This window comes from Anabrus simplex, chromosome 2 (assembly GCF_040414725.1).
Source record: "Anabrus simplex isolate iqAnaSimp1 chromosome 2, ASM4041472v1, whole genome shotgun sequence".
NCBI classification, from domain to species: Eukaryota; Metazoa; Arthropoda; class Insecta; order Orthoptera; family Tettigoniidae; genus Anabrus; species Anabrus simplex.
In genome coordinates this window covers 552,883,133-553,171,490 of record NC_090266.1, presented here as the reverse complement: position 1 = coordinate 553,171,490, position 288,358 = coordinate 552,883,133, and the positions used below count along the sequence as shown (strand labels likewise).

The 288,358-nt window shown below is 39.6% G+C and overlaps 1 protein-coding gene across 2 annotated transcripts; it reads right to left on the bottom strand.

Moving 5' to 3' along the window:
- Positions 1–84,996: 84,996 nt before the first annotated feature.
- Tango9 (transport and golgi organization 9) lies at positions 84,997–252,527 on the bottom strand. 2 transcript variants are annotated; one of them, XM_067140926.2, is made up of 8 exons: positions 252,097–252,524; positions 241,054–241,201; positions 223,416–223,569; positions 203,602–203,832; positions 178,920–179,030; positions 165,520–165,678; positions 123,561–123,715; positions 84,997–85,608 (listed from the first exon to the last, which is right to left on the bottom strand). In XM_067140926.2, the coding sequence occupies exons 1-8, from the start codon at positions 252,171–252,173 to the stop codon at positions 85,420–85,422; spliced, it is 1,224 nt and encodes a 407-aa protein (XP_066997027.2). In that variant the 5' UTR covers positions 252,174–252,524; the 3' UTR covers positions 84,997–85,419. The 2 variants fall into 2 exon arrangements, 1 of the variants encoding a protein (XP_066997027.2); XR_010859287.2 differs by lacking the exon at positions 84,997–85,608 and adding an exon at positions 145,922–146,087 and having other exon boundaries at positions 123,579–123,715; positions 252,097–252,527.
- Between the last annotated feature and the right edge of the window lie 35,831 nt (positions 252,528–288,358).

Sequence of the window (288,358 nt, the reverse complement as noted above, 5' to 3'; positions counted from 1 at the left end):
AGCTAAGGAGCCTTGCAGGGGCGTCGCTTTCTTCTCTGTTCACTTTTCCAAACCAAACTCCATGGCGTAACGGCCCCGAAGGGCCATCTCCTACCAAGCGACTGCTGTTCAGCCCGGAGGCTTACAGATTACGAGGTGTCGTGTGATCAGCACGACGAATCCTCTCCGCCGTTATTCTTGGCTTTCTAGACCGGGGACGCCATCTCACCGTCAGACAGCACTCAATTATAAACACGTGGGCTGAGTGTACCTCGAACCAGCCCTCAGATCCTGGTAAAAATCCCTGATCTGGCCGGGAATCGAGCCCGGAGCCTCCGGTAAGAGGCAGGCACACTACCCCCTACCCCGTAGGGTCGGTTGTTTATTTTTAGGTCTCCTTATTTTAGAATTTGACTTAAGGCATCCTGCATTCGATCCCCGGCACTGACAAAGTTAAGAAAGTCATGGGATGGGGAAGATACAGTACAGCCTTGTTTTTGGGTGCAGTAGAGATGGCCTTGAGTCTCCCGCAACCAAAATATCTACGACCTGGAAGGTAGTCACCTTCACGGGGTGTAGTACCAAAGTGGTTCCTTTTTTTTAAGAAGACAAATCAAATGAAGTTTCTACTTCCTCACAAACGAAGAACGATATTATCAACTTTACGAAGAGTTTCAATAATGCAGCCGGTTTGTGTTAAGAGTACAGAAGCTTTGATTGTACATAGTAACAATCAAAACCATTAATATCCACTGAAGATCCGTCACCGCACTCAGTAGAACCGGCTTTTCTTTTCATATCCACCGGGTGAGTTGGCCGTGCGGTTAGGAGCGCACAGCTGTGTGCTTGCATCCGGGAGATAGTGGGTTCAAACCCCGCTGTCGGCAGCCCTAAAGATGGTTTTCCGTGGTTTCCCATTTTCACACCAGACAAATGCTGGGGCTGTACCTTAATTAAGACCAAGGCCGCTTCCTTCCCACTCTAAGCTCTATCCTTTCCCATCGTCGCCAGAAGACCTACGGTGCGACGTAAAGCAAATTCAAAATAAAGAATATTTTCACAACCCCTTCCAAGGAAAATTTGTATCCACGCTACTGGCATGGACTGAAATTATTTTGTGGGTACGCCACTGCATCCACTCACCATTTAAGGTAATAGGTAAGCCCGAAGTATGGTTGAATACTCAAAATACACCACCATAAATGATGCGGTTATGACTCAAAAGTACTCAAGAAATGTAAGGGACGGGATCTAGTGTTCTAAGTAGAATCCGTATCAATAGAACGTGACTTCCCATTTTAAAAATGTTTCACGCATCGACTGCGATTCAAGCCTGGGCCGTCCTGATGAGAAGATAGAACCATTGGAACTGAGTTATCACGCCCGCCAATTACAAAATAGTTACTCGCACTTTTGATGGTGCCATTTGAGGTTCCAATCAGTCCCCGGACATTTGAAAAAATATATAGGCCTACCTATCAAACTTAGGCACGCATCCGCGATTGTCTTGCTACTGTTAGAATTTAAAAAAAATATTTTTTCATAACTTACCGAGGATGCACATAGATGTGGCTTCTCAGTGACAAAACGGTCCCTCTTCAAACAAGTTACTTAAATGGCACAAAATGAGGAACTAACGTGCAGCTCACAATCCTGTCATAGTCTTTCCAACGCTGCAACTTAAACACAGCACATCTCTCAACCATGGTACAACCTGAGGATACCTAGGACATCGTTATTTTCAATACTGAGGCCTCTACAGGGAAATATCCCCGCACATCACAATCCTAAGTGTTTTCCTTTCATTCAAGCAGTACAAATATGGAGAATTATGTATGGCCCTATTGAGCCTTGCTAGTAGATTCTTTGTTGCTACGTTAATTTAACATTTCGGCGTAAGTTTTAAAGTTGTTCGTACTGCACCTGTCAATTTCTGCAACCTTTCCCGATGCCTCTGTCTTGTGTTGTTGCGCAGAGTTGGGCGACCAAATTTAATGCACCTTTCGTCTATTAATATTCCCGCGGTGACTTGCTCTATTACGCGGCATTGGAGCATTAACTGAATATACACCTGTTTAAATATTGCTCCGGCTACAAAATTCGAAGCATCGGGTTGTAAATCATACCTAGACTCTGAACTGGGATATAATTTATGAATACGAGCTACAACAACATGGTGCATAATCGCTTCTCAGGGTAAATTCGCTTCATTACATTCCCATATGCTTTAGACAAATCGTAGATTCCGTTGAAGAGTATCGGTCCGTTGCACCAGTCACTCCGTATCCATACGTGAAGGAAATTATCTAATCATCACCTAGTATTTAGCATAAATTAACTCAATAGATCCGTATATTACCATACTACTATGTACTACAAGTTACTTAAGGAATAGAAACGCAAAATCAAAACTATATCTCGTTTATTAGCATGCTAATGTATAATAAAATTGAATAATAGGCATCCATCGGCAATAAAGAAAGGAAAATTGTGATATTACAGATATCATTCTCAAATGCTTGATTTCCGAGATAAACATATTTGAAAAATCCTTAAATTATCATCATATTTGCTTATATTTTTGTTAAGTTTCAAAAATATACCATATCTTCCATGTTTAAATTGATACAAGGGGAAAAATAGGGACCAAAACTTTATTAAATGAAGGAGGAGTGGAATATCTTCCTTTTAATATTGTTTGGGATTTTCTTTGGGGCATCATTTAGGTTTCATCTTTCTTTTCAGTCTGTTTGACCAAATTTACTTGGATACATGTTTGGATTCTTGTTTGGATTCTTGTTTGTGAATCACCACGTTACGAGATAAGCATTACCATGTTTAAATCTGGGCTCAAAACACCCATGCAGTTATTAATATTCCTATCATATCCCAAAATGAATAAATTAAAACAGTACATCACCATATGTACAAAATAAACCAAATAATCTTACTACAGAGTGCCATAGCTATGATAGTACGTCGGTCTAACCTGCGAAAATCGTGCCATGCATTTCTAATCATGTGCCAATATATTTACGTATTCTCAAATATCTCTTCGTTGTGCCAAGGTTTCGTCAAAGTAAACCGTACTTCATATTAGCGTTAACGCGCTGACCTTCATGTATGTAAATATGCGAGACTCCACTCTATTCCTGAATATATACACTGACTGACAGAGCAAATGCAACATCAAGAAGGAGTGGTCAGAACGTTATGCCAATTGCAGGATAGACTGACGTCACTGAGGTATGCTCATGATGTGAAATGCGCCGCTGTGCTGCGCACGTAGCGAACGATAAATGGGACACGGCGTTGGCGAATGGCAGACTTCGTACAGTGATTTCTCAGCCGACAGTCATTGTAGAACGTGTTGTCGTGTGCCACAGGACACGTGTATAGCTAAGAATGCCAGGCCGCCGTCAACGGAGGCATTTCCAGCAGACAGACGACTTTACGAGGGGTATGGTGATCGGGCTGAGAAGGGCAGGTTGGTCGCTTCGTCAAATCGCAGCCGATACCCATAGGGATGTGTCCACGGTGCAGCGCCTGTGGCGAAGATGGTTGGCGCAGGGACATGTGGCACGTGCGAGGGGTCCAGGCGCAGCCCGAGTCACGTCAGCACGCGAGGATCGGCGCATCCGCCGCCAAGCAATGGCTGTTCCAATATCGACCAGAACAATTTCCCGTCGATTGGTTGAAGGAGGCCTGCACTCCCGGCGTCCGCTCAGAAGACTACCATTGACTCCACAGCATAGACGTGCACGCCTGGCATGGTGCCGGGCTAGAGCGACTTGGATGAGGGAATGGCGGAAAGTCGTGTTCTCCGATGAGTCACGCTTCTGTTCTGTCAGTGATAGTCACCGCAGACGAGTGTGGCGTCGGCGTGGAGAAAGGTCAAATCCGGCAGTAACTGTGGAGCGCCCTACCGCTAGACAACGCGACATCATGGTTTGGGGCGCTATTGCGTATGATTCCACGTTACCTCTAGTGCGTATTCAAGGCACGTTAAATGCCCACCGCTACGTGCAGCATGTGCTGCGGCCGGTGGCACTCCCGTACCTTCAGGGGCTGCCCAATGCTCTGCTTCAGCAGGATAATGCCCGCCCACACACTGCTCGCATCTCCCAACAGGCTCTACGAGGTGTACAGATGCTTCCATGGCCAGCATACTCTCCGGATCTCTCACCAATCGAACACGTGTGGGATCTCATTGGACGCCGTTTGCAAACTCTGCCCCAGCCTCGTACGGACGACCAACTGTGGCAAATGGTTGACAGAGAATGGAGAACCATCCCTCAGGACACCATCCGCACTCTTATTGACTCTGTACCTCGACGTGTTTCTGCGTGCATCGCCGCTCGCGGTGGTCCTACATCCTACTGAGTCGACGCCGTGCGCATTGTGTAACCTGCATATCGGTTTGAAATAAACATCAATTATTCGTCCGTGCCGTCTCTGTTTTCTTCCCTTTCGAACCACTCCTCCTTGGTGTTGCATTTGCTCTGTCAGTCAGTGTACATTACGTAATGTATAACAAACACGTAACCTCTCAATATCTTCCGCTGAAAGTTAGTACGAGACACATTATGCTTAGCTCGAGACATACATTCAACTAAACATGGCCTAAATCCTTCACTTGCAGTGCTAATCCAAATATAAATATAATATGTAACACAGGAATTCGCAATACAATCATCTATCCCATTCTCAAGTAACGAACAGAAACATATCTCCTCACTATAATTACAACTTGCCACATTAACATTCCTTTTCCTTCATATATATATATACCTCCATATTTAAAACTGTCTTCATTCAATTCCACTTAAATCACCTCTGTGTTACGGTAGCAATACTTAATAACCTGATTATTCTCTCATACACTGCAACTTCGTAATATTTCAAGCATTTCCTTACAATACAATCATCGTACTGGCCATGATTGCTACACATATTGACCTGAAGTTTTAGGTTACGTCTTATATCCCGCCTGCATTTTCTATAACCTCAACTGGTTAAATGTTTCACGGTCAACACGTATGGATTGGCACTAAACATGCACAAATACTCAATCAGATCTAGTTTCCATTAACCTTAAAATGATCACATTAGCACCATAGTTATATAGCATAAATTGGCAGATTTCATCGGCTAATAATTGGCACTTATATTCATATATCCTTTCATTGGCACTACATCTCTTACTACTAGCACTCCTGTACACATATAAATATTTTTCATCAATTGATTTCAAATCCATTACGATGCAACTCATAATACTTATCTCGTAACGGGATTTTGCAGCTGGATCTCTCCTGGACTATGGCATCTTGGAGTAGGCAGCCCCTGCGATCCAAAGATTACGTCATCTGCGGCTTCGGCTGAGGATCTTGGCTTGAGCTATTTAGTCTTGAGCGACCAATTCCATCTGTTTAAGCTGAGTCCATCTTGTCACCAGTTCTCATGCAATCATAAAAGAACAAATACATAGTATAATACATAGTATACTGGTGAATAGTAGGCTACTCAATACGTAATGTTTGTTTTCAGAATCTCGTACTGGTGGAAAATATTCTTTTTTTTTTAATTTTAGAGATTTCTCTAATTCGGCCTACTTCTTGCTATTTCTTTCGCTTAAACAGATATTGTCTCCCTCCTGGAAACAATAAATTATGCCTTCTTTAGCAAGGATTTGCCGTTATAATACTAATTTCGGCAATGTATAACTCGGCTGAAGTTTCCTTTCGTTTCTGAGTTTAGGTGTTACAGTAACGAATATTTCTTTCAAATCTACGCCTTTTCTGCCGATATTCTTGCAGATGTAGTCTTCACTGCTGTTCGTATATTAATACTTTAGTATTTAACGTTGCGTTGACCTTTTTATATCCTTCCGTAAGTCGTGCTGCTTCTCTTCAATTCGTAACTCTTTCTTCTCAAGGTAGTCAAGAATCGGTTTCATTCAAAAATTTTAGTCCATCATTATTTAATCTTGAGATTCTTTTTCCTTGCGGCCGGACGATATCGATTTATTAGATCTCTTCTCTGAGTACTTGCACCTGAAGCTATTGTGCGCCATATTTGTCCACTGTTTCCATGACATTTACGGCCGCTAATGTAACGTAATGGCACAGTACCGTACGTAAAACAACGGTTGATCCTCGCTCTAGTTTCAGGAAACATTTTTTTTGGTGGGGGCGCCCCCCCCCCCCGGGCCACTTGTTGGCTACGCCAGTGCCTACACGATATAAGACATGAGTTTTGTGATAAGATCTTGTCTTGTTAAACTGTGTAGGCGAAATGATTGTCAGATTATTTTATTTTTTATTGGTTCCTTTTTGTTTTCTGTAAACAGGCGGATAAAAAAAACCAAAAGGTGGGAGTTGTGTTACATTTACAGACTAATTGGAATGCGCCCACCAGTTTTGTACTCTTTGATCTGAAATTGATTGTTTTGAAAAAAAAGGACGATATAAATCGAGTTTTTAAGATTGTGGGAAATAAGAAAGGCCAACACCTGTGTTACTAGTAGACGAATTCCGTTTATCTGGTAGATTTTCGGGTTCGATATAACACTAGAGGAATGAGGAGGTATGATCTGTCTTCACCTGTAAGGTTGGTTGGATCCTCAACAGCTATATCATAAACTAATATAGATGGTCTAGTCATCACAGAAGAGGAATACTGGGAAAATGATGAGTGAGGTAGTTTCCCGTTGCTTTTCTTACTCCACCAGATGTCTGCCATTCCCACTGCAGTGCATGCACGAACTTAAAACCTCAACAGCATCATCATCATCATCATCATCATCATCATCAACTGTTATAGCTGGTCTAGTCATAACTGAAGAGGCATACTAGGGAAATGAAGAGTGAGGTAGTTTCCCGTTGCTTTCTTTACCAAACCGAAATCTGCCAAGCGCACTGAAATGCATGCACCAACTTAGATCTTCAGTAGTATTATCAACTGACATAGATGGTCTAGACATCACTGAAGAGGCATACTAGAGAAATGTGGAGTGAGGTAGTTTCCCGTCGCTTTCTTTACCATAAGAGAAGTCTGCCAAGCGCACTGAAATGGATGCATTCTCCGACCCTATAAGCAACATTGTTTCAGCAATCATAGCAGGGACTAGCTTCAGAAAGAAAGGCATTACCAACAACGCACATAGGCCTACCACAGTCATTTTTATATTGTTAAAGCCAAGAATCGAACTCCCGGATTCCCTCCTGAAACGAAGGCTTCAACTTTGACTATTGTACAATAATAATAATAATAATAATAATAATAATAATAATAATAATAATAATAATAATAATAATAATAATAATAATAATAATAATAATAATAATTCTATAGTTTTTTCTCACACACATGTGGTTAGACAACAGGACAAGATAGCGTGTTACATGCCACGGAGCAAAAAATGCAGGTGATGGTTAATAATATTATTAAAATTAATTCATTTTTTTCTTACACTCGTATGCTCGGGCGACAAAGCTATGAGGGAAACGACATGGAAAGTAATGTGATTGTAGCGGGAGATCTGAATTTACCAAATGTCAATTGGGAAGGAAATGCGAACGATAGGAAGCATGACCAACAAATGGCAAATAAACTAATATGGGAAGGTCAGCTGATTCAGAAAGTGATGGAACCAACCAGAGGGAAAAATATCCTGGATGTGGTGCTGGTAAAACCAGATAAGCTCTATAGAGAAACCGAAGTAATAGATGGCATTAGTGATCATGAAGCTGTTTTTGTCGTAGTTAAAAATATATGTGATAGAAAGGAAGGTTTTAAAAGTAGGACCTTTAGGCAGTACCATATAGCTGATAAAGCAGGCATGAGGAAGTTTCTGAAAAGTAACTATGATCGGTGGAAAACGGTAAATAAAAACGTAAACAGACTCTGGGATGGGTTTAAAGCAATTGTTGAGGAATGCGAAAACATCTTTGTACCTTTAAAGGTGGCAAGGAATGGTAACGACACACCTTATTATAATAGAGAAATAAAGAGACTAAGAAGAAGGTGCAGATTGGAAAGAAATAGAGTTAGAAATGGCTGTTGAAGTAAGGAGAAATTGAAGGAACTTACTAGGAAACTGAATCTAGCAAAGAAGGCAGCTAAGGATAACATGATGGCAAGTATAATTGGCAGTCATACAAATATTAGTGAAAAATGGAAGGGTATGTATAAGTATTTTAAGGCAGCAACAGGTTCCAAGAAGGACATTCCAGGAATAATTAATGAACAAGGGGAGTGTGTATGTAAGGATCTTCAAAAGGCAGAAGTATTCAGTCAGCAGTATGTAAAGATTGTTGGTTACCAGGATAATGTCCAGATAGAGGAGGAGACTAATGCTAAAGAAGCATTAAAATTTACATATGATAACAATTGCATTTACAATATGATACAAAAGTTGAAAACTAGAAAAGCGGCTGGAATTGATAAGATTTCTGGGGATATACTAAAGACAATAGGTTGGGATATAGTACCATACCTGAAGTACTTGTTTGATTATTGTTTGGTTGAACAAGCTATACCAAATGAATGGAGAGTTGCTATAATAGCCCCTGTGAATAAAGTAAAGGGTGATAGACACAAAGCCGAAAATTACAGGCCAGTAAGTTTGACATGCGTTGCATGTAAGTTTTAGGAAGGCATTCTTTCTGATTATATTAGACATGTTTGCGAAATTAATACCTGGTTCGATAGAAGGCAGTTCGGTTTTAGGAAAGGTTATTCCACTGAAGCTCAACTTGTAGGATTCCAGCAAGATATAGCAGATATCTTGGATTCAGGAGGTTAAATGGACTGTATCGCAATTGACCAGTCTAAAGCATTTGATAGGGTGGATAATGGTATTTTACTGGCAAAAATGAGTGCAAAATGAGTGCAATTGGACTAGACAAAACAGTGACTCAATGGGTTGCTATAATTCTAGAAAATATATCTCAGAGAATATATTAGAGTAGGCGAAGCTTTATCTGACCCTGTAATAATTAAGAGGGGAATTCCTCAAGGCAGTATTATTGGACCTTTATGTTTTCTTATATATAAATGATATGAGTAAAGGAGTGGAGTCAGAGGTAAGGCTTTTTGCGGATGATGTTATTCTGTATAGTGTAATAAATAAATTACAAGATTGTGCGCAACTGCAACGTGACCTCGATAATGCTGTGAGATGGAAAGCAGGCAATGGTATGTTGATAAACGGGGTTGAAAGTCAGGTTGTGAGTTTCACAAATAGGAAAAGTCCTCTCAGTGGTTTTTTTTGCTATTGGCTTTACGGCGCACCGACACAGATAGGTCTTATGGCGACGATGGGTGAGGAAGGGGCTAGGACTGGGAAGGAAGCGGCCGTGGCCTTAATTAAGGTACAGCCCCAGCATTTGCCTGGCGTGAAAATGGGAACCACGGAAAACCATCTTCAGGGCTGCCACCTCTCAGTTTTAACGACTGCGTTGATGGGGTGAAAGTTCCTTTTCTGGATCATTGTTAGTAACTGGGTGTTAATATAAGGAAAGATCTTAATTGGGGTAATCACATAAATGGGATTGTAAATACAGGGTACAGATCTCTGCACATGATTTTGAGGGTGTTTAGGGGTTGTAGTAAGGATGTAAAGGAGAGGGCATATGTCTCTGGTAAGACCCCAACTAGAGCTGGGGACGGAGCTGTTGCTCCTATGATTGCAATCGGTAGTGCGAGTGCAGCGCTCCCTCCGGTATTCTCCGGTAGTCAACTGTTGCTTGGAAACCAATCGGTGGTTTCGGAGGGCGAACGGAGGACGGAGCAACAGTACTGAATGTGTGCTCGCTTGCACTTCCAGTAGTGGAGCGCAACGGATGTGGTGCGACTGCTTTATAAGTATGAAGAAGGCGAATATATGAAATATATACATTCGCATTTATCGTTAACGTTTAATAATATATATATTTCCGATAAAAGTCTATGCAAATAGAATAGACCTTATTATAATATTACCTTTGAAGTGTAATATATATGATCGACTATAACTACTCTCGTACGTCCCCGCGGTGTTGGGGCCAACGCGCCCGCCTGTCGCCCGGCGGCCCCCGGTTCGATTCCCAGCCGGGCCGGGGTTTTTTAATTGTAATGAATACTATCCCAGTCCTGGGGACCGGGTGTTTGTGACGTCCTTAATCTTCCTTTCCTCACACACAACATTCCACACTACTGCCATTCCAATTACACGCAGGTTCATACAATATGGTGCCTGTAGGGGCAAAAGGTCCACATGGGTCGACGCCCCGAACAAATGCCATTTTGAAGAAAATAACCAGTGTTGAAAAACAACGCGAGAAACAGGACTCGATCCAGTGAACCAGCGCTTTCGGAGCTTGAACGCTAACCACTCGACCACCGCCGTTTCGCGTTCGTGAACCCAAAGCACCGGTACATATTCGACGCGAAAAGTTATCTTGCGATTTTCTCGAGAACGCCTTAGTAGTACGCCGTTCTACTTGCACATTATGTTGTCCTAATGGACTACTCAATGTGTACAAAGTTGGAAGGTAGTCCGTGATCCGAACGTCATGGCCTCCCCTTGTAAGTGTATTGTACCTGTATTCAGTCTGTGCGTATTAAATTTGCGTCTATATTTCCTCTGCTTGTTGTGTTGTGTAGGTAATGCAAAGTATATTAGAAAATAATTGTGGTATTGGTTTTATATTTAATCCCATTTTTAGATGGTATTCGTGTTTTAGAATATTTAAAGGCATTTAATAAATTTGTACAGAAATTTGTACCACAAATGCTACGAAGGCCGTCTGATGCATGGCATTTCTTTGAAATTACCGATGATAAACATCAACAAAATGCACATTTTGAGGCCGCATTTACGCGACGGGCGGTAGTCGGCTTCAGCAGAAGAAAACAACATTGCTGTATTAAGCGAAACAGTTATGTTGTGAGAAAAGGGCATTGAATATCATCATCATCATCATCATCTGTTTACCCTCCAGGTTCGGTTTTTCCCTCGGACTGAGCGAGGGATCCCACCTCTACCGCCTCAAGGGCAGTGTCCTGGAGCTTCAGACTCTTGGTCGGGGATACAACTGGGGAGTATGACCAGTACCTCGCCCAGGCGACCTCACCTGCTATGCTGAACAGGGGCCTTATGGAAGGATGGGAAGATTGGAAGGGATAGGCAAGGAAGAGGGAAGGAAGCGGCCGTGGCCTTAAGTTAGGCACCATCCCGGCATTCGCCTGGAGGAGAAGTGGGAAACCACGGAAAACCACTTCCAGGATGGCTGAGGTGGGAATCGAACCCACCTCTACTCAGTTGACCTCCCGAGGCTGAGTGGACCCCGTTCCAGCCCTCGTACCACTTTTCAAAGTTCGTGGCAGAGCCGGGAATCGAACCCGGGCCTCCGGGGGTGGCAGCTAATCACGCTAACCACTACACCACAGAGGCGGACGGCATTGAATATACGGGTGAAATACCTTTACGTTGTCATGCCGCTACAGTACATTCACTCGGTAGTTTACTCGGTACAACCGGAAGATGACGTCACAACAACTGCACCGCTCCATCCCAGTCACTAGCCAGCGCTCTACCATGTGAACTACTCAGCCGGGTACAGCATATAAACAATTCCAATCACTTCTCTCAGGTTTTACATGCAGGCTCTTTCTTCTTACTGCCTATGTGGTTTTTCCCTGACCCTTCAATACCACACCTTAACACTATCCAACCAACACAAACTTTGCCGTGGTAGCGAGTCTGACTCGGAAACCGGCAGATACTCCTTGTATCACTTCCCACTCTACCCAGCTATTTCTTTTCTTCTTAGAAATTAATAGCATGTCGGAGGCCATGTAGATTGAGTCGATGGTCACGGCGGGGGAGCGGGCTACGGGGGCCCTCCGTACAAAAAAATAAAAATAAAAAATAATATATATATATATATATATATATATATATATATATATATATATATATATCATTCTCTTCAGTAATAAATGAGCTTTCTTTCTTAATCTGCTTACTCTCCAGGGTTGGTTTTTTCCCTCGGACTCATCGAGGGGTCCCACCTCTACCGCCTCAAGGGCAGTGTCCTGGAGCTTCAGACTCTGGGTCGGAGGATAAAACTGGGGAGGATAAGCAGTACCTCGCCAGTCGGCCTCACCTGCTATGCTGAACAGGGGCCTAACGGGGGGATGGGAAGATCGGAAGGGATAGACAAGAAAGAGGGAAGGAAGCGGCCGTGGCCTTAACTTAGGTATCATCCCGGCATTTACCTGGAGACGAACTGGGAAACCACGGAAAACCATGTCCAGGATGGCTGAGGTGGGAATCGAACCCACCTCTACTCAGTTGACCTCCCAAGGCTGAGCGGACCCCGTTCCAGCCCTCGTACCACTTTTCACATTTCGTGGCAGGGCCGGGAATCGAACCTGGGCCTCCGGGGGTGGCAGCTAATCACACTAACCACTACACCACAGAGGCGGACGCAAACTGAATTTCAACAGATCAAAATCTGTTATTCACAGCGTAACAAAATAATGAGGCAATCTTGAAACGACTGCAGCATTTGAATGACAAACGTAGAAAGACACATGCATCTGTGGAATTGATACTGAAGCCTAAATTGTAATTCCACGCAAGATCACCATTACTACATAGCCCACATTAAAGTATTTGATTTTTCCGCCAGTGAATTCAATCGGAGGACTATCGGAGGTCTCCAGAGGAAGAGCGAAAACAATTGCTCCGCTCCGCTTCTACCGTTCTCAGCTCTAGGCAGTCTGTCTTCCTCTTAGCTATGTCATGTTCCACAGTTTCATCTGAGATTGCATCGGTTCGTCATTGAACGTAGAGCTGGGAACGGAGCAGTTGCTTCTATGATTGTAATCGGTAGTGCGAGTGCAGCGCTCCCTCCGGTATTCTTTGGTAGTAAACTGTTGCTTGGAAACCAATCGGTGGTTCGGTCGTCGAGCGGAGGGCGAGCGGAGGACAGAAGAACAGTATTGAATGTTTGCTCCCTTGCCATTCCATCCGTGGTGCGCAACAGATGTGGTAGCGACATCGTAAATACTGCTTTATAAGTATGACGAAGGCGAATATAGGAAATATATACATTCTCATTTATCGTTCGTGTTTCATTTGTCAATTACTTTTGTAACAATTTGCTTTACGTCATGCCGTCTTATGGCGACGATGTGATAGGAACGACTAAGGAGGGCAATTTCTAGACGTGAAAATGGAAAACGACGTAAAACCATCTTCAGGGCTGCCGACAGTGGGGCCCGAATCCACTTTCAACCGGGAGATAGTGGGTTCGAATCCCACTGTCGGCAGTCCTGAAGTTCGTTTTCCGTGCTGTCCCATTTTCACACCAGGCATATGCTGGGGATGTACCTTAGTTAAGGCCACGGGCGCTTCCTTCCTACTCCGAGACCTTCCCTATCCCATCGTCGCCATAAGACCTATCTGTGTCGGTGCGACGTAAAACAAAAACAAAAAAGTATCCCCGACCGAAAGTCTCACGCTCCAGGACACTGTCCTTGAGGCGGTATAGGTGGGACCCTCTCTGCGAACGAGGGAACACCCACCCTGGAGGGTAAACTGATAGAAAGATTATAATAATAATAATAATAATAATTATTATTATTATTATTGTACTCCCATAACCACTTCCTTGGTTTTCTGCGACGTTAAGTTGCCGGTATTTTGTCCCACAGGAGTTCTTTCATGTGCCGGTACACCTGCCGACATGCGACTCTAGTATGTCAGTATCTTCAAGTACCGCCGAGCAAAGTCCGAATTAAAACCGCAGACTTGAGCTCAGAAGGCCAGAGCTCTACCGTCTGAACTACTCAGCCCGGTACAGCATATAACCAATACCAATCAGTTCGTACTCTTCATTAAAAAATGAAATGGCGTATGGCTTTTAGTGCCGGGAGTGTCCGAGGACAAGTTCGGCTTACCAGATGCTGGTCTTTTGATTTGACACCCTTAGGCGACCTGCGCGTCGTGATGAGGATGAAATGATTATGAAAACGACACATACACCCAGCTCCAGTACCAGCTTAATTAACCAATTAAAATCAAAATTCCCGATCCTGCCGGGAATCGAACCTGGGACCCCTGTGACCAAAGGCCAGCACGGTAACCATGTAGCCATGGAGCCGGACGTACTCTTCCTTAATAAATGAGCTACACGTATAACATAATGTAAGAGCATCGTATATAATACATGTTTACATGCACTGGAATATACTTATTGCTTAAACTGTTTTACTATTAATAATATTGTAAATGCATTTGCAATGGTATAATATGTGCCAATGTTCAATCTACAGTATTCTATCCACCTGCACCTATTGCAAACTGAATGTCAGCAGATCAAAATCTGGTGTTCATAGCGTAACAAATAATGCGGCGATCTTGAAACGACTACAGCATTTGAATGACAAACGTGGGGGAACACATGCATCTGTGGAATTAGTAATGAAATTTAAATTGTAATTCCTCCTAAGATCACCGTTACAACATTGCCCACATTAAAGCATTTGAATTTTCCGCCCGTGAAATCAATCGGAGGACTACCGGAGGTCTCCGGAGGACGAGCGAAAACAACTGCTCCGCTCCGCTCCTACCGTTCCCAGCTCTAAGCCCAACTAGAGTATGGTTCCAGTGTATGGGACCTTCACCAGGATTACTTGATTCAAGAACTGGAAAAAATCCAAAGAAAAGCAGCTCGATTTTTTCTGGGTGATTTCCGACAAAAGAGTAGCGTTGCAAAAATGTTGCAAAGTTTGGGCTGGGAAGAACTGAGAGAAAGAAGATGAACTGCTCGACTAAGTGGTATGTTCCGAGTTGTCAGCTGAGAGATGGCGTGGAATGACATTAGTAGACGAATAAGTTTGAGTGGCGTCTTTAAGAGTAGGAAAGATGTATGGCTAGTGCATACCACGGAGGCCACTGCGTAGGCTATTTGGAGCCACCGGCAGTGCCAATGCACTATGAGAGTCATTGTCTCATTTTCAAAAATTGATGCCTGCCTGGCCATCAGATGATAAAAATGTTGATTCCCATAGGGAACTTGAAATATTTGTTCCGAATGAGTAAATTTATTTATAAATTTATTATATTTTATAAATTTATTATATTTTATAAATTATAAATTTACTCATTCGGAACAAATATTTCAAGTTCCCTATGGGAATCAACATCTGTATCATTGCAGTTTATGTATTTTGACTAGATATAATCAAGAATTAGGCCTACAACCTCAAATATTTTTATAATGTCTGTATTGAATTTTAATTTTCACTATTACATTTTAAGAGGTGCTTTAGAAATAGTTCTAACATAATACGCAGTTAAGGTGGATAAGCTGTGGTTTGTGGTTTTTTCGGTTTAAATTATCTGATAAACTAACCAACAATCCAATCATGCTTACCGGGAATAAAATTAGTGAGGTTATTTATTTGAAGGCATGCTGTACATCTATCTGGTAGATATTATTATTTACACTGTTGTTGTACTTTAATCTTGGATAGTAAATATGCACGATTTGTGCGCTATAATAATAATAATGAAAGATCACAATATGAAGATAAAGTTGGAATTCAAGAGGGTGAATTGGGGCAAATATTCATTTGTAGGAAGGAGAGTTAGGGATTGGAATAACTTACCAAGGGAGATGTTCAATAAATTTCCAATTTCTTTGAAATCATTCACGAAAAGGCTAGGAAAACAACAGATAGGGAATCTTCCACCTGGGCGACTGCCCTCAATGTAGATCAGCATTGATTGATTGATTGATTGATTGATTGATTGATTGATTGATTGATTGATTGAAAGCAGTCAGGCAACAGTTACGTGCCGCAATGCGGTATGTGTACGTTTGCAAATAACGTGATACGGGATGTAGGGCTGTACATAGATGCATCTGCACGTTTACAGGATGAAGGGCTGTACAAAGATGAACCTGGGATTGTTCACGTCCATGTAGTCAGGTTCGATAATTTCGTGTGGTTATTTCTTGCCGTGTGCAGGCGCATGTAAGGCAGACACTCCGATATGGGTGGGCAGCATCTGTCATGTGTAACTGCATGTTTTTTGGAAAAGGATACTGTTATGTGTGGTGTGTGTGCTGTACGGTTGATGGCGACAGCACAAACACTCAGCCACCGAGCCATTGAAAATACCTATTAATGGATAAAATCCACGACCCCGACCGCGAGTCGAACCTACAACCCACTGAACTGAAGGACAGAGCACTGACTATTCATCCAACGTGTGGGAAATAATAATAATAATAATAATAATAATAATAATAATAATAATAATAATAATAATAATAATAATAATACACATTGTAGACAGCGATATTATTAACAATAATAATTTTATGTGGCTATTTCTTTTCGTGCGCAGTGCCTTGTAAGGCAGTTCCTCCGATGAGAGTGGGCAGCACCTGCTGTGAGTAACTGCATGTTTTAGTGGTAAAGGATAGTGTTAAGTGTGGTGTGAGTGTTGTAGGGGATGATGGTGTCATTCCATACACCCAGCCACTGTGCCATTGGAATTAACTAATAATGGATAAAATCCTCGACCCGGTCGCGATTCGAACCCAAGACCCCACTGAACTGAAGGTCAGTACACTGACTATTTACCCAACGTATCAGCCATAATCTATATATATATAAAATAAAAGTTTTGTCTGTACATTGCTCAGAATTTGAAAAGAATGGTATTTCTGCATAGGTCACGTCCACAGTAACATGGAAATGCACTTTTTGCTTTTCCGTAATGTCTGTCTGTCTGTCTGTCTGTCTGTCTGTCTGTCTGTCTGTCTGTCTGTCTGTCTGTCTGTCTGTCTGTACACGCAACACTAGAAAACGGCTACAGAGAATTTAATCAAAATCGGTATGCAAAGTCGGGGAATAAGTCGCTACAATCTAAGCCATAAATAATTTTATTCGCGCTGATAGAAATAGTAGTTTAGGGGAAGGCTTTAAATTTAATTTTCAAATATTTATGTTATTAGTGGTCCTATCTTAAAAAAATGGTATGCAAAGTCGGGGAATAAGTTGCTATAATCTAGACTATAAATAATTTTATTGACGCTGAATGAAATGGTAGTTTAGGGGAAGGCCTAAAATGTAATTCTCAAATATTTATATGATTAGTGGTCGTATCGATAAATACTACATATCCAAAGTTGTATAGAATTAAATATCCGACCATTTATGTCTTATACATTTTTACCGTACCGGCTATGATAACACAGATATTCATGAATTTGTATTTTTGTTGCTAAGTCCATATCGACGTCGAGCCACGAGAAAATGGGTTGATAGAATTTAATGAAAATCGGTATATATAGTCGGGGAATAAGAAACTACAGTCTAAGCTATAAACAATTTTATTCACCCTGGATGAAATTGTAGTTATGGGAAAAGCGCCTAAAATTTAATTTTTAAGTACCTATATTTTTGGTCCTATCGAAAATTAGTACATAACAAAAGATATAGGGAATACAATTTCCGTTCCTTTATGTTTTATTCAGTTTTACCGTACCGACTGTTATAAGAGTGGTATTTCAGAGTCGGAAGAAAACAAAATGACAAGGCCTACAATATCGAAAGCGCATAACATTGAACAACAATAACATTAAATTGACCATTATTTGTTATGATGTTATTTTGTCTCTTATGCTCCTCTCAACTCCGATAGATGGGATTACTGCTGCGAGGTCTGCCTGAATAGTGGAGGGAAATAGCCGGGGAGTTAGAAAACTTTCTTCTATAGCATGTCATTCCTCTGTTTCATACATTTTCTGCAGAGCTCGATAGCTGCAGTCGATTAAGTGCAGCCAGTATCCAGTATTCGGGTGACAGTGTGTTCGAGCCCCACTGTCGGCATCCCTGAAGATGGTTTTCCGTGGTTTCCCATTTTCACACCAGGCAAATGCTGGGGCTGTACCTTAAATAATGCCACGGCCGCTTCCTTCCCACTTCTAGCCCTTTCCTTTCCCATCGTCGCCATAAGACCTAACTGTGTCGGTGCGACGTAAAGCAACTTGCGATCCCTACTCTGACACGCTGTTTTGGAATGAGCAGTGTGCATACTTAAGGCAGAGGCTCACTTAGTAGTAGTAGCAGTAGTAGTATGGCCTGGTCTAGACTAACAATTTAGGCCTATTCCAAATTATAGCATCACAATTCACTAAATAACTCAAAATTCAACCCTGAAAAGAGCTTGGAGGAAAAATTTGCCTCCAAGTCAGATAGATTTTTCTGCCGCCACTGTAGTGAATTGATAAAATCCGACTCATCAGGTACTCCTAGGAAACAGATTAGTAAAAGGGCATAGTTTTTGCTCTGAGAGTCTCCACTATTCGACCCTCTCCCCGCCGAGAAAAGGCGAATAGTGTTCATGAATTACGGCTGTCTGCGGCTTGGTCATTCCAGCTCTGGAAATTTGGACTGTTAGATCGGCAGTGTAGTCCTGTTCGTTAAAAGTGAGAAAATGTGTGGTGTTTCATTTGATCGAGTATTTCATATGAAAGTATTGCTTTTAATCGCGCCATTCCTACTGACGTCATTATAATGCTCTATGTTCATTTCAGTTGGGAAAACCACTAAGAGAGTCTTTCTGATGATGTAAAAAGGCAGATGGAGAGTGAGTGTCTACCATTATAATGAAAACTCCCCATTCTGATTGTGACTGATGGTATGCAAGCGGGTCTACCATTACAGTGAAAATTCCCTAACTCAGTCTTCATAATGTGAGAAGAGATCTTTTGTGACTTCCCCGTCGCGTTTCTTGGGTAACCCAACGTGCCCAAGCAGCTAGGGTGTTCAGAACTGAGAAACGTAAATGTGAAAAATCTGTCATTGAAAAGATAGAACAAAACTTTAGGAAGAATGAAAGCAGAGAGTACTACAGAGCCTTCAAGCGCAAACTCACTGGCTATAAACCACCATCTCTATGCTTTGAGCGAAAGGACGGCACACTGGCGACGTCAAATGAAGAAAATTGCAGCATTCTGGCAGATTACTTGAAGAATTTACTTAATTGCTCTAAACCGCAAAGCGCCATTGAGAACAAGGAACCCTTACTCAGGTACCCAGATTCCAGACCCCCCGACAGAGATGAAATCAAGCGCCACATTGCCCGTCTCAAAAATAACAAAGCGCCGGGGGAAGACTCAGTAGTAGCAGAACTATGGAAATATGCGCCAGAGGAATCACTTGATATATTGCAAAAGCAAACAGAAGAAATTTGGAACAAGGAGACCCTACCCGAAGATTGGAAAATAGTTTTGATCCATCCACTACACAAAAAAGGCAGCATGAAGAACATCAACAACTACAGAGGAATATCTTTGCTACCCGTGACTTACAAAATTCTATCACTTGCCATCCTGGAGCGTTTGGAAGCACAAGTTGAACACCAAACAGGCGGATACCAAGGAGGGTTCAGAAAAGGTCGCTCAACAGCTGAACAAATCCAAAATCTCAAAACGATCATCAGATATTGTACACTAAGGTCCAAGCAGTATCTGTCTGTCTTTGTGGACTTTAAGAAAGCGTACGACTCCATTGACCGGGAAGTCCGGCTAAACATCTTAAAAGAATTTGGAGTTGATTTGAAACTGCTGGCATTAATTAGAGCCACCCTGACCGATACAAAATCCAAGGCGAAGTTCCACGGATGTCTCTCGCATTCCTTTGACATCAAAACAGGAGTCCGACAAGGTGATGGGCTATCCCCGATACTCTTCAACTGTGTTCTTGAAAATATCATCAGAACCTGGCGGGTGAGATTACAGGAAACCAACTACAGTCCATTGAGAATAGGAACCAAATCCAAGGGGATCGCAACAGACTGCTTAGCATTTGCCGATGACATTGCTGTTCTTTCAAACGACGTAGAAACCGCTAGAGCTCAAGTTGAAATTTTAAAGGAAATTGCCGAACAAACTGGTTTGCAGATATCGTTTGAGAAAACAGAAGTAATGACTAACATCAAAGAGGCTCCACCAAAACTCCATACAAAATACGGGGACATCACCCGAGTAGACAAATTCAAATACCTGGGTGAGATCATCATGAAAAATGGACTGGACAAAGAAGCACTTCAGGAGCGAGTACGCAAACTGGAAATAGCCTACCAAACATTCCGCACAACCTACAACAAAAAATGCCTTTCCCAAAACACCGAGATACGTCACTATGAAACAGTTCTGAAGCCAGTAGTTCTATATGCAGCCGAAACCCTGTCTCTAAATGCCAACAAAGGACTCCTTGAAGAACTGGAGAAAAGGGGACGCCAAATTGTGAGAGGAATCTTGGGATCAAAGTACAGAAATGGAATCCATCCAAAGAGATCCAACAAGGAAGTCTACAGCAAAATAGAGAAAATTACCGACACAATCAGAAAAAGACGGGCACTATTTTACGGTCATCTGAAAAGAATGGAAGGAAGAAAGTTAACTAAAGAAAGCTTTCACTTTTTGATTCAAACCCCAAAACCACAATTCCCTGGTTTAGAAATACCAAAGAAGACCTGCAAATGCTACATATCTCAGCTGAAGACGCCCTTAACAGAGATCTTTTCCGCAAGAAAATATTGACGAACGGGCTAAACCGAGACGAGCAACCGAAGAGAAGACACGGTGCCCCTTGGACAGAGGAGCGTAAGCAGGCCCACTCACAAAGAATGAGGGAAATTTGGGCTCTAAAGAAGGCCAAGTTCAGTGTCAAATGCAACAAGACTTAACGTGGTCCTTGATGGCCCCAGCGAATTATATAATAATAATAATAATAATAATAATAATAATAATAATAATAATAATAATAATAATAATTGTACCGGGAGGTACACCCCAACGCCGCGCATTTAAATCTTGCGCCAAAAAACTCTTCTACAGGAGAAACAGTGAACTTGAAACTAGACCTACTTAAACCGTTACTCAGAAGATGGCACTGCAGTAAATTGACGTGATTTTGTTATTGTGAAGTTTCCAGTACTGTGTGAATTTCTACTTGTTTTTGTTTTCCATTCATCAAGAAGTTTGGACATTCTCTCATAGATGTCACTGCTAAAAAACTATGATCATGCACCCTGGTGCGAAGTGAAAGAACCTTTTTGAAGAAGTTTTGTATTCATAAGGTTTTTTTACTAATTGATGTTCATTTATTTTTGGCTTGGCAATATTTATCTTTTCTTTCCGCCAGCTTTGAATCCAGCCAATCCCTAATTTTTGTAATTAATTTCTAACCAATCCCGTATTTCTTCTTCGATTTTGAGTGTAACTTTGTATTGACCAATAAAATTGAGAGGGTGGGGTTGGTTCATTCGTGAAAGGTCTCGAACTTTCCCCGAGGGTTTGTAAACTGCGGATTTTCACGTCTCTTGGCCATTTGATCGTCATCTAACTTAGTGCGTGTGTCAAGCAGGAGGCGGGAGGCGCCTCTTTCATCAGGCAGCAGTTCTTCAGCAAGGTAATGGCCAATTAACATCTTTATTTCTTGCTAGCTCCGCAGTTTAACCCGAGGGAGAGGCCCGAAACTTTAGCTATGTAACTTACCTTCTGAAAATGTAATTTCTGCCGGCTTATGTAATAACTGCATAATACCTTTAACTATAAATTGGGGATAGAGAGTGATGTACCCTCTCGAGCTCCCCTTCATATTGGTTTGAGGTGACTACGTTTTGTAACTGGTTTTCTTCCTTTCCGTAAAGTCTTAATTATTCTTATACGAGTCACCTCTATAGTTTGGGAATAGCCCCTGTTTCATCGGCCTAGTGCCCCTTAGGTTTTTAAGAATGCATATTTAGGGGTACAAGTACACGCCTCCATTCAATTTGTGTTTCGGGCCATTCACTTATCCTGTTCTTGTCCGCTACGGCCCAGTAGGTTGGGTACTAGATACCCCTGTTTCAAATCTTTTAAGTTGTGCCTTGATGGCAAGTAATTGTAATTTGCTGGTATTGCCTTGAGTAGGTTGTGAACTGAGAGCACGGTAGCTCTTTTTGAAGTGCTGTAAAAGTGCCTCAGGGAGGCCTGAGATTGTCATTGTTGGAGCCAGTGCTCCCTGTATTAGGGGTTTTCTGCCCTTTGAACAAATTTGTGCTCTTTTGAAAATTTGAGCTGAGTGCTCAAGAATTGTAAAACTAGGGGCTTGTAGCCCAAGAGAGTTAAAGTTCTGAAATCTTGGATCTTTCTAAGTCTTGTTTCTAAATTGCTATGTCACTGTTATCTCACTAAGTGAAAAGTTGTTAAAGTTTTGTTGTTTTTCGAAAATATAACCTTCAGTTAAGTTTTTAAATTCTTTTCTTGGCATTGTAGTTAGACCCATTCATCCCGGCACCTTCTTTCACCTCTGCGTTCCACGGGTAACCCCGTATTAATAATAATAATAATAATAATAATAATAATAATAATAATAATAATAATAATAATACCTACTGTAGACAGCTACAATATAAATAATAATTTAATGTGGCTGTTTCTTGCCATATGCAATCCCTCCGATGATGGTGGGTTGTGGGAGGGGGGGGGCAGAAGGCCGGCACTTCAACAGTCTGAGCCACACAGCCCGGCTCTATTCAACCAAGTTGTGTGCCAAAAGTCTAGATTACATTACATATCGTTTAGACGGAACGAAGACATATATCTCGATTAATAGTGATTCATTCGTTGAATGGAGACGTCACGTCTTGTGCAGACCACTTGATGTTATTCGACAGAAGTAGACGATGTACCAACACCGGGTTTCACTCTCTCCCTACCCCATCATCAATATCCCACATCTAGCCGTACAGGTTACGCATAGGCTGTCAAATAGATCTGTATCAGATAAGCCGTACAAACGTGCACATTAATGGTGTCCCGACATAAACAATCAACACTGCCCCACTCCAGTACTGAAAAGAAGAGGAGAGAGTGAAGGGGTAGTGTTGAAGGCCAATTCAGTAAAAAACATGGGGGAAGGGAGTGAAGTGGTAGTGTCGAAGGCACAATGACTCACCTTCTCGCTTAACGCATTGCTGCATGGACTGCATGCAGACAGCCCGCTACAAGACTTCGTTGTGATCGAAAAGGGCACAATGGCGGATGTATTTGAAGTACAGCATTAGGTTACCTACTCGTCCGGCCCCGCGGTGTACGGGGCAACGCGTCCGGCCGCCCGGGTTCGATTCCCGGCCGGGTGAGGGGGTTTTAATTGTAAATGATTATATCCCTGGCCTGGGGACTGCGTGTTTGTGTTGTCCTTAACATTTCTCACATTCAACACTCAACACTTCCGCAATTCCAATTACATGCAGGTTCATATATTGTGCAAGCAGGAGCAAAAGAACTCTATAGTTCGACGCCCCGAACAAATAGCATTTTAACATTAAAAAAATTAAAAAGTAACCTACTCTCTTAATTACAGTATTAAGAGGTAAAGGAGGTTTTTAACCGAAAAGTATTTTATACTAGTTAGGAGTATTTTATAGCTGCGTTATATCGGGTCTACCAATCCTTCTTCACCTCGTTCTTGCCATATTTCCATCCATCTCCGAACTGTCTTAAGACTGCATGGTATTGCTTGTGCTATTGCTTGGGACCATGTGAGCCTCCCACATGCCAATAATATGGCCTCGATTCACCTATGATAGGATAGGAGCCATCTTATTACAATGTTACAGTATAACGCCGGAATACACACACTGTGTATTCAGCACTAGCCTACCTGTTCACTCCCTTCCCCTCCTTTTCAGTACTGGAGTGGCCTTCAACACTATCCCTTTACTCTCTCCCCTCCTTTTCAGTACTGGAGTGGGGCAGTGTTGATTGTTTATGTCGGGACACCATTAATGTGCGTGCGTGTACATACCCCTCAAACACACATAGGTAAAGGGAATTAACTATGTACACGATTTTACTGTCTGTTGGAGAGAGACAAAGCCTTGAGCGGACCTGTTGATGCTATTCACCATGTGTAGGCTATGTGTCGGCAGTGGCTTTACGCTCTCCCTTCCTGATAACATATACCTCGTCATTTCATTTCATCTTATTAACTCCTCTGATGAGGATGACGTCAGCAAGGGCATCCGGTCATAAAATCTGCCTCGACAGATTCAACACACCACATACACAGCACTATAGAGAAACGGGGCAAGGGTTGGGACAAACAAACGTTCTAAATAGTAGTGTTTAATTATTTGTATGATTTAATTTTAGTTTCCTTCATGCAGTATTGTAAGTGTTAATCTGTCGTGGAACGCTGTGCTGTGGAATGCTACCAGTGCGAAATTTAATATCTCCGCATACGCTCTTTGCTCTAACAGTGTGTTGTGTTGGAGAGACGTTCATTTCTTATATCAACTCAATGCAGTTTACATTCAACATTTCAAAACAGGATTATTTCTCTTAATTTTTTACTTGTAAGTAGGCCTATATATTATGCTAATATGAGGTAAGTAATTAAATACAGAAAATGCGATCGAAGTGTGTGCAGAATTAAAACACGTACTGTACATAAAAGCTGTGTAAAGGATATGCGTCTGTAAATTTGTCGTTTTCCATTGGTTTCTTCACTGCGATAGAAGATGGTGTTACGTAGTCCAATGCGTGTGCTACGTCTATTCGTATACTCCTTAGCTCAATAGGATGTGGAAAATCGCAGAAATATTTTATTTATTATTATTATTATTATTATTATTATTATTATTATTATTATTATTATTATTATTATGCGCCACTGTAGTGTAGTGGTTGTTATGATTAGCTGCCACACCCGGAGGCTCGGATTCGATTCCCAGCTCACCGAGAAAGAATACCTAATGTGCTGCGTTTGACTTGTGGATAGCTCAAACGGTCTGTTGATATCTTACCCGTTCAAAAATTTAACATCTAAACGTATTTTGTAATGAACAGGCAATATTAGAACAGTCCGCGTATAATCTGTTCTATCGTGTCCTGTTTGGTAGGTTCGATTCTGGCTCAGTCCCGTGGTATGTGAATGCAGTCAAATACACCAGCCTTGTGTCGATAGATTTTCTAGTATATATAAGAACTCCTGAATTCCGTCACCTAGGCGTCTCCGAAAACCGTAAAATGTAGTTAGTGGGACGAAAAGCCAATATCATTACTATTAATAACTCAGAACAATTCAAATCCCCGACTCGGTGGTGAATGGAACCCAGGATCCTCTGATTCCTCAACGCTGAATATTCAGCCAAGGTTTCAGATAATAATAATAATAGTAATAATAATAATAATAATAATAATAATAATAATAATAATAATAATAATAATAACCGGGGTGAGTCGCTCTGACGCTTGAGGCCCTCGACCCGGCTTGGATTCGAATCCGACGACTCTCTGTACCGAAGGCTACAACGCAGACCATTCACCAAGGAGTCGGCCAATAATAATAATAATAATAATAATAATAATAATAATAATAATAATAATAATAATAATAATAATAATGGTCGGTTTGTGCGTTACGGCCCCAGCATTTGCTTGGTGCTAGCTGGCTTGCCAGCCCCAGCATTTGCTTGGCATTTTCAGAGCTGCCGACAGTGGAGTTCGAACCTACTATCTCCTTATGTCTATTCGTAATATCCTTAGCTCAATAGGATGTGGAAAACTGTAGATTATTATTATTATTATTATTATTATTATTATTATTATTATTGTGCGCGACTGTAGTGTAGTTGTTGTGATTAGCTGCCACACTCGGAGGCTCGGGTTCGATTCCTTGGCCAGGCCCAACATTTACTTGGCATTTTCAGAGCTGTCGACAGTGGGGTTCGAACCTACTATCTCCTGCACTGAACTACACCCCTCAGCATTTGCTTGGTCTAAAATCTATTTTTAAATCTGTTGACAATAGGGAATCGAACTCACTATCTCTTGAATACAAACAAGTTTTACATATTTGTATTCTCTGTATTCTCTCACAACATTATATATAGCAAGTTAGTTTGTATCGAGGTGGTGCTGTATGTTTGAAGTTAATTACGTTGCAAAAATTAATTACACACACACACGCGACGATTTTTTGTCGTAATAAGTAAACTTTTTACTTGTTTTGTGCATATTATGTTAATTTCAAGGCAAGTACTGTGTCGCTGTATCTGTAATAAGTATACACTTTGTGTGCTCAATTTTTTTTTAGCGATGTGACGTTCAATTCCGTGTTTCGTGACTCGTGTTCGATTTTAGGCTATCACAGTAGAGTGTGCATGTTTCGTTTAGAAATTAAATATTTGTGTGTGTGTGTGTATTAACTAGACAACACAAAAGAAGCGTACTAGGGAAATGAGAAGTGGAGTAGTTTCCCGTTGCTTTCCTCACCAAACAAGAATACCTAATGTGCTCACACGGTCTGTTGGTATCCTACCCGTTCATAAATTTAATATCTAAACGTATTTTGTAATGAACAGGAAAGTTTAGAAAAGTCCACATAATATAATCTGTTGTGTTGTGCTCAGTTTGGTAGGTTCGATTCTGGAACAGCCCCGTAGTATGTGAGTGTGGTCAAATACACCAGCCTTGCGTCGATAGATTTACTAGTACATAGATGAACTCCTGCAGGGCTGAATTCCGGCATCTCGGCGTCTCCGAAAACTGTCAAATATAGTTAGTGGAACGAAAGTCCGGCTCCATGGCTAAATGGATAGCGTGCTGGCCTTTGGTCACAGAGGTCCCGGGTTCGATTTCCGACAGGGTCGGGAATTTTAACCATAATTGGTTAATTCCGCTGGCACGGGGGCTAGGTGTATGTGTCGTCTTCATCATCATTTCATCCTCATCACGACGCGCAGGTCGCCCATGGACGTCAACTCAAAAGACCTGCAACTGGCGAGCCGAATTTGTCCTCGGGCACTCCCGGCACTAAAAGCCATACGCCATTCCATTTCAGTGGAACGAAAAGCCAGTAACATTATTATTAAATAACTCAGAATTATTCAATACCCCGACTCGGTGGCGAATCGAAACCTAGATCCTCTACGGAAATTGAACTCGGGCCTCCGGGCATGGCAGCTAATCACATTAACCACTACACCACAGAGGTGGAAATAATAATAGTCAAACAGTCTCAGCTACCATGTGCAGTTATTTGGATTTGACACAATCTAGGTTGCCTGCGTTGTGAGTTTGGTCAAATACACCAGCCTTGCGTCGATAGATTTACTAGTACATAGATGAACTCCTGCAGGGCTGAATTCTGGCATCTCGGCGTCTCCGAAAACCGTCAAATATAGTTAGTGGAACGAAAGTCCGGCTCCATGGCTAAATGGATAGCGTGCTGGCCTTTGGTCACAGGGGTCCCGGATTCGATTCCCGGCAGGGTCGGGAATGTTAACCGTAATTGGTTAATTCCGCTGGCACGGGGGCTGGGTGTATGTGTCGTCTTCATCATCATTTCATCCTCATCACGACGCGCAGGTCGCCTATGGATGTCAACTCAAAAGACCTGCAACTGGCGAGCCGAACTTGTCCTCGGGCACTCCCGGCACTAAAAGCCATACGCCATTCCATTTCAGTGGAACGAAAAGCCAGTAACATTATTATTAAATGACTCAGAATAATTCAATTCCCCGACTCGGTAGGGAATCGAAACCTGGATCCTCTACGGGAACTGAACTCGGGCCTCCGGGCATGGCAGCTAATCACATTAACCACTACACCACAGAGGTGGAAATAATAATAGTCAAACAGTCTCAGCTACCATGTGCAGTTATTTGGATTTGACACAATCTAGGTTGCCTGCGTGTCAATTATGACGTTTTGTTTTACTCTACCAAATGGTAAAGAAACGGCTATTTGGTGGGTGATTTGTAGCCGAGTTATTTGAACTAATTTGTTAAATGAACACGAAATTTATCACCAGAGATCCTTAGCGTAGTGAAATGGAAATAGCGTATGGCTTTTAGTGCTTTTTTTTCTATTTTGCTTTACGTCGCACCGACACAGATAGGTCTTATGGCGACGATGGGACAGGAAAGACCTGGGAATGGGAAGGAAGCGGCCGTGGCCTTGATTAAGGTACAGCCCCAGCATTTGCCTGTTGTGAAAATGGGAAACCACGGAAAACCACCTTCTGGGATGCCGACAGTGGGATTCGAATCCACTATCTCCCGGATGCAAGCTCACAGCTGCGCGGCCCTAACCGCACGACCAACTTGCCCGGTGCTTTTAGTGCCGGGAGTGTCCGAGGACAAGTTCGGCTCACCAGGTGCAGGTCTTTTGCATTGACTCCCGTAGGCGACCTGCGCGTCGTGATGCGGATAAAATGATGATGAAGACGACACATACACCCAGCCCCCGTGCCAGCGGAATTAAGGGTCGGGAATCGAACCTGGGACCCCTGTGACCAAAGGCCAGCACGCTAACCATTTAGCAATGGAGCCGGACTTTTGCGTAGTAATATCGTACGACATGAAATGACGAATGGACTTTCTCCCGCCACTCAAGATCCGATTAGGCCTACGTTTGGCGGGTTTGAACCTACGATCTTGGTACCTGGATGTGAACACATTACCACTGATCCTCAGACTGATCCTTAACGATAATAATACCGTGAGGTTAGGGGCATACAGCTGTCACCTTGCATCCAGGAGATGGTGGTTTCGAGCACCCCACTGTCGACAGCCCTGATGTTGGTTTTCCGTGGATTCACATTTTCACACCAGGAAAATGCTGAGACTGTACCTTAATTAAGGCCACGGCCGCTTCCTTCCCATTCCTACGACTTTCCTATCCCATTGACGCCATAAGACCTATCTGTGTCGGTGTGACATAAAGCACAAAAAATGAAAAGAACCGGATTCTTCTCACTCCTCTAGCACATTAATATATTCTTCTTACGATATAGTTAAATCACATTCAATTACGTCCAAAAAATGCAATAATTGTTAACTGTCCAACGCTAATCTACCCTCACACACGATCTTTATTGTCTCCCCTTGAAGGAGTTGAACATGTAAGGTTTGTGGGTGAGGTTAACTCTCCCTTTCAATGTACCTCAATTACGGTCTCTTTTTTAGAATTGTTAAAGTGGTAGGGTTCATTCACCAAAGTATAAATTTGTAGATGTTCTTTTTCTGTTCAGAACACAAGAGATTGTGTGATGGCTGTTCAAATCTTTTATGTTCATTACAAAATAAATGTATATTTGAAATTTATGAACAAGGTAAGATAACAACAGACGATGTATGTTCTAAACGCAAATATAGGTTGTATGCAATGATTTTTTTTCCTATTTTGCTTTACGTCGCACCGAAACAGATAGGTCTTATGGCGACGATGGGAGAGAAAAGGCCTAGGAATTGGAAGGAAGCGGCCGTGGCCTTAATTAAGGTACAGCCCCGTCATTTGCCTGGTGTGAAAATGGGAAACCACGGAAAACCATCTTCAGGGCTGCCGACAGTGGGACCCGAACCCACTATCTCCTGATTACTGGATACTGGCCGCACTTAAGCGACTGCAGCTATCGAGCTCAGTCAATGAAAAATTGTCAGGCGTGCCGTTATCTTGCTCACTTCCGCTACTTGGTGGAGTTTAATTATATGTAATTGAGGATAGATCGTTATTACGACATTATAACCTAACTTTATGCCTTTGCTGGCGAGATGTAGTATTTACAGTGCACTATGTCTTCCGGTATGGGCTATATCAAATTTGTTACTTTCATTGACCTGTCTCAGTCTCATCCTTGGCTTTGACAATATGAAAGTGACTGAGGTATGATTGATGCTAGTAATACCATTGCTTATGCAGCCAGTCCCTGTTATGAATGGTGTGAAAATATCGCGCATAGGGTCGGTTGGTGCATGCATTTCAGTGGCCTTGGCAGACTGATATGTAATAGCAGCTTCTGGCTCAGTGAGGAAAGCAACGGGAAACTACTTCGCTCCTCATTTCCCTAGTACGCCTCTTCAGTGACGCCTAGGCTATTTATGACAGCTGTTGGCGCAGCTGCAGAGGATCAAACCAGCCTTCGGGCTGAATACCCAACATACACATACAACCAAACTTTGTAACTAGAAACCCTAACCTAACCTCACACACGATTTTTATAGTGCGCCCTTTATTCCTGGTCGGTTCAGCCGGAGAGCGAGAGTCCCAGACGTGGACCGTTCGCTGACAGGCTTTGCTTATTTTTAAAAGGGATGGTAAAACTTAAGGACCTACGACAATTGAAAAATAAACATGTTAAACAATAGGTTTGACATTTATTACAACTAGCACTTCATATAATACAAAATACCAACATTTAACAATTTAATCTTGATGATATTGGTTTGAATTCTTCTCCAAAAGTTGTCTGATACACTACAACTTCCTTCTCCAACCATAACGAAGTCTGCATTTTACTGCAATGTAAATAAAATAACAATTAGCCCACATCTGGCTTGAATAAAATAAAAATTATTGTGGGAGAACCTCTTCCTAACACTTGTTGAATTATCAGCATTTTAGAAAATTAAACATTAATAAGCTATCCCATGTTATCTTAAACTACCCTAGGCTATCGCGATAGCATCTACCTTTATACAAGAAAATTCATAAATTTTAATTTAATGAATAAAATTAATTGATAATGGCGTCAGTAAACTTTGAAAATATTATCATAAATATTACACTATTATCTTTTTTCATCATGGACAAATACCATTAATATTATTTCGACTTTCTGGTGTGAATTCCACTGAACTACGTTCTTGAAAATATTTTCATTAACGTAATCTTACTTAATCATGTCTATTCAACACCTTACAAAATTAATTACGTTCACAAGAATTATTATTTCCATGAAAATCCTTCTAAACTGCTTTGAATAACGTATAACATTAATTAACTTATGTTACTCGACGTCTTGAAAATAAATTTTACAAGATTTACAATTTAGGAATTTTGCTCATACGATTTTGAAATAATACGCACTATTCATTTTAACTGGTACGTTAATGTCAGCTTTACGTAAAATTCAAATAAAATTTACTAAAGGTATTAATACTATCAAAATCAGTCATCACAAACAACGCTGAAATAACCTGGGCTCAATATGATGAACACGTGGCCAGTTCAGAACTACATTTCAATAAACCACAGAAAATATCACTAACTACTGCACTCATTCCACACTCACACAAATGATACACGATTATTATTTAGATACTTTACAATCGGATTCTGGAGTTTAAATTTATGTTTTGATTTTTATTATCCTATCCATGGAATATTCAGATGACGGTATCTGATAAATCGTTGCACTCGACACTCACAGAAATGTGATTGAATCTGGGCAATCACTTGGAAAGAAAAATAACAGAGTTATCACAACGTTGATTATCTAGAAAATCAGCGATTCAATATTCAGAAGAATTGGTCGAAAAATACCACGCACATAAATATTGGTTAAACGTTAATGTCATCGGACATGTGGTTCATGAGTCGCGATAAACTATTATTACTCCTTAATCTCATCCACATTATTTAACACGTGCTCCCAATTCACAGAAGGCATGGTTCTCATGACACATGCTTCTCCAATAAAATTACACAATTAATCTCTCAGAATCTGCCGTAGTCCAGGCTCATAATCCATTAACAGAGCACACATCAAACATAACATAATAATAGCAAATGACATTTACCACTCATGACCATTAAATTTCAGTTAAATCCGACCTTCAACTCTATTATTATTGCTGATTATTAATTCTGAAAAAAATCTGAATTCGTCACTGAATCTGATGACACTACATTGCATAAATCCACTGAAATGCGTAAGCTGAAATATACTCGGAAATTTAACATATCATATACGACGTAATTTTGTCCCACACGAATTCACACGTTTAAAATCCCTTCACAAAAATTATCTTTTTTGGAAAGGTCTAGGATTTTTAAATAGCATTCCAGACATTCGGAGGGACATTTAGAACCATATTGGAAGACATTTACTGACTAACTACGCTAATAGAGTCAAACAAATCATTCACACACAATGTAACAACACTACCATTGCCCCATAAGAAAGAAGAATGGAAATATTGCAAAAAGGCTCTAATCTAACAGAAATACTACCATCAATGAATAGGATCGTACTACTTCTACAAAGATGAGCATAGAAATTATTATTAAAAAAGGTACTTTATTTTCTGATGAAATTGGATCTCGTCGTCGATGAAGGAATCTGCTTACATGGCAATCTGCGTACAGTCGTTATCTCCCCCATGCCAGATGGTGCCTACATTTTAACACTGCATGTCAACAGCAAAGTCCATTTCCAGATTCAAGTAGATCGCTCTTCCAGAAGATGGGTGAGGCATCCTGGTGGAGATAATTGAGTATGCAAAGGTTCTCTTCTTTCTTGTCTCGATGAGAGCTGAAACTGACCCAAAAGTTTTAGAATGTGACCACACATAAGACCACGGTAAATTATCGTAGCATAATACGTAACTTGTTCTCGAAAATCTGCCTCACTCGGAGAACGTCGCAATAAAAAGTCACGTCGAAGTAAAAGCGAAGATAAGAGAGCGTTTATTCCTAAAGCAAGGTATTTATGCATTTACACGTGGAGGTGTGGCCATACATTGCCTCGTAAATGGACATCGTACTTTCACCTGATAGGTTCTCATAATTCGAGAAAGTACTACTTCGAGAACACTCGGCACGTGCTGGCAGTCGGAGCAACCTTGAGAAATTCCTGGCTGGTCACATGACTACGACGAGCCGGTCGATTGAAAAATCAATACACAGTCCACCCTACCTGTTCAAACCGGTTCTCCGCGCGAAGACACGACTGGGTCAGAATAAACTTGTAACAGATTACACTCAATGAAAGAATTATACCATCCATTTACCACTTAATAAAATATTCATTTATAGGCCAAATTTGAAGGGGACAATAGTCTCCCCTTGAATGAGTTGAACACCTAAGGTTTCTTGTAGGTGAGGATAACTCTCCCTTTTCACGTGCTACAATTATTGTCTCTTCCTAGAAGTGTTAAAATAGTGGGGGTTCATTCATCAAAAAACATGCAGATGCTCTTTATCTGTCCAGAACACAAAATATTGTATTTTTTTTTGCTAGGGGCTTTACGTCGCACCGACACAGATAGGTCTTATGGCGACGATGGGATGGGAAAGGCCTAGGAGTTGGAAGGAAGCGGCCGTGGCCTTAATTAAGGTACAGCCCCAGCATTTGCCTGGTGTGAAAATGGGAAACCACGGAAAACCATTTTCAGGGCTGCCGATAGTGGGATTCGAACCTACTATCTCCCGGATGCAAGCTCACAGCCGCGCGCCTCTACGCGCACGGCCAACTCGCCCGGTATATTGTATTTTGACTGATCAAATCTTTTCTGATCATTATAAAATACATCTATATTTGAAATTTATGAACAAGGTAAGATAACAACAGACAATGTATGTTCTAAACACAAATATAGGTTCTATGCATTTAAAATTGTTAGGCGTGTCGCCATCTTGCTCTTGGTAGAAGATGCATGCAGTCCGTTCCCCTCCACACAAAATGCATTCCCCGTACCTAGCACAACTCTCTTCTCCTATGAACAGGGTAACATAACATCAGGGAATGTGTCCGTTTGAACACATACATATTTGATGACAAATAAAATATAAATTAAATGTTTCTACTTAACAAGCTAAAAAGAGAATTTTATATCATACGAATATGTTTCGAAAGATTATGTTCCTGATATACTGCATAAGACAAAAATTATAAAAGGTAAGTGTAAATGGAACATAATTCAAATAATATGACAAAACATCACACTTCTATTCCTCTTCCTTTATACTTCTAATTATAATTTTTAAATAATATTATATGATAAAAAACAAGAGTATGTTCCTGATATGAAAGTCTGAAAATGAGAAAAGGTAAATGTAAATACAGAACTGAAAAAAAAAGTGCTACACACATGATTCCTCCTCCTCCCCCACACCACACCCTCATCATTCACCTACACCCTCCTTCTCCCCCTCCTCATTCTGCTTTTTATCCATGAGCTTAATGATTATTTCTTGTAGTCATCACCTAATTCTGCTGCTAAAACTTGGTCTATGCAAAACTTTGAAGTAAGTTAAACATGTGTGAGATTATCTACCCGTCACCTATAGGGTCTTTTGTGACTGCTCCTAGAAAAGCATAAACAGAATGATGAGATGTAGAAAAATATAGGAAGCCGTTATAACCTAACTTTGTTATTAAACACGAAAACCTATCATCCTTTACGACCTTTATTGTCTCCCCTTAAAAGAGATGAACACAGAGGTAACTTATAGGTGTGGGTACCACACACTATAACTTATAGGTGTGGGTAACACATGTGATAACCTTCTCTCCTTTTTAAATATGTCTTCATTTGCCGTTTCGTGTTAGATCTGATAAATTGGAAGAGTTCATTCATTGTAGGTCTGCAGTCAGGAAGAGCACACGTCTGTAAAACAGTGACGAATCCACGCGACACAAGTATAGAAAAATTAATATTAATGTTCTTCTCCTTTGACGAATAGTTAGCGATGTGGTCTTAACACACTATCGCGTAAGCCATACTACATGGATAATTCTTAATAAATTATGATTATGTTTGTACATTATTATTATTAATAATAATTAAAAATAATTTTACTACTTTTCCCATACTTGAGTGGATATGCGTATCACGTGTGGATTTTACCCTGTTTTACGGGCGGATGATCATTCTAATACCATTGCAATACGTAACACGTGTGGATTTGACCTTGTTTTACGGGTAGATGCCCATCGCAATATGGAGAAAGGGAGCATGTGTGTCAACCGCCCCTTCAAGTCACCACACTAGATGAGCACCTCCAACGTGAATGAGGATGACCATTTTTAATAATAATAATAATAATAATAATAATAATAATAATAATAATAATAATAATAATAATAATGTTTCTACTTTTCCAATACCTAGAGGGATATTTGAAAAGCGCAAGTCGCCGCGTGACTGCGCTGTACCCTCACGTCCATCCGTGAGTGTGCAGTTTCCGCACTAGCGCGATATTTGAAATGTAGTGTAACTTACAAACATGCTCCCAGAGTGCGTGCATGGCGACGGATAGTTATTTCGCCAAGTCTCCTGCATGACTCCGTTGTTATCCGCAGGCGCCGTTGCTTGCACACCTTCCTCTCCACTGTGCGCGGTTCTCCACTCCTCGTCCATCCCCACACCCTCACGACGATGCAATAAAAGGCGCTGCACAGCGCAAATTCTTCCCCTCCCCGAATGAAAACCTTACCCTGGGCGAATTCTTTGCCACTCTCTCGCAGGAGAGCTGGCCGTGCCTGGCTTTTTAGCCGGGCAATATTTTTGGTAGAGGACCACCAAAGCGGTCGAACTCTAGGAGGAGAGAGAGAGAGAGAGCAATCTCTCACTCACCCATCCCCTATTTTTGGTAGGGGCTGGGAGGTGGCCCACAGAGAGGGAGGAGAGGACACTCTCCACCCACCCAAAAACCAAAACCTTGGTCGCTAACCTAACCCAATGAGGTTAGGTTAGGTGAGGTTAGGCCTGCTCACGTACGTAAGATTTGAGTTCATAATGATGTCATTAGCCCGACGTCATTGACTAGGGGTCAATGACCGTACCAAAAATGCTGACTCAGCAACAATTCAAATTTCCCGCCAAAAGCGTGGAAAAATGCTGACGTAGCACCCATTGTTTTAGAACATACATTGTCCTACTACTGCGGTAAAGTAAAAGTAAACTCATGTCCTCATCCCGAGGTGGTGCAGCTCTTTTCAGGCACAGCCCCAAATGGAGGTGAGCTGCATGTACCAGTTCAATCACATACCAGCCCTCCTGCCATTCCTAAATTCCTGGCAGTACCTGGAATCGAAACCGGGCCCCGGAGGACGGCAGCTAATAACACTAACCGTTACGCGACGGAGGTGGACTACTACTGGGGTGAAAACATCCCTTAAATTAAAAATAAATTCTCTTCCAAATCGACAGTTCTAGAAAACAGTTCTTTACCTTAAAACGTAGAGCCTCCGTGGCGCAGGCGGCAGCGCGCCGGCCTCTCACCTCTGGGTACCGTGGTTCAAATCCCGGTCACTCCATGTGAGATTTGTGCTGGACAAAGCAGAGGCGGGGCAGGTTTATCTCCGGGTACTCCGGTTTTCCATGTCATCTTTCATTCCAGCAACACTCTCCAATATAATTTCATTTCATTTGTCAGTCAATCATTGCCCTAGCGGAGTGCGACAGGCTTCGGCAGCCGGCACAATTCCTATCCTCACCGCTAGATTGGGGTTTCATTCATTCCATTCCTGACCCGGTCGAATGACTGGAAACAGCATGTGGATTTTCACCTTAACATGTTTCGTTTTACCTGTTCCATATCTTCAAATAACGTTTCTACCCTTCATTCGTATATTAAATGTATAGGGTAGGGGTTCCTAGAAAATAACCCAACTTTATATCCATTCATGCTTTGTATGTTATTGTCTGCATGTTCTTATAAGACTAACTGTAGCTCAATATCAATGGTTCGATTCTTGCATACCCCTTAGTTACTGGAAGGGACTCCAGTTCAATCCATGGCTGAATTAGTGCATACAAGGCTAAAGAGCACGTGTAGGCTAAAGGGCTACAGGAGATCTAATAGGCTAAATGTCTAAAGGTCTTATATAAGTTAAAGGACTCAAGGGATAAATGGCTCTTGTGAGCTTATGGGCTCTAATCGGCTAAAGGGCCAAAATTGAATAGAAACATGTGCGTGTATTTCGGGGTGAGTGACACGTTGTGACTTGTCTGTGCACGTGTTTCTTAACGCTCAGAGCAAACATTTGCGGTGATCACATGGCCCGCTGCGCTAGTCTCACACGTATTTGGTGTATGGAACACTCAATTTCTGATTTTAACTTTCAAGCTTATAGATTTTGAAATCTATAGATTTCTAGCAGCTTACAGTAGTGTTTACATAATTAAGAGTTCAATATCTTGTGTTGAGAACATACTTTAAGGGGAGTCATGACTGAAATGTTGCTATTTAGACCAAAAAACTGACTTTTCAATTTTTACCTTAAAATCCCCGGTTCTTCTTCTTTCAAATCCCGTTATCACATTTGCCCTAACGCCATTTTTAAAGCTCTAAATGCTGGATTTTTAGGGTAGCGGCACGGCGTATATAGATCAAGCATACGCCCATTTTTCTCACGTTGTCAGACAATAACTGCCTCAAAGTTCTTTCGGACTACCATTTCAATAATCCCGCTGGAATATATTTACCTCGTACCAGCTGTATGCATAAGTCTTTTCCAGTTTAACTAAGAGATGGCGCCAGAAAACAGTACGCAGCATATAAAGTTGACACATACGTCAGTTTGTTCGTCTGATATTAACCTACTGCACCTGTCCGGGACATAGTAATAATAATAATAATAATAATAATAATAATAATAATAATAATAATAATAATAATAATAATAATAATAATAATTCGTTAGTGCATAAGCTGAATGGAAAGTGCATGATGGGATCTTCGAAGAACAACCCTAGTAACCATGACTAGACTTTAGAGAAAAACAGGCCGATGGTGCGTCCTTATTAATGGGCATTAAATAAAGCATTTATAAGTAGGGGTTTCTAAATATAAGAGGAATACAACGCCACTACTAAATTAGAAGAATGATATCTTTAAAGTTTTACAAATAGAAATTTTATTAAACTGAGAAAAGAACACTTACAAAAACTAATATAGAATGTGCCATAAGATTTAACCTTAATCAAAGATATGAGGGATTTAAATCAGTGAAATTAATGTTCATCTGTCCTTTCAGAATTTGCATTCTGCACCAAATAATCCCATAAAATCTGAAAGGTATTTCCCGCACTATTATTTCAGTTATTCATACACATTGTCAAAAGCACTCATTAATTGATTGGTGAATTAATTATACACAATAAAAGGCACTATGTTATGTAATCATCATGACTTCGCATTTATGAGTTGAAGTCCGCTGTATCATGATCTTCTGTGATCATGCCATGTCTTCGGTTCGTCCCTATGATGAGGTCCTCCATGTTGTAGATTTTGACCAGGAGTTGAATGATCTTGAAGACACCTGATACACTATGATGTAGAATAGGTAGGCGACTCGTAGATTCTCCCTCAAGGCCAACGATCACCCGTTTAGATATCAAATGAGGAAACAATGTGATTATAGTTGCGTCAATTTTGTGATACGCCCTACAATCAAATATGGTTAGAATTACTCATGTAATTAAGTAAGCCAACCCGGAAACGATAATGTCCTGCTGTTTCGTCACCCTGATCCTCTACTCTGCATATACAGTGATTAACACTCAAATGTTATTGAAGTATCGCATACATACACTAGCACTGTAACTTGATGTTAAGAATCTGAATTTTGCCTAGTTCACAACACCTCAAAAATGTAAGACAACTCACTCGTCACGTTTATATATTCGGCAGATGATGGCCGTTTATTATTATTATTATTATTATTATTATTATTATTATTATTATTATTATTATTATTATTATTATTATTTCCGATGAGGCCTGCTAAGGACCACGTTTCAATTCCAATTCAGTTCTTCATGCTGTGTTGTTTTCTCTTCCGCTCCTTCCAATATTCTTTCATCCTTTCTCTGTCCTTAGTTTCTTCTTCTCTTATATTATTTCTTTCTAAATCTTTCCTTACTTCTTCAATCCAACTAGTTGTTGGCTTTTTGTCCCAAAGGTACTTGAAAATCCTTTTTGTTAATCTGGAATCATCCATTCTGTAAATATGTCCGAAAAATTGCAATCTCCTTTTTCTTATGGTTTCTGTTATGTTTTCTATGTTCTTGTATATTTCATCATTAGATTTTAATTTCCATACTTCTGTTGTTCTCACAGGGCCTAAAATTTTTCTCATGATTCTCCTTTCTAGTAGCTCAAGTTTATCTAATCTATAGTTTAGCACCAGAAATTCACTTGCATATAAGCATTCCGGTTTCACCACTGTAGTGTAGCGCATTATTTTAAGACATTTAGATAGACACTTTTTATTATAAAAATTCTTTGTGATACCATATGCTCTTTCCATCTTCTTGTACCCTTTCTTCTACCGCAGATTTGTCTAAACCATTTTCTTGAATTATTTCTCCCAGATATTTGAATTTCGTTACTCTTTCTACTGGACCAATATCTGTTGCCAAAAATTGGAGCATTCTTGGTGTTTGTAATTTTTTTTCTACGGAGATTCTCAAACCTGTCTTGTTGGCTATTTCTTCCAAGAGATTGATTTGTGTTGTTGCACTTGTTAGGTTTTCTGACAATATAGCGAAATCGTCTGCAAATGTTAGGCAATTTATATCAATGCCTTTGTTTTTTCTCCCCAATGTTACAGGCAAAATGCCATGCTCTTTAAGCTTTAAGATCCAAATTCTTACAATTTTCTCTATAACACAGTTGAATAGAACGGGTGACAGACCGTCACCTTGCCGTGCCCCTGTATTTATCTTAATAGGTTTGGATATCTCACCCATAAATTTCACCTTTGAAATTGAGTCAGTAAGGGTTTCACGTATTAGGTTTGCCAATCTAGTTCTCACTCCAAATTCACGAGTCAAAAGCCTTTTTAAAATCTATAAAAGTCACAACAATGTCTTTTGAATTCAATATCCTATGGCGAATTATGGATTTTAAGTTAAATATTTGTTCTGAACAAGATCTACCTTTTCGAAATTCAGCTTGATATTCACCCAGTTGCTTGTCACGAGATATCCTACTGATCGAATTTTATTCCTGTATTTTATTTTATTCCTGGGCTACACCATTAAGACCACACTTCCGGCATTTCAGAGGAGACTTAGACCAACAGTTCTTTGAAATATGCCCTAGTTTCCTGCATTTCCAGCATTTCCTCGCTGCAATGTCTCTCACCACGGCTGAGTTAAAAGATTTAATCAGGGGCCAGATTCCTGTAAAACTGGTCAAACATTTCTGATTCCGGGACCTTGACACACAAATGGTTGAACAAGGTCAAAATGCCAGTGGCGTAGTCATCAATCCCTTCACCTACTCCCTGGGTTCTTCTGAAAATTTCTTGTTTTAGACAATATTCCTTGTCAGAAAACCCAAACCGCTGTTTAATTCGCATAGCAAAGTCGTCCCAGGATTGGATGTTTGCTTTGATTAACTTGAACCATTCCATCTAGCATCTCAGGGATGACAGGAATGAATAGGTCAAGAGATAAGGAGCTGCATTAGGCGATATCTCCAACTCTTTCAAGAAACTTAATAACACTGGAGCTATTTCATTCACCAGAAAAGTTTTATTTCTATTTCCTGACGATATCGAAAACAGGGTTAATATTTGTGGTACGGTCACTAAAGTGTCTAGAATTGTGGGAAACTGGGTCCACACGGTTCTCAGCGAGGACACAATTCCTACAGGCATTTGCATTCCTACCGTCAAGACACCTACCACTATCGCTACCAGATATGAGCGATGCATTAACATCAAGACCTTGCCTCCTTTCTTCTTCTAGGTTGGAGATTTCCCCGGTAAAAACTTCGCTTTCGTTGCCCATATCTAAATCGTTCTGACTTTCCATATTCGAAGCGAAATTTCAACGACAGCAAACACACAAGGTCATCGGCACCTAATGGTACGAAATGAAATAACAAAAAATTCAAATTCATCCACTGACAAAAATAAAATAAAAATGTCATGACGAATGAATGGATGGACATGAACCCTACAAAAAAACCAGTGGATTAGACTAAAAAAAAGAAGGTAGTTAACTAGAGTATTACTGACCAAGGGACCATTTATAAAGCACAATGATGCTTGATGTCGGAAGGGGTGTTAAATTCACGTCTAAGGCCCCACAGAATGGTACATGTCGCGAGTAAAGTAGAACCATGGTATTTGTCATTGTGGGGTACTGATCAAAAGTAGCGAAGACTTACGGTGTTCCACACAGGATGGCACTACTCACAAGTATTGCAATTCGTAGAGGGAACGTAGACCTATGGTGTTTCGCACACAATGGCGCCACTCATAGCCAACGCAAACCGGTAAGGTTACTCACCTAGGTGTACTAGTCACGGGCGCCGGTATTCCCGTGGTGTTCCTCACATAGTGGGTACCAATCACAGGCAACGCTGACCCACGGTGCCGCTCATATAGCGGTACAACTCACAGGCTACGCCCAGACCCGCGGTGTTGCTCACATGGGTACGACGCACGGGTACTTGAATCCACCAGGCCAGGCTTTTTACTGCAACTAATCACAAACCTATTTCGTACCAATTTAGTGATACTACTCGCAAGTACATGCAACTCATGGTGTTCCCCGCATGATGGTACGAATCAAGAGTAGTTTCATGGTTCTAATTCAATCATCCCTTGGTCGCCCCTTGTAGTCGCCTCTTACGACAGGCAGGGGATGTCGCGGGTGTATTCTGCATGTGCGTCCCCCACCCACAGGGGGTAACGATAAAATGGAAATTTATTTTTCATTTTGTGATCAATGTGCGCGTTGTGAACAGTTTCATTATTTATGATATAAGTAACAGACCAGCTCTCACAGCACATGGAAACAGTCAGCTGAACTTCTAGTGCAACTTGGTGCAACAGCTGATCGGGTACTTCACGTCCCGCGAACGTACGGGCAGGAAAAGAAGTTTACCCATCGGCTGCCAATCTACTAAATTATTTCATTCTCTTGTGAAGATACCTGTTCGTGCCAAAATGTGTGCTTTGCGTTTACAAATGAAAAAATAGGGCAGGTTCTGGGAGAGGCAAACAACATTCAAACGTAAGCACAGTGCGATCTACCACTGTGCAGGACGGGGTGCTTTTCGGAATACTATCAGGAGATGTAGATATTGAAAATTAGGGTAAGTACACATTTATATGCACTAATCATTTACGAACGAAATGCAAAATAAATTAAAATTATATCCTTTTATACGTTTGACTTCTAGTTATTTCATTTTAAAGGGTGGTATTTATGCTGCTCTGACTATTGGGATTTTTAAGAAGTCTTGTCAGAAAAACGGTAATTACGGCCGGGCATCCGCCTTTAAATGGGAAACGGCAAAGGGCTAATCAACCTCAAAATTTTGTTAATATAATATGCTTGTGTTTTAAATTTGGTAGTGAAAAGTGGTAAATTGTAGAAATTCCAGATTTCAGTCATGACTCCCTTTAATTTACAGAGACAGCTATGTCTAATGCGTGAGACAAAATGGCGGGGTAGAACATGTACAATAAGAAGAACACGCTCATTTTACATGCAGTGACCACGTGGACACGGTCATGTTCGATATCAGGCTCTCTCGTTAACTCAAGTTCTTAAACATACTATGCGTAAGAATTTTTACGCGATCGATAAGATGCTGTGCTAGGAAGTTGTGTGCTTTTATTTCATCGTAACAGGAACATTGATAGTCGATGTTCAAGACTTTAAAATGAACGGGGGGCAAATTGGTGTTCAAAGAGGTAGCTGTGTTATATTGCACTGTATTGCGGGCACCAAAAGTTGGTAGTTTAGTATTTAGCCACACCTCCCCTTACTGTCTGAAAACAGATGAAGATAAAAAGCAGACGCAATAGATAAAAAGTATCTGAGACTGCAGTGGAAAGGTATTCCTTATCACTTTCTAGCTGCGATCATGAACGCTCATTTGTTAGGACCAGATCTACTGTTTGTGAAGGGCTGTGAAAAGAAGGAATTGTTACGCGAGTATCTACCGTAAACATGTGAAACGCTGTACGTACCCGTTGTTTTTGTGTTAATTATTTTATATTTATTTTATACATACGTTTTATTTCATTTAATAATAACTATGACATAAGATAGTCCTTTTCTATAGCAAACACAAGTCTTGCAAGCCATTCTGTACGCTTGAAAGCAGCGGCTTACCCTAAGATGGTCTAGCATTTCCATGCCTGCATGTGATATGGCTAAGATGACTTCCCCGCTTGCTACTGCAAACTCTTCACCCATTGCCTGCCCCTCTCGCTTCCTGAAGCCACTCACACGCCTGCTGACTATACGCTTTTACAACAGGAATAGACTGGCTGGATTTTGGCTCTGGAATGCTGCTGAGTTATTTTGTTAGTGTTTCTGAGCGTTTGAAGTTTCTTTGGAAAGTGTTGTAGAATGTATGTTTTTATGTCATAACAATGAGTGACATACTTGAAACAATATATTTGTAAACATATTACGGTCAAACCCCATATCAAATTATACTCGTGCTTACAAAGAACGACGTGAATTGAAACCGAAACGACCTACTCCAAAATTAAGTATTAAGGAGATTAAAAAAAAAACAAAGACGCTAATTCCATTCTTAGCGGAATAAGAGGTATTGTTACGTTTGTATCATATTTGGTGAAGATTGGTACACACAGGGCATATCCGATTTAAGTAATTTTATTTTTAAAAAAGCAATCAAACATCAAGAATCAAAGGTACATTAGTTAAATAAAGACCAATTTCAGCTTCTCGGAAGACATCGGATTGACCATGTTTCTTTCTTTCAGAAGCTGCACATATTCGGGCATTGAAGCATAACGAACAGATAGCATCAAATGGTTTCTTGGATGTATAATTTAAGCAATCACATATGTCTACAAACAAGAATTACCATTACGTGACTACCGAGAAGATAACGAATCAAATAGCAGGGGCTGTTACTTTATAACCTTTATAGTGACTTGCTCAGAATGGATAGGTTATATGAGACCATTTACAGTCTGCATTGACATTCAAAGGGATTTCAGCAGACATTCAAAACTGACTTACTGAAGTCATAACGTATGTTGCTAGGGTAAAATTAAGTCAGAAATTCAGAATGTTATTTTGATTCAATCCAAGCCAAGGAGAACTTACACATGAAGCATAATTTCCAGGTACTGCGTCAAGATAGGATTGAAGAAAGGTTCATAGGTTTTAAGGAAGTCTCAAGTGATAAATGCGGCGTAGGTTTGGCAGGTATCATACGTATGGTTTTGGAAGTGTGGAATATAGATAAAAATAAAATTATAAGCCAAATCTATGATGGTTGCTGGGAAATGGCAGGCCAAGAATAGGTGTGCAAAATATTGCAAAACAGTTTTGCCCTCACGGAATCTTTATTAACTGCTGCGCACACCATTTGAATCTAGCGCATTTTAAACAATAAAACAAGCACGTTTGTTTATTTCTGATTTAACGGCATTTCATATTTTTTGAGCAAACAGTTCAAATGCACTCTATTGCTAATCTGAAAGTGCTGCAGGCCTGCACTACAAGATCGACTTTTCACTCAAGGTCCATCACAACTATAACTAAATATTTCAATGAGTTTTTCAAGTTTCTAATGCAATAATCGACGACAATAATTCTCACTGGGTCTATAAATCGTGCAGGGGGACTGATTAAGTACATGGATGACACAAATTTTGTGTACCAGTTGTGCGTTTACGAGGCATGCTTTGTTTACACTGACCCTCTGTTTAGAGTTCTGCAATTACTAGTTAATGTAATTGCTTGCCATAGTGAAATACAACTCACTATTGCAAATGTACAAAACGTAAGACACGAGGCTTTCATTGAAGAGTGTGTGCAAAAATAGTGTCCAACTGAATGGGAATGTAGGCCTACGTGACTCTTGAAATGCTAGGTTAAAGGCGCTGACATACGAAATAATCGACTGCCAAGTTGTTGAAATAAAATCCAGATTTGAAGAATTTACACAGCTCCAGTTTGTAGAATTAGTGAATGAAAACAAATATTACGGAACATAATAAAGCAGTACCCTGGTAATTTTAATTCAGACTAGCTTGAAAATGAGCTCTTCAATATTTACGCAGATAAGCAGAAGCATTTATCACTACCAAACATGCTCAAGTGTGTGTACCTTAGCTCTAGGGAAAGCATATTTTGTAAAACGGTCCTCCGATACCGCCTTTTATTGAGAAGGTCACTGAAACGTTCGCAAACGAACTGAACCGACTGATGGATTTGGAGTATAAGCCAGTTTAGGTAAGTTTTACAAAGTTATAATATAACGGTAATTATAACATTGTTACTTACTTATTTCTTTGTGTATCTTTTAACTTAATTTAGAGGAGCCCTATTCGATAAAGTACACAGGTGTCCGTCTCCACGTTTTATTCTTGGCACTAGAGTATTTTAACTAGGCCTATAGGTAATGTGCATCATTACAAACTCTTCTCAAGGAGCATAGTGTAGAAACGATTAAACTCTTTATGCTATGTGTTTATAATCTTTGATTGGTTGTATCGCAATGCATGTCGGAAGGTGAGCCGCATAAGTAAATTGCAGTGTTCAAATATATTTTATTTTAGAGTGGAAGACACATTTGTCCAGTGAAGGTAGCTTGTCATTTCTATCTGACTGAGTGTGTGACTTCCCTTCTCGGAGAACAATCATCAAATGAGAAATGCAACCAAGCAAGCAAAGGGCGCCAATCTTTAAGTTGAGGACTTAAAGATAAAATTTATAATCAAGCTTGGACAGACTCTTATCACAGGGGTGAGGTGATAGTGCACTAATCATTAAGCAGGAGAATTAGAAATTAAAAGGCTAATTAAGGCAAATTGATTAAAGTAAACTAGAAAAATACTATTTATTATATTTAATATAAATGACGACGGTTTAACGAGAACTGAATTTAAAATAGAAAATGAATTTAATAAAAAATTGAATGACTCTACTTCGCGAAAACTTGCAATATCTTTAACTCGCTTGCTCACCATGTCGTCTTGTTCTGCTGGTCCTTGGAAAGCTTCCCTCCTTGTAGCGGGAACATCACCGTTCGTCTTTGAGATCTCTTCATCTGCAGCTCAGTACCATTCCTGCCTTGCCAATTGCACCCACCACTAATTGGAAGATGACTTCAAAACTAACACTCCCTATTATGCTCTATCCCATATATTGGAGATAAGCCCTATGTCACAGTTAGAAGAACCACCTTGGGTTATATGGAGAGGATACTCAATTAAGAATCCTTCCAACTTTACTGATAATGTTCTCTGAAGTTTCATTTCTATCTAGATTAAAACTATCTATTGACTTAGACTGGTTCAAACCGGTCTTATAGCCGTGCTGTACGTACTTCCTGATAAGAGTGGCTATACACCCCTCATTCAGAATTTCTAAGTATCGAGACGAAGAATCAAGTAGAAAATCAAGTAGAAGCCTCGTAGAAGATCGTAGAATAATGTAGAGAGACTCGCAGAAGCGAATAAGACGTTGTAGAGAGCCCCTCCAGGAGCTCCAACACGCCCTCTTATAACCTTCTCTCGCGCTAATTACAGGCCGCTACACGTGGTCCAATCAGATGACACTTCTCTCCCCACTCTAGATTTTAGAGTAGATGGGTCCCACACAAGATATCAACTGTTCTTCTATTCGTCCTTTCAATCAGTATCCATGGCAACATGACGCTCCTTTGAAAATATAGGCGGTGAACAGTTCGAATCATTCTGGTCGAAATACGGTAGCTTACGTTAGGACGCGTGAACACGTGCTCGCTTTTCCCAGAACTTGGTGTCTAAATTTGTCCTCCCTTCCTCCTCGGTGATGTGGCAAGATAACTGAAATCTACTGCAAGTTAATTTTAACCAACTGTCGCAAGAATCTAAGTGAATATTAGGATATTCAGCCCTCGTTTATAAGTCGTAGTTACAAAGTAATGAAATGATAGTGAGCAAATGATTAAACATGAATTATAATACAATTACATACCAAATAAATATCATGACGTTAAATTCCTGAATTAATTACACATAATAAAATTAACATAATTACACTGTAACGTCTGGAACGTTACATACGCCCCCATGAGTTCTTAACAAATATTACATGAGTTGAGAACTCACACACTTACTCCCACATTGACTTGAAATACCTCTATTACCTGCCCATAACGAGCGACATTATTTTCATACACTTAATTATATCTCACTCTTTCCATATCTCTCTTAGACTGCTTCCCATTGCGACTGTCTGTTATTTCAGTTCATCTTGAGGTTTAGATGCTAAATTATGCCCATCATGAGCAACTTTCCATTTTTGTAAAAAAAAACAAGATTATTCTAGAGAATATAACATAATATATATACAATTCAGATTACAAACTCTGCCGAGTGTCTATCTGTCCTTTTTTTACTCCCCATCTTTCCGTCATTCTTTGCTAGATAGCAGTAACACGTTCTCTTCCAATCTTTTACATTAAAAAAATGGAAAACATATGATACAAACAATTTACACTTTTATCACTCTTTCGAATGTTTCAGCCTTATCTTGAAGCATGATGTAAGACACTTCACACAAATACACACGTGATTTAAGCTCACGGTAAAATTATTGCAAGTTAGAAATGCACATACGGGAAAATTAATTATTTGCCGTCGTCAGCTTTAATTAGCCTTATGTAACATCTCAGAAAACAAATATATATAAAATTTCATGGCCTCACATACGGAAAACAGATGATCGATCGTCAACGAGCAAGCGTAAATCTACCGTCACACAAACACCTCCCTTGTTTACAAACACAACAAGGAAATACCACCACAATTGAGACGTAAACACATACCGCTCGTAGTCTGACATAACAAGTAGCAACTTCCCCGAGTTACTGACCTATATCTCACAATCCGGTTCAGCCACCTCACACGACAGGTATCTCCTTAAACTACTAATGTTGTACGAACCATTCATTACGCTCTCGCCATCCGCTAACTTGTAAGCACAGGGTCCTAGTTTTCTATGTACTTTATAAGGGCCTTGATATAAAAGAAAAAATTTCTTTGTTACCTTATCCTCACTATTTGACAACATTGGAACTCTCACCAAAACCATATCACCTACCTCAAAGTTATCCAGTACCTTACGTTTCTGTTGCCTTTTACGTTTATCTCCAGATTTAATCAGGTTCTCCCGTGCCAGTCGGACGTAAAATTCAGCATTACGAGGGGGTTCCTCAGGCAAACCTAATGCTCTCACTAGTTCATTCTGAGGCTTACAACCAAAATGAACTTGTGACGGCGTCAATCTCGTGCTTTCATGTTGAACTGCATTGATCCATGTCTCTATGCGGGATAAATGAGCCACCCAGGCTGTATGCTTATCGAACACTAAGCATCTAAACATGCGAGATAACTCTTTCATAACGCGCTCACACATATTACCCTGAGGGTATCTAATAGATGAATGAACCTGTGTAATACCTAGCTCTCTAATTATGGACTTCCATTTTCTCGAAATAAATTGCGGTCCACTGTCTGATAATATTCTAAGAGGAGTACCTAATTCAGGTATATACTTCTCTTTGATTATACGACTACAAGATTTTCCAGTGGCTTTTCTCATACCGTATAATCTGACCAATTTCGAGAAGGCATCAATAATGACTAAAATATATTGGAAGCCGAACTGTCCCTTAACCACAGGTCCAAATAAATCAGTACACACCAAGTCACCAGGTCTTTCTGAGATTACTGCCTGACGAGGTCCTTCTAAATAGCGGTTAGGAACTTTGCTACGCTGACACAGATCGCAAGTGGAAAGAATTTTTCTTATATCTCTTCCCATCTTGTCCCATATAAAATTCTGTCGGATCTCATACAGAACTTTATTAGCTCCAAAATGTCCTAATTCCTTGTGGATAAACCAAATCAATTCCACACGTAGCGCTTTGGGTACACAGATCCCCCAGAGATCCTCGCCACATTTCCTGGCTAGAAACCCGTTAACCAGTTTGTACGTGTGCCTACCATGCGACACCGTGAGCTGCTCTCCTCCCTGAAGTACAGACAAAGGTTCCCGACATTCTTCGTCTACCGACTGTTCAACCAATAGGTTACGTAGTCTATTTAGAGCAGTTTCATTTTCCTTAGACAGACATGTACATATAATAATGCCCTCACGTGGCTCTAGAAGGCTACCTTCTTCGCACAACTTCGGATCACGTGACAATAAATCAGCAAGGACATTATTCTTTCCCTTAACGTGAGTTACCTTAAAATCATACTCTTGTAGGGCGAGTATCCATCTACTAATTCTGTTAGATGATAATTTACACTTGGATACAAAAGAAAGAGCATGGTGATCCGTCCTAATTTCAAATTCGGTACCTAAAACATACATCCTAAATTTACTGAGGGAGTATACGATAGCTAGGAATTCTAGTTCCGTTATAGTATAACGCTTTTCAGCAGCACTTAAACCTCTGGAAGCTAAAGACACAATCCCTAAATTACCATCATCATCTACTTGACATAATGCACCAGCGATACCACAGTGAGATGCGTCCGTCAGCAACACATACTTCCTATCGGGCATGGGGTATCTCAAAACAACCGCCTGCCTGAATCCTTCTTTTAATTTTAGGAACGCTCTATCATGATCTTGTGTCCATTCCCACTTACTGCCAGCTTTCAATAGTTCTCTAAATGGCTCTAGTAAGTTACCAAATCTCACTACAAATCGTCTGAAAAAATTACATACACCAATATACGATCTGAGCTCCTTAATATTTCTAGGTGTCGTAGTATTCAATATTTTTTCAATTCTTGTGCTCTCAGGCGTCACTCCCATTGCCGATACACGGTGCCCCAAAAAAGTCACCTCTCGTCTACTGAAAACACATTTGTCAAGTTTCAGAGTAAAACCAGCATACTCTACTTTAGAAAAAACCCTCTCCAAGTGGTCCAAGTGCTCTTCAAAGGTACTAGATCCTATAACCAAATCATCGATATAAATAGTAGCATAATCTCCAGTATCATCTCCCAAGGCAATACTAAGTGCGCGAATAAGAGCTGCCGAACTCGTACGGGTCCCAAAAGGAACACGCCTAAATTGGTACAAACTATGCTTATAGCTGAAAGCAGTAAGAGGCCTGTCTTCTGATCTCAAAGGTATCTGCCAAAAACTACTCCTAAGATCTAACGTAGAAAACCAAATCTTACCCTGAAAATTCTGTATCAACTCTTCAATGGTTTGTGATCTCAACTGATCAGCACCAATACGTCGGTTCATCTCCCTGCCATCAATACACAAACGTATTGATCCATCAGACTTAGGCACAACAATTAAGGGATTAACATATTGACTGTTTGATAATTCAATCACATCGTCTGCTAACATAGCTTGAATTTGATCCTCTACGGCTTTTGCATATTTGTGTGGTATCGGATATCGCGGTCCGCTGAATGGAGTCTTATCCAGCACAGAAAAAGAATGTTCATACAGATGGGTAACACCAGGTTTCTCGGAGAAAATCTCCACGTGTTCACATAACACTTCAAATAACTTGTCCTTCTGGACTTCATTCAACTCATTTCTACTTACGGCTTCTTTCAAGCCACATATTTTATCCTCATGAATCCACAACTGACACAACTTCAGGCCCTCTCTAGCCTCTTCATTTACTTTAGAAACCTCTTTCATTCTCCACACTGTACTAACTTCCGTTTTCCTCTGAATTTCCTCCTCAAACTTGACCTTAATATCCTCATTATTCCACCTCAAATTTAGCACTAGATCATTGTATTTTAACTGAGCCAATTTTAACGTTAACCAGTCAGATCCCAAGATAAGATCAAATATCAAATGCGGAATTACCAAACATATCTGAACGCTAATAAAATTATTAATACAGATCGGGACAGCTACTTGTTTACAAATTTGCTTAGACCTCTTTCCAACAGCCGTAATGATGAAAGTAGACTTAACAGGCATTTCCTCCAACTGAATACCCTGTTTCACTAATGACTCATACCACTGAGAACTAATACATGATATTTGGCTACCAGAATCAATTAAAACTTTAACCCACGCCCCCCAAACTTTCAATTTAACAACGGGATTGACTACTTTATTACTTGACTCTCCATTATTCTGCTCGGGTTCATACAACAAATCGTCTCTAACATCGAGGTCATATGGTAACACTTTCATGGCAAGACACTTCGCTACCTCCGTACTAGGCTGGAATTCTGACCTAACATTACAGCCTCTCGTTAGTTTAAAGGTTCCCTTTGTGTATTGACGTTGGACTCATTAGTACATTGCTCTGGCCTCCGTTGGGAATTTCCTGTCCTATATTCAGATGCTCCTCTCCTGCTGTTCTGCTGAGGTCTGAACTGATTGCGAGCTTCGTAATTCTGTGTACTACCGTTATGTCTCATTCCGTTGTGATGACTAAAGTTCTGAATATTCTCCGTTCTACTCCTAAGGTTACCTAACGCATCAAAACTGCCTAGTAGGTTCTCCATCTCCTGAATAGTTCCAACTTTTTGCATACAGGCCGCTTCTCTCACCCTGTCCGGAAAATGTCTCAAAAGTAGTCTTACTACATCAGACCCTTCGGTTATACCATCTAAGTTCTGACAAATCATGACATGTGCCAGGAAGTACTCGGTCATAGTAACTCCCTCATGCTGTTTGTACCTCCCAAATACCACCCTTTCTCTCTCCCTAGCTTGTATCGCTTCATTCCAGAATTTCTCTCTAAATTTATTTCTGAATTCTTTCAGGTTCGTCATCGTCTGCCTATATACCATGAACCAAGACCGAGTTTCTCCTACAAAAGCATGGTCAATATTTTCCATAACGTCTTCCCAGTCCATAGACCCTTCCTCTAGACGCTTTTCAAACCGTTTCTCTATCATCTTAAGGAAATCTAGCGGGTTTGTTTGTTTCCCATTAAATTTAGGTAGTTCAATTTCCCTAATGTAGCTATTTCCTAGACATTGCCTTCCCGTGAAAACCTGTTTATCCTTTGCCACCTGTTTTAACTGATTTTCTGCTTTCTCCATCCGGCCTTCTACATCTCTGTCTCTCCTATCAATTTCTCTCTCCAAATTAACCTGCTTCTCTTTCAATGTCCTAATTTCAATCTTATTCTCTTCAGCTATCGCAAACCTTTCTTCACTTGCCCGGGTCTCATCTTCTATTCTAAGCTTTACCGTGTCAATCTCTTGTTGGACGTGGTCTTTAAATACCCGTATTTCCCCTCTTTGAGTCTCAACTCTCTTATCAATACTAGTGACCTGCCTCATTACTTCCTCCCTAGTAGAGTTGTTTTCCTTCCCCATTAATTCCAGGAATTCACTTCTCTGTTCCGCAAACTTTTCTTCTACCTTTTTCCCTTGCCGTACATATTTACTTTCCTGGTCCTCTAATCGCTTATTAAAATGTTCATTTTTTAACACCAGATCGCGTAACTGCCTACTGTGTTCGTCCATTCTCCGATTCGCTTCCTCCTTATTTTCCCTCATCTCCCTACTTAATTCAGCTTTAGTTTGCTCTAACTGTTCTTTAAGTTCATATTTAATACTCTCAATTTTAGTGTTATTTTGTTCTACATCTGTTTTAATTTGTTCCAATTCACTTTTAAGCTCAGATTTAGTGTCCTCTATCTTACTTAACATTAACTGCATCATTCCCATTAACTGATCATTATTATTACTTTCATTGTTAGTGTTTACTTCCGCTTCGCCCCCCATCCTACTATCATCTGACTCCATACTGACTTCTTTCTGCTTGCCTTCACTCTCCATACTACTTACACTTCTATCTTCAATTTCCTCTACAAGACTACACAACTCTTCCTCTGAACTCACTACGTTATTGCCTTTTATCGCTCGTCCACTGCGCAACATCCTCTCCTCTTTCGTCTGATCAGCCATGACCCTTCCCACAATCAAACACTCTTAATGAAACGTGGATATCCAAATTTTGCCCATAATACGAATTCTGATATTGTTACTGTTATTAACTGCTCCGTACTTAATGATTTTCTCGCCACACGTTGGAGCGGCATTTATGTGACTTCCCTTCTCGGAGAACAATCATCAAATGAGAAATGCAACCAAGCAAGCAAAGGGCGCCAATCTTTAAGTTGAGGACTTAAAGATAAAATTTATAATCAAGCTTGGACAGACTCTTATCACAGGGGTGAGGTGATAGTGCACTAATCATTAAGCAGGAGAATTAGAAATTAAAAGGCTAATTAAGGCAAATTGATTAAAGTAAACTAGAAAAATACTATTTATTATATTTAATATAAATGACGACGGTTTAACGAGAACTGAATTTAAAATAGAAAATGAATTTAATAAAAAATTGAATGACTCTACTTCGCGAAAACTTGCAATATCTTTAACTCGCTTGCTCACCATGTCGTCTTGTTCTGCTGGTCCTTGGAAAGCTTCCCTCCTTGTAGCGGGAACATCACCGTTCGTCTTTGAGATCTCTTCATCTGCAGCTCAGTACCATTCCTGCCTTGCCAATTGCACCCACCACTAATTGGAAGATGACTTCAAAACTAACACTCCCTATTATGCTCTATCCCATATATTGGAGATAAGCCCTATGTCACAGTTAGAAGAACCACCTTGGGTTATATGGAGAGGATACTCAATTAAGAATCCTTCCAACTTTACTGATAATGTTCTCTGAAGTTTCATTTCTATCTAGATTAAAACTATCTATTGACTTAGACTGGTTCAAACCGGTCTTATAGCCGTGCTGTACGTACTTCCTGATAAGAGTGGCTATACACCCCTCATTCAGAATTTCTAAGTATCGAGACGAAGAATCAAGTAGAAAATCAAGTAGAAGCCTCGTAGAAGATCGTAGAATAATGTAGAGAGACTCGCAGAAGCGAATAAGACGTTGTAGAGAGCCCCTCCAGGAGCTCCAACACGCCCTCTTATAACCTTCTCTCGCGCTAATTACAGGCCGCTACACGTGGTCCAATCAGATGACACTTCTCTCCCCACTCTAGATTTTAGAGTAGATGGGTCCCACACAAGATATCAACTGTTCTTCTATTCGTCCTTTCAATCAGTATCCATGGCAACATGACGCTCCTTTGAAAATATAGGCGGTGAACAGTTCGAATCATTCTGGTCGAAATACGGTAGCTTACGTTAGGACGCGTGAACACGTGCTCGCTTTTCCCAGAACTTGGTGTCTAAATTTGTCCTCCCTTCCTCCTCGGTGATGTGGCAAGATAACTGAAATCTACTGCAAGTTAATTTTAACCAACTGTCGCAAGAATCTAAGTGAATATTAGGATATTCAGCCCTCGTTTATAAGTCGTAGTTACAAAGTAATGAAATGATAGTGAGCAAATGATTAAACATGAATTATAATACAATTACATACCAAATAAATATCATGACGTTAAATTCCTGAATTAATTACACATAATAAAATTAACATAATTACACTGTAACGTCTGGAACGTTACATACGCCCCCATGAGTTCTTAACAAATATTACATGAGTTGAGAACTCACACACTTACTCCCACATTGACTTGAAATACCTCTATTACCTGCCCATAACGAGCGACATTATTTTCATACACTTAATTATATCTCACTCTTTCCATATCTCTCTTAGACTGCTTCCCATTGCGACTGTCTGTTATTTCAGTTCATCTTGAGGTTTAGATGCTAAATTATGCCCATCATGAGCAACTTTCCATTTTTGTAAAAAAAAACAAGATTATTCTAGAGAATATAACATAATATATATACAATTCAGATTACAAACTCTGCCGAGTGTCTATCTGTCCTTTTTTTACTCCCCATCTTTCCGTCATTCTTTGCTAGATAGCAGTAACACGTTCTCTTCCAATCTTTTACATTAAAAAAATGGAAAACATATGATACAAACAATTTACACTTTTATCACTCTTTCGAATGTTTCAGCCTTATCTTGAAGCATGATGTAAGACACTTCACACAAATACACACGTGATTTAAGCTCACGGTAAAATTATTGCAAGTTAGAAATGCACATACGGGAAAATTAATTATTTGCCGTCGTCAGCTTTAATTAGCCTTATGTAACATCTCAGAAAACAAATATATATAAAATTTCATGGCCTCACATACGGAAAACAGATGATCGATCGTCAACGAGCAAGCGTAAATCTACCGTCACACAAACACCTCCCTTGTTTACAAACACAACAAGGAAATACCACCACAATTGAGACGTAAACACATACCGCTCGTAGTCTGACATAACAAGTAGCAACTTCCCCGAGTTACTGACCTATATCTCACAATCCGGTTCAGCCACCTCACACGACAGGTATCTCCTTAAACTACTAATGTTGTACGAACCATTCATTACGCTCTCGCCATCCGCTAACTTGTAAGCACAGGGTCCTAGTTTTCTATGTACTTTATAAGGGCCTTGATATAAAAGAAAAAATTTCTTTGTTACCTTATCCTCACTATTTGACAACATTGGAACTCTCACCAAAACCATATCACCTACCTCAAAGTTATCCAGTACCTTACGTTTCTGTTGCCTTTTACGTTTATCTCCAGATTTAATCAGGTTCTCCCGTGCCAGTCGGACGTAAAATTCAGCATTACGAGGGGGTTCCTCAGGCAAACCTAATGCTCTCACTAGTTCATTCTGAGGCTTACAACCAAAATGAACTTGTGACGGCGTCAATCTCGTGCTTTCATGTTGAACTGCATTGATCCATGTCTCTATGCGGGATAAATGAGCCACCCAGGCTGTATGCTTATCGAACACTAAGCATCTAAACATGCGAGATAACTCTTTCATAACGCGCTCACACATATTACCCTGAGGGTATCTAATAGATGAATGAACCTGTGTAATACCTAGCTCTCTAATTATGGACTTCCATTTTCTCGAAATAAATTGCGGTCCACTGTCTGATAATATTCTAAGAGGAGTACCTAATTCAGGTATATACTTCTCTTTGATTATACGACTACAAGATTTTCCAGTGGCTTTTCTCATACCGTATAATCTGACCAATTTCGAGAAGGCATCAATAATGACTAAAATATATTGGAAGCCGAACTGTCCCTTAACCACAGGTCCAAATAAATCAGTACACACCAAGTCACCAGGTCTTTCTGAGATTACTGCCTGACGAGGTCCTTCTAAATAGCGGTTAGGAACTTTGCTACGCTGACACAGATCGCAAGTGGAAAGAATTTTTCTTATATCTCTTCCCATCTTGTCCCATATAAAATTCTGTCGGATCTCATACAGAACTTTATTAGCTCCAAAATGTCCTAATTCCTTGTGGATAAACCAAATCAATTCCACACGTAGCGCTTTGGGTACACAGATCCCCCAGAGATCCTCGCCACATTTCCTGGCTAGAAACCCGTTAACCAGTTTGTACGTGTGCCTACCATGCGACACCGTGAGCTGCTCTCCTCCCTGAAGTACAGACAAAGGTTCCCGACATTCTTCGTCTACCGACTGTTCAACCAATAGGTTACGTAGTCTATTTAGAGCAGTTTCATTTTCCTTAGACAGACATGTACATATAATAATGCCCTCACGTGGCTCTAGAAGGCTACCTTCTTCGCACAACTTCGGATCACGTGACAATAAATCAGCAAGGACATTATTCTTTCCCTTAACGTGAGTTACCTTAAAATCATACTCTTGTAGGGCGAGTATCCATCTACTAATTCTGTTAGATGATAATTTACACTTGGATACAAAAGAAAGAGCATGGTGATCCGTCCTAATTTCAAATTCGGTACCTAAAACATACATCCTAAATTTACTGAGGGAGTATACGATAGCTAGGAATTCTAGTTCCGTTATAGTATAACGCTTTTCAGCAGCACTTAAACCTCTGGAAGCTAAAGACACAATCCCTAAATTACCATCATCATCTACTTGACATAATGCACCAGCGATACCACAGTGAGATGCGTCCGTCAGCAACACATACTTCCTATCGGGCATGGGGTATCTCAAAACAACCGCCTGCCTGAATCCTTCTTTTAATTTTAGGAAAGCTCTATCATGATCTTGTGTCCATTCCCACTTACTGCCAGCTTTCAATAGTTCTCTAAATGGCTCTAGTAAGTTACCAAATCTCACTACAAATCGTCTGAAAAAATTACATACACCAATATACGATCTGAGCTCCTTAATATTTCTAGGTGTCGTAGTATTCAATATTTTTTCAATTCTTGTGCTCTCAGGCGTCACTCCCATTGCCGATACACGGTGCCCCAAAAAAGTCACCTCTCGTCTACTGAAAACACATTTGTCAAGTTTCAGAGTAAAACCAGCATACTCTACTTTAGAAAAAACCCTCTCCAAGTGGTCCAAGTGCTCTTCAAAGGTACTAGATCCTATAACCAAATCATCGATATAAATAGTAGCATAATCTCCAGTATCATCTCCCAAGGCAATACTAAGTGCGCGAATAAGAGCTGCCGAACTCGTACGGGTCCCAAAAGGAACACGCCTAAATTGGTACAAACTATGCTTATAGCTGAAAGCAGTAAGAGGCCTGTCTTCTGATCTCAAAGGTATCTGCCAAAAACTACTCCTAAGATCTAACGTAGAAAACCAAATCTTACCCTGAAAATTCTGTATCAACTCTTCAATGGTTTGTGATCTCAACTGATCAGCACCAATACGTCGGTTCATCTCCCTGCCATCAATACACAAACGTATTGATCCATCAGACTTAGGCACAACAATTAAGGGATTAACATATTGACTGTTTGATAATTCAATCACATCGTCTGCTAACATAGCTTGAATTTGATCCTCTACGGCTTTTGCATATTTGTGTGGTATCGGATATCGCGGTCCGCTGAATGGAGTCTTATCCAGCACAGAAAAAGAATGTTCATACAGATGGGTAACACCAGGTTTCTCGGAGAAAATCTCCACGTGTTCACATAACACTTCAAATAACTTGTCCTTCTGGACTTCATTCAACTCATTTCTACTTACGGCTTCTTTCAAGCCACATATTTTATCCTCATGAATCCACAACTGACACAACTTCAGGCCCTCTCTAGCCTCTTCATTTACTTTAGAAACCTCTTTCATTCTCCACACTGTACTAACTTCCGTTTTCCTCTGAATTTCCTCCTCAAACTTGACCTTAATATCCTCATTATTCCACCTCAAATTTAGCACTAGATCATTGTATTTTAACTGAGCCAATTTTAACGTTAACCAGTCAGATCCCAAGATAAGATCAAATATCAAATGCGGAATTACCAAACATATCTGAACGCTAATAAAATTATTAATACAGATCGGGACAGCTACTTGTTTACAAATTTGCTTAGACCTCTTTCCAACAGCCGTAATGATGAAAGTAGACTTAACAGGCATTTCCTCCAACTGAATACCCTGTTTCACTAATGACTCATACCACTGAGAACTAATACATGATATTTGGCTACCAGAATCAATTAAAACTTTAACCCACGCCCCCCAAACTTTCAATTTAACAACGGGATTGACTACTTTATTACTTGACTCTCCATTATTCTGCTCGGGTTCATACAACAAATCGTCTCTAACATCGAGGTCATATGGTAACACTTTCATGGCAAGACACTTCGCTACCTCCGTACTAGGCTGGAATTCTGACCTAACATTACAGCCTCTCGTTAGTTTAAAGGTTCCCTTTGTGTATTGACGTTGGACTCATTAGTACATTGCTCTGGCCTCCGTTGGGAATTTCCTGTCCTATATTCAGATGCTCCTCTCCTGCTGTTCTGCTGAGGTCTGAACTGATTGCGAGCTTCGTAATTCTGTGTACTACCGTTATGTCTCATTCCGTTGTGATGACTAAAGTTCTGAATATTCTCCGTTCTACTCCTAAGGTTACCTAACGCATCAAAACTGCCTAGTAGGTTCTCCATCTCCTGAATAGTTCCAACTTTTTGCATACAGGCCGCTTCTCTCACCCTGTCCGGAAAATGTCTCAAAAGTAGTCTTACTACATCAGACCCTTCGGTTATACCATCTAAGTTCTGACAAATCATGACATGTGCCAGGAAGTACTCGGTCATAGTAACTCCCTCATGCTGTTTGTACCTCCCAAATACCACCCTTTCTCTCTCCCTAGCTTGTATCGCTTCATTCCAGAATTTCTCTCTAAATTTATTTCTGAATTCTTTCAGGTTCGTCATCGTCTGCCTATATACCATGAACCAAGACCGAGTTTCTCCTACAAAAGCATGGTCAATATTTTCCATAACGTCTTCCCAGTCCATAGACCCTTCCTCTAGACGCTTTTCAAACCGTTTCTCTATCATCTTAAGGAAATCTAGCGGGTTTGTTTGTTTCCCATTAAATTTAGGTAGTTCAATTTCCCTAATGTAGCTATTTCCTAGACATTGCCTTCCCGTGAAAACCTGTTTATCCTTTGCCACCTGTTTTAACTGATTTTCTGCTTTCTCCATCCGGCCTTCTACATCTCTGTCTCTCCTATCAATTTCTCTCTCCAAATTAACCTGCTTCTCTTTCAATGTCCTAATTTCAATCTTATTCTCTTCAGCTATCGCAAACCTTTCTTCACTTGCCCGGGTCTCATCTTCTATTCTAAGCTTTACCGTGTCAATCTCTTGTTGGACGTGGTCTTTAAATACCCGTATTTCCCCTCTTTGAGTCTCAACTCTCTTATCAATACTAGTGACCTGCCTCATTACTTCCTCCCTAGTAGAGTTGTTTTCCTTCCCCATTAATTCCAGGAATTCACTTCTCTGTTCCGCAAACTTTTCTTCTACCTTTTTCCCTTGCCGTACATATTTACTTTCCTGGTCCTCTAATCGCTTATTAAAATGTTCATTTTTTAACACCAGATCGCGTAACTGCCTACTGTGTTCGTCCATTCTCCGATTCGCTTCCTCCTTATTTTCCCTCATCTCCCTACTTAATTCAGCTTTAGTTTGCTCTAACTGTTCTTTAAGTTCATATTTAATACTCTCAATTTTAGTGTTATTTTGTTCTACATCTGTTTTAATTTGTTCCAATTCACTTTTAAGCTCAGATTTAGTGTCCTCTATCTTACTTAACATTAACTGCATCATTCCCATTAACTGATCATTATTATTACTTTCATTGTTAGTGTTTACTTCCGCTTCGCCCCCCATCCTACTATCATCTGACTCCATACTGACTTCTTTCTGCTTGCCTTCACTCTCCATACTACTTACACTTCTATCTTCAATTTCCTCTACAAGACTACACAACTCTTCCTCTGAACTCACTACGTTATTGCCTTTTATCGCTCGTCCACTGCGCAACATCCTCTCCTCTTTCGTCTGATCAGCCATGACCCTTCCCACAATCAAACACTCTTAATGAAACGTGGATATCCAAATTTTGCCCATAATACGAATTCTGATATTGTTACTGTTATTAACTGCTCCGTACTTAATGATTTTCTCGCCACACGTTGGAGCGGCATTTATGTGACTTCCCTTCTCGGAGAACAATCATCAAATGAGAAATGCAACCAAGCAAGCAAAGGGCGCCAATCTTTAAGTTGAGGACTTAAAGATAAAATTTATAATCAAGCTTGGACAGACTCTTATCACAGGGGTGAGGTGATAGTGCACTAATCATTAAGCAGGAGAATTAGAAATTAAAAGGCTAATTAAGGCAAATTGATTAAAGTAAACTAGAAAAATACTATTTATTATATTTAATATAAATGACGACGGTTTAACGAGAACTGAATTTAAAATAGAAAATGAATTTAATAAAAAATTGAATGACTCTACTTCGCGAAAACTTGCAATATCTTTAACTCGCTTGCTCACCATGTCGTCTTGTTCTGCTGGTCCTTGGAAAGCTTCCCTCCTTGTAGCGGGAACATCACCGTTCGTCTTTGAGATCTCTTCATCTGCAGCTCAGTACCATTCCTGCCTTGCCAATTGCACCCACCACTAATTGGAAGATGACTTCAAAACTAACACTCCCTATTATGCTCTATCCCATATATTGGAGATAAGCCCTATGTCACAGTTAGAAGAACCACCTTGGGTTATATGGAGAGGATACTCAATTAAGAATCCTTCCAACTTTACTGATAATGTTCTCTGAAGTTTCATTTCTATCTAGATTAAAACTATCTATTGACTTAGACTGGTTCAAACCGGTCTTATAGCCGTGCTGTACGTACTTCCTGATAAGAGTGGCTATACACCCCTCATTCAGAATTTCTAAGTATCGAGACGAAGAATCAAGTAGAAAATCAAGTAGAAGCCTCGTAGAAGATCGTAGAATAATGTAGAGAGACTCGCAGAAGCGAATAAGACGTTGTAGAGAGCCCCTCCAGGAGCTCCAACACGCCCTCTTATAACCTTCTCTCGCGCTAATTACAGGCCGCTACACGTGGTCCAATCAGATGACACTTCTCTCCCCACTCTAGATTTTAGAGTAGATGGGTCCCACACAAGATATCAACTGTTCTTCTATTCGTCCTTTCAATCAGTATCCATGGCAACATGACGCTCCTTTGAAAATATAGGCGGTGAACAGTTCGAATCATTCTGGTCGAAATACGGTAGCTTACGTTAGGACGCGTGAACACGTGCTCGCTTTTCCCAGAACTTGGTGTCTAAATTTGTCCTCCCTTCCTCCTCGGTGATGTGGCAAGATAACTGAAATCTACTGCAAGTTAATTTTAACCAACTGTCGCAAGAATCTAAGTGAATATTAGGATATTCAGCCCTCGTTTATAAGTCGTAGTTACAAAGTAATGAAATGATAGTGAGCAAATGATTAAACATGAATTATAATACAATTACATACCAAATAAATATCATGACGTTAAATTCCTGAATTAATTACACATAATAAAATTAACATAATTACACTGTAACGTCTGGAACGTTACAAGTGTGACGCTATTTAAAAGGCGATCGTAAAGTTATATGTTTGCAATAAGAAACTAGACACTGTTACTGAAGGAGAGTTGAATGTATTACCATAATGTGGCCGCAAATGCTGTAGAAAAAAGAACTGGGAGGAAGTGCCTCGTGATTTGACGCGAGACCCAGTTCTGTCGGAGTTTTAAACGAGTTGTGTAAATCATCAACAAGTACGTCTATCTAGGACACCCTAATTGAGACAGTGTTGTACATATAAACAATTTATACTGGATCATGGACCTAAAACTATGGATTTGACTCCGTTTATGAACACTTATCATGGCTGCGAAAAGAGCGGATAAACCGACGCAGAGAAAGATGAAGAGACGTGTTGGGATAAATGTGAGGATGCATGCTGGGCATGGGCTCATTAATAAAGTGACCACCGAGCTCGATAGCTGCAGTCGCTTAAGTGCGGCCAGTATCCAGTAATCGGGAGATAGTGGGTTCGAGCCCCACTGTCGGCAGCCCTGAAAATGGTTTTCCGTGGTTTCCCATTTTCACACCAGGCAAATGCCGGGGCTGTACATTAATTAAGGCCACGGCCGCTTCCTTCCAATTCCTAGGCCTTTCCTATCCCATCGTCGCCGTAAGACATATCTGTGTCGGTGCGACGTAAAGCAACTAGCAAAAAAAATAAAAAATAAAAAATAAAGTGACCGATCTTCTTGCTTTTGAGCTTCATCTTCCTAGCTACCAGTATTGTGTACCTGGCACTCGACTCGATATTCGATTGGCGCGTGATGACTGTGGAATTAATATGTTGGATGTTGCATGCAAGGAGCATGACCTTGCTTACTATACAAGCAAATGTGACAACAAACCGGACGTGAGACGTGTGCTGATGAAAAAGTTTTTCGTAGGGTTATGCAGAGTTTGACATCTGCTAAAGCAACAGTTGCAGAAAAGATAGTAGCGCTTGTCGTTGATGGTGCAATCAAATGAAAACTGTTCGTAGGTGGAGGTATTAGAAGACGAAGGCAGTTATATATCTGTGTGAGAAAGGACAAAACAGACTCGCTTGGTTAAAAGAAGAAATTGGACACATGCTGAAATAAATACAATTTATGTAACATAATGCAGTTTTTGCTTAATTTCTTAAACTCTTTCTCTCTTTCCTAGCGTTTATCTCAAAGTATGGGGTCCACTGTTTTGCTACATCTCCTCCATTTCGTCCTATTGCTGACATATTCAGTTTTTAAACCAACGTCGTGCATGTCGGCCTTGATATTAGCAGTCCACCACGTTAAAAGCCTTCCACGTGGTCGCATTCCTCCCGGATCAACTTGGAGATATGTTTTAGCAACTGAGCCGTCCTGCCTTCACATAAAGTGACCGTACCAGCGGAGACGCGCTTCCCTCACTTTCTCCACAATTGGAGCGACACCAAGCCTTTGTCGAACATCTTCATTTCTTATGTGGTTACATCGAGTCAGTCCAAGAGTTCATCGAAGCATCTTCATTTCCATTGTATGAAAATTCTGCCCATGCTTTTTGTCCCGTGAAAAGCTGCTGGGCGTACCACGGACTTGTAAATTTTTGCCTTTATATGTTGAGGCATCTTTTTATCGCAGAGGACTCTGGTGACTTGTCTCCACTTGAGCCAAGCTGCATTTGAGCGCGCTCGGGAATGAGAAGTGGCGTTACATTTCGAAGTGACAACTGACCCTAAGTATTTAAAATGCATGGTTTTCTGCAAGTCTTGATTATTGATCCTTATGGTCCCGCTACTTACTTTAATCTTACTCTACTCCAAGTCCTAACTTAACTAGTAGTGATCATATTGACCAAATACTTTGATGCTTGATGCTTGTTTTAAGGGTCCTAACATAGCTGGTCATCGGCCCGACTAACTACCTTAGTCTTGTTCTAGGCAGTATCGGAGAAGATAGGTAGAGGTTCTTATTTCTCCGTAAAAATGCATAGCAGTTTTAAAATGTGTCCCCTTTATTAAACCATGAATTGAAGACTGTAATGATTTTACATACCGTTTATTACCACGAACTCGAATAACACGTTCTATTAAATAATGATTAGGATATTCTGTTTCTGCAGCTCTTCGATGTAGAATCCTCCTTCGACAGGCTGTCTTGAAATATCGTGAAGTAAATATGTAAATGGATTAGGACGTTTAACTCTGTTGAGTTGAACAATTTCAGCGCTCTAGTTGAGGGGTTGTATACTTTTGCGAAGACCGACTTGTGTTCGCTCATATGAACAAAATCACCTCTTCGATAACGATGGCGCCATGGATCAGCTGGTTTGATTAGAAGATGTATAGCATCTAAGCGCGGCGTATTCTTAGTGACAAAACGTGGCTTTGTGCCGAAGAAGCGATGAGGCGTATCGTTGTAAGTAGACACAAGTCTAGATAGCGGATCAATCCAGGGATAAGAGCCTTGAGCTGTAAATTCTCGCCGAATCAAAGTTGTGAGCGCGCTATTAAAGCGTTCTGCAACAATTATTTTGTGACCGCTATACGTGGAATAGTGATTAATGCCGAGTGACTTCAGAAAAGAAGAGATACGTTGTTGTAATACTCTTTACCCTGATTAGTTTGTAGAAGACGGGGGCAGCGTTTTGATTATTGAATAATACGTTTGAAAGCGTCTTTGACTTGAGCTGTTGCCTTAGAACGCATGGGATCTGCAAAAGCAAACTTACAGTACATATCCATGACAGTGAGTAGATACATACCGGGTGAGTCAGCCGCGACTTACGTTTCTGCTTTTAGGCATCCCAACGAACGTCAGTGGGGTGACGGTCGATTTTTATTTGCCGTATACCAAGCTACAGTCGCCTTTAAAGCACTTACTGTATCATCACTGCACGACTTTTGCAAAAACATGTATGCGACAGGTATTTACATAATACGTCAAACTGTCATACGGTTATGTAAAACGTACGTGCCAATTATAAGCTTTCGAATGATTATGAAATGATCGCTAAAAGCGATGGCATACTGGTAGAAATCGTGTGCGAGTTTGTGGAGCGGGAAGTAGTTTTACACCAAGTAAGCTTTCTGATAAACTGGAGGCAACAGTCACCGTGGTGTAGTGGACTAACCATAGACGTGTTGACGCATGTTGCTTTGGTAGGTGGGTTCGAATCCCACGAGCGATAAATATTTGTATTCACATTTTAAACTTTGAAGATCAAATAAGAGGCCATTCGTGCCACATTCGACCGATAGCATGCATATTGAATGTGTAGTGGCCTGACACTTGGTGTAGCCTAGCAGTTCTGGTCATTTCTTCTAGTGGTGGGGACGGAGCGGTGCGGAGCGGAGCAGTTGTGACGTTATCACTCGGTTGTACCGAGTGAACGTACTGTGGCGGCATGTTTAAATACGTTATTGGTATGACAACGTAAATTCAATGCCCAACATAACTGTTTTGCTGAATACAGCATTGTTGTATTCTGCTGGAGAAGCTGACATGCTCATTTCATCCTTGTGATGCCTCTTGATATGATCCCACAAAGTCGATACGCCACTACCCGTCGCGTAAATGCAACCGCAAAATTTCCATTTTGCTGATTTTTATCATCAGTAATTTCAAAGAACTGCCGTGCATCACACGGTTTTTGTGGTACAAATTTCTGTAACAATTTATTCAATTCCTTAAATATTCTAAAACATGAATACCATGTAAAATGGGATTAAATATCAAACTAATACCACAATTATTATCTCTTTGCATTATCTACAAAACACAACAACCGGAGGAAACATAGACGCAAATTAAGAAGTACAGACTGAATACAGGTACAATACTCTTACAAGGGGAGGCCACGACATTCGGGTCATGGTGTATCTTCAAACTTTTTACATACTTAGTAGTCCATCAGGACAAGTTAATGTGCAATTGGTAAGGTTCTAAGGTGTTCTCGAGAAAATCGCAAGAGAAGTTTTCGCGTCGAATATGTACCGGTGCGTTGCGATCATGAGCACGAAACGGCGGTGGTCGAGTAGTTAGCGTTCAAGCTCCGTAATCGCTGGTTCGCTGGATCGATTCCCGCTTGTCGTTTCGTTTTTCAACAATGGTCATATTCTTTCATATACTGTATATTACAATTCAAAGGTAATATAATGAAAAAAGGTGTATTTGCATGATATTTTATTGGATTTCCAATGTTATTTGGCTCTTTAACAATGTTTATCATTACAAAAAATCTTTCTTTCTTAATCTGTTTACCCTCCAAGGTCAGTTTTCTTTCGGACTTAGTGAGCGATCCCACCTCTAACGCCTCAAGGGCAGTGTTCTGGAGCGCGAGATTTTGGGTCGGGTATACACCTGGAAAGGATGACCAGTACGTCACCAAGGCGGCCTCACCTGCTACTGTATACAGAACAGGGGCTTTGCGGAGGGATGGGAAGATTGGAAGGGATAGAAAAAGAAGAGGGAAGGAATTAGCCGTGACCTTACATTAGGTAGCGGCCTACATCCTGGCATTTGTCCGGAGGAGAAATGGGAAAACACGGAAAACCACTTCGAGGATGGCTGAGGCGGGAATGGAACCCCACTCTACTCTATCTCCCGAGGGTGAGTAGACTCCGTTCCAGCCCACCCACCACTTTTCAAATTTCACGGCAGAGCCGGGAAACGAATCCGGGCCTCCGGAGGTGACAGCTAATCACACTAAGCCCTCCACCAGAGAGGTTGACTACAAAAAATATATATTATTTATAATTATCAAGAGGCAAACGACCAAATTCACACAGTTTTCCTAAAATTGTATGCTTGTCGTGATTTGCGAAATCCCTCATACTTGACAGTGAAATCGGGTAAGGTACCCGGAACAGCTTTGCACCTGGACGCTCTGACCTGCAATATGTATGAAAGAATATGACCAGTGTTGAAAAAATAAAAAAAGCGATGAGCGGGACTCGATCCAGTGATTACGGAGCTTGAAAGCTAATCATTCGACCGTCGCCATCTCCTGCTCGCGACCGTAACGCACCGGTACATATTCGACGCGAAAATTCTCTTGCGATTTTCTCGAAAACGCCTCAGTAGTACGCCTTACTATTTACAAATTACCTTGTCCTAATGGATCACTAAAAGTGTACGAAGTTTGAAGATAATCCGTGATCCGAACGTCGTGGTCTCCGCTTGCTAAACTTGTGTCGTGCGCTACACTGCGCTCTGGTTCTCCGCGAGTACTTGCAGTTGTAAGCGGAGGGGATCGGTGGGGCGCTCTACCGTTACAACCGGATTACTCATCGGTATTACTCGCTCCGCTCCCAGCTCTAATTTCTTCACGATGTATTCAGCAGATGAGTATGTTGACATGTTCCTCATCTACGTCGAAACAAGATAGAACGCACAGTGAGGTGGAGTGACGTTTGCGTATAACTTTGCCACTTTCCCGAATAGGTCCTGTTAGAGAGGCACCAGTTACGTCCGGTGAAACTGCTGAGTTTTAGACACTTTCCGGGAGAATCCTCACACGAGTACCCGGGCAGTAGCACAACAGGCCAACATCAGCCAGTCGTCTGTTGTAAGGATATTGCATTCCAGTTTTTTTGACCGTATCACCTGCAACTACATCAAGAACTCCACGGACGAGATTTAGAAACTCGTGTTGATTTCTGTGCGTGAATACTGACACCAAGTGGCAAATAATCCAGCTTTGTGTCTCACATTTTATTTTCGGACGAGGCATGATTTCATAATAATGGCTCTGTGAATCGTCATAATATGCACCACTGGAGTGTTGAAAATCCCCAGTGGTAAGGCAGGCAGCATTTAAGGGACGATGGAGAGTAAATGTCTGGTGTGGTATACTGGGTGATCACCTAATTGTACTATAGTTCTTTGAGGATCATTTGGCAGGGGCCCGGTACCTAAAGTTTCTTCAAGACCAACTACCATTGCTGCTAGAGGATGTGCCCCTGGGTGAGCGTGTAACCATGCGGAATCAACACGATGGAGTTCCCCCTCACATGTCAACAGACGTTCGCAACTTCCCGAATGTTACACATCTCGGTCGATGGGTATGAAGAGGAGGACCTGTCACCTGGCTGCTAGATCGTCCTATTTGACGCAACTGGACTTTTTCCTATGGGGCTATTTGAAGGATGTAGTGTACGCTCAGCAGCCGGAAAATCCTGAAAGCCTTCGAAACCTTATTACGGAAGCCTGTGAATCCGTAACACCTACAATGCTACACAGAACCCGAATGGCAGTTCAACGGCATGATGAAACGTGCATAACTGCAGAAGGCCATCTATTTGAACACTTACTGCGCTAACAGGCTGTTGCTCAGTCAAGCGGATATAAACCCCCAACCATTCTATCCTCGTCCAGTACTGCTTGTAGAACATCCACAAAGGCAGCCCTAATGGCCTAGAGCAATGAATAAATAAATTTATTAAATAACCCAAGACGTGAGGGCATTCGGACACATTGGCTCTGTGTATGATTCTCGAAGTACTAAATGCGAATAAAACTTACAGGCTCAAGTGAGATTCGAACCCATCTACCAAACGCAGCTGTATTAACAGCACCGCACTTAACCTATGACACCACGGTGACTCCAGCGAGGTGGTTTCCAGAAAGCCTACTGGATGGACTACTACTTCCTCTTCGCAAATGCACACGTTTTCTATCAGTATGCCATAGCTTTTAGCGTTCATTTCATACCCTACTGAAAGCTCACAATTGGCACGTACTTTTTACATAACCGTATGGCAATTTGATGCATTGTGTAAATGCCTGTCTCATACGGTACATGTTAGTGATGGGCAGTCTGAGACGAGGTCTCGAGACTTCTCGAGACTAGCGCAAGCACTATTTCTCGCGAGAAATTTCGAGATATCTCGAGAGCGTTGTCCCCGCATTTTGAAGCGAGCAGCGGGTCGTAGGCCTACAGGTAGTCGGAGCTGAATGCTGTTTGTACCGAGTATGCGAATTGCAAACCATGCGCCTTCTCCATTCCGTAAATGTGTGTCAACAAGCGACTAGGGCGATCACTTCTACCGAGGTATATTTTGACGCAGCATAACAATTATAAAGTATACGCATTCTGGCATGGTATGCACTAGTAGGTACACGAATGAATAGGCTAAGCACAGAAATTGACGGCTACTGTAGGTACACCTACCTGGATACTACATAGATGCGTGCATTGTTCGAACTCAAGACGAGGCAAGATGCGCCTTGCTGCATATACAACCACCATAACCCATGAGTGGAATGTGTAAAATAAAATGCTTGAGTTTGCTCCAATTCTTTCGACAGACCCTACATTCAATATCATATGATCACTGCTGGTGTTTACCGATATTTTAGTGACGAAGGAAACAATTCCTTGCAATGTTATAGAGTATTCACGTCATAATTAGGTACTTCGACATATGACGGTGCAATGTGTAATTGTGTCCATTTGTACGCGACAACTTGAGGACGATGTCCGAAACGCAACGTAAGTCGTGGATGTCGGTTATTTTGAAGAGATGTCACATAGCACAGCCCACTGTGCTGCTTGTTCAAAAGAAGTAAAATCCGTCGGCAGAATTCCTTCTGGGATGATACGGCACTTAAAAACGCACAATATCAATGAAGGGGAATCGTCACAATACACCTCCGGCCCGGTCTGCACCACAAGAAGCCACCCTGTCGACAACGATTGCGAGGTATCCAGGTAGATGTACATCCTATCTACAGTTATTAGAAAATTATACGGGATATTCAGCTAAGAAGTCCACCTGAAGTAACTCGTGAACAACTTAAGATACGGACATCGTTTTCAGTTTCGTTGAGGGTATTAAGGAGCTCATTGTTCAACATGCAGTGCTTTCCTAGGCTTTTGACAAAATTTTTCGTCACACACGTTTCCATATGAGAACTGGTGATGATATACGATGAAGCTTACGCTCGTAGTTTCTGGGACCTCGCACAGCTCACAGCACATGAGAATCGGTCTCGAGAGCGTTGCACATCACCCGTGTCCAAAGATTTGGAGCAAACGCGAGCATTTTAGATTACACGTTCCACTCATGTATAATGGTGGTTGCATATGCAGCAAAGCACATCTTTCCCCGTCCCAAGTTCGAATAATGCGCGCATCTAGTATTCAAGTAGGTGTACATCCTATCTACAGTTACTCGCATGTTATGCAGGGTTATTCAGCTAAGATGTCCACCCCAAATAAGTCGTGAACAGTGTAAGATACTGACATTCTGTTTTTACTTTCGTTAATGGTAAGGGGTTCATAGTTAAACGTGCAGTAATTTTCCAAGCTTTTGACAAAATTTATTGGCTCACACGTTTCCACATGAGAACGTTGTTTCATGCAATAACTCTTGATGATATAGCATCATGTTTACACTCATAGTTACTGGAACGTCGCACAACTCGCAGTACAGGAGAATCGGTCTCGAGATTCTCGAGATCTGCGACGTCAGTCTCGATAGTCTCGGGTGAGAGCGTTGCCCATCACGATTGTTAATATCCCGGTCTTCCTTTTTTGTTATCTGGGTCTCAAATGGTTTCTCAAAGATATACTTTGGAATCATATGATCAGCTGGCATGTGTAAAACTTCCCCTATTATTACTCTGTTAATTTTACAGTGTCCATGGTTGGGCCTTTGAGCCTTCCAGCATCCATTTTCGTCTAGTCGATGAGCTCATTATAGTCTGTCCCTCTGTAAAGTTACTTAATGGAGGGAGATCTAGTAGGGTATTCAAGGCTTCTGTCGGCGTAGTCTTTATTGCCGCAGTTATGGCTAAACATACCATTCTCTGAAGGCTATTTATTTCGCTACTGACTTCCTTGACTTACTTTCATGCACCAAATGATTGCTGCATAGGTCATCAGTGGTCTAATGATCCCTGTGTATATCCACATTACCATTGCCGGCTTTAGACCCCGTGTTGTCCCGACTGTCCTCTTGCATGCATACAATAGGTTCTTAGCTCGAGTTATGTTTCTTTCTACGTGTGGATTCCAGGTTAACTTTTTGTCTAATATTACAACTAAGTGTAACACTTGTTCTTCCATATAGATTTCTTGCCCAAAGAGCTTCAGTATTCTCCTACACTCTAACTTCTTCCTTCTTGTGAAAGAGACCAATGTTATCTTTCTCGGGTTGACTGAGTTGTTCTTTCCGACATCAGTTCTCCACAATGTTAGAAATGATCTTTGCATGAGGTCCTGGATGACACTCATCACCTTCCTCTTACAATAACTACATCTGGGTATCCTTGTGTGTAAAACCCCTATTCGTTGAGGATGGCTATGATTTTGTTCACCACAAGGTTCCACAGAAGAGAAGAAAGAACTCCTCCCTGCGGAGAACCTTGGGTGGCTCTAACCGTTAGCGTCTCTTCAAACAGAGTTGCCTTAATTTTCCCCTCGTCCAGTGGCGGCGCGCGGATAAAGCGTCTGGGGGTTCACTGCTGTCGAAAATAACGTGTTGAGATTTATTGTTACTTGATGTTTACATAGATGTAAAATAGTGACATTGCTAGATTAGAAACGCGACTTTCCTTTGAAGGGACACGGCTACAGCTCGAAGAAGTTACCAAAACAATGAAGAAAGACAGAATATGAGGTGCAATTACTTAAAGCTGATCCAATTACCTCTGATTGGAGACGTTGTTACTGTACAACTAATTTCAAGAACGTGTTAGGCAGACTACTGCTGTTTATGTATTGACGTATTTTGCTGCTTACTTTTCATAAAAGCTCAAGGGCTCTTAGCTGAGTCCTGGCATTGCTACCACTTACTTGCACCAGGCTCCTCACTTTAATCTATCCTATCCGACCTCCCTTGATCAAGTCTTGTTCTTTTCCGACCCCGACGGTATTAGAGCACTCGAGACCCAGGGAGTGTTTCATTTACATGCCCTTCGTGGCCTTTGTATTTCTTTGGCTCACACCTTCATTTTCGAAGTGTAGGATCCTTTCTATATTTTCTCTATGTTTAGTGTTATATAGAGGATGGTTGCCTATTTGTACTTCCTCTTAAAACAACAATCACCACTTACTAACGAAATGTTTCATTAATTACATAAACTTGATGCTATACAAAACGTAGTTACCAAAATATTCTGGCTCACTGTGGTTAATTACATCAGAACTGCAAAATCGTCAAATTAAAACCCCTTCAAAACCAACCACATTAGCAAACTTTAACCACGCGCTCTGACTGTGCTTCGGCTAATTTCCGAACTGCTCGATGTAACTCGTGTCTATTGCTGGTCCAGTCGCCAGCGATTCCTGGGCTATGTTTTCCCTGCTCCTCACAGCCCCTCGCCTTGTGCACTCTCCTTACGTCTCGCGGCCCCGCTCGCGCCGTTCTGAAATTGAACCTCTTCGCTGGTTCCGAAGAGCAACAGTATGTTGATGTCAAAAATACCGCTACGCGCGTGGATATACTGAGCTTATTAAAGGAATGGGCTGTAATAAACCATTTTACATAGACTTATCTATTTCTAGGGGTTTCACTGTACCACTGAACATATAGAACGCACCGCCAATGCTCTCGTCTAACATGGAACTAATCCATTATTCACCAGTCTTGCTCACCCTACTCTCTTCAACAACTTTAATCATTGAGTTCTTCGTTGTATTACTGAAGGCCCCCCCCCTCTATGTCTAGAAATGCCACCAGAACAATTTCTTTGTATTCTAGGCTTTCCTGTAGTTTGCAAACCAAATGATGGAGTGCTGTCTCAGTGGACCTGTAAGGTCCGTATGCAAACTGATTTTCATGTAAGGTTAAGTTCATTTGCATCGTTTTCCGGATGTATTTATCCAGTATCTTCTCCATTGCTTTTAGCACGAAGGAGTTTAAGCATAATAGTCCATAGGCTTTGGTATAGTTTACCCTTCCAGGCTTCGACATTAATACCGGTTTAGCCTTATACTAACGATGGGCAACGCTCTCGCTCGAGACTGACGTCGCAAATCTCGAGACCGATCCTCCTGTAGTGCAAGCTGTGCGACGTACCAGTGACTAAGACTGTAAACTTGATAGTATATCATTGCCAGTTATTGCGCGAAATAACGTTCTCATATGAAAACGTGTGAGCCAATACATTTTGTCAAAAGCCTGGAAAAGCACTGCATGTTGAAAAATGAGCTCTTTAATAGCATTAACGAAAGTGCAGACAGAATGCCGGTATCTTAAACTGTTCACGAGTTATTTCAGGTGGACTTCTTAGCTGAATAACCCGTATAATTTGTTAATAACTGTTATTAGGATGTAAACCTACCTGGATGCCTCGCAATCGTCGACAGGGTAGCTTCCTGTGATGCAGGCCGGGCCGGAGGTGGTTCTGTGACTATTTCTCTTCATTTATATTGTGTGTTTTTAAGTGGCAGATCATCCCAGAAGTATTTCTGTCGACGTATTTTACTTCTTTTGAATAAACAACACAGCGGGCTCTGCTATGTGGCATCTCTTCAAAATAACCGACATCCACGACTTACGACTTACGTTGCATTTCGGACATCGTCTTCAAGTTGTCGCGTACAACTAGACACAATTACACATTGCACTGTCATATACCGAAGTACCTAATTATTACTATTAACAAATACATCGCAAATGGGAAATATCCCGGTGGCAATGGTCACTTACAGTAGTGTAATAATAACCAGCATACTGTTGCCGGCAAGTTTTCCTTCGTAAACAGGACCATAAGGGATTGGAATAAATTGCCTGCAGCAGTCTTTGATAGATTCTCTTCCGGTATCAAATCGTTTAAAAAGATGATTAACGCTAGTGTAAAGTAAAAGCTATAAACGACGGACACTGAACTGGTGGTTTTCTGCTGGATTTAGAGTGTTAAACTAGTAATATTTCTTCTAATATTTTCTCTCCGTGGAATAGCTTGTTGTACTCTTGTTTGTTTAGTTGCTGGGTAGTTATGTTTTAACTTTAATATCACATGTAGTGTTAAGCTAGTAGCAAGTTCAACCTATAGTATTGTAAGCCGTAGTGTTAAGTAATGGGAATACGTAAGTTGTGTGTGAATTTGTGTATAATGTTGCTGGATTTCGAAAGTTAAACTTCTTGTCATATTTTCTTTCGTTGTTGCTATAGTTGTAGGGTAATGACGGTTTAACTTCATTATCACTTGTAATGTTAAGCTAGTAGAAAGCTCAATCTTTAGTATTGTAAGCGGCAGTGTTAAGCACTGGAAATACTGAATTTGTGTATGATGATGCTAGGTTTAGAATGTTACATTAGTAGTACTTCTTGTAATATTTCCTTTCCATGGAATTGCTTGTTGTACTCTTGTTGATGTTGGATAATTATGCTGACTTTACATATGACGCGAATAATCAATAACATTGCAAGGAATTATTTCCTTCGTCACCAAAATATAGGTAAATACAAGCAGTGGTCATAATATGATATCGAATGTCGGGTCTGATAACGACGTACACCTACCTGTCGAAAGAATTGGAGCAAACTCGAGCATTTTAGACTACACATTCCACTCATGCGTAATGGTGGTTCCATAGACAGCAGGGCGTATCTTGCCTCGTTTCCAGTTCGAATAATGCACGCTTCTAGAATCCAGGTAAGTGTACCTACTGTAGCCGTCAGTTTCTGTACTTAGTCTATTCATTCGTGTACTTACAATACTACTGCATACAATGCCAGAATGTGTAACCTTTATAATTATGTTAAACTGCGTCAAAACAGACCTCGCTAGAAATGAACGCCCTAGTCACTTGTTGTCACGTATTTACGGAATTGAGAAGGTGCGTGGTTTGCTATTCACATACGCGGCGAAAACGAACATTCAGCTCTGCCTACCTGTAAGCCCACGATACGCTGCTCGCCGTACAAGGCGGGGACACGCTCTCGAGATCTCGAGACCTCGTCTCAGACTGCCCATCACTGTCTTAGACTATGATTTCGGCATCTACCCCAGAGCTAGACTTGCTCTAAAAAGGTCTGTTAGGGCCTTGATGATTATCTCCCGTCCTTCCTGCAGGAGTATCGGGAGTATCTCATCTGGCGCCGGAGCCTTTATGGGCTGAATTAATCGGTTGACAGTCCCAATCCGCTCTTCGTGGTCTGGCCTCTGTTTCCAACATTCTTCCCCTTCTACTCCCTCAGCTTCAGGAAAATGACAAGCTAGCAACACCTCCAGAGTCTCCTTTCCTCTCTGAGTGTATGTTCCGTCGGAGTTTTCCGATGTTCCCACTTTATTTATATACCGTTTTAACCCTTTCCAGCCCAATGATGCCATATGGCATCATGATATTTAACGTTTTTTTTCTGTGCTTTGAAAATTATCTTGAATGCCATATTACATTATGGTAGGATACGTTGTGGTGTTAGGAGTTCATTGGTAGCACTGGAGCAGTTCAGTAGTTGAACATCGCCGAAGAATAGTGCATGTTCTATGATCATGTCGACTTGGAATTGGAGACTCCTTCACACCGCACTGCATTATAACATGTTTTATTGTAAGTACTATTCATTTTTGTTTCAAATTGTGTTATTTTGGAGATAAAGGATGTAATATAAATATTCTGTATGTAATTTTTTGTTATGTTAAGCTTGACAGGTTTTCTGTGTGTGTAAATATGTATGATGCCATATGGCGTCAGTGGGCAGCAGCCATGTCTTAGGTTATGTTTATCTGAGGCAATTAGATTTTTATTCAGCGGCCTTTCTCATTATTACTGGTTGTTTTGCGATATTATATAAACGCTTAACAGTATATTTTGATCATTAAATGTAAGAAAACCTGCTAATAAACAGCACAACTGAAATAAGTAGCCTACTATTCCAAATTATATCATAATAAATTTTCGTTAGAAGTTGCATTTCAAATTGTTGTGTACTATTTATTCACTTTATTTTTCTAGATGAATCCATTAAGTGTAAAATTTTATCGGAGAAAGAGGTCATTCTTCTTCTGGAAGGTGACATATCTGACGTTGATATCAGTAATGATGATCACAAGGAAGAAGTAACAACACCAAATACAGTTGCAGAACCAGTGCCAAATACTATTCCGGAAGTGGGGCTGAATTTTGAAGTAAATGTTGAACCTAATTTGCATGAAGATGTAATACCGTTGGCTCATCGACTTCAGGCAAAAACATCTACTTCTGGCTCACCAGTACCCAATGAGAGGCAGAGGGACTCAAGGTTGCGGTGTAAAATCTTAGAACCTATTTATTCAGAGTGCACAGTGAATCACTCTGTTCTACCAGGTGAAATGACTCCATATGAAAATTTCAAACAATTTTGTACAGCTTCTCTCATAGACAATTTTGTAGGCAACTCAAATTTATACTGTGTTCAGAAAACTTGATCCTCACTGAACACAAATAAGAATAAAATAGAGCAATTTCTCGGAATTCACATTCTGTCAGGCATAGTCAGGATGCCAAGTTACAGAACGTACTAGGCACAAGCAACCAGATTCCCCCCAATTGCTGACATTACGTACCGCAATAGGTTTGACAAACTCAAGAAACTTCTTCCACATCAACGATGATAATATGAAGTCACGTGATCATTCAGAGTGTGATAAACGTTTCAAAGTCAGGCCTTTTATTGATGCCATCAGAGCTAGATTCGCTGATATTGAGCCCGAGGAGTACAATTCTGTGGATAAGTAAACTCGTGTCCTCATCCCGAGGTGGTGCAGCTCTTTTCAGGTACACCCCCATTGGAGGTGAGCTGCACGTACCATTTCAACCACATACCAGCCCTCCTGCCATTCTTAAATTTCTGGCAGTACCGGGAATCGAACCCAGGCCCCCGAGGACGGCAGCTAATAACACTAACCGTTACGCTACGGAGGCGGACAATTCTGTGGATGAAATTATAATACCGTTCAAAGGGCGAAGTTCATTGAAACGATACATGAAAAATAAGCCTCATAAATGGGGTGTAAAAGTTTTTGCTCAAGCTGGTTTCAGTGGTATTGTCTACGATTTTGAAGTGTATGTTGGTAAAAGTACTATTTTATAGTCAGGAGAACCGGTTTTAACAATGGAGCATTTATACAAATGGTATTATGATTGTATTTCAGGTTCACAATTTGAAGAACATTTCATGAGGACTTGCATCGCATGTGCCCAATGATGCCATATGGCATCACAAAATTTTGAGCATATGAGAGTGCGACAAAAATTAAATATTGGTGGTTTCATGTTCAGGACGCACATTTTAGAGGAAATTCACAGGAAAATATTTTTTTCCATCACTGCAGATAATTTGGGCTGGAAAGGGTTAAGAACCTTCTACAGTCTTGCTGCTTCAGTGTTTTATTCCACTATCCCGCAAAACAGTCTCCAAGAGTTTCTTTTTGCTCTCCGTATCTCCAGGTTATACTCAGCGAGTTTCCTACGACATACTTCCCACATGCCATCTCTCTTTTTTTTTTTTTTTTTTTTTATACAATGCTCTAACCTCTTTCTTCATTTTGGCTAGGTTGTTATTCCACCACCTAACATTTTTGGCGATTTTCTTTTCTCTAACGGGACAGTTGTCATGGTATAAGGTTAAAATAGTCTCTTCTGATTGTTTAACTGCCTCATCCAATTCCCTCCATCCCCTTACATTTGTTTGGATTTTTTTGTACAGCCTGCTATAGAACTTCTCTGTATCCATCCAAGTTCGTTCTTTTACGATCTCGGCACAATTCAATATCACATTGCCACGTATCTATCGCAAATTGGATATGCTGGTGGTCTGCCAAGGATGGCTCCTCCAGCATCTTTCAATCCTTAATGAAGTTTTCTTATGTGCGTGATCAATGTGATATCTATTACCTCTCTACGATTCTTATTTATAAATGTCTGTTTATTTCCTAGGTTTATATTATCAATTCTGTTCTAATAATACTCTAGTCAAGACTCACTCCTTGCATTGCAGTTGGTACTGCCCCATGCAGCGTGATGTGCATTTGCATCTGTTCCGACTACTAGGTGTTCACCTTCCCTCTTTACTTTGCCTATCAATTCCTCAACGTCTTCCTACGGAGGCGGATCCGTTGAGTCGTATGGAAGGTACGCAGAGCCTATTATTTCTCTGGGACCTCCTCGATTTCCAAGTTTTATCTTGGCCGCCACTAAATCCCTTGAACAATGTTCCTGTAACAGAAGGCATTCTAATTTTCTGCTCACAAGTAAACATGTTCTGGGCATATCCGATGTAGTATCGTACGTTCGCTTACCTCCATATTCCACCAATCCTGCTACTCTGCCCTTAACTACCCATGGCTCTTGCGTAAGAGCCGCGTCAATAGCCTCGGACTTTAACTTCTTGACGAAATTGGCAACAGCTGCTCTTTTATGTTGAAGGTTGGCCTGAAGAACTTTCAGCAACACACATGCCAACGCTAGATTTTGTTTTCCCCTTAATTACTTGAAATTTGATCTGCACAAGTCCAAGCTTGGTCCTTAAGGCCTCTCTTCTTGAGCTCTTCAAAATCTCTTTCACTTAAGGACCAAAACAATTTTCCTTCCTATCATCAGTAGTTGTCGCATTCACCACTCTCCACTCTTTCGCCGAAGTTTGGTGTCATGCTGATACATTCTGACAAGAACATCTTCAACCTTCATATTGTCAAATGGAGGTGGAAACTTGGTGATGACCATTGTAGTATTCAGCACCTTCTTGGCTTCTGCCACCTCCAAATTCTCCCCTTTCGAAGGGTTGCAATTGGCTACTGTCCCAGCCAATTTTTGCTTTCTGGATTTGCACAGATCAGCACCATTGTTCCACTTTCCAAACTTGTACACTCGAGGAAGTCTGGAAGACATCCATCCGACAGCGGCTTCATCTGCGCTATCAGAACAGGTAGGAGCTCTTTCACGTCTTCCTCCTTCAGTTTCCCATATGGAAATGTTATAGGTATTATGGCTACTTTCAAGTAAGTTTTCCGAAAAGTTCATGACCGTTTCTTCCTTCTGTTCCTCGGCGGGCGGTTTTGTAACAGAACTTGATGGCGTACGATCCTCGGACCTTAACCTTTTGGGCATTGTCGGAGGGATAGCCTCTCGGCCAATTCGTGTTCCTTGGCTTCTTCTCCGTCCAAGTTCCAGCCGCTATTTAGGCTGCCTTCCTTTCCTTTCCTTTCAGTACCGGTATGCGCTGTTGCGAGGTGGTCTGTCGATATGTAAGCTGTTGATTTTGAATGCAGAAATCTTCAGTTCTTTCTATGGACGTTCCCGATTTGCTTGTGGTAGCAGTCTGTTCTACTGAAGCTTCTGTTTCCGTTTCTTGCTTTGTGTTGGCGACAGCCTGTCCTATTGGGACTTCTGTCTCCATTTTTTCATCTCGGGCTTACTCCCGGATCTGCTCTGCTGGAGCTTCCATGGCTTCCCTTGATGGCAGAGTTTTTGAAAATGGTTCTTTTTGCGCATCCATGTTCCAATCCGTCATAGGTTTCTTGCCCCTTCTAGGGTCTTGAGCGTCGTTCTCACCATCTATGATAAGGCATACAGCCAGACATTGTCTTCCGGCAACTCAGGCTCTCCGTAGCAGAAACCACGCTTCTTAGTCGTCCATCCAGCGGTCCGCCCCTGGCCCGAACATAGACAATTTCGTTCCCCCTTCGGTAAGCCTACTCACGTGGTTTACACTTGGCATTCCCATGACCGAGTTCACAGCCATGCGTTTCCCCCTAGGTTGGGTTCGCCCCTTTTTCCCAAAGCAGCCCGCAGTGAGCCTTCACCTCAATCACCAGCACCATTTCTCCTGAACCACCGTATCACCCATGTGGAGGAACTATGGATGCCTCTCTAGCGCGTGTGGGCGAGGCTTCCACTTCCAAGCCTTGGCTTGGACTAGTAACAATCCTAATGCGTCAAGACGTTCTGTGGCAATACCTGTTTTTGGTTCGCGAGAGGGTATTTTATTTCCCTCAGACCCTCCAGACAAGTCCGGCGGGCATCCCTATCCGCCACCTGGGACACGCCCGATAGGGGAACAGGTAAGATAATCTACATGGGTCACCTAGCTTTATACTTCGTGGTCATTCATTCTTCAAAGGGTCGAACGTCTTTCTGTTTACCCTTCTGATCAGGGTCAAGTGGGGGTAGTTACCAAGCTGTGCTTCATATCAAAACTGTAATCACTTCCACCATTACTTTCAAACATTCAGTGTAATGTTGAATTCTGTCCTCACACAAAGACTTCTTTTTTGTTTATTCATGTTTCTCTCTTGTTTTTATCACATCGTGACGAGGACCCGGGTGTGATCTGTGCCACAAATGTGGATTTGGCCCAGTTTAACAGCTTGATGCCCTTTTCTGATGTCAACCGTGTGTAGGTTTTACTTCGTACAAAAACTGAGATAGCTGTTCGGTGACGAAGGGATAACAAAGGGTTAGGACTCTGAAGAACGCAACAGTGTCCAACATTTAGGTGGGTACAGGTAGACTCTCAGCATTTTTCGAATTTGAAAATGAGAAACCACCTTCAGAGATGCGATAGTAGGGTTCGCACCTACCAACTCCCGAACGCAAGCTAACAGTTGCGCGACCATAACCGTATCGCCAACTCAAGTTAACAGGTGGTACGTACCGCGCAGCCAGCTCCCTCAATCCTGTATGGTTTAATGTCACTTCAGGATAATGATATTGTCTCTCAGAAGCCGTCGCATATTCATTTTTCATTTACTAGTTGCCTACGACAGTATGAAAGATGTTAAAGTATACAATTTATCATCTAGTATTTACGGGCACCGTCGAGCAAATGCCAAGTTATCAAAAGAAGGTGAAGGCAAACTGCACGTCAACAGTTCATGTGTTATAGGCAGCGCGTCTTTTCGCCGGCTATAATCGTTCGTGATTCAATCGAACGGGAAAGCGGGCTACGAAATGAAGCATGTTTGAAGGCATTCTTCTTTCTCGAGAAGAACAACTTTGATTTTCAAGATAGTCACAGTGCTGATTCTTAATGACCGTAAGTTTAGGGATATCTACGTGAAGAAAATAGAGTAGTTCTATTTAAAAAACAAAATGATTATCTACAGCTCAGTAGATATTGGATATGGGTAAGTACTGCAGGTTCAACTAAACAAAAGTGAAAACAATGTCAATATCATAAACCAGGGTCTCTCAAACGCCCAAAATATCACGCGTACAAACCGAGGCGCAGAGGCTCCGTGCACTGTGCATCGGTTCCACTCGGCTCCACTCATATGGTGTAGTGTACTGAGAACGACGAACGTTCGGTGAAAGACGGCTTGTTTATCAGTGAAACAGATAAACAAAATACAACATAATAATGGAGCACCGGCAACCTGTTTCGAAGAAAGCAAAGACTTCCGAAAATCAATTTCAGTCGAACTGGGAACTTCCGTATTTTTTCTCTGTCGTGATGATAAAGCCAAATGCTTAATCTGTGACCAAAAATATCCATTTTTCAATACAAAGGCTTTGCTCGAATTCTATGAGAATCTCGATGCATCGAGAAGCAGCTAACATTATCTGTATGTTTGGTTCCACATGCATATGTGAAAGGTGTTCTTTTTCTGTTTTGACTTGCATGAAAACTAGATTGCTTGCGAGTATTTCCGATTGTAGTTTAAAGAACGCTCTCAGAATTTCCATCAGCCGATCCCTTGTTCCAGACATTACTGGTATACTGTAATTACAAAGAAAAAGGAAAAGAAGAGCTATAGAAGATAAACTGTGTGCTCAAACCAAATTGAAAGAAGAGTTTTTAACACTTGTCACATACAACAGAGTGTCTCCACTCACCGCACAAACATTTCGTAGTGAAGGAAGAATCAGCGAGGAAGGTGAAGAAGGTAAAGACAGGGCGAACAGGTGAGACAGATGTAGGGAAAGAGGAGTGGGGGTTTGCACTCTGGTTAACCTAGTGAAGTTGTCTCCTGCACCTTGTGCCATGCAGTGCACTGGTGCATGCACCCTGAGAGGCCCTGTCTTAAACGGTTCATGGGTTATTTGAGGTGGACTTCGTAGTTGAATAACCTGGTATAATGTGTTGTTAACTGTAGAGAGAATGTGCACATATCTGCATACTTTGCACTTGTTAACAAGGAACTTTGAAGAGCAGAACAAGGTAACTAAATAAATAAACAAACGAGACTGATGATCTCATTGTTACAAAGCTACTAATGAAACTACTAATAATACAACTACTACTTTAAAGAACTGATTGTTAATGAGAGAGAATGAAACAAATAGTTAACAAAACACTCCTATTTACACTACTTGGTACTACACACCAAGCATGATGGAAATAATAATAATAATAATAATAATAATAATAATAATAATAATAATAATAATAATAATGTGTTTAGTCACTCTGTGAGGTTAAGCTGGAGTTGAATGCAAGCCTGTAAGGTTAAGCTTGCATGCTTATGGGCACTGAACTTGGATTTTTAAGGTTGGCACCCTTGTGATATTAAACCTGGAGTCGAATCCAAACCTGTGACTTTAAACTTGCACACGTAGCAAACCACCATATTTTTCAATTTTCCCGCTGAGTGATGTCACTCCCACTTTGTCTGCACACTTCGCAAATTTCCTGCGCTGAGACATAACATGCGCAACAGCCAATCAGCGCTTGATCGACTACACTGATTATCATGTCTGTATTATTTATTTATAGCAACAACAAAGCTTGGGCTTCGATTACAGAACCAATACATAACACATTAATAACATACTGTAGATCAATGAGAACAAAAATTATTAGAAATAAGAAATTTAAATAATAAACTAAAAACTGAAACTAGTTATGAAGAATTAAATAAAATAAAAGTGGAAAGGTTAAGGTTGTAAGAATTAAAAAGGCAAAAGTTTCAAAAGCTAAAAGGGCACATCTACGAAAATAGTGATAGAACTGAACATCAAAGCAATTCAGATCTCATGACCTAAGTATTTAAATGATTGATTAAAATTTTTTGCACTTTGGACAGAATAAACAGTTAATGACATTTAAACACATTAAAAATGCAGATGGACTAAAAGAGGTGTGACTATGAATAAATTTATATAATTACATTTACAGTGTTCACACATCCTCATTATGGACTGTTTTGCCTTTCAGCGTTCGGTCTGCAAGGCTCTGTGAATTAAGTGCCTCCACAGATCTCTATTTGCTGACAAGAATTGTGGCCTAATTTCCTTATTTAGGTGCTCACCTCTTACCTTTACAGTAGATAATTAAACAGTATTACAGTTCCACAGTTGCACTTGTTTATCTTTTTTATTCAGTTCGTCCACTTATGTAGTCCTTGGTATTTTCAACCTTAATCACTATACGTCTTTGAGTAGTCAAGACATTAACACTGAAACCATTAACAGAGGCTTTTGGAATGTGGTACTCTTGCAGCAGTCAAGTCTTCCCTAATAGTGACACCACTCCATGCCAACCTACACTTCAACCGAAGTACTTCCTCCCTCTCTCTATAACTAACAAATTTCAATATGATTGGGCGCTTCACTCCTAATTCCCACTTCTCTACACAATGAGATCTGTCAATATCTTGCACAGAAATGTCTACGCCTAGCTTGTCCCAAAACCGACTGATTGTCAAGTTGTCAGTGTTCTCTGTTAGATTTTCAGGAATAGCTAACACACGAACACTCCTTCTGTTGATATTCTTCAACAGAGTCTGTATTTATCTGTATTTTGTCTTTCAAGGGTATTCAGTTCAATCTCGCACCATCGTATTTCCGCCTTAAAATCATTTACAACCTTGGCAGATACTATTGTCCAACAGGTAAGAACAGGCCTTCAGTCCAAGGATATTCATTCTCTTGGCTATTATGAAACTAATAACCGAGAGTGTTACGAAAGCCATAGCCAGTGATTTTGTTTTCAAGGCAGTCTTGTAAAACCAGATGGGGAAACATAAGTGATTATTTTAGGAAGTCTCTAAGGAAGAATACTACTGTGAGTGGTCAGTAGGCGAAATCTGGGAAGCTCTACAAATATTCAGAGCAGCTGAGTTTTCGAAATAATTCTTCAATACGAGGGAGACCAAGAGTGACATTGGTGATGAGGTAGGAAACCAGGACCTATTAGGAGATGACGAAAATTACAATACAGTTAACAATGAGACAAAACAACTTTCTACAGAACTTGACAGTCCAGCGAATGAGCAGTCCCAATGTCACACGTTGTCTACTCCAGCACAAACAGGTTCCTTACAATACTCGACACCATCGAAAAAAACAAACCGTCATTAAAAAAAAAAAAATTCCTCCTACTGTTATGGAGTGTCTTCTAAAAGAAAAGGAAAGTATGGGATCTCCATCAATCCACTCACCAGATACTGTTGACACCTTTTATTATCAGGAATAGCTCCAGAATTGAAAAGGCTGCCCCCACGTTACTGGCATTACGCTAAAGCGGATATATTTGCAGATGTGCAAAAGTACGAGCTTAAAATGCTCATGGGAGCAGAGCCAAGTGCAGGATCATCTGCAGTTTCTCATTCTCATTACTCTACCCCAATATACTCTGGACGGCCTTCTCCTGCAGGAAGCTACGATGAATGTGTTGGAGTGCATGAAAATCAAGGGTTAACAACTGGTCAAAGGCAACGGGCAACTTCTCTGAACTACTCAGTGCAACAGTATTTTGAGAATTTCGGACAGGAATAAATACATACCGAAACTGAAAATGAACCAAAATACATTTTTACAGATGAGTGTTAAGTATGAAAATGTTTTTCGTAAACTTTCATTAAAATAATAATTTATGTTACCAAATATTCGTAAAATACCACTTCAGTTTAAATTTAAAACATTATTGTATAGAAATTATTCAGTTGAAGTTGAAATGTCTTTGTATCGTTTTCAAAATTAAATATCAAAGTTTATACTGTAATGCTATTCTACCTTACATACCTCAAGCACACTGCGAGTCGTTCCCTCTGAGAAATGGCTTTTCTCCATTTTGTGTCCTGTTTTTTTCGGGTTGACTTCTAATTTGCTCAACAGAATGTTAAAAGCATGTTCTGACGTTCTAAAGTATTAGTGAAACTTTGATCCATCATCCATCAATTCCTTATAAAGAGTGGCAAATTCTCTTTCTGTTCTTCTCTTGTTCCAGGCCTGATGAACTCACTTCTGTTTTCTCACTTGTTGCTCCCCCTCTTCATCCAAAATAAGAGCAATCATCCATATATCACTTTTTGGGAGTTTCGCCATTTTCCGTGGTACTATAGAAAATATTGGCTGATGCCGATCACGCCACATTATAGTGTGAATGGAAAGCACTGTGAGATCACGGGCAGTAGGGTTATGGTCCGGTCACGTCACTGCTAAGTGTAAATAGACTTATCCATTTATTTGATGAATTATTTTAAAATGATATTGTTAATACATAAATACTCTTAGCTCAGGTACCAGTCAACCATGATTGCAATTTGTACATTTTCTTTAACAAAATCACAGCACACACTGGTAATTGAATTTTTACAAATTCAGGTAGGAGAAGAATAACCTATAAAACATATAAAATCCTGTTAAGCACAGAAATCTGACTTCTTCATAACCACATCATACTGACAAGAGGTTAAGTAAGAGGTAATATTGAAGATCACATTTTTCAAAAAATAATTGATGAAAATTATATTCGCATCAGTCAAACTCCAGAGTTAATGATGCACTTCACCATCCATGTCACTCCACAAACTGAATCCCTGTAACTGTATGAAGAAAGATTTTTTTGAGGGAAGTTTTTCCTTATCTTTGAAGATCTTCCTCTCCCCCCAATTGGTCCGCTGGTTGACTACTTAATAGGTTTTCTCGAGATGGTTCATCTGAAGAATTTCTGCAATTCTTGCAACAATGAATTACTTTACGTATGGCTTGCATAACAAGAACGTCATTGTACAGGCACATACCAAAGATAAGAAGAATGAATCCAATAACCTGAAAAAAAAACAGAACAGAACACTATAATAAAATCTCACACTAGTTCATATTGAGACCACTTACATATGATAAAAGAATACTGAAAACATTCAACGCCGATTTACTGTTAAAGCCCATGGTGACTTATCAAGGGCCTCTCCGACATTCACAGAGATACTTTTCTGAATCAAAAAGTGGTACATCATATCCATTTACTGTACAGTATATTCATGCATAATATGTATATTTTATTTATGACTTTTAAAACACCTGACATTCCACATTAGAAATGTAATTACTTCCCATTTATCCAGTCCTTTACATAAATCCAATTTAAATGATGCTAGAAAAATATTTGTAGTTACCTAATTCATAAACACATCAAAAATTATAATTTAACAGGTACTGAACTGCACCTATGTGAGGAGTACCCACAGCCAGTAGGTCACACGAGGAACACAGAACAATAATTCCTATACACTGTCAAATGAAACAATGTGATTTTGCAGGGGCATGCACAAAGGTAGCAATGAATTACAAGGAAAAATGTATGAATATAAAATTATTTTGCCTGTACACTAAGAACTACTAGATACTTTTCTTTGGCCAATTTGGGATAAGAACAGTGTTCAAAATAGGTCCAGTTACATTTCTGTATGTACAGCTGATTAGTAGCTTTCACTAAGGCTTCACACACATGGAATTTGTTTTTGCACCCAATAATGGAACCGATGAACACCGGAAATTGTATTTTTTTTTTTTAAGAATTGTCTTTATGTCGCACCGATACAGATAGGTCTTATGGCGACGATAGGATAGGAAATACCTAGGAAAGGGAAGGAAACAGCATTGGCTTTAATTAAGGTACCGCCCCAGCATTTGCCTGGTGTGAAAATGGGAAACCACGGAAATCCAAATTCAGGGCTGCCAACAGTGGGGCTCGAACCCACTATCTACTGGATTCAAGCTCACAGCTGCGCGCCCCTAACTGCACGGCCAACTCACCCAGTGGAAATTGTATCAAAATGAGTTCAGCAGTTCTTGAGAAATGATAGCACATACAAAAACAAAATGGAATGGAAACTTCAGTGATAATCTCAGAGAGTTTTAAGTTTACAACAGAATCCAAACCAAGTTAGTAACTAAACAGTTAATCATGAAAACTGGAACTTCGTTAGAACATCTTATAAGTACTGGAACAGTCTAAATACCATTCATAGAGTAAGCAACTGCAAACTAGCATAAGTACAGGTTTAAGAAACTACCTTCCTGATCAAGAAGTGCTGGTATTGTATGTTGCAGTTATTGGCCAGAAAGTGCAATTCAGGAGGATATGAATTTCAACCAAAAATGTTACGTACCTAGCTTCCCATCAGGTAATTCCAATGCTCCTGCACTCCTCATGAACTTTGTGCGAAGCTTGCTTGTATGAGCATAGGTAGCGGAGATAGAGTGAGCGAGTGTGTGTGCGCGTGCGAGAGTGTGTGTGTGAGTGAGAGTGTGTGTGTGTGTGTGTGTGTGTGTGTGTGTGTGTGTGTGTGTGGGGGAAGATTTCTTCATAGGAGTAGGAATGGACCATACTGCCAATGTTAAATTTAACAAATATCTCTTTTCTAGAGCTACTCAAAATAATGTACAGAAAACTCTGCTGAAACATTAGGACGTACATAATATTTGGTGAATGAAACATCCACGTTTTTTTCCACGGTCGTCTACATCTACAAGGGGTATTAAGTTTGCATGAGATTGTCACATGGGCCTATAATTCACTCTTATAAATAGTTTTATCAGCAATTCTAACCAACACCCCAATGTCTACTAGCACTCATCATTATACCATGATTTTTATCCAACATATGATAACTTAATTCATATAGTCTTCAATTTGACTACGTATTTTTACCCTTATATTTTTTAAGAAACAGATCTCAACCTCAACAAACACATTTCATCATACTATTCCTATCCATTGATGCCTTGGGTTCGATACTCTGGTCCCCAAGCGTTGCATACTGTTCAAGATTTTTACGAAGAAGGTCCATTTGAGAGTCAGACATGAATTATTTTTAAGAAATAATGTGATACAAAATTCTTTTAGATGAACAGTTTCATATTTTTAAAGTGATCTTAATGTGTGTAAAGGTTTTTTCAAGTACCTTTGTACTGTAAATATAATGAACTACAGTGTCTATACTATTAAGAGTTCAACAGTGTAGTTTATCTAAATTTGATAAGCTCCTCAGACCAAAGTTTGTTTTAGGATTGAATAAGGCTGATGATGCCCAGCAAAAGAGGGGTGAAACATGTACCTTAAAATCTAGTAGTTTCTATGTTCATTTAACCATGCAACAGTGGATTGTATTGAATAGGTGGTGTAATAAAATACTCCTTGTATAAACTTAGTGATATAACCAATAACTCGTCGTTACCATTAAGACCATCTCCTTATACATGTGCCTGGGCAGTCTTCTGGAAAGATATGTTACAAAAAAATATCTTCTTGAAAATTCTAGAGTGGCTAATACATAGATTATAATGTACAGAACATTCTCAATCGTTCTAGTGCCTATTACCATTCTGGAAATTACAGTGTGTTTCATAATTATGGATTACAAATTATATATAGGCCTACAGGTAAGAATGAACTATATACAGGTTCTTACATTAACTGAACTGATATGTCTATGTACAGCACGTTTCACGACCTCACACACAATAAGATCATTCGACTACGTAAATACTAATACTTTCATGACATAACTTCACACACAATACGATCATTCGACTACGCAAATATTAATAATACTACTACTGCTAATACTAAATGGATGTACATAAGTTCATAACCATACGTACAAATAATAATAATAATCATAATAATAATAATAATAATAATAATAATAATAATAATTCGAGCTCGGTATTTGCATTAGTTACCCATGGGTGAGAGAATATTGTTTTCAAGTTATATCCATTTATCGCACTTGCGTCAATATGAGGAAGCCAAATTCTTATTTGCTGTCGCAAATTTAGAATCTGACCAGACACCTGTCTATTTTGAAATGCCGTTGAAAAATACAGTGGATACGAAGGGTTCTAAAAGTGTAACCATCAAAACAGGTGGTAACAAAAAGCAACAATGCACAGTAATGTTGTGTGTATTAGCGGATGGAGCCAAACTCCCTCCATATGTTGTTCTGAAAAGGAAAACACTTCCGAAAGGAAACTTGCCGTCCAGTGTTATTGTTAGAACACACGAGTCTGGGTGGACGGACAATGTGTTAGTTGAGGATGAAGTGCGTTTGGCAACGTCGCCCGGGAGCTTTGTTACAAAAATGAAACATGCTTGTGTTGGACAGTTACCGAGAACATACAACTGGCGCCGTAGAAGATATGATGAAGAAAGGAAAAACCGATCTTGCGATAATTTCCGGAGGACTTACTTCTATTCTACAGCCGTTGGATGTGTGCGTGAACCGGCCTTTCAAAACTGCAACGAAACAGTTGTACACCGAATGGATGTCTGATGGTGATCACGTGTTAAAACCAACCGGACGAGTGAAGAGGTCTGAAGTGGGACTAATATGCAGCTGGATCAAGACCGCATGGGCACGCATTCCCAATGATCTAGTGTCCAAAAGCTTTAAGAAAGGTGGAATTTCAAATTCCGTGGATGGTAGTGAGGATGACTATTTGTGGAAAGATGCCAGCGATGAAAGTTCGTATGGTGAAACTTCAGATGACAACGGCGAATTGTGAATGACCTGAGTATTGGACTGATTTCATTTACGATTTTTGTGATGATTTTCTTAATTGTAAGCTGTTTGAATTTATATTTGTGGTATATTTGAAGAAAATTAAATAGGTATGCAAGTTATTTGAATTTTTACTTTTTTCTGTATTTTGCTGCCTCAAATTTAGGGTGCGGGTCTTATTCGGTGGCGGGTGGTATTCAGGATTATATGGCATTTCCAAGCAATTGAAAATAGGCCTTATGCCGATTACAATAATTTATTGGCGTCGCAGAAGAAAAATGGGTTTGAAATGGTAATTTGTCTTCAGTCACATACTAGTGCAAAAAATATAACTAATGTTATTGCTAAGGTGTTTAATGTGAAATTGATCAAAGAATTAGTAAAGGAAGATACAAAATTGTCCTAACATAATTGATGAGTCTACAGCAATTAGTAGTCAGTCTGCGCTCATTGTATATTTTAGAACTGCCATTAATTCACAAGACGCTCAAATGTTCTTGTATACTGTTCGATTATGTTACCAGAAATTTATCGTCATAACAAATGAGTGCACTTTTATAATGTTCGTCTACGTATCAGTTAAATGAAAATTTGTTATGTTTTGCCTCGAATGGAGTGAGCGTAATGTTTGGAGTTAAGTCAGGAGGCGCCAAACAACTATGCAATAGATTTCCAGAATGAATTATTTGGCATTGAGTTACAGGATAGGGTTAGCAGTAAATTATGCTCTGTACGATCAGAATTCTTTTAACCACTCAAACTTTTAGAGAAGAATTATATTCTTTATACAACCAGTCACCAAAGAATTGGAGAGAAGTTAATAATACTGCATCAGAATTAGGGGTAGAAATAATGAAAACTGAAATTTTTTCGATATATGATGGGTATCTAGTAGCACGAGAACAGTGTCTGCTGTATGGAAGTGTTACCCGTTCTTAGCAAAAAATTTTAGAGCAGCAGTGTACGGTGAAGGGATAAAACCAGGGTGCAAAATCAGAAATACATGGTGGGGTGAGAGAATGATTACAGGGTTTAACTATTAGCGTTTATTTCAGGCAGTACCCAGTGGGGATATAATTCCCCAGCAAGTAAATTACCCCGTCCCAGATATTTGTCTGAATTCTGTTGCTTTAAAAAGAATTATAAACATTGGAAAGGTATTCCGTTTGTACACTCCATGAGGTATTTGTCCTAATGGCTACCTATTGGAAACACACCCTCTCCAAAAAGTACAGGAGTAGTGGTGTAAGCTCAAGCTACTTAGAATGATGACAAAGGAGGGCTTCAAGCAATTTATATTTTTGCCCGGGTTTCAGATGTACTTGCCAGAGTGAAACATTAACAATAAGCTGCAGGCGCGAAGTTGCCACTGCTATGCTGCTTTATTGCTCAAGGTCTGACAGTCATTCTATTATTTCTATATTATGTGTATTATTGCTGATGTTTGTATGAAAATATGCAGAGTAAGGAAAACATTAATTTCAGTAATGTGTGTTCTACATTTTCCTCATTATTTTATAATGAAAGAATCCCTGCCAGGCAATTTTAGTGGGGAGGAACCTTTGAGATAAAATCAGTGGTGGGGGAAACCCCCCCTTCCCCACTATCTCCTAGACACAAGCTAACAGCTGCGCGCTCCTAACCGCACGGCCAACTCGCTCGGTCTTTGGGAGATTCATGCAGCTACATCAACTAAAGGAAAAAAAGTCTCTCAAAACTATGATTGTAGCACAGATAAACAAGAAACATGGGCATTTTTTTGAACTGGTGAGTTTGATTAAATATTTATTTACTACTGCAGTGAATTCGGAAAATATATGGGTTAAATGAAAATTACCTATGCAAAAGTTTGCAAAGTTTCGCCTTTGATGGAGCAAGCATAAAGTTGGGAGATAAGTCCGTGGTCATAAATTATGTGATAGATTTCCTGAATCCTCCAACATAATCCTTTCCACATTCTTGCATACATTATACAGCGTGTTAGGGGTTTATGTGCAGATATTTTGCTAGTTGGTAAAGAAAAATACATTTCAGAATATATGCTATGTACTTTTTAACTTATCCTATCCTTTTAGTTGTTCCATAATTGAGCAAAACATTTCAGGACCTAATGTGTTTTGAACAGCCGTAGTTAGGAAACACCGGTTATGTCATACTGTCCTCTTGTAGTGAAGTTACAGTAGCAGGGGTTGTTGAACGTGTTTGCTATTGCAGGCCAACTCATGTTGTGCTCTTCCCCTAATCGTTTGGCAAGTAAGGGAGAGGCTCACTCATGTGGCAGACCACTTGCTGAACTCCAAAACTGGTCTAGGGTACACTTGTGTGGAAAGTACACATAATCCTTAACGACGTATCCACTTTCGTACATTCTCTTACTTCCGCCGAGTGTTATTTTTTAATCTTACATACAGTATGTGATGTCGAATATCTGTACCAGCACATACATGCGAATCAAGTGTTTTGAGGTTATGTGTGATTTATAAGTGTTTAATGTCATTACTTAGTGATCCAAGCTGACAAAAATGAAGGGAAATAGTTAATGAGTTAATGAAAAGTGGATGCAACATTTGTGTGCCGTTTTTGTGAGTCTACGTTAAATTTCTGACAACAGACTACGCGAGTGTTCATAATATTTTCAGGTCAATGAAAGGACGGTGGACACGGAAACAGAAAAAGCTACAAGCATACAGTGAAATTGTTATTGAGACAAATTTCAAAAACCGTAGTTGCATCCATGCTTCAAAATTGCTCGAAGCTACTATGGAAGTGCCGCCGGGTATTTGTAATAACAGGCTTATTATTGGAGTGCCGATAGGTAAAATGACTAATTGACCCGTTTAATTAGAGCTTCCATAATTATGTTACTACTACTACTACTACTACTACTACTACTTTTACGTTCCACTAATTTGTATGGATTTCGGAGATGCTGAAGTGCCAGAATTTGTACTGCAGCAGGTTTTTACATGCAAGTAAATCTACCAACACAAGACTGGCGTATTTGAGCACCTTCAAATACCACCGAACTGAGCCACCATCCAATCTGCCAAGTTGGAATCAGAAGGCCAGCACTCTATCGTCTTAGCTACTCTGTCCGGCATTAGAGATTAGAGTAAGTTAGTAGAGCGGTTAGGGGCGCGCAGCTGTGAACTTGCATTCGGCCGATTGTGGGTTCGAAATCCACTGCCTGCACCCCTGAAGATGGTTTTCCGTGGTTTCCATTTTCACACCAGACAAATGCTGGCTGGGAATGTACCTTTATTACGGACATGATCGCTTCCTTCCAACTCCTATCCCTTTTCTGTCCCATCGTCGCCAAAGACCTATCTGTGTCGGTGCAACGTAAAGCCAAATTTAAGATATATTTCGGACATTATACAACTGTTGAGATCCATAGTTATAAACGATGAGAAGTGTTTTTTGGGCAGACATTAAGGGCGAGTAATAATAATAATAATAATAATAATAATAATAATAATAATAATGTTGTTTACGTCCCATTGGAGACGCGATTCTGAGGAGGAAGATGACAAGGATTAAGGTAAAATTTTAATAAAAAGAAATTTAATGGATTACTGGTTAATAGTTACGTATATGATACTGGATTTAGAATGTTAAACTATTAGTATCTTTTGTAATATTTTCTTTCCATAGAATTGCTTGTTGTACTCTTGTTGTTGCAGCAGCAGCAGCAGCAGTTGGGTAATTATGTTTTAACTTTATTAACACACTACTGTAAGTTGATACTGCCACCTGTTCCCAATTGCGATGTATTTGTTAATAATAATAATAATAATAATAATAATAATAATAATAATAATAATAATAATAATAATAATAATAATAATAGTTTTTCTGAGAACCCACATGTCAAATTTAATGTCTTTTTATCTTTTACAAATATTTACAAAAATAAAGTAAACATTTGACAGCACTAAAGCCGCATCAATCACAGCAGTGCAAAACTTATGGCAGATAGTGAAATTGCAGGGAAACTTGCTTACATAGAAGCAAATTTTGGATTTCTTCCTACTGCCATAATCACTCTGGAAAAGTAGGAAATGCAGCAGTTACAACTCGTGCTGAATGATTTGGATCGCGCGTGTGGCAAAGTGGGACAAGCTGTGTCTGAGCAGATGAAGGTTTCGTAGAAAAACAAAGGGTATCAGACAATGTGTTCAACTGCTAAAATTTTGTCAAGTGAAACTTTTTCTCTTTGTGACGATGACAATGAACTAAATTCAAGTAACACTAATTCTTTTAAGTATGTTCCTGTTGTGTCAAGGGTAGAAAGGAGGTTTTCTGTGTATAAAGCTTTGTTGTCTGATAACACTAGCCTGCTGTCCGGCTCCAAGGCTAAATGGTTAGCGTGCTGGCCTTTGGTCACAGGGGTCCCGGGTTTGATTCCCGGACGGTCGTGAACGACAATTGGTTAATTTCCCTGGCATGGGGCTGGGTGTATGTGTCGTCTCCATCATCATTTCATCCTCATCACAACGCGCAGGTCACCTATGGGAGTCAAATCAAAAGACCTGCTTATGGTGAGCCGAATTTGTCTTCGGACAATCCCGGCACTAAAAGCCATACACCATTTCATTTTTACTAGCCTGCAAATTTAAGCATTTTGTTTGTTGCCTAAAGTAAAAAATGTGATCTTATATAATGTCGATGTGCTGAATTTGAATTTTCAATCAGTTTACTTCTATCATGTAAGGTTTTCTTGCAAAATCACTTTACATGTATGAATTATGGGAATTTCATCACAAAAGTTTTCATAATACTTTTTTATTTTAAAGAAAAAACAATATTTAATATACACAACTTGATGACATTAATGTGTATGGTTGTTAGTACATGTCACTAGTGTTTTTGCTTTATTTTGTCTTGTTTACTTCACTACTGGAAAGTCTCTCACAAATTTTACACTCTTTGCATTTTACTTGAGAAAGTCCTCCTGTTCCTTTTTTCTTTACGTTCGTCTTCAGATATTTCACTCTTTAACATCCAACAATAATCTGCAAGCATACTGATGCTCCAGCGCCCCTGGTATTTCCTTTCGAACTCCAGCACATCCTTGTGAAATAGTTTGCCTTGTTCTTCTCTCAAAGATCCTAGATTTTCAGGGAAATAATCTAGGTGAGAAAACAGGAAATGAATTTTCATACTCATGTTACAACCAATTTCCTCGTATGCTTCAAGCATGTTAGCCGCAAAGTTTTGGTAATTGGGATCCTTGTTGTTACCTAGAAATTTTGAAACAACTTCACAGAAAGATACCCATGCTGCTTTCTCCTTTTCATCCATAGTGCTTTTAAATAATGCACCTGACATCAATTTTCTTATATCAGGACCATTAAAAATACTTTCTTTTAATTTTGCTTCAGATAATATTGGAAATTTGTCACATATGTACTTGTAAGAGTCTCCTTCCTTATTTAGAGCCTTTACACATTGTTTCATTAAGCCAAGCTTAATGTGGAAAGGCAGCACTAAAACTTTAGAAGGGCTCACCAGGCTTTGGAGCATAACTTTCTTAGAACCAACTTCCACACTTTTGAGGTGGCCAGTCTATCTTAGTCCACTGATCAACTCGTGTCCTGCTATCCCACAGGCAAAGAAAGCATGGAAATTTGGTAAAGCCAGATTGACTCAGCAGCATAGTAAGAACTTTAAAGTCTCCACAAACTTGCTAGTTGTGTTCACTGTAGATCACTCACAATAACATCAGTATGATTCTACGAGGATCACTGAATAAGCAACAAGCGCTGAACCAGAAACGTTATGAAGGAGAACACCCTTTAATCTTTGCTTGGAAGCATCAATGAACAGTCTCCACTCACTTAGATCATAGTTTGGAAGTCCAAGTTTTAGCATACATTCTTTCACATTATTGCAATATACAAGCATACCTGCCAACTTTACAAAACCAAAAATCAGGAGATTTTGATTTGAAAATAAGGAGAAATCAGGAGATACAATTGGTCATAATTGCTTATTCTACAAGTCTTGCGCAATACAGTACCGTAAAATGGGGTGAATGGGAACGGTTTTATAGTATTTTCTGTCGCTGTTTTCTTCATTGAGATAATTTAATAAATTTATGCATGTAGCAGTGTTGATAAGGTCAGATAGCTGGTTATGGTACATGAAATGAACAGATTGGTACAAAAAGTTACGTGATATTGACTGAAAAATTAGTGTTCCCATTCACCCCAAATATGGGGTCAATAGGAACAGATACTTAAGTGTCCCATCTAAACCTATTCTCCTCATACTGGGGTGAAAAGGAACACTGAAAACCTTTAAAAATGTTATCTAAGACCTGAAAAATGTATAAACAGTAAGAAATAATACAATAAGGTAATTGTCAACCTAAAATATGCTCCAAAATGTTACCATACGTGGAAATTTACATCGAATTTCAGGAGTCCCCTTCTAAAAAATTAGGATGGTGTACCACACCAACAACGCTTTCCTTATCAATTTCACAGACATTTTTATGTTCGGACCACTTAAAAATTTGTCTGCTCTCAACTTTAGTTGGCACATGCAGTAGGCCTACTTCAGAAACGTTACTGTGAAGCATTCATAGTCCAACACTGATGACTGTTTCAATAAAATAGAATTGCTCTGAAGAATTTGGGTGATTTGATTAATGATGTGGATGGAGAAGAAAAATCTACCATAACCCAGACACCTTCTTCAATTCGTACTTTCTTGTACACAGCTCTCATTATTTTTTCAACCGGATGTAGTTCTCAGCTGCAGTCCTGCCTTAGGTGTGATTTAGGGTTCTGATTCTGGCGTCCTTTGGTTGGGATTGGCAACTTTCTTTTACTAGCATGTTTATCAGTAGGAACTTTAAACATTTTATTTTGAGATCTCCTTCTGCTGTTGCTAATCATCTGACAGATGTCCTTCTTGGCTATCATTTTCCAAGTCGTCAGCTTTCACACTCTGACCAGGAGGAATGTTTAGCTTTCTCTTTCTAATTTTTACTGTCCCAGGACTGAAACTCATCATTGAGTACAGAAACAATGCAGTCACCAGTCATACCATTGTTTCCTTCAACATCGCCCACCGTTTCTTCTGCTGATGAACAGAGCAAGCGACTTAGAATACGGTCTCCGTTCTGTTTAGACACGTTCGTTGAGATAAAACATTTCTGTGACGATTAAGAAAACTGAGGGCAAAGTCATGACCTGGCATATTGTTTCTGAACCTCTTCACAGTGACTCCCATTCTATCAAGGTAAGCCTTAACAATACATCGGAGGTCGTTATGCATCAAATGGGTAACCAGAGGAGAACACATCACCAGCTGATCAACCAAATGCTTTTCAGTATCTAAACAATGTCTGTCCAACTTTTGGCTACATTTCTATTCCTCCTTCACTTTTATTATAGGCCTATTTCATACGTCTGTTTAACACTGTTGTAGGAATGGCATACTTCTCTGAACATTTTCTGTATGATAATCCTCTTATAATATCCTCTAATGCAGCAGAAAGTGTTTCCAGTGGGTCTTTCCTGTGGATTTTGCCCCTCTGATCTGGTTTATATTGCCTTGGCATCTTTCTTCATCAACTGGAATACAGATAAAATAATGGATAGAATTACCGAACAGTATTTATATGAAGACTGTATTCACATTTAATCTCATTTTACACATCATCTATGTGTTCCCATTCACCCCATTTTTTAATGATTTTGTTCATTAATTGTGCATAGTTTTAACGTAGAAAAGTGTGGTTGTATGTCATGGTAAAATTATATTTAATTGTAGCAAAATATGGCATAGTTACTTATTCTAGACATTAAAAGCACTTACCTCCACGCAATTTTCTAATCCAGAAGAAGATTTTATGGTCTTTAATAGCTATAAAAAATTCAAGGTTTCCTTATTGCGCACTGTTGTTGCTACAAGTTATTGTTATCCTTTCAGAGCACATAGAAATGGTGGGAAATATGGATAGGAAATATTTTGGGTGAAAAAATCCCACTGAACTACTTTACATACGATGCAAACCTTCCATAAAATAAATTCCCTACTGTGTGTTCCCTTTCACCCCCATGTTCCTATTCACCCCATTTTACGGTACTACGATATATTTATAACACTTATTGTCTCAAAGCCCGACTGTTGCTATACGAGGCTATAAGGCTAAAAATTACACATCTCTATTCCCTCACAGGAAGTATGTGAGTGAGATGATCAGTCTCCGATAAGCCTACCAAAAATAGTATGAACTCAGCGCTCCACATGTGTGAATCAGTCATGCACTTAGATGCCATTACTTAGCATCAAGCGCCCGCGTGATTATGCGAAGAGTAATGCTATTTGGATCAAATAACTAGCTGATGTACCCTCCTTCGCTAAGGATTCTTATAGTTTTCCCAACTGAAGTCAACATGTCATTACAATGACGCCAGTATGAATGTCGCGATTAAAAGCAATGCTTTAAGAAATATTCGATAAAATGAAAACAGCACATTTTCTCACTTCTAGCGAAAAGTACTACTGTGTTAATCTAAAAGTTCAAATTTTCAGAGCTAGAACAACCAGGCTGCAGACAGCCGTTAACACTCCTGTGTAATTATTCCGTATAAGTGTGCACATTGCTCATTCAAATCACTACCTCAGAGTAGGGATCTAATAGCTGGAATACTATGATGATCGATTGTGTTACATACCAGTAGTATCAGTAAATTTACACAGGAATGCCATGCTAAAGAAGAGAGATCTAACTCCCCACTCCCCAGCTTCTTCCCGTCAATATTCAGGAAGGCTGTTATACTCAAAATGCAGCAGTAATCCCATCTATCGTAGATAAATGGCTGCAGAATACACAAAAGCACATCACAACAAACAATTGTCAATGTAATGTTATTGTTGATCAATTTTATGAGCTTTCTATATTGGAGGCCTTCACTTTAGTTTTCTTCCAAATCTGTGATATTAGAGCATCTAACGTAAAGCGAGTCGTCCTTTCTTTCACGACTCCCTCTTGTGTTGTTATTCAAGCGATTGTTCCTTCACGACTTTTTCCTCATTCTTATAATCATCTTCAAAATTTAATCACCATCACCACCAATATTATTATAGTCAGAACGGTAAAATTGAATAAGCAAATTACCACAAAAATAATTTATTCTATTATCACCACCTATTCAATACAAGCTACGTGGACGAAATCTACATAATACTATATACACTTCTCAGGGACATGTTTCGCCTCTTGTTAACGGCACCATCAGCCTGTAGGTAACCTTAAGGTCAAATGTCTGAAACATTATCTATTCATACATGGATTAACGTGTAACATACTTTTCATTGTAAATCCATGTATGAATAGATAATGTTTCAGACATTTGACCTTAAGGTTACCTACAAGCTGATGATGCCCTTAACAAGGGGCGAAACATGTCCCTGAGAAGTGTATATATTATTATGTAAATTTCATCCACATAGCATGTGGCTTGTATTGAAAAAGGTGGTGATAATAGAATAAATTATTTGTGATAATTTGCTTAAGTCAGTTTCAATACAAATCAATCATGAGAATTGTCTCTTGCAAAACTGAATAATAAATAATCAGAAATTGCATTCTCTGTAACTCTTGTTATGTAGCACTTTTCAATATGACCACTAAGATAGGTCATTAAAAATAACATTTTTGGCACCTTCCCCTAAACTACCATTTCGAACATAGTTAATAAAATTATTTATAGCATAGACTGTAGTTCCTTATTCCCTGACTTTACATAAAATTCTGTTCGCCATTTTCTCGTACCTCGACGCTGATATGGACTTAGAAAAAATCATGAATATGTCTGTTATCATAGCCGGTACAGTAAAAATGTATCAGACGTAAATGATAGGAAATGTAATAATATATAACTTTAGTTATGTAGTATTTATCGCTAGGGCCAATAATAACAAATATTTGAGAATTAAATTTTAGGCCTTCCCCTAAACTACCATTTCACTCAGCGTGAATAAAATTATGGCCTAGATTGTAGCGACTTATTCCCCGACGTTATATACCGATTTTCATTAAATTCTTTTCAGCCATTTTCTCGTCACGAGCCTGCGTACGTACATGCATACAGACAGACAGAAATTACAGAAAATTAAAACGGGCATTTCCCCTTGTTACTATGGTCACGACCGGTACGGAAATATCATTTTAAAATTCTGAGCAATGTACAGGCAAAACTTATTTTATTTATATTGAGATAAATTAAAATTAATCAGAAATGTCTCCAGATGGCTCCTAAAATCTATAGAAAAGTCACTAGTCGTTATCATTGAAATTATGTCACTAAATTACTAAGAAAGCGACTAGTCTATAATCGACCAAAGAGGATGGAATCTACTAGACTGATGTGAACCGTTGCCTACGTTATAATACAAGGCCTGGAAATAGAGCCCGTAAAACGCTATGGAAGTGGTTACACTGAAGTTCAATGCCGGGCCGCTAGGATCGCTATCTTGCCCCCCTGTCGACCAGGCTCGCGCCTTTAAACGTGTTCATTAACTGAGTTGGTTGTGAATGTATTATGTATTTGCCTGATGTCAAGCATTCGCAGTTCCAATCATGCTTTATTCACGAGAAATTAAAGGTAGTGGAATTTCGTTTCACAAGTTTCCAATGAATGTTCCTAAGTTTTGATCCGAGTTACGTCATAAGAATCGGGCGATCCCAAAACTTGTCACTGGACTTTTTTTAAGCTATGCTACCGTGACCGGCAATCACTTGAGAGGCATCTTCATACTCAGAAATCTTAAATTAGGAAACCAACGAGGAAAATAATTTGCCCAACAAATTTCACGAAAACGAATGTAGCAAGAGCTAAAAATATTGTATTTTCTCCTGAAACAATCTCTGGTTTGTAAAGTATGGAGGTGGTGTTGTCCCGAGAGCATAAAATACAGTTTAAAATAAGCCATTTGTTTTATGGAGCATTTTATTAAATTGCTCAATGCGCATAACGTCTGCAACACCTCACATGGGACATATTCAGGAACGAGAACAAACGAGCATCTTTTAACCGGGCGAGTTGGTCGTACGGTTAGGGGCGCGCGGCTGTGAGCTTGCATCCGGGAGATAGTGGGTTCGAATCCCACTGTCGGCAGCCCTGAAGATGGTTTTCTGTGGTTTCCCCATTTTCACATCAGGCAAATGCTGGGGCTGTACCTTAATTAAGGCCACGGCCGCTTCCTTCCAACTCCTAGGCCTTTCCACTGCCTTCGTGATGTCCAGGCCGTACTGTAACGAGCGCGGGAAAGCAATCAGCTGATCGTTAGGGGGGAAGTTTAGCACATGAGTTAGTAGAGTTAAACATAGATTTTTGCAGTTTTATTGAAATTTTTAACGATGGCCGCGTGTTCACTCAGATATATGCGAGAGTGAGTCGTCATCGACTGCATTATTAAGTGGAAATTCGTTAATTAGTGAAGAAAACTTAGTGTGTGTGTATTTATATGAAGCTATAGGTTAAGAAGATCGTTCTTCAGTGTTTTAATTTTGTAGTTTATTTGTGTACAGTTATATTTATAGTGTAAAATTGAGTTAGTGCATTCTGTGTTTTATTATTAACCACGAATTGTATATACGGTACTTGAATTAAGATGATCAGTGAGGGAAATCACCATGCCTAAGAGTTGCTGTGTGCCTGCCTGCAAAGCCAATTATAAACAAGGAGAGTACACTCCGGTATTAGTGTTTCCTTCTGATGAAGAACGAGTTAAGTTATGGAAGAAGGCTATTCCCAGGGGGAATTTAATAGTTAATCACAACACAGTTGTGTGTATCAAGCACTTTCCTGAAAATCACATCCTGAGAGAAATAAGAGTGTCCCGTCCAGATGGTGAGTTAATTTCTTTTATTATGTCATAAACATGGGTAACATTAGGTAGGCCCTATATTTTTATGTAATCAGACCTACGGCTAATCCAAATTCGGTGTATTTGAAAATGCAAGTCTTATTTATGAGTATCACCGAGCTCGATAGCTGCAGTCGCTTAACTGCGGCCAGTATCCAGTATTCGGGAGGCAGTGGGTTCGAACCCCACTGTCGGCAGCCCTGAAGATGGTTTTCCGTGGTTTCCCATTTTCACGCCAGGCAAATTCTGGGGCTCTACCTTAATTAAGGCCACGGCCGCTTCCTTCCCATTCCTAGACCTGTCCTGTCCCATCGTCACCGTAAGACGTATCTGTGTCGGTGCGACGAAAAGCAAATAGCAAAATAATAATAATAATAATAAAAAATAATAATTAACAAATAAAGAAATTATTAGTATCAAACAGTAGTGTGATTTATGTAAATCTTATCTTCTGACAGATTCAGATCTTATTTATGAATTATCACCAGAAGTAAGATATCTGAATTTCCTAAATCGAGGGGGCTTAAGGTATCCATCAGACATGTCAATAGAACTTGGAATTGAGGTGTACAAAGTATTTTGTGTGTTAGTGTCAGATACATAAGTTATAAGATGTTATTTCTAAATTCAGAGAATCCTAAGTGTGTCACAAAATCCTTGGCTTTGGAGTCAATGCAGTTGGCAGATTCCCTAATCATTTGTGACTGCGGGAAGAAATTGGAAGACCTGGCCGGACAGTGTATATATATTTGGGTGAATATATTTTTAAATAAGTTTTCCAAAATTCACACCGACTTGTGTATTCAACGAAGTGCTTCAAAGAGAGCAGACCTACTCCATACTGGTGTAACTTCCTGTAAGAGGTCCAGGAAAGCTGCAGTGTTCATGGAGTGGAAACAGTGAGGTACAGAAATAATTTATATTTGTAATACATAGTAATGGTAATTGGCTGCATGTTTTCTGTCAGTGTGTATGATGTGAATGTTCCAATTGACCAGAAAATGGATAAAATCGCAAGAAAATGTCTCAAAGTGTTAGGCTGTACTCACGCAAACGAACGTATATACGCGAGAAATAGAACGTTACGGAGAAGGATATGCATTGTATGTCAGAATTAACAAATACTTGAGGATAGGTTTTGGTTTTATAAGGTGTTAACAGTTTTTTTTAAGTAATTTAAACGAGTGTGTTATTCAAGCGGAGCGTATGCGTATCGCCTTCAAGTCCCCCCCCCAAAGCGTGACGTCATCAGAGGTACAGTACGGCCTGGACATTACGAAGGCAGTGGCCTTTCCTATCCCATCGTCGCCATAATACCTATCTGTGTCGGTGCGATGTAAAGTCACTAGGGGGAAAAAAAAAAAGCAACTTTTAGTACTGAAGATGAACTCCTCAGTTGGTTAATTAATGATTTCCTGTCATATATTAAGAAACTGAAAATGCATTCAGAGAAAGTAAAAAAGAATCATGAGAGAAATGTATCAGGCATAGATCTCGACTACCCAGTCCACTGTGGCCTGTGTAAAATACCTCATAAATATACATTTGCATTATGCATTGATGAGGAACCTAACGAGCTATGACATCGAGCTCTTCTTCAGCTACCTAAGACGCCATGCGGAATACAATGACATTATGGATCGTGTGGCAAAATAAAAAAAAACAGACTGTAAAGGCTGTTTAGAACATATATGTTCTCCAGCTACTCAAAGTCCAACATTGTGTCTTATTCGTTTTCAAGATCGAGGAGCCCTCATATACCGAAAATCGTCTGTGGCACTTCTGCAGTGAACGACGGAATTTGTCACTTCGGCTACGCAGTACTTGTCCCGATGAGAGTTACTAAAAGGTGTACGTTTATTTTTTCGAAAGACATGTTCAACAGTGAAATTAAGTGTGGAAAGTGTAAAGGCGAAAAACCACCTCTTTTTCTACTATGAAAATTTCTGAGACCTCTGTTAAACAACATTGCTTTGAGCCACTCAAGTAGAAGAAAGTTTTGAAACTTGATAAGAAGCCCCTCAGAAGGAAAGTTTTGAAACTTCAATGACATATTCAAGCCAATGCTTATTTAGGATGTACTTTACTTATTGACATATACGGCCATGCGAATACAAGGGGGCAAGTCCGCGATCCTAGCGGCTGAATGGTGAACTAGGAAGCAACCCGTTTCCACGAGTGCATTTCAAGGCCTTGTATTATAGCGTAGGCAACGATGTGAATGAACACGACACATAGCACGCGAGAACGAGAGATTTACAATCGATATACGCGTATATACAGGTTTTAATAAACATCGCACATTCGCGCACATTTCTCGCATTAATACACGTCGATATTTCGTTTGAAAGCGGCCAACGGGCGAAGGAATTCCGACCACTGGCCTAAAAAAGCTGAAATGGCGGGATTTGAAAACAAATGTTTGAAGTTCACTAGAAAATAAGCTAAAATCGGGGGAAAAGATAGAATAATCGGGAGGCGAGAAATACTGTCGAAAATCGGGAGTCTCCCGCCTAAATCGGGAAAGTTGGCAGGTATGTACAAGTTAGCCATCTTCGGAGAAAAAGGATTTAAATGCTATTTTGCGTTGTCTGTACCAATGGAATGATATTTTTGGACAGAGCTGAAGTTTTCTTTGGAGTCTAGAACCCAACAACTCAGGTAACTCTTTAGAGGACAAGATCCCTCACCAAATCATTTAATTCACTCTGGTTAAAACACCCACGTTCTGCAGCAGACGATCTTGGTAGGTAGTCACTGTCGCTCGTCTCATTTTCCATCACTTCTACATCAGACTCGGATGAAAACTCCAAGATTTTCTGGTCGCACAGGGATTGGTACATCAGACGCGTGGGGGACAGGTAAAATGGCTAACCAAACAACTGGATACACAATTTGCTTTTTATTTTTAGAATTGTATCCCTTCACATCACACGAACAGAAGTAGCAGTCATTACTATGGTTTGGCTGCTCTCTCCAAACCAGGTATTGCAAAAGATACCGACGGTCGTTTGCCGTTGACCCAATGACAAAGATCTTCAATGCATACTCTACACACTTTGTAGGGTGCCCAAGGTTTACTTTGGTTTCAAGGTTTGATTCAAACATAGGCAAGATATGATTTTTTTTTTAAATTTTTACAAAATTTGTAATATTACGCCTTTGCTTAGGCAATGTGTATTTCCCAAATATACAACAAAAGTGATCTGGATCATTTATACATGAGCTATGCGACATGGTAAATATACTTTCGTGTGGAACTACAAACTCATAGCATTCTGCTCCACAATACAGCTTGAAACAGATATATTTTCCAGATGACACACACACTAATGCAATGTGAGAGAAACTAAAACAGGAGGTGTAAGTTTTCTCAAAGATAAGAATGTGTCTGGTAAAGTATTGCAGTTTACATAATTACTCGTTGGGCATATGGATATTACGCTATAAGGAAAATAAAATATAATTTTAAAAATTAAATGATACATGATAGGAACTTTCTGGCTTTGAATTTGAATTCAGCATGCTAAAAATGCCACAAAAACAATCAAACTTTGGTGGCAGCAATTTCATTGCAAACTAGTGTAACAGACAAACATTTTCATTTGAAAATCTACACCATGCATTTGTTGTTCATTACAACTCTCACATTCTGGAGTGAGCAACTGGGACCTTTATGACTGATAAATGTCTTTTGTAAACATGTATTATTTTCAAAATTCATAACTCGAAAATGTATTACAAAATGTTTGAAAGCTCGAAATCATGTAATTGTTTTTAAGTCTCACTAACTATTTTAACAGTTTTCGGAGACGTTAAGGTGCTGGAATTTTGCTCGCAAAAGTTCTTATATGTGCCATTAAATCTACCAAAACAAGGCTGACGTATTGAACCCATAATTCTATGATGAGATTTTTTTTTTAATTTCCCAATATTTATTTCAGCTACAAACTACTTTTTTGAGAGCAGCCATGTTTGCATTTCAAGAGCCTCTCTGTTTCGTGGGAGCAAGCTCCCCGCGTCAAGCAAGCTTGTGAGCTCGTGAAACGCCGGGACACTTCGGTGGACTTTGAATATTAAACAATTTATCAAAATTCAAGAAATTCTTCGTAACGAGAGATTTTGGCGACATAGTAAATCCAGAAATAAAGAATCTAAATTATTCTTAAACCTTATGTGAAGACAGAACCCCCAGGGTAAATATAAATGAGGTTAAGCCTAGAGAAGAATTTGCGCCCGGCTCCCGAAGTAGCAACACGTGCCAAGGTCGATGGATGAAGAAAACTCGCGAAACGCCCGGGCAGAAATAATTCATTTCGCCTGTTGTGAGTATGGGAAAAATATGAAATTAACACCGTAATAAATCGCAAGTCTGTGCGAAGTTATGGAACAAATTTCAGGAAAATTGGTCTATTGGGTGTGGAATTAGCAGATTGTGCAATCAAGCTTCATGGTGTGAGTAGCATCCTTCCATAGGGTATAAAAGAAATCTCCCTTTGTATATTTCACATTCTTAGTCTGGTTGTTGGAGCAGCGAAGCCCACGTCCCTCGTCAGCAGAAAAGTGTGGAGATTTGTTCTCCTAGTAACTTATTACATGTCTGTGTCTATGGTTCAAATATACTGTTAAAGTGGAAGATGATAGAAATTTTCTGAGCTGCCGCTAATGGGAACTTTGAAGGTTTAGATATGTGGGTGAAAAGTAATTGAATTTCTCTTGGTATTCAGTGTGTGTGTGTTAAAGAGGAGCCTGGAAGTTAGCTGTGGCATCTGGTTTCTTATCTGTTGGAACACCTGGACCTTAGTAGGGTGAGAGGGAACAGTCTTGCGAACGCAGTGGACGTGGTCATTTGAGAAGAGTGCTCGTCACCTAGTAAACGTTTTGAAAGTGCGTTGTAAAGTGTTGTGTAATTTAAGTTATATGTATATATATATATAAGAAGACATCCCAGATAGCCATGTGAGGCTAGATAAACGAGGTCTGCTGGCTAGATGCAGCCAGAATCCAGGATGGTGGCTACGATTACAGGTCTGTGAATATTTTGTATCAATGTTGTAGTTAGATTATTGTTTGCCCCTACCAATTTTCATTGCGTATGTCGGGTTGATATTTAGTAATGATCAGGCGAAGGTATTATATTTCTGGTCATCGTGTGAAACTCTTCAGTGCTGTAAAATTTACGTCAAGAAACTATAAAATGCGAAGTTTAAATATTGTGTTAATATTCTTTGAGATATTGTCCGAATTGAGAAAAATTAGGAAGGTGATAACGATAACATAGTCGTGGTGAATGTCTTAATTTCGAATATCGTTGGAATTCAGAGAATTTGTTGAAATAATAATGATAATAATAATAATAATAATGCTGTTTATCGCGGGATAACATTTTCCTATGTTAAAGGTGGACTTAACAGGTATGTTTTGTTCATGGGAAGTAAAATTTTGTGACATCGTGTATGTCTGTGATATGGAAAATCACGGCGTGTTGTTGTATTCCTGAGGTCCGACAGTTGTAAGAAAAAAAAATGAAGAGATTTTTATAAAAGTTGTTTGTCACGAGAGGATTGAGGTTTGAAAAGTCTTGAAACATAAGAAAATGGATTGAGGGCGAAGAATTTATATATGTGGAGATAAGAGTTGTAGAGATGTTGAAGGCAGAGGAAGCCTGTATATTTCATATAATATCGCCATGAGAAGGCGATGAGAATGAATTTTTGAGACAGGCTGTATATTAAATGTGAGATTTATGTGGCAGGCTGTAGTATATTCTGCTAACAATCCGAAAACTGAGACCTGGAGAAGGTTGGCTCAAGATGATTATTTGTGTGAGGCACAGTAAAATTTCAAGTTAAGATCCCAAGTGAAAAACAATTCCTGGTGAGGACTATAACTCTTGGTAGTAAATATCCAAGTGACTAGTTACGTAAAGTCAGTATAATGAATATTATAGTAATATGATCTCAAGGATAGAAGAGCATTCTGAGTACACGGTTGGTATTATTTGACGGTAATGACAAGTTTCCAATCAGTAAAGTTCATAAATTACGAGGCGGTAATTTATCATTAAATGGGAAACATGGTGGGATGAGATATTGGACGTTTTAAAGCGATAAGTTTGGCTGTGTAGATTCATTGGGTTTCGTTTCACTGGATAGTCATGGATATGAATATTTGGAAAATGATGGTAGGCGATTTGAGGGCTTCACCCTAATATTACAGTGTGGATTTATGCGGTGGTGATTATTGTTTGGCGACAGTCAAGTAGTGTTAGACGTGTGTTGGAAGAGATTATTTTTCCAAACTTCATTGCCCATGCTGGGATCGTGTTTGAGTTGTGCATTGCTCACCATGGGTTATTTATTTTCAATTTCAGGTTTAGTAACAAGATAGGGACTTAGTTGCATTTCCCGACTTGCGTTCATTCTGTGGCAAGATTTGTTTCGTTGTGTGTTGTTAGTTTTGACCAGGTTTACAGCCGAAATATCTAAGAGTGTGTTTGAAGTTACGATTTCGCCTGATATGCTAGAGGAAGCGTATACGACCCAATTTCCGCTCGGCAATAGCTTTAGGACGTCACACGTTATCCTAGGAGTATACTGATGATGAGACGTCCTAATTCACGCTCAACGACAGGGTTAGGAAGGTATGTGTACACAGAGGTTAGTGTTAGGGTGTGCAGACGTTAGGTAAGCCCGATGATAGGTCTGGGATGTCAGCTGTACATACTCGAGTCTTAGATTAGATGTTTTTGCGAAGTGACTTGAGCGATGTTAGTGTCTGCAGTAGTGTATGCAATGCGAAGAGTGTTAGCTCAGTAATAATGAGGCCAAGCTTGCGTGCAGCCCTCAACACCTGGAAGGTGTTTACTTAAGATTATGGAATCACTAATGGCCTGAACATGAGGGTTGTCCAACACTGGGTACTGAGCTAGACGTGATTGACTATTTACTGCAGTTCGCCAAGCGTGTTTGAGTTCAATGAACTTCAGTATTTTATTTTATGGACTTATTTGTTCTGTCGTTCTGACGTCCATTTTGCTTTGATATTGTGCGTGTTGACACTCAACGTATTAGTGAGAGACTTGAGTTACGAATGCGGGCACGATTGGTCAGCTGGTAATATATTTTATTTTCAATTTTTGTCGTTCTTTCATTGTTATACGTATTTGAGTTTGGTCAATTGATAACTTTGTAGGTAGTGTGTTGGGACAAACAATACGTAGATGGATCTGTGATGGTAGTCATTGTTAAACAGGAAAGAATTCTATAATGTTTTGTTTTACTATGTGGACTTGTAATTTTATTAAGCGTAACGTAACGATTTATAACCTGAAAGTCGGTTTTATAATAATATTTTTTCGAGCGATTTACCACTTTTTAATTAACTTCAGTGTTTGGCATTTCTTCTAAATGCGTGATGAATAAGTTTTTCCTGCATTTCGCAGTTTTGTTCCTTCAGAACGACGTAACGTAAGATCCTCGCGGATCGTGTTGTTGTTGGTTCCTTCTGAACAGCTGTTTGGGTGATGCACGTTTTAGCATCGGGATTATTGTATAACTTAACGGTGTCATGAAATGACAATCCATGGTGGAATTTTTGTTTTTCAATTGTGAATGCAGCTGTTAACTTGTAGTGAACACCATGCTTTTCAATAATATGTCGCAATCTATCCAAAGCAACTGATAGTTAATTTGGTTTGATTAAGGGTCCATTCGGCGGGTGTTCCGTATCCGAAAGGGTATTCGACTGGTGGATAACCTTAATTAAGAGGAAATCAGGCGTTCTACTTGTTGAAGGTCAGATTTTCCACGGATCGTGTGGATTAATTCTCAGTTATCGTTTGGATTAATAGGTGCCCGATTTTTCAGGCTCTCTTTTCACTTTTTCGGTTACGCTGTCCAATAATTTATGAGATTCCTATTTTCTCCGAAGAAAATTCTTCGATATTGTAAAAGAAAAATAACGCTATGCAATGTGACTGCGTTTGAAACATTTAATAATTAATTTTTGGTCAAGGATTTATATAAAAAAATAATTTTTGTGCAATATTAATGATTCAATAAAAGTTAGTAAGCACATATTTGCTCCTCATTCCAAGTAGTTAGGCTCTCTTCTGAACCCCATCGTTTGGTTAAGATCGTGATCAAATTTCTTCCCGCAACGACCCCAAGATTTAAGAGTTCAATATTGCTCTGCTGTAGCAGCTGTGGCCGACCAACAATGGAATGGTAAGTTAAGGGTTCAGTATTTGAGCACCTTCAAATACGACCGGACTGAGCCAGGATCGATCCTGCGAAGTTTGAGTTGGAAGGAGAACAATTCAACCATCTGAGCCACTCAGCCCGGCAGGAAGCACGAATTTTAGGTACGTTTAATTTAGTTTTATAAAATGCGCATTATTCATTTGAAACAAACACAAATGTTGATTTCCTGCCAGACTCTGTTTTTGTACTGTACACAACATTCCTGCAACACACATACAACACACCACACTATCCTCCACCACATTAACATCCAGTATCTTATACATGGCAGATGACACCCAAACTTACATAAAATTTATCTTGTGGGTTCATTTCTAATGCAATGAAATTGAACTGTGGAAACTGTTTCCCACGAATGGATACTGGTATGCTTTTGTTGAAAGAAAAAGAAGTGTAGTGGCAAATGCTTTTAATTGGTGGTCATACTGCTTTTGCATTTTCTTACCTGAAGTCTTATCTTGCAGTTTATAAAGACAATGATGTAGGCCTATCTTACAAAGCTCTTAACACCATACAGTACTGTACTTACTATCTATTACAGCCTTACAGTGCCTATAATAGTGCTTTGTTCAGCCAGTATTTCATTCATTTGCCTCTTTTTTCTGGTGCAATAATTATATTTTGTTTCCGCTAGCAGTTCCCTTAGTCATCAATTGGTCTACTTGGATGTTAACACAAGTTTCTCCCCTTTTATTAAGGACAGAATACTCCACACCAGGTATTTCCTATTTTGCCATAGAGAAGTCTAATGAAACGACTTTCACAATTTATGAAGTAATTTTAAGGACCCTGCTTTCCTGTAAAACACATTTAAAAAATTATACTCCCTAAATATGTACAAAGACATTTTTCACATCATATGGCTAAAATGAAGCAAAATTATCCTTTGATTTTCTTAGTAGATACTTAGGGAAAGCAGTAAAGATAGATGGCACAGTCCACTCCCTCAGACCGATGCCCTCTGCAACTACAAGCCGTGAGGTTAAAATTGGCAATATCGCACTCCTGTCAAACGGTAGGCTGACTAGTCCATGGTGGGAAGGTTGTGACAAGCATAAACACGACCGGTTCACTGGTGAAATGTCACAAAATATACAACACATTATAAAAACTAAACAAGCACATGAATATCACTAGAAATATTGAAACTGTAGAAAAAACATGCAGTGAATTTCAGTAGCGGCTCGTGGCTCAAATGGCAGGTGGGGCTAATGTGGGTATTATTATTATTATTATTATTATTATTATTATTATTATTATTATTATTATTATTATTATTATAATACCGGAGGTACACCCGCTCCGCGCATTTAAATTAAGCGCCTTGGAGAATGCCATCTAAAATATAAAACTTGTAACAACTAGTGCAAGAAGTTTGAACATTTCTCAACAGATGTTGCTACTATAAACTTATGCTGTGCCCTCTGGTGTGAAGATTAACTATTAAAATTCTAGAGTAATTTTGTATGTAAAGGTTTCCTAAACTGAAATGTTTATTCTTTGTTTCTGGTGTGCTAAAGTTTTCAACACTCATCTCTTCCCGCCAACTTAAGATGTCTGCAAATGAAAAATTTTGTACATTTATTCACCAATGAGAAAATTTTGGTATTTATCTGATTATCCAATAAGAATTGGGGGTGTGTCAGGGCCTTAGCCCAAAGTTTTCTGGAACTTTCCCCTCGGCTATAAAAGCTGGCACATTTTTGGACCAGGTTGTCTTAGTGATCGCTCCAGTCTAGTGTGTGTTTATAAAGGAGGCGGAGGCCCCTCGTCCATCTTCGAGAGGTCCACCGGCTCAAGGTAATGGCAGATCCTGATTAAAATCTTATAGTCTTTTAAAGCTAGCTTCAGGGGAAAGTTTCAAATCTTAAGTGATGTAACTTTATTTTCTAAAATGTAAATTTCAAACTCTAAATGTAATTTCAAACTAGTCTAAAAAAATATATCCAAAATCAGGGAATAGAGAGTGAGGTAACTTCTCGTATTCCTTCTCAACTTGATTTTGAGGTGATTATGACCTGTCAACATTTTCTATCTTGTAATTTCTGCAACTTAAATATTTTCCTCCATCTAGTCACCTCCGTAGTATAGGTTTAGCCTCTGTAATGTCGGGCCACACGCCTAAATAGGTACTCGCTACCCCTGTTAAAACTATTTCATCCTTTTCATGGTAAAGATATCAGACTGTTGAGCATTTAAGACAGTGAATACTGCTTGACTTTGTAAAATGTAAGTTGTGCCTTTGATAGGCCTGGAAATTTTTAAAAATAGATTCCTACATATAAATTGACAGAGCAATAACGCTCTTCCTGTTGATGTAAAAGAAATTGGGAGACCCGTCTCCTTGACTGTTTGTTAGATGATGATGCTGCTAGTTCTTTAAAGGGGCCTAACATCTAGGTAATCGGCCCCTAATGGTGCAAAATGAGACTAAATGAAATGATAAATTAAAAGCCCAAAATCCTCCACTGATCAGAATTCAAAACGTGAGGACAAAGAATGAATGGATGGATATGAATTTAAAACGATTGTGGAACCGACCCACAGTGCCCCACATGCACAGAAACTAGCGTTAATAGTATTGCTGACCAAGGGACTGCTTCTATAGCACGATACTGAATCAATGATACTTGTAGTCGAAAGGGGTCCAAAATCCAAGTCATCGGCCCCTAATAATAGTACTTATCACTAGAAAAGTAGAACCATGGTATTTGTCATGTTGTACTAATCACAAGTAGTGTAGACTCACGGTATTCCACACATTATAGTACTACTCACATGTAATGAAATTCGCACATGCATTACAGACCTACGGTGTTTCGCACATTGCAGCGCCATTTACAGGCAACGCAAAACCTATGGTGTTCATCACATAGGTGTACTAACCACAGGGACTCTTAGTACCCCGTGGTGTTCCTCATATAGTGGGTAGTAATCATAGGCAAGCCAGAACCATGGGTTCCCTCATCCCATGGTGTCGCTCATATAGCGTTACTAATCTCAGGTATTGCAAAATCCGTCGCGCACTCACATGCTGCTAATCGCAAACCTATTTGGTACCCAACATAGTGGTACTATGCACAAGTAAAAGTGACCCATGGTGTTCCCCGCGTGGCGGTACTAACCGAAAGTAGTTTCATGGTTCTAATATAATCATCCCTTGGTCGCCCCTTACGACAGACAGGGGATACCGTGGGTGTATTGTCTGTCTGCGTCCCCCACCCACAGAGGGTGACTGTTTGTTAATGGGAGCAGTTGTGCTCCTGTAAAATTGGTAATTACGGAGCTGCAAGCTCAAGCTTGCTAATTTGTTATTACTTGATTGTTCTGATTTTGTAAAAGTTGTTACCTAGCTTGTGAGCTAAATTTTTGGTACCTAAATTTGTAAAGTCAAACTTTCAAAAAAAGTGAAAGAAAGATAGCTCTAATTTTAAAGTTTTAAATTAATCTCCTGCCTGTCTTATATCCACCCATTTATACACGCACCTTTTATCATCTCTGTAAACCACGGTATCCCCATAACAATTATTAGTATTGATGTAGCTTTTGTTGCTTCTGCTGTGGTATATACACCCATATTAAACATTGTCATTACATTTTTATTGGCAGTATCAGCACAGCTAAGCATGCTTGATTCTAATGCATGCTAATAATAAAATACTTGCAACATTGGGCGTGATCAAGATTTGGATGTGTTGCCACGTGCTGTTGCTGGCGGAGGGAATGGAGGAGCGGAAAGGAACTGGCCACCCTACCGTACCTAAACTCCGGCTCAGGCACACCTCTGCAGAGGTTTGGACCGGCCTTTGGGCAGAACACACCCTTACCTTTACATACTAATCACAAAAATTCTAAACGTGTCAAAAGCCTCACTCTGTGAATGATCACCAGAATATGTTACATGAGGTTAGAAGAATGTAAGTGAGTTTGCAGTAACATCGCCATAACACCCGGCGCTACAGCTTCGTCTGCACTGTCCTTTTTTATTGCAGGCATGTCAAAGCTAGCCCCTAGCTTGACATTTTAAAACGCACTGAAGCTTTCACTCCCTCAAAGGTGTACTGACTTTCAAAACAGTTACCAATACTCACTATGAGGGCTGAGAGCAAATTAGCCCCAGTGTCAGGATAAACATAGAAAACACGTAATACAATCATACTTTCATTTTCTCATATCATTAATTACTTCAGAACAGTGGTACTCAGATATTAATTTGGTCTCGTGTCCAGCTCCATGGCTAAATGTTTAGCATGCTGGCCTTTAGTCACAGGGGTCCCGGGTTCGATTCCCGGCATTGTCGGGAATTTTAAGTAAGTAAGTAAGTAAGTAAGTAATTCGTCTTTATTTGTGGCGAAGTTAGGGCTCAAGGCCCTCTCTTACACTTAACCACAATATTTAAAATGATTAACGTACATATAATATTTAAATGCAACAGATCTTTTAAAATAATATGGTACTAATAGAAAATTTGGAGATTGTAATAAAAAACTATTATAGAATGTACAACACTACAATCTAAGTGTACATGATAATAAATATAAAACTAACACTAGTGATAATAAGAGACGGAAACACAGGAAAAAAACCTATTACTGGCAAATATATTTCTAATTTTTATGAATATATGCTCATTCACGCACTCATTCACACTACACACATCGAAAAGTCAGCTAGAGGTATTCAGAAAGTGATTTCGGCAATCCATCTTAAATCTCCTACGAGAACGCAAATCCCTAATGGTAGCAGGTAGGGTATTCCACAGCCTCGCGGCAGTGACTACAAAGGAGCAGTTGTAGGTCCTGGAGTGAGAGAGATATTGTTAAACAGGAGCCAGATCGTGTATCGTGGTTATGATAGGAGGAGAGGTAATTAAATTTTGAAGAGAGATAATTCGGTACACCTGTGTTTAGAACTCCATGCAGAAGAGACAACATGTGGAGACTGCGACGCTCATGAACACGAAGCCAAGACAACTCCCTGTAATAAGGTGAAATGTGAGAACCATATCGCAGCTTAAATATGAATCGAATACAGGTGTTCAAACTCCGTTCAAGCATCTTGTTACTGTCTTGAGATATGTCCGTAAGTACAGTGTCGCAGTAGTCTAGAATTGGTAAGATTAGGGATTTTACCAGTTGTATTTTAAGATTTTTTGGAAATATAGTAGAGTAGCGTTTGAGAGGAAAAAGGGATTTCTGCACTTTACGGCATGTATTTGTCACTTGTTCAGTCCAGTTGAGGGTCTCAGTCATTATAACGCCTAAGTTTCTTACTGACATACAATAGGGCACGACAATGTTATTTAAAATAATTGGGGGTACATGTCTACTTTTTAACAAGTTGAGGTTTATTTTGGTACCAAATATAATAGACTGAGTTTTGTTAGGATTTATTAACAAGCTGTTATTTTTTGCATAGTCATTCAGTCGTCGTAAGTCAAAATTTACTCTGTCAATGGCTACATCTATGTCTTGTGGATATGAGTGATAATAAATCTGAAGATCATCTGCATAGATATGGTACTTGCTATATTTCAATGCGTCCCCTATGTCGTTCACACTAACAACAAATAAAAGTGGGCCCAAAACCGACCCCTGCGGGACACCTATGGATTTGTTGTGCCATCCTGAGTACATTGTTCCTACTGATACTTGTTGCCGACGGTCAGTGAGGTAGGAGCTAAAAAATTTAAGAGATGTCATATTAAAGTTGAGACTACGGAGTTTCAGCAATAGTAACCCAGGGCTAACTGTGTCAAAGGCGCTGCTTAGGTCTAGTAGTGTTGCTACAGTCACATATCGTTGGTCTATCGCTTGTCTGATGTCGTCCGTAACTCGCAGTAATGCTGTCGCGGTACTATGTCCTTTTTTAAAGCCGGATTGAAAAGGGTCAAGGAGGGAATTTTGGGTCAGGTATACAGTGATTTGTGCATGAATCAGACGTTCGAGTGCTTTTGCGAGGGATGGCAGGATGGACACAGGGCGGTAATCTGATGGAGAATCCAAGGTATTGTTTTTCGGGATAGGCCTTATTAGTGCGTCTTTCCAAACGTTAGGGAATACTCCATTGGTCAGGCAGTAGTTGAATATGTGAGTCAGTATTGGTAGTACAGCCCCGATGATGTTTTTAATTAATTTTATAGAGATACCGTCATTACCTGTTGCATCGGAAGTGATAGAGTACAGCACACGTTTAACATCATTTGCGCTAACGGTGTGGAAAGAGAACTGGTCGCACTCGGAAGAGCGTGCTAAGTTTGTGGGATTAGCTGGTAATGGAACTGGTCCGACTTTAGGCTGAGAAAAGTAATCATTTAAGGTATCTAGAGATATGGTGGGAATGTGCTCTTCTACGGCTTTGCCTATGCCCAGAGATCGTAACTTCTTCCAGGTTTGGTTTAAATTATTATTTCTCGCTAACTGTTGAAAGTAGCGGCATTTACTGTTTCTAATTAGCTGTTTAACTTTGTTTCTAAGTATCCTGTATTGCTCAAAGTCATCTTTGTCACGTGTTCGTCTGAATTGTCTGTACCAACGGTCACGGCTGGCCATAACAGATCTTATCTCGGTCGTCAGCCAGGGAGAAGGGGGGCGGGTAAATCTTACCTGCCTCTCCGGAGCATGTTTGTCATACAAGTTCAGCACTAATGAGTTGAATCTGTTGACTTTTGAGTCAATGTCATGAAAATTACGTATGTCATCCCACGGTAAGTTATATGCGTCATTACGTAGGTCATCTAATTCAATATGTTTTATGTCTCTTAAAATAACGTAGCGTGCTTTATACTTCGGTCCTCTGATAGAGTAACATAAGTACAATAAGTCGTGAGTTGCGTGTTAACGACTTTCTGGGGTTGATTTGAAATTATAAGGTCAATTAAAGTGTGAGTCGAGTGGTCAGGGTAGTAGACATGATTCGTAGCGTTAAGTGGTAGGATTTCCATGTTCAGAGCATGGAATATGTGACACAACTTATCCGATTCACTAGTTTGTTTTAACAAGTCAGTATTAAAATCCCCATGACTATGACATCTTCGTAGACCGAGATAAGATCAGTTAAAGCTGCTTCGAATTCCCCCATTTGTCTAATATTAGGTGGCTTATATACAATTCCTATTAATATTTTCTTATTACAGTCGAGTTCAACAAACATATACTCAGGTCGCAGGGGAAGGCTTGGGTCTGAGGTGCAGATAATCTTGCATTTTAAATCATTCCTGTAGTAAAAGGCTACTCCACCACCTCGTCTGTCAGTACGGTCATGTCGTAAGAGCGAGTATCCGTCGAGATTTACAGCACATGACGGCAAATCTCCACGTAACCAGCTTTCTGATATGCCAATACAATGCACCTTATTATTTTCGAAAATTGCCTGTAGTTCTTCTAGGTGAGCTGCAATGGATAGTGAATTTAGGTGACAACACGAGAGAGCTCTCGGGTGATTCATCAGCTGTCGCCTCAGAATGGATCCCGTTGCTTCAGAGTATGGGAGAGGTGAGGGTTGAGTTAAGAGGGGAGGCGAGGAATGCGGGTCGTTGACACAAGGGATAGATTCGTCTACCAACATAACAGGAAAACTAATAGTAGGTACATGAAATAAGATGAGCTTACCTGAGAACAGCACTGAATACATCCACTGACTATTACATACACACACTCACTCACACACAAACGTAAACTACTGAAAACACACATAATAAAATTTAACAGTCCACTCATTCATCCTACACAGCTAAGGCATTTAGTTGCGCAATCGTGCATATTTGAAACTTTGTGTTATCTTTCAAAACACATATTCTCCCGTCCTGAGTCCAACAGTTTCTTGGTCCCCAAAAGTCCCTAGCACGATTTAATATACTTTTCCTCACACTTGTGAGGGACTCTGTGATAAGAAGTCCACTCCCCTTCAGTGCACGCTTGGCTCGCCACACACGATCACGATCATGATAGCGCAGGAATTTAATTATAATCGGGCGATTTCCTTGCGCAACCACTTGTGCAGATGTCCAGCTTCGGCGCCCCAGCCGGTGACAGCGGTCAACGTCACTCATTGAGAGCTCAATCGAAAATTTAGTTTTTATTATATCCAAAGACTTATTATATACATCTTCAGACGGTTCTTCCCGGACGCCGTGTAGCAGTAGGCAATTTCAGCGACTATATTGCTCTGCCTCATCTAATGCCTCATCCTGTTTCTGAATTTTATCCTCTATCGCGCTTAGTTGTTTCATCAGGTCACCAATTGCAGTTGTTACTTGCGACCTGAATGCCTGGAATTCGCCGTCCAGCGTTTGAAGTACAGTCAGAGGGTTGGCAGCACTTACAGCGGAGTCCAAGCGAGCTTGAAAGTCCTTCATCACTTCTTCAAATTCAGTTATTTTCCTAGTTGCTTCTTTCAAAGCCATGACGGGAGTGTAGAACTGACGCTTGTCAATTTATGTTCCACAACTATGCACAGATTAAACGCTTTCTGCAACTTATTATGCGAATCGAGTAGGATGTTTACGGAGCGAAAATTACTCATTCATCACACTAGTCGCCGGCACAGGGGCTGGGTGTATGTGTCATCTTCATCATCATTTCATCCACATCACGCCACGCAGGTCAATCAAAAGACCTGCATCTGGCGAGCCGAACTTGTCCTTGGACACTGCTGAGACTAAAAGACATAGGCCATATCATTTCAATTTGGTCTCATTAAATTATATAAAACATAAATAATATAACATTTCTAAATTCTTATGTCCAAAAATCTGGTGGGGCTAAGCCCCTTTAGCCCTTAATTACGCACCGCCCCTGGTCAATTACACGTAAGTTAATTACACTTTACCTTAACATCCTAGGACCTGAAGTTTTCTTTCCTTGCTGTTTTGTTCATTTCCGTTGCTTACACAGTCAGAAAAGTTATTCAATATTATTCTCCCAAACTTACCGACTGGTTTGGATATCAATCCCTTCACTTTTCATCCAAAGATACACTCGTGTGTCTACAGACAGCATTGTTCTCTAAACTTTTTAATGATAACAAGAATGTTCCATTGATAACCTAGTTTCCAAACAGTACTTGCCAACTGTTTTTCATAATGCTCTGAAATATAGATGGTACATGAATATAAATGCATAAGAACAAATCACTGGGCACTGACAGTCCTCCTTGCTGTAAATGATCAAAATATAAATCACCAATCTCAACCCTTTCCTTCCCTTAAAATACCAATACAAAGTTCAGAATTCAGTAACCTGCAAACATTGTGTGATACATAATCTGAAAAATACAGTACAGCTGTCTGGTACTTCAAGTAAACCAACATTTAGAAGATAAAACCTAAAACTTTCACTGCCAATTAGAGAGATTTACTTTTGAAGAGAATTGATTCAGAAGGTCATTAAAATCACGAATTAAATCTTATTTTTTAGTACTCTGTACTTGTTGTTCTTTTCTCTGAATATCTTCGTGACTCGGGATCTCATCTCTCAGCTGGTGTACTGAGGTTAGGTAGAAAGGCAGATCTGGGCACTGAGGGGGTACAAATCTTTCCCTCAACTTGGTAAACCTTAGAGCAAGTTTTGTGACTGTTCCCTCAGGTTGTTTCCAATTTCTGTAAGCTAGTATGTCCTTTTCAACAATGTGGTGGGTACAAACAGCAGATGGAGCTGGATGCCAGTCCTTTCATGAAACGGCACGAATCCATGCCTACCATCTTATCTCTTCTTTAGGGAAGGAAAATGCGGACACCATGCCATTTAATTTGACTTGCACCCAGGCACACAACACTTTCTAGGCATCTGAAATATTTTAAATAAGTCATATGACACAAATCAGCAAAAGTAACTTCCAGGTAGAGGTTATATAAGTAAGAAGTAATGAGAAGTATTTACCTCTACCAGCTATAAGCAGGTCTTATTACACCATTAATAATTTCACAAAAGATGAAGGGACACAATTTGATTTCAGTACCCATCAGAATGAAGTACACTATGGCCTAACCATGTTTATATTCCGTACAGCCTAAGTACACAGCTGCCAATTCTCACAACCTTGCAGCTTGTAGTTACAGAGGGCATTGCTCACATGCACGATGCACAGCGAATTTAAAATTGCATTTGTTTTACAGCAACTAGTCTCCAATGTTTTGGTACAACCAATGGCCTATGGCGGCAGCGCGTGTTTGCTGGTTTCAATTCTGGTAGCGCATTGGTGACTATACAATTCTATGATCATTAAGTCTAGTGCAATGAGCTACAACGAAGTTTATGGAGTAGCTAGCGTCTCTGCTAGAGCACTCTGGGTGGTGTTAAGGTTAAATAGCGATGCCATATTTAAAGCGCCCTCAATATACAGAAGTTTCGCCTGCTTACAGTGTGTTACTCTTAGTAGACATTGCCTCAGAGTTGTTTATGTATATTTGTGTAAATCAGTATCATATTACAATACATGCAAATATTTCATTGTAATTTTATACTCAATAATTATTCATTAAATATAATAATTGAAGACAATATTAAACTATTTATAAATATAAAAAAATATATATTTCCAAAATTATTGTTTGTCAGTACTTTTTATATGCAATATTCAAGTCTATCTCTTATTTTGATGTACCTATTGGGAGAATACATGACGTAATACATAGAAACGGACAACAAATTAGTGTTCAGCGACCTAAAATTGGTTAAATGCAGGATTGTCTTCTAATGAATAAGATTGTTACCTTTGTGATTAGCTCTCCATATACCTAAAAATATGAATAATTTTTGAAGACCTAAATAGTCTGTAATGTCTGTGCTCCTTTTCTGATGTTCTTGCAAAGGCAAATTTTAAATAAATCTAAATGTACTCACTAGGTGGACCATTTATAATATTGTCAACACAGAATCAAAATGAAATTTAACACATGTAATAATGCCAATCAGGCAACTAAGAAAGCAAAAATTGCTTTATGAACCTAAAAATCAAAATATAGGGTCGTGCACAAATGTCTAATTTTTAATCGATGAAAACAAAAGGAAGCAAATTTGGTAAGAACAGCTCAAACTAGAACCAAGAACATATGATTAATGAGTGAAATTATACAAAAACAGCATTTTTGAATGCTAGTTACATGAAGCTCACTTCGAAGCTCCTATTACACTGATCCCATTAAAATGGGATTCATTTTAACGTCACATCAACGTTAAACTATTTAATGTAGTTTCTGAAAACAACAAACCTTAAATAGGCCTAAATTAGACAACCTTATAAGCCTGAAATCAGTCACACACCAAATATTAACTCAGCTTCTCAGATACAGAGTACTCGTGCCTTTCATCCACGAGTTATAAACCTCTCTTATGATCATTTTACCAAAATAGAACAGGACATTCTAAATAAAGGTAAATAAAGCTCCTAATTGGGTTAATCCTTCAATCCACGATAATTTTTGTTGCAACCGAAGCAGAAGCAGGACTAGCCCCCCAGCAACATACATTTTGACAAACCGTACGAGATGTTTGAAATAAAGAGAAAACTAAGGTTTACATTGAACAAAAGGTAAAAAAATTTCCAGGGCCCAAAAAGCACTCAAACAATTTAAAACAGAAAATTAAAGATAACAATTGTTACCGAGGCTGACAAAGGTATCGCCAAAGTCATCTAAACAAAAAAGATTATGTCAAAACTGAACAATGTTTCTCAGATAATGATTTTATTAAAATCAAGGAGCCTATCATTTTTTTTGCTAGGGGCTTTACATCGCTCCGACACAGATAGGTCTTATGGCGACGATGGGATAGGAAAGGCCTAGGAGTTGGAAGGAAGGGGCCGTGGCCTTAATTAAGGTACAGCCCCAGCATTTGCCTGGTGTGAAAATGGGAAACCATGGAAAACCATCTTTTGCCTGGTGTGAAAATGGGAAACCATGGAAAACCATCTTCAGGACTGCCGACAGTGGGATTCGAACCTACTATCTCCCGGATGCAAGCTCACAGCCGCGCGCCTCAACGCGCACGGCCAACTCGCCCGGTCCTATCATTTTTCAGCTAACACTTCACTTATATAATATTATAAATATGTACTTGAATATACCTATAAAGGATCCCATTGATTTAATATATACTAGCATATATATTATAGTATTTATTCAGCAATCTTAATATCATGGAAATTGAATTTATAACATTTTAAAGCTTTGTCCTAGAAATTCTATTACTTTTAATTGACAGCATTTATAAACAAAATTGACTTCTCAAGGGCTCACCAGTGTCAGGCATTCTTGCAGATATTTATATAGACAAAAAAACCACTATCATTAACTAAGATGAAGGCATTTGCTACTGGCATAGATATGTTGATGCTTATTTGATTACTGATCAGTAGAAAATGGATGAAACAACTACCTTAGGTTTCCTCAACTCTTTAGGTCCTCTTGTTAAATTTACTTTAGAGTCTGAAATTAATAAATCCTTGAATTACTTAGATCTGAAAATTACTAGAAATCATAACCATTTATCCAATGGTATAAATATAGAAAGCCTATGCAGACAGTTAACATAGTAGATCAGGACTCTTGTCACCCCATACAAAGTCCTCTTTTTATAGCTTATACGTAGAGCTTTAAATATCCTGCTTTCTACAGTAGATTATAGGAAATTAATACTACCTATGAAATAGCTATAAGAACGGTTATAGCGAAAACTTCGTGAACAAAATCATCACCAAAGTGAAGAACAAGCCTGTTACCACTGTAACGAAAAGAAGTATGTCACTTTTACATACAACAGCAATCGGATTCTTTAAATTGCTAACATTTACAAAAAACTAAGTTGCTTCCAAGACCAATAACACTAATGCTAGGTAACTTTATAACACAAATTCAATAACAATAATAATACATTTTAAAATTTGGGTGTCTATAGAATGAAATTCAATCACTGTCAAGCAAGTTATATAGGTGAAACAGGTAGCAATTTTAATACCCGCTACCAAGAACACATCAACGCTAAAAGATATAACAAGCTTTCCATTATGAGTGAGCACATGGAGGACGTCAATCATTCCTATACTCCTATTGAATTTGACATGGACACAAACATTTTACAGAAAGACAAACTGCTCAATATTTGGGAAGATATCCATATTCATTTAGATCAAAGATATAATGCAGCCTCCAATCTCAATGAAGTTTGAGAAAGTATACGTTTTATACGATGAAATCAAAGTCTGCTAATACAGTAAGATTAATTTTCTGCCACAAGCATACTACTCATCGGTCACAAGCCTGCTTGTTTACATTACCACTCCCCTCCTGCCCTGCCTCCCTCCGACAACGCCACCAGCACTTGCACAAGGACAAACTTGTTACCGACTTAGTAACAGCTTAGCCAGAACTACTTGTTGTGACGCAAATACGGAGCTACTGAGAGCGGGTTTCATTTTATTTTATGTTATTCTTTTTTTTAATTTATAAGGCAGTTCTTCTCTTTGCAACTTTCTTTCTCCTTTTCATTGCTCATAGCGTTTTCATTCTTTATAGATTTCACACCTCCTAAGGTGGTCTGATGGCAGTTCAAATTGCAACACTCCTACTTGGCTGGCATTATATTTGGCATATTTCAAGGAGGTAGTCAAGGAGGTGGAAGGAACCTGCTCTGGCCTGTGACTATGCTCTGCATTCTGAAGGCAGGACTGGGTTCGAATTCCACTGTCAGTTGGCTGTCCTGAGAATGGTTTTCTGTAGTTTCCCATTTTCAATTCCAGGCAAATGCCATGACAGTTCCTATTCACAGGCCAGAGCAGGTTCCTTCTACTTCCTTACCCAATTTTGCCCACCATCTTTCACTTCATCTCCATTAGATCCTCAACTGAGGTTGGCATTATGAAAGTCATTCGGTTGTTAAAACATGCCATAAAATATCATCTCACCTCATCCCAGATCCTGTACTAGGAATCTGGACTAAGGGGTAGACAACATACCTATTAGTAAAGAATCATTTGATAAATTAATAGTGAATCAGTGATCTAACAGATGGCAGCACAGCATTCAATAACTAAAGAAACAACTTAAATTATTTTGAATTTCACTCACTTGAAGATAATGGAAGTCCTGCCAACGTAGTGCCAAGGAGAACATCCAGATGACAAAAGTTCTTACACTATCTAGCACCATACGAGTAGTTGCAGATATTTCTTTGGTGACACTAATTCCAGCATAGTTAAAAAAAGCAATGCTGATTATTGTACCTAGAAGAAGAGATAACAAGTTAGTAGAATATGTATCACAAATTATCATTAGAAGAAGAGCAAGTTCATAGTTTTAAATGACTGTCAGTATAGTTGTCATTGTCCCAGTATCTCCAGGTCTACAAAGGCTGAAAACAACGGGGCCAATAGTTGTTGATGGTGGTGATGATTATGATGTTTAACGGGACCTAACAGCCAGGTCATCGGCCCCTAACAGTATGAGTTGAACGAAATGAAAATTAAAACTTAATGTATCCCCTGACCAGAATTTAAAATGGATGAAAAATATGGTCATGAAACAAAAACAATTATTGGATCCAATTCACAATGCCTTAATTACTGGGATGATGCGTGTTATCTAAAAGGGTCCAAAATTTAGGTCACCGGCCCCTCATGATGGCACTAATCACAGGTAATGGATACTCAGGGTGTTTCTAGCCACAGGTAACTTAGACCTCAGGTATGTCACACACAATGGCACCACTCGCAGGTAACAAACCCATGGTGTTTTGTACATAAGGGTAATACAAGCAATGCAGACCCATGGTGTTCCTCACATAGTGGTACTAATCGTAGGCACTGTAGACCCACAGTGTATCACATATTATGGTAACGCCCACAGGCAACACAAACTCATGGTGTTCCTCATAGTGATACCAATCACGGGCGCCAGCCAAACCTTGGTGTTTCTCATATAGCAGTACTAATCACAGGCAGCGAAGACTCAGAGTTTTTCTCATAAAAGTTGTACCACTCATAGGTTACATGTAATTAATCTCAATTAAAACTGTATTGAAGATGAATATATTAAAATTCTTTTATTTATAACCACCTATTCAATACATTACAATACACTCATTGAATTATAATATAATCAAACTGTCTAATATTGGGACAAGTTTCGTTTGACATAGCGAACATTATCAGCCATTAATGCAAGAAAAACTAGGTCAGCGCCCTGAGCTTAAAATATACAGAAAGTTATAATCATATTAAAAAATTAACCATGTCGTAATAAAAAGTGAAACAATCAGTACAATAAAAACATTAGACTTGAGGCTGTAACAATGAACTCTATTTTAACCCTTATTTATGAATTCAAAGAAACTTTCATCCTCACAATATTAATCCACGTTTCACACAATAATGTATATTATATCACAATATCCACTGTCATGTTTCAGCAGCCTCATAATTGTTTTTAATTCCACAGATTGCCACCGTTAATGTACTCCACGACGAATTTTGCTTTTAATTTGCATATACTGTTACAACCTCAAGTCTAATGTTTTTATTGTATTGATTGGTTATTGATTATCACTTTTTATTATGACATGGTTAATTTTTGAACATTGCAAGGGTTTCATAGTTTTTCTTCAAGATGTAAGAATACGCTACAGGTATCAAACCATACTTATTGGTGATGTGTACGAGTACAGCTTTGATATTGTTTACGGTTCCATCGATAAATAACCTCGATTCATTCTTGTATGTAATTCTGTATTTTGATACTACACCCTGAATGTTCTTACAGTAAACAAGAGGACCCTCTTCAGTGAAGTACTCACGAAATTATTCTTCTCTTGTTCAGTATACCAGGAAAATGTTGTACCTGGAGCTAGCAGTCTTTTCTCCTTTAAACGAGAACCCAGCATTTGTGACAACTCCTTTGAGAGACCCAGATCTCTTACCAAGTCGTTTAGTTCACATTAAGTAAACAACTCTGGTTGTAGCTCTTCTGTGGTTATCAAGATTTCATCGCTGTCACTAGAACCAGACGATGGTGATGATTGCAGGGTTGCTGGTGGGTTACGCACAGGAATGTCAGGTCCATGTGGTACAGGTCTGATTGCTGATTTCAGGTTTGGATATGCAATGCTTTTAATACTTTTCTTGTTATAATTCAACTTCTTCTTCTTCACTCGCTTCTTTCCACCCTTCTCTGCCTTAAGTGGCCTTCAAATTTTACCATAGAAAAATAACAATCATCGGTGGGATTTGTTTGCTCTCTCCACACCATCGGAATTCCAAAAGGTAACAACTTCTGCTCCCCCCCCCCCCAGTCCATTTTCTTAATCTCGTAACACACGTATGACACACACTGTGCGGCGCAAACCTTTTATCTTGGTCGCCTAACTTGACACCGAAATATGCCAGGTAAGCTTTCTTTACGAATGAGGTTATGTTCTCTCTTCTCGATTTCAAAGTCAATGAGCCGCAAATGAAACAAAAGGAGTTGGGATTGTTTACACACTGTCTTGAGGAACTCTCCATTTGTAAACTGATTTGCACTTGTAATATGTATTAAATAGCTATTTAAAGCACGTTTCCAAACGAAACTAAACCAGTTGCAGTGTTCCTCTGTAAACATAGACATCAGACTATCGATTTTACTGCAATTGATCATTTTTGATTACTCTAACGTACATATTTTATTGATCAATGCACATTGTTACGCGCGAATTTAAAAAAAAGAAAAATTACGTAATTACATAAAAACTGTGGGTGTTACAGGAAATGTGATACCATAGTTGTTAACAGCTCTAAAAAGTGACCTAAATACACCATTTTCATGTAAAGCTTGAAAAATGATGTTACCCAGTGTAATGAATAAAACATGCCAAATACATGTTGGATACCAAAATAAAAGAAAGCACAAATTATTTAATTTTCATGTAACATCATTATTCTTTTCTGGAGATATTTCTTGTGATAACAAGGTTATTTCTGAAGCAGCAGATGAAGGTTCATTGTGTTCCACAACCAGCAGCCAATGGCTGTAAATGAGTTTGAAAGTTCAGTAGTACAGTGTCTGGGTATGTCCATAAGGTAGCTAGTGAACCTATTGGTTTCATTGTAGACAGATAACAGCAATTAACTGGTTAGAAACAAAAGTTGGAGTTTGACTGGTTGCAATATGTAGGACTAGTTCTGCAGTAGATAGCACTGATGAACACTTTAGAGTAATCAGAGAGACTTAAACTGGTTACTTCTGTCTCACCCATACTAAAAGTAATGCCTTCAGTTTTATCAAAGCAGTTGTGGTGCGGTGATCTAGACTAAGTGATTTAGTAATTCATGTTCAGCCAAATAATTACTCCTAACATCTGCTTTCTTCCACTGGGAAGGGAACATTGCTGACTGCAGGAAGTTGAAAATAATGGACAAGAAGATACATTATTACTTCCAGAGTCATAATTATTACGTTCCCAATAATTACATTGAAATGATGCTATATATATATATATATATATATATTGTGTAACCATACTTACCAGATTCTCAGCTATTTTTTTTTTTTTTTTTTTACTTCTTAGTTTAAAAAAGTAGACTACTACTATTATCGATGCAATAGGGAAAAGTTTCAAAAAATAATTTAAGAAGCTGCCATATGCAGTGCCGGATTAAGGTGTTTGGAGGCCCTGGGCTATTTAAAAATGTGGGGCCCCTTCTTCGTAACATCATGTAAGACTAGCATACTGAAGTCTTTACAGAACTACTTCCATTTAAATTGATGAATAGGGAAGTGTTGGAAAAGACTACAATTTTTCTCTATTGTTCATGTTAATATTTCATAATGCCAAAATATATTTTGCATTTGTCTCATCATCACTATCAAATCAACATACAAAACAGAACTTATGTTTCTTGGCACCACTAGAATATTTTCTATCCATTTTACAAGAACATTACAGTTGTAACTTACGAATGGTTCAATAATCAGAGGTGAAATGGAAGTTCTCTTTCTAATGAAAAGATATAGTATAGCATGTGCATTCCACCATGCTCCCCTGTCCCCTCCCGCTCTTTTCCAAGACCTCTTCCCCCCTTCCCCCTCTGCCCGTACTCGCAAGCCGCCAGATTTAAATTTTCGTCAACAATAACCTTTACAATAATTGCAGTGCGTAAGTGGCGAGGATCATGTCTCCGGACGGTAATTGATTCTACATAGCACTGATCAAATACTAACACGGACAGCTGATAAGGAGGAAGGAAGGAAGGAAGAGTGAGTGTTCGATATTTTGCGAGCGTAAATATTCATATACATGCACGGAGGTGGAGCAGCAGGCCTTTTTATACAATTTTAGGTTCGGCCAAGGGCCGGGGCCCCTCGGCACGTGGGGCCCGGGGCTGCAGCCCCTTTAGCCCCCCCGTTAATCCGGCCCTGGCCATATGTAGGTTCTCATGCAGTCTCAGGCCCAGTTTAATCAACAGTTGTTTTCAGTTTGATCGACAATTGTTAAATATTGTACCGGGAACACCGCTACGACAGAAGTTCGAAGTATGTTTGTTGAACTTCGCGCGAGATGGAAGGTAGGCAGCCCGCCGAACGCAGTGACGTACCCAGCGAGTGACGTGGCCGCCGTAAGCCAGCTCTCCGCTACCATATATGGTAATGATCCAGCTCGTCCTCAAAAGTACATCTTTGAGCTAATTTATCGCTATTTTGACACTGCCATCTTAAAGGCCCTTACAATAGACATCATCTGTTCAGATTTCAAGAAAATCCACCGAGTATTATAGAAGCTATAAGGGTAGATAGTACCCGAGTTCTAGACACTTCCATGCGAACGTGTATAAAAGGAAGACCACCCGACCTACGAATTCAGTGTCTGTCACTCCGCCGTCTCTGTGACACGGGTGACAAGAGAAGTCTTGTGTGTGTCGAACTTCTAGTCGACAGTCTGCGATATCCAAGTTCGGTATTTCTCTAAGTGTTGTATCAGGACTTTGCCATGTTCTTGAAGTGCCTGAATGGGACTTTGTTTTCTGCGAGCATCGTATTGGAACTTTGTCATATTGACACATTGGGACTTTGTTTTTTTTGTCGTGTGTCGTGATTGGACTTTGTTTTTTTCTTAAAGTGCCATATAAGAACTTTGTTTTTTTTCTGAAGCGTCTCATTGAAACTTAGTTATTTTCGCCAAGTGTCGCGATAAGACTTTATTATTTTCTTAAGGTGACATACTGGGACATTGTCATCGAAACTTTCTTTTCTTCGAGTGTCGTGTTGGGACTTTAAAATTTCGACACGTTGGAACTTTATTTTCTTCGAGTGTCGTGTTGGGACTTTAACATTTCGACACGTTGGAACTTTATTTTCTTCGAGGTCGTGTTGGGACTTTAACATTTCGGCACATTGGAACTTTGTTATTTCTACACATTGGAACTTTGTTTTTTTTGAAGTGCCACATAAGGACTTACTTATTCGACGACGATTGAATTTTCACGTGTGTTGTGTATCACATTGAACTTACGCGAACTTATATTTTTGAATCGATTTCTGGAACATTGAACTTAGGGGACATTAAACATTACGTTTAATTGTGAAATATGCAATGCTTTCCAAGTGCTGCACAGGGACTTATGTTTTGATTCTTAAAGACTGTGACAATTCGGAATACGCATATCGCATTTCCAGAAAGCCTAGAACTTTCCAGTATTTTGAGTGATCCATAATTTATGAAGTCAGACTTTTTCTTTCAAATATTACTTTCTTTAATGGCTATTCACTTCGCTTATTAATGCAACAGGACAGTTTCCGAGTGCTACTTATTCAGTTCATTGCCAATATGTTTTAAACCTTCAGAACTGTGCATTTAGGGCTGCAGTAACAGTAATCCTCTAGAACATCCTGACTTACAGTGAGCTTGCCTTATGAACTAGCATTTCTACCAGTACTTGTTCTTCGAGTGATTATTCTAGAACGTTTTTGCAGTAATCATAATTAAAAAAGTCATATCTGTTCAGACAGTGCCCTGAATGTGTGGAGTGCCGTACAGGAAATTCAGGTGTGAATTACGTCTCGAATCGAACCCAGGAGCACGTACCAATCTTCGAGACATTCCAGAACGTCGAGGCTTCCAGAACGTCGAGACACTTCCAGAACCTCCAGACGTTCCAGAATTCCTCATCCGAGCAGGTGTGGTCCCTGCCCAGTCGATGTCTAGCACCATCCCAGGACTTGGAGGTACCAACCAGCCACGACATTTCCACGCTGCCGTATGAAGGTGATATGAACTTGCTTTTGATGATCAATAAACTCAATTTATCAAAATAATCTCTCAATTTGATAACTATACCTCTCTCTGTACCAGCTCCAATGATAAAGCCACAACCGAGATTAAGAGTCATGCTCGTTCATTTAATATCAAGCGCCTTAAAGATATGAACTCATTTTTACGGGTACAGAGAGGAGGTACTATACGTGGCGCCCACCTTTAGGGGCCAGATTTCATTGGAGCTTAACATGAAAGACTTACATACAGCTCAAACTATGGTGACTAAATTCAATCAGAATAGGTGTGTTTTCAAATTTCAGTGGACACTAACTTAACTGAAGTATAAGTGCATAATTTAAGTGATTTGGTAGAGGTGATTTGCAAAGACTTGGTTTAATTAATGTGTGTTGAAACATTGGCACTAGGACTTAAAACTTTGAACTTTTGACTGAATGCAAGTTTCGAAAATCTTTCAATTTTTTTTGAAGTGTGTCAATCATTATTTCTGTACTTGGTACTAGCGTTATATATTTTAATAAAATGGAGGAGATTATGGCAGCGATTGAAGCCCTTAGGCTCAGTATGAAAGTAGCAAATGAAAACTTAGAACGTAGGATCGTCGAGACCAAAGAACAATTAAATGAATCTAGTTCTAATCTTGAACAGTCATTGAGAGAACAATTAAATGAGTCTAGTTCTAATCTCGAACATCGTCTTAATGTGTCTAGTTCCAACCTTGAACGTCAATTTAGGGAATCCGTAGTTCAGATTAATGCTGAAGTAGATAAGAAGTTTGTAGAAGCGAATGCCACCCTAGAACAAAGGCTTACTCAGGCTGGTGCTCGCATTGAACAAAAATTTAAAGAGTCCAACGCTAGGGTAGATGAAAAATTTTCCGAACTCAATGACCAATTGAAAAGTAACATGGAGGTCATGAAAGAAGAAATTAAAACCCAAGTTGTAGCTCTTCTTAAAGATGACTTCAAAACCATTCTCCCCACTTCTCAGGCAATTGCTAAAGAGATGGAAGGCTTAAAAACTCAGTTACAGGAATCACATTCACAATTATCTTTAGCCCAGGTTAAAATAGCCTCTATTCAGGAGAATCTTAGAGATACGCTTAAAAATGACATTCAAAGAGTAAACAATGAAGTCAGTCTTATAAAGAGTAAACAGGGAGAGTTTGATAAAAAATTTACATCTCAATTAGATACTACACACACTCAGGTTACGCGTATATGTCGAGACGTATCCGAATTAAAAAAGGATCTCCAAGATGAAGTTAAGGTAGTAGAAGATACTATTAAACAACAGGTGAAGGATGTTAAAACAGAACTACAAGAACAGATAGAAACCCTTGGTAGTAAAGTCTCTAATTTAGAACTGAAGGATACTCCCTTACTTTCTTCTAGTCTATTAAAAACTAATGAAAACGCAAACATTACTACTATCATCCGAATGACCGATGAAAAACCTGCCAAATTCTCTGGGAAGGAGGAATACACCGCTAGGGAATTTTTACTCAACATTGAAGAATATTTTCAAGAAAATAAAATCAGTCCTGATCGACAGCTTCGTGTCGTTTCCAAGTTACTAGAGGGACGCGCTCTATCATGGTATTCCGCTTTTAAATATTGCTTTAACACTTATTCTGAATTCAAGGAAGCTCTATTGAAGCGTTTTTGGAATTCAGAGACGCAACATTTAATTAAGTTGCAGTTGTATGCTAAGAAGTACAATACTTCTATAAACACATCCCGTTACTCAGATTATTTTATCGGGCAACTTAAGAAGATGCAATTTTTGGATCCACCATTGCCTGAGCAAGAGCTGATCCAGGCGATCACGTTGCAATTCCCAGCCCAAGTTCAGGAGATTTTGGTAGCTGCTAACATACAATCTTTAGAACAAATGGATGGGATACTTCGTAGATTGGACACAGCCCACGCTCAATGTTTACCGAAAGGGAGTAAGACTAAAGAAATGACTACCAGTCCTGTCGCCATTGTGACACAAGGACGCCCAGATCCGGAAGTACCAGAGGAACGGCCTACATCACGAAACACACCTACCCGATATCGAGGGTATAAAGGATGGCCGGACCGAGGGAAAGCGCCATACCAAAATAGATTAACATGGAAAAAGCCAACAGAGGCCCAACAAGTAGAGGATATGGTTTCTTATCGAGATGAATTGAATAGACTATGGCGAGATACTCAAGAGTACTTGAAAGAACAGCGAAAGCGCGAGGATCAAGAAGGAGCCGCCTCGCTAGAGTATCAGCAAGCCGCTGGTAAGAAAAACGAAACGCCTGCTCCGAACCCTAACACAACGGGTGCAAAACAAAAAAAAACTCCAATGTTTTCTTAAGAAGATTGCCTGAAAATGGAAGGAGGGAAGAGCCGCTCTGCGTAACTCAGGTACATTATTGGCACGTAGAGGACTCGGAACTACTCCATGAAAATATGACACCGTCTAGGCCAAGAATCCAACGTATCCTGCCAGTAATCACCATTAGGGTTGGCAATATTAAAGTTATGTCATTGGTAGATTCAGGAGCTCAAGCCCCACTTATTTCAGCCAGACTATTAGAAGCCATAAAGGAGAGACGTGATGTACTTGTGATGCCTGTTTCCCAACTTAGGATCAAAGGGATTGTTCCAGATAAGTGCATTAAATGTAAACTACAAGCGTTTATGGAATTCGTCGTGGGACATGCTCAATTTGAGCATGTTTTTCTAGTAATCTCTCAGATGAAATTCAATGTTATCCTTGGATCGGATTTTCACATCAAATATGGAGGAGTGATTGATTACACAGCAAATGTCATTACATTTTATAACGTTGACCCTGTAGAATTACAGCTGATCGAAGGAGACGACGGTCGGATACAAGGGATAGATACCCCGCAAGAAGAATTCGATGGTGGAAATAGCGATGCTGCACCAGACGGAGATGAAGAGGGTGATCCCGAAGAAGTGGGACCCGTCGAAGATGTACCCCTAATAGATGAGATGTACGACGACGGTCCAGACTATGTCAGCTCCGTAATCAGTGTGATTGAAGACCCAGTGGCCAACAAAGACGTTGCGGATTCAGTCAAGGAAATCTTGAAAACTTATCCAGACGTGTTCAATGATAAACCCGGAGAGATCAGAGATTTGAAATATCATTTAGATGTCAAGGATACTTCCACTTATAAAAGACGTCCCTATTCCATAGTATGGAGATGCAGAGCATAAGCAAGAACACACATCATGGAACCGCCGAGGGAATATATAACGCTTCTAGCCTAAAAACATACTTCGAGAGAGAAGCCTAAAGAAAATCCTTGTCGAATTTTCTTTGCCCTAACAGGGGGGGACATGTACCGGGAACACCGCTACGACAGAAGTTCGAAGTATGTTTGTTGAACTTCGCGCGAGATGGAAGGTAGTCAGCCCGCCGAACGCAGTGACGCACCCAGCGAGTGACGTGGCCGCCGTAAGCCAGCTCTCCGCTACCATATATGGTAATGATCCAGCTCGTCCTCAAAAGTACATCTTTGAGCTAATTTATCGCTATTTTGACACTGCCATCTTAAAGGCCCTTACAATAGACATCATCTGTTCAGATTTCAAGAAAATCCACCAAGTATTATAGAAGCTATAAGGGTAGATAGTACCCGAGTTCTAGACACTTCCATGCGAACGTGTATAAAAGGAAGACCACCCGACCTACGAATTCAGTGTCTGTCACTCCGCCGTCTCTGTGACACGGGTGACAAGAGAAGTCTTGTGTGTGTCGAACTTCTAGTCGACAGTCTGCGATATCCAAGTTCGGTATTTCTCTAAGTGTTGTATCAGGACTTTGCCATATTCTTGAAGTGCCTGAATGGGACTTTGTTTTCTGCGAGCATCGTATTGGAACTTTGTCATATTGACACATTGGGACTTTGTTTTTTTTGTCGTGTGTCGTGATTGGACTTTGTTTTTTTCTTAAAGTGCCATATAAGAACTTTGTTTTTTTTCTGAAGCGTCTCATTGAAACTTAGTTATTTTCGCCAAGTGTCGCGATAAGACTTTATTATTTTCTTAAGGTGACATACTGGGACATTGTCATCGAAACTTTATTTTCTTCGAGTGTCGTGTTGGGACTTTAACATTTCGACACGTTGGAACTTTATTTTCTTCGAGGTCGTGTTGGGACTAACATTTCGGCACATTGGAACTTTGTTATTTCTACACATTGGAACTGTTTTTTTTGAAGTGCCACATAAGGACTTACTTATTCGACGACGATTGAATTTTCACGTGTGTTGTGTATCACATTGAACTTACGCGAACTTATATTTTTGAATCAATTTCTGGAACATTGAACTTAGGGGACATTAAACATTACGTTTAATTGTGAAATATGCAATGCTTTCCAAGTGCTGCACAGGGACTTATGTTTTGATTCTTAAAGACTGTGACAATTCGGAATACGCATATCGCATTTCCAGAAAGCCTAGAACTTTCCAGTATTTTGAGTGATCCATAATTTATGAAGTCAGACTTTTTCTTTCAAATATTACTTTCTTTAATGGCTATTCACTTCGCTTATTAATGCAACAGGACAGTTTCCGAGTGCTACTTATTCAGTTCATTGCCAATATGTTTTAAACCTTCAGAACTGTGCATTTAGGGCTGCAGTAACAGTAATCCTCTAGAACATCCTGACTTACAGTGAGCTTGCCTTATGAACTAGCATTTCTACCAGTACTTGTTCTTCGAGTGGTTATTCTAGAACGTTTTTGCAGTAATCATAATTAAAAAAAGTCATATCTGTTCAGACAGTGCCCTGAATGTGTGGAGTGCCGTACAGGAAATTCAGGTGTGAATTACGTCTCGAATCGAACCCAGGAGCACGTACCAATCTTCGAGACATTCCAGAACGTCGGGACATTCCAGAACGTCGAGACTTCCAGAACGTCGAGACACTTCCAGAACCTCCAGACGTTCCAGAATTCCTCATCCGAGCAGGTGTGGTCCCTGCCCAGTCGATGTCTAGCACCATCCCAGGACTTGGAGGTACCAACCAGCCACGACATTTCCACGCTGCCGTATGAAGGGGATATGAACTTGCTTTTGATGATCAATAAACTCAATTTATCAAAATAATCTCTCAATTTGATAACTATACCTCTCTCTGTACCAGCTCCAATGATAAAGCCACAACCGAGATTAAGAGTCATGCTCGTTCATTTAATATCAAGCGCCTTAAAGATATGAACACATTTTTACGGGTACAATATATACTAACAAATTGCTAGTTAACACCATGTTAAAAATTGAATGTGTTAAGATTCTAGCATTCCTTCACACTTTTCCTGAGAGATGTTAGCTAACATTCTGTTAACTCTTGCGAGAGTTGAGAACAATGATTCTATAAGGCAGTGGTAGAACCAAATGGATTTTGAGCTTGCTGTGATGTGATCTTGTTTGAATACAAGTGTAAAACATGGCGCTAGAAGTCAGCATCAACAGGTTGTCTCAACATTTGAATTGCAATCTCCAGCTAAGAACAGGAAATGGTACTTTATATCCTTTCCAAGCTGTTCAGAATCACTTTTTAACTTTAAATATAATTTAAAAGCTTGTCAGTCTGTTTAACACACAAGTTCAATATAATATATATCACTATAAAATAACTAACACATGCACACTATTAAACAAATGACACGTTTCGTTCTACAAGAACATCCTCAGATTCTATCAAATCACTTTAAATCGTGTATATATATGTACAACATTGTTTACATTACATAAACTTCTCAATGATTGGGAGGTTTGTGATAATATGTACAATATTAACAAATATTGATTGTATTAGTATTCAACACTGTATTAACCCACTGAAATGTTTCTGTACTTATCTAAGCTGCAAAAATGTAGTCCATTGCCTTCAACTTTTTTTTCCGGACTGTGGTCATGGAGGGGCAGAGTGGAAAGTTTTTGTGGGCGTTGCATTCTGTTCTACGGAGAAGGTTATTTAGTTTCTTCAAGTTATAATGTATTTTATGTATTGTGGAGTAAATGTAAGTTAATGATTTTTTCAATTAGAAAGTATTCTGTAAGAGGTCATTTTCAGTGATAAATTATAATCTAAAAGATAGCCTCGAGTGGCAAAAGACTGCGTAAATTCAGCAAATTGACTACAGATAAGAATATCCTAACCCACATTCCAGACATTTACGTCAGTGAATGCCTCCTGTGGGATTCAGTAAGTGCTAATTTAAAGAGCGGGTGTTTTGTGTAGGGCAAAAGGGGAGGAATTTCACAAGTGTATGATCATTTGTTGATTTGGCTAGCTTTTCCTTTGTAAATTTTGAATGTTTCTTTAATACTCAACGATTTGCTTTTGCTATTGACTCTGCTCCGTGTAAAGGGGAGGGAAGTGTTGTGGGTTATGGTTCTGTCTTATTGGAAACGGGAGGGGTATGTTGCTTCTTAATTTTAATGTTCTAATGTATTTATATTTATTAGGGAGAAATGCAAGCTAATGATTTGATTAAATAAACTTATGGAGAGAGTTCATGTAAGATGTTACTTTCAGTGACAAATGATAATCTAATACATTGTCTTGAGTGGCAAAAGATGGTGCGCAAACTCAGAGAATTTACTACAGATATATCCTAACCCACATTCCAGACATTTAAGTCAATAATAATAATAATAATAATAATAATAACAACAACAACAATTTTATTTGCTTTACGTCCCACTAACTACATTTTTACAGTTTTCGGAGAAACCCAGGTGCCAGAATTTAGTCTCTCAGGAGTTCTTTTACGTACCAATAAACTACTGACACGAGGCTGAAATATTTGAGCACGTTCAAGTACCACCGGACCGAGCCAGGATCAAACCTGCCAAGTTGGGGTGAGAAGGCAAGCACCTCAAATGTCTGAGCCACTCAGCCTGGCAACACATTTAAGTCTGAGATTTCCTCCTGTGGGATTAATTTAGTGCTAATGCAAAAAGTGTAATTGTTGTCTAGATGTCAATTAAGCAGGGCGAAGGGAGAATTTTTAAACATGTATGGTCATTCAGGTTAGTTTTGTTAGCTTTTTTTGTGATTTAAATTTAGATTGCTTTTTTAATATCCAAAGATTTATTTTCGATGTGTAAATTTTTAGATCTGTGTTGATGTCTGTGAAATGGTGTGAACTATCACGTGCCCTCCAAAGGCTGAATGCCGATTGTATCCGAGTTTTTGTGTTTTTGTATCTTGTGTAGAAATTACGTCTTGTTTGGACTATATATGTGGCATGGCAGTGAGGTTCTTGGCACCTGAGTTCATCGACTCGACTTGGAGAAAGGGTCTTTTCTGATATGCCTTTGCAGTGTGTTGGTTGTTCTAAAGGCTACTTTACATCTGATTTTTTGAAAATGTTACCTATTTTGAAGGTGTTCTTGATAACCTATTTGAGACCAACATTTTTCTCTTTCCTGTGTGGTTTTTCAGGTGTTTTTCTTTTGTTTATTTAATAGTTTTCCTACTGTGCCTGAAAGTTGGTTGTTTTCTTTTGAGATTTGTTTAATTATTTGTATCTCTTCCGTGTTTGAACTGGAAATTCCTAGCTGCGTCTTATGTTGAGGCTAATGATATCTGCGGTGGAATTTAATGTTACTCTGAGAATTCTTAAGTTCGATGATGATGCTGATGATGGTTGCTGTTCAAAGGGGCCTAACATCTAGGTCATCGTTCCTAATGGTATGCAATGAGACGAAATGCAATGACAATTTAAAAGTCCAAAATTCATCCACTGATCAGAATTCAAAATGTGATGAAGAATGAATAGATGCATATGAATTTAAAACAATCAGTGGATCTGACCCACAAAGCTTCACCTTTCCATAAACTGTATTACTCACCAAGGGACTGCTTCCCAAGCACAATCCTGAATCGATGATGCTTGTTGTCTAAAGGGATTTCAAAATCCAGGTCAATGGCCCCTCATAATGGTACTTATCACTAGTAAAGTAGAACCATGTTATTTCTCAAAGTATTGTATGTCGCACAGGTAACACAGACCTATTGTGTTTCTCATGTAGGCAATGCTAATCCATGGTGTTCCTCACATACATGTACTAATCACAGGGACTCTTACTATCCCGTGGTGTTCCTCACATAGTGGGTACAAATCCCAGGCAATGCAGACCAATGGTGTCGCTTATATAGTGGTACTAATCACAGGCAACGCCCAGACCCGTGGCGTTTTTCAGATGATGGTTGTACAAATCCCAGGCATCATAAGCCCGTGATGTTCTGCATACAGTGGAACTAATCACAGGTACTGGAAACCCACAGCGAACCGCTCTCAGCTGCTACTGATCACAATCCCATTGTGTACCTAACAGTAGTACTATTCACAAGTACAGGCAACTCATGGTGTTCCCCGCATGATGGTACTAATCACAAGTAGTTTCATGGTTCTAATTCAATCATCCCTTGGTCGCCCCTTTTCGTTGCCTCTTACGACAGGCAGGGGATACCGTGGGAGTATTCTTTGTCTGCATTCTCTACCCACAGGGGGTAATTGGTAAGTTTGTGCAACACCTGTTTGTGCATTAAATGGTTGGTTGGTTTGTGATATGACCTGCAACCAAGAGAGAGAAAAAAATGGGAGTGTGGGTGTTATGTTTAACCTTCCTCCTTTGGTTAACTTGTGTTAGAATTTGTCAAACTTACCCCGAATGTAGGACCATTGCCCCACATTCTAACTACCTTGGCAGTGGCCCTGAACCTATAGCCTCAGCCTTTAACCTGGTGTACAAACGGTGTGTGTTCATTTGGGCCCGCTTGCTAGTGCAGCAAGGTGAGGAGGGGGGAGGCATGCCCATCTCATCATTACATGGCGTCTTTTGAGTGGAGGGGAGAAGTATAGTTGAAAATCAAGGGCCAAGGAATACATTATATACATTTCATTTTATTAGCATCACAGGTCTATACTCAGTCCGGCTGCTGAGCTGTAACACGGTCATCTACTTGCACTACCTCTTTGATTTCCACACCTATTTGTTCATCAAGAGCATTGCTCACACTATCACTACTAATTTCACTGAAAAAATTACATTCCTAATCATTATTTTTTAAAAGGGGTTATATATCAGTAACTTCCTGTCATTTACTGGCAATCATCTTGTTTACAAGCAAATCTCAAACTCTACAGACAGCTCACTTTGAACTAATATTACCAAGCATACTATCAATATATATTAGCAAAGAGCATATAACATTGGAGAGGAAGAGTCCCTACACAAATCACAAATGCAACTCACTCTGCCATGTCTTGAGGAAAAGTTGAATTACATAGTAAAGCGAGACAATGGAACAGTTCTGTGGTCCAGCATTTGGTCCACCAAGACCAAGCACGCAACTTGCTAGTACCTCAAGTTCCGGAAGTAGAGGCTGGAGAGAGGGAGGGGCAGTATGGGTGTGTTGGTTACATACCATATTCCCAGCTGATTGTACCTGGGAGAAATTCTCTTCAAATTTTTCACTGAAAGCTCAGGCAATGTCTGTAGGCATGGAGATGGATTTCTCATAGGTTGAAAGGAGCTCTGTGCAGCGCTGCCACAATTCCTTTTTAGTAGTCTCCACAGCTCTATGGAATCGAACCAAGCTTTGTGAATATGATGATAGTAAACCCCCTATTCCTATTCTTTGTGTCTTTCTGTGCGTGGCTCAGGGCCAATGAGTTAAGAAGAAGCTGGCAAAAAAAAAAAAAAAAAAAAAAAAAAGTAGGACAAAGACAGGAAAAAAAAAAAAAAAAAGCAATGGACTACAAGAAGGCTAAGAAACAAGCAGAAAGCAGTAGCTAAGGGTAAACACAATGCAACATGTCATCATTGAATAGGTTGGTTAGTAAAGTAATAGCCTTCTTCCTTAAAACTTTCATGATGGAGTTTGGCTTTCCCATAAAATTAATTAACATGTGCAAACTTTGTATGGATGGTAAAGTTAGATGTGTTTTGCTCAAGGGCAGAAAATCAAGTTCCTTCCAGAATAAAACTGGTCTGAGACAAGGGGATGCGCTATCTCCTCTTCTATTCAACATTGCACTGGAGAAGATTATCAGGAAATTAGCTCTTGTACCTGCTGGCATCATATTGGGAAGACAATAAAGTCCTTGCATATGCAGATGATACTGTTCTTATTGGCTGCAATGAATTAGAAATTAGGCAGTTATTTGTGGAACTAGAGGAAATGGCAGCAAAAATTGGCTTACGGGTAAATGATAAAAAGAGACATTACATGGTTGTACACAGACCAAATCATGAGGAGGTTGACAGATTGCCTTCGAAGATTGGGAAATATATATTTTCAACAGTAGAGAAGTTTAAAAACCTTGGTATATTAATCGATGAGCAAATCCAAAGGCAAAAAGAACACCAAGCTAGAATTAAGAATGCAAATAAGGCATTTTACTCTCTGAGCCCTATATTAGGCTCCAAGTTTAACAACGATTTAAAAAAAATGATTATCTACAATACAATCATTCGACCAGTACTTCTGTATGGTTCCGAGACATGGAGTAAAACCAAGAAAGAGCAGCAGCAGTTGCAAGTCTTTGAGAATAAAGTTTATAGGAAAATATTTGGCCCATGGTTTGATCCTATCTCTCAAAGATGGCAGAAAAGATCTAATGAGATTAACACCCTCTGTCAACACACTATAATGGGTGTGATAGGATCCAACAGACTGCACTGGGCTGGATATGTACTAAGAATGCAGGTAACAGAGCACCAGTATATCTATACTCCGAAGCAAAGGATGGAAGAGGATTGCGAGATCGGCACGGGAACTTCACGTCCCTCAGAAGCCTACGGAGGGAGTGAGCGAGTAAATAATAATAATAATAATAATAATAATGTCCGACCCTGCGGTGTAGGGGGCAACACATCTGCCTGTCACCCGGTGGCCCCAGGTTCGATTCCTGGCTGGGTCAGGGGTTTTTAATTGTAATGATTAATTCCCCTGGCCCGGGGACTGGGTTTTTGTGTCGTCCTTAACATTCCTTTCCTCACATTCAACACATTACACTTCCACCATTACATAATACACGCAGTTTCCTCACATATGGTGCCAGTAGGGGCAAAAGATCTACATAGGTCGACGCCCCGAAGAAACAGAATTTTTAAAAATAGCCAGGATCGTACCTGCCAAGTTGGGGTCAGAAGGCCAGTGCTTCAACTGGCTGAGCCACTCAGCCCGACGCTGAAGATAAGTTAACAAGAAATCCGATGTTTAAAAGATATAGAATAAAATTGGCCAAAATAGAATAAGCATGCACTTAATGGGAAAACACTAAAGATCCAATTGTATGCAGTATTTGGTTTAAAAATAGTTTACATCAATCATTAAAACAGGCCAATGTAGAGTGAAGTTGAAGCTTATTAAAAACAGGCCAAATGTCACTAACAAGAGGCGTCCTTCAAGTAATAAATCTAGATGAGGTGACATGTACAGTAAGAAAAATAATTCCTTTAACTACGAGGTATTGTGTCATTTTTAAAAGTTACTGGAAAACAGGGGAACTCCTCTCTAATTCGAGACAGAGGTCAGTCTAACAAAGTAATGATGTACGAAAATGGCGTAGAAAACTTGATCAAGAGGAGTCAAATGAATACAAAAAAAAAAAAAAAAAAAAAAAAAAAAAAAAAAAAAAAAAAAAAAAAACCCACACAGATTAAAACTGAGAAACGGGAAAAAATAAAAATAAAAGAAAAACAGTCAAAGAAACACTTACTCCCTTCCTGGTCCTGCTGTACGGGTGTGTGTGTGCTGGCTTGGCTGAGAGAAGTTTTCTGACAGCTGGGTTGGAGCAGCAAACAGCTGTTAAGAGAGATGGGGGAGAGAAGGGGTATAGGAGGGGCGGGACTAAATTGTGAGAAGGGGAAGCCTGTAGCATCTGTCATACACTTAAGGTTTCATTAGATGAAAGGAAAAAATGAATTAATACTTCTAATAGAATATTGTAGTTATTGTTAACCTCATTAAGGTTATAATTTGGATCAAATCTTTGGTCTAAATAGACGAAAATATTCTCATATACATTCCTCCAAGTACCCTTATCGACTACTTTTAAGAAGTGGTATAATGATCTATTGCGGGAAAAGAATGATTGAAATCGGACATATGAGAGCTCATTGCCGAAATTCAATTGCGCCTTTTAGCATCCGCATGTTCTTGGTAGTGAATTATAAAGCTTCTTCTTGTCTGTCCTACATATGAAGCTTTGCATTGAGTGCATTTGCACTTGAATACTCCTGAATTTAAAAATTTCTATCATGAAGGATTCTATGATGGTTATAAAAACATCGACTCTCAGTGTAAGTTCTGAAAGAAATACTGAAATTTTTTTCTTAAAAGAGATTAGTGATTTGAAAAATATTATTGCTGGTATAAGTAAAAGCAGTGAAGTCTTTCTTTGAATCCCTAATGAGTGTAGAATTTGGCCTTCTGATTTTGTCCATTTTTTAATCTATGAATTCTTTATTGTTTCTGTTACCAACTGCAATTTTATCGACTATCTGAATTTCGTTTTTGAAACTATCTTGCTACAAGGGAATATTGTGAGCTCAACAACTAAAGAAAGATGCTCTCTTATGAGCTCCAGGATGAAGAGAGTCTTGTTAAATAGTATCTTTTGGTGGGTTTCCTAAAATTAGTTATTACAGTTCTGGATCACTGTGAAATCAAGGAAATTAAGTGAGCTGTTAGCTTCATTTTTTCAAGATGAACCTAATAAAATTATCTAGGGAATTAAGTTGATCCTGAAATACAGAACTACTTGTGATTCGTTGATCAATAATAGCAAACTTGCAGAAAGTAATGTATTAAATTTACAAGAAAAATTGTTTGCAGGAAATAGAAGAATTTGCTTTATGTTGCACCGACACAGATAGGTCTTATGGCAATGATTGGATAGGTAAGAGCTAGGAGCTGGAAGGAAGCAGCCATGGCCTTTATTATGGTATAGCCCCAGAATTTGCCTGGTGCAGAAAATAGAAAATCACTGAAAAACATCTCCATGGATGCAGACAGTTGGATTTGAACCCACTATCTTCCAAATGCAAATTGACAACTTTGCACCCCAAACCACACGGCCACTCACTCTGTGACAGGAAATAGCAACTGCTAATGTGAGACGAGAAACATCGGTTCACTACACACCCTACCATTTCACAATACAGGCAACGAATGATTTATGTACTGTATTAGTAGTGGTGATGTTCATGTACACATTCATCAATGCTGTCTTCAAAAAAATAGTTTTGGCCTATTTCCAATATGACAGAGTAGGCTAATGCTGCCCTCCATCAGAGAAACTTAAACATATTTCAGCTGTAATTTATGCAGTTAACTCGGAACTGATCAGCCCTATGAATGCTCGACCTCACATTTAAAACGTGGGGAAAGTGAAATTCAACAAAGGGAAGAGATTAGAACTTATCTGATAAAAAGGCAGAGGCTTGATGATGGACCAATTGAAATTTCTTATTTTGAAACTGCATCTAATCAAACATTTTGCATGAGGAGAATTTTTTTTTATCAGAATCACTCAAAGTTGCCAATGAATAATTATTTACATCATGTTTCTGTATGTTGCTCATTAAATACATCATAACTAAAAAAACAGCTGTCTTTCAGGAGATGCATTTGAAAGTTTTAAATAAAAAATAAACAAAATATTTATAAACACCATGTTTTAATATTTGAGATAATAAACCATTGCAGCAATTATGAGTATCAAATTTATTTTAGCTGTTAAACTTACATTATGAGGCCAAAGTAGCCCCCATGCATACTTGCACAGTATTATGTTGTTGCTACAAATATTATGCTTAAAGTATGGCACAAACCAAAATGTGACATTCTCGACAGAATTAGAATCATATTGGTGATAGTTATGTCACCGGCGTCCATGTCTCGTAATTGAAATAGTACCATCCAGTACAACAAAACACAGGAGTCAGCTGTGGGTCATCATAAGTAAAATGAAGATTTCATTGCTTGTTAACATATCACAGAGATTAAAAAGAAAAGTGTGTGCAAGACTTTGAGATAAAATTCTTTGCCAGTAAATCCTGAAGGTCTTCTATTTTCCTAGGAGCTAGGCCTGGTTTGGAAAGAAATGTTGGTTTTAGGGGCAGGTCCTCAATTATCTTCCTATTCTTAATTACAGTTACTTCTTGAAAATCCTCGCTGTAGGACTTCTTAAAACATACAGAATATGGAGAATCACTCTTAGCTTCGATAACTTTCACATTGTGAGTTTCATTGATGTCAGATTGAGAGGACCAACTACAGAAGCAATGTGTTGCCCATCAAAAAATCCTCATGGCATAATTTGTGGACATGAAAAGGTTCACCATTTCTTCCCGGCTTGAATAGCAGCTATAAACACTTCAGTGATAGAGATAGGTCCACCTCTCAACTGGTGTTTCCTCTATCTCTCAATCAGGGAATGAGCTGAGTCATCTCCATTCTGAGTGTGGCCTTTGATCAGATAATTGTGGGTTATTGATTTTATTACAAAAGAACAAACAGCATAAAAATAGTTTATATTTTTGTTGGCCAGTACAGTTATCAGAGTACATGACTTCACCAACGGTTGTGCTAGCTTCCTGCTTTAAATACATTAATACGCATGAACCTAATTCATTCATTTTGATGACCATTTGACTCATCCCACACACAGCAATCACATGCATTTGTCTTGAGGGCACAAACAGTAAAGTGCAAGACATTTAGTTTTGATTTATAGTAAAATATGGAAACATCTCCGTTTGGCTATTGCAGAACAGCCTGAGGGTCATATACTGCCACTATACTGTTGGATGAAGTCATCATGTTTATTTTTCTCAACCAAATGATCATGTTTTACTTTCAGAAGTTCATTTTCTTCATACTCAGAATTCTCATAGACAACGCATGTTGTACATAAATCCTTCATAAGCAAAAAAAAAAAAAAAAAAATAAATATATATATACTCTTGGATGGACACACGATTAAACACTGCATAGCTTGCATGTGGTTCCTTTTTTGCTTTGCAGATGGCAACATAACCCCAGTGAATATCTGCATGCGACCTCTTCCATCTAAAAATTGCTTTTAAATATTAGCCCAGGTGTAATAGCTTTCAATTTTAGGAACAGCTTCAATATGCTGCCGTGTACCTGTACGTATACATGGATTCAGTGTTTTCCGTTTGCCGTGTTTTCCCCTTTGATTTGGCTAAATTAGAGTCTCCGCAACTTTATTATGTTCTCCAGAACTGTTTGGATTATCCGAACATTAATATAGAGGTTTTACAAACTCGAACTTCTTCAAAATTCAGGCAAAAATAAAATGCATTATTATGTTGCTGTAGAGGTCTCCTGCCTCCAGCACAAGTCCAGTGATACCTTGGAATAACAGACTTCATCGAACTGGTTGAACTGGCAATGAATTGCCTCTGGGGAACCATATCACCTAATGACCCAGTAAGCCAAAAACAGTTTCAATCTATGCTCATCACTGAGCTTTAACAAGCTTTGAAGCTTGCAGTTTTCTTTACAGTCTGCTTTCATGTGCCTCTGGGATCGTACATTTATACTTTGTGTACAGATTTCATACGCCTATCCAGAATTTCTTGCTTTTATTAAAAGGTTCCTCTTCCACGTTGCAAGATTTCTCCAAAATTTCACTTCTCTCTTTGAAGGACTCGCTAATATGCAGGTCGATGTGTCCTACATGCCGGCTATTGAAACACTGCTATTGACAGTGGACAAGGAAGTAATGTTTGTTAGAGGAGATATTTCAATCGGAGTACTGGTTCTTCCAGAAGTTTCACGCAGATTCCCAGCTGCACCAGAAATAACAGTATCTGGACTGTAGTCACTATCATTTCCACCATCTTTGGGAGAATACATTTTGTCATAAAGCAAGTCATTGCAGTCTTCAGAAGATGATGTGCTACTTGATATATTTGATGATTAACTGGAAGTTGAAGATCTGGCAGGAGACACTTGAGGTGCTAGAACTTGAATTTCCTGGATTAAAACATAGAACAGAATAACTGTGCTACTAATTACTTTAAAATATTACTTTAAATATTTAGTAATTAATAACTGACAGTGTGAACACTGCACAACAACTATGAAGATGCTGCTTATTAAGAGCAATGTATACCTGGTTCCTCTAAAGATGTCGAGACTGCACACTCATTTCACATCAAACATTGCTTTGTCCCATCCGGTCCCTTTGCAACAGCCTCTTTTGTTTTAATCAATTTAATATCACCGAGGACTAGCTGAACCAGCACTTCACCAAGGGAAGATGTCACGGTCTACAGAGACTGAAAAAAAGAAGTGTTTGATTGGAGGAAATAAAGATAACCTTGACCTATCTCAGCATTGGGTAAAACTAATTCTGACAATAATGGCATAACTGAAAATAAGCAAATGTTCCTTAAAGAGATGTTCTTTGTAGCAAGAATGACATAATAGCATTTAGTACATAATTTCTACCTAAAATGATGTCCGATTTGTAGCAATAATGTCAAGTTGAAATAGTACAAATGAAGTTAATTATTTCTCGGGGCAAGAATGTCATATTTCCTTATAATATACACACAACCTGGGTGGATATTCAGTGCATACTGCACCATGTCTAAATATGTTATGCATGGGAGATTCTATGACATAATATACTTACTTCCCTCACAACAAGGGTGTTACAACTCCAAATATGTCACTCTTGAATAACCACAGGAGCACGCATTCCAAAGTGCCAAGGCTGCAACTCACATGGTACGGTATTGCTGCACGCATAAGGAACAAAGTAAGGAGGTGAAAGAATGACACAGCCACTCTCTGCGGCTGTGAAGTTGAACTTTGGATTATGCTGTTCTACCAGTTAAAAGTGCAAGTTAGAACCACAACATTGGTATACATTGCTCAAAACAGGCTGTTTTCGAGTTATGAAATATTTCATGAGTGATGTATAGTAACTATGGAGGTCGAGTCATGAGTCATGGCAACTATCTTTTTTCTCCCGAAGAGCAGACAACATGGAAAATCTAAGATATGCATTTGGAAACGTACGGTATGAACTTGCGTATGGTGCCACTAGATGGTGCATGTAAACAGTGTGGGTCTAAGCATGCCCCCAATTTCAGTGTGTGAGTGACAGCGTCACAAAATGGAAGTCAACAAGCAGGAGCAATGATCATATATTAAAATAGCAGTTCTCCGTGGCAGAAATGCACGCCAATGCCATGCAGAGCTGCGGGAAGCATTAGGTGTGCGACTATGATTAATCCCCAAAGTCAAGAAGCCATCACGTGGACAAAGGTTTGCTAACAAAGAGGACATCGTAACAGCATTTCGGAGAGAGGTGTCACACGTTAGCAATACACATGCAATGAATGGTATTCAGCGCCTGCCCCACCGCTGGCAACGCACAGTGGAAACCTTGGGCGATTATTTCGAAGGTCTGTAACCAGTGGAGACGACCTCTTTGTACATAGTCTTGTGTATTTGCTGTCTATACCATAACAAAACAATGTTTACCAATGGCCTGTGTTCTGTCACTTTCCTACGAGAATCTCCTGAAGTCAGAATTTTTTTTTGCCATTCTTTTTACATCACACTGGTGCAGATAGGTCTTATGGCGACGATGGGACAGGAAAGACCTATAAATGGGAAGGAAGCTGCCGTGGCCTTCATTAAGGTACAGCTCCAGCATTTGCCTGGTGTGGAAAAGGGAAACCACGGAAAACCATCTTCAGGGCCGCCTACAGTAGGGTTTGAACCCACTATCTCCCGGATGCGACCTCACAGCTGCGCGCTCCTAACCGCACGGCCAACTCATCCAGTGTCAAAATTTGTCTTCAGGCACTATGCATAAGTACATGCCCTATATTTCCAAATACTTATCTTAGATTTTCCGTGCTGTCTCCTGTTTGTGAGAATAAGAATAGTTGCCATGACTTATGACTCGACTCTCGTATGATTAAGTCCACCTCCGTAATGTAAAGGTTAGCGCTATTAGATACAGTCCTAGGGGCACCCGGTCTGATTCCCGATACTGCCAGAAATGTAAGACTGATATGAGGGCTGGAAATGTGGTTACAACACTACATGCAGCTCATTTTTATTTGGAGTGAGCCTGCTAAGTGCTGCACCGCCTCAAGACGAGGACATGAATTTAAGTTTGATTACGCATTTGTGATGATGATGCTTGTTTAAAGGAGCCTAACATCTAGGTCATTGGCCCCTAATGGTACGAAATGAGAAGAAATGAAATGACAAATTAAAAGCCCCAAAAGTCCACTGACCACAATTCAAAATGTGAGGATGAAGAATCAATGAATGGATATGAATTTAAAACGATCAGTGGAATCGACCCACAGTGCCTCACATGCACAGAAGCTGACGTAGAACAATAGTATTATTGACCAAGGGACTACTTTTATAGCACACTACTGAATCAATGATACTGGTAGTCGAAAGGGTTCCAAAATCCAATTCAGCGGCCCCTCACAATGATACTTATCGCTAGAAAAGTAGAACCATGATATTTGTCATGTTGCGATACTAATCAAGAGTAGCGTAGACTCGCAGTGTTCAACACATTATGGTACTACTCACAGGTAATGAAATTTGCACATGTATTACAGACATACACTGTTTCGCATATTTACAGGCAACATAAACCTATGGTTTTCATCACATAAGGGTACTAACCACAAGGACTCGTACTATCCCATGGTGTTCCTCACATAGTGGGTACTAATCATAGGCAGGCCAGAACTGTGGGTTCTGTCATCCCATGGTGTCGCTCATATAGTGCTACCAATCACAGGTACTGTAAAAGCCATCGCGCTCACAGTTGCTACTAATCACAAACCTATTTGGTACCCAACATAGTGGTACTACGCGTAAGTAAAAGCGACCCATGGTGTTCACCGCTTGATGGTACTAATCACAAGGAGTTTCATGGTTATAATTTAATCCCTTGGTCGCCCCTTTTAGTCGCCTCTTACGACAGGCAGGGGATACCGTGGGTGAATTCTTCGTCTGCGTCCCCCACCCACAGGGGGTTGTGTGTTTGGTCCACAAGAGGTATTTTATTTCCCTCAAGTCCGCCGGCAGGCCGGTTAGGACCCCCTCTATCCGCCACTTGGGACACGCCATGTGGGACCATCACCTCTCCCCCTGCTATGCCAGCGTAGTAGGTTCGTGGATTACGCATTTGTAAAGTATCGTATTTCTGCAAGCTATTTATATTTTGTAATGTAGGCTTATTTTTGTAATTATATTTATCTACAGCCTTTTAAATCTATTTTATCAGGTCGTGATGGAATACTATAAAATTTTGCAGTTTGCTCTGTATTACAGTATAATAATAATAACAACAATAACAATAACAATACTAATAATAATAATAATCATAATAATATACTGGCTATTATTAACACAATGGTAATAGAATACAATAGTTTATGTAATATTGTAATGTGTACTTAAATTATCACGTACTGCAGCTTGCCTTGCAAATATAACATTCCTACAATAATTTGTAATTATTAACCTATCTGTAAAATGGTTAAAAGAAGTTTTGTATTAATTAAAAATATTTAAACCCCTAGTTACTTCGAGATTTACTGCTAAGGTCCACCATCTTTTCAAATCGATTTTTTTGAGGCTGTGAAGGAAAGCTCTAGTAATGCAGCCAGCAATATGCACATACTTCTGCCAGAACGTTATGACATTAAAAAAATAATAATCTGAAAACAGTACCAGAAAATGATTGAATAAACGCATGTAAACATTGCACATACTCCAGCTTCTTAAGGCCAGGGGATAATGAACAGGCCTCTTAAGTAGTTCTTGTAATATCCACCCACAGAAGCACATTGCTATATGCATGGACCCTATAGGCATATTCTTATATACATTTATTAATACAAATAAATGCTTTCTATTTTTTTTTATTATGTAAACATATTGCAGCATGTTTGGACATGTGTCTGGAATATACTGTGTAAGAACTAATATTCTACAAGAAGTATTGAACACTTCTGTTTTGAAATTATGATTTATGTTGCAATAATTATTAAGTTATGTACCGTATTCCTCCAAATCAAAGATAGTGATTTTTACTCCGAATCTCTGGTGGAAAAAAAAAAAAAAAAAAATCACAGGTCATCTTGCATTCGTGACCTAACAGTAATGAACACCATTGTCAGCTACCATGGTAACCAGGCTGCTTTCCTTCAACTCCACCCTGCATACGCTGGAAACTCTTTGACCATTAAAGTCCGCATCTTTATTTAACATTGCTAGCCACGGCGGTCGACTGTAGAGTGCCTCTCTGTAAAGTCACTGGTTCTCGGGAAATAGTGAAGAAAGAATGATATTCTACTAGCCTCTACAAAAAATTTTCTCAAATCTGCAGAATGGCATCAAAACATGCAAGATTTCTAAGTCTTGGAAAGGCCATGGCTACGCAATGGTAGAATTATAACATGTCTACTGTACCCGACACTTAGTAAAATTAGGCCTAACAGTTTTTTAGACGGCAGGAATATTTTTGTAATGGATCGTCATTTTGTAAAGACACATGAACAGGCATTGCTGGCAAATTTTCACTGGGTTCTCATCGATATTATGCCAATTTTAAGTTAATGGTTATTAAACTCGTAGAAATGAGTAATTGTGCAGCTGAAAGAAAATATGGCACAACTTAAGTTGATGTTCCGCGATAGCGTGAAGACAAAGATACGGTAGAATGCGACTGTGCAAAAATTAATGCATTCAGTGGCCAACAACGACACTTTAAGGAGGTCGAAGATGAAATTGTGAGGTATGTGTGCGAAAACCACAAAGGCAGAATGGCCATACTACGGCGCAATAAACTTGTTGACTTTCAACGTCCATGTCCGTCTCGCTAGCCGATGAAGTCGCCGAAGCTGGGAAGCAAGACATGACTAGCGGCAGCCAGTTGTACCTAACACTTGGTTAAAGTAACAGTTTTAAGGGCAGCATGAATATTTTTGGATGGTTCATCGTATTGTAGACACACGTGCAACAGGTATTGCCAGCAAATTTTCAACGGGTTCTCTTTGATATTATGATGGGAATTATAATTACCAGTAATGGTTATTAAACTCGCAGAAATGGAGAATAATTGGGCAGCCATAAGAAAATATGGCGTAACTAAACCTGATGTTTGGCGTTGGTGTGCAGACAAAGATAGACTACAAGTGCATACTGTACAAGAAAAGCAATCATATTTCACAAAGTAATTTTTAAGCCCGATTTAATTTTTTGGAGAAAATGGGGGTCGTCTTGCATTTTCGGTTGTCTTGGATTCGTAGAAATATGGGTAATTGATTCTCTCTCCTATTTCTAAGCTTATTTTATTTTCACGTAAATATGATTGAAGATAGTTTTGGAGATTGTCATTCAGTATCACAGTATGAGGTATATGATTATTGTTTGCTATCATTCAGACAATGCAGCAGCTTCCTTTGTACACAGTGGTCGGAAACAACGTGAACCGATTATATGAACATTAGAGCATTGGTCATACCGGTAATTAACTTGAAAAATTACATCGATATATCGCACTGTTCGCTTTTTATCAGCTGCTGAAGTTTGCCAATCAGATTGCTACGTGGGCGAATTCAAATGGGCTTGATGAGATGGTGTTGGACGTGGCTTGGTCGGGCTTGCGAGCCATGCCGAGTAAAGAGCATCAAACACTATCACACCGTCAGTTTCAACCAATGACAGTGCAGCATGCTTGGTATGGGCCAACCTATCAGCAGGGAGGTTCTTGTTCAAGTCCTTCTCCTGGAGAAATTAAATGTATTTTACTCATGTATTAGACACACTTTTTTTCCACCTTGCACCAAAAAGTTGGTGTCCAATATGCGATAACCTCGAATTTTATGTAGTGAATACATGGCTTCTAGACCACAGTCTAATATAACAGTCGCGAAGCTCTGATGATATTTTTCATCCGAGGCGACTACAGCATTCCAAGCGGCGAGGTAGAGGCAACTTGGTAGCAGACAACAGGGAACAAATTACCACTACAGTCTAAAATGGTAATAACTTCTGAACCATTCATGCAAATGATGTCCTGACAAGGTTATTGTAATCCTTATGAAATAGTGGAGGAGGTCATACAATTTATTTCGATGAGGAGTTCGAGGATAATCTATATATATAGAATAACTTGTCCTGACTGACTGATTCATCATCGCTGAGCCGAAACTACTGGACATAGAGAAATTAAATTTTGGGGGTACATTCATATTAACATGTAGGTGCTCGCTAAGGGAGGATTCTTGGATATTCCGTCACTAAGGGGGTGAAAAGGGGGCTGAATTTAAAAAAAGGATATATCTATATCTCAAAAACTTGAAGGTTTAGAGTCATTAAAATTGGTATTTGTAATCTCCTTTAAAAACAAAGAAACACACATTTTTTGTTTTTGGAAAATCCCATGAAGGGCGGGGGGAAAGGGGGGGGGGGAAGTGGTTGAACACCTTTTATCAGGAGACTTATATCTTCAAAAACTGAAGACGTTACAGTCATGAAAATTTAAATTTGGAACCTCCTCTAAAAATAAACATGTACTTTTTGTTTTTGGAAAATCCAAATAATGGGGGGTGAAATTTTAAAATGAGTATCTACATCTCAAAACTTGAAAAGTTTACAGATGTAAAAATTGATATTTAGAAACTCCTTTAAAAATAAAAACACATATTTTTTGTTTTTGGAAAATCCCAATAGGAGGGGTGAAAAGTGAGAATAAGGGGTTGAATGGCTTTAATGAGGATACTTATATTTCAGAAACTGAAGACATTACAGACCTAAATATTTGTATATGGGATCTTCTTTAAAAATAAAGAAACATTTACTTTTTTTTGTTTTTGGAAAATCCAATTAATGGGGGTTAAACGGGAGTGACAAATTGGGGTGAATTTTTAGAAAGACTAAATCTACAGTGTATCTCAGAAACGTAAAATGTTACAAACGTAAAAACTGGTATTTGCAATTTCCTGTTAAAGTAAAGAAACAGGTATTCTTGGAAAATCCAATGAAGATAGGGGGGGGGGGGGGGGGAAGTGAAAAAATTGAAAAATTAATTGAATTAATTGTATGAGGATACTTACATCTAATAAAAACTAAAGTTGTTGCAGACATGAAAATTGGTATTTAGACCTTCTTTAAAAATAAAACGCACTTTATTTGGGGGGGGGGGGGGGTTAATCATCTTTGGGGGTGGGTGTGAAAAGGAGTTGAATTCGTTTCATGAGGACACATATCTCAGAAAGTGAAGATAATGTGTAGTTTGAAGATCCTTTACTAATAAAGAAACAAATATATTTTGCTGGAAAATTCACTTAAGAGGGGGGGGATGTGGAAGGAAGTGAAAGAAGTGAATTATTTTTATGGGGATACTTATATCTCAAAACTGAAGGTAACACACATTAATAGTGGTATTTGGAATCTCCTTTAAACATTAAGAAACACGGCATCTTTTTTTCCGGGGGGGGGGGGGGGGGAAACAACATAACCGCGGTGGGGTGAAAAAGGAGGTGAGACCAATTGATTTTACTGTTCATAATGTACTTATAAGGAGCCTCCGTGGCTCAGCGGCAGCGCGCTGGCCTCTCACTGCTGGGTTCCGTGGTTCAAATCCCGGTCACTCCATGTGAGATTTGTGCTGGACAAAGCGGAGGCGGGACAGGTTTTTCTCCGGGTACTCCGGTTCTCCGTCATCATTCATTCCAGCAACACTCTCCAATATCATTTCACTTCATTTGGCATTCATTAATCATTGCCCCTGAGGAGTGCGACAGGCTTCGGCAGCCGGCACAATTCCTATCCTCACCGCTAGCTGGGGGCTTTATTCATTCCATTCCTGACCCGGTCGAATGACTGGAAACAGGCTGTGGATTTGAATGTACTTACTCTGATCATAAACCGATCATTTTTAATCTTTCCTGGGTTAGTTTTCAAGAGCCATCTTTTCCTTTGGAGACCCTTCTTAGAATACAGTCGATTCTCCTGGCATATGAATAAAAATTTAAACACATATGAAATAAACGACAGGAATGAGATTGACCGTTCAATTGTTCACCTCTATAATAAGGTCAATCATGCACGGAAGTATGTCATTCATATCGCCAGAAATCCTGCGCACTTACCTACGGGCGACAATCATGCTGGTCATATTGTCATCACTGACAATGGCAGCAGATGTAATTTACCGCCAAGTAGCGGTCTTGCATCTTGCTGTGGGGTCCAGAACATCAATAATAATAATAATAATAATAATAATAATAATAATAATAATAATAATAATAATAATATCCTGGACCGTCGTCAAAATGTGCGGATGGCACTGGAAATGGGCCCTGGATGGGTATTGACTACGAATGCAGTCCGGCCGCGGGTTCAGTACCGCCAAGGATCCCAAGGCGACACCACCCCGGATCTCCTCAAGGATTTGATCCAAATTAAAAATGTTTATAGGAAAAGATGGCAAAGATTAAGGGACCCAACTGACTGGGTCAAATACCTGGACCTAGCCCGGGAAGTACGAAATCGATTGGTGGAAAGAAGATTGAAAAATGGGAGGAACTTTGCCGTAACCTCTCAGAAAACGAGTCAGATCGCGAATATCGGTGGATTATATATAAAATGTTAAGCATTCAATTATAAATTTCACTATAATACCGTAGCGAAGCATGGGTACCTTGCTAGTATCGAAATATTTATTTAATATTAAGGAGTTATTTTTCTTTACCGCAGACTATAACACAAAATCGCTTTTAGAGGGCAACCGGTTCAAAATAAGTACATAGGGGAGACCGGGGCAAGGTGACGAATCAACCATAACTTTTGTAGTATTCTGTTCACTAAGTTGGCTACTATGTGACGTTGGGCCTGATATCTCACAGGTATAACTTACATGTAGAAGGAAATTCCTTTCAGTCTGAGACATGCAGTGGTAGGGGGGTGTCTGTCTGGTGCTGTTGCACTAAAATATCTGAGGTATGTGCAGTAAGCTTCTACTACTAGTGTGCTCACAATACAAATTAACTGTTTTATTTTCTTTAAATGTCAATGTATTTCTTACTTACTTCAGTGTTAACTGAATCTTGATTGTAAGATGTCTGTCGATTATAAGGACAAACCGCTTCCTAAGCAACAGGAACTCAAGGGAGACTTCATTAGTTAGTCGGAACATAGAAAAAATGATGAACTCTTCTCAGAAGAACTCTTAAGGTTTCACTTTACTTTTTCCTGCCTGCTGGCTCTTCAGAAATGTGTGCGCGTGGGTTTTGTATTCGAGAATCATTCAAGACGAATATTTTCGCACTGCAAGATGTGTGGTTAAGGTTATTTTTAATATGTATAACTTTTGCTTTCTCAACGATTCATTTGTTTCTATATTCGTCCCTGTTTTTATCTCATTGTAAGATGTGTATTGTTTAATGTAACACCTTGTGTAATATAAATGCCTACATGCTAGCCTATTTCCCACATTTTGGCTGATGACGACGCCAAACAGCGTCGAAACTAGTTCCAAGTGCAATTATATGTTATAAATAAACTATAACATTTTTGTATTGAAAAGGTGGACCCTTTTAAGTTTTCCTATCTTCCTAAGCAACCTGCGGCAAGATGACGGGGGGCAAGTTGATGAATTCGTCATCTTACCCCATGCCAGCTATAGGCTACACGTAGTCACCTGTTCCCTTACGCTAATTACAAAAATGCCCAGAAATTATCAGCGGAAGACGGACAGACCTATCACAACGAGGAAAAAGAGCTAGGAGACCAGCATCCATCATAACCAGCACACCCATGAAGGACATGCTTCAACAAAAATAAATCTGAAAAAAGAGTAGGAATGTAAAACCCAGAGAAGAGAAGTAGCCAGGCAGCTGGGCTTCATATCCGAATCTGACAATCTGCTGCAAGAAAATTCTGCATGTCCTGTGTGTGAAGAAAAGTATGTTCATCCTCCAAATGAAGACTGGATTCAGTGTGATAACTGTAAAGTGTGATGACATGAAGACTGCTCAAGTTATGAAGGCAGTGGATGGTTTCTCTGTGATATGTGCGGAGTATATTCTTCTTCTTCTTAATCTGTTTACCCTCCAGGTTCAGTTTTTCCCTCGGACTCAGCGAGGGATCCCACCTCTACCGCCTCCCTCAAGGGAAGTGTCCTGGAGCTTCAGACTTTGGGTCGGGGATACAACTTGGGAGAATGACCAGTACCTGGAACCTCGCCCAGGCGGCCTCACCTGCTATGCGGAACAGGGGCCTTGTAGAGGGATGGGAAGATTGGATAGGACAGGCAAGGAAGAGGGAAGGAAGCGGCCGTGGCCTTAAGTTAGGTACCATCCTGGCATTTGCCTGGAGGAGAAGTGGGAAACCACGGAAAACCACTTCTAGGATGGCTGAGGTGGGAATCAAACCCACCTCTACTCAGTTGACCTTCCGAGGCAGAGTGGACCCCGTTCCAGCCCTCGTACCGTTTTTCAAATTTCGTGGCAGAGCCGGGAATCGAACCCGGACCTCCGGGGGTGGCAGCTAATCACGCTAACCACTACACCATAGAGGTGGACGTGGAGTATATTCCAGTTTAAAACTGTTTTCTTCAGAGTTCTTGTATTCAGTGTAGTAATTTTAGCAGGAACTTCTAAAAATTATTTTTAATTTACTTTAAATTATTTTAACATTTTTCAAATATATGTTCTTTAGAAATGTATATCCTTGTGTAGTACATAATTAAAATCAAGTTACTTCAAGTTTTCATGGCATGTTTTACAAATTTCAGTGAAATTTGATGTTGAAGCACTTGAGAAGAATGCTCGTTATCTTACCCCAATAGGTTTGTCAACTTACCCCGGGCACGGGGTAAGATGACGAATTTACATAAAATTAAACTTTACTACTTTATGAAAAAGCTATTAAAACTAGAACTTTGAAAATTGCAGAACTGTTGCATAAAAAGATAGGCAGTAATACACACGTCATTACAGGCGTAAAACACACCATGTTCTGGCGGAATGTTGAAACGAACCTTATCATCGTCAACTTGCCCCAGTCTCCCGTACCATTGTGGACTTTTTTGTAGAGGTTTCCATGCTCTACAATTCGTATGCTTACACTTGGGGTCTATCGTTGACGGTTCAGGCAGCGTAAGCCAAGAAAGCAAGTGACCGACCGACCGACATCGAACCTGCCAAGTTGGTCTAAGAAGGCCAGCGCTCTACCATGGTGGATCACTTGCTTTGTTGCCTTACGCTGCCTGAACCGTCAATGATAGACCCCAAGTGTAAGTGTACCTCTACAAAAAAGTCCGCGATCGTATATACCTATTTCGAACCAGTTGGCCTCTAGAAGCCATTTTATGTTGTAGTCCGCAGTGAAAAAACATAACTCCTTAGGATTAAATAGATATTTCGATATTATCCTCTAACTCCTCATCAAAATAAATTGACGTCGTCCACTATTTCATAAGGATTACAATAACCTTGTCCGGACATTATTTGCATAAATGGTTGAGAAGTTATGACCATTTTAGACTGGTGGTAATTCGTTCCCTGTTGTCTGCTAGGAAGTTGCCTCTACCTCACCACTAGAGGTGCTAGTGTCGCTCCAGCTGTCAAGTGGATGAACCTTCGTCTTATCAGAGCTTGTGATACAAATTCTTATAATTTTCTTAATTACCACCTATTCAATACAATAAAAACATAGTACAAACTTATATATTTTTTTTAAGATGTTTATTATGGTACATGTTTCGCTCCTTTTTGTGAGCATCATCAGCCAACTATCATTCACTTAAGGTTGTATAAGATCATGAAACAATTCTTTTGGATCAAGATTATTCCTATAAAACTAATTGACAAATCTTATAACATTTTAAAAGTCACACAACAATAAAATTATGTCTAAGTTAAAACTTTTTGTCTAAAATCTTTCTAACATTTTGTTGATGAAACTCATCTGGTGAACATCTTTTAAATTGTTTGAAAAAATAAATTAAAAAAACTTTTGATATCTGGCTAATTGTATTGATTCATGTTGCTTAACTTGTGTGATTGTCGTTAAAATTTCGTAAACTATATTGACAATTTTCTGCAGTTGATAATTGTCTATGTTATGGGCAATTGACTTGTTCTCGTTGCTGGAGTAACATTTATACAAATGTATTGGTATTAATTTTATATTTTCAATAGGATAATATTGTTTGTGAACCAACTTGTTGAGGAAACACTTTCTAATGTGATAATGGATTTAAAATGTTCTTGTACATTCCATAATGGCTTGTTGGTATATCTGTAATGAAAGATAAAAAATTATATGTTTATGGTTTTGATTATAATTCTGTATAACTTCTTATTGGAAGAATTGTCACTTACTTTTCTTTCTGCTGCGTAATTGTTTGGAGTTACTCCTAGCCTCTTGAGAACTACTACTTGTTCTGTTTGCACTTCTTGTATTATATAAGTGAATGTGGATGAGTTTACATTTTGGCGGGGAGTGGGAAGGGGCAGTTAAGGTAGGCGGTGCATTGATAGCTGTAGTAGATTGTGGAGGGGATTGTCTAGGAGAAGTAAGGGGACAAGTTGAGTTTGTGTGCGTCAATAAGCCATTAACTTTTGTCGGATTAAAATGTTTATAGAATTTATTTATATCTGATTTAAGCATTTGTATTAGTTCCGGTAATTGTACTAAGATGGGGTTCTTTATTTCAATTTCGTCATTTAGGTTTTTATTTTTGTTGTATTGTTGATCTAAATAAATGTATATGTTTTCCAATTCCGTCATTTCTTTTCCTTTTTCTACTCTTAAAATTTTTAAATCCCTTTCAATAGTTGTAAAACTGTGTCCAGTTTCTAGCATGTGTGCACCCATTGCAGAATGTTTCTTGTGTTTGGTTGCATTTACATGTTCGAGATATCGTATCATAAAGCTTCGGTCAGTTTGACCAACGTACGAAAAATTGCATTCTGTGCACGCGAGTCTATATATTCCAGATCCTTGATATTGATTACTATTTATATTAACTTTATTGTGGTTGAAGAAAATATTTTTTTATCTTTCATTACAGATATACCAACAAGCCATTATGGAACGTACGAGAACATTTAAAATCCAATATCACATTAGAAATTGTTTCATCAACAAGTTTGTTCACGAACAATATTATCCTATTGACAATATAAAATTAATACCAATACATTTGTATAAACGTTACTCCAGCAACGAGAACAAGTCAACTGTCCATAACAGACAATTATCAACTGCAGAAAATTGTCAATGTAGTTTACGAAATTTTAACGACAATCACACAAGTTAAGCAACATGAATCAACACAATTAGCCAGATATCAAAAGCTTTTTATTTTTACTTATTTTTTATTTTTTCAAACAATTTAAAAGATGTTCATCAGACGAGTTTCGTCAACAAAGTGTTAGACTTAGAAAGATTTTAGACAAAAAGTTTTTAACTTTTTTTTTATTGTTGTGTGACTTTTAAAATGTTATAAGATTTGTCAATTAGTTTTATAGGAATAATCTTGATCCAAAAGAATTGTTTCATGATCTTATACAACCTTAAGTGAATGATAGTTGGCTGATGCTCACGAAAAGGAGCGAAACATGTACCATATAAACATCTTAATAAATATGTAAGTTTGTACTATGTTTTTACTGTATTGAATAGGTGGTAATTAAGAAAATTACAAGAATTTGTATCACAAGTAGATCTTCAATACGGACGAAGAAGATGAAATTTATAACCTGCAATTATCAGAGCTTCGCGACTGTATATTTTAGACTGTGTTCTAGGCTATAAAGAGCTATAAATTATACGTGTAAACATTCAGCACTATTCTTTAACAAACTTATGAATGTATTTGAGTTATACTGGCTATTTTCATTTGAAGGCAGTATTTCTAAATGTAAAAAAAATAATAATTGGTGAACACTATTTTTAGGCCTACATATAAAGTAAATACAGTCAGTTCTAGTTACTCTTATCACATCATTTGTTTTATCTCATTAATTCCTCTTTTTAGGCTGACGTCAGGAAGGGCATAATATCATAAAAACTCTCTACGAAGATTCATCCAACTTCATACTAGACCCCGTTGAGAAAAGGGATATTATGCAATATTCATACAAAAGAACTTAATGGCCAGTCATTTGTGTCTGTTAGTTGAGCAGTAGGCCTTCCACACAGTAAACCTGAGTAAACCTAATCACTGGTTTAGTTTGAATTATAGTCTTGTGCCGCTAACTTCCCTGCTTCTGGCATGTCGTCATTCCAAATGACATCTTCACTGCCATCGTCAGCCATGTATTGAGAGCTTCCGAGATGGAGGTCCTGTCTTTTTTGAAACTTAAAAAAAAAAGTAGTTTCGTTCGTGATACAGAGTACAAGCAATGAGAACTTATTCCCAAATGGTTTCAGATGGTCTCTGATATTCCCAGTGGATGTATGTGTAGCAGAAGCCACTACTTCCGAATAAAGCCGTGCTGTAGAAAGCGTGCCAAACAACCAGCTGATAACCAGTGTACGTTATGAATTGTATTTCTGAATGTAATACATAGTGACTGGAAGCGTTCTTTGGATAACTGCTGCTGTTGAAAGCGAAACCCTTATTTTAAAGTATATTTCATGCTTGTTCTCCACATTTATCACATCAAGATTTACCTAAACAGCTGTAAATGAGATAGAGACCGCAATGTTTAGGTCAGGTACGCTATGAAGTGCCCGCATAGTGCCAGAAGTTCCACAACGGGAAGATTAAAAATAAATAATAGGTAAGTTTGCCGCATTTATGAATAACGAGTTTTATCATATTTAATTTCATACGATCGTCTCCATTTCTTTATTAACACACAGTACGTTTTGTTTGGAGTGTCCGAAAATCATTAAGTGGGGACTTAAAATAATAATAATAATAATAATAATAATAATAATAATAATAATAATAATAACAATAATAACAATAATAATAATAATAATAATTCAAAGAAGTGGACTCTTTTTTAGAAGAAGATCAGTCAGCGTAAGACAGCGGTACGGGCGACCAGGACCGAGTGGACGAATGCGCTACCAACCCTATTCCGTGGCACAGTCTACAGTTGCCATCTTACAACAAAGGGCTACCTCTACCATCAGAGCAGAAAGTCTACCAAATCAGCTTGGCCATTAAGGATCTATTGGCGGTCATCCCAGCCGGGTGCGACCATCACAATGCTGCAACGACTGAGCACTCAGTGCTTGGCCCCACCTGGACCTTGCCCAGCGCAAGTACTTCAACAGGGTGAACTTTTATCTAGCAACGGCGCAGGGCTGGGATGTCGCAGTCCAGGTGGACCAGGCCACCAGCAACCAGGTAGCAGTCTTGCCAGATGGCTTTCTGTACACCCCGACGCCTTGTCCAGCCGCAGTCTCCTGCAGGGCCACCTCCACTCGGCCGGGAAGAGGACGCAGAACTCGCGGGGCGAGGAGCAAACAGGACAAGACAAAGAGGTCCCCTGCCTTTGGACATCGACAGACCTCTCCCCGCCGGCTCCAGAGGCAGACCACGCTGTCTACACTTCAACGATCCCTCACAGGACTCCCACCGCTGGATATGAAATTATTTTTCTCTCTTTCTTGCGTTTCCTTTGTATGGTATTGTTTATGTATGTATCATCATTTGCCAAGAATATTCTTTGTGAGCTCCTGTGGGGCACATTATGTCACTGTGATTGTATGTGGAATATTTATAAATTTATATTAAAGCACAGAGGGAGTGCACCCTTCTGGGCCTCCCTCGCTGGTCTCTCGCGGCTAACACCCATCCTGCTCCACACACGCGATAGCCCGCTCAGTATATATGCAGGTGGACGGAGCAGCTCGTGGTCAGTTGGTCGTGAGAGGTGCAGTAACTAATTATTATTATTGTTATTCGTGAGGTACATTGGCGAGTAAAATAATAATTATGGTTGGATTGTTTTTAATCACGTTTTAAAACTACTTCTCTCTCAAAAAAAACTCTATATTGGATCGAGTTAAGAGATATGAAACAATCACTTTGTTAACGATCTCACCTGCTATATTAACACATGGGTGACGGGCCCCGAGAAATCTCGTAGTACACTCGCCAGGGGTAGGTGACGGGCCCCGAGAAATCTCGGTTTTATTCACGACATTGTTTTCGGTCTTCCTGTGACATCTCTTGACCATATCTTGAACTATTTCGGACATGCACATTGAGTAGAATAAATCGTAGATGTATATCTGCCACTTTTCTTTTATTCACGGCCTCTTTTATTCTTTGATTTAGTTTCAAAACGTCGACTTTCTTTCTGCCGGTTCAGTCAATGACAAGATGGAGCGCCCGCGGAATACGGTGTTAGCTGACGACGATATTTTAGAAGAATTATATGCCGATGATCGTTCAAATGGAAACAGTCTAATGAATTAGTGGAAATTGAATGTGAGAGTGATAGTGGAAGTGATATTCAACCCTCTACACGCCGTAATTTACCTAGTGTACTTATTTATTCAAGTGATTCTGACGACGACAACCATGTAAACATTAATGTGTTAGGAATTGACGCTGAAGATGGTTTTGTAAAGGCAGATCGACTACTACTAGGGACATTGAAAAGTACCCATACCAAATTTTAAAGATAAAATATTGACTGGTTTAATATTTATGTAAATTTTTATAATCAAGTGCAGCCTAGTATGCTTAGTAGAAAAATGTCCGGTCTACAGGGTATGTGACAAGCTCAAGCATCCGGTCAGCAATGTGTTAATAGCAACAACCATGAATATTTCTTAACTAAAGTAAACTAGTTTCCTTATCCCGAGGTGCTGCAGCTCTTTTTTTTAGACAGGCTTCCAGTGGAAGGGAGTTGCACGTACAATTTTTACCGAATATTAACCTCCCTGCCAGTTGTAAATCTCTGGCAATATGGTACCAGGAATCAAACTCAGGCTCTCGAGAATGGCAGTTAATTGTACAAACCATTACACTAGTGGAGATTCTTAACTAAAAAACAGACATATATACATGACTGATGCGTGTTTGCAATGCGTGGGTTGGACACGAAACTATTCACCTATTTGGCGACGTCATCAGAGCTGCAGTAGGCCTATGTTACGGAGGTGGACATTTCAACGCGTGTTTTCATTGCGTGGGTTGTATGTATGAAACTATTCACAAATTCGTGCTATGTCATCAGAGCTGCAGTAAGGCTTGTATCCGCTTCGAAGAGGAATCGTTCTTCTGACTAATTACGTTAGCGGGAGTGGCGCCTTTTATGCAAGATCTATTTCTTTTTTCATTTTCTTCGCCTCGAGAAGCCAAAGGGGTGGGGTTCTAATACACGAGTAAATGTGGTATTTCTTCTATTGACGCTCTCAATCTTGTCATAAGCCACGGGCAGACTTAGCAACATCGCCTCGCTTAGTTAACTTCAGCAACTGATAAAATGACAATGGTGTGAGTTACCTAATTATTTTTTTTCCAATTATTTATCAGTATGACCATCGCTCTAATGCCCGTATAACCAGTTTATGCTGTTTCCAACCATCCTGTATATATATATATTTTTTTTTTGCTAGTTGTTTTATGTCGCACCGACACAGATATGTCCTATGGCGACGATGGGACAGGAAGGGGTTAGGAGTGGGAAGGAAGCGGCCGTGGCCTTAATTAAGGTACAGCCCCCACCATGTGCCTGGTGTGAAAATGGAAAACCACGGAATACTATTTTCAGGGCTGCCGACAGTGGGATTCGAACCTTCTATCTCCCGAATACTGGATACTGGCCGCACTTAAGCGACTGCAGCTATCGAGCTCGGTTGTATATATTTCATCCAAGCATAATGCATACATTACTTTTACTTAGTTGATGCTAGAAATATCTACCTTTTCAACTTCAAGATTTACTGCAGTAAACAGACTGAGGAACCTTTCCTGTGTAAAAATGGTCAAACCATAGTGCAGTGGATAATTACTTCAATACTGGAAACTGGGCATAATGTTAGGGTCAATAATTTGTATGGTAGCATTCCACTAGCTGAATCGTTACATAACCAAAAGAAAACTGACCATTACTTGCTACACTAAACAGCAATGAAAAGTAAATTCCACAAAGCTTCAACGCCAATAAAAATGAAAATTTATTTGGATTTCAGCACAATCTTACATTCTGTTCATAAACTGTGAAGAGATCTACAGTTAAGTTAATCTCCAATGTGTATCACAATGCAGTTATTGAAAATGATGGTAAGAAGCTGGAATTTGTTTTATTTCAAAACAGTAAGAAAGGAGGTGTAGATATGAATAACAAGTTACAACATAGCACATGGTATCAATAGGTGGAAACTGTTTTCTACTATCCTTTAATGCGACTGACACCAATGCTTTTGTTACTGAAAGTCCAGTTACAACAAAATGCAAAACATATCAAGGAGAGTATTTTTCATAGAACTGGCAAAAGAATTCATTAAATCTTGGCTGAAGGTGCATGTTGCTGCACCTACCCTATCTAGAAATTTGAAGAAAAAGTACTTAGGACACATGATTGTGACAAGGAAGATACAAAAGGAGGAGATGTGTTATATGGCTCAAGACAGAAAAATAACAAACAAGGTGTGAAGAAAATACAAAGAAAAAATCTGGGGAGAGCATATTAAGAAAATATGTGAGACTTGTGAATAAACTGTTGAAAAAAGAAAAAGAAAAAAGGCTCTCCTGAAGTACAACAAAGTAAGGATTAATTCTTTTCTAACTGCAGTATTTATTTATAGTGGGCCTTGAGCAACACCATGCATGCAAAGGGGAAAGTGGGACGACGAGTGCAAGTAACTAAGATTTCCTATTCTTAAAATACTACCTTCCCACAAGGTGCTGAATGTGTTTAAGGTGATGAAAGTGAGGTATGTTTCCCTGTAATGGAAACAAATTAAAAAAACTTCTGCAGAATGCTTATAAAGAAAATTGTACTGTGACAGTTACTTAGAGTAAGAAAAATATTGGTTTAAAACAGACAGATTTTGTAATGAAATTAAGACCGCAGGGAAATATCTCAGATAACCTATGTGATATTGCATCCAATGGTACTAAGGCAAGGATGTCTGGTTGAAGAAAATGAAGCATCAGTCAGTTCTTAAGATTTAAGATATTATCCAACTTGCTAAATATACTGATCTCATCTTTCCCACCCCTCCATTTCTAGTCTTATTATGCTACAAGCTGCCTCTGTGGATCAGTGGTAGAGTGTCGGCCTCCGGATCCCAAGATAGCGGGTTCAAACCTGGCAGAGGTAGTCGGATTTTTGAAGGGCGGAATGTCCATTCGACACTCCATGTCGTACGATGTCAGCATGTAAAAGATCTCTGGTGACACATTTGGTGTTTAACCAACAAAATTCATTAAAATCTCAGCCACAGACGCCCAAGAGAGTTTCGGTTTACTCGGTCTGCCATCTAGTGGGCCTAGAGTAAAACGGAATGTCGAAATTGACGAGCAGACAGCCAAATGGCGTCAACTTGAAATGTCTGCACACGGTAGCTGAGGCCATATGATTATTATTATTATTATTATTATATTATTCTACAGAAAGTTTTCTGGTTTGAGATTCTAAATATAAAAGATCTCTTATCCATGCTAAAAGAAACACATGAAAATCAGTCGCAGGAAAAAAAAAGTATTGCTTGTTTGCTTACCAATGAGAGCACATATAATGAGATTCTGATTTGCCATCTGTACAAAGGCCTCAGGAACATCTTCCAATGTTGAACGGGAATTATCACTGAACGGTGGTGGTACAGGAATATAATAAAACGGTATTAGCAGGAGACCCAACATTACGAATCCATAAACACCTAGAAAGTAAGCAACAGATAATTAAAGAAAAGAAATATGTAAAATAGATACATGTTGGAATTACAAACAAATAAGATTACATGAAGTGTCAACACAATTGTTATGCCACTGAGGAAGGGAAAACCTTAAAAGGATGTAAATTATGGTTTTTACGACTTGAAACTTTGAGAAACTAATTTAAATATTAAAAGTGAAGATATCTTAACCAAAGTAATTTTGGACTTACAAATGTTAATTTCTCAGAACTTATTTTAAGTAAGCGGAACTCAGCGAGTGTCAAAGCCCTCTGTAACTTGCAAGCGGTGAGGTAGGTAAGAACTGGTAAAGTGCAGACAGGGAAGAATGTAAACAAACCAGCCTGAGAGTTAATATTTATGTAAAAATATTAAATAATAGAATATGAACGTACCTAAATTCAAGTTCTATTGACATCCCTTGTGGTTTAATAAGACTGGCTAAAAGCAAAAATTCATTCATGCACACTAATTTCTCAATGACCATTTATTTAAACACTTCCAGATTCCTCAGAAATATGGGCTGGGCTACAAGTTTAATTATGATAGCAGTGTGAAGCTGAGTGGAGCTGTGCCTACATTTTTGTTCCCCAAAGAGGAATCAAACAAACCGATTCGTGACATCCCACGATAAGTTTGACACATAATACCAACGTCAGTCACTGATGAGAAGAAAAGTACTACTGATGAAAACTGGAAAACCAGATGGTGGTTATAAAACCAATCCTGACATTTACTAAATTGAGTAAAAATGCAGTAGCCCTGCAAGTTCCTGAATTTGCAATCGTACTGTAGGAGTCAGCGGCGGTCGCTACTCGTTTCCGAGAATACGAGTTTCTCCTGCAGGTCCTCTCAAAGTCTTTTGGCTCTGTGGAGATGTTTGCACGAAACATGCAGCCACACAAGTCACGTCTAAAGGTGGGTGGAGGACGTGGTTGGATCTGATATAGTTTCCGCTTTTCATGTGTTTCACTTCTTGTCTGCAATGTGCCTGCTCAGTGAGACACCTTCTGCAGTAGCTTTGCGCCAGAGAATATGGTTTTGTGCAGTTGTTGCCCAAGTGATAGCATTTATGCTGGTGGTATTCATAGTCTTCTTAAGCTGGTCTTTATAACTTTTCAAAGAAGCACCACGAGGCCTTTTGTCATGAGCAATCTCACCGTAGAGAAGTTGTTTAGGCAGTCTGTTATCATTCATACGCTGGATGTGACCAACCCGTCTAAGCCGATGAGTGATGATGAAGGCTTCTATGCTGTTCATATGCGCCTTGTCGAGAACTGCTGCATTGCTTATGTAGTCATCCCATTTGATGTTCATGATGGACCCAAGTTTCTGCTGATGGAAGCGTTCCAGTTCCTTTATGTCGCGACGATAAAGTGTCCAGGTTTCACGTCCATGTAGTAATGTTATGACTACAGCTTGGTACACTATTAGTCTGGTATATGTTTTGAGATCCTTATTCAAGAAAACTTTGAGAGAGGCGGCTGTAAGCTGCAATGGCAGATGTATTCTATTTTCCGCATCCTTTTCTGAGTTTCAGTATGTAGTTAGAATACTACCAAGGTAGGTGAATTGGTCTAGTTGTTCAAGAGGTGTTCCTGTTATGCTGACATTTAGTTCAGGGACAGTACCACTTGGTGCCAACTGCACAAGTACTTTAGACTTATGGGTGTTGATGGTCAGACCAAATAGTTCATAAGCTTCGTTAAAACAGTTGATAGATGTTCGAAGCTCCTCAGGTGTATGGGCAGGTGTGGCAGGAGTAGTCACCAATTAAAGGATAATATCCCAAATTGCCTTCAAATCCCAGTCACTCCATGTGAGATTTGTGCTGGATGAAGTGGAGGCGGGACAGGTTTTTCTCTGTGTACTCCCGTTTTCCCTGTCACCTTTCATTCCAGCAACACTCTCCAATATCATTTCATATCATCTGTCAGTCAATCATTGCCCCAGAGGAGTGAGACAGGCTTCCGCAGCCGACACGATTCCTATCCTCGCCGCTAGATGGGGCCTTCATTCATTCCATTCCTGACCCGGTCGAATGACTGAAAATAGGCTGTGGATTTTCATTTCATCCCAAATTGCCGAGAAGAACTGGATCTTAAAGAACAAGATTTAATTAGCACTGGTACCTAAGTGCATAATTTCTCAGAATCTTCCCCAGTGGCAGTAAATGATGGGTGATGTATCAAGCAGCAAGAAAAATGCAGACACTGGTATATTAACATCTTATGATAATACTTGTCTGTTATATATATATAGCTGATGTGCACACGTGTTTGTGTGTGGATATTTAATGTTTCGTAATATTTATTTGCGAAGAAAGATCATGCACAAGTTTGTCATCAGCTCTGAGTTATGGACTACGATGATGTAGATCAGTTTAACACAGAGTAGGAGACACATTATATGGTACAGTCAAATGATGTATGAACCGATACAACAAATTACGGTAAGTGTATTGAATACATGAATCTTTCTTACCTTTGATTGTGACCAATTGTCAATACGGATCCAAAATGAAATTTATTACTTAGTGTTTGTATCATATTCATTGCACCTATTGTCAAGTTCCAAGATATTTTACTGTAGGCTTTCAGTGCAATCTGCCACGAAGACCAAGTTGTTGGCATAGGCCAAACTGCTCACTACATTTCCACCAAACTGAACCCCTCCTTGCCACTTTATACATTTCAGTACATGATACCGAACATGTAAACTATGAACAAAGGTGAAAGATTACAGCGTTGTATAACCCCTGCAAGTACCTTGAACCAAGAACTCATTCTGCCATCAATTCTCACCACAGCCCAATTGCCAACATAAATGCCTTTGATTGCCTTTAATAATCTATCCTTAATCCCGGAGACCGCCAGTATGGCGATCATCATCTTTTCCCTGAGTACTCAGTCATATCCCTTCCCTAGATCTACAAAACAAACATAACTGTCTATTCCTCTAATAGCATTTTTCAATTACCTGGCACATTCTGTAAATCCGATCCTAACATCCCCTCTTGTGTTCTGAAACCATAGTGGTTTTCATCCAACTTATTCTCAACCTCTGATTGCACACTCCCTTCGAACACCTTGCCTGGTATACTGATCAATGAAATGCCTCAATAGGTGTTGCCATCCATCCTGTTTCTTTGCTTATAGATTAGGTGTAATTCCTTCTTTTGTCCAATAAGAAGGTACTTACTAACATTCCATGCTATGGTAATCTTATTACTCTACTAGCAAGATACCCGTGCTTCGCTACGGTATTATACTGAAATTTATAATTGAATGTTGTTTTAGATATATAATCAGCCAAAATTCGCGATCTGAATCGTTTTCTGCGAGAATCCGAAAAAATTCGCGATCTGACTCGTTTTCTAATAGATTACGGCAAGTTTCCTCCCATTTTTCAATCTTTCTTTCCAGCAATCGATTTCGTACTTCCCGGGCTAGGTCTAGGTATTCCACCCGGTCAGTTGGGTCCCTAAATCCTTGCCATCTTTTCTTCTAAGCATTTTTAATACGGATCAAATCCTTCAGGAGATCCGGCGTGGTGTCGTCTTGGGTGCCTTGGCGGTACTAAACCCGCGCCGGACTGCATTCTTAGCCATTACCCGTCCAGGACCCATTTCCACCGCGGTCCGCATATTTGACGACGGTCGAGAACATTATTATTATTATTATTATTATTATTATTATTATTATTAGAGATGTTCTGGGCCCCACAGCAAGATGCAAGAGCGTTACTTGGCGGTAAATTAGCCTACAACTGCTGCCATTGTCATTGTTGAGAATGTGACCAGCACCATTGTCGCGCGTAGGCAAGTGTGCGGGATTTCTGGCGATACGAATGACATACTTCCGTGCATTATTGACCTTATTATAGATGTGAACAATTGGAATGTCAATCTCATTCCTATCGTTTATTCCAAATGTGTTTAAATATTTATTCATATGCCAGGAGAATTTACTGTAATATAAGAACGTTCTCCGAAGGAAAAGATGGCTGTTGAAATCGAACCCAGGAAAGATTAAAAAAGATCGGTTTATGATTAGAATAAGTACATCGAAAATCTACAGACTGTTTCCAGTCATTCGACAGGGTCAGGAATGGAATGAATAAAGCCCCATCTAGCGGCGATAGTAGGAATTGTGCCGGCTGCCGAAGCACTCCTCTGGGGCAATGATCGATGAATGACAAATGAAATGAATTATCGGACAGTGTTGCTGGAATGAATGATGACAGGGAAAACCGAAGTATCCGGAGAAAAACCTGTCCCGCCTCCGTTTTGTCCAGCATGAATGTCACATGGAGTGACCGGGATTTGAACCACGGAATCCAGCTGTGAGAGGCCGGCGCGCTGCCGCCTGAGCAACGGCGGCTCCTTATAAGTACATTATGAACAACAAAATCAATTGGTCTCACCTCCTTTTACACCCCACCGCCGTTTAAATAATTTACCCCCCACCCAAAAAAATTAAAAGAAGGCGTGTTTCTTTATGTTTGAAGGAGATTCCAAACCCTAATGTTCACGTCTATTACCTTCAGTTTTGAGATATAAGTATCCCCATAAAAATAATTCACTTTTATTCACTTCCTTTCACAATTCCCCCCCCCCCCCCCCAATGAAATTTCCGGCAAAAAATACTTGTTTCTTTAATAGTAAAGGATCTTCTAAATAGCAATTATCACGACTCTAACTTCTTCAGTTTTTGATTTATGTGTCCTCATTAAAGGAATTCACAATTCCCCCACAAAACGCGTTCTTTGTTTTTAAAGGAGATCAAAATACCAATTTTCACGTCCGTAACAACTTTAGTTTTTATTAGATGTATGTATTCTCATACAATTAAGTCAATTTTTGAATTCTTTAACCCCCCCTCCCCTTTCATTGGATTTTCCGTGAATACGCGTTTATTTTTAAAGGAGATCTCATATACAAATTTTCAGTTCTGTAATATATTCACTTTCTGAGATATATGTATCCTCATTAAAGGCATTCAACCCACTATTCACCCTTTTACACCCCTCATATTGGGATTTACAGAAAACGAAAAAATACGTGTTCCTTTATTTTTAAAGGAGATTCTAAATACCAATTTTCACATCTGTAAACTTTTAAAGTTTTAAGATATACACACACTCATTTTAAAAATTCCCCCCTTTTCACCCTCCATTATTTGGATTTTCCAAAAACGAAAAAATATCTGTTTCCTTATTTTTAAAGTGGATCGCCAATACCAATTTTCAGGTCTGTAATATCTTCAGGTTCTGAAATATAAGTAGCCTCATTAAAGGCATTCAACCCATTTTTCATCCTTTGCCACCCCTCCTATCGGGATTTTCCGAAAACAAAGAAATTCGTGTTTATTTTTAAAGGAGATTCTAAATACCATATTTTACATCTATAAACTTTAAAAGTTTTGAGATATAGATACACTCATTTTAAAAATTCACCCCCCTTTCACCCCCCCACTAATTGGATTTTCCCAAAATAAAAAAATACGTGTTTCCTTATTTTTGAAGGAGATCCCAAACACCAATTTTCAGGTCTGAACTATTTTCAGTTTCTGAGATATAAGTATCCTCATTAAAGGCATTCAACCCACTTTTCACCCCTTTTCACTCCTCCTATTGGGATTTTCCGAAAACAAAAAAATACGTGGTTCTTTATTTTTAATGAAGATTCTAAATACCAATTTTTACACCTGTAAACTTTAAAAGTTTTGTGATATAGATCCACTCATTTTAAAAAATTCACCCCCCTTTTCACCCTCCCATTAATTGGATTTTCCAAAAACAAAAAAATACGTGTTTCTTTATTTTTAAAAGAGATCAAAAGTGCCAATTTTCAGGTCTGTAATATCTTCAGTTTCTGAGATATAAGTACCGGTATCCTGATTAAAGGCATTCAACCACTTTTTCACCCTTTTTCACCCCTCCTACGGGATTTTCCGAAAACAAAAAAATACGTGTTTCCTTATTTTTAAAGAAGATTCTAAATACCAATTTCTACATCTGTAAACTTTTAAAGTTTTGAGATATAGATACACTCATTTTAAAATTTTACCCCCCTTTTTCACCCCCTTAGCGACGGAATATCCAAAAATCCTCTTAGCGAGCACCTACATCTTAATATAAATGTATCCCCAAAGTTTCATTTCTTTATGTCCAGTAGTTTTGGCTCGGCGATGATGAATCAGTCAGGACAAGTTCTTTTATATATATGGAGCTATTTCATATCCCTGCCTTCCCACTATATTTCACCATTTCAGGTCTAATTTCATCTATTCATGCATCTTTATGACAATGAAGTTTAATTTACCATCCTTTCCACTTCAAGCACAATTTCACCTACATCATAGTCCTTCTCCCTATAGGCTCAGTTGTTTGCGATATCAACTGGAAAAAATTCCTTTTACACTGAGAAGATTTTCAAAATATTCCTTCCACCTGTCGAGGGATTCCCTAGAATCTATTACGAGTTGAAATGATTTACCCAAAAACCTGGCTCATTTTATTTTTCTCTCCCTTTCTAAGATTCTTTATTACTGTCCAGAAAGGTTTCCCCTGCCACTTGACCTAGCCTTTCCAGGTCATTACTGAAATCTTCCCAGGACTGCTTCTTGGATTCATCAATTATTAGTTTCACAATTTCTTTCATCTACATACAAGTCCCTGACTGCATCATCCTTGTTTGGAGCCATTTCTGATATGCCTTCTTTTTACGTTTACAGGCTGCTTTTACTTTATCATTCCACCGAATGTTCATTTTCCCCCGCTGTTACACATGTTTCTAGGCATTCCCTTGCTGTTTCCATTACAGAATCCCTGTACGTCACACATTCTCTTTCTATACCTAGAACCTGCTTGTTGTCTATTGTTTGAACTTTTCACTAATCATATCCATGTATTTCTGTCTAAATTCCTCATCCTGGAGATATTCTACCTTATTCGTTTGCAGACAGATTTTACTTCCCCTATCCTAGGCCTAGAAATACTTAGTTCACTACAGATCAGATAGTGGTCTGCATCATTATAAAAGCCTTTTGTGTGGCCTGGTTGAAGGTTATTGGAACTGTAGGACTGCTAAAGTGTGTTGCTGGATTAAGGGGAACAGTGAGGGGGGAGGGATAGTGATGATGATGCTTGATGTTTAAAGGTGCCTAACATCGAAGTCATTGGCCCCTAACAGTATGAATGAGATGAAATATTATTACAAGATATTAGAATCACTCCATATTGACGGTTTTCACTTTACAATGGCGAAAAATGAAAGTATCCTCCTATTCAATACATCATATATTCCGTCATTAGACGGAGTAAACAAGTTCAGACATGTTTCGGCTCGTTTGAGCCATCTTCAGTGAAAAAATTAGGGGGGTTGGAATAATTTACATAATATGAGTTGAAAAAATGCTAAAAAACATAATGAAAGCGCAAATGAAAAAACAAACAAAAGAGAGCCTAGACGGAAACAAAATAGCATAAATATACAATATTTACATCAATATGCAGAGCAAAAAACTTATTGCGAACAAAATTCAGTGAAACAGGTGTTAATTTGAAATAATAATTGATACTAAAAACTGCGTTAACCTAAGAAACAAGGGAATGAGAAAACAAATGATGCAGGTGGAAATGAATAATAGTAGCACATGGTGAGGTTGTGGACCTCATAGTTTACAAATTATCAGTTTATAAAAACGACAAAACAGTTTGAAATCGCTGTCAAAATCCTAGTGGAAACCCATCACATAAAATTGGTCAGGAGGAGAGCGGGAGCAAACATTTTGAGAGAAACCAAGCCTGAATTAACCTGCAGGCGAAAAGCCTGTGATAAGGAGAAAAAACACCTTAAATTTAAGGCTTCAGAAATAGCAGCATTCTTAATATCTTCTCAATCTAGCGGTCCCTTTCTTCATTATTGTTTCATAATGTTGGCTGGTGTTTTGCCTTATTATAGAGGGGTCGGAAGGGCCGCATATAAAAATATGAGAAGCTGTGTTAGGTAGAAGACAGATGCATAGTAAATTGTAGTAATCTAGTGGAAACCGTCAATGAAGTTCTAATCTGTAATGGAAAAAATGAGGTTGTATGAGAAACATGGGTTAATAAGTAAAAAGTGTGGAATGGTTGTGAAGAAAGCTTAAACTTACGGTGTGCAGTAGGTGGTTGTCCTCTCTAGTGGCCTGGCTTTCTCAAAGTAACGGTCTCGTTCGCGTGATCGAGTCTATTGTTGGTTCGGCTGTGTCTGCTAGGATGGAAGGAGCGGAGGGGGAAGGGGAGGTACAGGGCTGGTTTGAGGGAGGGAGGGGTGTTGAGTTGGAGAGATGGAGGTGGGTTTGTTTGGCAAATATAAAGAATGAATGTTTCAAGAGGATGTTAGTTTACTCGCTGACTACTAAAGCTCGAATGGTGTGGCCTTCTTAAAGTGACGGTCTCGGTCGCGTGATCGAGTCTATTGTTGGTTGGCTGTGTTTGTTAGGTTGGAAGGAGCGGAGGGGGAAGGGAGGTGCAGGGCTGGTTTGAGGAAGGGAGGGGATGTTGAGTTGGAGAGATGGAGGTGGGTTTGTTTGGCAAATATAAGGAATGAATGTTTCAAGAGGATGTTAGTTTACTCGCTGACTTCTAAAACTCGAATGGTGTGGCCTTCTTAAAGTGACGGTCTCGGTCGCGTGATCGAGTCTATTGTTGGTTGGCTGTGTTTGCTAGGTTGGAAGGAGCGGAGGGGGAGGGTTGGTGTGAGGAGAGGGGGGGGGGAAGTGGTGGTGAGTCGGGGAGATGGAGGTGGGGTTTGTTTGTGTTATGGAAATTCTGACAAACGTATGGAATGAATGTTTCAAGTAGAATGTTCTTTTTCTCGCTGACTTCATTTAAATTGTGAGTGGGGTTCATAAACTGATCTAAATCGATGTGGATGCTCTCGAGAATGTTGAGCAAGGTGCCTTTTTGCTCATAATGCAAGATCTTCAGGTCTTTGTCTATTGAAGTGTATTCGTGGCTGGATGTTTTTTGGTGTTCGCTCATAGCTGAAAAACGATTATATTTGAGAGCGTTGCGATGTTCGGCGTATCTTATGACAAAATTGCGGCCTGTTTGACCTATGTAGCTGGAATTACAGGATTGGCACTTTAATTTGTAAACTCCGGAGTTCAAATATTTGTTGTTGATGTTGCTATTGTTATTGTTGACAGTGTGTGGATTGAAAATGAGTTTGGAGTTGGTGTGGGAGGTTCTGTAAGCTATTTTGATGCTGTGTTTCTTGAAAATATTAGAAATTTGGTAAATGCTACTATTATTGAAAGTGAATGTGGAAAATTTTTCTTTTGGAGCAGAATCTTTTACTAGGGTAGTCTTGGGTCTGCTTTTGTATCTATTGATGATTCTGCTGATGAAGGTTCTATTGTAACCATTGTGTTCTGCAATGTTGTAGATGGTATTAATTTCTTTTTTGAAATTCTTGCGAGATAAAGGGATAGTTAATGCTCTGAGGACCATGCTATTGTAAGCTGCTTTTTTATGTATGTCTGGGTGCACAGAGGTCTGATGGATGGTATTGATGGTGTGGGTGGGTTTCCTGTATATATTGAAGGATAAAGTGTTGTTGCTGTTGCGCATAATGGTTAAGTCCAGGTAATTAAGGGCTTTATTGTTTTCTGACTCTATGGTGAATTTTATATGTGGGTCAATAGAGTTGAGAAATCCATTTCCACCTGCATCATTTGTTTTCTCATTCCCTTGTTTCTTAGGTTAACGCAGTTTTTAGTATCAATTATTATTTCAAATTAACACCTGTTTCACTGAATTTTGTTCGCAATAAGTTGTTTTTTGCTCTGCATATTGATGTAAATATTGTATATTTATGCTATTTTGTTTCCGTCTAGGCTCTCTTTTGTTTGTTTTTTCATTTGCGCTTTCATTATGTTTTTTAGCATTTTTTCAACTCATATTATGTAAATTATTCCAACCCCCCTAATTTTTTCACTGAAGATGGCTCAAACGAGCCGAAACATGTCTGAACTTGTTTACTCCGTCTAATGACGGAATATATGATGTATTGAATAGGAGGATACTTTCATTTTTCGCCATTGTAAAATGAAATGTTATGACAAATTAAAAGTCCAAAATCCTCCACTGACCAGAATTCAATGTGTGAAGACGAAGAATGAATGGATGGATGGATATGAATTTAAAACTATTAGTGGAACCAACCCACAGTGCCTCGCATGCACAGAAACTGGCACAAAACAATAGTATTACTGATCAAGGGACTGCTTCTATAGCACTATGCTGAATCGATTACGCCTGTAGGAAAAACGGGTACAAAATCCAGGTCATCGGCCCCTCATAATGGTACATATTGCTAGGAAAGTACAACCATGCTATTTGTCATTTGGCGGTACTAATCAAAAGTAACGTAGACTCGCGGTATTCCACACATTATGGTACTATTCACAGGTAGTGTAATGCGCACATGTAACACAGACCTATGGTGTTTCACACACTGCGGCACTATTTACAGGCAATGCAAACCTATAAAGGCAACACAAACCTATGGCGTTCCTCACATAAGTGGACTAACCACAGTGACCTGAACTATCCCGTGGTATTCCTCACGAAGTGGGAACTAAGCATAGGCAAGATAGAACCATGGTGTCGCTCATCCCATGGTGTTGCTCATATAGGGGTGTATGAATCACAGGTACTGTAAGACCCTCATCCTGATTCACACACTGTCGCTAATAATCATCCCTTGGTCGCCCCTTACAACAGCAGGGGATATCGCGGGTGTATTCTACAGGGGGGTTATGCAGGGGGTTATGTGTTTGGTCTGTGAGAGGTATTTTATTTCCCTCAAGTCTGCCGGCAAGCCGACTAGGACCCCCCCTATCCGCCACCTGGGACACGCCACGCGGGAGTATCAGCTCTCCCCCTGCTACGCCAGCGTACTAGGTTTGTGGGAATGCATTCTAGTAAGTAATGTGATCACTGGTAATTACTTTTTGTTTTTTAAGTAGTGCCTTGGAAAGGATACCTGTGTGTTCAGGAGTTTCATTTAAATTACTACTAGGATTATTTCTTTGACCTAATAGAATGTGAATGTTTTCATAAATGTTCATTAAAGTACCTTTTTTTATTTTATGGAGGATTAATAAATATTGATTGAAGGAAGTAAAACTGTGAGTTAAACTTGTCATATGTTCATTCATGGCTGAAAATCTACTGTACTTTTTGACATTTATGTGCTCTTGATAACTTTTATGCAAGTTCCTTCCTGTTTGACCAATATAACTAGAATTGCAATACTGTATGTACATTTGAGTTTGTAAATACCAGAATCAGAATATCATTATTGGTGGTGTGGGTGTTGAAAAATAATTTACTGGCAGAATTGGTGTTATTAGTTTTGAAAGCTATGTTAAAGTTTTAAGAATTTTTACTTAAACACTATTACTTCAAAAAATTATTCATATCAAGAAAACCAACAAGCAACATGAACACAAGAGACTTTGGAATGTAGGGTGTTAATTTTAAGTGTTAATGTTTTCTTTTTAATTTTCTTAGTTTCCGTAAGGTTTATACTTTTATGACTTAATATGAATGAAACTTCTTCTACAGTAAATAGTTATGACTATGAATTCCATCCTGCCTGCTGTCATTTCATGACAGATGCAGTACTTTGGCATCTGTCTCTTGATACAGTGGTGCTATTTGAGGATCGAACTAACCTGGGCTGATGACCTAACAGACATGAATTCCATTTAAATTAGTGAATAATTGATTAGTATTGAAAAGGTGGACCAATAAATTTTCAAAAGAGTAATTTAAAGCTGCAAGTAAATACGGAGCCAACTATGAGATTTATTATGTACTATTTTTACTAGTTTACCCAGCACAATTTTCAGGAAATGGCAAAGACTTAGCAACAAAGGTTTCCGGGTGAAAGGGACAATGATCGTCTAGTATGTTAGGATTTGCTTTGTCTAGGTACTTTGGCCATAAATTCTTTCACTTGACCACTCAAAAGCGGCTAACAAAATCCTTCCAATTTAATTCATTAACGGAGTACATATTCATTAGCCGCACGAAATATTTCTTTATTGGTGGCTCATCGGTAGTTCTTTGCAAGAAATAAAATAGTTATACTCTGTAGCTGATTGAGTCCGCAGAGTGTGGTATTTTTTACTATTTCACTAGCAGCATCTTAACACAGGACTATTTTCATCACTTTTTTAACAGCAGGATTTAACAATGTTTCAGCTATTGTGTGTGGTTCTTTGGCCTTTACGCTAAATTCGGATTCCTTACAGCTGGCTTCCTATACTCCTATACTTTTCCCAAAACATGTACCAATGCAGTGGTGAAAATTACTTGCTGGTTATTTTGTTCGAACAACAGATGAATATAATTCACATGTTTAGTTATCAGAAAGGAATGTTTTGTTAACAAATACCATTTCAATTTACTGGGAACTGTAGAAGCATTACCAATTTTTTCCACACACTAGGATTGGGCATGTTTTTTCACAATACCAAACAACCCATAAATAATTATCACCATCTTCAGTACACTACCTTTCATTTTTTTAGGCTCACTTGTGGATGAAATACTCGCTACAAGGAACTGTCCATCTTAAAAAAATAAAGCAGTTAAATAAAGAGCAAGATTAATAACTAGCAATCACAACTTTTGGACTACTTCAGAGCACAGCTGTGACAGAACTGAAATAATTGTAAGACACAGGACCTATATCCTTCAGAAGAAGAATAAGAAGGGGAACATATACGGACTTACTTATAATGAAGTCTTGCTAAGAATCAGCACAGGAAAAGAAGTGAAGGTCAAAACGCACTGATAAATGGTTACGGATACCAAAACAATGTAATAAAATAATAAAAGACTAACAGTCAAAATCAGTCCTAGTTATATATATATTATATTCTGTAGTTATACTCCTCAATATTTAAATCTTATTTCATGAGCAAACTAACAAAAATAATTCAAATTTCGATGTATTGTTACAAACAGAATTAAATAGGAAAACCCAGCAAAAACTATAGGTGATATGGCATTTCTACTTTCAGATTTGGATTCAGCAGGGTCGAATTATAAGTAATCACCTATTTTTGTTCTAAAGAAAAAAAATGTTTGAATTTGTTTGTCACTGTTATTGGGATTTCACTGTACATAACTAAAGTCCAAGTTTATGTATGATAAATTACCTTCCCAACCAACTGCTTGCATTGCTGGTATGTCCAGACCTGATACAAATTTCTCCTCCCAAACCATTTGAGTAGCAACGATTATCTGAGCACCGATGATCATCAAATCACCTGAAACACGAAACATACCTATTATGCATTCATAATGACTAATATGAAGATACATTACAGTTCTGAGAAATCTATCTCTGTTCACCAGAGGATGCAGAAGTCAAAATTAATCAATTTGATTCTGGACACTAGTAATCTTCAACACACATATATGAGAATGCACACACTTTCAAGTTTCTCCCAATGAGAGAAAAAAAATTACAATGACATGACATCACCTCTGTGCTAAGAACAATTTTGGTGGTGTCTTGAAGTGGACACTGAGAGGTCATAGAAAATTACTTGTAGGATGTTCAGAGAAGAATTTGAACCCACTTCTCAGTAGTGTGTGCAAGGTTGAGTGCACTCTGTTTCATACTCTCAAACCAATCAAATTCATGAAAGAGCCAGGAACATAATCTGGGAGGATGGGAACCTGACTACAGTAACAGCTTCAACATTCCCTTGATTAATATGGTAATGCTGAGAAAGCAGTGTCCAATCTTCCTACAAGAGGCATTATCCCAAGGGTAGACAAAGAAAACATATTTCCTTCAACATACATACCAACAAGGCTATTAACAAATTTATTTTCATTTTTGCTCATACTGAATAGTACCTTCATGAATAGGAACACACAGGAAGATAAAAACCATGGCAGTTCTTCTACATTTATTATTTCTTAGCACCCAATGAACACGTCACTGTTTCCCAGTTTCATCACAAAGAACTGCAACAACACTCGAAGAGGGGTCATCAGGACAGATATTCATTCTTTATGTGGGAAGTATAGGATAAAAAGGAAGCTAGATCAAGACAGGAAACTGAAAGGGGCAATAAGATAAAGATGAACACAGGTGGTAAAAAATGAAATGGCATATGGCTTTTAGTGCTGGGAGTGTCTGAGGAAATGTTCGGCTTCCCTGGTACAAGTCTTCTGATTTGATTCCCGCAGGTGACCTGTGCGTCGTGATGAGGATGAAATGACAAAGACAACACATACACCCAGCCCCAGTGAAATTAACCAATGATTGTTAAAATTCCTGACACTGCCCGCAATCGAACCCAGGACCCCTGTGATCAAAGGCCAGCACGCTAATCATTTAGCCATGGAGTCAGACAATACACGTGGTAATGGACTAAGACAGGACAAAATGAATTCTGTTTGAAGGCTGGCATCAACACTTTCAGGAGCACCTGGAGAGACTTTCATAAAGCAAGTTGTACAGGATGGGCTGTATAGCACAAGGATATTCTGAGCATACTTGTCAACCTAATGCTGGAGCAGGTAAAGAGGTTGATATAGAACACATCAGTGACTTCAACACAAGAGTAATAGAGGAGTTATGAAGTGTATTTGAAGAGAGAAACAAAGAAAAATACCTTACATGAGACAACTGATGATCTGGAACAGCAGTTCTCAAACTTTTTCAGCCATGGATCCCTTCTTAGTAACAATTTCATTAAGCCCAGGCATATTTTCTCCTCAAAATATTTACCATGAACCATTGTGAAAATGTACTGTGGACAAAACTAACACTACAGTAAAAGCAATGAAATGTGATATTTCCCTGTCCAGCTCCTGCCGGGTCCGGATGTTTATGGCACCTTTCCATCTTCCTCTATCTAATCATCATTGTTCCTCCTTAACAGTGTTCTAATTCCAGGTTTCTTCTAATTAACACAATTCTTGATTGCTTTCAACCACCTCAATCTGGGTCTCCCCCTTGCCCTCCCTCCTATCTGGGCCTCCATCATCTGCTTCGGTATCCTTCCCTCTTCCATCCTTTTAACATGTCCAAACCCTCTAAGTTTATCCCTCGCCATTATATCGTTAAGCTTTTCCATTCCAATTTCCTTCCTGACATTCTCATTTCCTACTCATCATTTCCTTCATGTTTTTCCTATTGTAACTAACTGTTGGGTAAAAGTTGTATTTTACTTAAAATATCTGCCCTACTCATCAATGCTAATTGCAATATAAATAAAATATAGAATGCCATTGATCAAAATATTAATTTCTGTGCCATAATTAAGTGTAATTAACATTGGCAACTTCCAATGAAATATAATTTAAAATAAGTGAATAAATGACAATACTGATAATTTATAATTTGCTGAAAATGCAAGTAAATGGGCACCAGAGCTCACCATAGGATCCCTCGATTTTGAATATTAATAACAAAAGCAATAATAATAATAATAATAATAATCTAGTGTGGGGAAGTGATATGTACAATCACACTATCATTCTTAAAAATTTAATTTCACTGGCGTGGGTTTAATTCTCCTGTTTTTGTCAGCATATAGGTCTCTGCTGCATATGTCAGTATTGGGCAGCAGTACATCTTATACATCACTGCCTTATACTTCATTACAAGATATTATGAACCTGTTTGTTATTGTTACTAAACAATATTTTGTAAACCATGAGGTCCACAACCTCACCATGTGCTACTATTTTTCATTTCCATCTGCATCATTTGTTTTTTCATTCCTTTGTTTTCTTAGGTTAACACAGTTTTTAATTTCAATTATTATTTTAAATTAACACCTTTTCACTGAATTTTGTCACAGTGAGTTGTTTTTTTGCTCTGCATATTGATGTAAATATTGTATATTTGTCTTAATTTTGTTTCCGTCTAGACTCTGTTTGTTTTTTCATTTGCTCCTTCATTATGTTTTTAGCATTTTCTCAACTTATATTATGTAAATTATTTCAAATCTCCCCTCATTTTTCACTGAAGATGGCTCAAACGAGCTGAAACATGTTTGAAACTGTTTACTCCCTCTAATGACAGAATATTTATTGTATTGAATTAGGAGAATACTCTCATTTTTCACCTTTGTAAAGTTATACTTCATTGGTACTTCTCCACACTAGGTTCCTCATACACGGGTAGAATGCATTTCCCTGTTGAATCTTTTTACCAATCTCCATGTCCAGCCCTGCATCAGTTTGTTTCTGCAATAATTGAAGTTCTCCACAAAGGTTTTGTCCTTTTATGTCTATAATTCCTTTCCCCTCCCTTTCTCACTGAGTCAACGCCAATGTCTTACTCTTTTCCACACTGATTTCCATTCATAATTTTCAATAATCTCTCTTAACATGTCTGGTTGCCCTTATACTTCCTCTCCGTTTTCTCCCAAAAACACAGTATCTGCAACCAGCATTTACCTTCATCTCCCTGTCCCCAAATTTTAACTGTCTCCTTCACAAATTCGTGCATACCCATTACGAATAATAGTGGTGACAGCACACTTCCCTCCTTGTCGTAGTCCAGTTTCGTTTCAAAACCACTGTCCTCCCAACATGTGCCCGGACACTGCAACAACTTTTGTACATTGCTTCCACATATTCTATCTTATGTTTTCTAAATCTTTTCTGTTGCATTACTTTCCGTGTCTTTGCTAAATCAAGCAGTCATATCTGTTCTGTAATGCCAAATGTTTTTCCAGTAACTGCCTTATACTGAAGATGGTATCTAGTATTTAACTTCCATTTTGAAAGCCATATTGCTCTTCTCATAACTGTCTTTCCACTTTTCTTCTCATTTTCCTATTACCCTTTCAAATACTGTATTTTTGCTACCCAAGGTATGAGTGGAATTCCTAAATAATTATCACATATCTTCTTGTCCCCCTTCTTAAATATAGGTAGGCCATGACAAATGTGTTTAAATCTAGGAGCCAGCACTCAAACCTAGGAGCCAGGCAATTTTTCTAGTACTTTCATTGGTAACATTAGCATCTAGCCTTCTGAAAAATAAAACATGGCAGTAATAGCAATAGGTCCTAGGTATTGTGATTTTATAGTTTTATACACTACAACAGATTACCACAAAATGTAAAGACAGCAGGAAACTCATAAGACATGACACTCTATGTACAAATTTATGAAACAGGCCAATTGTTGCATACTTATATTTTTGATACTGTTATAAGAAACTTGTAACTTGTAAAACATAAATAGCAAAGTGAATATTGTTGACAATACAACCAAATTTTCCAATTCCTGTGTACCTATCTAAAAAAATATGGTACAAGGAACAACCCGTACTTTACACAACATCCTTATTGTGCATTGTGTGTTCATGCACATGCCTAGGAGCTTCGTATGTGATCAACATACGGAAATAAATTCTGTGAGAGTACATTCCATTTCACTTTACAATAACAGTTCTGTTAAAATAATCTATTTAATAGCGAAAGAGATTCTATTTTGATAGTAAAGGAGAATCGCAGGATATTACTTGTGTCATTTACATGAGAAGTATATTTAAATTATGCGTATGTCTGTAATACTTGTGAGGTTCTCGACACCCAAATGTTCATACTTAACATTAATTTTTCTTCTATTGCTTATATAATACGGCTTCAATATTTAAAGTGGTAACAACATTAATATCGAACCAGAAATCTCCCATACTTGCCAAGATCCTTGCCGTTAACTAACCTCCATGTCTTGTTCAAACGAGTTCGATAAATCGTATGGTGTGTCAAAGGGTTGTGTATTATTCCATGTGCTTTGCAATAGTTCAGTGACAGCAGCCCAAGAATTAAATATATAAAGGGGAGATTATACCCAGCTTTAAAAAGAAGCCATCAAAGAAAGAATTTTATGCACCTTGGCGATCTGGCATATGTCGTGCCCTGAATATAGGTATTATTACTTCCTTACTCCACTCATCTGGCACCAATTTATCTATCCAAATGCATATAAATAGCCTATACAATCACTTCAGACCAACAGATCCTGTTGCTTTTCTCATTTCTACATACCAGGTGTCCACAATTTAGGTTACGGTATTCAGCACGGGCTGTAATGATCATAGAAGTGTGAAATTTCATAGATATACTAACTAAGCAATGCGCTCGAGCATTATGCTACAAAAATTATTAGTTCCAAGTGTTGTCACCAGGTGAAAATATGGTGCTGTAAGCGGTCAGGAAGTAACTCTGACGTCAAAACATTTTTCCGGTAGAACTGCATTGTGTCAGTTTCTTGGTGATGCATGTTGATTCTTTTGTGAAGTGAATCTTCATTGTAACGTATTGCACCCGCTCACCTCCTGAGTCCCAGACTAGCCTTAATCTCAGGGGTGATCAGTTTATAAAATTAAAAAAAAAAAAATTAATAATAAAAAAAAAATCAAAATATATATCGGTGCACCAATTGAACACAGGGATGAACGGGGCATGCAAATTAAGGTAACGGGGGACTGCTCATTCATGGATACAAATTTTAGACTCAACAACAGGACTGGGAAGTGACAACTTAAATTCCATGAGCATACTGGTCTAACTACAATAAAAAGATATGGAAACTGTTTCCTATTGAAATTGCAATGAGGAGCAATTTATTCACTTATTTTGCAAACTACACATGATGACAATTATTACATTGGGACACTTCCATCCTGAAAAATAAATGACATACTACTTGGATTTACCTCACTACTCTGGTAGTGTAAAACATTTGGTGAATTCACCCCAACTGGTTACTGGGGGTCGAATTCACATCCGTATGAGTGGACGTTTCATCGCTGGAGATCATCTTTCGGAGACGAAGGCATGACAATAACTATTTACTGTCATCTCCTAGCTCCGTTTGGACATGAGACACTTCCGGTATGTACATTCTGGTGAGCCAGACACCCACCGTTGAAATGTTATCATATCGAAAACGGGAATTTATAGTACGGACAAACTCTAGCCTATTATTTCCAGACTCACAAACATGCCAGGAAGAGCTCATTAACTCAAAGCCTATTTCAATATTTACACTTGTCAATATGACAAGACGTACGGAAAGGTTCATTACTACGCTCTGACAACGAAGACATGTGCCGCCCGTGGGTTATCTTCGCATCTACCGCTAACAATCTCCCCCGTGAAAACCCAACATCTGGTTCAGACCAGTTCGACACATGACGACTGTCATATCCTCCTATGATTATTAAATAATATTATCATCCTATATCTGATCATTATCATATTAATTGATTACCATCAATTAATTTATTATTATCATTAATTTCAATTATAATCCTATATTGATTATTATCAGTTGTCATCCGGGATGATTATATGCTAACCCTTGCCGACGTTTCAAACAACGAGTCGTTCTTCCTCGTAATTTATCCGCATAAGTTTAAGACCAGTTTCCCAATAAAATATTATTATTATTATATTTTATTATTATTAATTTTGTAACAATGAATCATCGTCCAAAAAATATCTTAATTTTCTGTCATCATAATTATTATTCTCAAATTACTATTGCAAGTTCTTCATCTTCTGCTTCTTCAACTTTTCATTATTATTATTATTATTATTATTATTATTATTATTATTATTAGTGGAGATTATCATTTTCGTATCACTTATTCATCATGGATTTAATTATCTTACATTGATCTCACCATAATTACTCTCAAATTAATCGAATAAATTCTTCCTATTATTCCTTTTGTATTATTATTATTATTATTATTATTATTATTATTATGGTAACTTAATTTCACGTGTTACACTACCGTTAGCGATATTTATGGTTAATGCATAAGCTTTTACAGTTTCAGTCTACTTTGGTACTAAGCAATTGATTTAAAACAAGATTCGCTTGGATTATTATTATTATTATTATTATTATTATTATTATTATTATTAAAATGGGAAGTTGGATATTTTAACCTCTACTCTTTAGAATTCAGTCACATATGTTAAATCCCGTTATGAACCACCAAGATCTAATTTATATCGGTCGGGACAACACGGTATTCGGTACCGCAACCTTCAGTTTCGTACTCCATTAATTTTATGGGGACACATGTCGTCCCAAGACACATCTCGCAACCTATGGCACGTCGCGGCTGGGCAAATACCTTATAGAGCATCATCAGCCAAATCTGAATCTCAAATAATTGTTATTTACGTAAATAAAGACTTAAGAACTATTAGAACATTTTTGACAAACTTAAAACTTATTCTATTAGAAAATCATAAAATATAAAATCTTTGTATACATGGCTTAATTACATGTGCTTAATAGGAAGATACATTAAAATTATGGAAGAGAGAGTACTAAAATATAAAATAAATAATATATCATGTCCAAAATCCTAGAAAGACGTGAAGATCAATCTTAGGAGCTAAATTTGAGGATTTTCTTAGCAATGAGATCTGGTAAAAAAGTTATTTATCCCTTGTGGATAAGAGTCTATAAAGATTCAAATTTATCGTCAATTTGATGATTGAACTTACAACAGGATAAATGTTGGTCTTCAAGAAATTTAAATGCTTGTTGTCATGTGACCTCGGCGAATGCTGTTGAAAAGATATGTTCTTATAGATGTCCATGACCGTTCGTTGAACTAATGGATTTGATAAGGATGATTGAAAGGGACGTAAATCAACATTTGTATTGAAAGCTGCTGCTTGGTTTATCTTGTTGAATGTCTGTAACCAGAAAAGGAATCTTGTAAGTAATCGGAAATTTGTGTTGCTAGTTAAGAGTGTGCTTCTAGAAACTTCACTTACCCCTCCAATTTCTGTTTGTCGGTTTGGTGTTGTCCGAGGTTATGTGGTGACTGTCTGTTCTATGTCTACTCCTTGTGTTGTAAGAGTGAGGTGGTGGGGGTTGAGGGGAGGGAGTAGGGGTAGGAGGAGAAATGTTTGTGGGTGTGGTTTTGGAAGGGGAATGTCTAGTAGGAGCGCAGGGAGGGGTTGAGTTCTTTAATGTTGGATGATTATTAGTTGTTTTGGGAATGAAAACTTTGGCAAAATTACTTTTTTCTAGATTAAGCATCTTTAAGAGTTTCGGTAATTGTTCGTGTAACGGATTTCTTATTTCAATTTTGTCATTTAAATTTTTTTCTTTATTGAAATACTGGTCTAAGTGGATATAAATATTTTCTAATTCTGTCATTAGTTTACCTTTTTCCATCTTCTTTATAATTTTTAGGTCTTTCTCTATGGTTGTAAATTGGTGGCCTGACTCTCTCATGTGAGCACTTATCGCAGAATGTTTGTTGTGCTTTGTAGCATTAACGTGTTCTAAGTATCTTGTGAGAAAGTTACGGCCAGTTTGGCCAACATATGAACATTTACATTCCACACATGTTAATCTATAGATGCCAGAACTTAGATAAGGGTTCTTGTTGGAATTTATACTATTGTGGTTGAAAAAAATGTTTCTGTTTGTATTTTGTGTTTTGAATGCTACATTCACATCTCGTTTTTTGATAAGATTAGTTATCTGAAAAATGGCTGGATTGGTGAATGTAAATGTTGCGGATTTGGACTGCTTAGTTTTTTCGGGAGTAAGATTAGTTACTAACTTTTGTTTTACTTTATTGATGATCCGATTGACTATATTTATTTTATATCCATTAATTGAGGCCAGATCTTTTATAAAATTGAGTTCCTTTTTTAAGTTACTCTCTGAAAGGGGGATTTTGAAAGCTCTATAAACTAAACTGTAAAAAGCTGCCTGTTTATGTGATTTTGGGTGAAGAGAATCATTTTTTATCATTAGAGGAGCGTATGATGGTTTTCTAAATATTTGAAATTCAAAACTATCTCTTATTCGTGTTACATTAACATCCAGGAAGTTTATTGAGTTGTTAGTTTCATCTTCTTTCGTGAATTTTATATTTGGGTCAATATTATTTAAGAAACTCAGGATTTTTTCACTATCTTTTTTTTGGCTATCTATTATGACAAAGGTGTCATAATAGACAACCCCCACCACCTCACTCTTACAACACAAGGAGTAGACATAGAACAGACAGTCACCACATAACCTCGGACAACACCAAACCGACAAACAGAAATTGGAGGGGTAAGTGAAGTTTCTAGAAGCACACTCTTAACTAGCAACACAAATTTCCGATTACTTACAAGATTCCTTTTCTGGTTACAGACATTCAACAAGATAAACCAAGCAGCAGCTTTCAATACAAACGTTGATTTACGTCCCTTTCAATCATCCTTATCAAATCCATTAGTTCAACGAACGGTCATTGACATCTATAAGAACATATCTTTTCAACAGCATTCGCTGAGGTCACATGACAACAAGCATTTAAATTTCTTGAAGACCAACATTTATCCTGTTGTAAGTTCAATCATCAAATTGACCATAAATTTGAATCTTTATAGACTCTTATCCACAAGGGATAAATAACTTTTTTTACCAGATCTCATTGCTAAGAAAATCCTCAAATTTAGCTCCTAAGATTGATCTTCACGTCTTTCTAGGATTTTGGACATGATATATATATTATTTATTTTATATTTTAGTACTCTCTCTTCCATAATTTTAATGTATCTTCCTATTAAGCACATGTAATTAAGCCATGTATACAAAGATTTTATATTTTATGATTTTCTAATAGAATAAGTTTTAAGTTTGTCAAAAATGTTCTAATAGTTCTTAAGTCTTTATTTACGTAAATAACAATTATTTGAGATTCAGATTTGGCTGATGATGCTCTATAAGGGAGCGAAACATGTCCCATGTATAACTTTTTAACTAATGAAGTTATTTTAAATGTAACATTATAATGTATTGAACAGGTGGATTCATAATAAAACTTTATTATTGTATATCAACAGTTTTCAATACGGATTAAAACATGAGATTAGTCACTTGCAATGGGCAAATACCTCCAATGCCGGCGATTGCTAACTATTCCTTCCTACTCATTTGAAAGCCAACTTTTTCTTTGGAACTCTTCAAACATTTAATTCATAAATTACTCCTTGGTGCGTGGATTCTGCCACTCGTAACACCGGAATATGCATTTTATATCATCTTAGGCCTTGAGATTCATCTATTTCATCATTGCAAACAGTACGGCTCAATTTTACTTCATGCCGGATTCTCGTCCATCATGACTTCCAACTCTAAATATGGGCTCAAACCACTCTGGGCTTTTAATATATCGTGACCATTCTAATTCACGCACCTCTCTCGCTTTTAAACAAATTGTAATGGTTAAGATAAAGTCCAAAAACGTGAAATCAACAATTTACGTACAAATCAAACTTACTGCCTGACTTAAAGTCTTTAACGCTACAGGTTATCTCCACATAGATTATTATATCCGCTAGCAAACTCACAAAGCATTATCATGACTATGATACTATAACTTGAAAACGCACACAACCTTATTATTAATTTACTTTCCTTTGCCAACTCACAAACATTATTATTATTTCTCACTCGCAAACACACCGAGCAGTATTATTATTATATAGAACTTGCGAACGCCCAAAGCAGATAGAACAGTATCATTATTCATTTTATGACCTTCCGTACGCAACACAAATTTTACATACTCTGGCACTTTCATAATCTGGCTGTCTGGTAGCAAATATTCCTAACTAAAATACAAATAATCACCGCAGTGATTGAAAATCAAATAAATGGGTTAGCACAAAAAGGAATTTAATACTTGAAATGAACTTAAATCAAAGTATTACAAACAGCATGCATTAATTGAAAGAAATATATCCCATATTTACATTATATACAACAAACAAATACTCAATTAATTAATCTAACCCATTATTACGTTAATATAAATTAGTTCGTCCGTCTATCTTAAAATTCATGGATTCATGAGGCGGACCATGTTAAGTAACCATGATTAATCTACACTGAACCCCATTTAGTCGCGATAACATCCCCAAATATTAAATTTGTGTACTCATTCCTATGTAGAATTCCATTGTCTCGTAGCGGATGAGAAGCTTCATGGCTCCATGGTGATTTATTCGGACATCATGTTGCACAATATAAAATTAACACAGCAAAACACTTCTGTGCGATTACCCATTATTAACGCCTTATTAAATAATTTACAGTGATTTATACAAGAATAATAATTTTAAAAAAACACTTATAGGTGCGTCTCGACCCATGACACTCGCACAATATATTCTTCATATGAGCCCGAAACACACGTCGTGACATTACGGCGAAGTGTCGTTTAATTCGAACCGGCGCGTATCGCGTCTCCAACCGGCACTTCCTGGTTTATTTCTAAGCCGTCTTGATAATCGCCTAGCTCCTACAGTTCCCTGCTCGGCTAATTATTCACCGTCTATCTTGAGCTATTTACTTCAGGCTCCGCACACTGCCTTCCAAAAGTACTATCGGCGTTCCGTTAGTTATTTATATTTAATCACATGACATGTATTAAATTCAACATACAGTTGTACTGATTATTTACACTCGGTACTATGGATAATCTCACTGTTCGTCTTCATTCTCATAACAACTCATGTACTTTCAGCTCTAACCGACTTCGAATGCGTCCCGAGATACTGACTTACCGAGTCAACGTATCAGAGTCTCAACTACTTCATACGACTGACACGATTGGTGACTGGTAACAACTGGTGATGCGAGGTCCCACTGTTGGTTATTTATGGACGATTCGGTTTCCCGCCGGGGTCATTCGTGGTCATACCAGGGAGAGGGGGGTTGGTTATCCTAAATCGGTATATACAGGTGGATTTGGATCTCTTAATTTATCCCACTTAATAAACTGGCGATACACATTCATGTGTCGTATTCTGAACTCATATCGTTGGGTGATCATGGAGATTATCACTTGATTCCTGTCCTCCACCTTTCGCGTGCTAAGTCGGCGTCCCTGATGGCGTGCTCATCTTGACCAATGACGAGATAGCGTGGGTCATTTCCAAGAATTCATTACTTTAATTTATTACAATTACAATTAATCAACATGGGAATGATATCACAAAAATCCCCTCTATTCACTTTTGTGGTTGGAATAATTTAATTATTGTTATCGGAGAAGCTAACTGGAGTTCACTCTGAGTTTCTCTTATGTTGGTTTCTCTGCGAGCCTCTGATAAAATTTTCCATTGGTCAACACCGCATCAGTTAGTTTAAAATCTCTTCCTTCCAACTTGACAACACAAAATGCCTCGAGGCGTTGGAAATCCTCGTACGTCATATTCTTCGTATCGGTGATGCACCTGGCCTCGCCCTTGTTCAGAAATAAATGCTCTTTCACTTCCTTGTAGTCATTACTTCTGTTGTTGTGAGCTCTAGATTTAATCCTCTTAACTTTTGACCAAGAATATTCTCCCCATAATGACAGGCTTAACTGTGGCGACGGATTGTTGTGACCACGTCTGGCTATGTCGAAATTCTTCTTTCCACACCAAACTGACACTGTACATAATTTAATATCCCCATATATTATAATCAAGAAATCATGATAATTAGGGCCTATCTCATCCGGGTACATTATTAAAGCTGAAATTTTCCGCGTGAAACATAATGCTTACTGGGAAGAGAGACCATGCACGGCTAGTGAAGTTGTTTCATCAGAATGACAGCAACAGCAATGGTACATTGCGGGAGTTGAATTCTTTGTATGAGGATACAAATAAGAAGTGGACTTAATACACCCCTAAGGAGTTTTGACTGGGGGATGAAGAATGACAAAAATATATGTTTATATGAAACCGTTTGAATTACGAAGTGAAAATATCACAGGATATCCTAGGTGTTAAATAACAGATGCTTTGAAACAAATTTAACCTCTCAGAGAGTTAAATGGGGGTTAAGATCCAAAAATAAATATTTTCATTCCTTCCTCCAAACAGTTTAACGCATGAAGACAAAATTCCAAATAGTGATATATATTTTAAATCCTAGGTGTGAAATAGAAAATATTTCAAAACGTTCCACCGCTAAAGTGTTAAATGAGGCTAGCTCCGTAAAGTAAATTATTCATCCCTCCAAAACTGTTTGGTGTACGAAGTTGTAATTTTACGAGAAGGGTCTTCTTTTATGTCCTAGATGTAAAATACCATATACTTCAAAATATTTCTCCCCTAAGGCGTTTAGATGGTAGCCGACTCCCAAAACCACAATATTCATTCCTGGAAACAGTTTCAGGCACGAACATAACTTTTTACTGAGGGGTGGTCTTCTATATCCTAGATGTTAATAAATATTTCAAAACATTCACCCCTTAAAGAAAGTATTCAATCTTCCATTACTGTTCAACATATAAAATCAAAATTTCAACGGCTGGTCGCTTTTACATCATAGATGTTAAATAACATATGGTTTAAAACATTCAAATCCTTCTGTACGGGGTTCAAGTGAGTGGTAGATTATAAAATAATCATTCCCCCAAAACCGTTTGACGTACGAACTGAGGACGTATTTCACAGGCTCAACTGATAGTGGACACTCCAAAATGTAAAACTTTAAAAAGTAACAATTTTAAAGCCATAGCGAAGCACGGGCATCTTGCTAGTTTTATATACATGTTTGTTGCGGGTATCCACAAGGTTTGTATCTACATGGGAAGTAAATTATATTTTGATAATCAACACGTTGACAACGGCATATTATTTTCAGAGTTTATTCACTATAGTTCATTCCATGTTAAGAAAACAGTATTGCTCTATGACAACAGGGTTGCCATATTGAATGGCTCTGCTCAACACCACCACGGGAAAACGGCGGCACATAAATTTGTGAAATTCAGTATTTAAGTTCAACATAAAAAGTGGAAGAAACTAGGCTGTAAATTATTTTTACAGGGGCTATTTTTGGTTTGTACAAAATCAGAGGTAAACTACGGTACATAAAAGAACCTCAGCATTGAAGTGTAAGGCAAATTGGGGGAGAAAATAGAAAAAATATTTTGTATGGAATCGAGAGGTGAGGGATGCATTTAATTGCATTTAATAAATTTCCCCAGGCAACGCGGGGTTCTATTGTGCTGTTCTATCGCTCACAGAAACAATAGTAAAAACTAAATATGGTCGTAAAAAAGTAGTAAAATTAAAATGCGCTTAAGAAAGAACAGCTAAATAACAAAAACAAGCACAAATAAAACACACTGCAATTTATTTTAATCAGTACAAGTTATGCCATGATGTATCGCTGCACCGCACAACACCAACATCTTCAGTAACAACTTCTGTACAGTACGAGAAATAATGAAACACGCACAAATACTATGCAATATACAACCAACTCACACTCAACGCAAGAAAAGTATGCACTTATTTAAAGCCTAAAAACACACACGCAACAAATAAATACTGCACATGACTTCACTACAGAAGTGAGCTGCTGCCGGTTCACAGTGAGGGACTACACTACACAAGGCTTGTACCAGAGCAACACGGTAGAAGGGAAATGAAGGAAGGCAACGAAGCGATGGCTGTTCCTGGCATTTGCTTCCTCCCTACGAATATACAGTCGAAGTCCATTATAGCGAGAATTCACAACAGCGAAAAATTTACTCGCTATAACAGATTGTCGTTATATCCGATTTTTTGTAAAAAGTCGGCGAACCCTCATACACATTAAAATCAGTATGAAACAACAGTCAGCTTGCACAAAACTTGCATTTTCGCAGTTAATATCCCCTCTTCGGCTTACTTGTTTTTTTTCAAAATCTGATATTATGTGAAAGTATGTTTAATTTCATTCTGAAAAAATATAGTACAGTATTTTTCCGAATCCAAGACGCCCCCACCTTTTCCATTAAAAAAAAAATTATATCAGTCTTAAAAAGTGCTTTGTAGAATCATATGAATGCCTTTCTTATACAGTATACATTTTAGACTATTTTTAGACGCCGAACATCGGCTTTAGTTATGGCGTATTACTTTTCGGCTGCACAATTATTCTCTATTTCGGCGGGTTTAATAATCATTAACTTATAATACTGGCATCATAATATCAAAGAGAACCCTCTGAAAATTTGCTGGCAATACCTATTTCACGCGTCTCTACAATACGACGATTCATCAGGAAAATATTCTTACTTACTATAAAACTGTTACTTTCACTCAGCGTCAAATATAATTGGCTACACGCACGTCTCGCTTGCCGGCTTCGGCCAACTTCAGCGGCTAGCGATGTATAGGCCTAATCACGGACGTTGAAAGTCAACGAACGAGTTTATTGCGCCGCGGTATAGCAATTCCGCCCTTGGGTTTTTTGTGCACATACTTCACAATTTCATCTGCGACTTCCTTAAAGTGTCCATGTTGCGGACCACAAATGCATTTTTTTGTGCAATACCCAATTTTAATTTCTCCTTGTCTTTACGCTAACGCCGAATATTGTCTTTAGTTAGGCCTATAGCGTATTTTCTTTCGGCTGCACGATTATTCTACACTTAGGAGCGTTTAATAACCATTAACGTAAAATTATCATAATATTGACGAGCACCTGTTGAAAATTTGCCGGCAATACGTGTTCCACGTATCTTTACAGTACGGCCAGTGATGTTGGAACAAAATATTTACAGAAACTCACCTTATTAATTCAGCAATTTCCAAATGGACTAGTATTAGGTTAGGTGTCAAAATCAGCAGCCTTATGTTTCCAACAAGTTGTTTCATCAGCTGAACGTTTCCCCCTTTCGTAGCCATGACTTGACATATGGTTGTGGGTTAAATATATGCACAGGGGTCCAACGCTGCTTATGAAAATAAGTCCGCTTGATCTTGCAACCAGCAGCCTATTTCTCTTTTCGGCGTGGATCTCATTGTACACTCATGAATTTCAGCGCTATGTATTGATTATAAGATGTTCTTACTGAATGTAAAAATGTTACGTCATTCTGAAGCGGCAAAATATTTTCTGGAATGGCGTTCCGGTCCAACTAAACCACTGAGTACGACGATCCATCACGAAAATATTCCTGCTATCTATAAAACTTAATTTTACTAAGCGTGAGGTACACTGAACGCATTATAACTCTGCTACTGAGTAGCCATGGCCTTTCTAAGGATTCGAAGGCTCGCATTTTTTATGCCATTCTGCAGATTTGAGAAACGATTGTGTAGAGCCGACTATTTCCGAGATTCAGCGACGTTACACATAGGCACTGAACAACTGGTCGCCAAAAATCAATCAAAGTGGTGATTCCATTCCCTCCCCTCAGATGAGGACAGGGCGGGCCGACAGCTATACTAGTAGCTCTTCGGCCTTTGAGAGAGGAGGATCGTTGTAGAAAAACCAAAAGAGACAGAGGAGGTATGGCTTGTACATACCGAAAGGATAAAAAATAGTGTATTGGTGCAAAGGCACCCTGACAAGAAGCCAGGTCCGGGGGGGGGGGGGGGGGGGGGGGCGCAAAGCACCCCACACAAGCGGACCCCAACAAACATCAGAGGAAAGGGAAGAAATTTTATTTACGTATCTCGGGCGCGCAAATTGAAAAAGATAGTGTATTACAGAAAGGAACAAGTATTTACATATAATGAGCTGATATTACAGAAAGTGACAAGTATTTACAGATATTGAGCGGGTATTATAGGTGGGTGTGGTGTGAAGTTGGAATAAGGAGTCAAGTAATGTTGGGACAGGAGGTAATAAAGAGTGGTAGTTATATTGGTGATGGAGGTGGCAAGTAATCGGAGAAGGTCCAATATCGGAGAGGGCGGTAGGAAGAAATTGGATGATGGAGCGGGTTGGTAGATTGTTTGTGGTGGTGGGGCGGCGGGGCAGGTGAGGGGCTAGGAGGAGAGATGAGAAGAGGGGCGGAAGCGGGAAGGCTCTACGTGGTAAGTCCTTCGGCAGAGACGGACGCCAGTGTTGATCAGATGTTCGACGTCGGCTTCAGATGAGAGTTGGAGAAATTGGCAGTACTACCGGAACCGGCAGTGCTACCTTCTTACTCCTCAACTGAGTACAAAAATATATCACTAAAAAGTATGCGTACTATATGCGTATTGTGAAAACACATTTCAAATGCATGTAGAGAAATGATAACCTCCTCGCTAAAATTTACATGGGAATAGTCATTTCGAAATTTAACTAGACGGGAGAAAATATAAACTATCTTCTGAAATCAGTGATGCACTCTGCAACATCTAGAGATGTATCACATTCTTACTTAATTTCAGCATATAACATTAAAATTAAGAAACTGTTTATTTCAGCCTTTATTTTTAACGAGTTAACAACTGTTATCGGACATGTTATTTACGCATTTATTACGCAAAAAAGTCCTCTTTCATTTGGAATTTTCTTTACAGAACAGCAGTTGACAGGTTTTACTAATCAACTGCGACCTCGCCTTCGAATGTCGACGAGAGAACTCTCTAGTGGACATAGTGAGGAAACTATACCGCAGTAGATCGATCGCATGCAACATAATCGCTGGGGTGCATAAAGATCGGTAACGGAAAAAAATCGCTCGGAATAATGGATGCGTCAGTGATAGTGCAATCTCTGTAACCGAAGGATAATACACAGTCTAATATAGGAATTTCGAAGGGACCGGCAAACATTGTCGTTATAACGGAGTTCTCGTTATATGCCGTACTCGCTATATCGGACTTCCACTGTATTAGAAAAATAAAATGTAATGTAGCTATTGTAGTAACTCACAGGCAAAAATATTTCATCCTTTTTATCTGTCTTTCATAATACATCATAAAGTACAGTATAATATCCCTTAATCACGAGGAATTATGAATGTCTCAGAGGGGGTGTACTCTTTCATTGTAGATCCATAAGAACAATACTGTTTTCTTAACGTGGAATGAGCTACAGGAATGAAGTAAAACTTCAGGGATATGTGAATTCTAATAGATATATACAGCCTTGAGATGTTAAGGTGCATTGGGCGCTGAAACTGCCTGGCAGGTCTCATAATCCACAAGTAATGCAAGAGGCTGAGAGAGAGAGACAGAGAGAAAGAGAGAGAGACCCGGCAGCAACCTCGCTGAAACTGATGATGATGCTTGTTTAAAGGGGCCCCACCATCGGAGGTCATCGGCCCCTAATGGTACGAGATGGACAACGTGAGATAACTAAAGAAATTAAAGTATTAAAATGTATCCACTGAAATAGAGTTTAAAAGAAATGGTGATGAAAAATGATTATGAGATTAAAACTATCAGTGGATCTAATTCGCAATGCCTTGTTTTCTAATAAAAGGATAGAAAATAGAGGTGATAATGGAATAAGGCATTGCCAGGACAGATTATATACACACACAGAATTCAAGTTACGAGTTAAAGTAACACATTAAAATACGCAACACGAACTAAAATAGGAGTCAGTGGAATGAAAGCGCAGTCGACAAAAAATACACTAAGACAAGAACAATATTACATACGAGAAAAAAGACCACTATCCCTCAGAAAATGGATGACGAGGTCTGTGGACTGCTCGTCATTGTGCAGGATGAGGGAGATTGTACGCGGGAGTTTTAGACCACCACAGTAAGATGAGCACCGCAAGTACACACCAGAGGGAGTTCTCCTTTCAATAAATGGGAGTACGTTAGTATACCGTGGCCGATCTGAAGACAACATAATACCACTGCTTCCCTCCGAGAAGCCCGAAGGGAAGTACTCCATACCTTCGTTGTACCTTTTATCGCTCTCAGCTTATTTGGAAGAGGAGTAGCCTGCCACTCCATCTCCCAATGTGACATAACCAGATGTCTCAGCTGAGAGCGAATATCACTTGCTGGAACCTTGTAAGGCAACGGGGGCAGTGTTACTGCCTCCTTGGCAGCCTTATCTGCTAACTCGTTTTCCCCTCTACACCCATGTGGCTTGGGAGCCACAAAAACGTGATTGTGGTACCAGCATCCGAACACCCGGCCAGCAGGTCCTGGATCCGCTGCACCAGAGGGTGCCGAGGGAAACAAGTATAAACAGACTGTAGCACGCTCAAGGAGTCGGTACACAGAAGAAAGTGTTGGCGCTCATTGGACAGTGTGTACCGCAGAGCTTCAGAGATAGCATAGAGCTCTGCGGTGTACACACTACAGGTTTCCGGGAGAGCAAAAAGGAACCTATCAGTGTTGACAATGAACGCACAGCCCACTTTAGTGTGTTCTTGAGCCATCCATGTAAACTACGACTGAACCTGGATACCGGCCAACAACGGACAGAAAGGGCTTCCGATAAATCGAAGGGTCCATGTTTTCCTTCGGGCCAGTGTGCAGATCCAGGAGTATTTCAGGTCGTCATACCACCCACAGAGGTACCCCACTTGGTCATCTGACAAGGCAAGGAACTGAAGGTACGTGAAAAAATCTGTGACTGCTATCCAAACGTATTCCAACCGGCCCCGTTACTCGAGGACAAGCAGCGTACAGCCGATGGTGTCCATTGTTGAATACGCAAGGATAGCTTGGGTGAAGTGGCATCTGTCGCAAATTTGCAGCATAAGAAAAGGAGCTACTGGCGACTCAGGTGTAAAGGTGGCACACCAGATTCAGCGAGCAGGCTAGTATGGGGCTTGTGCGAAAAGCTCCCGTCGCCAACCTAACCCCGCTGTGGTGGATGCTGTTCGGTCTCGCAAGAACGTTTGGTCTTGCTGGGCCATATGCTGCACTGCCGTAGTCTAATCTGGATAAAATATGTGCCCGATAGAATCATAGGAGCACCGTGCAATCTGCTCCTCAATTAGTGCTGCTAAGAAACTTGCAGAGATTATGGCTCTTGGTGCACTGCACTTTTAGCTGCCACATGTGTGGCTCCCACGATAATTTACTATCGAAAAGGAGCCCAAGAAATCGGTGTCAATTACAGGAATGGCGACATTTCCTAAATGAAGTTCAGGAGGAGGGTGAAGAAAAGGTTGGCGACAAAAGTGGACAACAGAGGTCTTTGCAGTGGAAAAGTGAAAGCCATGTTCAAAGGTCCACTGCTCCACTCTCCTAATAGTTTGCTGTAGTTGTCGCTCTGCAACTGGCATATTACGGTGAGCTATAGTGCAGAGCAAAATCGTTCACATATAGCGACTGTACTACTGCTGAACTGTAGCAGCAACAATGCCGTTTATGGCAATCGCGAACAGAGTGATGCTAAGAACCGATCCATGTGGGACTCCATTTTCCTGAACGTGGTATTGTGAATATGTCCTCCCTACTCGGACACGGAATAGACGGAGGGACAAACAAATCGCAATAAATACCGGCAAGTGACCTCAATCTCCAATGATGCAGGACTGAAAGGATACCTTATCACCATGTGGTTTCATAGGCCGTTTCTACGTCAAAGAAAACAGCAACCAAATGCTGTTTGCAGAGAAACGCATCCTGGATAGAACTCTCCAGGTGTACCAAATGGTCGGTGGTCAAGCGAGCGGCTCGAAAACCACACTGGTACTTGGACAAGAGTCCTTGTTTCTCCAGACACCACACAGGTCGGCGATTTACCATCCTCTCAAATAGTTTACACAAGCAGTTTGTAAGACAAATCGGTCTGTAACTTCCTGCATACCTAGGATCTTTGTCAGGCTTGAGGACAGGAATGACTATGCCCTCTCACCACTGAGACTGAACTGAGACGGAAAATCACCCTCTATCCAGATTCGGTTAAACACACGAAGGAGATATAGTAGACTATCTTCACTAAGGTGTTTCAACATCTGGTTATGGATATTGTCTGGTCCAGCAGACATGTCCTTGCAAAGAGCTAAGGCGCTACAGAGTTCCCACCCTGTAAAGGGCACGCTGTAGTCCTCTGGAGCTTGAGTGGCAAAACTAAGGTGATGATGTTCTGCCTCCCGCTTCAGAGCGAGGGAATCACTATGGTAATGCCTGGAGCTAGATACATCTGCGAAATGACTAGCTAGATGGTTAGCAATCGAGAGTGGTTCAGTGACAACACTGCCTGCAATGGAAATTCTTAGTACAGAAGATGATCCTTGGATACCCGAAATACGTCTAAGTTTAGTCCACACTTGAGATGGAGTATGTAACGTCATAGACTACAAGTATCTCTCCCACGAAGCTTTCTTAACTTTGGCGAATAAGAACTTGCACCTTAGCGTGGGGTTGTTTAAAATGTTACCAAATTGACCACAGTAGGCTGCCTACGATAACTTTTATGGGCATGACGCCATTCTTTGATAGCTGCTCCAATTTCTTTGTTCCACCAAGGAACGAGTTTTCAGCGACAAGTTCCTGAGAAGGAAGGAATGGACTCCTCAGCAGCAGCAAGAATAACTTGGGTGATGTAAGTTATTTCCTCGCCGACGGTCTGCCTGGTATCGTCAAAGACAGCTAGTGATGTGTACTTTGGCCGATCAGTATGTTTAAGAATCCATCGAGGAGCAGCCCCAAGAAATTTTTGTTTCAACAGAGTAAAGATAATGAGAAAATGGTTACTGTCACAAAAATCATTGTGTGTATTCTTACCAAAACAGCGGAACCAGCGTTTGGCTGTATAAACGTGCATCTATGGGAGAATAAGTGCCGTAACATATACTAAAGTGAGTTGGTTCCCCTGTGTTCAAAATACATAAATCCAGCTCTGTTACTGATGTTTCCAGCTCTCTTCCCTGGGGGAAAGGCGTCTCAGAGCCCCATAACGGGTGATGGGCATTAAAATCTCCGAACAAGAGGAGGGGAGGTGGAAGCTGATCTATAAGATCAGTGACATCATTTATGTTAAGAGGCTGGCCTGGTGGAAAATAAATGTTACACACTGTTACTAAGACAGGCAGTGGTACCCGCACCACTACTGCTTCCAGTGGGGTCCTTAGAGGAACCTCTTCGCTATAGGTATCACAACAAACAAAAATACCCATGCCACCAGATGCCCGCTGGGCATAATATCGTTCTGTCGAGTATAGTCTGAAATTTCTCAAGACCGTATGATGATCTGGTCTGAAGTTTGTCTCCTGAATACAGACTATACTTGCCGCGTACTCACTAATGAGGTGACGTAGCTCAGCAAGACGCTTGTCATAACCGTTTCAATTCCAGTATAACAGTGCCATAATGTGGACTATAAAAGGAGTGTTAGGTTATGAGCGACACGATGCTTATGAACCTAAACACTATCAACATCTACATCCGTAGATGTAGGTGACAGTGCGACGTCCATCCTGCCAATGACAGACAGCGGGGATGACGCCCAGAACTTCGACGCTTTTCGGGGGCTGGGAAGTTCCCCTACGAGGGGAGCGCACAGGTTTTGGAGCAGGAGTACCTGCTGGCGCAGACTCATACCCTCCAGATGGAGGGGATGATTTCTCTTTTGCAGGGGAAGTGTGGGAGCGCCCGGTAAGGGTGTTCTTCGCCGCCTTCTTTTCTAGTAAAGACAGGCTGGGAGATGATTTTCCAGCCCTGGTCGACGATGCCGCCTCCGCCGGCTGGGGCATGGCTTTTGCCGACCCCTTGCTGTGCTGGCTTAGAACTGCAAGCCAGCACAGACTTCTGGTTGGTCGAAGGTAGGGTGGGCCGGGAGGTCCCCCCCCCCCACCTTCGAGCTTTTGCTCTTTGCCACATTGCTCTGAGAAGCAACAGTCGCCTTGGGCGCAGCGATCATCACGGGTAAGGATGTTGTGAAAGAACGTGGGAGACTCTGAGCTATCATGCTGTAATTGAGTGTACGGGCAGGAGTATTCGTGGAATTAAACTTGTGGTGTGCTTCCTGGTAGGAAAGACCATCCAGGGTCTAGATCTCCTGGATCTTCTCAGTCAGATAAGTCGGACAGTTCCGATCCCGAGGAGAATGAAGACCAGAGCAGTTAGTGGAATCGTACGGAGTTGTGCACTCCTCTGCGCCGTGAGCTATTCATCCACATGTACCACATACAGACGGATTTGTACGAGATACCATATGTCCAAATCTCTGGCAATGATAGCATCACATAGGAGGCGGGATGTATGGCCTCACATCGCAACGATAAGTTGTTACCTTGACTTTCTCTGGTAACACTGACAACTTGAGAGAGACAATGAAGGCACCAGTGGCAACGTCTTCACCATTGACCTTGCGCGTAATGTGCCAGACGTGTGTCACGCCACGGTTCTTCATGTCTTCCATCAACTCGTCGTCAGTGTTCAAAATAAGGTCGCGGTGAAAGATGATCCCGCGAACCAGATTCAAGGATTTGTGCTCCTCCACTTTGACGGGGATTTTGCCGAAGTGGTCGCACTTAAGCAACTGATCAGCTTGCAGTGCTGTACGAGACTTCAAAAGCAAACTACCATTGCACATTTTCTCAAGATCAAGTTCGCCGTAGATGCCTTCAATGTGTCTACTAAAAAGACTAGACTTTACCAGCTTAAAATCATGCCTATCGGTTCTGGTAGCATCCAGAAACCTAGGGAAGTTGGATCCCATTCCTTCACGCTGCGCATATTCCCAGAGAGTTGAACCTCTCGGGGAAGCAAAAGTTAGACTTCGGTGGGGGACCACCTCGGGATGGGTGACTGTTTCGAAGCCATGCCCGAAACCATCCTTCCCGAATGCCACCCACTCAATCGGGGGTCTATAGCCAAGGCAATACCAACCTGGTCATAGCCGGTACTGGCCAGGGTCCGATGTTGGAAGATGCCTAATACGGGATGACTAAGGCAATGAGCAGTAGGACTCCTTTCCTCCAGTCACCCGCAATAACATGTACCCCATAGCATGTACATAGCACTAAATATAGAGAAAAAATAATAAATAATTAACAATAATATGTCATGGCATTCGGCTGTGCGGGGACCTGTGTTGTCAGACGGATGCTACTACCAGGGTACATGGCGCTCCCACCCGCAAGATTCCTGGGTGGTCAAATGCGGGCTTTGGGCGTAATCGCAAACATAAGAGGCCCATCTCCGAGCAATACGCACATCAAAATTTTTGAAATTGCCTACAACTGATGCTCGGAAAAGCAATAAAAAATAAAGAGGGGATAATTGGCCACATGACCGTTTTAGTTGCCTTCTACGACAGGCAGGGATTACCTGTGGATGTATTCAGCCTCTCCCATCCACTGGAGGCCCAACACATTATACCAAACCACAATCCATGTCCGCGCCTAGGTCGCCCCTTTTAGTCGCCTCTTACGACAAGCAGGGATACTGTGGGTGTATTCTACATGCCTCGCTGAAATTTGTGGTCTTTACGCAGTACTGTTTGTTTCAATCGAAGGTAGTGTTGTGAAGATACCCAATGGTCTAATTAGTAATGGAATCATTAATTTGATATTGCTGGAAACTAATCAGAATTTTAAAAAATGCTAAACCAAATAAATGGACAAAGTTAGCTGGGCCCGGGTTGCGGAACTTTCTCGCACTCGTTTATATGGGGCTAGTTAGGTAACTTAAAATATCAGACTACTAGTCATAGCATTTCTTTTACCACTTCTATTATTACATTTTTATGTATTATTTTTTATATAAAAGGCTTTTATGTCATGGATAATGAGTTTTTAATTATCCTATCTCCCACGTATCCCTTACATATCCCACATCATAAGAAGTAAGCTTGCCTTTTGTACAGATGAACCAGAATGTACAAAAGCATAATCTGTGAACGACATAGGGTTAGGCTCCATTACATACAAGTCATGAAACCCGCCAGCGGGTTTTGCTGTCTGGAAGTAAAGAGTCGGCATGACCCACCAACAGGTCTCGTAGTCACCAATGTGTTGAAATTAAGTCTGATAAAATATGAAATGTGAGGAACATACTATACTATGCACTAATTCTCTTTTTTGAGTGACTTTCTACTGCACACTGTATAAATCTTAACAGAAATCATTTCTGCAGTTAAACAGCCTTATTCATGGAAATATACTTAGGAAACTTACCCACAATAATGTCAGATGTGTTCTTAGCAACTGGAGGTGCCTTGGTAGTAGGGACAGTACCATTTATAGTTGAATAGCTGAGTGAATCTTGTTTATGATCTGTGCTCATGTCAGAGAGACCAACAACAACAAGACCAGCAATGACAAAAAATATACCGATCCATTCCCGGACTTTCAGTCGACGACCCAGAAATATTCTTGAGAAAATTCCAACAAAGACAATCACAGCTCCTGCAAAAAAATAAAAAAAAATTACAGTCTTGGGAACAAGAAAATTTCTAAAGCTATCAATGTTTAGAAAGGTAGGTTCTAAATAAGATTTGCTTCAAATATACACCCCAATAAAAATTTTGAAGAATGCCATATATATAATATGCCCAGCTTACCAAGATACATAGTACTATGGAACTAGACAGTGTTTACAACTGATATATTTCAGTTTATACCACATGGAAGTTGCCAGGAAATGGCTGGGCATTACTTTACATTTTATTGCAATCAAATGCATTCTTCGAAAACTGCAAGGAATTATACAAGATTAGGAAGTTAAATTTGAAGTGAAGACCACTTATGTCCATGACAATAGAGGCATAATATAGTAACAGTTTGGTATAATGGAAACAATTTCTCTTCAGTTTCAACTTAAATTTATAACAGGTTCTTCAGTGTGTTGAAATTAATTCAACAAATTTTGAAAATACCTGAAAAACAAAACATTTAACAGATTATACCTGAAAAACATACAATTTATCAAAGACTGAAGACACTCACAGTTAATAAAAAAATAATTAAATATTAATAGTAGTAGAAATATCTTCGAATGTAGACAGTATGCCTAATAGCCTAAGGCAGACAAATTTCCTGGACTGCATGAAGTGGCTTGAATAGCAACACAGGGCAATGATAATTCACAGCTCAATTCGTTTTAAAATATTTTGCAAAAGAAAGCAATCCTATTTCTAGGATTTTTAAAAGAAAGCTCTGAAGGAGTTAGAATGTGCTAGAGGGCTGAGAGAATAAAAAGAACTAAGTTCTCAAGCGCACCATCATAAGTAAAAAATTTGAGTGGCGTGGTGGCTGTGCAATTGGCACTGCATTAGTATACAAAGAAGGTTTTAATTTTGACCCCAAACGTAATGTATCATTCTAGTAATTAATGTTACAGTATTTGTTTTACGTCCCACTAACTACTCTTACGGTTTTCGGAGACGCCGAGGTGCTGGAATTTATTCCCACAGGAGTTCTTTTACGTGCCAGTAAATTTACCGACATGAGGCTGACGTATTTGAGCACCTTCAAATACCACCGGACTGAGCCAGGATCGAACCTGCCAAGTTGGGGTCAGATGGCCAGCGCCTTAAGTGTCTGAGCCACTCAGCCCGGCATGTATCATTCTAGTCAGAAGATGGTATTTCAAAAATCAACCATATTTCAAGCTATCTTACCAGTGCATATATCAGCAGGGATGCTCTCATTCCAGTTTAATGTAAGAAAAAAGTTTTAGCATTAATAAAACTGTTTATCCCAGTTACTTCTGGGGTTCTTAGAGCCATTATGGTTTGTTTGAGGTTTGGCTATGTGTTTAAAGCCATATGTCCTTAATTTCACAACACAAATTTCCTGATGAAAATTCTCAGGATCTGCCGTCATTTGAATCTTGGTCATCCAAGCAGAAAGCCAGCAAATAAAGACAGTGCTATTCACATACCTATGGTTTATCTGACAGTATTACTGACTACTTAGTAAGTGGGCCAAGTTTCAATTCAGCTTCAAATGTAAGCCTAAGTGTTGTTTTGCCCTTAAAACCAACCAACACCACACCTCAATCAATCTATACTGATCTGCATTTAGGGCAGTCACCCAGGTGGCAGATTCCCTATCTGTTGTTTTCCTAGAATTTTCTTAAATGAATTCAAAAAAATTTGAAATTTATTGAACATCTCCCTTGGTAAGTTATTCCAATCCCTAACCCCCCTTCCTATAAATGAATATATGCCCCAATTTGTCCTCTTGAATTCCAACTTTATCTTCATACTGTGATCTTTCCTACTTTTGAAGACATTAAAGAATTTAGTTTCAATACCAGGCTAGTGAAAATATTATTGGTCTTGTTTGTTTAGGTTCAGCTTGTAACAAGACAATTGGGTAGGGGACAACAAAGTGGTCAACAAGGCTCTAGCATCCCACACACTCCACAAGATACGACGCGATTAATATCCCTGTGACTAATTAAAACGTACCTGACGCACGGCGTAAATTTCTCATTTTAAACGAAGGTGGCAGCCCTAGCCAACCAATAGAATTCAGAAAATGGTGGCAAACCATCATAATTCTTGTAAATAAAAATACTTCCAGGGGATGGTTAGTGGGTCGAGATGCATTGGTGCCAGGAGGCTCGTAGTAAGGTTGCCGTTAATAACTTGCGCACAGCACTCCAGCCTACAAGATCCTTGCTCAAGACTAGCAACTATGAATCGCTCTTACATGCTTGCGTAACAGGTTGCCACTATTATAAATGCTGGAGTACTGAGCTGTCACTTTAAATTCAAAAAACATTTGCATATATTTTTCTTACGTACGATTTATCCATGCAGGAAAATTGTGGCCAGGACAATTTTTTTTTTTTTTGAAATAGATGCAATAAAATGATAGTTTGAGGAATGATAGATGAGGGGAAATTTCTGTGAAAGCGCTGCATGCTAGGGCTCTGCGACACATTCCTCTTCTTGTATTCATTACGAAAATATATTCGGAACATAGGCTAGACTTAGTGGGTGTCCAAATCATCTGATTGTGATAAATGTACACTACATATTGAGTACATCGTAGGTTGCCTAAGTGATCCATCAATGCTAAAAATTAACACCAAAATTTAATCAGGTCAATTGAACTTAACAAATATATGCAGTATGTATGTGTACTTATATCTTTTGGTTAACTGCTTGTATCCAGTTTCCTACGGGCCATTTCTATTGTTTGTTTAAAAAGAAATGTTTCACTTCACTTCCTTCCCATGTTTGCAGAAGTACTGAAACATCCGACAACACAACAATTGCGTTTACTTGATCTCCTTTTCTCTGGCAATGTAATTGGTACCGAGCTTGATAGCTGAAGTCGCTGAAGTGCAGCCAGTATCCAGTATCAGGAGATAGTGGGTTCGAACCCCATTGTCGGCAGCCCTGAAAATGGTTTTCCATGGTTTCCCATTTTCATACCAAGCAAATGCTGGGACTTTAGCTTAATTAAGGCAAAGGCCACTTCCATCCCCCTCCTAGCCCTTCCCTGTCCCATCGTCGCCGTAAGACCTATCTGTGTCAGTGCGATGTAAAGCAAGTTGTAAATAAAAATAATTGGAGTAACTACATGCTCATAACAGAAACTGCAAGTCTGGAGTCTGCCTCAGGTAAGGTTCTCCATCCAGCCACTAGTGACACGCACAGTGCCTATATACAGTATAAAAAAACATACAGGTCCAATAATACTACCTTGCAGACTCCTCTCTCCCCTTCTTTATCATACAAACAGGCAACGCTTCACCTACCCTGGAGATCTGTTTTCTAGAAATCTAGCCATCCATTCGATCACTTATGTCCAGTCCAATAGCCCTCATTTTCATTGGTAGTCTCACATGATCCCCCCTATCAAAAGCCTTCTATAAGAATAGTCATGCGGTCCATCTGACCACCTGAATTTAAAATATCTGCTATATCTTGCTGGAAGCCTACAAGCTGAGCCTTACTTTAACTTTTTCTAATCCCAAATCACTTTCTATCAAATCAATTAGTAATTTGTCTAATATAATATGAAAGAATTCTTTTGCAGAGCTTACATACAATACATGTAAAACTGACAGTATGCTTGTCAGCCTTTCCTTTATACACAGGGTGTACTTTAACAACTCTCCATTCATTTGGTATAATTCCTTCATGCAAACAGTAATCAATTAAGTACTTCAGATGTAGTAATATATCCCAACACACCGCCTTTAGTAATATCTTCAGAAATCGCCGGGCTGAGCGACTTGGACAGTTGAGGCGCTGGCCTACTGACCCCAAATTAGCAGGTTTGATCCATGATGTTTGTTGTTTAAAGGGGCTTAACATCTAGGTCATCGACCCCTAATGGTACGAAAAAAGACTAAATGCAGTGACAATGAAAAAGTCCAAAATTTATCCACTGACCAGAATTCAAAACGTGATGAAGAATGAACGCATGAATATGAATTTAAAACAATCAGTGGATCCGACCTGCAATCCCTCACCTTCCCAGAAACTATATTACAGATCAAGGGACTGCTCCCAAAGCACAATCCTGAATCATTGATGCTTGTTGTCTAAAGGGGTTCAAAATCCAGGTCAAGGCCCATATAATGGTACTTACAACTAGTAAAGTAGAACCATGGTATTTCTCTAGTTGCGGTAATAATCAAAAGTAGCATATACTCATGGTGTTCCTAACATTATTGTACAACTCACAAGTATTGTATGTCGCACAGGTAACACAGGCCTATGGTGTTTCTTATATAATGAGCCATTCGTAGGCAAAGCAAACCCATGGTGCACCTCGCATAGAACTAATAATGGACTCTTACTATCCAGTGGTGTTCCTCACATAGTGGGTTCAAATCACAGGCAACACAGACCAATGGTGTCGGCTCATATGGTGGTACTGATCACAGGCAAAGCAAAGACCCGTGGTGTTTCACATATAATGGTACAAATCGCAGGCAACGTAAGCCCGTGATGTTCCGCATATAGTGGTACTGATCACAGATACTGGAAAACCCAGTGAACTGCTCTCTGCTGCTACTAATCACAAACCTACTGTGTACCTAACATACTGGTACTACTATAATTGGTCAGCTTCATTGTCTGTATTCATACGAGTACACAAGTATAAAGTCAAGAATATTCCACCTAATCAATACTTTATTATATTAGTTGTGTATAATATTTCAATCACATTGAAAGACACAGTACCAGTTTCGACCCATTGATAAGGTCATCAGCTGCTGATGAACCTGCTTATTCATAACACTCTATATATATAAAATAACTTGTCCTGACTGACTGATTCATCATCGCTGAGACAAAACTAATAGACATAAAGAAATGAAATTTTGGGCATAGATTCATATTAAGATGTAGGTGCTCGCCAAGAGAGGATTTTTGGATATTCCTTCGCTAAGGGGGTGAAAAGGGGGTTGAAATTTTAAAATGAGTATATCTATATCTCAAAACATTAAAAGTTTACAAATGTAAAAATTGGCATTTAGAATCTTCATTAAGAATAAAGGAACACGTATTTTTTTGTTTTTGGAAAATCCCAATAAGAAGGGTGAAAAATGGTGAAAAAGGTGTTGAATGCCTTTAATGAGGATACTTATATCTCAGAAACTGAAGATATTACAGACCTGAAAATTGGTACTTTTGATCTCTTAAATATAAAGAAAACATGTATTTTTTTGTTTCTGGAAAATCCAATTAATGTGAGGGTGAAAAAGGGGTGAATTTTTAAAATTAGTGCATCTATATCTCAAAACTTTTTGTTTACAGACAAAAATATTGGTATTTATAATCTTCATTAAAAATAAATAAACACGATTTTTTTGTTTTTGGAAAATCGCAACAGGGGTGAAATTGGTGAAAAATGGGTTGAATGCCTTTAATGAGGATACATGTATCTCAGAACCTGAAGATATTACAGACCTGAAAATTGGTATTTGGGATCTACTTTAAAGATAAAGAAGCAGGTATATTTTTGTTTTTGGAAAATCCAAATAAGGGGGGGGGGGGTGAAAAGAGGGGTGAATTTTTAAAATGAGTGTGTCTACATCTTAAAACTTAAAACGTTTACAGATGTAAAAACTGATATTTAGAATCTCTCTTAAAAATAAAGGAACAAGTATTCTTTGTTTTCTGTAAATCCCAATAGGAGGGGTGTAAAAGGGTTGAATGTCTTTAATGAGGATACATATATCTCACAAACTGAAGATTTTACAGAAGTGAAAATTTGTATACGAGATCTCCCTTAAAAATAAAGAAACACGTATTTTTTGTTTTTGGAAAATCCAATTAATGGCGGTTGAACAGGAGTGACAAATTGGGGTGAATTTTTCGAAAGACTATATCTACAGAATATCTGAGAAACATAAAATGTTACAGACGTAAAAAGTGGGTATTTGGAATTTCCTGTAAGTGTAAAAGAACGTAGGTGATTTGTTTTTGGAAACTCCCCTAAAGGGGAAATAAAAAGGGGTGAAATTTTAAAATGAGAATTTCTACATTATATATAAAAAAAAATAACATGTTACACAAGTGAAAAATGGTATTTTTTATCTCTATTAAAAATAAAGAAACGTGTATTTTTAGTTTTTGGAAATACCACTCAGGTGGAGGGGGGGGAGATAAAAGTGACAAAAGATTTCTTTTAATTAGGCTACTGATATCTCAAAAATGAAGATGTTACAGACGCGACATTTGATATTCGGCATCTGCTTTAAAAGTAAAGAAACACGCATTTTCGGAAAATCCAATAAGGGTGGGGGGGAGTGAAAGAATTGAAAAATTGACTTAATTCTATGAGAATACATATATCTAATAAAAATAAAGTTGTTACAGACGTGAGAATTGGTATTTGGAGTTCCTTCAAAAACTAAGAAAAACGCGTTTTGGAGGGGGGGGGGACCATCTTGCGGGGTGGGAGTGAAAAGGAGTTGAATTCCTTTCACGAGGACACATAAATCAAAAACTGAAGAAGTTAGAGTCATGATAATTGGTATTTAGAAGATCCTTTACTATTAAGGAAACAAGTAATTTTTTGCCGGATAATTCATTTGGGGGGGGGGGGAGTTTGAACGGAAGTGAAAAAAAGTGAATTATTTTTATTGGGATACTTATATCTCAAAACTGAAGGTAATAGACGCGAACATTTGTGTTTGGAATCTCCTTTAAACATAAAGAAACAAGCCTTCTTTTAATTTTTTTTGGGAGGGGGGGGTGGTAAATAAACTTAACGGCGGTGGGGTGTAAAAGGAGGTGAGACTAATTGATTTTACTGTTCATAATGTAATTATAAGGAGCCTCCATTGCTCAGGCGGCATCGCGCCGGCCTCTCACAGCTGGGTTCCGTGGTTCAAATCCCGGTCACTCCATGTGATATTCGTGCTGGACAAAACGGAAGCAGGACAGGTTTTTCTCCGGATACTCCGCTTTTCCCTGTCATTCATTCCAGCAACACTGTCCAATATTTCATTTCATTTGTCATTCATCGATCATTGCCCCAGAGGAGTGCTTCAGCAGCCAGCACAATTCCTATTGTCGCCGCCAGATGGGGCTTTATTCATTCCATTCCTGACCCTGTAGATTTTCGATGTACTTATTCTGATCATAAACCGATCATTTTTAATCTTTCCTGCGTTCGATTTCAACAGCCATCTTTTCCTTCAGAGAACGTTCTTAGATTACAGTAGAATCTCCTGGCATATAAATAAAAATTTAAACACATTTGATATAAACGATAGGAAGGAGATTGACCGTCAAGTTGTTCACCTCTATAATAAGGTCAATTATGCACGGAAGTACAGTATGTCATTCGTATCGCCAGAAATCCCGCACACTTGCCTACGCGCGACAATGGTGCTGGTCACATTGTCAACAATGACAATGGCAGCAGATGCAATTTAACGCCAAGTAGCGGTCTTACATTTTGCTATGGGGTCCAGAACATATAATAATAATAATAAATAATAATAATAATAATAATAGGCCTTAGAATGTTTTGGACCGTCGTCAAAATGTGCGGACCTCGCTGGAAGCGGGTCCTGGCCTTGTAACAACTACGAATACAGTCCGGCCGCAGGTTCAGTACTGCCAATGCACCCAAGACGACACCACGCCGGATCTCCTTCAGGATTTGATCCATACTAAAAATGCTTCTAGGAACAGATGGCAAAGATTTAGGGACCCAACTGACCGCGTGGAATACTTTGACCTAGCCCAGGAAGTACAAAATCGATTGCTGGAAAGAAAGATTGAAAAATGTGAGGAACTTTGCCGTAATCTCTCAGAACACGAGTCAGATCGCGAATTTAGCTGGAATCTCCCAGAAAATTAGTCAGATCGCGAATTTCGGAGGATTAAATATAAGACGTTAAGCATTCAATTATAAATTTCAGTATAATACCGTAGCGAAGCACGGGTATCTTGCTAGTTATCCATATATATAAAATCATTGCTGAGCCAAAACTACTGAACATAAAGAAATGAAATTTTGAGGATACATTTATATTACAATGTAGGTGCTCACTAAGGGAGGATTTTTGGATATTCCTTTGCTAAGGGGAAGAAAAGCGGGGTGAACTTTTAAAATGAGTGTATCTATATCTCCAAACTTTAAAAGTTTACAGAAGTAAAAATTGGTATTTAGAATCTTCTTCAAAAAATAAAGAAACATGTGTTTTATTTCTTTTAGGAAATTCCCAATAGGAGGGGTGAAAAAGGGGTTGAATGCCTTTAATGAGGATACTTATATCTAAGAAACTGAAGTTATTACAGGCCTGAAAATTGGTATTTGGGATTTCCTTTAAAAATAAAGGAACACGCATTTTTTGCTTTTGGAAAATCCAATTAATAGGGGTTAAACAGGAGTGACAAACTGGGGTGAATTTTTAGAAAGACTATATCTACAGTATATCTCAGAAACTAAAAATGTTACACACATAAAAATTGGTATTTTGAATCTCCTGCAAATGTAAAGAAACATAGTGAACCCATAATTCTACGATGAGAAAATAATTTTCTATTTTTCCAATATTTATTTCAAATAAAAGTTACTTGTTTGAGAGCGGCCATGTTTGCATTTCATGAGTCTGGCTGTCTCGTGGGAACTAGCTCACCGTGTCGAGCCGAGCCGCAAGCTCGTGAAACGCCGGGACATTTCGGTGGACTTCGAATATTCAACAATTTTTCAAATTCAAGGAATTCTTCGTAACGAGAGATTTTGGCAACATAGTAAATCCTGAAATAAAGAATCTAAATTATTCTTAAACCCTACGTGAAGACAGAACCCCCAGGGTAAATATAAATGCAGTTAAGCCTAGAGACAAATCCGCGTCCGACCCGCGGACTATCGGCACGTGCCAAGGTCGATGAATGAAGAAAACCTGCGAAACGCCCGGGCAGAAATAATTTATTTCGCCTGTTGCAAGTATGGGAAAATTATGAAATTAACACAGAAATAAATCGTAAGTCTGTCCGAAGTTATGGAACAAATTTCAGGAAAATTGGTCTATTGGATGCGGAATTAGCATATTGCACAACCAGGCTTCATGGTGTGAGTAGCACCATCCCATAGAGTATAAAAGAAATCTCCCTCCATATATTTCTCAGTGTCTGTTTGGTTTCTGGAGCGGCGGAGCCCACGTCCTTAGTCGGCAGAAAAGTGTGAAAAATTTGGTCTCCAAATAACTTTACATTTCGTGGCTATGGTTCAAATATACTGTTAGAAATGGAAGTTGATAGAAATTTTCTGAGCTGCCGCTAATGGAAACTTTGAAGGTTTAGAAGTAATTGATTTTCTCTCGATATTCAGTGTGTGTTTGTTAAAGAAGAGTTTGAAGTTAGCTGTGGCGTCTGGTTTCTTATCTGTTGGAACACCTGGACTTTTTAGTAGGGTGAAGGAGGCAGCGGTCTGGTGAACGCAGTAGATGTGGTCATTTGAGCAGAGTGTTCGTCGCTTGCTCAATGTTTGAAAGTGCGTTGGAAAGTGTTGTGTAATTTAAGTTGTATGTATGAGAAGACGATAAATTTAGCCATGGAAGGCTAAAATAAACGAGGTTTGCTGGTTAAATGCAGCCAGAATCCAGGACGATGACTACGATCGCAGGTCTGTGAATATTTTATATCTATGTTGTAGTTAGATTATTGTTTGTCCCTACCAAAATTTTTCATTCCGTGTGTTGGGTTGATATTTTGTAATGATCCGGAAAAGATATTATATTTCTGGTCAGCGTGTGAAAATCTTTAGTGTTGTAAAATTCACATCAAGAAACTATAAAATGCGAAGTTTAAATCTTGTGTTAATATTCTTTGAGATATTGTCCGAATTGAGAAAAATTAGGAAGGTGATCATGATAAAGTAGTCGTGGCGAGTGCCTTAATTTCGAATATTGTTTGAAGTCAGAAATTTTTTGTCGAAATAATAATAATAATAATAATAATAATAATAATAATAATAATAATAATAATAATAATGTCTACCACGGGATAAAATCTTCCTATGTTAAAAAGTGGATTTAACAAGCATGTTCTATAAGGTTTGCGGGTGTCTAGAAAATTCCAGTGAAATCCGATAAAGATAGGTTTTATTCATGGGAAGTAAAATTTTGTGACATCGTGTATGTCGTTGATAGGGAAAATCACGGTGTGGTGTTGTATTCTCGAGGTCCGAAAGTTGTAGTAACAGTAAAATAAATAGGCGTATTTTTATAGAAGTCATTTGTCACGAGAGGGAGGTTTGAAAAATTCTTGAGATATAAGAAAATGGATTGAGAGCGAAGAATTTATATATGCGGAGATAAGAGTGGTAGGAATGTTGAAGGCAGAGAAAGACTGTATATTTCATATAATACCGCCATGAGAAGGTGATAATGAATTTTTGAGACAGGCTATATTTGCCGAGGAAGAATTTTTGAGACAGGCTGTATATTAAATGTGAGATTTAGGTGGCAAGCTGTAGTATATTCCGCTAACAATCCAAAAGCTGGGACCTGGAGAAGGTCGGTTCGAGATAATTATTGTGTGAAGCACAGTAAATTTCAAATAACATCCCAAGTGAAAAACGATTTGGTGAAGATGGTAACTCTTGGTAGTAAAAATTCAAGTGACTAGTTGCGTAAAGTCAGTATAATGAAAATTAGAATAATATGACCTCAAGGATAGAAAACATTTCAAATACACGGTTGGTGTTGTTTGACTGTAATGACAAGTTTCCAATCAGTAAAGTTCATAAATTACAAGGCGGTAATTTATCATTAAATCGGAAACATTTGTGGAATGAGATATTGGACGTTTTAAAGCGATATGTTTGGCTGTATAGATTCACTGGGTTTTGTTTCACTGGATAGTCATGGATATGAATGTTTGGAAAATGACGGTAGGCGATTTGAGGGCCTCACCCTAAAATTATAGTATGGATTTCTGCAGTGGTAGTGATTATTATTTTTGGACGAAATCCTCTAAATGTTAGACGTGTGTTGAAAGCTATTATTCTTTTCTAAACTTCACTGCGCATGCTGAGATCATGTTTGAGTTGGGGGAATGTTCGCCATGCGATATTTATTTTCAAGTTCACTTTTTTTGTAACAAGATAGACTTACTGCATTTTCCAACTTGCGTTTGTTCCGTGGCAAGAGTTGTTTCGTTGTGCGTTATTAGTTTTGACCAGATTTACAGCCGAGATATTTAAGAGTTTGTTTGAAATTACGATTTCGCCTGATATGCTAGGGGAAGTGTATACGACCCAGTTTCCGCTCGACAATAGATTTAGGACGTCACATGTTATCGTAGGAGTATACTGATGAGACGTCCTAGTTCACGCTCAATGATAGAATTAGGAAGGTACGTGTACATAGAGGTTAGTGTTAGGGTGTACAGACGTTAGGTAAGCCCGACGATAGGTCTGGGAGGTCAGCTGTACATATTCAAGTCTTAGATTAGATGTTTTTGCGAAGTGACCTGGGCGATGGTAGCGTCTGCAGTAATATATGCAATGTGTAGAGAGTTAGCTCGGTAATAGCTAGGCCAAGTTTGTGCACATCCCTCAACTGCTGGAAGGTGTTTACCTAAGATTATGGAACTGCTATCGGCAAAATGAGGGTTGTCCAATATTAGATACCGAGGTAACAGTGATTGAATATTTTACTGCAGTTCTCTGTGCGTGTTTGAGTTTAATTAACTTCAGTATTGTATTTTATTTAATGGACATAATTGTTTTGTCGTTCTGATGTCCGTTTCGTTTTGATAGTGTGCATGTTGACACTCAACGTACTAGTGTGAGACTTGAGTTACGAATGCGGATTCGACTCGTCAGCCAGTAATATATTTTATTTTCAATCTTTGTCGTTCTTTCATTTTTATACGTTGTGGAATTCGATCAACTGATAACTTGTATGTAGTGTGTTGGGACAAACAATAAGTAGATGGATCTATGATGGTAGTCATTGTTAAGTAGGAAAGAATTCAGTAAGTTTGTTTATTTATTTTTTTCATGTGGACTTGCAATTTTATTAAGCGTAACGTAACGATTCATAACCTGAAAGTCGGTTTTATAATAATATTTTTCAAGTGTGGGTCTATTCTGTTTAGTTGTTCAAATGGGGTATGTTATTTTCATTCGTAAACCTGCAGTCCACAACAAGAAAAATATCATCTGCAAACCTACACCAAAATTACTGATTTTGTTAATTTCTGAATGCTCTAAGTGGTCTATATAGATCTCAGCTATTTTTCCTGAAGCTGGTGATCCTATAGGGAGGCCTTGCTGTTTATAAATGGTATCATGGAATCTAAAGTAATTGTTATTGAGGGCAAATTCAATTAAATTAATGAATTCATCTATTTCGAGATACGTAGGTTGCTGTGATTTTTTAAAATTGGTTTCTATTAATTGTTTTTTTGTGGGTATGTTATGGGCTGCCTGGCCGAGGCGGTAAAGGCATGCTCGGTTCGCCCGGAAGGACGTGGGTTCGAATCCCCGCCAGGAAGTCGTAAAATTTAAGAAATGAGATTTCCACTTCTGGAGGTGCATATGGCCCTGAGGTTCACTCAGCCTACACCAAAACTAAGTACCAGGTTAATTCCTGAGGGCAAAGGCGGCCAGGTGTAGAGTTAGCCACTCTACCCCATCTCGTGCCGAGGTTAACAATGGTGGAAGCCTTTACCTTCCACTCCTCCAAGGGCCTTCATGGCCTGTACGGAGGTGACTGCTTTTTCTGTGGGTATGTTAGGATACATGTTGATAATATCATGATACTAGACCATGATAATGTTCGATTTTCAGCTCTTTTGTAATGTTGCAAACTTCTGCTGAATTCTGTACTGATTTCTTAGCTAAGAATACGTAATGCTTTTTGAGAAATGTTTGTATAAAACCTGATAATTTATAAGTCTGGCTTGATCTAAAATTTATAATAGGCTTCATGGGTACTTTTTCTTTATGGATTTTAGGGTATGCTTTCGCAGTCAGTAGTTTAGGATTCATTGTGGTCAGCTTCATGATTTCTTGCTCGTTTAGGATGAAAGGAATGTTTTTAATAATGTTTTGAGATTTTTCTGAATACTGAGAGTTGGGAGCCTTCTTGTTTAATTTGAAATGTATTGTCAAGGAATCATTGTTTAGTTTTAGTTATGTACTCATTTTTGTTGATAATGACTATGGTATTACCTTTGTCTGCCTTCGTTACTAATAGGTTGTTATGCTTAATCTTAAGTTTCTAAAGTTGAATACTATCGACTGCATTTCTATTAATGTTGTTGTTACTAATCCTATTTATGTATTGTGGTAATTTCTTCTTCACTTCATATCTGATCTCATTGCGTAAATCGTATGGAACCTTATTTAGAGCGTTTTCAGTTTCAGTGATGATGGTTGTAAGATTTTGAGAAGTCTATGTGTTTTTCCAATTGTGTTTAGGCCCCATGTTCAATATGTTGGTTTCCACTTCATCAAAATTCGTGTCTGTTAACTTCATGATAGGCGGTTGAAATGTATGTTTATTGTCTTAATCACGTTTAATGGTGGTACTGTATATCTGTTGGGTTCTATCTTGTTTACTTTGGATTTGTGATTGTTTGATTACATTTAACTTCTTATCTAACGTATTCTGTTTCTGGATTGCTAGGTTGGTTAATTCGTCTTGGGTTATTTGTTGGAAATTATCCCAAAAGCTGCGAGGTAAATCATGGGATGATTTTAGGTGTGTTTCATAGAGTTTGATATTGAGATTACGTTTTTTCCTATAAAGGAATTTTATTTCTTCTGTTAACCATATTTTATTGGTTTTCTTCAGTGTGTTTTGTGACTGAATAGTGTTCCTGTGCTTGTTATATTTTTTAAGAAAATTATGTGTTAGTTCATTAGATAGGCATTCCCTGTATTTTAAAAAAATACATATTTAAAATGGATCAATAAACATAAGCTTATACACACAAACGAACCCCCACAAGATACACCCCACTCTGCCTCACCCCCTCCACAAGCTGCCTCGCCTACCCTAATACCCCTCCCTCTTAATGCTGCTACAGGTAGTCCCCGACATACACAGAGCAGTGTTCAGCATGCTCCCAAAAACACAACATAAAGCTAAGATTCCACATAAGTAATAAACACATCCTGGTTTACAACACGTTCAATAGGCAATCTCTACTAGTCAAATTAATTTCACCTTTTCTTTTTTCTTTCCCTTATAGATCAACTGACATTGTCCAAATGAAAATGCAAGTATGAAGAGGGGAGCATTCATACTTATTACTATTGACATTGGTACTCTATATTACAGCAACTTATACCTCAACATGAAGCTCTAGTACAAAATCAAGCATGTTTAACATCACAATAATGGATTGAGAAATGAATAGATGTACTCAGCCTGAACAAAGCCCCATTATACCACCAAGAAAAAAAGAATAACATTTTCTTCACAATCACAACCCAGCAAAGTATTTTAGAAAGCAACTGGTGGACATGTTACCAATGCAACAGAAGATATTTTTAAACGTGTCAAAGATAACAAGGACTTTTTAGATTTTAAGAACTGTACCCTGAAGTATATTTTAACATTACATAACATTTTAATGAAATTTGTGTCACTCATGTTTAGACTAAGCAATGTTTTAAATTGGTATAATCGATATGAATAAGCAGGTTCATCAGCAGCTGATGACTACCTTATCAATGGGTCGAAACCGGTACTGTGTTTTTTTAATGTGACTGAAATATTATAGACAACTAATATAATAAAGTATTGATTAGGTGGAATATTCTCGACTTTATATTTGTGTATAGTGGTACTAGTCGCAAGTAATGGTGACCCATGATGTTCCCCGTGTGATGGTACTAATCACAAGTAGTTTCATGTTTCTAATTCAATCATCCCTTGGTCACCCCTTTCAGTCACCTCTTAAGACAGGCAGGCAACACCGTGTGTGTATTCTTCGTATGCGCCCCCAACCCACAGGGGTGCACGTCTGATCCTGGCTCAGTCCAGTGGTATTTGAAGGTGCTGAAATACATCAGCCTTGTGTCAGTTGATTTACTGGCACATGAAGGAACTCCTCCAGGACTAAATTCTGGCACCTCAGCATCTCTGAAAACCATAAAAGCAGTTGGTGGGGCGTAAAGCCAACAACATTATTATTATTATCATCATCAACTCCAGAAATCTTATCAATTCCAGCTGCTTTTCTAGTTTTTTTACTTTTATAACTTCTTGTAAGTATCTTTGTTATCACAGGTAAATTTCACTACTTCACATTATCCTTCCTTATATCCCAATTTTTTTTTTTTTTTTTTACAGAGAGCTGACTAAATGCTTCTGTCTTTTGTAAAATCACATACACACACCTCTTGTTCATTAATGATTGCCAGAACGTCCCTCCCGAGACCCGTTTCTGCATTTAAATACCTGCACACACCATTCCATATTTTGCTAAAATTCATATAACTGCCAATTATGCTTACCATAGCTGACTTCTTCACTAAATTCAATTTTCTGGTAAGTTCCTTCAATTTCACAAATATCTGCAACCCTTTCTAACCTTCACCCACTCGTTAATCTCTTATTTCCCTGTTATAATATAGTGTGTCTTTACCACCTTTAAATGTAGGCCTACATACCTGTTTTCACACCCCTCCACAATTTCTTAAAACCAAACCTATAGGCTGTTTACATAACTTTTCCATGTCTCAAGAACCAAGATACTCTAGGCCTGATCTTCATGAACAATATCTTGTTACATTAACACTTGTCAAGATGAATAATAGAAATAATGAAGTAGAAAATTACAGTAGAGAGTGAAATTTAAAAATTAATCAGCAGAAAACCAGAGTTATGGTGTATAAAAGAGGTGAGAAATGGAAGGGATAATTTGGCAGTTGATGGGAGTAGGCCTATATAAGCATAAAGCTACTGGCAGAAGATAAGAAAATAAGGAAAATCATACATTATCTGTAATAAAGATATGGAAGTGGAATACTTACTTAAAAAACTGCAAAGAAACAAGCAAAATCAGAGAAAAATACATAGATGGGGAACAGATAGGTATAAAGCTGGAGAAAGAACTTTACATTCTTCTTAACACGTTCCGTACCTACTTCTGAGCGGGACACTTGAATGCCTGGACCAGCCATTTTGATGCCCGGCCCTCTTAACATGCATCACTTAATACAATTTACAATTACTCCTAAACTATAAATGTTAGAAAAATGATATTTTGTGCTTACCTCTAGTAAATATTTAGGGTGTGATATCTGGTGTCACAGGTTTCAAAATACGTCTAATTCTATACAGCCTATCTGTATTTTCGGCATAATGATTACTGTCACCGAAGTGAAGAAATGAAAGAATATGAAGGAAGAGTATTCGGAACATCGTATTAGAAAATATCGGAGTCTGAAAAATAGGGTCTTCGGTCCAGTACATTTTTATATCAGGATTTTGGACTAATCGGTTACCACGATTGCATGGTCGAATTCTTTGTGAAAGGCCGGGACACCACACTCGCGTATAGATTGGTCTGCACACACACACACACACACACACACACACACACACACACACACACACACACACTGATAAAATTCGTCATTCAAGAAAATACTCACGTAACTCAAAATGTCCTGCTTATTTTCTATTTGAATGTTTATACCTGAAATCCCTGTAAATGGTGGAACGGGTGGACAATAACCAGGGTTATATGTATCAGGCACTTCACTTTTCTCTACAGGCCTATCGGATTCGGGAATCGGAATTTCCTCGTCACTCTCATTTTCAATATCTGAGTCTATTTCAGGAATAAGTTCATCACCAGAATAATCATTGTGAACAATATCTAATAATTAATCTTCCGTAAGAAACTTTGTTTTATAAGCCATTATACTACACTTGGTAAGAACGACACGCACTGCATTGGAATCTCTAGTACTATCTTGACGCACGAGGAAGTGCTGAGATTTTCCCGCTAAAACAGCTCAGATAAACGTGAGCCCACTCAATGCGAGGGTTATCTCAAAAAGGTCAACCAACTTCCTACTACGACCAGTAACGCTGACTAAGGTGTAAGAATCTATAGATGACGAATATAAACAGCATTGCTTCGCGCGGAACATTAAATGTCTTACGCCGTCCACGGCCCGCAGCATAGGAGCAAGCTTGAACGTCTTACGGCGTCCACGGTCCGCAATGAGTTATTAAACAGAGAACGTATGAAACCAGGGTGAACAGTTCAACGATGTAACATTAACAGAGGAATGCAGAAAAGAAGTATGAGGGAAGTGTAAACTGAGGAAATTCATATAGATAGTAACAAGGATATAAATGTTAAGGTATCCTAAACTTCATAACTTCACTGAAGTGTTCGGAAGATCTCAAAAGTCTAAGTTTGTTTAATTATTAAAAATAGGTCCAAGAATTTGTGGGATGTATGTATGTATGTATGTATGTATGTATGTATGTACACACACTCAACCACACAAAAATTGCCCAGCAAAGAAATATTGAATTGTCTACATCCTCAAAATGTGAGGATATTCGTAAACTGTGGATAGTCGAAGAGATGATACTTTGAATCCTCCCATCTGCACAATACGTTCATCCTACTTAAAACAAGAGGAATTTGACAGAAAGTGATCTTCTGCAATAACCAATTTTTGTGTGGCTGAGTGTACATTATATTTTTTCTACATTTTGGTAACATTCTTCAAAGTTTATCTTTAGTATTTCGTATTATCAACTAAATGCCTGTATTAGTACTGATTATGTTAAATTAATACTCTCTCCCCTCAGTTGCTAGCCATCTGTGACTGGGAGAGTAGAGTATTCTAGTCGTGCATTAATTCAACTCCACCAAATTTGCACTCAGCTTTCCACAAAGCTTTGAAACAGTTCATCTAAAAAACTCATCACAGAAATATCTAGATATCTGTTGTTATTCAGTAAAACAATTTTATCTCTGCTTTCAACAAGATTTCTGGATAAATTTAAACTACACCTGCTAAATTATGCCTGTACAGTCATAGGACAGTGGGGACTGGCGAACAGAGATGGATGCTCCATGTAAGGCGATGCTCTTTTTTGGTTACTTAAGGAGAGTGCCAATGTGCTCCGTGCAGGCGATGCTCCTTAGTTGTTAATTGACAGGAGTGTCAATAGAAGACTCATAAGGTGTTACCAACTGCTTAGTTTGTTCTCGGCACTGTTTTCATGCGCACAAAATAAGGGGTTAGATTTTATTTACAGCTTTTCCTTATTGGTTTGCGTTTGTCGTGCCTAGTGACAAAAAACCGTTGGTCTAACACATCAAGTGTGCAGGGGAGCAGGGGTTCTGTTTCGTGTCAGCCACTGGCCCACATTGCGAATTAAGATGTTTAGATTTTGTTTACAACTTTTCTATCCTGGTTTCTGCATGTCCTGGCAAGTGACAAAAAGCCACTGGTCTAAAATAACAGGGGTGTTTCACAAAAAGCCTTTTGAAGGGAGTGAGACCTGTTTCTGTTTTGTGATGGCTATTGGCCCTCAATGCCCATGACTCAATAGATGTTAGAATTTTCTTAGGATTGATTAGTGAGGCAAAGTTGGCTATAATGCCTAAATGCACTGAATTCTGGGAGTGACAACATGCTTCATAAAATGCATCCAATGGTAGCAAGTGTTCAGCAGAAGGCTGTGGGAAATGGTAGAAAATTTGCTGAGTTTGGTAAAAAATAGTAAGTTTCTTCTGGGGACAGGATGGTGAGATTTCAGCATCAACAAACATGTCTCTCCTCAACAAGCATTTTAAGGTAACAATATATTATATATCTCGCCAAGTAATGTGTTACATGCAGGTCCTTATCCTTCTAGTATTATATCATTATGACACTGCAGTATTTTTACCATTCTCTCCAGTTTCCTAACTACAATTCTATTTCTACCCTTGTTCTCAGCCCACTGCATTGGAAGTCTTGATACAATAGAAGAAGGGTTCCTGTTAAAATTTAATTTTTTTCTTCTATCTGTCTAGCACTTCTTGAGATATATCATGAGTTTATCAGACTTATCAAAAATATTGTTTGCATTTCTTTTCCCAAAAAATTATTTATTCTTTCCACCTGTCTAGAATTTCCGAATTTCAACAGAAGGCCTCCAGTCAACTTTCTTGTGGAATCTGCAATTATTTGTATTTCTTTTAATTACACAGTTCTATCTATGTCACATTCCTTGATTAAAGCCATCTCCAGAATGCCTTCTCTTACATTCACTACACTAATGCCATGACTCATTCCACTGGGATAAAAATATATCTTTAATACTAAGTATATTGCATCCCTGATAAATCTACCTTTCCCACAATCTCCACACTATCTGTTTATAGTAATCTACCACTTCACACTGAATAATTGTTCTCTAGTGATTAAGATGTAACTTTCATGACATTTAGATAAACAATTTCCAAACTTCAGTGGCTTGGTCTAGGTGAATCAGTTTACTTTTTCCTCGTTCAGTTTTAAGAGCAACTAAATAATTTATAAACAAATAAATTACAATGGAACAACAATACCTCTGAACATCTGAAATGAGGCAGCGTAAGTGAGCGTTAATCCAATGTACATAACAGAGGTAGCACACATGTCACAAAGTGCTGGAGGCAGCAGTATGAGAGGATTGAAATTTCTATTTCCCTTTGTTAAAGTCTGTACATCTTGAGATCCATCCTGGAAAAATTAAAATACAAGAATAAATTATTTAACTGAAAACACTGCAATGTCACAAGAAAAGATAACAGCTCATTCTAACATGAATCCTCCAGAGAGTTACACTTTAAACCATACTTCTTGCCTTAGTCCATGGAATTACCGACTGAATTTCTATGAATTTCTCACAATTTATGAAATACTAAAAATAGTCTTTTGCTATTGGCCATGTGAAACTAGATGAACTGCTGATATAAAAGAAGATTCACAAAGACACACTTTGTATCTTGATAGAAATCACGAAGTTCTAATAACTGAAATAATGCAACTGGTGCCTTCATGCAACACACACAAAACGTGAGAAGTAGGCACACAGTGTAATCAAAAAGTTGTTTTAATGGGTAAAATACTGGGATTACCAGCCAGGTTGTGATCAAGAAAGCAGTGATGACAGTACTCTATGTTGCCCAGGATGTGGCAAGAGGCTCCAATAAGTCCCTATGGTAAGTAATGTGTAAAGTATCTGTATCAACTTCCACCTCTGCTGAACTTCATTCATTCATTCAGTGAAAATGGTGATCTACATCGATATACACTGAGTGGCCAAAAGTCACTGGAAGACACTGAATTTGATGTTAATAACGAGTTGCTCCTCCACGAGCCCTCAAAATGGCAGCAATATGATGAGGCATCAACTTGCCAAGGTGTTGCAATCGTTCTGGAGGGATCTGGACCCATGCATCTTGCAATGCTACCCACAATTGGCCTTGTGTAGTTCGTGTGGTGCTCATGGAGCGTACACCACCATCGGCAGCATCCCATAAATGCTAGACTGGATTAAGATCGGGAGATCTGGAGGGACAATCCACGGTCGCAACTTCACTGGAGTCCTCCAACCACCTGCGTGCCACCACAGAGCGGTGACATGGCGCATTGTCCTCTGAAACATGGCATCTCAATCACGGTACTCTAGGGTCAGAAAGGGATGCAGATAATGAAGAGGCTTGTTGTTTAAACTGGCCTAACGTATAGGTCATCGGCCCCAAAATGGTACGAGATGGAACAAAATGACATAATTAAATTTCTTTAAATGTATCCACTGACTAGAATTTAAAAGAAATTATGATGAAAAATGGTTATGAAATTACAATAAGTGTACGTAATTCACAATGCCTTATTCTCTGATAAAATGATAAAAATGTAGATTACAATGGAATAAGGCATTGCCTTGAAATACAGTGATATATATCATTGAAGTTAGAAGTTAAAATAAAATAACACACAAACTAAAATAGAGTCAATGGAATTAAAGCGTAGTTAACAATAAAATAGAGACTAATGGAAAATATACTTTTATCTATCTATCTATATATATATATATATATAAAATTGGATGTTGGTATGTTTGAAGCTAACAGACTTGAAAACTACTGTACCGATTTTGCTGAAATTTTCAGTTTGTTCTTATTACATCTGAGAGGCATTATGAAGTGGTTTGAACGAAATCTGATTGGTAGTTTGGCACTGAGGGGTGAAAAATAAAATAGGGGAAGATAAGCAAACTGCAAGACAAGTCCGATCAGCGAGTTGCCTACCTAACAGTATGTGAAGATTATGATGTGTTCCTTAAAACTTATTTCTGGTTTTATCAAATAGTGTGGGGGCAGGACAGCCCTCCCAGCCCAAGGGGAGAGGATGAAATGTAAAAGTAATCAAAAACGACCGATATTAGTGTCGTATCCATAGTTTTCGGGATCACTGAGATGAACTATGACACTCAAAATGCTGCTTAAGTCAAGTTCATCCCGAATAGCACCCCTAGGGGTGGGGTTGAAAGCGGGGTGAAATAATGTAGAATCCATGGTTTTCAGGGTCGCTATATATGCTGAAGTAAATAAATGTACACAGGCAGGACAACGTCTGTTGGGTTTTGCTAATACACTATAAAACAGGCCACTATCCCTCACAAAACTGATGACTAGGTCTATTGACTGCTCATCTCATAGGATGAGGGAGATGGTACTCTGAAGTTTCGGACTACGGTGCACATCGGCCAGGTCCACGCACTCCATAAGGATGTGTACCATGGTAAAATGACTACTGCAAGTACACACTGGGGGGGGGGGAGGGGGAGTCTTCGCCCTTCAGTAAATAGGATGCGTTGCTATGCCATGACCGATCGAAGGAAGATATTACCACTGCTTCCCACGAGAGGCCCGAAGGGAAATCTTCCATAACTTCATAAATCCTTTTATCGCTCTTAGCTTATTTGGCAAGAGGGGTGGCCTGCCACTCCATCTTCCAATGGGACATAACCAAATGTCTCAGCTGAGAAGGAATATCACTGGCTGGAAACTTTTAAGGCAACGGGCGCACTGTGACAGCCTCCTTGGCAGCCTTATCAGCTAATTCGTTTCCCCTCTACACCCATGTGGCTTGGGAGCCACATAAACGTGATTCTGGTGCCGGCATCCCAACACCCAGCCAGCAGGTCCTTGATCCACTGCACCAGAGGGTGCCGAGGGAAACATACATCAATAGATTATAGTGAGCTCAAGGAGTCTGTACAAAGCAGTAAAATAATAATAATGTTATTTGCTTTACGTCCCGCTAACTACTTTTTCGGTCTTCGGAGACGCTGAGGTGCCGGAATTTAGTCCCGTGGAAGTTCTTTTACGTGCCAGTAAATCTACGACACGAAGCTGACGTATTTGAGCACCTTCAAATACCACCGGACTGAGCCAGGATCGAACCTGCCACGTTGGGGTCAGAAGGCCAGCGTCTTAACCGCCTGAGCCACTCAGCCCGGCTGTACAAAGCAGAAAGTGCCGGCACTCATCGGACAGCGCATACTGCAGAGCTTTACAGATAGCCTAGAGCTCTGCTGTGTACACAGGAATGCAGATGGTCTGAAAGAATATCCACATAAAATGCACCTGTCAGCATTTCTCTTGCAGTCGGACAATGGGGCCTAATTGTGACCATGAGGACGCCGCCCAGACCAGAACAGCCACCTCCAGCCTGGACACAACCTTGTTGACACGCAGGATCCATAACTTCACGGGGCATACGCCACGCTCTCACGCGCCCATCAGCTTGATACAACTGGAACCGGGGTTCATCGGACCATATCACATGCCGCCACTGTTCCAGGGTCCATAGCCGATGTTTGTGAGCTCATGCACGTCGTTGAGCTTTGTAACGAGGTGTCAGCAAAGGGACACGAGTTGGTCGTCGGCTAGTGAATCCTATGGGGAGCAGTTGCCTCCTTACAGCTCTGGTAGAAATAGGTTCCTGACTCCCAACATTCAACTGGGCAGTGATCTGACTCACAGTAGCCCACTGAGCACCCAGTATGGTTCTATGGAGGCGACGTGATGTCCATTCATTAAACACCTGTGGTCTTCCCGTGCAGCAGTTTAAGCAGGTGATACTGTGATACTGAAGATCTACCCTCAACACTGTTGACCTCGGAAACCCAAATTCGCATGTAATCTCCGCAATCCTATGACCCATGCGCCGTGAGTCGGTGATCATCCCACGTTCAAAGTCAGTTAACTCACAACACTGGTGTCTGCGACAGACTGCTCAGCTATGCCGCAACGCTCAAGGGTCATACACTGTACATTTTCGAATGGGACTACCCTTCCCGTGACTTTTGGCCACTCAGTGTACCTAAACGAGCACCTTCACAACACCATACTGGCACACGATGAACTTATCCACTGCCCTGCTAGAGCTTCAGGCTTAAATCTTATTGATGGGGCAAGGAAAAGAGTAACATGCAGAAGATTGCCCACAATCAGCTCCACAAACATCAGGCTATCTATGGGACCTAATATCTGTTTTGCAAGACAATTCATCAGACAATGAGGAACTCTTCCTGAGCCGTGTGCTCTCCTGTCTAGACGCTTGAAGGAATAACTGGACATCAATGAATGTTTGAGTTGATATTAACTATCCATTCAACAATCCTACATAGAACCCCTAATAACTGAAATCTAAAATTCAGCACCCAGACTAGGCAAGGCGAGATAACATACGTAAAAAATCTGAAAGATAAGGAAAAAGGCAGTAGAAAAGCAGGTATTTGAATGAAGGTCCTTTGCCCGAGATGACTTTTGTTATAACTGCACTGTTCAAAATGCACAGATTAAAGCTTCAGCAACAAGACTTTCATAACATAACACCATTAGTAACTGTTGCACATCCCCACCTACTTGAGTGATATTCCATGTAGCTGAACCCAATCAAAGATAAAGATACACGACAAACTTAAACATTACCTGTGCCAAATTTTGGATGTGTCTCAGAGTAGATCTTCATTTAAAGAGGAATCCCTTTTCTTCTCCACCTGAAGCAAGTACCAACCAAGGTCAGTTATTCTGGAAAATGTTTCAAGTTTCTTTAACACGTTGAAGATGATGTCACCACTTATGGGGTGACGGACGCTCATACAAAATATAGTATGTCACCCCTTATGTGGTGACAAGGTAGTGTGTCCAGGACTCTCAACTTTACGCTGTTAAGCGAAAGTAGCTCTACCATTCGCTGTTGTAGTGCACTGCTTGTTCACGTAAGGTGTTCATAGAGTGCAGATGATATAGATGATTCCCTTAGGGAACCTGAAATATCTGTCCTGAATGAGTAAATTTATAATACCAATATAAATGGTTCATTATTGGACATTATAAATTTTCCAGCTAACTCATTCCTGGCTGCCATTCCTTTCTCAGCACACTGTGCATTGTGCGACAGTAGAATTTCTCTGGCATTTGACATATGCAACCATCAGAATTCAATTATTAATGGCAAGGAAAATAATGTGGATTGGAGCCTATTATTGCTTTATTCTTACATACTGTTGTTACATAACTTCAGAAATGGTTATTATTAGATCAATGGAGCTTCATTGTTCTAAGGAAAGTTAAAATTACAAAAGAAAACAACAGAGATGAAGATATATCATGCTAGTCATTGAATTTATGCCATAGTATAAATGACATGAAAGGATAACAGTTTTTACAAGATACACATCACTCTTGAACCAAATCATAGTGAGATTTGCATAAGAATGCTTTGTACGGTCAATGTTTACAGTATGTTACTTTCTTCACTTTCCTTGTAGCCTGTCGACCTCCAATTTCGCTAGCCTCTTCGTAGCATATGCTGCAGTATTTCCTTCTCTTCCATGTGGAATTTTCATCCTTTTCAGTTTCTTCCGTCTCCACAAGGAGATGGATACCACGATTGTGACGAGGTGTTTCTACTTCATCCGACAAGCACATAAGTTCAAGAGCACATTTCTCCTTGAAGGTAGTGATGGACATTTTCTACAGCTTTGGCAATGTTTGATAGTTCCTGTATGCAATCCATGAATTCACCAAGCTTGTTCCAATTAGTAGTTCCGTCACTACTTTGTGATACCATCTGACAGTTTTCCAAACAGATGTATTAAAGGACAATAGCTGATCAGATATATCAACGCCAGGTAATAACTACGGAGGGTTTGAAATTTTCCGTGTTACTCTTATCATGTTTTCCTGAAGATACGAATTCTAACTGATTCTTAGTTGAGAGCATATAAACCTCACTTGTCCATCCATTTCAATGCTAGGATACCATTCTGTGATTCCTTAGCAACCATTTCTCCTTTCTTGACTTTCTTTTAGACCTGACGGAAGCCCAACTATTCTTCGCAAGGTACCAACCAGGCGAGTGCGTCCAGCTAGGAGTTTATTCGCCAGATCAACAGACTTGTAGAAATTGTCTGCGAACAAAGTTGATCCACTGTCTAAATAAGGATCAATAAGTTCCATCACAGCAGCTGTAGCATGTGGTAGTCCAGGGTTAGCAGTTGTCCATTTGCCGCAGTATATTTTTGCGGTGTAGGTGTAGCTGTCTATCACATAGTTTGAATACCTTCACCCCGTATTTACGAGCCTTATTTGAAATAAACTGGCGAAATATTAGTCTTCCCCTGAAGGGGATCATAGATTCGTCAATGACTAATATTTCTTGTGGCTCATTTAGTTCTTCGAAATTCTTATTGAGCTTTAGAACAAGAGGTGATTTTATACAACCTGTCTTGACTTCGGTTCACTTCGGTGTTGAAATGCCAGAAACGCAAAATCAGTAAGAACTTGGCCCGCTTCATTACATGACTCTCAACATAGATTTTATAGTCTGTTTTTTCTTGATCATTAATTATGTAGTTTGGGAAACTGTGCAAAGCCCATCCACATCAATAAGCTCAAGAACTATTTCATGTCAGCACAAATGATATCAGTCCCCTGTGTGCATCTACTCCGCCTACTCAAACATTTCCCTCACAACATATTCCTTGCATTTTCATTGGTCTCATGCACCATAATATTGATGATATTGTCATTAACTGTAGTACAATAGAAATCAACTGGTTGAGGTTTAGCACTCAAGAGGGAATTTCAAACCGGGGCTACGTGTGAATAAAAAATGTTTCTGCAAACCTGAGAATGTTCCCAAGCATGATGCAGCACCGGAATCTTTGCTAGTGTCCCCACTACACAAACTACTGTCCAATTCCGACTCTGAAAAGGTGGCATCACATTGCAAATCCGAAATGTCAACATCACTTGAACTGTTTTCAAGTTGTTCTATCTCTTTATCGGTAATCATGGTTTACTTGACACAGAAACACATATAACATGAAATTAATTCTTGTCACAAAACTGTAAAATACAAGGAAATCCTTGAAAGGTGCGTAAACCAACAGTTCACAACACATAGCACAGGGTTCCACAACAACGAACGTAAAAATGCCGTCACCCCTGTAGAGGTGACGTGCACTTTATCTGTTGCGTTGTCAACCAAATAACCATATGTCACCCCAATAGGAGGACACAAAAATAGTAACTTTGAACATAAATTATGTCTTTGATTATCATCTACAAATGAAATTACGCACATCCGCAGCCCACAACAACCTGAAATATGTATATCTCATTTCCACAGTTTACCATGCAAAAAGCAAATGTACGCGTCAACGCTAGTGTGTTAATCAGAAAATCTCCATTGTTTCTGTAAAGGCTGAGCCTGCATTACGGTGAAAATCTCAACTAGCAAAAAGCTCCAAAATTAACTTGCTTAATGTATGATCCACTGCCAAACATTCACTTCTGTAGTTGTATCTTCGGTACACTGAGCCATGCCATCTTCTTTCACTGCCAGACCGAGTAGCTCAGATAGTATGGTACTGTCCTTCTGAACTCAAGTTAGTGGGTTCGACCAAACAAAGAAAATATGTGATCCGTGTCACACTAAGGAGTAACATTATCCGAATGCAGCTCCGTGCACCAATGTATACAGACAAGGAAAGAGAGTGGGCATGCCATCAGACACATCAGGCAGCTAGAGAACAGGAGGAAGAAATTCCGCTGGCTACAGCTGTCCAGCTACACACTTGAAAAGTAACAGACCACAGGTAAGCTGCTCAATGTACATAGATTAAGAACAATCTACAGACCCATAACCGAGATTTGGGACCTCCTGAGATCTGTGAAAGGCAAGTACTCCTCACATAACCACAGGAGTCCACAAAATTCCATGCAACGGTGGCCAAATTTACAGACGTACGACAAAACACAGTATCACCACAAGATTTGAGGGACACAACAACACTGCCAACTAGGACAGAAGTCTTCTGTTGCTGAACACTCTACTGGATGGCCACGAAGTACATTATGACTTAGACAAACTCAACTACACTACACTACCACTCTTGGACAACAGAAAGCTGTAGAAATTTTCAAATATACAAACCATTTATAACTTATGTCTGCTGAAACTAATTTTGAACAAGTAAGTTTTTAAACTGTCCGAAAAAGGAAACTTGATGGAGAAGGAAAACAGTCACCTTGTTTTCATTAGTAAAATATTTTGTGGTTGATTTGATCTGACAAAAAAAAACTGAAGCCAAACGGCAAATTCTGTTACGATATGTTTTTTTTTCTTTCAGATAACTCATAAATTTATTTATTCAAAATTAGCTTCAAAAGACTGAAGAACCTAATATTACTGAAAGGAGATGGCCTCGGATATCACAAAATATACCAACAATTTCAAGAAGGAAGAAACTGAATGGGAAAACAAAGCCTGTAGGCTATACCCATACAAAAAAAAAAAACAATGGTAAAGAAGCTAAGTGGATGGAGGAGCAGGTTAACAACTACGGGAAAGTATAATCAGGAACTGCTAGCCACCACAGTAAACCAATCAGTATTGACCCCGCTCCCCACAAAGCAAAAGTCTGGGACATACCTGCAAGAGTCAAGTTTTTCAACAGTCACAATGAAAACTAAGAAATGAAGTTGGCTGGAGGCCCAAATTGACCTGCAATGTATTGTTCCAATAAGTACTCCACAAATTGTAGAACTGACAGAGTTCTCATTAAATGCAATATTTATTGCATCTGTTGCTTAACTAAACTGATTTGCAATACCCTGACATTATGTTCAGCTTTTTGTTTCTTCTGCTTAATTCAGTTTATTCAATTATTATGCTCAAAATAAAATTCTTAAGATACTGATCTACAAAAATGAAATATTTTCATATCTTAACTCATACCTCATGTACACATCTATTTGAAAATGTTCATAAGTTGACAATGACAGAATTCATTACCTGTACCCCAATAAGGTTTACATTAAAATAAAAACCTAAATACCACTAACATTTCTGGAAATGAAAATTTACACACAGCAGCTCAAAAAGTATTGGAGGGCTATAGTTACATTACATTATTGTAAACACTATGTGTCATTTGAAGAAATAACTTATATACATCCATAATCTGTATTTAAGGCTTTGTCTAAAATAACATTGATGTATGGAAATACGGTCAGGTGTTTACAGTTGGAACAAGAATGTTAAAGGGCATTTCAGCAATGACATCAAACAAGTACTTGTCTCAGCAACTCAATGCCATGAACTACTCTCAAGTAGACCTTGGGTATACCTTGTGTGTGGTGTACCAGGGAAACAGTTTGTCTTCATCAGCAAAATAATTCATGATAGCTTTGAACTAAAGAGGAAACAGCTGAAGCAGGAAGGCAAATTCCAATTAGGAGTTTCTGAAACAGGATATCCTCCAAAGATATAGGAGAAATATTCATTCATTCATTCATTCATTCATTCATTCACTTAGCTCCCATAGACTGTACAATTACATATTTTGAAATATGCCAGCAGTATAGGAGTTGACAAGTGATTTCTTAATACTAACAATAATATATGCACAATAATGAACATTTTGAAAAAGAAAGAAAAAAAACACCAAGTACCTCAATGTTGGGGCAACACAACTTAATTTTTTAAATAATAAATATTAATAACCAATATTTACAAGACAAAATAAAAATCTATGAGTGCAGTGTTAATAATACGTATATAATCAATGCGACATTAACATTTTTAAGGCTATATACTAGATAGTAAGAACGTTTACAAGTTAATAAGTAATAACATCATTACCAGCACTTCGTCATGTATTCTTCTGTACTATAGAAGCAGCTATTCATCAGGAAATTTTTTAAAGCTGTGGTAAATGAACTGATGGGACTAATATCTTGAATCTTATTTGGAAGCTTATTATACAATCTGATTCTAACAGAGTTTACATGTCTCAAGGCAATGGTTTTACTCGTGCTCAATAAAAAATATTATTTCTTGTTCACGTCTGGTAATTGTGATTGTCAAAATTCTTTCTGAAGTGATCAATATTTTGTTTTTTAATGTGTAGAATGCTTGGTAATGGGAGTATCCTTAGTCTCTTAAATAATGGTCTGCAATGATGTAACCTGTTACGTCTCGATATAATTCTGATAACTCGTTTCTGTATTCGAAAAATAACAAGATTTGATTTGCAGCAGCCCCAGAGACCAATAGCATACGTGATGACTGAATGGAAATATCCAAAATATGCTATTCTAACATTCTTCACTACAACTATTAGACAAAATCCTTACGGCAAAACAAACAGAACTCAGAAACTTCCCTATTTTTTGAATATGATAATCCCATCTTAATCTTTCATCTATATAGACACCTAGAAATTTTGTGGTCAACGTATTTTCAATTGCATTTGCATTTAATATAAGGTTGTGTTTTTTTTTTCCAGTTTTGTCATGGTAGGATGCCTTGAATTCCATGTATTGGGCCTTTTTTAGGTTCAATGTTAATTTGTTTTTCCTAAACCATGATTCTAACCTAGATAGGACTGTATTTGCTTCAGTTTCTATAGACACAGGGTCAGGATTATTAATAATTATGTTTGTATCATCATCACACAAAACTGCAGTTTCTACTTTATTGTGAGGAAGATCATTCACATAGATCAAGAAAAGAACAGGCTCCAAAATACTACCCTGCGGAATACCTAAATCTATGTTTTCACCTGAGAGTGATGTCTCATTATGCCCTATACCGTTACGTTTAATTTCAACAAACTGGGATTGTTTGTCCAGGTATGATCTAAACCAGTCGTTAACTCCTCTAATTCCAGTCTGATATAATTTGTACAACAATATTTCATGATCAACAGTACCAAATGCCTTTGAAAGGTCAAGAAATAGTCCTATCACAGTTTCATCATTCTCAAGAGCATTTATGATCAACTGTGTAAAATGTAATAAAGCAGCCAAAGTAGTACTGCCAGCTCTGAACCTGTGTTGTGCATTATTTAACAAGTTATATTTGATAAAAAATTTAGTAAGCCAATCTTTCATTGCACATTCAAATATTTTTCAAATAAGAGTAAGTATTGATATTGGTCTGTAATTATGTAAATAGTGTAAGTTTCCACTTTTAAAGACTGGGATAACTTCAGCTATTTTTAGGAGATTAGGAAACTGCTGTACCAGATAAGGAGCACATTTTTTAATGGATTTTGTGGGAATTTCATCTACACTGGTGGAAGCTTTATTCTTCAAAGACTGTATGATTTTAAGAACTTCCAATTCTGTTACTGGAGTTAATTGCATAGAGTTTTGCACAAAGGTTGGGAATTCTGGTAGTACATCTGATTTATTTGCATTTTCAAGTTTGTACGATAGGGATAGAAAGAAAGCATTTATATAATTAGCCAAATGATGAGGGTCATTCATTTGTATTCCCTTATCATTTTTTATGGCAGCAACTTTATTTCCAACTGTGTGTGTTTGTTTCTCCCTTGATTACATTTCGTATGGTTCGTGATTTATTGCACAACTCTAACTTTCTTGTTATTGTGCATTATCTTAGCCACCCTAGGAACTATTTGATAGACTGATTTGTAGTTGTTAACATTCATACAAAAAACCAGGTCACAACTCTGTTGTGCTAATCTACGTGGTAATTTACATTTTTGATTTGAAATCTGTATACCCTTCGTGACCCATGACTATTTTGAAGTTTCATTAATTACTGCAAGTTTTTTTTGGAAAATGTAACTCAAATTTCATTTTAAAAATGCTTAAAAAGGTTCTATAATTTTGGTCAATGCTATGATCAAATGTTATTGGAGCCCAGGTCTGAAGTTTAAGACTTTCATTGAAACTGCCACATGCAGCTGCAGAGAATAAAACGAGTTAATTGTGTTTGCTTCATTTTGGTTGAAAGCTTGATAGCATTCTCAATTTCTAGTTGCAAAATTTGAGCATGATGATCTGATAATCCAAAATTTCTATTGGACGCTTGCATTCTAGAACAATGGAAATTAATACAAACGTTGTCTATCGTAGCTGAGGTGGCAGTTACCTGGGTGGGTGTAAAAATTAAGTGTTTTAGATTACAGCTTTGAAGAACATGCAGTTGTGATGTTGACAGAAGGTTTTCTTCAGCAAAATCTAAGTTAAAATCACCACAAAGTATTACATCTTCGCTGCTATTCCTACTGTAAATGTTATGAAGGACTTGATCTAATTTTTCTAAGAAAATCCCCACATCAGCATCCGGTGAACGGTACACGGTTAACAGAATTACCCTTTTACCATAGGGATGCTTAAATTCCACTGAAGTCTGTTCAAATTCTAATTCAGAATTATGCACTTCAAGATCCTTCCTTTCTTTCTTTACATTCAATTCTTGACTTAGCAAAAATACAAACTCCTCCATGCTCTTTATTAACCTAACTGTAATTACTTGCCAAATAATAACCTTCAATATTGATGAGTTCAAGTTCATCATTATTACACCAATGTTCATCCAAACAGATAAACATAACATCCTGTATTGAATTTAAAATTACTTGTAATTCTAAAATTTTATTTTTAAGTCATTGAATGTCCTGATGAAATATTTTGAACTGCCTATTCCCACCCTCCAAGTCATTACCGGTATTTAATTCTGGACCCACATTCTGAATTGAAAAGTTATTGGGTCCAGAATCTAACATGTTTCCCGGACTAGGGAGTTTTAGGATAGTTTTTTCCTGATCTTTACTTGTCATAATGTTACTTATTAACTAGCTTACATATTGCTTCCCCAGTCTATTCTAGTGCATGCCATGCCTCGTACGAGAAGTTTGGTTTAATTTACTGATGTCTAATAGTAACATTTTTGAAAAGACTACACATTTTCCTGAATTTCTCATTTGCATCCTTGACAGCTTTATTCACAATTGAAAAGTCAGTTAAATCATGTCTATGGGGCACGTTTGTCACTATCACATTTGTATGGTCAGCTTACCTAAGGTCCTTTTCAGAATACTTGCAGCCTGATGGCCTTCATTTTTCGCTACGTCGTTAGTTCCGCCGACAAAAACTATGATGTCGTCTGACGAGTTTATTAGCATTCCTCAAGAGGGGTTTCACTACTTCTGAAAAGGGGGCACCTGATTGAATAAAACCTGCCACTTCACCGTCGGCTCGCAGTTCTGCTAGATTTGCTGAAAGGCCTTGATCGTGACCATCACCAAACAGTTTCACTTTCTTCTCCTTCCTTACTTTCTTGATCACGTTATCAACGTAAATTCAGCGCTTTTTTCGTCGGAGAACTTGCATCTTGGGAGAAAGAAGTGCTTCCTTGCTCTTCCCTACAAAGTGTGCCTCATGAATGCACAATGACAACAGCCATAGGAAACTATCAGCAAAATGAACAGAAGACAGTTTTAATGTTATTGGATTTACATCCCACTAACTACATTTTTATGGTTCTTGGAGAAGCTGAGGTGCTGGAATTTTGTCCTGCAGGAGTTGCTTTTACAAGCCTATGAATCTACCGTCACGAGGCTAAGGGTACGAACAGACCAAAGATGCATCGCAGCTCGCGGTTTACGCCGCGGTCTATGGAGGGGGAACATACCAGCGAGGTTTACCTTTCAGTGTTCTGAGATGTGTTTACAGTGAGTGGACGTAATGTTTAGATCTCCGTGTTCAAGTTAAAGATAATCTATCCTCTATTGCTGAGCTTTTACAAGTATACAGTATGTTTTCAAGTGACAGTGGAGATAGTGATTCAATGTGCATAAGCACACAATGGTGACTACTTTCAAATCAGTCAGCCCGCCAGTGGAATGGTCATCCTACAAATCAAAGAAGGTAGGCGCTGGGGGAATATCACAACTTATTTGAAGAACTGAAACACCAGCCGGACGGATTCCATTCATACACGAGAATGTCCCTTGAAACGTTCCAAAACATATACAAAATGTGGAATCAAAAATTGATATTGTGAAGTATCATAACTACCACACAAATACACACGCGGGCTATGTGAAACACGTGGATCAAGGGCACAGTACAACGGGGGGATATATCATGTGATCTCAATCCAAACATGCCAATCAGGAGCAAGCTACATCGATGCCTCCCGTTCTAAAGTGATGAGAACACAAACTCTGTCATCGCGCTAGACCTCCTGGTAAATCGCGATGGTGAATGGAAGCGAGCATCTTTGACATGAACTGTTCCTTTTAAAACTGTGTGTGTGTTACCAGGAGGTGACATCAAGGCATCGACTGCAATGTAAACTGTGACCGCGAGCTGCGATGCATCTTCGGTATGTTCGTACCCTAACGTATTTGAGCACCTTCAAGTACCACTGGACTGAGCTAGGATCAAACTTACCAAGATGGGCTCAGGCCAGTGCTCTACCACTCGAGCCACTCAGCTTGCCAGATGACAATTACATGCCTATGCTAAGGAACATAGAAACTACAGCCATAAATACTGCAGGAAGGTAGTATTAACTGATAAAGGTGAACCTTTCCCAGGCAGACAAAAGAATAATAGAGTGGCAGAGAAACTGAACTACACACAAAGAATCTGACAGCTACAATTAAATACGGTTGGAGTTATGTACTTGGTTGGGGGTGCACAATATTAATGATAGTCGGTGTGTTTCACTGATTGTAATATGGAGAAACCCTACATTGAAAATCCCAAAATTTCACCTTCCCCACAGTGTCAGTGATATGGGGGTTACCAGGGCTATGTCTTCACCAAAGATAATAATGATCCTAACACAAAATTGGTTGCTCTACTACATGTCAAACTGCATGGCAACACTGCCATAATTATGAGAAACCAGTCTCGTTCAGAATTTGCAGCATGTTCTAAAATAAAGAATACGAAACACTTACCTCGAAAACATATATGAAGGAGGCATTAATGTACACATGTTAATAAATAGATACTAGAACAAACAACCAAGAATTTTGTGGAATAAAACCTATGAAGTTAACAGGAAATCATAAAACAGATCCCATTATATATTAAGACTGTAAAAGATTACCTTCTTTCAGACGAATGCTTGTTTGAGGTGATCTGGTGTATATTTACTGTTTGTACGTATTATTGTTCCTACCAAGAAAAATGAATTTATATCATGTAGGTTTTGAACCTATGTCACGAATAATTGAGTGTTAACGTACGAGGCGTGTTTTTTAAGTAAGGTCCGTTTGAAAATAAGTACACAGTGAAAGGTTATTTCGAAAAAGTAAATTTTTTTCAGAAAGTACATACTTCACTATTTTTTGACATAGATGCCAAGTTTGTTCAAACACTTATCATACCTCGTAACCAATTTTAAAATATCCTCTTCATAGAAACTTGCCGCCTGCTCCGATAACCAAGAGTTCACTGCCGTTTTCAAGTCATCATCATTGTAATGGTTGCCACTGAGGTGATGTTTGAGGTGGAGGAACAGATGGTAATCGCTCGGTGCAAGATCAGGACTGTAGGGTGGGTGGTCTAAAATTTCCCAGCCAAAACTGTCCAATAAATTGCGGTTCTGACCTGCAGTGTGAGGTCTTGCATTGTTATGGAGAAGGACAATTCCCTTCATCAGCATGCCACGTCTTTTGTTTTGAATCGCTCTGCGTAGCTTTCTCAGGGTTTTTGGCAGTATGCTTCTGCATTGATAGTGGTTCCTCATTGCATGAAGTCGACCAACAAAACACCATGCCTATCCCAAAACACCGACGCCATGATTTTGCGCTGGGACAGAGTCTGTTTGGCCTTCACCTTTACAGGCGAGTGTGTGTGTCTCCATTCCATGCTCTGTTGCTTCGATTCGGGCGTGATATGCAAAACCCATGTTTCGTCTCCAGTTACGATCTGACTCAAGAAGCCATCACCTTCTTCGTCATAACGAGTCAAGAACTTCATCGCACACTCAAACCTTTGGTTTTTGTAGTCCTCTGTTAGGAGTTTTGGGACCCAACGGGAGCACACTTTCCTAAACTTTACTTGTTCAGAAACAATGTTGTAAAGCACTGATCTCGACACGTCAGGAAATTCGTTTGAGAGACCTGTTATTGTGAAGCGCCTATTCTCACGAATCTTCGCTTCAACTGAAGCCACCAAATTATCTGTAATCAAAGAAGGGTGACCGGAGCGGTCCTCATCATGGACACTGTCACGGCCGTCTTTGAACTGTCGTACCCAATTACGCACTTTGCTTTCACTCCTAACAGTATCACCGTACACTTTGCAAATCTAATTTCTGCAGCAGACAGGTTCCTTGCTGACAAAAACCGTATCACTGACCGAACCTCACACGCGGCGGGCGAGTTGATAGTCTTAAACATTTTGAAAGCACAGAACAGAACCGTACAGGTTAGCTACAGAGCTGAAACTGAGCACAGTTGTTCCCGAGGCATACCGGTACACGAGGCACGTGCTCATTGCGATATGCGCGCGAACTACTAGTGTCTACAACAAAACAGACCTTACTTAGAAAACACTCTTCGTATTCACCACATTAGTCCCCTTTTCTTCTTTTTTTTTTGCTATTTGCTTTACGTCGCACCGACACAGACAGGTCTTATGGCGATGATGGGATAGGAAAGGTCTAGGAATGGGAAAGAAGCGGCCATGGCCTTACTTAAGGTACAGCCCCAGCATTTGCCTGGTGTGAAAATGGGAAACCACAGAAAACCATTTTTAAGGCTGTGACAGTGGGGTTTGAACACACTATCCCCACACACATAGTACTGGCTTGAGTTTAGCACACGGTTACATTAGATGTTGAAAATGTTCACCGCTGGTTGCCAGAGACACAGAACGACGAGCAGTCCCCGCAACTACGTCTGTCAACATTGCAAAGGGGATCGTTGCACATGACTCTGTAATCTCCTGTTGATAGGCCTCCAGTGTGTGCAGCTTATGTCGACAGACTTGATCATTCACAGTTCTCCACAAGCAAAAGTCCATAGGGGTAAGATCTGGCGACTGTGGAAGGGAACTCAATGGGCTTGCTTCATCCAATCCAATGTCCCTGAGGACTGTCATCCAGGAGTTCATGCTGCTACATGGTAGTGTGCTGGCACCCCATCCTGTTGGTAGAAGACCTCTTCATCAGCTCCATAAAATGCACATTCAACTGGTAAAATTAATGTGCATAACATTTCCAAGTACACTTCTCTAGTGACAGTACCATCAAAGAAAAAGGGTCCCCTAGATGACAGTCCACATCAGACATTAACCCCTGGTAGATTGACCGCCTTTTCCACATGAACATGCAAATTTTCCAGTGACCAATACCCACAGTTACGTTGATTTTTTAAAATTTCAATCTGCTTTACGTTGCACCAACACAGAGAGGTCTTACAGAGACGACTGGATAGGAAAGGAAGCGACCATGGCCTTAATGAAGGTATGAAAATGGGAAACCATCTTCAGGGTTGCCAACAGAAGGATCGAACCCACTACCTCCAAATTCAAGCTCACTGCTGCGCGACGCCAACAGCACGGCCACTCGCCCGGTTTATGTCTATTCAGTGTTGCATTAAGTCTAAACTGGGCCTCATCAGCCCACACTACCTTCATCAGAAAGTGTTCATCTTGATTTACCATTTGTTGATACCGTTTGCAAAATTCAAAGCAACTGACAATGTCAATATCCTGACACAGTCTGACAAGGAGTGTATACATTTTTCTGGCGGACTCTGTACATACCCTTAAACTTGAAGTCTGTAAAAAAAAAAATTTCAGCCACTGCATATTGCATAACATTTTCAAAGCCCTGATGTTTTGAAGAGTTAGTTACCTGTTTCCGCCAGTAGTAGTAATACACACACTTGAATACAAGAAGACAAAGCATTTCACCCAAAAACATTGTGCATGCCTGCAGGAATGGATGATCAAAGGGCCGTTCAACTCCATCTGAACCTTTAGCAGTCAGTCTATCAGCCCACCTATGAATAAGAAAAAGAATGATGTTAAAAACATGGCACTTAAAAAAATAAAGAATACTATAAGAGGAATAGATAGTTATGCTAATGTTTCGTAGATTTAGAGAAGGCATACAGCAGAGTATTAAAGAAAGATTGTGGCCATAACAAAGGGCTGAGGAGTCAGGGATTAGGTTATTAGAGGGCATCAAAGGCACTTACAAAGGGCACTAGGAAAGTTTTGCAATACACGAAAACAGTTGGCTGAACACCCCTGTTATGGTGAGGGATGAAAAGAGGGGTGAAAACTGGTCTAGAAGACAGCAAGGCATGACATGCACACCAGTTGTTACCAAGCAGTGGGATTAAAAGCAAGTTAAGATGTCAGTGGGGTCTAAAGGTGAATATCGAGCAATTATCCGCTAAAATTTTGCTTGTGGATTAACTGTTGACCAGTGCCTGGAGGAAATGACTCCTGTACTGGGGAAAGACTGTCCACATTGGACAACAATTTTCCGCTGGTATAAAGAGTTCCAGAGGGGAAATTTTGGGGTTGAAGATAATCCTCGTTCTGGGTGACTGTCTGAATCAGTGACTGAGAAAAACATTAAAGCTGTGAGGAAAATGTTGCAGCAAGACAGGCGGTTGACATATCAGCAGGTAGAAGAGACCCTCCACATCCCTGCACCAGCTATTCATTCAATTTTAGATGACCATCTCCATGTTAGAAAAGTTAGAAAGGGCACATCGAGGGAAATGATGCCGAGAAATGCTAAAACAGTTTGAAAATGGGACTTCGCGTATCGTCAATGGCATTGTTACAGGTGATGAAACTTGGCTTTATTATTACAATGTCCCAACAAAATCCCAGAACAAGGTGTGGCTGCTGAAGATGAGGGTACTCCTGTAACCGTGCAAAAGTAAAGGTCAGTGAAGAAAGGATGATTGCAGTATTCTTCACTAAACAGGGCATCCTGATTCGGGTTGTGCTAGAAACACAAAGGACAGTTACTGTTGGTACAAAGAGACTTGTCTGCCTCAGGTCATCCAGGCTCTCAAGCAGCTTCGTCCAAGGTCATGGCTCAACACTTGGCTCTTGCATCAAGACAATGCTCCAGCACATCGTGCTAATGTAACAATGAATTTTCTTGCCAGATCAGGGTTGACTGTGCTTGATCACCCTCCATAGTCCTGATCTTGCCCCATGTGACTTCGCACTCTTCCCAGAAGTGAGGATGAAGCTCAAAGGGCAGCGTTTTTCATCCGATGAGGAGCTTCTGGCAGCATGGGATCAAGAGTGTGAAAATGTAACCGAAGAAAAGTGCCAGAGTTGGTTCAGCGACTGGTTTCGACGTAAGGAGAAGTGTATTGAGTGTGGTGGAAATTTCGAAAAATTCTAAAGCATTCACTCGCATTGCAAAACTTTCCTAGTGACCTTTGTATGTTGACAATCAGGCTACAGCGAGAATTGATGGTGGGATAAGTTCTCGCTTCATAGTAATTATACAGGTCCGACAAGGCAGTAACCTTTATCCTTATTGCTCATCATTTACACAGATCATTTACTGAAAGGTGCAAAACAGAAGGAAGGGATTCAGTTGAGTGGAAACGTAGTAAGCAGTCTGGCCTATATCGACAACTTGTCCTAATGGTTGACTGTGCTGACAGTCTGCAATCTAATATCTTGGATGCTGAAAGTAGTGCCGCAGGGATAATATGAAAATTAGCATTTGGTAAAACTTTACTAGAAGGGGTGCAAAAGAGAGGTTAGGAATCCAACATGGTGTGGCTCACAGGACTTTGTAACATGCTATAAAAAGCTGCCGACTTTGGTGCAGCTAGCAACAAGAACAGTGGTCTGGTTTGGCTAGATTATTGGCTAGTGACAAGACCATTGGTCAAGACAGGTTAGACCACTAGCTAGTGACAAAACAATCAATGAACATTGACTTACCCAATACGGCAGGGGATACAGTGTGCTTGCTGCTAGCAGATATTCAAGTGGGGCTTGTTTCAAAGCAATGTGTAGAATTGTAACGTATAGGGGAATGCTTCTCCTCAAAAGATGTACCCTTTTTGGCCGAGCTAACTAAAAAATTGGTGAATTTCACTCATTGAGTACTTAATATATTAATGTCATGAATACTGCAGTTGCGTACAACAAACGTGCCTTGACATGTTACTTTCAAGTTTAGCAGTTTCATTATCAACACAGAATGTAACAGCCATGGGCCACACATGATGCAGGCTCTACTAGAGACAACAAACTGTTCTCCTGCCAATAATAACACAGAAAATGCTGTATTTCAGACTGATCGTCTGTTAATTTTTCTACATAAGAATACTGGGGGGGGGTGTTCTGGGTCCCTGGCAAAACAAAGGAAAGATCCCTTCTCTTTCCTGCTCTACCACACCAGAAATTAACCAGTTATCTGCCACCAGTGAATGCTATAATAGAATTACAGGCCCGTGGAGTCTACCATATTGTTACGTGCCAGGCCTGTTCCTGGAAGGGACTAGTGAATCAGCCGACTGGGGAGGTCCAAGACAGCCTGGAGAGCATGGCAGGTATTTCTGTGTATTGTTCTCGATGGCTGGCTTACGTGAGAGTTTCTTGGAGATTCAATGGGAATGATCCACCTCTAGTCATCTCGCGAATTTTCTGGTTCCCATCATCCGAGCTATAAAAAGGGAGGCTAGCCGCGGACAGTCAGTGTTAGGCTGTGTGGTGGGGTCAGTGTTGGTGCTGGACTGAGTGATAGTTGGGCTCCGTGGCAGAGCTATAGTCAGTGTTCGACTCCATGGCGGAATCAGTGTGAGACTCTGAGTGTTAGGGTTCGATGGCTGGGCTGAGGATGACAGAGGTGTCTGGTTGTCGCTAGTGTCCAACCGATGTCTGAACCAGGAGTTGTAGTTGTGATGTCAGAGAGTCCAGTACGTAGATGAACTGGAGACGACAGAACAGAAGACTGTGCACTACCTCAGATACTGTGTGTTTCTGTTGACTGAGGATCGCCATGAGTCAGCGACGGAAGCCGCTATCATGGACATACATTAACATTCGCTGTTTTATCGTCCTACTGTTGAATACTGTTTAGTTATTCACTGCATGTGACTCTGAATTACTGGCCTGTCCCTGGAGTCGAACCAAGAAATAGTCATCGTGTGTTGTGTAGCCCGTAGCCCTGTGTTCAAATCCAGCGGTCTACACACAGCTGCTGTATGAGGTGACTGGACTTGGGGAAGTGAAAGCAAGGATCAGTCGTCCCCAAGTATAGCAACTGGTTGGACCGTCTGCTGCGCCATAAGGAAGAAAGACATGTAAACAGACAGCAATTAGTAAGTTTGGCCATTCACGGATGATTGGGATGGAGAGAGACTGTGTGTGTGTGTGTGTGTACATGCATTTAATATGTTGCCCTGAAATAAATTATAGTTAAAACAGATGTCATTTTATTTGTCAGAAGTTAGAATAGACCCTGTGTGTGATACATCGTTGTAATCAGTATCAATCAACAGATCAGATACTACAGGTTTCAACCACCATCGGGAGCATTCCGGACAGTGTGAGTATAGTGGATACACACACCATACTTGCCAACTTTCAAAAAGAGAAATCCGGAAGATCTTAGAGCGGAAAATTTTGAACACTCACATGCGTCGCAAAGTCTTAAGACATAATAAAAAGGACGGCAAGGGGGTAGGTTATAAACAATACTAATACAAATCAAATATATGTTATGATCGCCCCTGAAATTAAATAAACAAAGTTACATCTTGACGAGTGCACATCTGTTTCCACTGAACACTGGGAACACTTTCCGTGATCTTATAAAACAAGGAAATTAAACAGAATATGCCTCGCTAAAAGACTGATAATACCGTTTCTTAGTTGAATTCAATACAAACACCACTAAAAATACTAAATCACCAATAAATTCATCACACAATTCCACAAGTTTCATAACTACCACCAATGTTACTCACACCAACACACAAACAAAGCCTTTCACAGCTGATACGAAGCACTACGCAGTTACTAAAGTAGTTATATATACATTCACAGCCTGCTACTTTTCACGGATTTCTATTCTTTAAAATCACAGCCTGCTACTTGTTTGGGAACATCTCAGTGAATGAAGTAGCAGTTGAGCTTGAACAGGTGACAAAAGCACAGTGATAATCGATAATGTGATTTACTGGTCGAATTTCAAACACTGCATCTCTTATTACCAGCTACTATTGAAAGTCAAACAAATCCAATTTGACCGCAGAAAGCGAAATGAAGCGCAGATAAAACCGGAATACTTGGCAGGTATTACACACATACAAACTTTTACGTTTTCATTGTGTTAATTACTGCATGGCAGTTAAGACCAGAGGCCACGTGAAAATGGAGTCTCAGCTAAATGTGCTCTTTGATATGATAGAGAAAATGGAAGAAAGCCAGTAGGGGATCGTAGAAAGCCAGGAGAGGTGGATAAAGGAGATGAAAGACGACCAAAAGGAAACTGAAGACTGCCAGAAGAAAACTGAAGAGAGACAGGAACGGACGCAGGACAACCCAAAGGAGACAAGGTGACAAGGAGATGGAAGATGGCCATAAGATAAAGGAAAACTGCTGAAAGAGGACTGAAAACAATCAGTCCTAGGAAGTGGAAGGAAGCGGCTGTGGCCTTAATTAAGGTAAAGCCCCGGCATTTGCCTGGTGTGAAAATGGGAAACCACGGAAAACCATCTTCAGGGCTGCCGACAGTGGGGCTCGATCTCCCGATTACTGGATAATGGCCGCACTTAAGCGACTGCAGCTATCGAGCTCGGTCAGATTGATATCAGAAGGAAAACTGGCGACTAAATATAGCTGGCTCAGCTGACACATACGTGTGGCCGGCCGCTGAGTATGTAGCAGCTAGCACAAGACAGCGGGATTTTGACGCTACTTTGGCAACGATTTACACTAGATTAGTGCAAGATGGTATTATACAAACTATTTCATGATTATGACCGAACATTTCTCCTTCGATTGATTCGTAATTAGCACATTTCAATAAATAATAATTCGATTACCGAAATTAAAATAAAGAGCATGTCAAAAAGCCTGATATCAGGCGTTGCCACTTGGAGGGTTAAGAAAGGTGACAGGAAGGAATGTTCCAATTACAGAGGAATTACATTAACTTCCCAAGTGGGAAAGCTGTATGAAAGGATTTTAGAAATGAAAATAAGACCATTGATAGAATTAAAGTTATCAGAGGAACAATACTGATTCCGGAAAGGCAGTTGATCTAATATTTGGACTGCGTCAGCTAATGGAGAAGTATTATGAACATAAGGTCCTTTGGCTGGCCTTCCTGGATATCAAAGAGGCCTTTGATGCTGTAAGCAGGGACAAAGTCTGAAGTACTGAGAAAAAGTGGAATCAATGACATAATAAAACGAATTAAGAATTTATATGAAGACATCTGTAGTTGCCTCAAAACACCATTAGGAATGATGGAAGCCTTTAGAATAACTACAGGCCTAAGACAAGGTGGAGTTCTGTCACCTCTTCTCTTCATTACTGCGATGAATGAGATTCAACAACACGTATGCCAAAACGGTGACAACAAACTGAAAGTCATGCTATTTGCTGATGACATCTGTATATGGGGAGATTCCAAGGAGGAACTTCAGGATCAGATCAATGCATGGGCAGTAACAGCTAAAGGGTACGGCCTAAGATTCAGTCAGGAAAAAAGTGGTGTTGGTTATGCAAAGAAATGGTCAACCTGAAGGTTACATTGAAATATAGGGTAAACAACTCAAGATGTCCAACAAATTCAAATATCTAGGAAGCATGATATCAGCAACAGGCTCCATTTAAGAGGAACTTACCAGCAGGATTCAAGCTGGAGAGTTGTCTGAGACCTAACATGGAACCCAAAGGTAACAATGAAATGCAAGCGAGCAATTTATCCGACTTTTTACATGCTAATTTCAACATATGGGAATGAGACCTGGACCATGAGGAGTATGGATGAAGCAAGGATTCAGGCATCTGAAATGAGATTCGTCCAAGCAATGGTTGAAAAAACAAGAGAGAAAATTCGTAATGACAACATCAGGGACATGGCTCAGGTTGGCAGAATGCACGATAACATTACTCTGCGTAGACTCAAATGGTATGGATCCTGATCGCATACCCAGAAAAATGTATGATCTGCAGTTAAAATATTGAAGATCAAGAGGGTGGCCAAGAATGCGATACACAGACATGGTGAAAAACAACATTCAGCAACGAGGAGGGTACTGGGACAACACTGAAGGAGAAAAGTACAAAGACAGAAGCTGGTCGAGGAGCTTCATTCGCCGACCCATCGTATAGATGGAACAACGTGGGATATGTGTGTACGTATGTATATCGATAAACACAGTACATGAAATATCAAAGTTTGCCACACTGCAAAAATAATTACTGAGAAGACATACCCACATAACAAGTTATGTAATAAAAATAAAAACTACAAGCATGTCCTGTGGTATTGACAGGTATTAAAGGCGAAGTTCAGAACAGAGTATCCTAGGATATAGGCTAATAAAACTAAGTCCAAAGTAGTTCTGTACATTACTGTGTTTTGATAGGTGTTCATCAGAAATGTACACCACTATTAATGACAAACATGATCTTTACGTTATTTAGATTTACAGCTCAACGTTAGAGTCCTTGGGCCATTGACGAGACATGTTTAGTGGTAAATGATTTCCGCTGTTTATGTATCATACATAGTGTGAATATTACCGGTAATATTTTAATTTCATTTTATTTTGATAGTGTGTTTCACCGGGCACAGGGCACAAGCACGAAAACTTACAGGAAGTTATCCTTTAAATTTCTCTTTCTCAATGCCCCACTTGTCCTCTCCCATCCCTTACATGTGGTGAGTCACATAATGAACTCACCTGTATTGCTTGCCAACTGCACAACACATGTAAACAGCTGATACTGTGCGGTCCTCAGTCATGCGCTCATGTCTGTGCTCAGTTCGCTAGTAGAGGTCCTGATAATTTCTGCATACCCCACACATTTTCCTTGGGAATTTTGAGTGGTAATATTAACACTCTTCACCGCTAATGTTCTGTTGCAAATTCAGTGCAATATATCTCAGGACAAAGATGAATCAGTTACCCCTGGTGATTAACCAAACAGTTTAGGAAGAAACGGTGATGGATCCTCTGTTACATTATTGGGTTTATTATGCCCATACATTTTCCAAAACATCTTCAGACACCCTGTATAATATGTAAATAATAGGTAACTAGTGCACCAATTAATAAAATAGCTAAAAATTGCCAAAGATAATTATTGCCCAAGAGGATAATGAGCATAAGAATTTGAAAGTATCAATTGGTAAAATTTTTGCCATATTCTTGCCTCTGTTCTGATGAAAACACATCTGAAATATTCATTTTAAAATTAAAAAAAAAAAAAAAAAAATTACTCCTTTGTTCAAGTCATGACAATATCAGTAAATATACACTGAGTATGATAAGTACAATAATATTAATCAACTAAAATTGAACAGTATCAAGGTAAGGAGAGAAGTAGCCGACAGACTGCACAAGCACCCTACTCCAACAGTTACTCTAAAACATAAATTTGTACTACTACCAGTTTTGGCTGCAAAATTGTTTTCACAGTAAACTATCAATTACTTTGGTATTCAAAGCATCCCTCTGAAAAAAAAAAAAAAAATCACAAAAGTACCGAGTTCAAATGATGTTTCTTTCTGCTTCAAGCACAAATACCTTTAGAATTTGAACTAAACATTTACAGGCATGTTCAGAGATTTTACACAGGCAGATGGTCAGGATATTAAGCGTAAGGTTTATTAATGCACACTATAATCTAGGAAGAATGCACAGAAATGAAATTGTAGGCCTACGGTTAAGAAAAATGTTGTAACATCCTTTCTCATATGGTGTCCTAAGTTTGTATAACCCAACCACCATTAATTGAGCTGTTAACGTACAAACAAAACTGTACCGGCAAACCTTCAGACCAGTCAACAAAAATTTGTAAGGTTGTCAATGTTCTCTCTTTTAATAATATCACATTATAGACATTTTCTTTTAAATAGCCTAGGACTGATATGTCCCAAATTTCAACTGGGAGTGATTTTTAAGAACATATGGTAGCAGACATAAATGAGTACACACTATTGTGATGAATGGGAAGGGACAAGATTAATTACAGGTAAAATGACAACTCTATTGAACCTTATTCTTTGCCATGTGCTTCAGAGTGTTGAGACAGCCATGGAAGGGAGAAGGTTGTAAACGAATGTTCTTCACTATAAATAAAGGTTGCTTTGAAAAAATTATACAATAAAGCTTGAGGTTTACATCAAACTATTCAGGATTTAATAAGACAAATTATGTCACAAAAATGGTAGTAATGCATCAAGAGTTAACCCAGATAAGTACCAGTAGTCAAGTTATTTTAGTAACTTGGAACACTGTACTTATATACAGTGCTAAGAATTTGAGTTAGATTTGGGAAGGAAGCAGCAGTGTCCTGTATCAAACATAGTATTTGTCATAACTTTAAGTAGGAAAATGCAAGAAAACACTTTGAAGATTCTTCTCTTCACAGTCAGAAATTTTTTTTTTACTAGTGGTTTAATGTCGCACTAACACATCAAAGGTTTTTGGCTCTGTAAGGAAGAGGAAGGGAAAGGGTTAGGATTAGGAAGGTAGCGACCATAGCCTTAAGTAAGGTACATCCCCAGCATTTGCCTTGATGTGAAAATGCGGAAACCATAGAAAACAATCTTCAGGGCTGCCAAAGGTGGGATTTGATCCCACCATCTTCTGAATGAAAGTTCACAGCTATGCGACCCTAACTGCACAGCGAACTTGCTCTGTAGAGCCATTGTTACAAGGCTCAATGCACTTTGTTCCATCCCTTACAACAGGAATGAGGAAACAAAACTAAGCCAGCTTGCCGTTTTGCAACAGTGCTGATATAGTCAAAGACATAGAACCTCCAAAACTTCTCAAAATTCCCATATGCACAGGTCAGAACTTTAACTGCAGCTAGCAGCAGTAACACTCTGTTAACACACACTTTCTCCTTACCAAACCAGCCAAGTGGTAAGGAGGCTAATTCCATGATCATGGCAGATGGAATTAAACTAAATCTAGCACCTAAGACAAAATGACATTTCACAGCAGCATGCAACATTCCAATAGCACTAGAAATATCTTAAAATACCCCACATGCAGATCCCAGGAAGGGAATAGAACAAAACTGGAGAGGGAACATGTAATATAATAATCACATAGGCCTAGTGTTGTGGTGAAGGAGATGCTCTATGAGAAGGCGAGACAGTTGGTGGCCCTGGCCTATAGGCTACCAGGAACTGCCCTGGCATTCGCCTTAATACAGGAGAATGAAAAACCATGAAAACGATTCTCAGGACAGCCAACGGTGGGCACCAGCCCCTCTCCATCTTCCAAATACAAAAGCGTAGTGCAATCGTAGAGCCATGGCCACTCCTCCTCTGCTCGGTTGGTCGGTCTGAATGCAGAGCTGTCAGACCACGGACCACCCGTGGCTATTTATAGGCCGAAGCCTACTCTGGAACCGCTGACGCGAGATCAATGGCTGAATATAGGAATGGATTTTAACAAGTTAGCTTTAAACAGTGTTTCAAAGAGAAATGCAGTTCAATTATGTTTGTCCATCAGTATTCCTCTATACCACTTCACCAGCAGTGCCCTTAAACGTAACTGTGTAAATAGTTTCATGGACCTGCAGATGCTGAAGTGATTTGACTTTCAACATTTGTTACAATGATAAAGTAAACCACTCAACACATCCGACTTTCCAGAAATTTTGCTTTAAATACTTTCTACACATTACAGGTAGCTTGACAGTGGGGTGGTTGTTACCACATTGGATGTAGCATACATCAAGACTATGAAAAAACCTACAGCCTGTTTTCCAGTCAGTGACCGGGTCAAGAATGGAATGAATGAAGCCCCATCTAGCTGCGAGGATAGGACTTGTGCCGGCTGCCGAGGCCTGTCACACTCCTCTGGAGCAATGGTTAATGACTGACAGATGAAATGAAATGATATTGGAAAGTGTTGCCGGAATGAAAGATGACAGGGAAAACCGGAGTACCCAGAGAACAACCTGTCCCACCTCCGCTTTGTCCAGCACAAATCTCGTATGGAGTGACCGGGATTTGAACCACGGAACCCAGCGGTGAGAGGCCGACACGCTGCCGCCTGAGCCACGCAGGCTACACATCAAGACTATCCAACATGAAAAATTCTAGCCTATCACTCATGATGTGCCAGCTGATTTCTAGCTACTACTAATCATTCTTGTACCTCCTTTCAGCAGTACAGAAAAAGCTACTAGATACCCTTGAATTAAGATGCATCTAGACTCTCTGCATGTTTCCATAATACAATCCATAGTTGAAATTCATGCCATTAAGGTATCCTGTGTTCACTTTATGCTGTGTTTAAATTTCTCAGTAATGTAACATCAATTAAATTAATAGGACTTCATAAATTATGGTTTTTTGCTAGTGCTAGTGGTTTAACGTCACAGAAGTAAGTTGCACAGAAAAAATACGGTACAGATACCCATATAACACAAGACACTTTTCTCACAAGTTAAACTTGCCAACATTAAGTTCTTTACGAGAACGATTTCTTGCACAGAACATACATGGTAATATACCATCCAAAAAATAAAAATAACATATTGACGGCTGAATTAATTTTCCTTTGTTCCAGATTTTTAACGTTTTGAGTACAGGTTCGTATAAAATACAAAGCATAGAGTTAAAACAACTAAAATACTAATAAAAGGTATACTTCTGCCAATTTTAAGGAAAATGTCAGTGAATTACTGTACTTACTTTGTAGTAATGGTATTTAAAGAACCAGTGAAGACTAAAAGGATGGCAAGAAAGGCCTGATATTTTGTGAATGCCATCCTTAACACTTAATAGAAACTCTGAAGATTCCGATAGTTAAACACGACAGGTTTTATAGAGAACTCGTATTTCTAACCTATTTGACAAACGTCAAAATCATATGGAGCACCATACTCGTACAACGAAGGCACACATCGACACCATAAATGTCACAAAGACTTAATACTATAGTCAACCAACAAATCCCTCGCTACATCCTCCCACCAGTACAGTTTATCATATGACTAATAGGCTGCTTTGTTTCAATGACGATAGGAACATCAAACAAATTCCAACGGTGCCATTAACTCCCGATGACTCAACTTAATATACACAAGGAACAACAAGGAGGTTAGACGAGAGATTTGAACCCTGGCACAAGACCCGCACGTGACGTAACATCGATCGATTGTTCAAACATTGTAGTCGATTTGATTAAAAGTGTTCTATCCACTGCCTTCTCGATCGGCATCCGAAGTCAGAAAGTTACAAATAGCAAAGTTTAGTTTACGGGACGGGGGGTTATTTATTTATTTATTTTAGGATTGTGGCGACGTTTAGTAAATTCTCAGAGGCTTGCAGACTGAACGCTGAAAGGCATAACAGTCTATAATGATAATGTATGTATGTAATTTATTTATTTATTTATTTATTTATTTATTTATTTATTTATTTATTTATTTATTTATTTATTTATTTATTTATTTATTTATTCGCGAGTGGCGAAGTTAGTGCTCTTGGCTATCTTTTACACTTATCCAGAACTTATACAACTCCTACAAAACAGAATTTCTTGGGAAATATTATTTTTCTTCCAGTTCTGATAAACCCCTGTTAAGATGTTACATGCAGATGATCCGTTTCTATGATCTCACGATTTTGGTAATGGCTTATAATTTAGCCTTATTTCATAATCGGTCACTTTCTAATTTTCACTGTGCTCAACTCCATCTTAGTAATCTACTTCCACAACTGGATCTTAGTTTGCGTAGGCACTTCTGTTGACATTTTCTCATAGCTTAGGTTCAGTCACCATTTTAATAACTGGGCGAGTTGGCCGTGCGGTTAGGAGCGCGCGGCTGTAAGCTTGCGTCCGGGAGATAGTGGGTTCGAATCCCACTGTCGGCAGCCCTGAAGATGGTTTTCCGTGGTTTCCCATTTTCACACCAGGCAAATTCTGGGGCTGTACCATAATTAAGGCCACGGCCGTTTCCTTCCAATTCCTAGGTCGTTCCTTTCCCATCGTTGCCATAAGACCTATCTGTGTCGGTGCGACGTAAAGCCACTAGCAAAAACCATTTTAATAGACCTCAAGAACAAACGCTTACTAGATAGGAAAACTGAGCGCGAGCAGATTAAGATACCCGGTATAGAATCGTTACACGTGATTCTCCACAACAGAAGTATTGTGACATTATAAAGCAATACCCAGACCTTTTACGAGAACAAATCAGTTTTTCCAAATCACCAACATAAGGTAGAGGAGGGTAAAGGCTCGCTCCCACATAGTGGAATCGAATCGAACCGAATAGCCGAAATTTCCACTCGACCGCTCACATCTAGCGGAACAGAATCGAACGGGATTCTACGGGAATCTTCAGGCTTGCAATGGACGGTCTGATAGAAGGAGTGAGGAGGCAGAGATCGGAGAAGTTTCTGGGTGCATGAAATTAACAAGAGAGCCGAAAGAAGACTATTCAAACTTATTTGAATGTTTATTGCGCGATGAAGCTAAGTCTCGACGGTAGCTCAGAGTTACTGTATTGCAATTTCAATAACTACTTCAGATACCGTAGCAGAATTTAACAGAAAAGTTCAGTTTTACAGGAGGAAATGCTACCTCAGATGCAATGGGAGTCCGTGATCATTTTTAAAACAACTTTAATATACCATATTGTGTCCTGTGGCAGGATGAAATCATTAATCGAGGTAGCCTCACCATTATTTTTTTACAATCTGCTTTACGTCGTACCGACACAGATAGCTCTTATGGCGACGATGGGATAGGAAAGGGCTAGGACCATGGCCTTAATTAAGGTACGGGACGAGCATTTGCCTGGTGTGAAAAATGGGGAAACCACGGAAAACTATTTGCAGGGCTGCCGACAGTGGTTTTCGAACTCACTATCTCCCGAATGAAAATTCACATCTACGCCACCCTAACCGCACGGCCAACTCTCTGTAACATTAATTAAAGACAGTGAAGTGTAGTTATTGTCTACAACAGAGCAATTTGGTATACAGTAGCCTACTATTTGTTAGGAACACATATACGACAGTTTGAAACCTAGGGAATGCGGCTTAGAAATCGTTCACTGTAAATATAATAAACACTTAACTATAGATCCCATATGAGATGTGGTGTCAATTATCGTACTGATATACCGTATGTGGACTCCACCATAACATGATTTTGTGAGGAAGTCAACAAAAATTATGAAGTAAATTGTATATAGACTACAGTAACCTACCACAAAATTTAATATTCTAGTAAGTTTGGTTTTTCATAGCCTTGGTTATTTGCTCCCAGGCATTATTTTTACGTTGTTGTAGTAATGCTCGTGGGTCTTGTAGTAGAGGAAATTATATTTTTGAATTAAACTGGTAAGTTTTCCGTGTCTTGTATTAATAAATTAAATTAACTAACAGAAAACAGAAACTGATATCTCAAAAACTGAAGACGTTACAGACGTAAACATTGGCGATTGGCATCTGATAAAGAAATGCAAATTTTTTGTTTTCGGAAACTCCACTCAGGCGGGGGTTAAAAAATTTGAAAAATTAGTTAAACTATTTGTATGAGTCTACCTATATCTCAAAAACTATAGATGTTGCAGACATGAAAATTGGTGTTTGGAATCCCCTTTAAAAGTAAAGTAACATATATACCTTTGATTTCGGAAAATCCAGTTAAGGGTGGGGGTGAAAGAATTGAAAAATTTATTGAATTAATTGTATGAGGATACTTATATCGTATGAAAACTAAAATTGATACAGACGTGAAAATTGGTATTTGGAAAATAAAGAAACGGACATTTTAGGGGGAAAGTAAACTTGGCGGGGAGGGGTTGAAAAGGAATTTAATTCCTTTTATGAGGACACATATCTCGAAAACTGAAGATGTTACAGTCGTGATATTAGGTATTTAAAAGCTCCTTTATAAATAAACGCGTATTTTTTGTTTTCGGAAAATTCACTTAAGGAGGGAGGGTTAAAGGAAGTGAAAAGATTAATTCTTTTTATGTGGATATTTATATCTTAAAAACTGATGGTTACAGACGTGAAAATTGGTATCTGGAATCTTCTTTAAAAATAAATAAACACGTCTTGTTTTGTTTTCGGAAATCCACTTACAGGGGAAAAAATTGAAATATTCGTTGAATTATTTGTATGAGGATACTTACATCTCTAAAAGATAAAGATGTTACAGACGTGAAACTTAGTATTTGGAATATCCTTTAAAAATATTTTTTTTTTTCGATTTGAGAGAAAACAGTATGTACAGTTCTATGTTACATGGTCATCTTAGTTTCAAAAGGCAATAACACAAACGTGGTTTACAAAGAGTTTCCGGGGTAAATGAAACTCAGTTTGTCGGTGAATGTTTATACATTAGGGATTTTCAGATAATGTCTTAGTGCAGTACCGAGGAACGAATACGTTTATTATTTTATGAAATCCACGCGAGCGAAGCCGCGGGTAACTGCTAGTCTATATATATAAAATAACTTGTCCTGACTGACTGACTGACTGATTCATCATCGCCGAGCCAAAACTACTGGGCAGAAAGAAATGAAATTTTGGTGATACATTCATATTAACATGTAGGTGCTCGCTATGGAAGGATTCCTGGATACTTCGTCGCTAAGTGGGTGAAAAGGGGGGTGAATTTTTAAAATGAGGACATCTATATCTCAAAAACTTAAAAGTTTACAGACGTAAAAACTGGTATTTGGAATCTCCTTTAAAAATAAAGAATCACGTATTTTTTGTTTTCGGAAAATCCAATTAAGGGGGGTGAAAAAAGGGGGAACGCGGGTTGAACACCTTTTATGAGGAGACTTATATATCAAAAAATGAAGATGTTACAGGCATGAAAATTGAAATTTGGTACCTCCTTTGAAAATAAAAAACAAGTATTTCTGCGTTTTTTGATAATCCGATGAATAGAGGGTGAACAGAAGTGTTAAACGGGGAGAATTTTTAAAAGGACTATGTCTGCACATTATCTCATACTGTACCGTACCCAGGGGTAGTAACCCACTAGGACGATGCCTCCATTCCGGTATGAACATCCGACTAACTCGGGGTTGGGCAGAGAAGTGGGTTGGTTGTCGATGGGCCAGGCTAAAAATCGAAGTTTCTCACTGAATTATAAGTAAATGACAGGAAAATGGAGGTATAACTCGAATGAGAAACAATAATATGGGGTAGGATGAGTTTATTCACAAAATAACCCCGAATCATACGAACAGAAAACCAAGTAAATAAAATAATAAAGACGATAATGACATAATCTCAAAAACTGAAAAGAACTGGACATTAAAAATATTAATTAATCAAAAAATTAAATGTGAAATGAAATTTCAAGCACCACATTAAATACTTGTGAACTTTTAAAAATATTCTTCATCTGATTGTCCAGTGTTCATTTTATATAATAGTATACGTACGCGTGTAGTAATACGTATTCGATTCGCATGGAGCAACACGATTTAAAGTATCAAATTGATACGGGTTTTCAACTTTATCGAGTCTTCGTAAGATTAAACATTAAAAAGAAAATTAAGATAACGGAAAATTACGATAAAAGGAAAATTAAGACGCAATGGAACACGATATGAATTACGCTACATTTACAATGAACACAAAATAAGCAAAGTATCTCACATATCTACATCAGATAAAGAAAAGGAAGACTTACATACTACACTGACTCGACATGAAACGCGGTTCACCAAAAGAACCATCAAGATTGACCATCAATATTACCCAACACTCGGGCTGTTCCCCATTAAACAACAAGACAACATTCCCAAACAACATGAAATATCACAAAACACCATCCTGTAAGAGAAAACATATTATTATCCTTTATTAACCATGTGGGCCGGCCCCGTGGTGTAGGGGTAGCGTGCCTGCCTCTCACTCGGAGGCCGCGGGTTCGATTCCGGGCCAGGTCAGGGATTTTCACCTGGACCTGAGGGCTGGTTCGAGGTCCACTCAGCCTACGTGATTAGAATTGAGGAGCTATGTGACGGTGAGATAGCGGCCCCGGTCTAGAAAGCCAAGAATAACGACCGAGAGGATTCGTCGTGCTGACCACACGACACCTCGTAATCTGCAGACCTTCGGGCTGAGCAGCGGTCGCTTGGTAGGCCAAGGCCCTTCAAGGGCTGTAGTGCCAGGTTTGGTTTGGTTTGGTTTGATTAACCACGTGGAAAGCAATGGGCAACATTGCCTTCTTCTGCTGCATTTGCGCACCCAAATGCGCGTTCATCCGTCACATATTTCCTGCTGTGCTGTGGGCTGAAAGGAAATGTTATAACTCAGTACTGTACTGAGGCTTGGTTTCTGTTCGCCAAGATTGTATCACGAAAATTCCATCTCATTCACGCTGTCTATGTAAACACGGCTAATAAGAAAACCTGTGAGGCGATATCATCTTTCCTCGACTACACGGAAACTCACGTACAATCGTACTTCTTACTGGCATGCTTCGACAATTTATTACACACATCAGACTCATTGGTCTGGCATCATTTTCCGTCAATTCCGATGATTATTATTCTCTCAGAAGACAATAGCAGGGACATATTCACTGAACATCATTCTTTTCACTTCATCAGGCATGCAATCGGCCTGCATAAAGAACTTCATAAATTAGCATGCATTAAAACCTCTTATATATCTTACAATTCTCATCAGACTTTTCCATTATGAATCCAGGTTCAATCCCCGTGCAAATCTTTGTGCGAAACAGTTTCCAACCTACATTGGAAGACCCTATTCATTCACGTTGCTATGCAGCTCCACACGTGTCAGTATCTGAAATACCATGTGTCATGCAATCTAAGTGTTACTAATTTTCTAAATGATCAAAATTAAATTGAATTTACTCTCAACGTAGCAAGTGTTTAACTCGGAAATTGGATGATCTTGTCAATCTAATCCTCCTATCACTAATATACAAGAAAAAATCGGAATAATACTAAGCTAATTATCATGCATAATATAACAACAAATAATCCTAACAACTTCCTCATTATCCCATCTACACTGACTGACAGAGCAAATGCAACACCAAGAAGGAGTGGGCAGAACTTTATGCCAATTGCAGGGTAGACTGACGTCACTGAGGTATGCTCATGATGTGAAATGCGCCGCTGTGCTGCCCACGTAGCGAACGATAAATGGGACACGGCGTTGGCGAATGGCCCACTTCGTACCGTGATTTCTCAGCCGACAGTCATTGTAGAACGTGTTGTCGTGTGCCACAGGACACGTGTATAGCTAAGAATGCCAGGCCGCCGTCAACGGAGGCATTTCCAGCAGACAGACGACTTTACGAGGTGTATGGTGATCGGGCTGAGAAGGGCAGGTTGGTCGCTTCGTCAAATCGCAGCCGATACCCATAGGGATGTGTCCACGGTGCAGCGCCTGTGGCGAAGACGGTTGGCGCAGGGACATGTGGCACGTGCGAGGGGTCCAGGCGCAGCCCGAGTGACGTCAGCACGCGAGGATCGGCGCATCCGCCGCCAAGCGGTGGCAGCCCCGCACGCCACGTCAACCGCCATTCTTCAGCATGTGCAAGACACCCTGGCTGTTCCAATATCGACCAGAACAATTTCCCGTCGATTGGTTGAAGGAGGCCTGCACTCCCGGCGTCCGCTCAGAAGACTACCATTGACTCCACAGCATAGACGTGCACGCCTGGCATGGTGCCGGGCTAGAGCGACTTGGATGAGGGAATGGCGGAACGTCGTGTTCTCCGATGAGTCACGCTTCTGTTCTGTCAGTGATAGTCACCGCAGACGAGTGTGGCGTCGGCGTGGAGAAAGGTCAAATCCGGCAGTAACTGTGGAGCGCCCTACCGCTAGACAACGCGGCATCATGGTTTGGGGCGCTATTGCGTATGATTCCACGTCACCTCTAGTGCGTATTCAAGGCACGTTAAATGCCCACCGCTACGTGCAGCATGTGCTGCGGCCGGTGGCACTCCCGTACCTTCAGGGGCTGCCCAATGCTCTGTTTCAGCAGGATAATGCCCGCCCACACACTGCTCGCATCTCCCAACAGGCTCTACGAGGTGTACAGATGCTTCCGTGGCCACCGTACTCTCCGGATCTCTCACCAATCGAACACGTGTGGGATCTCATTGGACGTCGTTTGCAAACTCTGCCCCAGCCTCGTACGGACGACCAACTGTGGCAAATAGTTGACAGAGAATGGAGAACCATCCCTCAGGACACCATCCGCACTCTTATTGACTCTGTACCTCGACGTGTTTCTGCGTGCATCGCCGCTCGCGGTGGTCCTACATCCTACTGAGTCGATGCCGTGCGCATTGTGTAACCTGCATATCGGTTTAATAAACATCAATTATTCGTCCGTGCCGTCTCTGTTTTTTCCCCAACTTTCATCCCTTTCGAACCACTCCTTCTTGGTGTTGCATTTGCTCTGTCAGTCAGTGTAGCTAATCGTAAATAAAAATAAAAATAAAAATATAGAAATCATGCATTCCTCTCTTATCCGTATTTACAACATTACAAAGGTGAAATAAACACATGCCGTCAGGCTTAATTTACGTTAAAGAAAAATCCCTACACTAAACCGCACTAGTATTTTATCATAACCCATATAACATGCCATAATTAAGAACATGCGTATTATCTTGGACGACTCTCAGGACACTGGCAACGGCTCACATCCTAGCCGTGGTATGTGGTTACTCCATTTTGATCACTGCTTTAACACATAGAAACAATCTTCCTTCTTCCATGGGCGGTGCCATTTTCTTGCTGAAAGTTCCTGAACACTGCAACACAGAAGGCTTTAGATGAATGTCTCTTCACCGCTCAATTATGCAAGTGCCGAACCAACCCTTGTTAGCTGTGAACTCAGCCAACACACTGACAAACAAACACACTTGAAATTTAACAATTAGGGTTTCTATATGCAGTTATTAAGAGCGGCTTGCGGTGCGGTTCGAAAGTTCTTCGCGAAACGCGACCGACACGAAAAGCGTCTCTTCTTCACTTTCCAATCTGCGGCTAATTATTACCGTCTATTTTTCTGTAGTGAACTTTGCGCCATAATATAATCTGCAATTTAACACTGCACCAGTTACTTCAGTCAACTGCACGACTGAAAACACTGTTTATCGGTCTTAAAACCATACACTGTTTTATGTATATATATATCCACGTGGCAACATTCACATACAAGTAGCGGAGCAATACCGAACAACGTTCACATCACGTCGGCTTCCACGGTCAAAGTGACGCTCTCCAAAGCTTGAGACGCTAAGGAAGCTTGGCTAACGCCGTTGTAGCTATGGGATTCCCACATATTTAGAAAAGCCACCAATCAGCGTGCTTGCCATTCATAATGACTAGCTCATTTCATCATCAACTATCAATCAAGTATATTTTTCAGGTCGTAAGTCCCGAGAGTAAATACAACGGGTGAGCTAGACGGCTAAATTCGCACGATATCAGTTTGGTGGACGTCTCCATCTCGCAAATTGATTCATAACGCTTCATAAAATTTAATCATACTTAATCTACGGATGCCTGTAAGTATTTCTTTTTGCTATTTTGTTTTACGTCGCACCGACACAGATATGTCTTATGGCGACGATGGGAGAGGAAAGGCCTAGGAAGTGGAAGGAAGCGGCCGTGGCCTTAATTAAGGTACAGCCCCGGCATTTGCCTGGTGTGAAAATGGGAAACCACGGAAAACCATCTTCAGGGCTGCCGACAGTGGGGCTCGAACCCACTATCTCCCGATTACTGCCTGTAAGTATTTACTTATCCTAAGATACCATAAAAAGAGTAAGTAAGTTTATCTAATACCATTTTATTACATTAAAATAATCTTGAAATAAATAAAAATATAATTATTCGTTAAAATCAAACTGTTTCCTCTCTTACATTAGCTAATTAATATAGAAAAATGTTCAAAGATCTTTGACTTAAATAAATGTTGACTATATTCAATGTTTCTTTTCGAAAGTAGAAAATAATCTTAAGATGCTTCATAATGATGTCATATTAAATTAAAATCACGTTCAAGTTATTAATTTTTGTCTGTTTGAACACGAAACAATTCCCTAAATTGTCTTTCTAAAATTTATTATAACATATCGCAGATCTATCCAGAAATTATCAGATTATTTGCCTGCATCTAGCTATTAATAATTTATAATCATGTTTTATATCATCATCATTAATCGTTGGTATAAGAAAAACATTAATCTTCTTATTTATTTCTCGAGGATATCAGATTCAGTGGCTTTCATGTTCGGAATTACGAGGAACAAAAGATAAATGATAAGTCATTCAACATTTTTTTTAAATACCGGTAATTAAAAATTACCATTACTAATCATTCATGTAGATTATTTACCTAAAATAAAAAAATAATTCAAAATTAAGTTAAGTGCCAATTATTTATATCTCGAGCAACATGTTAGCGTGTCACCAACGACTTGAAAATAGAAACCTGTAACCTGTTTTCCAGTCTTTGACCGGGCCAGGGATGTAATGAATGAACCATAATATATAGGCTGTTAGTACGATGGGGTCGCCACTCCCAAAGTGATATATTACTGACTGAAGATGCTATGAAATGATAATGGAGAGTGTTGCTGGAATGAAAGATGACAGGGAAAACCGGAATACCCGGAGAAAAACCTGTCCCGCCTCCGCTTTGTCCAGCACAAATTTTACATGGAGTGACCGGGATTTGAACCACGATATCCAGCGATGAGAGGTCGACGCGCTGCCATCTGAGCCACGGAGGTTCACCAACGACTTATAACACCTTATTGACCATCATTTCGGAAAAATATGTGGTCTGTCATCTAAGAAGACTTTAATAACCAGTATTTTCATCATCTAGTTATGGGCAACCTCTTCGATAATATTATTGAAATGAGCAAGTAAGCACTCTTCTTCTTAATCTGTTTACCCTCCAGGTTCGGTTTTTCCCTTGGACTCAGCGAGGGATCCCACCTCTACCGCCTCACGGCCAGTGTCCTGGAGCGTGAGACATTGCGTCTGGGATACAACTGGGGAGGATGACCAATACCTCGCCCAGGCGGCCTCACCTGCTATGCTGAACAGGGGCCTTGGTGGGGGATGGGACGATTGGAAGGGATAGACAAGGAAGAGGGAAGGAAGCGGGCCGTAGCCTCAAGTTAGGTACCATCCCGGCATTTGAATGGAGGAGAAGTGGGAAACCACAGAAAACCACTTCCAGGATGGCTGAGGTAGGAATCGAACCCACCTCTACTCATTTGACCTCCCGAGGCTGAGTGGACCCCGTTCTAGCCCTCGTACCACTTTTCAAATTTCGTGGCAGAGCCGGGAATCGAACCCGGACCTCCGGGGGTGGCAGCTAATCACACTAACCACTACACCACAGAGAAGTAAGCATTCTCATTCTATTTATTACAATGAACATGACTGTGGTCAAGAATTCGGGTCAATGTGGGCTAAATCTGCTCAATATTCCCTATATGGATTCATTTCGATGATCTACAATCAATCAATCAATCAATCAATCAATCAATCAATCAATCAATCAATCAATCAATACTGATCTGCATTTAGGGCAGTCGCCCAGGTGGCAGATTCCCTATCTGTTGTTTTCCTAGCCTTTCCTGAAATGATCGCAAAGAAATTGGAAAATTATTGAAAATTTCCCTTGGTAAGTTATTCCAGGTCCGCCTCTGTGGTGTAGTGGTTAGAGTGAATAGCTGCCACCCCCGGAGGCCCGGGTTCGATTCCCGGCTCTGCCACGCAATTTGAAAAGTGGCACGAGGGCTGGAACGGGGTCAACTCAGCCTCGGGAGGTCAACTGAGTAGAGGCGGGTTCGATTCCCACCTCAGCCATCCTGGAAGTGGTTGTCCGTGGTTTCCCACTTCTCCTACAGGCAAATGCCGGGATGGTACCTAACTTAAGGCCACGGCCACTTCCTTCCCTCTTCCTTGTCTATCCCTTCCAATCTTTCCATCTCCCGCAAGGCCCCTGTTTAGCACAGGAGGTGAGGCAGCCTGGGCGAGGTACTGGTCATACTCCCCAGTTGTATCCCCAACCCAATGTCTGAAGCTCCAGGACACTGCCCTTGAGGCGGTAGAGGTGGGATCCCTCGCCGAGTCCGAGGGAAAAACCGACCCTTTAGGGTAAACAGATTAAGAAAGAAAGAAAGAATGAATGAATGAAGTTATTCCAGTCCCTTACTCCCCTTCCTATAAACGAATATTAGCCCCAATTTGTCCTCTTGAATTCCAATTTTATCTTCATATTGTGATCTTTCCTACTTTTAAAGACACCACTCAAACATTCGTCTACTGATGTCCTCCCACGCCATCTCTCCACTGACAGCTCGGAACATATCACCTTAGGATCATATTTACTGCTGGATGTGGAATACCGAAGGATTAATATATGTTATGAAATTAAATATATGCATTCTTAACCTTAGATCGCGTCAGCTAACTTAATATCACCATTAAAATACATTCATATCTTCTCTCTCGCTGAAATAGTAATCATCACCATCATTACTCTTCTTATTATACAACCATTCTTCACATATGTATCATCTGTTTCATATCTTCGCATCATATCTATTTCTTCATTTCAGTAACTCTTATCCAGGGTGAAGCGAAATTCACGCACTCGGGCGCCGCAGCGCGACTCCTTACATGCCAGCAATAATTAAAAAAAAAATGTCTCTCACAAAAGTTCGTCCTGCGAGTATATCCGGCAGAAAAAGGACGTTGAAGAGTGGAATTCTGGCAACACTGTAACCACAAGAATGGTAACTACCTCTGTCAGCACATATTACACCTGCTGTACGGTTGGTGCAGTGGATGTAGTTTTTGGTTAGCATGCAGGAGGTCGAGGGTTCGATCCTGAGTTGAGGCGCATTTTTATTTGCTAATTTCCATAGGACATTACATACTGTAATACAGTAAGACACCGTAACTTAGGTCACATGCGTCCTACATTTACAACTTTTTGTAACGCTGAACACAACAAATACGTGGTTAGACAAATACACAGTTGAAACAAGTGACCTGTCATAGGACAGAATAACTACACAAACAATATCACTTTCGAGATGCTAACGATGATAGCACAGTACAATAACACAACATCTACTTGTCATTTACATCATCATCATCATCATCATCGTCATCTGTTTACCCTCCAGGTTCGGTTTTTCCCTCGGACTCAGCGAGGGATCCCACCTCCACCGCCTCAAGGGCAGTGTCTTGGAGCTTCAGACTCTTGGTTGGGGGATACAACTGGGAGAATGACCAGTACCTCGCCCAGGCGGCCTCACCTGCTATGCTGAACAGGGGCCTTGTGACAAGGAAGAGGGAAGGAAGCGGCCGTGGCCTTAAGTTAGGTACCATCCCGGCATTCGCCTGAGGAGAAGTGAGAAACCACGGAAAACCACTTCGAGGATGGCTGAGGTGGGAATCGAACCCACCTTTACTCAGTTGACCTCCCGAGGCTGAGTGGACCCCGTTCCAGCCCTCGTACCACTTTTCAAATTTTCGTGGCAGAGCCGGGAATCGAACCCGGTTCGGACCTCCGGGGGTGGAAGCTAATCACGCTAACCACTACACCACAGAGGCGGACTGTCATTTACATACTGCATGTAATTTTTATGCGCGCTCAGATGTAGCTGTTCCACCTAACGCGCATTACCCCTCTGACAGATATTGTTCTGCATGATTCATCCCGACACCGCTACTTGTGAAATGGTCGGTTTCGAAATACACTGTTTCCCTAACAGTAATAGATGTGATGTTTCCACAATCCCATCGATATAATAATAATAATAATAATAATAATAATAATAATAATAATAATACCGTCCGCTTCTGTGGTGTAGTGGTTAGTGTTATTAGCTGCCAGCCCCGGAGGAAAAAGTCAACCCTGGAGGGTAAGCAGATTAAGAAAGAAAGAAATAATAATACCAAAAAATAATTCATTGAGATGCATAATACACAGCATGCGGTTACCAGACGCAATGTTGAAAGTCATAATTAGTGGGACCATGGTGATAACACATACAAATTGTAACCGAGTTTGGGCATTATTCGCAAAGCACATTGCTAGGCCTACTGGTGACGTAAGGCCCTAACGAAATGTAATGGACCTGAACGAGGCCAGAATAATAGTTGCTACTAATCTATAGGACCATTGGAGGAGAGTACAAGGAAAACAGGTTTCGCATCTAGTTGATTAAGTGGTGCGAATAAATTCAGGCCCACGACGTGGAAAGGGCGCCTTTCAAAGTTGACCAATGAAAACGATTGTTCGTCCATTTCTAGGATCGTAGTATGTAAGTGCAAATGGTTTCTAGAGGATCCCTTGCAATCGCTGTTGACGATTAAGATGCCAGATACCATACCACCTTGGCTATATTCATCATCATCATCATCATCATCATCATCATCATCATCTGTTTACCCTCCAGGGTCGGCTTTTCCCTCGGACACAGCGAGGGATCCCACCTCTACCGCCTCAAGGGCAGTGTCCTGGAGCTTCAGACTCTCGGTCGGGGATACAACTGGGGAGAATGACCAGTACCTCGCCCAGGCGGCCTCACCTGCTATGCTGAACAGGGGCCTTGTGGAGGGATGAGAAGATTGGAAGGGATAGGCAAGGAAGAGGGAAGGAAGCGGCCGTGGCCTTATGTTAGGTACCATCCCGGCATTCGCCTGGAGGAGAAGTGGGAAACCACGGAAAACCACTTCCAGGATGGCTGAGGTGGGAATCGAACCCACCTCTACTCAGTTGACCTCCCGAGGCTGAGTGGACCCCGTTCCAGCCCTCATACCACTTTTCAAATTTCGTGGCAGAGCCGGAAATCGAACCCGGGCCTCCGGGGGTGGCAGCTAATCACGCTAACCATTACACCACAGAGGCGGACTTTGGCTACATTCACGAAATAAAAAAACATACTCTTCAACACAGGACCGACCGCTCGACCACCTGAATGCTAACCCAAAACTCTATCCACTGCACCAACTGCACAGCACGTCTCGTATTTGCTGACAGAGGTAGTTACCATACATGTGGTTACAGTGTTGCCATATTGCCAAATTGCCACTCTTCAATGTCCTTTTTCTGCCGTATATACTCGCAGGACGAAAGTTTGTGAGAGATATTTATTTTTTATTGCTGGCATGTGAGGAGTCGCGCTGCGACGTCCGAGTACGCGAATTTCGCATCACCGTGTATATATCTCAACTTGACGCATATGAATTCATAACTATCTTTTTTTTTTTTTTTTTTTGCTAGTTGCTTTACGTCGCACCGACACAGATAGGTCTTGTGGCGACGATGGGATAGGGAAGGGCTAGGAGTGGTAAGGAAGCTGCAATGGCCTTAATTAAGGTACAGCCCAAGCATTTGCCCGGTGTGAAAATGGGAAACCACACCACGCAAATGTTGGGGCTGTACCTCCATAACTATCATCTATCCACTTAAATATTCCAATTTCTTCTCAATTCTCTTCGGATTCACTTCATATTGCTCATATGTCTTCTTATGATCCACATATAACCTGTATATCGCCCAGTATTACATTCATTTAACACCCTAACTTAATCATAACATTGACCACAATGTCGGTATACCATTCGCAATTGAAGTAAATTAACCTCTTACTTATCATAGACAGCATTACGAACGCATAATTAGGTTACCACTGATCTAATACATCCTAGCCGAGGAATTGTCATTTTTAGTTAGATGACTACCCATTATCCTCTTACGTCGTTATATGTACGCTATTTCACATACAAGTTCACTCTTCTGGAACTAAATCAATGATAGCACTGCACAATTATATATGAAACATAATCAGAAAATGGCACTTTTCAAAACAAACTACCCTATTTAAGTTACTTACTGCAAAAGAATATTAATTGACTTATCTTTTCTTCCACGTATTCCATAGATGTTGTGTCCAGATGTATTACGACATCTAGTTAGGTATGTCTGCTACATTGTGCCGGTCTCTGGGAACATGTGGGCAGGTCATCTATCCTTCTCCATCACCTCGGGATATCTCCGTCGACTTCGGGTCACTATCACCCCACAGTCAGGCTTGGTCTTCTTAGTGCATGATGCTGGACATCTCTTGCGCAGCTAGGACAAAAATACAGACAGACATGGTCAGTTTCGTCATCTTAGTATACTCAAAGTCTTCTAATACTCATAAACGTATTGAAAAGAAAGCTTCTTTCAATTAAATCCAGCTAACATATTCCAGACTACTAATATGTCTACCAAATTCTCAATTATATAATTTGCTTTAGGTTTCTATACTGTATATTGTTTTCAATTCCCGTAGCTTTTATATTTTCTTGCCAGCGACTTCGAATGATATCTGCTGTTTTTGCTTGGTGTCTTGTGTCGTAGTCTGTTACGCAACGTTTCCCAATAAGTGGTTCAATTTCTCGGTTTATTAATATGCGATTCTACGCAATACTCCTGTAGCCTTGCTCTTTTCTCTTGATATTATTCCAAGTTCTTTCCTATTCGAGCTTTCTGCTAGCATTAACGTGTTCTTCAATACTGTCGTCCCGTGCAGCTCCAAGTGATTTCTTCTGGAATTTTTAAAATAATAATCTTGTAACAATCCCGTATCCTTCATTCTTTTTCACCGCCTTCTTGATAATATTTCTCGGCTTACTCCCGATATGAATACAGTCCTCTCGACATTGACGATTGAATTTGTGTGCCGTGTTTAATTTTCTCGCGGCATTGCGTCCAATTTTGTTCCAAAATTTTCATTCATGACAGCGAAATGGCACACTATGATTTTATACAATTCTAAATTTCTTCAAAACCTTTTGGAGCTTAAATTTGTTGCCATCTAGTCACCCTCTGTAGTATAGGCTTAGCCTCTGTAACTTCGGGCTACAAGTCCATATAGGATTTTAAGTGTTTTTCAAAGTGTATTTCAAAAGGAGCGCAAGTGTTTCGCCTCGTAGAAATTTGTTTATGGCTGATCCCCTAAACCTTCTCTGTTGGCTATGCCGTATGTTTTAGGCAATTCCCTTGCCCCCTTTGGGCTTTGTTGGCTGCCTGGTTGCGCCTTTAACATTGACGTTTGTTTTTTCCATTTATTATTTATTATTATTATTATTATTATTATTATTATTATTATTATTATTATTATTATTATTATTATTATTAGCTGTGTACGGCCTTTTACGGGTTATGATTTATAAAAGTCACTAACTAGCACCTTCTTTCGACGTTGATTTTCTCCCTTCGTCCTGCCGCCGCGCTACCATGGCAACATGCCTCCCCCCTCTTCCAGCCAATTGGGCTGGCCTTCCTCCCCTTCCTCCGGTCCATCGCTCGCTTGTCGAGCTACGGACGGAGGTGAGGGACTTGACTTGCCTGATAGCCAGCAGCGGCAGATGTACTCGGTGCCTTGAGTTGTGGCGGCTAGTCCGTTTGGGTTTCGAACCCTGTCTTGTCCATGGTGTGGAGGTAAGCTCTTCTACTAGATAAAACTGATGTACTAGCGCGGGGTAGAACGAAGGGAGGATCCCACTATTGGGATTCCGAAATATTCAGTCCTACGACGTGAGTGTAACCCAGTGCCTTTTAATGTTATTGTATACCGGGCGAGTTGGCCGTGCGCGTAGAGGCGCGCGGCTGTGAGCTTGCATCCGGGAGATAGTAGGTTCGAGCCCCACTATCGGCAGCCCTGAAGATGGTTTTCCGTGGTTTCCCATTTTCACACCAGGCAAATGCTGGGGCTGTACCTTAATTAAGGCCACGGCCGCTTCCTTCCAACTCCTAGGCCTTTCCTATCCCATCGCCGCCATAAGACCTGTCTGTGTCGGTGCGACGTAAAGCCCCTAGCAAAAAAAAAGTTATTGTATATGGGCAGGCACCTTGAAAATTAGCTGCCACCTCCATCGTCATTGGTTAAGGATAATAGAGTCTCTGCTATTGTATGTACTGAGTGCTTTTGAACGGAGGGCAGTTTGAACGATATTGTACGTGTTAACAAGTTTAAAGGAAAACCCACTAAGGGGATTTGTATTGAAAATAAATGTGGTTATTCACTAAAAGGAATGTTAGTTTGAAACAGGCCCAGGCCCGTGCGATTTTTCCTCCATTCCTTCCCCTGTGGGGATGTTTGTAAACCTACGCAGGGGTACAGACCACTAAGGCCATTTAGCATGAGCACTTATTGTCTCTGTTTAAAGTGTCATTAATTATGGACGAGTGTGTAATGTCAGTGAACACTGTTGTCAAGGTTTATCTAGTGTAAATTTTGGATAAGAAACTTGTACCTTTGAGAGGCCGGACTGTAGTAAATTTTGGATTGGAATTTGGAGCAAAAGTGCTCTTTGAAATAGTGTAACTTTAGGGCTATGAGCTCATTTCGTAAATTATTGGGTACCTGATGTCTGACTTAAGCCTTTCCTGTTATCAGAGATGACGAGCTCATCGTAATTCTATTTAAATATTATTTGTTGTCTTTCATCAAAGTTGAAAGTCGGAAAAAAGAAGGGAAAGAAATATAATTTCAAAATTTAATATTTTATATTATGCTTTGATCTTCTCTGTGCATCCATTCACCCCGGCACCTTCTTACACCTCTGCAAACTACCAAAACACGGTAACAATAACAATCCACAAGTTGCAGACATCCCCAACTTTCTTCACAAATTGAAGAAAAAACATGCGAGCGCTTCGACCTGTGCGGGAAGAGAATCACGCCAACATGGTCTTCATACAATCAAAATTAAAGAAATGTCAGCATGTGTTTATCAGACAGTAATCACACAGGTAGCATCGCAATCAGTTTGTGATTGTCCTCGTCGTTCACTGTTACGAGCAGAAAAACATTTCGATGTAGAGACTCCTGAAGGTAAAAAGAATCATCTTTGTAGACTGCTGAAACCAGCCTTTATACTGAAGGACCTTGAAACTTAGCTGACCTAAGGACTACTCGACACCACCACTACGGACGTTGGTACCCAGAACCACACCACTTCCAGGTATTTTGAAGATGACATTCCACCTTCACACAAATCCTCAAGATGTTGTAGACGAGTGACCTTCCCTCGTAAGTATTTGGACGTTATCACTGGGGAGGGAATGTGTGGGCGATCATGAGTAGGAAAAGAACTCTGAAAAGCATATCGATATTCTTCTGTTTTTAACTATGAGAAGTAATTAATCTATCTATTGCTGAGACATGTGTTACTATTGTATGTGCTTAGATATAGTAACATAGTAAAACTATTTCTGATATCATTTGGACCTGAACCAAACCACTTGGTGTACACCAAAGAATATATTTAAAGATGCCGAGCATTAACAATATAGAGAATACACCAACAGGAGTTACAGTCAACACACGTGACGTTCTACGTAAGCCCTGCTTCTCTAATCCTTAGCAATGCAAGTTCTATGGTAAGTCATATGGTGTGATTCAACCGCCCCTTCCAATTTAGTTTTATGCAACCCAACTAACGTGCGACATGGTTATAAGGTGGCTATTTCCCTGCAGGCGTACTGTATGGTGCTAATGTCCAGTGAGCACATTTTGCACACGATTCTGAACCCTACAGACAGGTTATATCGTCCGCTCACAAAACATGACGCTTTGAAATCATGTAGCGACGTCCTTTGACCATGTAAGTAGATTTATTAATGTGTCGTGCCTTGTGACCGAGTGTAACGAAGAGAGGAATCAATGCATAAAACTAGGTAACAGTGCAGTAATTAATGTCTAAAATACCGAATTGGCTGGTGTATGTACTCTACTCTCGTCGCACTACCAGCATTTTCCCAACAGTGTAGCATAGCGGATGCGGTTAGGCGTAAGGTTAGCAATCGGCGTTATGTGCTACCGAAGGTTCGAATCCTGCATCATTCAGATACTTTTGCATCGGTATGATCATTGAATACGTAAACACAGGGCGACGTTCGCCACATTCAAACAGTAGAACGACGCTATTTTTCACCTTGTGCCCTGTGCATACTACGCTGGTTGGGGCCTGAATGTAATCTCTATTGTCATTCGGCATATATTCTACAGAGGAATACGTTGACATGCGTCTCATTTAAGGGAAAGCAAAACAAAACTCCTGTGGGGTACTACGTCTGTACCAGGAACGGTATTCCGCCAGGCGACACCGGCTGCTACGACATTCCCCCCAGTTGAAAGACGCCTAAGGATAACGGGCATGATTTAGAAGCAGCCACCAGTCCGCGATAGGCCCGTTGCATCGGGTGAAACAGAAGAGGCCGTTCTGGAGGCAGGTCGTTATAATCCACACATCAGTACAAGGGCGATTGCACAACAGGTGAACAGCAGCCAGCCGTCCGTCTGACGAATACTGCATGAACATAAATTTCACCCATAACATGTTGAGCTACACCAAGATCTCCATGAGCGGGATTTTGAAGCTCGAATGTTCTATCGGTGGCTATTAGGCAGGCTGGACAATGATGCAGCATTCGTATCGTACATCTTGTTCTCGGACATATCGCGCTTCCACAATAATGGGAACGTCAATAGCCACAACATGCATTGTTGGAGTCCGGGCAATCCTCACTGGGTGTGACAGCCGGCCCATCAAGTGCGATGGGGAGTGAATGTGTGGTGTGGAATCTTGGGACATCGCCTGATTGGACCTTATTTCTTTGAGGGCCATTGGGCGGGCCCACGCTACCTGCACTTTTTGCGTCAGGAACTCCCACTGCTGCTGGAGGATATGCCCTTGCACGAATGTTTGACGACGTGGTTGCAACAGGATAGAGCTCCGCCACATTCCACTTTACAGTACCCGTTCGTAACCACCTGACGACGAAGCCCTGTCTCTTGGCCCGCCAGATCACCGGCGTTAAACTACTTCTTGCGGGGGAATTTGAAAAATGTATTTTACACTCAAACGCCAAAAACCTCGACCAGCTCAGGAAACTTACCACGGATGCCTGCCGAAGAATTACACCAGGAATTCTTCAGCGCGTAAGACGATCTATTGGATACCGGGCCAGCATATGCATGAATCAAACCGGTCACCACATCGAGCATTTGCTGCGATAAAACTTGTCAAGGCAGTTGTATTTCCATTATTTCCGGTCCGTATGAGTCCAGCCTGCTAACTAATCAGCCCTTCTTAGGGCCACAAACACATTCATTCACACAAACTTCGCATAAAAGCGGGTATTGAACTTACATTATATGCAGTACGTATTAAATAAATTGAATCCTCGCCCCGAACTCGAACCTCCCACACGTAAGCCCTCTCCGCCGAAACTTTACCGATTACGAAACGGTTCATACGGCGCTATGTGCAGCTTATAGCATGTACGAGGGCAACTCAATAAGTATCTGCAATCAAATTCTATAATTTATTACATAAAGGGGACACACGTTTTATTGATATCATTTTCAACATAGTCGCCATGCATGAATGGAATAATATCAATAAGTTAATTTATTGAATTTACCACCTAATCAATACAAAATGTCATACTTTAGTTGGTTTACTTTGGCATATTAACTAAAATGGTACATGTTTCACCTTGAATTCAGGCATCATCAGCCATTATCTTAACTTAAAAATAGAAACAGGCATCTGATTTATATATACATGAAATAAAATTAAAAAACCTTGGAGAGACTAAAATTACAATTAACATATAGTAAAAGAATTAAAGTTAAGTTGTTATTGTATTGATTAGGTGGTAAATTCAATAAATTAACTTATTGATATTATTCCATTCAAGTATCATCAATACGGATCAAGAATGATATTTATCACATGTAATAGTCACCATGCTTCTCAATGCACATGGTCCACCGTTTGACAAGCTTTCTCACACCCTCCGCAAAAATATTTTTGGTTGCGCGTCAAGCCACGTATGCACCGCTTCATTTCACCTGTTGATCGGAGCTGAATCGACAGCCTCTTAGAAATGCAGCACTTGAAGAGTTTGAGCGGTGTGGGCGGTGGTATGTGGACTCGCATTGTCAGCAATAAAAGAACTCCTTCCGACAATCGACCTATGCGTTCGTTGCAAATTGCAGGTTTCAGTGTGTTTACCAGCATATCACTGTAACGTTCACTTTTTACTCTTTCGCCCTTTTCCTGGTAATGTTCAAGGATTGGCCCTTGAGAGTCCCAAAACACTGTGAGCATCACTTACCTTCAGAAGTTTGACTCTTGAATTTCTTTTTGACTGGGAATCTGGGATGCTTCAATCCCATGCTCTGACGTTTGCTCTCTGGTTCGAAGTAGTGACCCCGTGTTGCATCTCCAGTGATGATCCGTTTCAGAAACGTTTCACCTTCGTTAACAAGACGGTTCAGTAGGTGTTGACAGATTCTGACACCATTGTGCTTCTGCTCTTCATTGAGTTGTTTTGGAACCCATCTCGAACAGACTTTGTGGAAGTTAAGCCTGTTATGCATGATTTCATATGTAGAACCATGCCTGATGTGCATATGGTTTGCCACGTCATCAACAGCCACTCGTCTGTTATTCAGAATCATATAACGCATTTGTTCAATATTGACATCAGTTACGGCTGCAGATGGACGCCCGGATCTTTTCTCATCCTTCAGGTTTGTGCGACCCTTTTGAACTGTTCAATCCACTGGTAAGCACTTCGCTGTGGCAATACATTGTAGTCGTATTGTGTTGAAAGTATTCTATGAATTTTCGCTCCTGGCACACCCTCAGACCACAAAAAAAAAAAAAAACTGATTGCGGAACGCTGTTCCTCCTTGGTGCAAACAGAGAGTGGCGCGGCCATGATCTGATAACCTTGGAATCTACCACAGACGTGGAAAACGGTGCCATCTAGCTTCTGGTGAGCACACAATGCCATAGAACCAACCTAAAGACAATTAGAGCATAATTGCAGATACTTATTGACTTGTCTAGGTTCACTGCGGTCACAATATCAGTTTCATGTTTCGCATGCGTGTCAGATTCATATGATCTAGAAGACGCCATATCGCAAAGGGAAGAAACTGCAAATTGACCTGGCTGTGCGTGGGGTGTAAATCAAAGCTCGCAAAAAATGACAGGCGTCGAATGAGTACCGGTACTCTAGAAAAATCTCAACAGAGCCAATCGATAAGGGAAGCCATGAAGACTGACATCCAAGCCAAATAAGCGAGGAAATACATGCAGCACTCAGCAAGGAACTGGAACAACGCCCCAGAATAGTGTAATGAAATACAAAGCTGCTGAACCTCCTGCAGCAAAACGTGCAAACCCTACGGCCACTACCGAGGAAGCTACGGAATTGTCAACAACACATGACAGGAAGGACACAGACATCAGATGAAATCCCGAGAAGAAGGAAACGCAGGACACATTTACGCAGCATATAGAAAATACAACAGTGCACGACGAAGACAGGACATGCAGCCTATTGATAAAGACAAGGGAGAGCCAGAACCGAAAGGACAGGAAAATAACGAGCAGAACTATGGTGAACTCCACTCTCACAGAATCCTCTGTCAGCACAGGACATCCATATACATCCGATGAAGGTATTGCACCCTAGACTGACGTTGTGCGAACAGGACGCCGAGGAAAGTCCCATTGAAAAGACCCCACAATTATGGGCACGAAGCAAGGACCCCATGACTAAATGGATCCCTCCCTTGGTGAAATACAGGCATCTGTACGCAGAACATGTCTCTTCATAGGCCACCTTCTCTATAATACTACATCAGAGAAAACAGTGAGACACCTAAAGAAATTGGAGTTGACAGAAATGCTGAAATGCGAGGAGATAAACTCAAGAAGAACTTTTAAAGAGTGAAAAGTAGCCATCCCACTCAGTGACATGTACAAAATCACTGCCCTTGAATGTTAGCTTAAAGGGGCTCAAGTCAGAAGATACTGTCTTTGTCGTCCCCAACGACAAGTCTCACGAATTGAAGATTAGTTTACTTCTTTGGAATGTAGAAGCACTCAAAAGCCTCCTAGATTTAACCCCAGGTGAACTGGCATTCTCATAGCGACAGAGACCTTCTCGACAATCAACGTAGAAATCTCCGGCTTCTACTCAAAACATGTCTTCACCAAACAAGGACGAAGAAGAAAAACTGTAAAAGGAATATCCTGCTTCTACAAGTCAATGATAGACGAAGCATCACGTACCTACGAACAAGAAGACACCATAATAATTAAAACTGAAAGAGTGATTTTCATAAGTCTGTACATTGAACCCCTGATTCATTCATTCATATATTTCAGTTAATTCCAACGAGCCTGCAGGCTCATACATAGGAATTGTACATGACATTACATACTGGCGGTCACTTACATATCAAAGTAAAGTTCGTGTACATAAGATTATTAGTAAATGGTTGAGCATATAAACACATACAACATATAAACTATGTACATAATCAATATGAGGATGACAAAGAATTATTTCTGATTGTATTTACGTTTACATAACATAACAGTTGCAGAGGTACAAGAATAGATTACAGATTATTTACATTTACATAACATAAGAGTTGCAGAGGTACAAGAATAGATTACAGGGTATTTACATATACATAACATAAGAGTTGCTGAGGTACAAGACTGCCAAGGCAACCCCGGGGAGCAACATAATCATAGCCGAAGACCTTAACTGCAGGATTCACACTCGTTATCAAACGGCTAAATAGGATATACGGTACTTTGCTCACAACGGCAGCACTATTGATCTAATTTTACTACACAGGTACATCCCTTGGAATAACGGACCACAGAGTATTCTACTCAGCTGCAGAAACGCAAATAAAAAGAACTGCCCAGTTACAGCAGCTTTCATCATAAATGGACTGAAACATGACAATAGCCACACGTAGCACATCTCCAGGAATATAGATGAAAAATATTACAGAAAAATAAGGATAGACTTACCGTCCTCGAAAATGAAATAAAGCCAAACTACCTAGCTGCTGCAGTCCTGGACGTAAATAAAACGGCAACCATTACAGTCACTGCAACGAAGAACTCATAGACGGTTCAATAAAGCATGCTGCCTTGAAAGGAAGCGAGTTCTGAAAGCCCTTCCCACGGCCAAACGCACTTGCAACCAGGAGGATCTGAACACTGGTAGTAAAAATTCAATAGCACCCTAAATCCATCCTACCTAGGGATCGCACTAGAGAACAATTTCCTTAAACTATAATTGAGGCTAATGATAAGAAGGCTAACGGAAGAAAGGGGCAGGAGCAAAATACAAGCAATCGGAAACCTTGTAGACAACATAGAGGCAAATTCTACCCGATGTTAGTCGATTTTCTCAAAACGTTTGATAGACTGAAGGACTGTAATCTGCTCCAAATTAGACCAGATGATAGAGCAAAACAAAGAGCTCTTCGCTCTGACAACAACATCCTGAGTAACAACTCTGTCCGAATCTCGGACACTGTTACTACGTACATCCAAAGAAATAATGCAGACAAACGGTGTGCTGCAGTGGGACCATCTCAGCCCCTATTTGTTCAATGTAGCCACCCATGTCGTCGTTCAGGCGACGACTAAAGAAGAAAAGGAGACGACATTGTGGCAGGGCCACGCGGCATTAAGGAGCTGCAGAAAGGGATACATGCACTAGAAATATGGGCAGAAAATAATGTGCTGCAGATAAACGTGGAGAAGACCGAACACATGATCTTCAGGGAGGGTGGACACCTCTCCTCGAAGGACTAATATTCCTCAAGAAAGAAGCTCTCCAGATTGTAAGCAGTTTCAAATATTTTGGTCTAACACTACAGACAAGAGCACGGTCATACAGGTTCAACACTAACAAGGAACAGTAGCCGTAACTAAATCTACATATAGAATCATAAAATAATCAGACTCTTTCTAAAAACATCCATGACCTTATTCCAGACAAAAAATAGTACCCAATCAATCAATCAATCAATCAATCAATCAATCAATCAATCAATCAATCAATCAATCAATCAATCAATCAATCAATCAATCAATCAATCAATCAATCAATCAATACTGATCTGCGTTTTGGGCAGTCATCCTCACGTATGGTATAGAGATAACTTGGGAATAGCGGAGCTATTGAAACTGCTGCCGTATGGAAAATGTCAAAGCCCGCTTCCTGAAGGCCGCCTTCGGAGTCTTCAAGTATACAAGGGCAAAACTAGTCTACGAGCTCGTGAGAGAACCCTTCCTAATAAAGGACATGAGATGGAAATTCTATCTGTCCTCCACAGATAGCTGGAGAAAATTGTTGAAAGACAGGGACAAGAAAAGCAGGGAAATATGGAGTGATTTCTACACTACGGAAGCAATAATGAACAGATCATGGACCGGTAAAATTCAAGAGCTACATCGTTTTTTGAACTCTATGGCGGTACACCACAAAATGTGCAGAACAAAATTTTACCACAACCCAGGCCTGGACTCTTCATGTGAACTTTATGACAAATACTGTGACCGTTATCATGTATTATGTATGTTGGGTATTCAGCCCGAAGGCTGGTTTGATCCTCTGCAGCTCCGCCAGCAGCTGTCATAAATAGCCTAGGCGTCACTGAAGAGGCGTACTATTATAGACTATTGTATAAACTGATCTCATCAATAATGCTTTGTACAATTTTTTGCACACTTCTTTCGCATTATAAATTCAAAATTATCAATATGAACATGATTCTGGTAAAATTGGTTCTGGGTTGAGTTCAAAGGGGCATACAAAATGTGTGTGTGAGTAGGTTATCCAATGTATACTGATAACACACACTCCTGTTGAAATGTTATTCATTTGGGCGATGAGTATTCACATAGACTACCGCAATTGTGCCTTGCAGCCTGGTGTAACTCGCATCTGAACTAGACAACTCAGCAGCTTTCCTCTTTATTCCGAATATTTGAAAACTTTTCGATGACAAGACGCTAAACGTTGGACGTTGCACCATGGTTAATGAATTGAGGAAGACCAGGTGCTTGAACAACGTGAAAGTCAAGCAATCCGTAAAGTCGGATAAAAAACCGTCAATGAGGTGGCCGATAAAAATATTAAAATGCAAAAATGTAAAGCTTAATAGTAATTTAATTATTTGTAATTATACGTATTTTTTACATTATTTTGAGGTTATTTCGTTGGTTTTCCCCCAGAGTTAGCGAAGGATCCCACCTCTATCGCCTCAAGGGCAATGTTCTGGAGCGTGAGATATTTGGTAGGGGATACAAGTGGGAAGGATGACCAATACCTCGCGCAGGTGGCCTCACCTGCTGTGCTGATCAGCGACCTTGTGGGGGTTGGGGGAGATTGAAAGGGATAGGCAAGAAAGAGGTAAGGAAGCGGCTGTGGTCATAAGTTAGGTACCATCCCGGCATTTTCCTTGAGAAGAATTGGAAAACCACGGGAAACCACTTCGAGGATGGCTGCGGTGGAAATCGAACCTTTTTACTCAGTTGAAGTCCCGAGGCTGAGTGGAGCCCGTTCCAGTCCTCGAATCACACTAACCACTACATCACAGAGGCACTATCGTTAGAACTACAGAAAATGATTCTATGTTCAGCGACAGTGTCAATGGCTGTGCAATGGGCTGCTGACACCAGCCACGGCTTGCTGGTCATGCTTTAAGAAGCTCTGCATAATATAAGTGCGTTTATTTAAATAATTGGCATAAGTCCGGTACTATCCGACTCTTTGGCTGAATGGTAGCGTTGAGACCTTCGGTTCCGAGGGTCCCGGGTTCGACTCCCAGCTAAATCAGGGATTTTAATCTCGTCGTATTAATTATTCTGGCTCGAGTACTGAGTGATTGTGTTTGTTCCAACACTGTCCTCTTCATATTCAGACAATACACTACCAACTATCACAGAAGCACGCAAGGGTGAATACATTCCTCCACATAGGGTTTACGTCAGGAAGGGGTTCCGGCCATAAAACAGTGCCACATCCACAATTTGCACCTGAGACCGCACAGGAGTGGGAAAAGCGGTAGAAGAAGAATAAACATAGTACCGGTACTGTAACTTTTACTTGACACTTCTGCATATGCTCAGTGTGTTCCTGCAATGGCTGAGCCATTAAAATGGTGATTAATTTATAAATGGGAGAACGTTGATTAATACAGTGACTTTGTCATTCTATGAAAAGAATGTTGAAACAGGTAAGTTTCAAATATGAAATATGTAAAATGGTGAGAAGAAAATTCTAATAGCACGTACCGGTAACAACATTATTGCCGTCCGAAGTACATTTCTACGAACGATGTACTTCCGTGGTTTCCGATTGTCACACCACGCACATGTTGTGGCCTTAGCCTACCGCAACTGAAATGAGGCCACAGCCTCAACTGTTCGTATCCTGCCTTCGCTGAATATCTACATGACTTAGTGAGACGTTTAGCACATACCTAACAAAGAAACAATAGAACCTGCTCCTGGATTTCCAAGCATAACTTATGAGCAGACGTGGTCCCTTACTATAGTTTCTTGATCATAAGATGTATTTGATATTGCAAAGCAAAGCAAAGCAAAGCAAAGCAAAGCAAAGCAAAGCAAAGCAAAGCAAAGCAAAGTAAAGCAAATAATAATAATAATAATAATAATAATAATAATAATAATAATAATAATAATAATAATAATAATAATAATAATAATAATAATTGTTTTCCGTCTCACTAAATACATTTTATGGTATTCAGAGACGCAGAGGGAGCGGAAATTTGTCCCGAAGGAATCCTTTTACGTGCCGGAAAATCTACCGACACGAGGCTGAGGTATTTGAGCACCTTCATTATACCACTGGACTGAGATGGAATCGAATCTGCCAACATGGGTTCAGAGGGCCAGTGCTTCTACTGTCTAAGCCATTTAAAGTCATAAGAATAAGACAGCTGAGAGTGACTCATGTACACTGACTGACAGAGCAAATGCAACACCAAGGAGGAGTGGTTCGAAAGGGATGAGAGTTAGGGAAAAAACAGAGACGGTACGGACGAATAATTGATGTTTATTTCAAACCGATATGCAGGTTACACAATGCGCACGGCATCGACTCAGTGGGATGTAGGACCACCGCGAGCGGCGATGCACGCAGAAACACGTCGAGGTACAGAGTCAATAAGAGTGCGGATGGTGTCCTGAGGGATGGTTCTCCATTCTCTGTCAACCATTTGCCACAGTTGGTCGTCCGTACGAGGCTGGGGCAGAGTTTGCAAACGGCGTCCAATGAGATCCCACACGTGTTCGATTGGTGAGAGATCCGGAGAGTACGCTGGCCACGGAAGCATCTGTACACCTCGTAGAGCCTGTTGGGAGATGCGAGCAGTGTGTGGGCGGGCATTATCCTGCTGAAACAGAGCATTGGGCAGCCCCTGAAGGTACGGGAGTGCCACCGGCCTCAGCACATGCTGCACGTAGCGGTGGGCATTTAACGTGCCTTGAATACGCACTAGAGGTGACGTGGAATCATACGCAATAGCGCCCCAAACCATGATGCCGCGTTGTCTAGCGGTAGGGCGCTCCACAGTTACTGCCGGATTTGACCTTTCTCCACGCCGACGCCACACGCGTCTGCGGTGACTATCACTGACAGAACAGAAGCGTGACTCATCGGAGAACACGACGTTCCGCCATTCCCTCATCCAAGTCGCTCTAGCCCGGCACCATGCCAGGCGTGCACGTCTATGCTGTGGAGTCAATGGTAGTCTTCTGAGCGGACGCCGGGAGTGCAGGCCTCCTTCAACCAATCGACGGGAAATTGTTCTGGTCGATATTGGAACAGCCAGGGTGTCTTGCACATGCTGAAGAATGGCGGTTGACGTGGCGTGCGGGGCTGCCACCGCTTGGCGGCTGATGCGCCGATCCTCGCGTGCTGACGTCACTCGGGCTGCGCCTGGACCCCTCGCACGTGCCACATGTCCCTGCGCCAACCATCTTCGCCACAGGCGCTGCACCGTGGACACATCCCTATGGGTATCGGCTGCGATTTGACGAAGCGACCAACCTGCCCTTCTCAGCCCGATCACCATACCCCTCGTAAAGTCGTCTGTCTGCTGGAAATGCCTCCGTTGACGGCGGCCGGGCATTCTTAGCTATACACGTGTCCTGTGGCACACGACAACACGTTCTACAATGACTGTCGGCTGAGAAATCACGGTACGAAGTGGGCCATTCGCCAACGCCGTGTCCCATTTATCGTTCGCTACGTGCGCAGCACAGCGGCGCATTTCACATCATGAGCATACCTCAGTGACGTCAGTCTACCCTGCAATTGGCATAAAGTTCTGCCCACTCCTTCTTGGTGTTGCATTTGCTCTGTCAGTCAGTGTAAATATCCACGAGGCCATATAAAAATAGATCTAAAGGTGCCGCTCAGTGTTAGTGCAAAGGTGCTAATTTGATGCCGGTATTAACAAAAAGGGCCATAAAGGAAGAGTTGAAAATGACAGCCCAGTACCTTTAACATCCATTGTCTTTAAATGTATAGAGCGGTTGGTAGTAAAGGCGTGCTGGAATTCTTACAGTAGAATAACTTGCTTAACTCCAATCAGCGTGGTTTCCTCTCGGGGCGATCCTGCACAACGTTAATAAAAGTCGTTGATGATTAGGGTACCGTATCGCACTAGATTTGCCCAGAGCCTTCGGGCAAGTGTCACATCAACGACTTTTGCTGAAACTACAGCAGCTTAGCAGTGGCGTGGTTGAGATCCTTCCTGGTGGGTTCGGACATAGTGTGCGATGTACGGAGGCGCCCGATCACTGGCTGCTCCATCCAGTAAATTATCGAACAACACAAAGTTCCGTTACTGGACTCTTCATGGTCTACGTGTTCGACCTCTCAGGTTGTGTCTCATCATCAACGGCCCAAAATGCCGATGAAAATGTACTGTACAGGTATATAAGAAATAAGGTGGGGATCCTTGATGTACAAGCTGATATGGAGAGTCTGTCGATGTGGTGCTGCGTAAATAGCCTGGATGTAGTTGTTAATAAGTGTAAATATTTGAGAATGAGTAGGTACAGAATCCTATCATAAACAGTTATAAACTGGTGAAAAACATAATTCCGCTGTGCATTAGTTTCAAATTACTCGGAATAATTATCTGTGGTAATTTAAAAGGGTATTTACAGTGAGAAGAGGAAAGGTGCAAGGCAACAAACAATCTAGTGTTCCTATGTAGGAATTTAAGAGGTTTCAGTCCACGAGCTATAAAGTCAGTTTATCCTTTCGTGGTTCGGCCCTTATTGGTGAATGGTTTGTCTGCTTGGTATCCCACTGCAGCGGAGAACATAAGCAAGCTGTAGATAGTACAGCGGCGTGCGGAAAAGCTTATTAAATGTTACTCCCCTCCCATCCCACACGGTTATCTTCCATTGGAACAACAGAAAAAAAAAACAGAAACAGACATGATCATTGTCCGGAAATCCATCTGCACCTCAATAAATATTAATCTCTCTCAACATCTATCACTTGTTTACCGCTCCGCTCAGAGAAGATAAGAAGTTGCCCTTTTTTCACTTTTTGCTCGCACCTCTGCCTTCCAGAAGGGCTTTTATTGGTTCTCCGTAAAGCTATCGAACTCGCTGTCAGGGAATGTCAAGAAATTTCCTCTTCCCTAATTTCATTTGTACGTAAAGAAAAATGCAATTTGAAGGTATTGCCGGGTGACAGACTGGTAGAGGGAAAGGAACTATTAGTTCAGCGGATGATGAAGAAATGGAAAGATCATATGAAGATAAAGAAGATGAATCACAATATGTAAAAGATGACGAGAATCTAATTGTGATAAACTACTGAAATGAAGTGGTAGGCCAAGGAAGAGAAGGTAATGCAATAGGATAATTCAGATTGAGACAAAGAAATGAAAGAGAAGTGGTCTGGTTGAATTTTGCACCGATCTTAACTTAGTCAAATAGCCTTCATTATGATTAGCCAGAGATTCAGAAAACATATGTTGGTTTGTATGATTTTCTCAGGAGCAGATGTGGACTCTGACCACAACTTGGTGGTCATGAAGTGCCATCTGAAGTTGGAAAAATGAAGAAAGGAAGGAATGTAAGAAGACGAGATCTAGATAAGTTGAAAGAAAGCAGTGTGTTGTATTGTTTCGAAAAGCATATTGCACAAGGACTAAATGAAAAGGCAGAAGGAAACACAATGGATGATAAGTGGACAGTCGTGAAGAATGAGATCAGTAGGGCGGCTGACGACAAGTTAGGAAGACATGTATTATCAAGTAAGAATCAGTGGATAACTTGGAAAATTCTAGGCCGGATTGATGAACGGCGAAAATATAAGAATGCAAAAAATGAGGAGGCAGGAAAGAATACAGTCGATTAAAGACTGAAGTAGATAGAAAGTGCACGACAGCTAAGGAAGAATGGCTGAAAGAGAAACGCAAGAATGTTGAAGGTTTTATGGTCTTAGGAAAGGTCGATGCCGTATACAGGAATGTCAAGGAAAACTTTGGAGAAAGGAAAATTAGGTATATGAATATTAAGAGCTCAGATGGAAAACCACTTCAGGTGAAAGGAGACATGGCGGAAAGTTGGCAGGAACATATCCAACAGTTGTATCAAGGTAGAGAAGTAGATAATAAAGTTCTGGAACAAGAAAATTGTGCTGGTGCAGATGAAATGAGAGACCGAATTTTGAGTCAGACTTGGATAGAGCTTTGAGAGACCTAAATTGGAACAAGTAACCTGGGATTGATGACATACCCTCAGAATTACTGACTGCCTTAGGAGAAGTCAGCATGGCATGTGTAAGATGTATGATACAGGAGAAGTGCCATTCGATTTTAGACAGAGTTTTGTTACACCTATTCCCAAGAAAGCAGGTACTGATAAGTGTGAAAACTACCGTACCATAGGTTTAGTATCTCACGCTTGCACAATTTTAACTTGTAATATTTACAAAAGAAAGTAAAGACAATTTGAAGGTCAGTTGGTAGAAGATAAGTTCGGCTTCAAAAGAGATGTAAGAACACCTGAAACAATCCTGATTTTACGAAAGATCGTGGAGAATCGAAATTCGAAAAACAAGCCCACGTACGTGGCATTTATAGATGTAGTGAAGGCATTCGATAATGTTGATTGGCCCGAGCTATTTGAGATTCTGAAGGTGATCGGAAATAGATGCCGAGAAAGAAGAATTATCTACAATCTGTACAAAAATCAGTCTGCAGTGAGAAGATTCGAAAGCCATGAAAAAGAAGCAGCAATTAAGAAAAGAGTAACGCAAGTCTGCAGTATGTCCCCACTCCTTTCTAATAGTTATATAGAACAGGCAGTAAAGGAAAACGAAGAGTTATTTGGAAAAGGAATCACAATCCAAGGGGAGGAAATCAAACCTCAGAAATTTGGCGATGGTACTGTTATTTGATCTGAGTCTGGAGAAGATCTGGAGAAATTACTGAATGGTATGGGCACAGTCTTGGAGAAGGTTTAGAAGAGGAAAATAAATCAATTCAAAACAAAGTCAATGGAGTGAGGTCGAACGAAGTCAGGTGATGCAGAAAGTATTAGATTAGAAAGCGAAGACTTAAAGGAAATACATGAATATTGTTACTTGGGTTATATCATAACTAATAATGACAGCAGTGAGGACGACATAAAATACAGACAAGCACAAGACAGGAAGGTCTACGCCAAGAAAGTAAATTTGCTCACTTCGAACATTGATAAAGGAATTAGAAAGATGTCTTTTAAGACTTTCATCTGGAACATGGCACTGTAATAAAGTGAAACATGGACGATAAATAGCTTGAAGGGAATAGAATCTTTTGAAATGTGGTGATGCAGAAGAATGTTGAAGGTGATATCTTAATAACCATTCCGGAGCACACTCAACATGAACTTAATAACCCTAGGCGAAGTGTTTGCCCTGTATGAACAGATTAGGATGATTTTATGTGATATTTAAGAGTTAATTGTTCTTCTATAGTATTCTACATTAAAATAAGAGACTACGTTGACAATATATGTTAGTGCTACGAAGTGATTCCTAGATTATTCGATCACAAACCTTACAGTAAGAAGAATTGGCTTTACGTCTCACCGACACGAACAGTTCTTATGGCGATGAAATGAAATGAAATGGCGTATGACTTTTAGTGCCGGGATATCCCAGGACGGGTTCGGCTCGCCAGGTGCAGGTCTTTCTATTTGACTCCCGCAGTCGACCTGCGCGTCGTGATGAGGATGAAATGATGATGAAGACAACACATACACCCAGCCCCCGTGCCATTGGAATTAACCAATTAAGGTTAAAATCCTCGACCCGGCCGGGAAACGAACCCGAGACCCTCTGAACCGAATGCCAGTACGCTGACCGTTCAGCCAACGAGTCGGACTTATGGCGATGATGGGATAGGAAAGGCCTAGGAGTGGAAAGGAAGCTGACGCGGCCTTATTAAGGTACAGCTCCAACATTTGCCTGGTGTGAAAATGGGAAACCACGGAAAACCATCTTCAGGGTTGCCGACAGTGGGGCTCGAACCCACTATCTCCCGGATGCAAGCTCACAGTTGCGCGCCCCTAACCGCACTGCCAACTCTCCCGGCACTTTACAGTAAGAGAACATGACATTTTCATAGTTGTTTATTACATTAAGGCCTTCGACAGATTAAATGGAGCCGTAGACGAGCTAAAAATCAACGTTAAACATAATCGAGGCTACGGAACATTTTAATTAGAACATACTAATCGTATGCCTTTGTATGCTTGTGTGAGAGATGTGTGCTATTTTGTTGTATATTTCAATGTCATGTTGTAGCATTGCGACGTCTTACTGTTGTTTGATCTTCTCGTGTTCTGTCACGAGGGAGGATCATTGTAACCGCTGAATTTATAATTTGTAATGTTGTGGAAAGAAGTCTTGAATATTTTCTGATGGTGATGAAATTAAGAATAAGGATAGGAGTGATTTGAAATGATCGGTGTATATTCTTGGTGGATAGCCAAACCAACGAATTGAAATAAAATCCAACGAAAGGAAATAACATGTAAAATGAATGAGACCTAATCAACAGATAGTAATTTCACATTATAAGGAGATTAACCGAATGTTAAAAATCAATTAGAAATAACATGTAAAATGAATGAAACCTAATCAACAGATAGTAATTTCACATTATAAGGAGATTAACCGAATGTTAAAAATCAATTAGAAATAACATGTAAAATGAATGAAACCTAATCAACAGATAGTAATTTCACATTATAAGGAGTTTAACTGAATGTTAAAAGTTAATTAAGTGTTGTAGTCAACTAATAATAATTGCTAATAATACAAATTAACATTATGAATTTAAAATTAATTAAATGCTGATTAATTCAGTCAGTGAGACCAGATAGTGAAGTGATAAACTGCGAACTGTGAATTAAAGTCAAGAATGATTAAACTTGACCTAATCAACAGATGGTAATTTGACATTATAAGGAGATTAACTGAATGTTAAAAATCAATTAAGTGTTGAATTCAACTAATAATAATTGCTAATAATAAAAGTTGACATTATGAAGTTAAATTAATGAAATGCTGATTAATTCAGTCAGCGAGACCAGATAATAAAGTGAAAAACTGCTAATTGTGAAGTAAAGTCAAGAATGATTAAACTGGACCTGGCAAAGATATTAAATTACAGTTTTAGTTTGATAGACAAGGATTAAGTCAATTTTATTGGATTAATGATGCATTTCGGAGAGGAATTAATGAAGAATTAGAAGGATTTGTTGACTAATAATCAAATGATCAGAGAAAGGAGAGACGAAGGAATGGACGACTTAGGTCATTGTACATGAATAATGTAAATACGTATTTATAGAGATTTTGGTAGATTTTGAAGTGATTTTTGAAGTTAATTCAGTTTCAGCGATGACAGAATTAATTTGGTCAGTGTAAGATCTATATGTGTTATTGAACACGTGTGAGCGAGTCACAGATCAGGTTTGGAAGATAATTCTGATTGTTTTAATATTCTGGATCAGGAATATTTTTGCTAGTTGCTTTACGTCGGACCGACACAGATAGGTCTTATGGCGACGATGGGATAGGAAAGGTCTAGGAGGAGTGGGAAAGAAGCGGCCGTGGCCTTAATTAACGTACAGCCCCAGCATTTGTCTGGTGTGAAAATGGGAAACCACGGAAAATCATTTTCAGGGCTGCCGACAGTGGGGTTCGAACCCACTATCTCCCGCACGCAAGCTCACAGCTGCGCGCCCCTAACCGCACGGTCAACTTGCCCGATGGATCAGGAATTAATTAGTTCATTTCATACTTTAATTTCAGAGTACCCAAACAACGTGCATAATTGCGCCAGAGAGAAAGAGAAGGCGTATTCTACAAGTTAAATTTTCATTGTTGGTGATTTTAAAGTTTGTGAGCGTTTAAATTCAAAGAGACTTTCTTTAATTCATTTTAAAATCAAGAAAGGCGTATTCTGCAAGTTAAATTTTCATTTTTGGTGATTTTAAAGTTTGTGAGCGTTTAAATTCAAAGAGACTTTCTTTAATTCATTCCAAAATCAAGAACAGATGATTGTATTTGTGATGTTTATTTCAGTTGCATCCATGTTAATAAATGTTAGTTTAATTTCTGTTACGTGTGTCATTTCCTTGATAACTTCCAATTACCGTTCTTTTTAATCCCTATAAAAAGTATAAGTCGCCACACACGAACGGTCCACGATGAGATTTCTCGTGTCGGCCAATTGTGCTTGGCAAAAAGGGGCAGTATGCACATATTTAGCTTCCACATACTATGTTGTTTTAAATGACAATAATTATGGCAATCAGCCGTGGGTACCACTTGTTTTCTACGCAGACATTGAAGCAATCCTCAAAAAATTTAAAGCACGCTCATATTATCGAGATATACCCTTTACTTATACTACTCACATACATGTCCCGTAAAAATTTTTGCAAGGGTACTTTTGATAGTTCGATAAATAACTTAGAGC

Coding starts and splice junctions, on each gene's coding strand:
- Tango9 (XM_067140926.2), bottom strand. CDS start 252,173: ATGGCATTCACAAAATATCAGGCCTTTCTTGCCATCCTTTTAGTCTTC. Junction 241,202..252,096: donor TTAAATACCATTACTACAAA/GTAAGTACAGTA, acceptor TCTTATTCATAG/GTGGGCTGATAGACTGACTG. Junction 85,609..123,560: donor AGGACTTCCATTATCTTCAA/GTGAGTGAAATT, acceptor TTTTTTTTTCAG/GTTATTGGATTCATTCTTCT.